This window comes from Rhodamnia argentea, chromosome 1 (assembly GCF_020921035.1).
Source record: "Rhodamnia argentea isolate NSW1041297 chromosome 1, ASM2092103v1, whole genome shotgun sequence".
Classification (NCBI taxonomy): Eukaryota; Viridiplantae; Streptophyta; class Magnoliopsida; order Myrtales; family Myrtaceae; genus Rhodamnia; species Rhodamnia argentea.
The window spans coordinates 23478412-23759985 of NC_063150.1; the positions used below are offsets into that span (position 1 = coordinate 23478412).

General features: G+C 40.3%; 30 protein-coding genes, 2 long non-coding RNA genes and 3 pseudogenes across 67 annotated transcripts; 14 read left to right on the forward strand and 21 right to left on the reverse strand.

Moving 5' to 3' along the window:
- Positions 1–4051: 4051 nt before the first annotated feature.
- On the reverse strand, positions 4052–21627 carry LOC125313818. Its single transcript, XR_007197491.1, has 3 exons — positions 21463–21627; positions 18546–18548; positions 4052–4062 (listed from the first exon to the last, which is right to left on the reverse strand). It is a non-coding gene; the product is annotated as an uncharacterized LOC125313818 (long non-coding RNA).
- On the forward strand, positions 5827–24538 carry LOC115750301 (vicilin Jug r 2.0101). Of its 2 annotated transcripts, XR_007197445.1 has the most exons (9): positions 5827–6517; positions 6669–7064; positions 7201–7379; positions 7569–7649; positions 7740–8006; positions 8105–8287; positions 8437–8578; positions 8682–9038; positions 24499–24538. XR_007197445.1 is itself a non-coding variant. In XM_048274269.1 (8 exons), the coding sequence occupies exons 1-8, from the start codon at positions 5869–5871 to the stop codon at positions 8960–8962; spliced, it is 2178 nt and encodes a 725-aa protein (XP_048130226.1). In that variant the 5' UTR covers positions 5827–5868; the 3' UTR covers positions 8963–9131. The 2 variants fall into 2 exon arrangements, 1 of the variants encoding a protein (XP_048130226.1); XM_048274269.1 differs by lacking the exon at positions 24499–24538 and having other exon boundaries at positions 8682–9131.
- Positions 10370–11066, reverse strand: LOC125313809. The gene is made up of 2 exons (XR_007197480.1): positions 10771–11066; positions 10370–10608 (listed from the first exon to the last, which is right to left on the reverse strand). It is a non-coding gene; the product is annotated as an uncharacterized LOC125313809 (long non-coding RNA).
- Positions 11385–14796, forward strand: LOC115750275 (proteasome subunit beta type-2-A). The gene is made up of 3 exons (XM_030687522.2): positions 11385–11693; positions 11817–11940; positions 14331–14796. Exons 1-3 carry the CDS (start codon positions 11536–11538, stop codon positions 14661–14663), a joined length of 615 nt encoding a protein of 204 aa, XP_030543382.1. The 5' UTR covers positions 11385–11535; the 3' UTR covers positions 14664–14796.
- On the forward strand, positions 15809–22425 carry LOC115750274 (probable RNA helicase SDE3). 9 transcript variants are annotated; one of them, XR_007197437.1, is made up of 7 exons: positions 15809–15948; positions 17088–17883; positions 18003–18173; positions 18668–20122; positions 20913–21192; positions 21401–21445; positions 21992–22425. XR_007197437.1 is itself a non-coding variant. In XM_030687518.2 (6 exons), exons 2-5 carry the CDS (start codon positions 17104–17106, stop codon positions 21132–21134), a joined length of 2628 nt encoding a protein of 875 aa, XP_030543378.1. In that variant the 5' UTR covers positions 15809–15948; positions 17088–17103; the 3' UTR covers positions 21135–21166; positions 21992–22425. The 9 variants fall into 9 exon arrangements, 1 of the variants encoding a protein (XP_030543378.1); XR_004016460.2 differs by having other exon boundaries at positions 21404–21445; XR_004016461.2 differs by having other exon boundaries at positions 20913–21166; positions 21404–21445.
- LOC115750302 (non-specific lipid transfer protein GPI-anchored 25) lies at positions 22797–24483 on the reverse strand. The gene is made up of 3 exons (XM_030687568.1): positions 24087–24483; positions 23339–23404; positions 22797–23017 (listed from the first exon to the last, which is right to left on the reverse strand). Exons 1-3 carry the CDS (start codon positions 24481–24483, stop codon positions 22797–22799), a joined length of 684 nt encoding a protein of 227 aa, XP_030543428.1.
- Positions 24539–26057: 1519 nt separating the features above from the next.
- On the forward strand, positions 26058–27501 carry LOC115750285 (non-specific lipid transfer protein GPI-anchored 26-like). 2 transcript variants are annotated; one of them, XM_030687544.2, is made up of 3 exons: positions 26058–26531; positions 26616–26675; positions 27108–27501. In XM_030687544.2, exons 1-3 carry the CDS (start codon positions 26216–26218, stop codon positions 27242–27244), a joined length of 513 nt encoding a protein of 170 aa, XP_030543404.1. In that variant the 5' UTR covers positions 26058–26215; the 3' UTR covers positions 27245–27501. The 2 variants fall into 2 exon arrangements, with proteins under 2 accessions (XP_030543404.1, XP_030543406.1); XM_030687546.2 differs by having other exon boundaries at positions 26061–26531; positions 26640–26675.
- A 3322-nt stretch (positions 27502–30823) lies between these two features.
- Positions 30824–46504, forward strand: LOC115750287 (non-specific lipid transfer protein GPI-anchored 5). 2 transcript variants are annotated; one of them, XR_007198545.1, is made up of 4 exons: positions 30824–31399; positions 31494–31553; positions 31675–31922; positions 46485–46504. XR_007198545.1 is itself a non-coding variant. In XM_030687547.2 (3 exons), exons 1-3 carry the CDS (start codon positions 31081–31083, stop codon positions 31806–31808), a joined length of 513 nt encoding a protein of 170 aa, XP_030543407.1. In that variant the 5' UTR covers positions 30824–31080; the 3' UTR covers positions 31809–32021. The 2 variants fall into 2 exon arrangements, 1 of the variants encoding a protein (XP_030543407.1); XM_030687547.2 differs by lacking the exon at positions 46485–46504 and having other exon boundaries at positions 31675–32021.
- On the reverse strand, positions 32113–34823 carry LOC115750281 (protein CDC73 homolog). Of its 4 annotated transcripts, none has more exons than XM_048279484.1 (4): positions 33710–34823; positions 33443–33525; positions 33187–33306; positions 32113–32483 (listed from the first exon to the last, which is right to left on the reverse strand). In XM_048279484.1, exons 1-3 carry the CDS (start codon positions 34731–34733, stop codon positions 33214–33216), a joined length of 1200 nt encoding a protein of 399 aa, XP_048135441.1. In that variant the 5' UTR covers positions 34734–34823; the 3' UTR covers positions 32113–32483; positions 33187–33213. The 4 variants fall into 4 exon arrangements, with proteins under 4 accessions (XP_048135441.1, XP_030543396.1, XP_048135437.1 ...); XM_030687536.2 differs by having other exon boundaries at positions 32113–32575; XM_048279480.1 differs by having other exon boundaries at positions 33167–33306.
- LOC115750303 (uncharacterized N-acetyltransferase p20-like) lies at positions 37423–38128 on the reverse strand. Its single transcript, XM_030687569.2, has one exon. The coding sequence runs from the start codon at positions 38103–38105 to the stop codon at positions 37536–37538; it is 570 nt and encodes a 189-aa protein (XP_030543429.1). The 5' UTR covers positions 38106–38128; the 3' UTR covers positions 37423–37535.
- Positions 40545–52710, reverse strand: LOC115750282 (uncharacterized N-acetyltransferase p20-like). Of its 3 annotated transcripts, none has more exons than XM_048279490.1 (2): positions 52529–52710; positions 40545–41199 (listed from the first exon to the last, which is right to left on the reverse strand). In XM_048279490.1, exons 1-2 carry the CDS (start codon positions 52569–52571, stop codon positions 40664–40666), a joined length of 579 nt encoding a protein of 192 aa, XP_048135447.1. In that variant the 5' UTR covers positions 52572–52710; the 3' UTR covers positions 40545–40663. The 3 variants fall into 3 exon arrangements, with proteins under 3 accessions (XP_048135447.1, XP_048135444.1, XP_030543399.1); XM_048279487.1 differs by having other exon boundaries at positions 52526–52710; XM_030687539.2 differs by lacking the exon at positions 52529–52710 and having other exon boundaries at positions 40547–41406.
- LOC115750283 (uncharacterized N-acetyltransferase p20-like) lies at positions 41569–42433 on the forward strand. Its single transcript, XM_030687541.2, has one exon. It carries the CDS (start codon positions 41684–41686, stop codon positions 42206–42208), a length of 525 nt encoding a protein of 174 aa, XP_030543401.1. The 5' UTR covers positions 41569–41683; the 3' UTR covers positions 42209–42433.
- A 137-nt stretch (positions 52711–52847) lies between the features above and the next one.
- LOC115750284 (uncharacterized N-acetyltransferase p20) lies at positions 52848–53759 on the forward strand. The gene has a single exon (XM_030687542.2). The coding sequence runs from the start codon at positions 53028–53030 to the stop codon at positions 53550–53552; it is 525 nt and encodes a 174-aa protein (XP_030543402.1). The 5' UTR covers positions 52848–53027; the 3' UTR covers positions 53553–53759.
- A 12190-nt stretch (positions 53760–65949) lies between these two features.
- On the reverse strand, positions 65950–66687 carry LOC115750304 (uncharacterized N-acetyltransferase p20-like). Its single transcript, XM_030687571.2, has one exon. It carries the CDS (start codon positions 66526–66528, stop codon positions 65950–65952), a length of 579 nt encoding a protein of 192 aa, XP_030543431.1. The 5' UTR covers positions 66529–66687.
- Positions 66688–92662: 25975 nt separating this feature from the next.
- On the forward strand, positions 92663–94441 carry LOC115750288 (FCS-Like Zinc finger 8). The gene is made up of 3 exons (XM_030687548.2): positions 92663–92958; positions 93047–93874; positions 94079–94441. The coding sequence occupies exons 2-3, from the start codon at positions 93066–93068 to the stop codon at positions 94149–94151; spliced, it is 882 nt and encodes a 293-aa protein (XP_030543408.1). The 5' UTR covers positions 92663–92958; positions 93047–93065; the 3' UTR covers positions 94152–94441.
- A 1723-nt stretch (positions 94442–96164) lies between these two features.
- LOC115750289 lies at positions 96165–101965 on the forward strand. 4 transcript variants are annotated; one of them, XM_030687552.1, is made up of 6 exons: positions 96165–96288; positions 96662–96767; positions 98528–98572; positions 98656–98764; positions 100099–100462; positions 101581–101965. In XM_030687552.1, the coding sequence occupies exons 1-6, from the start codon at positions 96241–96243 to the stop codon at positions 101746–101748; spliced, it is 840 nt and encodes a 279-aa protein (XP_030543412.1). In that variant the 5' UTR covers positions 96165–96240; the 3' UTR covers positions 101749–101965. The 4 variants fall into 4 exon arrangements, with proteins under 4 accessions (XP_030543412.1, XP_030543413.1, XP_048135406.1 ...); XM_030687553.1 differs by having other exon boundaries at positions 100099–100432; XM_048279449.1 differs by having other exon boundaries at positions 98534–98572.
- A 5424-nt stretch (positions 101966–107389) lies between these two features.
- Positions 107390–108494, forward strand: LOC115750344. Its single transcript, XM_030687631.2, has one exon. The coding sequence runs from the start codon at positions 107576–107578 to the stop codon at positions 108287–108289; it is 714 nt and encodes a 237-aa protein (XP_030543491.1). The 5' UTR covers positions 107390–107575; the 3' UTR covers positions 108290–108494.
- A 2850-nt stretch (positions 108495–111344) lies between these two features.
- On the reverse strand, positions 111345–115184 carry LOC115750273. 4 transcript variants are annotated; one of them, XM_048276072.1, is made up of 5 exons: positions 114926–115184; positions 113318–113862; positions 112272–112840; positions 112141–112192; positions 111345–111861 (listed from the first exon to the last, which is right to left on the reverse strand). In XM_048276072.1, exons 2-5 carry the CDS (start codon positions 113856–113858, stop codon positions 111659–111661), a joined length of 1365 nt encoding a protein of 454 aa, XP_048132029.1. In that variant the 5' UTR covers positions 113859–113862; positions 114926–115184; the 3' UTR covers positions 111345–111658. The 4 variants fall into 4 exon arrangements, with proteins under 4 accessions (XP_048132029.1, XP_048132023.1, XP_030543373.1 ...); XM_048276066.1 differs by having other exon boundaries at positions 113318–113871; XM_030687513.2 differs by having other exon boundaries at positions 113318–113871; positions 114876–115184.
- A 2536-nt stretch (positions 115185–117720) lies between these two features.
- On the reverse strand, positions 117721–121743 carry LOC115750272 (protein OBERON 1). Of its 4 annotated transcripts, XM_048276053.1 has the most exons (6): positions 121642–121741; positions 121127–121363; positions 120364–120829; positions 119111–119679; positions 118974–119022; positions 117721–118682 (listed from the first exon to the last, which is right to left on the reverse strand). In XM_048276053.1, exons 3-6 carry the CDS (start codon positions 120827–120829, stop codon positions 118273–118275), a joined length of 1494 nt encoding a protein of 497 aa, XP_048132010.1. In that variant the 5' UTR covers positions 121127–121363; positions 121642–121741; the 3' UTR covers positions 117721–118272. The 4 variants fall into 4 exon arrangements, with proteins under 4 accessions (XP_048132010.1, XP_048132018.1, XP_048132013.1 ...); XM_048276061.1 differs by lacking the exon at positions 121642–121741 and having other exon boundaries at positions 117721–118649; positions 121127–121616; XM_048276056.1 differs by lacking the exon at positions 121642–121741 and having other exon boundaries at positions 117721–118652; positions 121127–121616.
- A 5126-nt stretch (positions 121744–126869) lies between these two features.
- LOC115750305 lies at positions 126870–146954 on the reverse strand. Of its 6 annotated transcripts, none has more exons than XM_048285483.1 (3): positions 146820–146954; positions 129026–129402; positions 126870–128182 (listed from the first exon to the last, which is right to left on the reverse strand). In XM_048285483.1, the coding sequence occupies exons 2-3, from the start codon at positions 129396–129398 to the stop codon at positions 127089–127091; spliced, it is 1467 nt and encodes a 488-aa protein (XP_048141440.1). In that variant the 5' UTR covers positions 129399–129402; positions 146820–146954; the 3' UTR covers positions 126870–127088. The 6 variants fall into 6 exon arrangements, with proteins under 6 accessions (XP_048141440.1, XP_030543432.1, XP_048141441.1 ...); XM_030687572.2 differs by lacking the exon at positions 146820–146954 and adding an exon at positions 129925–130026 and having other exon boundaries at positions 129026–129430; XM_048285484.1 differs by lacking the exon at positions 146820–146954 and adding an exon at positions 129921–130004 and having other exon boundaries at positions 129026–129388.
- On the reverse strand, positions 144802–147198 carry LOC125314737. The gene is made up of 2 exons (XM_048277692.1): positions 146826–147198; positions 144802–146138 (listed from the first exon to the last, which is right to left on the reverse strand). The coding sequence occupies exons 1-2, from the start codon at positions 147196–147198 to the stop codon at positions 145033–145035; spliced, it is 1479 nt and encodes a 492-aa protein (XP_048133649.1). The 3' UTR covers positions 144802–145032.
- A 4215-nt stretch (positions 147199–151413) lies between these two features.
- LOC125314740 lies at positions 151414–152274 on the reverse strand. The gene is made up of 3 exons (XM_048277695.1): positions 152264–152274; positions 151852–152147; positions 151414–151796 (listed from the first exon to the last, which is right to left on the reverse strand). The coding sequence occupies exons 1-3, from the start codon at positions 152272–152274 to the stop codon at positions 151414–151416; spliced, it is 690 nt and encodes a 229-aa protein (XP_048133652.1).
- Positions 151922–154078, reverse strand: LOC115750306. 2 transcript variants are annotated; one of them, XM_048285496.1, is made up of 3 exons: positions 154028–154078; positions 153167–153560; positions 151922–152451 (listed from the first exon to the last, which is right to left on the reverse strand). In XM_048285496.1, exons 2-3 carry the CDS (start codon positions 153528–153530, stop codon positions 152354–152356), a joined length of 462 nt encoding a protein of 153 aa, XP_048141453.1. In that variant the 5' UTR covers positions 153531–153560; positions 154028–154078; the 3' UTR covers positions 151922–152353. The 2 variants fall into 2 exon arrangements, with proteins under 2 accessions (XP_048141453.1, XP_048141458.1); XM_048285501.1 differs by lacking the exon at positions 154028–154078 and having other exon boundaries at positions 151922–152439; positions 153167–153610.
- Positions 154079–160311: 6233 nt separating this feature from the next.
- LOC115750307 lies at positions 160312–162644 on the reverse strand. The gene is made up of 3 exons (XM_030687574.1): positions 162281–162644; positions 161846–161913; positions 160312–161391 (listed from the first exon to the last, which is right to left on the reverse strand). The coding sequence occupies exons 1-3, from the start codon at positions 162642–162644 to the stop codon at positions 160312–160314; spliced, it is 1512 nt and encodes a 503-aa protein (XP_030543434.1).
- Positions 162645–166903: 4259 nt separating this feature from the next.
- Positions 166904–168121, reverse strand: LOC115750308 (pre-rRNA-processing protein TSR2 homolog). Its single transcript, XM_030687575.2, has 3 exons — positions 167838–168121; positions 167285–167376; positions 166904–167195 (listed from the first exon to the last, which is right to left on the reverse strand). Exons 1-3 carry the CDS (start codon positions 168043–168045, stop codon positions 167142–167144), a joined length of 354 nt encoding a protein of 117 aa, XP_030543435.1. The 5' UTR covers positions 168046–168121; the 3' UTR covers positions 166904–167141.
- Positions 168122–169351: 1230 nt separating this feature from the next.
- Positions 169352–172514, forward strand: LOC115750276 (pentatricopeptide repeat-containing protein At4g14850). Its single transcript, XM_030687523.1, has 2 exons — positions 169352–171197; positions 171643–172514. The coding sequence occupies exons 1-2, from the start codon at positions 169609–169611 to the stop codon at positions 172106–172108; spliced, it is 2055 nt and encodes a 684-aa protein (XP_030543383.1). The 5' UTR covers positions 169352–169608; the 3' UTR covers positions 172109–172514.
- A 449-nt stretch (positions 172515–172963) lies between these two features.
- Positions 172964–174780, forward strand: LOC115750280 (glyoxylase I 4). Its single transcript, XM_030687530.2, has 4 exons — positions 172964–173147; positions 173238–173468; positions 174241–174316; positions 174464–174780. The coding sequence occupies exons 1-4, from the start codon at positions 173067–173069 to the stop codon at positions 174499–174501; spliced, it is 426 nt and encodes a 141-aa protein (XP_030543390.1). The 5' UTR covers positions 172964–173066; the 3' UTR covers positions 174502–174780.
- A 795-nt stretch (positions 174781–175575) lies between these two features.
- On the forward strand, positions 175576–177087 carry LOC115750309 (late embryogenesis abundant protein D-34-like). The gene is made up of 3 exons (XM_030687576.2): positions 175576–176106; positions 176289–176579; positions 176721–177087. Exons 1-3 carry the CDS (start codon positions 175774–175776, stop codon positions 176883–176885), a joined length of 789 nt encoding a protein of 262 aa, XP_030543436.1. The 5' UTR covers positions 175576–175773; the 3' UTR covers positions 176886–177087.
- Positions 177088–182996: 5909 nt separating this feature from the next.
- On the forward strand, positions 182997–184486 carry LOC115750278 (annotated as a pseudogene).
- Positions 184487–190679: 6193 nt separating this feature from the next.
- On the reverse strand, positions 190680–193564 carry LOC115730215 (probable prefoldin subunit 2). The gene is given in 3 exon segments (XM_030660815.2): positions 190680–191199; positions 191201–191398; positions 193389–193564. Coding segments are annotated over 2 exon segments (429 nt in total). The 5' UTR covers positions 191393–191398; positions 193389–193564; the 3' UTR covers positions 190680–190962.
- Positions 193565–195507: 1943 nt separating this feature from the next.
- LOC115750318 (cysteine synthase) lies at positions 195508–200312 on the reverse strand. 5 transcript variants are annotated; one of them, XM_030687588.2, is made up of 11 exons: positions 200169–200312; positions 199333–199386; positions 199117–199226; positions 198849–198906; positions 198339–198602; positions 198113–198250; positions 197854–197905; positions 197075–197154; positions 196346–196405; positions 196086–196166; positions 195508–195777 (listed from the first exon to the last, which is right to left on the reverse strand). In XM_030687588.2, exons 2-11 carry the CDS (start codon positions 199372–199374, stop codon positions 195685–195687), a joined length of 978 nt encoding a protein of 325 aa, XP_030543448.1. In that variant the 5' UTR covers positions 199375–199386; positions 200169–200312; the 3' UTR covers positions 195508–195684. The 5 variants fall into 5 exon arrangements, with proteins under 5 accessions (XP_030543448.1, XP_030543447.1, XP_048139247.1 ...); XM_030687587.2 differs by lacking the exon at positions 200169–200312 and adding an exon at positions 199879–200116; XM_048283290.1 differs by lacking the exon at positions 200169–200312 and adding an exon at positions 199879–200115 and having other exon boundaries at positions 199333–199579.
- Positions 200313–202703: 2391 nt separating this feature from the next.
- Positions 202704–206390, reverse strand: LOC115750310 (annotated as a pseudogene).
- Positions 206391–217464: 11074 nt separating this feature from the next.
- LOC115727739 lies at positions 217465–218639 on the reverse strand (annotated as a pseudogene).
- A 20545-nt stretch (positions 218640–239184) lies between these two features.
- LOC115727738 (protein ACCELERATED CELL DEATH 6-like) lies at positions 239185–241740 on the reverse strand. The gene is made up of 3 exons (XM_048272149.1): positions 240962–241740; positions 240318–240856; positions 239185–239931 (listed from the first exon to the last, which is right to left on the reverse strand). Exons 1-3 carry the CDS (start codon positions 241704–241706, stop codon positions 239251–239253), a joined length of 1965 nt encoding a protein of 654 aa, XP_048128106.1. The 5' UTR covers positions 241707–241740; the 3' UTR covers positions 239185–239250.
- Positions 241741–249298: 7558 nt separating this feature from the next.
- On the reverse strand, positions 249299–251833 carry LOC115731650 (protein ACCELERATED CELL DEATH 6-like). The gene is made up of 3 exons (XM_030662323.2): positions 251102–251833; positions 250458–250996; positions 249299–250072 (listed from the first exon to the last, which is right to left on the reverse strand). The coding sequence occupies exons 1-3, from the start codon at positions 251808–251810 to the stop codon at positions 249404–249406; spliced, it is 1917 nt and encodes a 638-aa protein (XP_030518183.2). The 5' UTR covers positions 251811–251833; the 3' UTR covers positions 249299–249403.
- Positions 251834–281574: the final 29741 nt, after the last annotated feature.

A 281574-nucleotide genomic window follows, 5' to 3' on the forward strand; every position in this document is an offset into this window, starting at 1 on the left:
CCCCCGGATTTGGTACGACCAGCTGTGTGAGCCCTACACTGGTTTTTACTGTTGTGATAAATATGGCCTACTTAGTTATAGTGAAGGGACTTTCATACCCTAAATTTTACCGTAGTGCAATGACATCAATCTAAATTAGAGCATCCGCAACATTTAAAATGTTAATGACATCAGATGAATTCGTATGTTCCATCTGCTTGTGCTCTCAAATCAAAAGCGGACCTTCGGGGGCGATGACGTGATCAAGAGAACTTATGTTGAGTTTTGATTTTTATTGACACTTAAATTTTGACTATCTTTTTTTAGTCATTTAATTTCTGCATAAAAAATTATAACTAAATTTAGTTCTTCCAAAAATAATTAATTCTTCATTCATATTTAATTTTCCTGTTCATACATTGCATTTGCATTATTTTGCACCGACGGCAAGAAAATGAGCTTAAATTGACGAGCGATTTGGATTGGTGTCCATCACAAATTTTAGACGATGAGGGGAGTATGTGCTGAAATTCTCAGGCCAATGGAGTTTGCTTTTAAGCTCAATTCAGTCCATCTAATGTTGAATCTGGCAAAAAGGCTTATGTGACGACACGATTTTTCGACTCGTCGATTTATAAGCGGAATTTTATTTATCGGACTCGGAGCGTTAAATGGAAGAGTTTTGGAGGGGGTGGGGGTTATTATGTTCAGGCGTGGTAGATAATTGAGCTGATGATATAGTTTAGACGCGACATTTCTAAACGGACCATTGGTATTTGTTTAAGTATTAGTTTCGGCAAAATCGGTCCGGATGTGAATTTGATTCGCAGTTGAACCTCGAAGCCTTTTTATCTGCCCTTCCCACTGCGTCACCCCTTTTATTTAAGGGACTCTATCTCTCTTCCTTCTCATTTTTTTTTCCTACGCCACTGAACAATTGTCTCTCCCTTTTCTCTCTTTTTCTCTTCTCTCACGGTTTCTCTCACCGAGCTCTCTCCCGCTCACTCTTCCTCTTGCTTTGATCGGTGACGGCACTCCTCATCAAGACCGCAACGGTCCGTCGAGCTTCTTCTCCCTCTGCTCAGCCCCGCCATCATCTCAGCCCACTCGATCTTCCCCTCCTCGGTGCTGCATAACCCGCCAAGGACGAAGGTGGTTTGGGCTTGTTCTGTTGTCGATTCGAGCTCTATTTCTTCGTACGCAATCCTAAGGCAAGTGAACATCATACGTTATCCCTAGATAGTTCAAATAGCGCTCCATTTAGTGGAAATTCGTGAGTCTGATCTGGTATATGCCGAAAGAGCTATTGACTGGCATAGACAAGGAAAACTCAGTGCATGTCTAATTTGTGGCTTGCGGTGGCGACTTTAGGCCTTGGGTATCAGAATATGTGGACTGATCGATCCATTAGTCGTTAAATTTGAGCGAATTGAAGTTGGACGATTATGGGTATCCGGCCAAGTGCATGGGGGAGGTATTCATGGACCATTCGTGGTTTGGGTGTTGATTTGGCTGTTAAATGGTGATTATCCGGCCGTCAGATTGATGGGAAATTATAGCAGAAATCGTCTCGCTTGTCACCAGCCTTGATACGAATTCGTGGGCTGTGCCTGCAGGTACCGGCAGACCCCTTTAATGTTGTTGTGCAAATAGTCCGTTAATTCTGCTTGAGCAAATGATTAATTGACTGTCTAGTTGTTTGGTTTGAAGTCTTAATGAGTTTTATACTCCCTCCGGTGGATTAAAACTTTTTCAGCTAAGTAGCAGAACGGAGCCAAGAGGGTCACTCTTTGGATATAACCGAGGGAGATAGATCCTACGAGGCGCGATGGATGATGGTGGTGGTGGCAGCTACTAGTATTCGGGAGTAAATATGAGCTTTTGAATCCTCCCAATTGTTTAACAGGTAGTGAACCCTAATGAAGCCATACCCTTTTAGGCATGCTTACCTTGTTCCTTGATTGTACTTGTAAGACAGGCCTCGTTGTTTGACATCATCTTCCACATACGCCCTCTATTATATACCTAATATCAAATTAAAATAGAGCGCGATTAGTAAGCAGGTGATGGGACTAGGAGGTCACTATAGCTTAACATAAATTCACATTTAATTGGAAAAAGCCTGATTAAAGCTCAAAATTACTCGAATGAGCCCATAATTGAAGTAAAAATTCGGCCAAGCTCATCCATGGCGGATGCCGAATTTTATTAAGGGCTTGGACTTATTTTCAGATTTAATTCGGCTTGTTTACTCTCATTTAAATGTTAAAGGATTTTAATTAATTATCCATTAATCAGTTAAAGCCTAAAGTGATACCGAAATTGCACATTACAGCCTGCAAGTAAGGAAAATTGGGCTAGCCCAATAAACTCTCCTTGTAGCCAAAAATTTGAAGGTTTCTTAAAAGAATGAGACTCCTCAAGGCTTAATTAAACTTTGAATTTCAAATAAAATAAAATGGGAAACCTACCTCGACTAGGATTAGGAGTCCTATTGCCTATATAAGTAGCATTACGCCTAGGGTTTCGAGGACGGTCATTACTTATGACTTTGCTCAGCATTTTCAGAGCGAAAACCTAGAGAGCTAAGGAGCTTCGAGGGTCTCCCCCGTGGTCGAGACTTTCCTCCAGCTAACTCCTCCTCCGTGCACCATTTGCCAATGCTATCGTTGCTGCTGCTGCTTCCCGCCACTGTTGCTGCTACCGGACGCCCTGCTCTGACCGTGCGGTCCCGTGTGCCATCGCCCGTCGGTCCAGCTGCTGCAGCCCGCTGATCAGCCTCATTTTCGGTAACTATTCGAGGTCTAACGTAGCTGCTGTTATGTGTTAGAAATCTGCTGCTCGGGGACGACTTTCGCTCCAAATCGGGTAAAAAAAAAGGTGTAGTTTTTGGCCAGTTTCATTGGTTATTCAAGTGCAAATTTTTGCACGGTAAAAGGTAATTCGTTGCCCTCTTCGATTGCAAATATGTCATTGCTTGATTGGAATTGTGCATATATCCTTATATCTTCCCAAATTTACATGCTTTTGCAAGTCAAATTGAAAAAATACGAGTTTTTGATTAAAAAAAAAAAGAAACTTTATTTGTCAATCAAGGATCGAATGCCTTGAGATAGTGCCTCTGTCGTGTTTCGGCTCACTCAAACCTCGTATGCCGCTAGTCACTTCGGTGTCGTGCCCCAACCAGAGTTTGAGTGTGCCGTGACACACCATTCATTATTCAAGACATTCGACTCTTGATAAACAAACATTGGTTCTCAAGTTTTTTTCTTAAAAAAAAAAGAAAATAATTTTGCAAGACAAATCAAGGATTCCAATTTTCATTGAAAATCGAAAATTATTGCTTGAATTGATAGTTATCTCAGACAAATCTTTTCGAAATAAAAACCCCAATTCGATTTAGGAGTGTTTGTGACGCCTAAGAAATTCGACATCTGTTTAATAGTAGAATTCGGGTTATGGAATGACTGTGAATTCTAGTTTATTGCTCAGAATTAGATTTCTAAAGATTTCGGTTGACGTGACTCGTCGGAAAGATGACGTGGCATACCGAAAAAGTTCTTGTAGCACTCAAGTGAACAATTTTTGAAAGTTATAACACATAAGTGAACGTTCTGAAAGTTATGGCATTCAAGTGAACGCCATACACAAATTTGGCACTCATGGTGTACTTGTCTCGCGCTTTGTCTATGAAGGACTTCTTCAACTACATTTATGTTTAGAGACGTACTTTAAAACTATTCTTTTACATTGGAAACCATTTCCACAAGTATTTTTTTTTTGTTTTATTTCCATAGATGCCATATATGCTTTACATTAGACTGCTTTCTTCCTAACTTGTTGGTTTCCTAATTTACTTGCACAATTGATTATTATGAAATACATATACAAGTATTTGTAAGTTTCAAGGACGTGAAGACTCGAGAAATATCTCCATGAACAAGAAAAACTCGACGTGATGACGTGCTACGACCGTCATCACACAACCACCGTGGCGCTTGTTAAAACGCGAATGAGGTACTAGGGTGAATACTGTCGAGTGACAGGTTAGATATATTTTACTATGGAATGCATCCCGATGCACTAAATGTTTCCTTAGGAACCAAGACTCTTATATCAAGTTCAAAACAAAGTGGAAGATAAGAATTGAGAAATTTCAGTATATTTAATATCAAGTTGAGAATAATGTGGAAGATGAGGATTGAGAAATTTCAGTATATTTCGATATATTGAAATATATTACATAAACCTATTTGAAGGCTTCATTGGAACTATTTATGGACGGTTTGGTGCGATAACCGCGGCGTGGTTGTGCGATCTTGGAGGACAGTGACTCGGCCGGGCTATATAACTCTTGATGTACTCCAAATCGGGGCGGCATCGGGATGTTCACTACTTCATGCCTCATGCTTATCTCTATTTCTCAAATATATGGCTCTGTTTGTTTAGCGAAAATTGTGGCGTTTCTGAAAAATGTTTTTTAAAAATCCGTTTTTCGGGAAAATAACGATATTTTCCGGTGTTTGGCTAAAACCCGAAAATGAACTGAAAAATATTTTCCATCATTTGGTGAGGCAAATTTCGAATTTTTTTAATAGTGGTATATCTTGAAATAACTTCTTGATTGTTAATATTTTTAATTTTTAATTTTTTTTCTTTTTTATTTTTCCTTTTTTTCTCTACTTCCGCCGGTCACCTACCGGTGAACCGCCATTGGTGAGGCTCTAGCTCGCTCATGGCCAACAAGGGAGGCCCGGCCTCACGGGAGTCGGGCGAGATGAGGTCGAGCTTCACCTTGCCGGATTTGGCCGGGCGACCTTGAGCTCGGTCTAACTCGAAGTCCGGCCTCACCTCATTGGCCTCGGGTGAGGCCGAGCTTCACCTCCCTGGATCTTACCGGTCGAGCTCGAGCACGGTGAGGCCAAGCCTCACTTGTGGTCGACTGTCCCCGTGCCCGGCGATCGGCAGAACAAGAAAGAAAAGAAAATATAAAAATTAGTAAAAATTCAATTTTTTTAAATATTTTAATAAAAAAATGATTAAAAGGAAGAGAAATGTGAAGCAGTGTAAGGAGAAGGGAGGCAAAATGTTTTCCTCTTTTTGAAAAGAGAAAAATATTTTTTCCATTTTTGAAGGTGTTTTTTTCATAGGTGAAACATGTTTTCCTTAATTAGCTTATTTTTCGCAGATCAAACGCCCAAAAACCTGGAAAATATTTTCCCGAAAGTTATTTTTCGGAAAACAAATAGAGCCTAAAACTAAAACATATATATTATGGTTAATTCAATTTGTCGAATACTCGTTCGGATGATTTTATTCTACTCAATCTTGTCATACCCGGAGAAGCTGTCTGTATGACTAAAAGGCAGATTCAAGATTAGGATTTGGTCGAGTGTGATTTTTTTCTTAGAAACCATGCAAGGATTAGGAAGCCTCAAGTGTCTTTATCAACCCTAAAGAGCGTTGACGCATTTTACCTGACAATACTCTTAATTAACGCTATCGCTTATGTACACAGCGTATAACAATTGTATTCATGTACATACATCTAGACGTAAAAGATATAACTGCGCGTACGTTGGATTTTGTCGTTTTTAACTTTTACTTACTCCCCAGAGCTTTTTGTGTCCGTACTTATTATCGTCATGCACCACGTGAAATGGGGCATGTTCCCACATCCACCGAAAATTTTCACAAGATAGATAAAACACACGAAGCAATCGAACTTAACTTTTTGTCAAAAGAACGCAACACGTGTCACGTTGCATGGTCATTCACACCCCCAAATGTCAATGCCCATGCGAAAATGTTCCCCCGTTGCGTCGATCCGCTATCGTTAAAAATCTCCTTCATAAACGCGAAATTTCCTTCTGCAAACTACGAACAAAGATGATTTTCAAAGTCCCGCCGCACCTTCTCTCTCTCCTCATCCTCTTCCTCTCTCTTTGCCGCACGTCGCTCGCCCTCCGGCGGGACCCGGAGGCCGCCGAGGTCCTGCGGTGCCTGGACGAGTGCAACGACGAGGACGTGCAGGAATACATCGCGTGCCACAAAGAGTGCGAGCTCCGATACCGGGAGCGTGAGGAGAGGCGAGAAGAGGAGGAGAGACCTGGAAGCCGAGAGCTCGACCCCCGGTGGAGGAGCCGTCGCGGCCGCGGCGGAGAGGGTGGTGGAGGCGAGTGGGAGCCAGAGGGCCCCGGCCGTGAGCGGGAACCGGCGAGGGGCCCCCGGGCCGAGTATGACCAGTGCCGGCGGCTGTGCGAGCCATTCAAGCGGCGGGAGAGGGAGCAGTGCTGGGAGCAGTGCGAGGAGCGGGAGAGGGCACGGGAGAGGCGGCGGGACAGGGAGAGGGAGCGTGAGGTCGACAGCGGAGTCTGGGATCCTCCGGCGGATCCCTCTCGGTATGAACGGTGCGAGCACGCGTGCGAGAGGCAGGCCGGGGGCCAGCAGAGGCAGCTGTGCAAATTTAGGTGTCGGCAGGAGAGAGAGCGGGAGGAGAGGGAGAGACCTGGAGGAGGAGATGTTAATCTCTCCTTAGGTATTATGTGTTGTGCAAAATTAGTCCAGCTAATATCTTGTTATGTCTAATAGGGCATACGAAATTGCCATAAATTTGACATTTTTAGGTCTCCAAAGTTCACTGGATGAATTCAAGCCTCGACTAATTTCGACCACTTTTTATGTTACAGCCACTACGACCGAAGATCCGCAGCAACAGTTCCGACACTGCCGGCGAAGATGCGAGCAACAGCACCACAGAGAACCGCAGCGCGAGCAGTGCCGGCAAGAATGCGAACGGCAGTTCCGGGAGCAGCGACGGGGTAAGAGAAACCCTCTAGAACAAGAAGAGGAGGAGGAGGAAATGGGAGAGTGGAGGGACAATCCGTACTACTTCCATTCGCGGATGCTCCGGAGCCGGTTCAGATCGGAAGAAGGTCAAATCAGAGTGCTCGAGCGGTTTGACAGGAGGTCCGACCTCCTCAGAGGCCTTAAGAACTATCGTCTAGAGATCTTCGAGGCGAACCCCAACACGTTCGTGTTGCCTCACCACATCGATGCCGATTGCATTCTCGTTGTCTTGAAGGGTTAAGTAGCTAATAACTTGATGTTCACCGATACCATGGGGATCCGGCAGGCCGCTGCAGTCCGAAGTCGATTTGAAATTTTGGTACATTATGTTACTCGGCGATGATATTAATTGATCTAGTTGATCTCTTACAGGTGAAGGGACTATAACTTTGGTGGGGCAAGAAAAGAGAGAGTCCCACCACTTGGAGCGCGGCGACGTAATCAGAGTTCCCGCTGGAACTACCGTTTACTTTGCCACTGGCAGCGGATGCGACGAGCAAGTTCTGATCGCCAAGCTAATTCAGCCCGCTAATACTCCCGGCAAATTCGAGGTAGTTCTGTGTACTAGTATTAGCTCAAGTAATTTTCGCTTCTCGATCGAAAGATTGAAATCGTTTCGCATCGTTACGTAGTGCACCATGAGCGCTGCCCACTTTAATCAGCTCTATGCGACAGATATGATGAATTTGTGAAGGCTAATCGGAGGACTGGTGTATTTCGACCTGGTTGTTTTGTCGCAGGAATTTTACCCTGTCGGTACCGAAAACCCGGAATCATACTATACGGTCTTCAGCAGCGAAATCCTCGAGAGTTCATTGGGAGTAAGTTGATACATACATTAGGATGCGCAGAGAGCCAAGGAAGTGTAATTACTCTATCGTTTTCCAAGCTTAATTTACCCCATTTATCAGACATCAATAGACCAAATAGGAAGGCTGTTCGGGCAACAGAGGCAGGGCGTGATCATAAGAGCCAGCGAAGAGCAACTGCAGGCACTGAGCGAACACCGTGGCAAGTCGAAGAAGAAGAAAGGACACGGCTCGAATGGTCCGTTCAATCTGCTGGGACAGAAGCCGATCTATTCCAACGAGTTCGGCCGGTTCTTTCAAGCCTCGCCCGAAGAGTTCAAGCAACTTCAGGACTCGGGCGTCTCTGTGACTTTCGCGGAAGTTAACCAAGTAAAGCCTACATTAGTAATAGTCATCGTCGTGCTTCCGTTGATTTTAGCCTCTCTGTTCATACGGTCTAAGCTATGGTTTATGTCCGACATTGGCAGGGTTCGATAATGGTGCCGCACTATAATTCAAAGTCGATGACGGTGGTGCTTGTGGTGGAAGGATACGGATGGTTCGAGATGGCTTGCCCTCACCTAGGGCGAGCAAGGCGGAGGTGGTGGTCGGTTGGAGGGAGAGAACAAGAGGAGGAGGAGGAGCAAGGAGGCGGTGCAAGATACGAAAAGGTAAGCATAATTTCGACAATGCGATTCCGAACCAATTAGAGAGAGACCTCGTTCCATAACATAATCTAAGATGATAGAACTATTTTGGATAGCTAACAATAATCAATTACATCGATGAGAAGGCGAGGTTTTCTCTGGTTATCCATCAGGTAACATCCCTACTGTCACCTGGCGACGTTTTCGTTATCCCAGCGGGTCACCCAATCGCTATCGCCGCAGAGCAGGACGGGAACCTGAGCATGGTTGGGTTCGGAATCAATGCTCGCGAGAACCAGCGAATCTTCCTCGCGGGTGAAGTCTCGCTCTAGCATAACCGCTCATCTTCAGGACTTGTTTCACCTTGAGGGCTCACGTCATGAGAGATCTAATGCAACGGAACCGAAATTTTTTGCAGGGAAAGAGAACATGATCAACCAGATGGACAGAGAGGCCAAGGAGTTGTCCTTCGACATCCCCGCACGAGAAGTGGATCGCGTTTTCGGGAACCAGGAGGAGTCCTACTTCGTGTCCTCGCAGCCACAACCTCGGACCAAGCGGAGAGAGCACCGCGAACCCGAAGGATCACGACAACACCAACAGAGCGAGCGGATGGACAGAGGTGACATCGTAGGGTCGGAAGGATCGCCGACTTCGTCGCCTGTGGCGCCGATACTGGACTTGGCTGGCCTTTTCTGAGGAGGAAGTAGCAGGAACTAGAGAAGGTTTTGGCCTTCTTTTCTTCTTCTTGTGCAGGGAGAAGATCCGAATGTATGTAAAGAGAGAGTTGAAACTTTGAGCTATGTTGAGGAAGAAGCAGTAGCAGCTGCCAAATTGTTCATAAATAAAAGCCAAGCTGAACTTGGTACTATCTAACCAAAAAAAAAAAGTGGTACTACCCGCTTCGGCGTGCATTAGCTTTGAACCGAACCGATCCGAACAGGATGGTTCGATTTGGGTTCAATTGACGAGTAAAGTAAGTCAATTTTCTTACCTTACCAAAAAAAAAAAAAAGTAAGTCAATTTTTATTTTTATTTTATGGTTCTAAGACCACTAGCTCCGGCGGTCTATTCCCTTCTTTCAAATTGTTTCTCATTATTAAGAAAAGGTAACAAAGATAATGATTAGCAACTCGTATTTTATCTTTGTTACCTAAAAGAATTATGGAATGAGTTCAAATGGAAGAAAAAAATATGTTGATAAAAGAACTCCGATTTGTTGACCTTCCCTCTCTTTTTTTATTTCTTTTTTTTTATTCGCTTTCATCATTCCTTAAGTCCCATAGGTTTGATCTTGCGAGAATCGACCCGTTTCGTATTTATAGAAGCTTTAATTTTCGTACTTATCCTAATTGTTGGTGAAAAGGAGCATTGGAATGGTCTTAATTCCTGAATATTCAAACAATAAAAAAGGTAAAAAATAACATTGAGACAGTTATGAATTCCATAGAATTTCCCTTACTTACTCGAACAATGGCAACTAAACACGAGGGTTGCGCTCGTTACGAGACTTAACCCAACACCTTACAGCACGAGCTAACGACAACCATGCATCACCTGTGTCCGCGTTCCCAAGGGCACACCTTTATTTCAAGAGGATTCACAACATATTAAAGCCCCGATAAGGTTCTTCATTTTGCATCAAATTAAACCATGTACTCCACCGCTTGTGCGGGCTCTTCCACTCGGCACCGTCGGATCATTAAGGCCAACTTTCGTCCCTGCTCGACGGGTGGGTCTTGCAATTGGCTCGGGCCCTTCCGGAAGGAGGCTTTCTTCGCCTTCCACCTAAGCTGCACAAGAAAGGCCCAAAGCCAATTCCAGGGAACAGTAATTTTTCTTTCCGTTTTTTTATTGCCTTGCTTAGCTCATCATTTCACTCTCTTCATTTTTGCTGAGCGAATTGGATTGTTAAAAGAATGGATTGTTAGAAGAACGGTTATTTCTTTCATTATCCAAATCGAATTGGAAAATGCTCGAAATTTTGGTCCGGTTCCAGTTTCAGCTCGGTAATTGACACCCTTACTTGGTACAATCTTATATTCCCGTGCATGCCATGTTTATTTGGCTAGCTGGTCCATTTCGTTCAAATTGATCACATTGACGTGAAATGCTATGCTCAAACTAGTCGATTATTTAAGACTGTTAATCAAGTGACAAGATGGGTCACCACCCCGAGTGCATCATTTTCACATCGCGGGTGACATAACGTATATAACATACAGATTAGGAAAAACTAAAAGGGTGATCTTGAAATGGCTCCTCCTCCTCCGGGGGGCTGTGGAGGCGACCTGCGAGCAGATTTGTTCTTGGCGTAGTCCGTCAAGGCTTCATGTTCAGTTTGGCTGCACACAAAACACCAAAACGAATGTCATCAATAGGGATCAAAGCGGCCCCGGCATGCACGTCCGTCGACAAAGAGCCGGTGATCGATGAAGTACCCTCGAACAGCAAGTTTCAAGGGGATAAAGAAACCGGGTTGGGAATTCCAGTTTCGTGACGGTTACCTGCGGTCTCTTGGGCCATGCAATCGGTATCGCACTTCATTTCGCAGAAGGTGTTGCCATTGCCCTCGCCTTCGCACGTCTTGTGACATCCCGTGAAGCAATTCTTGTACGCGTTCAGCAGGTCGTCGGCTTCGCCCGGCCCGAACGTCGCCACCAGGACGGCGCACACAATCAGAACTCCGGCTACTTTGCTCGCCATCTTTTTTCTCTCCTTTTTCCTCGGTCCAGCTAGTCGAGAGAGCGCTTCGGCTTCGATTGTCCTTCTTCTTTCTTCTTCTTCTTCTTCTTCTTCTTGAACCCTTTCTTTGTGGACGAAAGATGGGAGGGAAAGATCGGTATTTATAGCGATGGAATTTTAGATGTGTTGAGTGATGACCCTTGAAGGGAGGGATTGCTGTTGAGCTTGTGGTGTGGTCTCTCGATCTCTTTTTGACTGCCTATTTTAAGGCCGTGTTTTTGACCGGGCCGGGAATGAATGGTCATACTTAATGGGCCGACTAAAAAGGCCCAATGGGCCCACGTAGAAAGCCTTTCCTCGGGTGAACGAAATGACCGTCTTGCCCTTGCTCTTTTCTTGAATTCTCCATCTTCGTCCCCAAGGAGACCATTGCGAAAACCCAAACCAAAAAACTTGACTTGCTTCTCAAGCTCACACACCGTATATCACCAGCCGAGCGCTCTCTCTCCCTCTCTCCCTCAGTGTCTCAGGCGAAAGAGCAGGAAACCACCGCGTCAGATCCGGTTCCGAGCAATCGAGAAGAAGAAATGGAGTGCGTGTTCGGCTTGGTCGGCAACGGATTCGCCATCCTGGCCGCCGATACGTCGGCGGTTCACAGCATTTTGGTCCACAAGTCCAACGAGGACAAGATCATGGTACTCGATTCCCACAAGCTCGTCGCCGCTAGTGGCGAGCCTGGGGACAGGTGATTTCGCCGATTTTTGTTTTGGTGTTTCATTTGATTGATCGTGTCTTTGGATGAGTCTGTGGTCCGGCGATATCGGGGAAGTTTTCGTTTTTGAGTGTATGTGACGTTTCGTCTACGCAGAGTCCAGTTCACGGAGTATATACAGAAGAACGTGTCGTTGTATCAATTCAGGAATGGGATTCCTTTGACGACTGCTGCTGCTGCCAACTTCACGCGAGGCGAGCTCGCCACTGCTCTGAGGAAGGTCGGCTTCGTCGAACTTCTTTTTCACTTAGTGATTTTGGATTGAACGGTTGCTTGTTTCTGCTCTTGTTTTTTATTCCAGTTTAAGTTTCGAATTGTTGGGATTTCTTTGGTTTTTTGTTAGGGTTCTGATACAGAAAGGGAATTAGGGTTTTTAGTATGGAGGTGTGGCATGGGACTACAGCTAGTCATTGATACTAAGGAGTTTTGGTAATCCAAATAACTGATCTATGCTCTTGAAAAGGGGAAGTTTTTACTACTGAAGAATGATAAGATTGCGATATGGAATGCAATGAAGTATTTGTCCCAGAGATCATGTTACTAGGATGCTTTGGAAACCCTTGACCACGGAAGCAATAGGCTTGTATAATGCAATTAAAGGATATGCCAACCCTATTGTGATATGTACATTGAGTCATAGGTCTTGGTGCTGCCACTCAGTGCAAGTTTCTGGGATCAACGAAGGGTTCTTAGGTTTTTTAATCCATTTCAAAAGTTAAGTATCCATAATAAATTCTAAAGGAGATAGTTTTTGAGCGCTGATCATATTGAAGCTAATTGTAGCGTATTAGCAAACCATTAACGGGGTTGCTAGGCATGGATCTTTTCTTATGAAGTGAGGTTTGAGGGTGTTCAGCCACTCCTTCCTTTTGTTTAAGCGTATGTATTTGGACATTCATCAGAAAACAAATGGTCAATAAGGACATAGTAAGTTTAGTTTATTCATAAAGATGGGGGTAAAGTTCATATACAGAAAGTTATCGTCTTGGTAATGCATTGAGAAAAGAACTGCTTGTCTTCTGGTTGCTTAAGACAAAGTGCTTAAGAGACGCTCACTGTGCAAAACACCTGTTTACTGGTGAAGGCTTGGCAATATAAGAACTAGCAAGTAGCACTCAGCAATTCTATTGTTTCTGAAGCCTCTGCCCAATAAAACCTTGGCTTGGAGAGGGGTCATCCTCTCGAGTGTAGACAAAAATGTCCCAGGAAGCCTGTAAACATGTGAGCTGAGTCATTCTCTAACTTCAAGAGCAGAAATCCATAGTTATTTTAGTATGAGAGAGAATTTTACGGAAGCCTGGGAGAGCATCTTGTTTGCTCAACTGCTCAAGCCTAATTATACACTCTAGTAGACAGCTTGTTCTTTCACCAATCTCATCAAAAGTTGGGGTCGGCTTTGTAGCTTCCTCTGACCCCTTTTGCTTGGCTATACTAGGCTTCTTATATGGTACCTGCATTCCTTTTTGCCACCAACCAGTAAAGCTTTCTGGTCCGGGTCATTTCTCAATAAGAAAGGGAAAGTTTTGAAGCTTGTCCTTAAAATAAGCTGGATCCTTCAGAGTTAGATCGGTTGGAGATAATGAATCTTAATGTGTTATGATTACATAATAGGGAGGTGACAACAACACATTATCTATCTAGGATGCTTTGAATACCTTCAAAATGCAGATGTATTAATGATACGACCGTCCTTCCAGATGGAGGATGTTTTGTAGTATTTAGTACTTTTGAGGACATTGAACATGCTATTTCATAGTAGAGACCATGTGATCTACCATTTTTATTTGTTGATGATGCTTGAAAAAAATTTCCTCGTACTTGTACTGTTGTAGGATATTGAATTTGAGTAAAGAATGTCTGGTATCTGCTTATTTTAAGCTGTCATAAAGAAGATGGGAGGAAGGGATATAGGTTTGAATAATTTGTGTGTGTGATATGTGTATTACCATGAAAAATTCAAAGGGAAGCAGCTTCGGGCTCTTGTTGTAACCTTAAGTTTGTTTGCGGTTACTGATTGAAGTGGCTGTATCGTTGGCGATAAAATTCCTCGGGGATTGTCTTCATCTACATGTATATTGATGGGTCAATATGATGGTTCTTGTCATTTGGAAAACTCAATGGAGTAATATTTCTGGAGGATTGCAAGCAGCCTACTCATGCTTTTGCCTCCACGCTGAGCATCTGGTTTTAGGGTTTAGCTCTGATGCTGAAAGTATCTGTTAATGAAGGTACTAACAAACATGTAGATGCACCAGTTAACATATTTCGATTGTATGAGTCTATCTTTGCTATATCCACTTCTCTGTCTTCGTATTCTTTCATTCACAGTCCATACATGAAGTTGCTAGGTGCGGTAAAACTTATAAAACATATGATCTTTTGGAATTAAATTTTCTTTCGTGCTAAACTCTGCATTTTATTTTTAGTTGTAACAATAATTTTCTGGGCCTCTCTTGTCCGTAGTTGCTGATAACTATCTTGCTCATCTGATTCTGCTGATTTATTGCACCACCAAAGGACCTGTTGCCTAAAAGATCTCTTAAGGCATGCTATGCGTGATCAATGCTCATAGTTTTCTTTTTCCCCCTCTGACTATGGTACTTGTTCCAGAATCCATATTCTGTGAACATCCTTCTGGCTGGTTACGACAAGGAGACAGGCCCTGCCCTGTACTTCATTGACTACATTGCCACCCTCCACAAGGTAGATAAGGGTGCGTTTGGTTACGGATCCTACTTCTCCCTTTCCATAATGGACAGACATTACCACAGCGGCATGTCGCTTGAAGAAGCCATAGAACTGGTCGACAAGTGCATCGTGGAGATAAGATCCCGGTTGGTCGTGGCGCCTCCGAACTTTGTGATCAAGATTGTCGACAAAGATGGTGCGCGAGAGTATGCCTGGCGTGAGTCTGTCAAGGAGGCCCCCGTGGCTTCTGCTTGAGATCAACTACTGTTTTGAAGTCCTTTTTTTTCTGTTGGTTAGAGAACAGTTCTATGTGGAACTTTAAATTGTAAGGATATGAATCTGCTGGAATCATGATGTTTGCATCCTAAAAGTGGTTTTTCTTTTCTGTCCGGAGGACCTCAGTATATTTTCTCTGGTGGATTGTTATCTCAATAGTGAGTTCAGCTTGGGGTTTTCACCTCCATTATGCATGTTAGATCAGCTATGCCTCACCCCCTTGAAAAAAAAAACAACCAAACAACAAAACAAAAGAAGAAGAAAAGCCCTAGAGTTTCCTGAAATAAGTACTTATCACTTCATTTCTTGGGATGAAGAAGTGCTTCGTGACTAGGATAATTATGATTCAGGGAAGTACATCTGAAACCCCTTTAGCTCTTTTTTCTTTTTTTTTTTGTTGTCTTTTTCCTTCTTTTTCTTTGTTTTTCCAATAAGAAATTTCAAATGAGTGATGAGGTTCTCACGTACAAATGTAGCAATGCCCCAGCGATTCAATCGACCGTTGATTTCATCCATTGCCTCTTTAACCTTTAATGAGAGCTCACCTACTTCTTCTGGTCTGAAAAAGTTCGTGCATTACGAACTTGCTTTCACGGGCATGTTCTCTGACGCTTTGTCGGCTCCATTCCTTTGTTTGCACATTTTCTTCTTTCATGGGAAAAAACAGATGACATTAGGCATAGACTCCAAGAAAGATAATCTCTTTACGCCATAATCAGTCTAATTATGAAGTTCCATCTTCTTTTCGGAGGCTCCCCGGTATTTGAATGCACTGCATTTTAAGTAATCGCAATTTTGTTTATATATTTGAATTTTTATTCTACAGTATCCGCACGCACTCTCTCTCTATAATCATCATTAAATTGCTAAAATGTAAATATATAGGATACAAGGAATAATGTATCTAGTAAATTATACGGGTACTAACCTCACTAAACATGTAATTAGCTATCAAAGCATTAGTTATCACTTATCAGTGTCCCTCTAATTTCGATTTCTTTCGACTAAAAAAAAACAGGAAGATTCTTATACTATTTTGTCGTATGTTTGAAACCGATATTTTAAGTAAAGTTCGGGAAGACAGCCAATGGGACGTGAGTAATGAGCATCTCTCTCTCTCTACTTCTTCTCAAGTTGGCTCTTTTAGCGTGACCTTTTCGGTCGTTGCCATGGTGACAACCCAGAAACGTCGTCGAATTCCCGTCCCAGGTTGACTCGCGTCTCCCCTCTGCAAATTCTCCCATTCCCTGCTTCCGCCGTCGACGTACGGACCGCTCGTGCTCTCGCTTTTTTTGCCTTCTTCTTTTCAGCGAATCTGCAAATTGGACTACTCATCTCCATTGTGATCGGTTTCTCCTTCTCCTTCTTCTTCTTCTTCTTCCTTTTGTCCTGTGATAATCGCTGGCGCCTGTGCTGCATTACATTGCCCTTTGTCTCGTTTGGCACGCGAGTTTTTCTGGGTGTTCTTCTTTTTTGTGCTTTCTCGGACTGAATTTGATGTGAGATTTACAGGGATTTCAGTGGATTGTGCGAGCTGTGTCACGTGCTTTCGGTAGATGAACACGTCGGTTTGCTTGGAGAGTGACCCTTGATTGGGTGAGGGTTTTGGACAATAGGATGCAAATTCTCTTGTGCTGCGTAGAGGTTTTTCGACTCGGTTGTCAGTTGCATTTTCGCTTTCAGTGGTCGGAAGCTATTAATGCTTGCCTTAGAAATTTATGAGACAAAGTGCTGATTTTTTTTTTTATGGTTCGTTCTTGGTAATTATCTGAAGTTAAAGGTAGAGTTACAGGGTAGTTGGGTGTTGGATAACGATAGTTCTTTCTCCATTTGCGTGGGCTACCTTGGTTACTTTGTTTTTGTGCACGATAAGTATTGGTACACTTGTTGGTTCCTATGAATCATGGCAACTATCGATTGGAGGACCAATGCTGGGATCAAACATAGGGCATTTTTGAATGAATTGATTTCTCCCTGGTCAACACTAGAAGTGTTAATATAAGCAATCTAGGACTCAGATGATAATTCCTGCCGAACAAATGAGATGCAATGTAGGTCTAGTTATGTTGATCCTGTGCACAAATGCTTAGGTTTATGCCTTTTGACATAGCAATTAGTAAGGAATCTTCCCGATCCATAAATTTATTGGAAATTTTCTGGAGGGCAAAACTAAAGATATAGGTGGTTTGATTTTTTTTTTTTTTTTTCAGAAGGTTTCGTGCATGCGATTGCTGACACTCTCCTCGATGTGAGTCTGTAAGTGATGATCGTACTTGCTCTGTGTATGCCAGAAAAGGCATGCGATCTTGTTTATTTATTTTTCTTTTGGACATGGAAATGCAGGCTATTTTGAAATATTTGTTGGTTTTAGGTGAAACTGATAGTTAAATGTTCGCTTTGCAGTGTGTTATAGAAGACTATGATGGGATCACTTGATGACAGATCGGATGATGAATACTCTGTCATTGGTGATAAGGGAGAAATTTCATTCATCGATTATCAAAGAGACCAGTCTGTTTGTAGTTATGATCTCAATGAAGATGATCCAGTGGCGGTTTCTGCTCCATTTGCTTTTGTTGATGGAAAGCCACGGTCAGTATTTGTTGGGGAAACCGCTGCAGATTCGATCTCCATAACAAACAACACTGATGATCAAATAGACATCTGGTCCATAAAAATATATGCCTCAACTCCTGAAAATTCATTTACACTTTCTTTGATGGAGCCACAATCGGAAAATTCAGGTGTGGATGCCGTTCAACGTTTCCTCGGGTCCTTTTCCTTGGAGGACAGAGTGCTGCAGCCAGGAGAGACTCTAACTGTCTGGTTGTCTTGCAAACCAAAGGAAATTGGGTTGTACACATCGGTGGTCCATATCGATGTGGGGAATGATAAGATAGAAAGAGTAGTTTTCCTATTGGTAGATAACAAGATTTCCAGGTCCCTGGTTGCAAAAAAGCCATATGTTAGAGGCACCAGAAAGAAGCATTTTGATGTGGAAACATATGTTGTTGGTTCACGTCCGGCAAGAATTTCTACACACTTCAAGAAAAGGCTCCGTCAGTATCCAATTCCAAAGGATGTGAGAGAATTGATAGAGAACAAGCAAATTCCTGAGGCAATAAGAGGAGGTCTAACCAGAGAAAATTATGCTCCTTTCTTCAAAACATTGGTAAATATTGAAGAACTGAAACTGGAGGTAAGATTTTCTTCTTCGTTTTCTTTCTGGTTTTTTTGTCATTAGATACAAGAAGCAAGTTAAATTGATGCTATGAAGGCCTGTTATGGGTCTTCCAAATTAACCAGCTGTTTCTATAGGATGATGTGAGATCTTTTGATATGGAAAATGTTACTATGAGAAGGAAAGGGACTCAGTACCTGACCCTCGAAGTGCCTGGACTGGCTGAGAGACGACCTTCACTGGTCCATGGAGATTACATTTTTGTAAAGTTGGCTTCTGATGAAGAAAGTTACAACAATCCTTACCAGGTCTGTACATTCAGGTTTTTGAGGTCCAATTCTGTTTTTAATGATCAGTAAGTTTTCTCTAACTTATGTCTGACGACTTCTGGAACAATGTTTATATGGTGGATCTCAATGGTGATTATATTTTGCTAGTAACCATATCATAAGGTGATAATTCGCATTCTACAATAAAGATGTGAATGGTGATTTGGATGGGCTGAGCATAAACGTTTTTACTTCCATAAGATTATCTGAAATGCAATATTTTCTTAAGCTGTAGTAATCTCCATCTAAGGCTTTTGTCCAGAACTTCTTTGCTTTCCAGTTGCAATCGTTTACAAAAGATATGTGTTGGTAATATGAATTGCATCTTTTACTTGGTAGCTGGCTTGTCACCTGCTTCCTGTTTTTGAGTATAGATTCGATCTGCAAACATTTCTGTTCATATTTCCTGGAATATACTTTTTTAAAGAGGCCTTAATCAACGTCCCTTAAATGCTTGTCTGGATGCCCCACAGGGCTTTATACACCGTGTTGAAGCTGATGAAATTTACTTGAAGTTTGCCAAGGATGTCCATATGCGTCATAGGGATGAGAGTTTATACAATGTTCAGTTCAGTTATTGCCGAATCAACATGAGAAGATTATACCAGGCAATTGATGCTGCCAAAGATTTAGATGAAGCGTTGCTTTTCCCCTCTGACTTACAACGGAAGAGGCTGATTTCAACAACGCCACTGGTTCCTTTTAATCATCTTCTGAATGAGGAGCAAATACGTTCGGTTGAGATGATCCTTGGCTGCAAAGGAGGGCCACCTTTTGTAGTTTATGGTCCTCCAGGCACGGGTAAGACCATAACTATAGTGGAAGGAATAATGCAGCTTTATGCAAATCGTCCGGATACCCAAATCCTTATCTGCACTCCATCAAATAGTGCTGCTGACCACATTCTAGAGAAGCTTCTTGGGGAGGAGTCCGTGAAAATTAAGGATTATGAGATATTCAGGCTTAATGCGACTAGTCGACCTTATGAGGATATCAACCCTGAACATATTCGGTTTTGCTTTTTCGATGAGCTTGTTTTCAAGTGTCCTCCAATCAAAGTCCTCATGCGCTATCGGATTATCATCTCGACATACATGAGTGCTTCTCTTCTTTCTGCCGAGGGTGTGGAGCGAGGCCAATTCTCTCATATCTTTTTGGATGAGGCTGGCCAAGCTTCAGAACCAGAAAGTATGATCCCTCTTGCTAACCTCTGCCAACGGGACACTGTTGTGGTTCTTGCGGGTGACCCGATGCAATTAGGCCCTGTGGTGTACTCAAAAACAGCTGAAGAGTATGGATTGGGAAAATCATACCTGGAGAGGCTGTTCGATTGTGAATTTTACTTCAATGGTGACGAGAATTATGTGAAAAAACTTATCCGAAATTACCGAAGTCACCCGGAAATTCTGCACTTGCCTTCAGAGCTCTTTTATAATGGAGAATTGATAGCATGTAAGGATGATGCAAGCTGTCTTAGCATAGAGGTGGATCTCATTCCTAACTGCAAATTTCCTGTTCTCTTTATTGGTATTCAAGGATGTGATGAGAGGGAAGGAAATAATCCTTCATGGTTTAATAGAATTGAGGCAAGTAAGGTAATTCAAGTCATCGAGAGAGTCATAGCATGTGAGGAAATTAACGAGAATGACATAGGTGTAATAACACCATATCGCCAACAAGTACTTAAACTAAAGACATCTCTCGAAAGTCTAGAGTTGCCCAATATCAAGATTGGAAGTGTCGAGCAATTCCAAGGGCAGGAAAGCAAGGTTATCATAGTATCCACGGTGCGATCTACTATAAAGCACAATGAGTTTGACAGGGTCCACTGTTTAGGATTCTTGAGCAATCCGAGAAGATTTAACGTGGCTATTACTCGGGCTATATCCCTGCTTATCATTGTTGGGAATCCTCATATTATAACCAAGGTAACTTGCTAGCTTCTACAAGAATCTAATTGTCTTTTCATAATACGTTTATACTGGGATAATGGGTTGTGATTTATTTGTACGAGAAAGTAAGCTTTAGAGCTTGTGTGCACTGAAACATGAGAAAGGGAAGGAAGCAGTATGACCAGAGGAGGGTTAACAGTTCTTATGTCATCGTACTGCTTCCTTCTGGCTAGTATTGTTTGTTACTGCTCAACGATTTTGACACCACTCTTTTTCTTTGTAGCCTTGTCCAGTTATTAGCTTCTTGTCTCACTTCGTGGTGGAGTAGGAAAAAAAATTGACAGGAGCATGACTAGCTGATTTATTTAAGAAGAAAGAAAGGACTGAGACTTAGAAAGGTCTATTTCTGTAGGGGGATAACTTATTGACACAAGAAAAGAATAATCCTGAAGAAATTACATGTGCTTGTTTTTCCTTGTTTGCTGCCATGTTCTGGAAGCTTTGCAGATATTATCTTCTATTCTCTAATGGTTACAACTATTTTCATTGCGGTTTGGCACACCATTATGCATCTTATGTGATCTCGTATGGTTTCTTCAGTTTTACCCCTTAAAATTAGAAATAGATCTCTTTTTGTATTTTCATAGTCTTGCACTTGATGAAGGAAATACTGAAAGTTGGATATGGGGCGAGAAAGAGGAATGACTTGAAGACATGCATAGTTTAGGGACATACGAAATGACAAGATCTAGCTTCGAAAATCTGATTTTCGTGTGGTTGATATGTGACATCTATAATTTATTTATTTATCTTTCACATTCGGCAGGATCCATATTGGAACAGGCTCTTGTGGTATTGTGTGGACAACAATTCTTATCAGGGTTGTGCTCTTCCTGAGAGAGTTGAGGAATCTGTTAACGATTATGCCGGTTATGAGGAAGGAATCCCCCAGCATGGAGAAGAAAACAATTGGGATGAAGAACCCCGTCAAACAGAGGCTCCTCTGCCAGTTACAAATGAAGATGAATGGTCAGATGGCTGGAAGTAAGTTGTTGGAGTGTCTGCAAATATAGACAGAAGGCAAGTGAATGAACCTCTTGACTTTAGTAAGTTCTTCCTTACATTGCAAAAGGCACATGAAAACATGCAAACAAATGCCAGGACATGAAAGTATAGTTGCTTTGTTGGGTTGTGCATGCCTTGAGAATTGATATTTCAAATTGGTCGTTATGGTCAAGGGCGTTAGCGTGACAAGATGTTGGATTTTATTGTCAATTTGTCCGAGGTTGGCTAACATGTGCTTTTGTTTCTTAGTAGGGTAACGATGTAATGTAACTAGGCGAGCAGATAACAAAATAGGTAAAGCTACCTTGTACCTCTCTTGTTAGTCATTGAACAAACACGAAAAATTTAATGAAAGCAAGGAAGTGACATCTAGTACTCAAACTTCCCAAGTAGACTTTTGTCTCTTAGACAAGCTTCGCTGAGCCATTATCTGACACTTGTTTCCTGGTGTAATCTCTTCATCCGAAAGAGAATTATGGAAGGGCTCCCCAGTCACATTAATCTTGGAAACTTGCCGACTTTTATTTACATCTTCAAGTGGTTTTTGTAGCATAGGAATGCCTTAACATCATTTTGTTGCTCTGCATTCTTCTGTTTCAATTGAGATCGATTGAGTTGCCTTATTTCAAGCCTACCACTGAAATTCTAGTCTTGCATTGTCCAAGTTGATCTATTTTACCACCAGAATGTTTGTTGATTGCATACTCTATTTCTTGCTTTATATGCCGTAGTAAGTAACTGATTACATTAACCATGTGAGATGTTGTGGTGCGGATCATTGGTATTACTTGTGGAGTAATGAGCAGTGCTAATTGCTGATGACACATCTACTTGTTGTAGGTGGGGCTGTTGTTGTGGTTTTCCTTAGGGAACTGGGTTTGCATCATTTTTCATTGCTCTAGATTTTGTTGGCGTTTGAGTCTATCGGCTTGGGGTGTGTTAATTTTCCCATCTGGCTTTTTCTAGGGGAAAAATAACAGCGCTGGTTTGCACTGCCAACCTCGCTCGGAAGGAACAATGAAGCAGAAGTTTTCAAAAGTTTGATTGTTGATTCTACGTGACAATGCGGTTGTTGTTTACGTGGAGAGATGCTAGATTGGAATTTTTCCCACTATGTCGTGGGCCTATTTATATTTTGTTCAAATCTTTTTTGGATGCGGACATTTTAGAAGAGGTTATCAGCGTTTGAAACGAGTATTTCGTTTCAAATATGGATGGAAATAGGTGAATATCGTTGGGCGCTCAGCCAGTGAAGTAAAGAGTCTGGTTCTCGGTTGGGGGAATTCCCTAGTGGCTGCTTTGTCAACACAGCACACTATATTCTGGCCAATATACAAGCCTAATATAACGATGCATAAGGCCATAGTCCTCAATATGGTTTTGCAGCTGGGAACAAAGCATGACAGAGAACCGATAACGTTCCACTCTCTCTCATCACCAGCTAATGCACTTTCATGCACCCAGGTCAATGGAAGAAATGCAGCAATCCTCTTCTAATTTCCATCACCGTTGTGCTATACTCCGGACTTGGTATGTACTGGAATTTTCTACTTCTCTTGCGTGGTAAATGTGTCTACCAAAATGGAGGAGAGATTCCTCGAGGACAATGTTTCTCGGAAGATGAAAGGTGGGAAGCGTGAGAGACCTAAATGAATGGCGTACGCTTGAGAAATGCAGCGCCATGAAAAACCCGCGGTGGTGGCAGGCACATGAGGAGCGTCAGCTGATTGATCCGCAGTTTTGACGATGAACTCGTGGCCAGTGCTAACAGTGTGGCTGGTGCTGGGGGTGCGATATCAGCAGCAGCCGATGGAATGCCGGTGCTTCCATTGAGAGAGAGTGATGGCGAGGGAGCACTTGACGGACCTGCGATTTTAAGACATCATACTATGCGGTCAGGATGCTACTGAAATGGCGTGCCGAAACCTCCGAGGTTTAGGTTTCGGCACGCCATTTCAGTAGCATAAAACATATACAGTTTTGAGCCCCGGTAGCAAGTGCAGCTGGAACATGGAGGATATGAAGGGGGGAAAACAATCAAGTCAGTCTTTAGGAAAATTATACATCTTAGCAGCACTCATCATACAGAATGATGCTTCAGTTTAATCCAGGTACGTTCAATTGAATCAAACTGCAGAATCCAGGACATTTCACGTATGGTAAGATGGCGTAAAGTAATCGGCTTACTGTTCTCGGGCAACGTCTCGATGTCCGAGCCCTTTGCGCCGCGCAGGGGAGGCAATGGTGGCGAACCTGATGCATATGGAATTCATAAAAGGTTAAAAAAAAAACAAAACAAAAGCCTCTCGTACTACTTCAGTATTGCTAAGTGACGCCATCGAACTTGAAACATGATCGTCCTCCTATCAAATAGAGCTTTATATGCACACGTTCGGTTTAAATCGACACGCAAACAATTTCACTTGTCACGTTCTTGGTTCTGTGGCATGAAATAAGAATAATCCGACTTTCTCAAACGGCTCGAGCAGCGATCCTGCTCTAGCAGGATGAAACCTAACAATAGATAATTCAGCTATGCAGCCACGAGAATCAGATTCATCTTCCAAATGTACGATCGGGAAATTGAAAGCTAACTGCGAACGGATGAACACGATGCAGAACAATCGATGCGTAATCTCAATCGAGGCGTTGATAGGAATTGCTGACACGAATAGCACAACAGGAGGACGACAGAGTGGAATTGATACTGCTGCGCATTTATCCACATTTTAAGGCTTTTCAAAGTGGAACGAACTTTTTCTTTCGATTCACGATCGCGACGCTCTAAATCCCACTAGAATCAATCAGATCCACACTGTTCCCGAGAAAACCGAATACAATCACCTCAAATCTAGGCGATCATGGCATGCTATGAAATGTACCAAGGACGCAGATTCGGCTCACACTACGCAGGAGCGAAAGCAGAGACGCGAACCTGAACAGAGAGAATCCAGCTCATCCGCCGCGTTCCTCGTGGAGTTAGCGTCTGCCAGAGAGCAATCGGAAGGCAGGGAGCGAAGCCTGGTGCTGTTGATCGGGAATCCGAGCATGGCGGGCTCTCGCAGTAGGTAGCAGAGGCAGCTGACGAAGCCGGACTTGCGGACGGAGGAGAGGGTGGCGCAGCAGGGAGGAGGCGCGCTCGAAGCCAGGTCGTTCGGCGGCGACGAGACGTAGGGGAGGCACGGGGACAGCTGGACGATCACGCCGGCGCAACCATAAGGCAATGGAGTAGGAGGCGATGGCGGAGGTGCTGCAGCGGCAGCTTGGAGGAGGAGGAGGAGGAGGAGGAGGAGGAGCGGGAGGAAGACGGTTACGGCGGTGGAGGCGGCCATCTTCGTACTCTAGAGATAGAGAGAGAGAGAGAGAGAGAGAGAGAGAGAGCGACTTCTGCAGGAGGAATGGCGGGACGAGCCTTCTCTGCCCTTTGAATATATAGTGTATGTTCGCTTTCCCGAATTTGCCCTCGCTCGAGCTCGTGCACCGTCAAATGGACACGTGCAACGCACGTGATTCATGACGGTCGTTTTGCCTTGGGCGCTAGTTCGTGCTTTTGATGATCGGATTAATCATATTCACTTGATTATTACAAAGGATTAGTGCATTAATTTTTCTGGTAATTCATTTTCTAAAGAGCATAGAGCAGAATTTTAATGATAATGGTTTTTCTATTTCGTGACTTGTATTTGCTTTTTATGTAATTCTACAACAACAAAAAAAAACTTGTTACACTGTGTCATATATTTTATTCCTTAAGAGTAATACGAATTGGATCTTACCTTTTCTTCGATGTGTAATCTGTTCTCTAAACTTTAACAATTCAGTATAATGTAATCCTTCCCTTAAATATTTCGCCACCTCACACGCATTTTTCCTTCTAACACGAACGATCAAATTAGCATTTATTGGGCTAAATCAATATGTAAATTGTCACATCGATAAAAAAAAAATTACCTTTCTTTTTGGGACAAAATAATAAGATTGTGCAAGTCGCGCCGACACAGTAAAACTAACGTCGCCTATTCGAGCTGGGTTAGAATTTTCAATAAAAGGTTTATATTGGTTGAGTTTTTAAAAGTTCAACGAGTGGAGTTGTCCGAAGACCACATTAAATATCGAAGGAAAGTATAGGATCGCTCCCGTCATTATCTATGCCGACAAGTTCCGACACAAAATTTACCGGAAGGGCTACATTGAAAAATGATCACAACATTTAAAAGCGAATCGGCTAAATTGAAAAGTTTATAATTGAATTGACATCCGTACAACAGGTTTATGAATTATCCTGTAAAATCCGGAAGCCACATATAAACCTCATCTATTATCGCAAAAAAAAAATCGTAGTGAAAAAAAATTAATTATATTCACGTAATTAATCGTGCGATTAGTTGAACGAATAGCTTCCTTCACTTACGGTCAATTACACCTTTCGCCAACACCGGCTCTCCACAATAATTCCACAACGTCAATTGTAGGTAACCAGTGCCAAAGTAAACATTATCGTTTATAATTCTAATAAGACGATATCCAAATCTGAAAGATAAAAGAGATTAAAGAAACTTTGGTATAAATCTTCCGCACGTTTATTAGGGATAAACAAGACGGATTGATCGAATCACGAACTGTCCAGACCGGACCAAACCGATGATTTTCCATCCGGTCCTCCCCCTATGAATAATTCAGCGGTTTTCGTTGGACCACCCGGGAGTCGGTCCGTCCAATCCAATTCCTGATTCCTAGGTAAGACCGGGTCGGATGTTTAGATCCGAGCATGACAGCATACCCGGCTACAAAGGGATTCTTCAGATGCCACGTTATTCTGATCTGTTCTTGAGACTTACATCATGTGCCCTCTTTTTAGTTCACCAAAGAAGCACATGGCCTAATATAAGATAATTTCCATCTCTGAAGTCCATGGCAAACCCTAATCTTGTATATAAAGGAGTAACTCCTCCACAAGTGTAGACTCAGGGCATGCAAACAGATCGAGCACACTCAGTTTCTTGATTAGACCCACGGAAAGAAAATTGCTTGGAACCGCCTCTCGCGGCTTCGAAAGGCGACGAGATGGGTCCGGGTCGAGTTATGGCTCTTGCGGTGACCCTGGCCGCGCTGTGTGCTGGAGCCGCGGCTCAATCCGGGTGCACCGGTGTGCTCATAGGCCTCGCGCCGTGCCTCAGCTTCGTGACGGGGAGCTCGTCCACCCCGTCCTCCTCGTGCTGCTCGCAGCTGGCCAGCGTGGTCCAGTCGCAGCCGCGGTGCCTTTGCATGGTCCTCAACGGCGGCGCTTCGTCGTCCCTAGGCGTGACCCTGAACCAGACCCTGGCCCTCGCGCTCCCCGGCGCCTGCCACGTGCAGACCCCGCCTGTTAGCAAGTGCAACGGTGAGTTTGAGCGTGAACGGAGCGTGCTATTCCGGTTTGGTCTTTTCTTCTTTCCTGGGTTTTGATGCTTCGACTTGTGGGCAGCTTCCGGTGGCACGGATGCTCCAGCCGGCTCGCCAGAGAGTTCGCCGAGCGACGTATCAGGTGGTACTACTAGTCCTTCTGGTTCATAAGGTGATCATGTCACGTATACGCATTTTTAGCAATCATATGAAGACCGAAAATTTGCAGACATCTCCTCTTGATCTATATGAAACACATGAAATATTCGAAATGAATACACATGCTGCTGATCTAAAGGCTAAAAAATCCATGGAAGTACATGTTCTTGGCTGATCCTTGAGTTCGTATCAAATTTAAGAAACTTCTCAGACATTACACTTCATACCGACCAAAACACTGGAAAATCTTATATCATCCCGGAGCTGCGAAGCGCAATCGAGCTATGTCTAGCTTATCGACCATGTTGAACAGCCATTAAACCTGTTCAACAGAAGCAGACGAGGAAGAGAGAGAAACCACTGAGTTCCAGCAAGTGCAAGCAGATTCCGTAACAAATCTTCTTTCCATCTGCAGGGGGATCCAAAGAAGTTCCATCGACTGCGGGAAGCTCCACCAGCCACGGAATCGCGAAGATGCCTCCGCCGCCGCTTCCTCTCGCGGTGCTCTCGGTCTTCATGGCGACGCTCGGATACGTCCCCATGGCTGTCTGAATTTCCACATTCCTCGGCGATGTATAACGCCGAACTAATAAATTATGTTACGTGTGCTTGTGCTTGTGCTTGTGCTTGTGCTTGTGCTTGCGCTTGCGCCCCCGTGCGCGCGCTCCGCCATTATCCATTTCCCTTTCGTCAAAGTATGTGTGCTTGTGCTTGATATAACATGTAATCCCGCTTTACATATTTCCCTCGCTATGGTATTGTCTGTCATTTCACCACTATCAAAATGAATGACTACTACTATTGGAATAGTTGATCTCTTGCTTAATTTCTATGATGACGGCATGCATGGTGATGGTTTCGGCCCCAATTCCAATCTGTTGTTGACTTGCTTTCAAGATGCAAACTGCAGTATTCGCATTTGATACTTGATAAGACAATCAGTATTCACGAGTCTAACATAGCTCATAAGCTTGATTTCCAAAGTCTTGAGTGCTTAAGCGTTTCCTTTCGTTCAAAAGTAGGTTCTATAGTTCATCAATCGGGGTCGAACTAAGAAGCCGGATGCTTCTATCTTGCGAGAGGAAAAATTATCAGTAAATCTGTTACACCTATTGTACAGCGGCTAATTCAATCCTTAACCTTTTCATCGTGCTAATTTAGTCTTAAACTTTTTGACGATTTTGCCAGCGTAGTCCTTCTAGCCAATTTTGGCCAGAAATCGCTAACATGGATGTCGGCCATCCTACATGAAACGGCAACGTTGACCTTAAGATGCAGATTGCGGTAATTGCATCCGATACTTGATAAAACAACCAATACTTACAAGTCTAACCTTGCACATACGCTTGATTCCCAAAGGCTCAAATGCTTAAGCGTTTCCTTATGCTAAAAAAGGTTATATAGTTGATGCATCTGGTCAAACTCAAGAAGCCGGATGCTTCTATAGTGCGAGCAGAAAAATTAACAAAAAAGTCCTTAAATCTATGGCGGTCAATTCAATTCTAAACCTTTCAATCGTGCCAATTTAGTCATAAATATTTTAACGATTTTTCCAATGTAGTCTTTCTAACCAATTTTGATCAGAAATTGCTGACATGAATATTAATCATCCCGACCCAACCGGGGCCGACTTGGACAATTTTTTCTAATCTTTTAATTTATTTTGATTTTATGAATTTCGATTCTTTTCCTTTCTTACTTTTTTCCAACCGCCGGCTGACCCTCGCATAAGGCCAGCCCGGGCGAGCAAGGGGTTGGCGGCCCTCCTTTGTCCGGGTGAAGGTATCACATCTCTTGTTGGCCAATAGGTGAGCACGTCAACTTTGACCATGCTACGTAAGGCGGCTAGTATTGACGTCGGCAATTTCGGATCGAAATTGATCAAAAGGACTACATCGGCAAATTGTCAAAATGTTCATAAGTAAATTGGCACAATCGAAAAGTTTATAACTTCTTTAGTATTTTTCCCCAACACCAACCTATCGAAGGATCATATTTTCCAAGGGGAAAAAGCAACAAAATAAAAAGATTGATTCTTGAAAGCAGTATTCCAGGGGATGCTTGTCCAGTACACACCTCTCGTATAAGAATGCTGTGTGAGATGGGAATTTTTGCATTTGGGTGCCGAATAAGAAAGAAGAGAACCCAAAAGCAAACCGATACAAATATTTAAATTAAGAATTCAAGCTCCATTTGTTTTGTGAAAAATTAATAATTTAAATAGCTTTTTCTTAAACATGATCCATTCTATCACTTATAAAATAAACAAACAAAAAATAATTTTTATCGTCCACGAAAATATTAGGATATAAATTGTTATCGACAATAGAAACATTTGCAAATGACTAACTATTTCAAGCGACACAAGTGACCATTTTTAGGACCATATTTCCATATCGTTCGTTTTCCGTAAAATAAAAGAAGCCTCTGTATGCTTTTTTGCAGTGTGTTTATTGTCTCGGATTTGAGGAGAGCTCTTTTTTTTTTTTTTTTTGACATTAAGCACTATGATTTCTCTGCTGAGATATCGCTTAGCTAGACAATGGTGAATATCACTGAAAAACAAAGTTTTACCCCTAAAAGTAGGATCGATTCCCATCGATTCTTCTAACATTGCTTCGGATGCGCTGAGATTGGAACGTCGTCGTGGTCTTCCTGCTAAAATCAAACTTAATCTAGAATAGAACCTATCGTGCGATGCTAATGCTGGCAAAATGGGTCAAAAATCTATATTTTAGCTCATTTGATGGACCAATTTGAAAATTTAATGAGATGTTAAAATGTATTTGTCACGGGAGAGCCCAACTGAAAAATGGGCTTTAACGGGCGATAATAGACATTAATAACTCAATTTAGATCCGAAAAACTTACTGATTCCCCTCTCCGCCTCCCCTTCCGACAAATCTCCACTAGCAACACCTATGCTCTCGGTCGATGCCGTCCTCTCCGGTCTCTATGCCCTGGGCCGCGGCTCGTCCTCTCTGTTGCTGGGCCTAAGCTCAGCCGACACACTCAAGTATTAGACCTCGAATATGAGCTTGAGCGGGACCTAGATCTGACCTATGTGGATCGACTCCTACCTCGGATCTGGCCTGATACGCGGTTGAGCGAGGTAAGCGATAACCATAACTAGGGTCGAAGGTGGTGAAAGATGAGGATGGGAACTAGGTCGGTTGCACTCACGAGGGCCCCTGACGGGTGTGTCGCCCTCAAGCTTGGAGGGGGAGGTGCTGGATTGCCGGCAACATCGTGGTGCTCGGACAGACACGAGCTTGCATCCACGGAGTCGGGCCGGGGAAGCGGCAATTATTGAAGGAGTTAAAGAGTACCATCCCTTGTTTCAAGACCAAGGACATGGCTGAGCTGGTCAAGTTCCACGAACATATCGAGTCTCACCTCGCAAATTAGATCAAATTTCTAGCACCACGAGAAATAACAAGAGATGCACTTTAATAACTTGATTTGTCAAGCTTTTTAACGATTATCTCATTTGCTATTTCTTATTCGTGCTTAATTTGTTTTTCAATTTGCTTTTTGCACAAATCTAAAGGGGATAATTGTTAAGAATCGGAGCCCGTGCTTGGTTGGAGATGGGTCGGGCCTGAATTGAACATTATATGTTAAAATCATATTGCAAGTACAGATCAAGAAGCAAACCTAATACGAACGACTCGTTTGTCAGGTCTAAGTGATGCTAACAAGCTCCAATTCTTCAATTGCCAAATCCCATGTACTCCGTTCCACTGTAGAGAAACTTATGAGTATTCCCAAAAAGATCAGCTTCGTTCAGAACCACGAATTGCGCATTTAGCTAAAGCTATGACCACGTTACAGTCTTTTATGTATTCCCCAAACATTCCTTCTTCCAGGACAAGTCCCATTTAACCTTTTCTTTGCTAAACTATACGTGGATTGGATTCTAAAAGCAAAAGCTGTCCACGACATCAGAGTAAACGAGAAAGTTGGAGTCAGAGGCACGTTATGCTTTCTTCAATCGACAGAATTCGTAAAGTCTCCAGCTTTTGAACAGTCTCTATAACAAAAAAAAAAAGACCGACCCTGATGAGATCACCAGCAAGAACGCAGTTAGAAATGAGTTTGGTCACCTACAAAAACAAACCCAAATTTGCGCTGTCACCACTTACCAGGTTTGACATTTACCGAAATTCCTCAAACAAATGATAAGACCAGTTCTAAGACAAGTTTGGTCACCCACATAAGTTCCTCTCTTGCTTGTCTCTCCCTCCAATTTCGCCTACATAAACCCCCCACCCACATCCTAATCTCCTGTGCAGCCCAGCAAACACATTCTCTTAGCACTTTGCAAGCATTCTCGGAACATTGGTCTGTGTGTAGAGAGAGAAAGAGAGAGACATTTAACCGTATCGATGGCAGATAGAAGGATGGAGGCGGGCCTAGTTCTTGCCGCAGTGGCCATGCTCTGGGTCGGAGTGGCGGCCCAGTCAAGCTGCACAAACATGCTGATAAGCCTCTCGCCGTGCCTCAACTACATCACAGGCAACTCCTCCACCCCACCCTCGAACTGCTGTGCACAGCTCGCCAGCGTAGTCCGCTCCCAGCCTCAGTGCTTGTGCCAGGTTCTAAGTGGAGGCGGCTCTTCGCTAGGGATCAACGTAAATCAGACTCAAGCTCTGGCTCTACCAGGTGCCTGCAATGTTCAGACTCCGCCCATCAGCCGCTGCAACGGTAAGCAAATAAGTCGAATGATGATGGTTTTCAGTTTTAAGATACAAAAAGGATAAGAAATATAGTACTCACATAGACACTGGATTTGGTTCAGCTGCTTCTCCAGCCGAATCTCCATCAGAGACTCCAGAATCTCCAACTACAGTTCCCTCAGGTACAGCAGCATTCATCCTGCTTTTTGACCCTCATTTCTTCAACAAGAAAGATAGTCAGACTATGTATAACATGGCTTGCAATGAGTCAAAAGAAAAGAGATTGATCGCATCTCTATGCAGGAAATGGATCCAAAACCATACCATCGACACAAGAAAATGGCTCATCAGATGCAGGCCCCATCAAGCTGTCGATTCCTCTGCTTTTCGTCCTCCTCTTGACAGGATCGTATGTCTCGCTGCTGTCCTCACACTAATCAACTCTTCCTCCACCATTTAATTCTGCCCAATTCCTGTATGAATGCATTGTAGTATTCTTTATTGTTTTGTATTCTAGCTCGACCCCAGTATAGGCAGGGCGAGCAAGTTGTATAATTCTTGCTACACCTTTTGATGTTTGTGTATCTACTACTGCTGGAGAGAGACTGGCTGTCTTTCTTCTAAATAAAACAGGCATCTGCCTGCTTTTTGTATGCCTTTATATTCATTTCTGTCTTATCGATGGAAAATTTAAGTTTACAAGGCCATCATTGCTCCAAGATGAATTTTGTGGATTTGAACTCTTTCTTAAAAACAATGAACATCAATACCAAGCTCTTGAGTTTCACACGACATAATCTAGGAAGTGCAAAGCGCGTGAACTATTCAGAACTTAATGAACAAAGGCACAGCCAATAATGCCTACACAAAAAAGAACATGCGCTCGAATCCTCTCCCTTCTCCCCCCCACCACCCTAGAACCGTCAATATAACAAAACACATTCCATCATAATCACCCTCGTTTCTTTATCAAGAGCTGACGACAGCAAGATTGAACCACCACTATGTAATTTGAGTATGCCGCCGGAGAAAATTCTTGAAGCAGGACTGAATGATTGGATAATTCCAGTTCCAGATGCCAAACATGGAGCTTGTACCTTGGTTCTTCTTCGCTGTTCAAGCATATATAGATCAGTCAGCACACTCCGATTGTTGAATACTTGGACAATACCAAGTTTTGGAGAGTCAGGAAGTTGAGTCTTTACTGTTGCAAAAATGGAAGAAGGATAAGCACATCTGACAATTTAACCAGCTGAAAATCGAAGTTAACACGACATCTGCTTCATCCATTAAATCAAGAGGCACAAAACCAAGGATTGTGTTTTTATGAACAAGGTTTCTGGAGCAAGCAACATGTATGAGCAGTATGACTACAGTTTGATGTTATGCTTGTTTATCAGAACATAGAGATTGTCTAGTGCAGTTGCTTAACTACAAGTAGTAAGATTCTAAAAGTACAGAAAACTAAAACATTTTTACTTCTGCAAATGTACAGACATCAACACCTCATTAAGCTTTTGATTCTATAATAGTAATACTTAGCAAGATTACTAATGTAATTATAAGTGACTGGTTCTCATGGAAACGATTCCCTTAAAAGAGGATGTTAACACGTGATTTCCATTCAGGATATACTCCATTGAAACATAGCAATTATCTTACTACTAAAGCACTAATAGAACGACCTATCAACCAGAACACTCAAACCCATAAATATGCCACCATGATAAACAAAGTCCATTAAATGACAGTACCAAAGTTAATCGACATCGTTTACAAAGGTCAAAGAGCTCACGACTGTCCAGAAGACCTCACAAGCGTTCTCGACAAACTCCTTGCCAATCAAGAATGCGATCTAGACCGAACAAAATCTTCTAGTTTTTCCCACACCTCAAGAGCAGCAGCCCGATCCTGGTGCCGCTTATTTTTACTTATCTGCACATTGAATTCAAACTCACATATCAGCAATCTTCGACAGCAACTAACAAAAAGCAACCACATATACAGGCAATCTCTGTAGAACTAGCAGAAAAAACAATCTGGCAGCTCAAAGTGTAAGATTAGTACTCACCGAGATAATCTTTACATTCCACTGCTTTACAATTTTGGCAGACTCCACGCTGTCATCTTCAAACCTCATAAAGAACCCAATTACTGCAACTCATTAAAAACAGAAGAACATCAACAATCAGCAGGTCATTCTACCCCCTAAGCAAAGAGAAAATAGCAGATAAGGTCTCAAACTCACTCACTATATTACAAACCTAGCAAGCCAAAAATGCCAATTCAACAAACCAATCCAAAAGAATACATTTAGTTGCAATCAAACCAAACTCACTTCTATTGAAGATCTCGACATGGTCCTTGAAAGGCCAGTCCTTGAACTGCCACTCCTTCCCCAACACGAAGACTGCCACTACCCGGTCCCAATCCTCCGACTTCAATGCCGACGGCTTATCCCTCACCTCGTAGGCCGTCACCACCCTATCCCTACTGAACTTCTTCTGCACCGTGATGCAATCCGGCTTCAGCCCCTTCATCTGCTTGGCCTTCACGTCCGTGGGAATAAAAACCCCATCTTCCAAGAATTCCTTCACATTGTATATCGTGATCAGCGTCTGGAAAGCGCTCGGCACGAGGATTATCGGTACGCCCTCCCCGATCTTGCTCCCCTTGAGGTTCAATTTCGGCTTAATTGCAGAATCCCCAAACCCTAGCTCCTCGCCAAACCCCAGCCCCCTGTCCTCCGCGCCCATCAAGCGGCTCTTCGCCACCAGCCCATCCTTCCGCTGCTGCGACTCGATCCTCTGCCGCTCCTCCTCGCGCCGCGTCGAGGTGACGAGCACGGAGTAGAAGTCCCGGTTCTTGCACTCCAGAATCGCCTCGCGGTCCTTCAACGGCCGCTCGACCGCCCGGATCAGGGCCATCACATCGACGGCCGCCGCATCCTCCTCCGCCTCGCCCTCGAGCTCGGCGGAGAAGGCGGGGGCGGCGGCGGCGTCGGGCATGGCTACATCGGAGGGGACGGCGGAGGAGGAGGAGGGGAAGAGCTGGATGGCGTCGGAGGAGGAGATCTTGCCCTGGAGGTAGTCGAGGAGGGGCTTGCGGTCGATGAAGGTGACGGTGGGGAGGTGGTGGAGGCGGGCGGACTGGATGTAGTCGGTGTGCTTGAGGTGGTGGTGGGTGACGAAGAACAGGAGGGTCTCGAGGGTGTAGAGGTTGCCCTGCTTGGAGCGGTAGGCGGTCTCGGCGGCGCAGGGGAAGGAGTAGTCGGAGCCGAACCGGAACTCGTCGCCGACGCGGACGATCTTGTCGAGGTCGCCGCGCATGGTGAAGTCGCGGAGAGCTGAGAGAGGGTCCATGGCGGAATACGAGTCGGAGACGGCGATGGAGAGAGGGTGCGCGCAGCGTCCGTCGTTTTTGTACGGCGGAAGAAAGTGAGTGGAATACGCCAATATAAAACGCCCCTGAAACTTACATAATCAAGTAAGGAAACCAAAAAAAAAAAAGTAACGAAACAAAAATTTGACCAAAAACACAAAGTAAGGAAACAAAAAACAGGTAAGGAAAAATATCAAACAGAGGATGGCTCTTCCGACCAAAAAAAAAAAATGACGGCTCACTTTTAAACCGAGAAAGTTTCAAATACGGGCATAAAGATATGATTTCAAATAAAAGCTTAGATTTAAAAAAAAATCTGATCAAGAATATTTTCATCTTTTTTCTTAGATTTTTTTTTATTTTTTTTTCTTTTTGTTTCGATCGACGAGTTGGCGACCTTCGCCGCATCGAGTGAGGGCTCACGTCACGGGTGTTGAGGGTGGCCTCACCTTGAAGTAGACACGGCCACGGGCCGATTTGAGCCCGTAACCGACCGGTGGAATAACCGAAACCGGCCCATTGATCGGAATCGGCAGTTTCGAACCGGAACCAGCCCGGCCCCTCATGGGCCGGTTAAGGTTTTAAAAAATTTAAAACAGGCGGTTCCGAACCGCCCAAAAAAATAAAAAAGAAAAGAGCCGTGGCTCTTTCCCTCCCAACCGGAACCGGCCCTTGAATTCGCTAGCCTTTGAACCCGTCCAAAAACCGGCGGTTCCGAACCCCGATCGAAATCGCCCCTTTAAGGGCCGGTTTCGGTTCAAGCATAGTCACGAATCGGAACCGCCGGTTTAGGAACCGGAACCAGCAATTCACGGCCCGCGACCATGTTTATCTTGAAGGGCACAAGCGAGGCCGACCCTTGCCGGATCTAGGCGAGGGTCGTCTTGCCGCGGCCAACCCTCATTGCCTCGCCCATTGGTCACCCAAAGCAGTGACCCTCATCACCTAAGCAAAGGAAAAAAAGTAAAAAATAAAAAAGAAGAAAAGAAAAAAAGAAGAAGAAATCAAAAGGGAAATGACGAAAATGCCATCAATCAAGCATTTCTTTGAAATAAATAAGATGGGTATTTTATGCTCTTATTTGAAATAATATCCATTTCAAGCCATTATTTAAGAAAATGAAAGCATTTTAGGCTTTCATTTGAAATTTTCCATTTAAACCATGACCACTACACATCTCTGTTATCAATACTACTTACATTTACATACGTCACTTCTATACTTATACGCCAATTCACGATTTTGTCAGCTCACTTTACAAAAATACCTTCCCCACTCTCCCACGTCAACACTACTCCCTCATCTCTCGATCTTGTCTGAGCTCGGGCTAGACCTGTCAAACTCTGAAGTAGGGTAAAAAATGATCTAACCCAAATAGATTCATTTAACTTACTTTGGGCATATTTTCATGTAATGTAAATTTAATGATCAATAGTCGACCCCAATCTATATAGCAAAAACGCTTCCATATTTAACCCAATATTGAAAAACTTGTATCCAAACTTAAGTGAGAATGCAGAGCAAGTAAATGTGAGATTTAGTGAGTATGATTGTAAAAATTTTAGGACTCAATTGACAAAAAGAAAAAGTTTAGGACTGAATTGGCACAATTACAATAGGTTTAGAATTTTTTTGGTAGTTTTTCCTATGTTGGACTTTATTATTATAAATTCATTTATGAAATATTTGTTGAATAAAATTAACTCACATAATAAACAACACCTCAACACATCATAATGAAGGGGGAAACCGACATAAAAAAAATGCCATAAGTTTTGTACAGCACTTAATTTCATGCTAAGAACCTTTCGAGCAATCACTTGAGTGCAATTATTTGTTAAAAATTGTTCGGTTGAGTGTCGTCAGTAATTTATCTCATTGGGGAGTAGACGTGGTATTAATTTATTATATAACGTCTACATGGCTTGCTGGCAAATAAGTGTTCTTGAAGAACCCTAACCCCAACTTCTTAAATTGGGGCGAAATCACCTTATCAAAATTTGCAATGGAAAAGTAGAAGCAAGATAAGCGGCTCCCGATTAGAAAATGTTCAAGCTTGTTCACGATGCCATTTCACCGCAAGGCCTTTGTCTTTTAATCCTCCTCCGCTCATGGTCTCATCTTCACTGCAAAGCCACCTCCTCCTCTTCCTCCTCCAAGCCCGAAGAAACCGGTCCCTTCTTCGCCCATTCTTCGACTTCCGCCGTCTCAGACTGCGGCGAACAAGAATCGGAGCTTCGTGAAGGCAAACGAAAGAACCGAAGCTTCGACGGAGGTGAACTTACTTGTATTTTTGCATACATAAAAAGGTTGAAATCAAAACTATGACACAGTGGATAAAGGTGTGCACAGTGTTCGCGTCGATAAAGTCAAGACAAGAAACCATCGGATCTAATAGTTTAGGAACCGAAATATTTGGAGAGTTGCTCGCGTGACATTTTGCCATTATTATAAGTTATTTATTGATCATACAATCTCTCAATTAATGAGTTTTATTCTAATCACACTATGATATTGCATAAATTTACGATTAAGATTGTACCATTATTAAAAATACCGTCAGGAAAACATTTCCTAAATTTTCGAAAATCTCGGAAAAAAGATGATCGCACCTGCCAAATTTCGAATCCAATCTATTCAATCCAACGATACATTGCAAACTCCAAGGCGCACACGCTGGATTCACAAATACAGAGGAAGTTTTCCTTGCAAATGGATGACAATTATGAAAGTCAAATTGAGCATTAAAACGGGAGCGACGTTCATGGTGAACTTGTCAAGAATCATTCACCAGTAGAGAGACGGCTGAACACGACCACATCCCTCGTCCTCCCTTTGAGCACTTGATACCTCCTCAGCACCCCCTCCCTCGTGAACCCGGCCTTCTCCAACACCCTCTGCGACGCCTTGTTCTCCACGTCCACCACCGCCTCCACCCTCTCCAGCCCCGGCCTCTCCCCAAACACCTCCACCACCGCCGTCCTCACCGCCTCCGTCGCGATCCCCCTCCCCCAGTAGCCAGAGGCCAGCGCGTAGCCCAGCTCCCCCCGGCAAGCCTCCATCCTGGCCTCGTTCCGCGTCACCGAGACTTGCCCCACCGGCCTGCCGTCGAGGCAGATGGCCTGGAAGTAAGGGTGGGGGAGAACGGTGCGGGCGATGTAATCCAAGGCGTCGTCACAGCTCGTGTAGGGCTCGAACCTGCAGAAGCGGGCGACGTCCGGGTCGCCGGCCCACGCCATGAAGTCGTCGACGTCAGAGAGTTGCAAAGGGCGGAGGGAGATATTGCCACTGCCACCGCCGCCGCTGCCCCTGCCGCCTGAGATGTGGGTGGTTTGTTGCTCCTGCTCCTCCATTGGAAGATCTCGAGCGTGGTGAATGGGCGGACCGCGGAAGATGAGGGGGAAGAAATGTGCTCTTGTATTAGATTCATCGAGATCGATGCTGATGATGATGGCAGACGAAGTCACGGAGAAGGTGGGAATTGAAGGTCAAAGTCAATGGAATCATTAAGGTCACGGACGGGCCAAAGATGGGGACTAAGAGAGAATAATAATAATCACAGAAATGATAGACATACTAAGTTCCATTTGTATAATAAGTTTTTTTTTTTTAGACAGCCATTTGCACAATAAGTTATTAAGTAAATAATTGGCCAAAAATTCTTTATATGTCTTTGCCTCCCTCCACCTAACTTGATCATGATGCAAAGTGGGAAACCTTTTCCGATGAACTTTTTGCTGTCCAAAACGTACGGTCATCTTTTCGAATTTTTTATTTATCTTTACCTTTTTTCTAATTTTTTCTTTTTCTTTCTTTTTTTTCTTACCTCGACGAGAGCAAACAGGAAAGAACGAAAAAAGAAAAGAAATAAAAGATCATAAATAGAAAAATGGTTAATACCATGAAAAACCCTAAACCGGTACACCTGTGACAAATTTACCCCAAACTATTTTTTTGACCACGAAAAACCTCAAACCGGTACATATGTGACAAATTTACCCCAAACTATTTTTTTTACCACCAAAAATCCTAAACCGGTATATTTGTGACAAATTTACCCTAAACTAATTATTTTGACCACGAAATATCCTAAACCGGTACACATGTGACAAATTCACCCCCCGTTAAATCGTCACTTTGTTTTGGCTTTTGGTCCGCTACGGTATGGGAGGACACAACCCTTGGTGCTCCACCCATCCGTGCACTATGGATGGTGTCATCGTACAAGAAGAGACTACCGAAGGAAGGAGGTTCACGATTTGACATAAATAGGTAAGCCTTAGGGCAGCCCGGTGGCGAAGATCCCGACCATGGAGACCATGGGAATAACCTGGTAACAATGATACGGAAAGCAAGTCTTCGATCTTACAAAGAAAGGCGATGGCTCGAAAACCTCGTCTCTAATGCTTTTGCCTTCCACGAGACCGTACTTGTCGGATCCGAAGATCGCCTATCTCAAATTGATAAACCCGTAACAAATAGAGGGTTAAAACCCCATATTGGTATACCCGTCAACTATCACATGTCACTAAATCAACAATTTGATAGTTAAATTTAATGAAAATTAACGGAGGGTAAATTTGTCATATGTGTACCAGTTTAGGGTAAATTTGTCACAGGTATATCGGTTTAGGGTTTTTTGTGGTCAAAAAAATAATTTGGGGTAAATTTGTCACAAGTGTACCGGTTTGGGGTTTTCCATGGTATTAACCCATAGAAAAATAAAAAATTATTAAAAAAAAATATTAAAACTATCTACGTCGGCTCCAACTAAATCACGCGGGACGTTCGGTGTTAGGGTGCCACAAATGAACCGGAAAATCGAATAGAATCGAATCGAAATTTTCGTGCATTTTGGTTAATCGAATCGAAAATGAAATTTAATAGGAGAATTACCCTTACGTTAAAAAAAAAAAAAAAAAAAAAGGGAAAAGGGAAACCTAGAAATCAAATTGGATATTCAATTTTTCGGTCAACCGCTCATCATGATGATTTAGTGATTCGAATTTTCGGAAAACCCGAATCGAATCGTTGACATCCCTAGTCGACATTTATGTTAGCAATCTCCGACTTACATTGGCTGGAGGAAAAATTCCAAATAAAGGTATGAAGTGCCCCGATTCTTTTAAATAAGAGCTCGAAGTGGAGCTTATTTCAAATAAAGGCTTGAAGTGTATTCACTATTCCAAAAAAAAGCCTAATGAAGAACATTTTTCTCATTTATATTTGTTTATTATTTTCTCATTTTTTGTCTTTTGTTTTTTGTTTTCTTTTTCTTCCCATTTCTCATTTCCTTTTTTTTTTTTTTTTTTTGCCCTTCTCGCCGATGGTCGGCCCACCATCGAGGCCGGCGAGGTGACCCTCGCCCGGATCCTGGGAGAGGTGGCTGAGCGTCACCAGCCCGGATCTTTATTGAGTTTTATCGGAATCTTTATCGAGTTTCAAGTCCTTGTTTTAAACATGTTTCATTTGATACCCTTATTTGAGAAAATAAAAGCACTTCAAGCCTTTATTTGAAATTTTTCCTTGGTCAAATGGACTGAATTGACACAAATGTAAAAAGTTTATGATTAATTGGCAAAAAAAAATGTGTATAATTGAATTGACACAATTATAATAAGTTTATGAGTTTTTTTCATATCCCTCCCAAAAATTGTGACACGAGTTATGAAGGTGTGGACGATGTTCAGGCAGACAAAGTGGGGCAGGAAATCTTGTAAGTGACCCGATCGTGTTGATTAGGAGCTAAAATCTCTAATGATGTCGGAAAAATACACGAGGAAACTAGTTGCCAAGTTTCAAATACAATTTTATCCAATCCCACAATCTATTACAGATTCAAAGGAGCACACACTGCACTTACAGAGTCAACTTCCGCATTAAAATGGGAGAAACATTCGTGCAGAATATTTCAAGAATCATCATCATCATCATCATCAGTAGAGAGACGACTGAACACGACCAGATCCCTCGTCCTCCCTTTGACCACCACGTACTTCCTCAGCACCCCTTCCCTCGTGAACCCGGCCTTCTCCAACACCCTCTGCGACGCCTTGTTCTCCACGTCCACCAACGCCTCCACCCTCTCCAGCTCCGGCCTCTCCCCGCCGAACACCTCCGCCACCGCCATCCTCACCGCCTCCGTCACAATCCCCCTCCCCCAGTAGCCCGACCCCAGTGCGTAGCCCAGCTCCCCCCGGCACGCGTCGCTCGCAGCCTCGTTCCGCGTCACCCAGACGGCCCCGACCGGCCTGCCGTCGAGGCAGATGGCCTGGTAGTAAGGGTGGGGGAGGACGGTGCCGGCGATGAAGGCCAGGGCGTCGTCGCGGCTAGTGTAGGGCTCCCACCTGCAGAACCGGGCTACGTCCGGGTCGGCCGCCCACACCATGAAGTCGTCGACGTCGGAGAGTTGCAGAGGGCGGAGGGAGATCACGCCGCCGCCGCCGCCTGAGACGTGGGCGGTTTGTTGCACCTGCTCCTCCATGGGAAAGATCTCGACTGTCGAGTGTGGTGGATGATGAGCGGAAGGGCGTTCTTATAAATCAAGATTCGTCGAGATCGATGGTGGAAGAAGTTGCGGAGAAGTTGGGAATTTAAGGTCAGAGTCGATGGAATCGATGAGGGTCGTGGACTAGTCAAATGAGTGGAGGGCAAGGAGTCGTTTGCTCATATGGGTGGTGATGTGGCGCTGAAGAGGGCGGCTAATGGATGGGCTCCACAATTTGTCCGCCACCAAGAAGGAAAAAATGGTAAATATATAATGTCGGTACATGAAAAGTCAACCACTCAGACCATTCAAACTTACGTGCGTTTTCGTTCGTGACAACTATTTATGTTCCTTGCGTTGCGCCCCACGTCCTTCTTCGGATGACTCTACGATCAGTCCACCCTCCTTTCAAACCCCAAATTTTACCTTCCGTCTCCCGGTTCCATGGACCCCTCGCCCTCCGCGATCACTCTCCGACCATTCGAACTCTCCGACGCCGCCGACTTCCTCTCGTGGGCAGGCGACGACAGAGTCACCCGCTACCTCCGATGGGACTCCGCCACCTCCCTGGAGGCGGCCGAGTCGTATCTCCGGACCGTCGCCATTCCCCACCCCTGGCGTCGCTCCATCTGCCTCGGCTACCGCTCGATCGGGTACGTCTCCGTCAAGCCCGGGTCCGGCGACGAGCGGTGCCGCGCCCACGCCAGCTACTCGGTCGGGGCCGAGTTCTGGGGGAGGGGTTTTGCGATGGCGGCGCTGAGGATGGCCGCCCGCCCCGTGTTCGACGAAATGCCTGAGCTGGTGAGGCTGGAGGCGTTCGTGGAGGTGGAGAATGGAGGGTCTCAGAGGGTTTTGGAGAAGGTTGGGTTTGTGAAGGAAGGGCTGCTGAGGAAGTATGGGATTTGCAAAGGCGAGGTCAGGGATATGTATGTGTATAGCTTGTTGTCTACGGATGAGCTTTTGGGTTGAAGAGTGAGAGAGATGAAGCTTTGAGATGGAGATTACATTTGAAGTTTTGATCAGACTCTTGCTTCGTCTACCTGTTGGTGTTGAATGATGCAACTAAGGTCTTTGTGTCACATTGTAGCTGTGAGGATTGTACCGAGCCTTCATAATCTGTCAATCAAGTTCAACTCGGCTCCTATAACGGGCGTTCATCCTCTGTTCGAGCTCGGCTGGGCTTGGTTCTCGAGTTCAATCTGGACGAGACGGAGCGTTTTTTGACTATCCGTGAAAATTTTCAGTCACAAACTTGAATTCGAGTACACAATATGAGATCACGCCTCGTAAACAAGAGAATTTAAAAACCAATCACGGGCTATTTTCCTCCACAAGCAAAGACCTAGACAAGACTTTATCTCGTGCCAAGTCACTAACTATCAACTCCCACTATGTTAGGTAATGTCTCGAGTTTGAGTCGTTCACGTAACCCGATCCGGTAGGAGGATATCAGTTTGTTAAATCGAATTTGTTAGTAAACAAATCCAAGAATTCTAATTAGATTAGAATTCCTTTTCGAAGACATTTACATATATTTATTTATTTATTTGTTTTCTGTTGAAAAGGAAAAAGTTGATCAAGATGTGGTTTCTTCAATGACGTATAGTGGACGTACAACTCCAAAAGCAAGAAGAACATTGTGTGGGTCCTGGTCAACATAGTTTTGTTGACTTCTTTATAAGGGCACACAAAAGGCTTGGGGTTACTCTCTGGAGAACGCCGCACAAGCCAAGAAAAACGCACAAAAGGTCTGCGTGCCGCATGGTGAAGGAGCAGGAATTCATACGAAAGGAAGAGGTAGAACTAAACGTACCAGCTGTTCTTGGTTTGTTCCCGTACGTAGCTATTTCTTGGGGCTTGAACGCCGGGCGATTTTGTGTTGTGAGTTCTACATCCAATTGAGTTGTTTTATCTGTAAACACTTTGGGTTTGGGTGATAATTTAGGTAGTGTTTGAGTGATAATTTAGGTGCGGGAAACACTTGAGTGCATGAGTGATTGTAAATTTGATTCTCCGATCATAGTGAATCATGTTCTTGGCTCTCCCCGTGGACGTAGGTACCGATATTCGGACATAACCACGTAATCTCTAGTGTCCTTTATTGTTCATCGTAATTTCCCTAGTGATTTCGCATTGACTTATTTGCAAAATCCGTTAGCGTTTCCGTGTTATTATCTCACAATTGGTATCAGAGCTACGGTTAGAGTTTTTGTAGTTGATTTGGGGCTTTTGCTTGTCTGATCATTGTCGGGAAATTTTGTTATTGCAATTATGTCTGGAGCGAAATTTGAGATTGAGCGGTTTAACTAGAGGAACAACTTTGAGTTATGAAGTCTCAAGATGGAGGCGTTATTAACGACTCAAGGTTTGGTTGAGGCATTAGAGGGCAAGGATAAGTTGCCCGAAACTATGAAAGATGTCGAAAAGGACATGTTAATGAGGAAGGCGAGAAGTATAATCATGTTTGTTGACACCTAAATTTTGACTTTTCCTTTTAATCGTTTATTTTGCATAACAATCAGGAATTAAACTTTAGTTCATACCAAAAATAATTAACTTAGTTTTCATATTTATTTTAGCATACATCGCATTCACATTTTCATTGATCTAGTGATGGATAGACTTAATTCAAGGTTTTGAACTTAATTGAATTATCTGAATTGAGCTTGTGGCGAAATTTTTAAGGAATATAGATTAATTTGAACTTGATTAGGTCTGATTAAGTCCTTCGGGGTTTAATTAAAAAATGTTTTGTGATTCGGGGTCTATTTCATAAAGTGTCATAAGTTAGAGCCCCTAACATGACCTAATTTTTTCTATATAAGCATGCTTATGCTTCACAAACGAGGGAGGCCAATCTCAATTATCACACACGGCAGAAAAGAGAGAAATGTGCGTGAGAGAGAGGGAGAGAGAACGAAGGGAGTTTTCTCTCGATCAAGCCATCCAAGAGTTCGGACTAGCACCGCCAAGCAACTATTATTTCAGCTCCATGCGTCCATGCCATGAAGATCGGTGTTATCGAAATTGTTGCTCTCTGAAGGACTTCCACGACAACAATCCAACGAGTTTAACAAGTCCACGGTTCCATGTCGACGTGGTGACAAGTGCTCGATCAATTCCAAGTGGCGTTCTTGCTTCCTTAAAGTCCACGGTCAAAGAAGGTAATTAGAATTCCTGCTAATCAAGCTTAAATTCTGGTTTTGTGTTCTTTTGGTCTTGTCTCTATCTAACAAAGCTTCTGTGGACTTTATGATTTTGAACAATGGAAAAAGAGAAATCATGTGTGATGGCTCCTTGAAGGGATACTTGGGCGTATGATTATAGAGAGAAAGAAAAAAACTTCTTTCTCCTTCTTAATAGGTTACAAAGTCCAGAAAAGTGAGCCCCATGGAGGTCACTGCTCATATCCGTTGAAGTTTGATCTAGTCCCATGCCGCTGCGAATCAAGTCAAAACAGTGCCGTTTTTGGGGCAAATTCACAGCTTGCTTTGGTGCTGAAGTTTGATCTAGTCCCATGCCGCTGCGAATCAAGTCAAAACAGTGCCGTTTTTGGGGCAAATTCACAGCTTGCTTTGGTGCAGATTTTTTGCGAGACGAAAGCCATTGTCACATAAAATTCCAAGGAGCTGCTGTCAAGGAAGTAATTTTGCTGCTCTTAGGGGCTGTTCTACTGCTGTTTGGAGTAAAAAACAGCACCGTTTAGAGGCGATTTTCAGGCGAATTTGCAGCTCTTAAAGTGCAGATTTTTGGGCTCAATTCAAGGTAATCTCTCTATACTTTTAGGGTCAATTCGATGCTTTTTGAAGTGTTTGCTATGCTGTTTTGCCACTGTTCACCTGATGTTTTCATCCGAAACAAGCTGTTTTTGTGGAATTCATGCAATTAACTCATGTGGAATTTTGCGGGAGCCAAAATGGTAAGTCTTTGACTTGTCTTAATCACTGTTTTACATGTGTTGGTTGCTGTTTTGACGCTATCATTGAGGCAAAAATGCAGGTTTTCGAAAATTTGAGAAGCAATTACTTTTGTATGACCTAAATATCAAAACCTTAATTTTATCACAAATTTCGAAAATTGATTTTAATTGGACTCATTGGACATGATTTTTCAGAATAAAAAAAATTCTAAATCTAAATTAGGAAATTTTATTTCCTAATAGGCAACATCTATGTTAAGTTGGATAAACTTATCCGTCCCTATTCGGATACGAACCTCTAATTTAGTAAAGATGGGAATTTAGTTAATCCGATCTATTGCCATTTAGATTTGATTCGCTATCTTCAAAAAGCTGAATTTAGATTTATGAATATCATTATTTTCGAAAAAATACAATATGTGGATATTCATGTTGATTTTGATGCTATCTTTCTTTAATTGGAATATGCTTTCTTGGTTGATATGTCTCGATTTAATTCCATATATTTAAGATACTTAAAAATTTAGTAAGATACGGCTTCTTAGAAACCTTATCTAATTGAAATTTTAGGAAGATATGGTTTCTTAGAAACCTTATCTTATCGGATTTTTTGGAATAAAATCAAGATAATCAAATCATTCATGCATATCTTTAGATTGCTGAAAAATTCACAAATAAAAAATTCTGTTCATATCTTGGATTGTCTCATCCATATCTCAAATGTCATATTCTGCATATCCTTGTTTGCATGTCTTTGCATCATATCATATCTTTTGAGTATCACTTATCTCACCTTCCATTTTTAACAAAACACATATTCTTCGCAAATCTCATGTCACATCGGCATCCATGATTTTCGATTATCACTCATATTCTTGCCATAAAATTTTAAAAAAAATCACATCTTGCATATCCCATGTCATATTTTCTGCATAACTTGCTATATCTCATGTCATCTCTGCATGTTCCATATCGTATTCTTTGCACATCATATTTTCAAGAATCATGGCATTTTGTCTATCCATGCTTTTTCGAACATCATCTATCCTTCGTCCATGATTTTCAAGTATCATATGTCATATTTCATCTCATATTTTTCATATCATTTTTTTAAATATCACTTATTCTCCCCATATTTTCGAAAATTGCACATTCATGCAACATTATTTTTTGAAAATCACATGTTGTAGAATATCACTTGCCATGCCTTATTTGCTTATCTTTATGCCATGCCATGATATGTTATGTAATGTGAAAAATCATTTTTTAGTTCATGTGTCTTAGGATAGTTAATTAAACTTGCATGTTTAATCTATTTGCTTACATAATTGTTTTGCATGCTAGCTATGTCAATTGCATGATTTTCATATGTGGTAGAATAAATTGTCATGCATTGTGCCCATCTTGCATGTTTTAATTTGCTAGTTAATTCTTGCATATAAGGAAATATGATCCGATTTTGCATGATTTCACATAGCATTCACATAATTCATTCCTTCATTCATATCATGCATTCATTTTAAAAAGTGAAAACACAAAAACACCTCATTTGAACTTAAAGTGCATTCAATCAAGCTTGGGTTGCCGACCTAGGATATCTCATGGAACTAAGGTACTGAAAGGGCATTAACTTTAATTAGTTAATGTAATCAAGTCCCCGAATCCACAATCTCTGATTCGTAGAAATAAGAATAGTCCTCCTACTATTTTTATTTAGGTTTCTAATTAACCTACCCAAAATGATTAGTGGCGACTTCGAATTTTAAATCATTCTAATTAACCAAAGTTGCGAATTGATAGGGTTGGGGAGAGTATGTATTAGGTTATTCATTAAATTAGCTCGATAATCCATTTACCTAAGGTCTTAACTGATTTTTAGGTTGCAACAATGTTGCACCTATCGAATGAGGTGTTGATAGAGATAGCTGATGAAAAGGATGCCGCAACATTATGGGTTAAACTTCAAGCACTCTATGATATGAAAGGTTTGAACAATCGCTTGTATATGCTGAAGAGGATGTTTCAATTTCAAATGGCCGAAGGCACATCTATCAGAGGCCACTTAGATGAGTTTAACAAACTCATGATGGACTTGAAGAATGTCAACGAGGCCTTGCCCGATGAGAAACAAGGTACGATGTTGTTAGCATCTCTACCAAATTCTTTTGAGCATTTTATTGTTCTTAATATATTACAATTGTTTATGACTAAATTGGCACAAATAAATGTTCGTGATTGAATTGGAACCAATGTAATATGTTTAGAACTTTTTTGACACTTTTCTCAAGTTAGAACAGAGAGCCTCCGTGATCGATTGGAATTTGAATTCCCCCGTACACAAAAAATAGATGGGAAAATTCTCATTTAACGCCCTCACCTTCGAAGTTGGTGTACATTGAACCCTAAACTTTTAAAAAATTGCATTCAACCCCCCGAATTCTTACATCCGTTAACACTGTTAACTTTTTCCTTTAGCATTAACCGTGTACATGTCTTCCGGAAGATAAAGCACGCCATTTTCTTATTTTTTTGCATTAAATGTCCTTGTTGCTCGTAATTCTAATAAATAACACCTATTGCATAATTTGTTCTAGTATTTAGGGTTTAATATACATCAAAGGAAAATGAAATTTATCAAAAGATAAGCTCATGGGTAGAATCGAATATCCAGTCGAGTCTTATGTAGGTGCGTTTTCAATGGTGTTACTTTTTTTTTTGTTAAATGGGTCATGTTGTCTGATAAATTTGTCCGAATCGGTGATGACGAGGATCGAAAACAACACCAACGAGTCGAATGCCTTTCCGATTGAATGATTATAATGTGTTCCTGTTTGTGGAATTTGATGGTCCATTGCTCTGTCCCTTTTGCTTAGCCCCTTTTGTTACGATTGAGAGTCGGGTGAACTCCTAATAAAGCAATGGATTTTAGGGTAAACAACACTATTAACCCTAGTAAAAGACAAATTAGCCAACTAATCATAAGCCTATGGTACATATGTCAACTCAATCCTAAATTTTTTAGTTTTGGCAATTTAGTTCTAGACGTTTGCGTGAAATTTCAATATGATCATCCCGATCAATTTTAAGCAAAAATTGCTAACGTGTCGGTTGAGCCATCACCGGCCGTCTCATGTGGCACACCGCTATGTCAATTTTCGATGAAAATTGGCTGGGATGATTACATTGGAATTTCGCTCAAAAGTTTAGGGCAAAATTAACAAAATTGTAATGTTTAAGATTAAGTTGATGTCTGTACAATAATTTTATAACCGATTGGACAATTTTCCCTTCACATTAAGATGATGAGATCTTGTACCACTTACCAATGAGGCCCTATCAATTAGTATTACACAGAAGAAATCAATTCTAGACATTAATACTGCCGTATGGTCGATTGGCGATTACTAGCCATTAAGACTTCATGCGGGCAAGTTGCTTATAATTTCTCATTCTAGGGTACGTTAATTTCTCAAATTTGGGTTATTCCTTGGCGATCTTCCTAGATAATGGTATCGGATTATGTCAATCCAACTCGGATCACATGGACAATGTAATTTCTCATTAAGCCATTCAAACATTTCAGTTAATGCGTACGGTAGTTCCGGTTAAGGTATGATAGTTTAACATCAACAATTGTGAGGAGCGCACAATAGAAACATAATATCTTAGTCAGGGAGATCGCCAAGAGATCGCCAAAATCTAAACATGTCAACATATCCAGTTGGAGCCACAATATTTATAAAATTTAAGCAAATGAGTTATGTGTCAACTCAAATATATTAAGTAATCTAAACCCCACTATTTCTTTGATATGTCACTTATTCTATCACAACTCATGTACACATTTCAATAACATCCCTCTCACGTATGAGCTCAATGTTCGGTCTGTTCGCATTAATTCAAGTATCTTTCGATACCAACATATCTCAATTTGAATCTCCAACCCTCATTTTCGTGTCCAATCTCTTTCTACTAATCGTACCATGAAAGCTAACATCATGACCATGTTGCTACACTACGATGCCTACATTCACTCTAGGATTCAAACTGAACAATCAACTTCACTTCCAAACTCTTTCTCCATATCAAACCATAAAAGCTGCCATCATGCCTCATTGCTACACGACAAGGCCTCTCTTCTCTCCAAGTCTCCTCCGCTAGATCGAACCATGAAGGTTCCCCGGAAACCCAGTTGGTCACGAGATTTCTCCATAAGATATTCACCAATTACCGATACACATAAGGAATTAGCCACCAATTAACCAGCGGCTCTAATACCATATGTTGAGAGCGCACGACATAATCCGATACCTTTATCTAGGAAGATCGCCGAGGAATAACCCAAGTCCTAGCCCGTTGACACCTCCCGATAGACCCACATTTACTAAAAATTCAAGCTAATGAGTTATGTGCCAACTATAATATGTTAACAGCTCAACACCATGCTAATTCTCCGACGTGTGACTTTTTCTAACACAATCCACAGATGCATCTCAACAATAGTGATGGACATACCATGTCTTAAAGTTCAAAATTGTTACTTTCCATATATGCCGAGACTCTCCATAACCTATATTATAGGCATTGACCAATTATGTAATCAAAGAAATAATGTAAAGTACATAGAGTTCAATAACACGTTCTTATCCTCCAAGTCGCGAATGACTTAGCTTAGTACGTCGAGTGCCCATGGCAAGAGCTATTGCCATATCCATTATCTACAAGTAGCAAACTTCAAATAAGAAGAGCCCATGGTACCCTATAATGCTAGTGTTATTGTTATATCCATTGTTAGCACTCAGTACTTAGATTCTTGGTATAAATAATAGGATGTCGACATAATGACTCAATGTCTGATTATTTTTTACTCCATCTTGGATTAATTTTGTCGACTTTATCGTTAGAACATGGCCGTATCAATATGAACCTTCTTTAGATTATGATGGGAGAAGCGCAACGAAGTAGAATACCTTCATAATGGAGAGATTTGAAAGAGAATTAAAAACTGTGAGCACATTGCCATGCTTGGGTGGATCCATACTTTCATTCAACGGCTCGAACCATTTAGTTATAATCCAATTAGGTATTATCCGCTACTTCTTTCTACTCCAATCATCCGACACGAGATTCTTTTCCTTTGCTTCTCGATTCGAACGTGCACTCGAGCACATATAAAATCTACATGGCATGTTGCCCTTGTCGGATCCGGCAAGGGCGACCATCGTTAAGAGGGAAAAAAAGAAAAAAAAATCCGAAAAATTATTTAAAAGATATTTTAAAAAATATTTATGTTAGTGTTAGCAGTGCCACGTAGGATGACCACCGTCAACATCGGCAAGTTTTTTTAACATTGGTAGGATGTAATTAATTGATCTTAATATGAAAAGGTTTCGGACTAAATTGGTTCAATTAAAAGGTTAGACTGAATTGATACGGTTAAGAAATGTAGTTAATATGTAACGGACAATTCAAAATTCTATTTTTGAATTAGTCCATTAATGTGGTAATATTCTGTAGTTAATACTATAACGGACTAATTTTGAATTGGTCCATTAATATGTTATATTCTATAGTTAATATTATAATGGATTAATTCAAAATTCAAAATACTTTGAATTAGTCTTTCTAAAAAAACTCTATAAATATAAACGTTATCCTAGAATTAAGGATAAGTGAAACTCATTCTCAAACTTAGAGTATATTTCTACATTGTATCGGATGATCAGTAGAATTCTTGAAAACATCTACTCTATTTCTTCTTTCTCTACCATTTTTCTACCTCTTCTATTTACAATGTCATCTCCCACCTCCACTCCCGCTGTGCAAAATCACCTTAGCCTCAAACTTTCCGGTGATAACTTTCTATTATGGAAAATCCAATTGTTTCCGTTACTTCGTAGCGAGTCCTTGATGGAATACTTTGACGGCACCATTATCTATCTCACTCCAACCATCACCCCTACAGACTTCACTATTGCTGCACCAAACCCCGCATATGATGAATGGATTCGAAAAGACCAACTTGATCTTAGTTGGATGATATCTTCTCTTTCACCCGATGTCCTAACCTATGTGATTGGATTAGATACTACCGTCGATGTCTGGAAGGCTCTATAAACTATCTTTGGATCTCTATCGCATACAACCATTCTCGGATTCATATGCAACTCCAGAATACATTTAAAGATGACAAGTCTGTCTCAACTTATCTCCGCGAGGTAAAGTACATTTCGGATCAATTAGCTACTGCCAATCGCCCTCTAGGGAATGAAGAAAGAAATGCCATTGTCTTCCGTAATTTTGGTTCTGATCAATTAGCTACCGTCAATCGTACACAAGTTATGACACTCACGATATACTTATCCCAATATTTTTTTCATGGGCTCGAGAGTAGGGTGCAAGTGATAAAAGAAGTTTAAGGCTCCCCACGGTAATGTAACAAAATTGGCCAGCGATATCATAAAATCATGAGCTCATTTATCCTGACGGTATTGAAAATTTAAAATCATATGAAAATGTTGAAACATAAGTTATCTTGTAATAAATTTAAGGAACACGTCGTGATCGAAATCAAAGTATTGACGCGACCGATGATGGTGTGCTAGACGTTCGGGGTAGATAAAGTTGAATAGAAAATCATGGGAGGTGAGCCGATCTAATTGTTCCAGAACCTTGGTGTCTAACAACGTTGGGAAAAACAGATGAACGAAGCTGCCAAATCTCAAGTACAATCCATCCAATTCTACAATTTATTACAAAACTCAAAAGTCGCACACGCATAATTCACAATTTACGTACGAAGTTTTCCAGGCAAATAAAATATATGACAATTCTAAAGTGAATATATCAAGAATCATCGTCGGCAGAGAGACGACTGAACATGACCGCGTCCCTGGTCCTCCCTTTGATCGCGAAATACTTCCTCATCACCCCCTCCCTCGTGAACCCGGCCTTCTCCAACACCCTCTGCGACGCCTTGTTCTCCACATCCACCACCGCCTCCACCCTCTCCAGCTCCGGCATCTCCCCGCCGAACACCTCCGCCACCGCCATCCTCACTGCCTCCGTCACGATCCCCCTCCCCCAGTAGCCCGACCCCAGCACGTATCCCAGCTCCCCCCGGCAAGCGTCGCTCGCAGCCTCGTTCCGCGTCACCGAGACGGCCCCGACCGGCCTGCCGTCGAGGCAGATGGCCCGGAAGTAAGGGTGGGGGAGGACGGTGCTGGCGATGAAGGCCAGGGCGTCGTCGCGGCTAGTGTAGGGCTCCCACCTGCAGAACCGGGCTACGTCCGGGTCGGCGCCCCACACCATGAAGTCGTCAACGTCGGAGAGTTGCAGAGGGCGGAGAGAGATCACGCCGCCGCCGCCGCCGCCGCCTGAGGCGTGGGCGGTTTGTTGCACCTGCTCCTCCATGGGGAAGATCTTGAGTGTGGTGGATGATGAAAGGAAGGGTGTTCTTATAAATCAAGATTCGTCGAGATCGATGGTGGAAGAAGTTGCGGAGAAGTTGGGAAGTTTAGGTCAAAGTCGATCGAATCGATGAGGGTCGTGGACTGGTGAAATGAGTGGAGGGCAAGGACTCGTTTGTTTACATGGGTGGTGATGTGGCGCGGAAGAGGGCGGCTAATGGATGGGCTCCACAACTTGTCGGAAAAAATGGTAAATATATAATGTCAGTACATGAACACAGTTACCTATTACTGGGCCAATGAAAAGTCAACCATTCAGACCATTCAAACTCACGTGCGTTTTCGTTCGTGACAACTATTTGTGTTCCTTTCGTTGCGTCCCACGTCTTTCTTCGGATGACTCTACGATCAGTCCACCCTCCTTTCAAACTCCAAATTTTGCCTTCCGTCTCCCGGTTCCATGGACCCCTCGCCCTCCGCGATCACTCTCCGACCATTCGAACTCTCCGACGCCGCCGACTTCCTCTCGTGGGCCGGCGACGACAGAGTCACCCGCTACCTCCGATGGGACTCCGTCACCTCCCTGGAGGCCGCCGAGTCGTATCTCCGGACCGTCGCCATTCCCCACCCGTGGCGTCGCTCCATCTGCCTCGGCGACCGCTCGATCGGGTACGTCTCCGTCAAGCCCGGGTCCGGCGACGAGCGGTGCCGCGCCCACGCCAGCTACGCGGTCGGGGCCGAGTTCTGGGGGCGGGGTTTTGCGACGGCGGTGCTCAGGATGGCCGCCCGCCGCGTGTTCGACGAAATGCCTGAGCTGGTGAGGCTGGAGGCGTTCGTGGAAGTGGAGAATGGAGGGTCTCAGAGGGTCTTGGAGAAGGTTGGGTTTGTGAAGGAAGGGCTGCTGAGGAAGTATGGGATTTGCAAAGGCGAGGTCAGGGATATGTATGTGTATAGCTTGTTGTCTACGGATGAGATTTTGGGCTGAAGAGAGAGAGATGAAGCTTTGAGATGGAGATTACATTTGAAGTTTTGATCAGATTCTTGCTTCATCCACCTGTTGGTGTTGAATGATGCAACTAAGGTCTTTGTGTCACATTGTAGCGGTGAGGATTGTACCGAGCCTTCATAATCTGTCAATCAAGTTCGACTCGGTTCCCATAATGGGTGTTCATCCTCTGTTCGAGCTCGGCTGGGCTTGGTTCTCGAATTCAATCTCGATGAGATGGAGCGTTTTCGACTATCCGTGAAAATTTCCAGTCACAAACTTGAATTCGAGTACACAATCTGAGATCACGCCTCGTAAACGAGAGAATTTAAAAACCGATCATGGGTTATTTTCCTCCACAAGCGAAGATCTAAACAAGACTTATCTTGTGCCAAGTCACCAACTATCAGCTCCCGCCGTACTTTGAACGACGTCAGTATGTTGGGAGCTTGATGTTTCCACAGTTGTTAGATTTTCACAAGACGCTCCGCGGTGAGTTCATTAGGCCTTAAGTGGCTTGCACTACGTAAAGCAATAATTGTAAAATGGTTTAAACAACATCTTTGCTCTATAGAAATTTCCGAGAGGACATGCAAATCCGGCGGCCAGTTAACACTAGGCCGAAGCGGTTCAGCCAACCCCAAGCCGCACGCTAGGTGCCGGTCGAGCACGCCGCATGCAAGGCAGCCATCTGGGTTTCACCTTCGGAGGATTCTTCGATACTTAAGTTAGCAAGAGAACTAGGCAGCGGGGCTACGAGTCTACTTACCCGTCCTAGACTCGCTGGGCTGGGGGATTGGGCCTAAGTTGGGCTCGAATCGTCCTTATGGGCCTAGCTCGTGGGTTTCTTCACCACTTTCCCTCAAGAATAGAGAAGTGGACAAGGATGATGAAGGTACGTGCCCCCTAATGCTAATATAGATTAAACTCCCAAGGAATAAGACCAAATTTAGTCCTCTAATTTAAGCAGTTTTTGCAATTGGGCCCTCAAATTTTGTTTTGGGTCCAAATTATGTCCTCGAACTTAATTTTTCCAATCAAGAAATGTACTTGATTGCCCCCTTTCTACATGGTCATCTAGAAGACCTCGTAGCGCTATTATTGCCATCTACATAGATGCAATTTGAGGAAGCTTTAGAAATAATGCCATATCCCTCTCAAGTACTTATCATGAGAGGTACCCTTGTTTCTCATTATTATTCTCTTACCATCGATTTTTTTTTATTATTAAGTAATTTTCCATTGCCTCTTCATTCAAACCCATAAATTCTCTCGAATGACGAGTGATCGCATAAACCAATCAAAATTTGCTTTTGAATATCGACACATTTGAACATACTTTTGGACCAGCTCTTGCTAAAAGCATGGACCGGCGTGCTCCAGTTACTACGTGGGGTTGGAGTACCGCCTCATCCAATGTAAAAAATCGATAGAATAATTAAATATTAAATCATGTTTTCGTTTAACAGCTTAAACATTTAGAATAGTTGATAATGGTTCCATAAAATCTTACATGAGTTCCCGAGTTCAAATCTTTTCGGGCTCCATTTGCCTTTCCCATTAAATATGACTACGCTTAGTATTAAAAAAAAAAATCAAACTATAAAAGAAGATAACGTGGGAGAACAATATTTATCAATCAATTTTATGTTCGAACTCTCTCAAAAGTCTAGGTGGTATTCTTCGACCGGGCATTATCCGGTGATATCGCTGAGGAATGACCTAATCAAAGAAGAGATTCCATCCGACGCAGCACGAATTTTCTCATCCCTAGCTATAAGTTTGAAAAAGATGGCTCCAAGGTTCACGAAAACTTAGCCCCCCCTGATGCTGCCACGTGGCGATTGGACCAAGTCAAGATGATGCATGGTCTTTCATGTGTCCTGATGTCTGTCCTCCGAGGATTCTTAATTAGCTCAATGTTCTGAAAATTGAGTCAACAAATGCTAGTGGAATTTTTTTTTTTTGGGGTCAAAATGCTAGTGGAATTTGAGAGTATAATTTAGACGTTGTATTTCATGATTTATGATGAACCAAGTCTATTACAATTTTTTTTTAATGTAGAGGTTATTTTATAAAAATCATAATGTCATGGGTCCTCGTCGGACTTTTGACATTTTCAAAATGAAAATTGCTAGTGAGGTCGTGAATTAACGTGTTGAAAGTTAGGGAACAAAGTGTCAAAAAAGTCCAAAACCTATTGCATTGGTACCAATTTATACCTCTAAGCGAGGGCATGGGGTCGACAAGGCCGCAATGACCTTGGCTGGAGGACCGATGAAAATGAGCAAAGAAAAGAAATAAATAAAAAAAATTATAAAGATTATGAAAAAAATTTCCACGTTAGCGACGATCGTACCATGCGGGATGATCGATATCCATGTTAGCGAATTCTGGCCAAAAAATGATCGGATGGACTCAATTGACATAAATACAAACGGTTTATGACAAAGTTGGCACAATTAAAATGTTTGTGATTAAATTGGGACCTATACAATATGTTTAGAACTTTTTTGACACTTTTCTCAAGTTAGGACAGAGAGCCTCCATGACCAATTGGAATTTGAATTCCCCCGCACACAAAAAATAGATGGGAAAATTCTCATTTAACCCCCTCACCTTCGAAGTGGGTGTACATTGAACCCTAAACTTTTAAAAAATTGCATTCAACACCCCAATTCTTACATTAGTTAACACTGTTAACTCTTTCCTTTAGCATTAACCACGCACATGTCTTTCAGAAGATAGAGCGCGCCATTTTCTTATATTTTGCATTAAATGTCCTTGCCGCTCGTAATTCTAATAAATAACACCTATTGCATAATTTGTTCTAGTATTTAGGGTTTAATATACATCAAGGGAAAATGAAATTTATCAAAAGATAAGCTCATGGGTAGAATAGAATATCCAGTCAAGTCTTATGTAGGGGCGTTTTCAATGGTGTTACCTTTTTTTTTTTTTTTTTGGTTAAGTGGGTCGTGTCGTCTGATGAATTTGTCCGAATCGGTGATGACGAGGATCGAAAATAACACCAACGAATCGAATGCCTTGCCTGATTGAATTATTATAATGTGTTCCTGTTTGTGGAATTTGATGGTCCACTGCTTTGTCCCTTTTGCTAGCCCCTCTTGTTACGATTGAGAGTCGGGTGAACACCTAATAAAGCAATGGATTTTAGGGCAAACAACACTATTAACCCTAGTAAAAGAAAAATTACGCAACCGATCATAAACCTATTGTATGGATGTCAACTCAACCCTTTTTTTTTTAGTTTTGGCAATTTAGTTCTAGAATTGTGCGTGAAATTTCAATATAATCATCCAGATCAATTTTAAGCGAAAATCGCCAATGTGGCGGTTGAGCCATCACTAGCCATCCCACACGACATACCGCAATGTTAATGATTTCCGATGAAAATTGGCCAAGATGATTATTTTAAAATTTTGCTTAAAAGTTTAGGGCAAAATTGGCAAAATTATAAAGTTTAGGATTAACTTGATATCCGTATAATAACCTTATGATTGATTGGAAAATTTTCCCTTCACATTAAGACGCTTATAGGGCTATCAATCCACCCTAGATCACAGGACAATGCAATTTCTTAGTAAGCCATTTAAACATTTCATTTCACGCATACAATAGTTCCAGTTAAGGTATGATAATTTAACATCAACAACTGCAAGGAGCGCACAGTAGAAACATATATCTTAGCCTGGGAGATCCCCAAGAGAGGGTCAAAATCTAAACCTGTCAACATATCCGGTTAGAGCTGTATATTTATAAAACTTAAGCAAATGAGTTATTTGTTAACTCAAATATATTAAGTATTCTAAACCCCACTAATTCTTTGATATTTGACTTATTCTAACACAACTCATGTGTACATTTCATTAACATATCGTTCACATATGAGCTCAATGTTAGGTCCGTTCACCATAATTCAAGTATTTTTTTATACCAACATGTCTCAATTTGAATCTCCAACACTCATCTTCATATCCAATCTCTGTCTACTGATTGAACCATGAAAGTTGATATCATGGCCACGTTCCTATACCGCGACGCCCATATCCACTCCAGGATTCAAACCGAACAATGAACTTCATTTCCAAACTCTTTCTCCATATCGAACCACGAAAGCTACCATCGGGCCTTGTTGCTACACCGCAATGCCCATCTTCTCTCTAGGTCTCTTTTGCTAGATCAAACCATGAAGGCTCCCCGGATACCCCGTTGGTCACGAGATTCCTCCTTAAGATATTCGCCAATTATCGATACACATAAGAAGTTAGCCACCAATCAATCAGCAACTCTGATGCTATATGTTGGGAGCGCATGACATAATCCTAGCAGTCAACACCTCCTCTTAGACCCACATTGACTAAAAAGTTTAAGCCAACGAGCTATGGCCAACTATAATATATTAACAGCTTAACACCATACCGATTCTCCGACATGGATTTTTTCTAACACAATCCACATGTGCATCTTAATAATAGTGATGGACACACCATGCCTTAAAGTTCGAAATCGTTATTTTCCATGTATGTCAAGACTCTCGATGAGCTATATTATAGGCATTGACCAATTATGTAATCAAAGAAATAATGTAAAGTACACATGTGAACACACACATATATGTAAAATTCAGTGCAAAGTTGAAGAACACGTTCTAATTCTCCGAGTCTCGAAAAACTTAGCTTAGTACATCGAGTTCCCATGACAGGAGCTATTACCATATCCATTATCTACAAGTAGGAAACTTAAAATAAGAAGAGCCCATGGTACCCCATAATGCTAGTTTTATTGTTATATCCATTGTTAGTACTTAGTACTCGGATTATTGCTTTAGATAATAGGATGTCGACATAATGGCTCCATGTTTGATTATTTTTTACTCCATCTCGGATTAATTTTGTCAACTTTTATCGTTAGAACATGGTCATATCAATATGAACCTTCTTTACATTAACATTATGATGGGCAAAAGTACAACGGGAGTGTCAATATTTGTGTATAACGCTCACTTTAGTGCCAATATTTTTTTTTTTTGGTCACTTAAGTGCCAAATCGGAGAAAAACGATTACCGAAATGCCAATTTCAGCCACAAATGGTTATTTAAGTGCTAATTCCTGCCAAACAGTACACGTGGCATTTTTTTATTAAATTTTTAATGTTACGTGTCAATTTTTTTTTTAAAAAAAAAATCAATCCATGTGGCGTCCACGTGGATTGTTCAATTCAAAAATAACTATTTTTTAAAAAAATTAAATTTAAAAAGAAAAATAGCCTAAAAAAGAAGAAGAAGAAAACCGTGAGTTTGCAGCGGCGAAGTGGGAAACCTTTTTCCGATGAACTTTTTGCTGTCCAAAATGTACGGTCATATTTTCGAATTTTTTTATTTTTTTATTTATCTTTTTCATTTTTCTCATTTTTTTTCTTTTTCTTTTTTTCTTACCTCGGCGAGAGAAAGAAAAGGAAAGAACAAAAAAAAAAAGAAATAAAAGATCATAAATAGAAAAATAAAAAATTATTAAAAAAATATATTAAAACTATCCACGTCAGCCCAACCACGTCACGTAGGACATTCGGTATTAGGGTGCCACAAACGAACCAGAAAAATCGAATAGAATAGAACCAAAATTTTCGTGCATTTTGGTTAACTGAATTGAAAATGAAATTTAATAGGAGAGTTACTCTTACATAAAAAAAAATAAAAAAAAAGGAAAAAGGGAAACCTAGAAATCAAATCGAATATTCAAGTTTTCAGTCAATCGCTCAACATGACGGTCCAGTTCAATTCAAATTTTCAGAAAACCCGAATCGAACCGTTAACATCCCTAGTCAACATTTATGTTAGCAATCTCCAGCCTACATTGGCCGGAGGAAACATTCTAAAGAAAGGTATTAAGTGCCCTTATTCTTTTAAAAAAGAGCTTGAAGTAATGCTTATTTCAAATAAGGTGTAACGACCCGTTTCCCCGATCCTCCTCCTCCGGTACCGCCTATAGTAGTTCGAGCTTAACCCCAGCTCTGAAGTCAACTTGTCAAAAATTAGAGCCAATTCCTTCACCGCATAGCCAATCGTGGGTTCAACTTCACTAATTGTTTGTTTACCCGAAAATGGTTAACAACTAAGGAATGAGATAAACTCAGCAAGATGAACTCTAAACCATCGACTAATTTCCCCTAATGATAAGTCATGCATCTATAATTCAACGAGGCATCGAGTTATAGCACTATCCGTACATTGCGTTGACTCAATAAAACATATTCTAAGTAGGAATCGATATCAAAATGCTATGCCACAACTCATGATCATAAGTGCATATATGAGATGCTTATCGGTCGGCACCATTATGCCTTGATAGTGATAACCATGTAATTGCAATGCGTCTTGTACTGCTTCCGAGACCGGCCCAGTCACACAGCGGGGTCTTCCCATAAACTCCATAGGGTAGTTTCGTACGAGCACGAAGCTCATTTCCACGAACCTTACTCGGTTCTTGTTCATGATATGTAAGACTATGCCCATGAATGATGCCAATGCATGTGTTATAATATGTCAAAACATGACCCACAACAACCATACTTTCGGCAAAAGGCAATGCAATACATCTATATATATATATATATATATATATATATATATATATATATATATATATTTATATACCTACACCAATTGGTATAGACTCGACCTCCTATCACTACAAGGGGAAGCTAAAAGCTAAAGTGCATAGGCTATAGGCTAGATTGCAGTTAAACATCCAATTCTCAGATCATAAATCTAATCAGCCTCAATTCTGCCCACTCCCTCCTACTGAGCTTCACTCAAGCATTAGAACCAGAACACCTTATTGGCCGAGTCCATGCCTTCCTACAATCTCTCCACTAGACATTCCCTCTCAGCACAATTAAACTTCGAACCATCCAACCCCACGCACCCTTTCCTTGTCCTGTAACCGCGGCCCTTCAATACCACACCTACAGATTCTCGTCCCTCAATTTAAATCCCACGGCAAAGATTGAGCACAATTCTCCTCAACCCCACGACTGACATTACCTCTAATTCGCACTCCATATATATATCCGCATCCAATACAAATCCATGTCGCCTGCCAATATCTCGAGATGGTGGAGTCAGACTTAGCGAACAAGGGACGCGTGTACTAATGCAAGTCGGCACCCCCAAATTCGTGCCAACCCAAGGCGATGTTCAACTCCCGATCTATCCCAAGCCTCCAGTTAGCCTCACAGTGAATAAAAATGGTGACTCTCCGTACCGGACAGAGGAACCCGAGCCGCATCACCCTTAGGCGCCTCGGTCCCCTCACGGACGACGCACAATATCGCAACACCCATCGTCCCTATTCGTCATGCACCAAGTTAGCTTACCACTCTTCTCTCCGTTACACACTAACAACAGCCAAATCCGACAACTCTCAACCGCCCCGCTCACCGGCAAGATCCATACTGAAGGAGCTACTAAATGGGGGTTAGAAATCACTTGCCTTGATTTCGTACGAAGAACAACTCAAGGAACAAGACCTGTTGCCGTGCCAAGCTTCACCTTCCTCCTTGATGCCGCAAGCGAGAAACACCGTCCGGTAGAGAGTGAAAGAGAGCTGGGCGATGGTGAGGACTGAGCTGAGGAAGAAGTAGCTCGAAGAACCATTGTCGTGCTGAGGCGTTGTCGACCACAACTCGGGAAAATAGAGGGTGTCGTTCGGTGGGTGTTACCGCCCCAAGAAAATGAAGGGGAGAAGGGACCGAGAAGAAGAAGAGATGATGAGAGCAGTCCGTTGAATTTGGGGGAGGTTGTGCCATTGAAAAAGAAAAGAGGGAGAGGTGGCAAACACGAAAGAAGAGGTGGAGGGCGTGTGGCAGCATGGGCGAACACGTGGAGAAGCAAGTGAAGGTTATTTAAAATGCCTTCAACGTGAACCAATTTCGTGTTGGGATCAATTTTTAATAACTAAGTCTATACATAAAAAAAAAATAATAATAAGTGGATATCATCGGTCTTAAATATCGCTGTTGACACCTAAATTTTAATTTTCATTTATCATTTCATAAAAATGAGAATTAGTAATGGTTCTTAGACAAATAATTTTATCATGCATAGCACATTTATTTTCTGTCGGTCAAAAGTATGTTATGGCATTTAGGATCGGATGTAAGGTCAATTGAGCTTAATTTGATAGGCGGTTGGACCAGACCGGTTTGAAAATTTCGAATGAGGCCCGGAGGGGATACCGAATTTTTCATCATAATTTTGGACTTAAAACAGCCTGTTTGAGCTCTTAAAATTGCAAAAAGGCCTAAATTAATTATCCATTTGATTAGTTAAGGTCCAATTGGGTCCAGAATGACAAAATGAGCCCACAAAAGCCTAGGATTTTGGTCCAACTTGTGGGAGTCCTCATTTGGACGAAAATTCTAACTATTTTTAATAAATAGGACTCCTCAAAAGTTAGAATTTTCAATCCGACGATCGATATCTAATAAGAGTTTCTGAATCGAACGGTTGTCGGTAAACCCTACGCTTGCGTGCAACTCTTTGTTCTATAAATACACAGTTATGCCTAAGGTTTAGGGGGGAAAGACAATTCACACGTTCATAAAATTTAGAGTATTCACGTGAGAGTTGAGGGGAAAAAGAAAGAGGTTCTCGGCAAAAAGCTCCTTCGGCGGAAGAATCACAATTTCTGGTCTTTTGCTGCGGTTTTGCACCTATTGTTGCGGTTTTGCACTCTAATGCTGCGGTTTTTGCCTAATTACTGTGGTATTTTGGCCTATTCTTGTGGTTTTTGCGTCGGTGTCCGGAGGGTTCGAGCTGCTGTCCAGGAAACGATTTTACTGATCTTAGGGGGCTGTTCTACTGCTGTTTGGAGTGAAAAACAGCACCATTTAGAGACAATTTTCAGGCGAATTCGTTGCTTTAAAGTGCATATTTTCAGGCTCAATTCAAGGTAATCTCTCTATACTTTTGTAGGTTTGATTTGATGACGCTTTGAGTTGAAAAACAAGCTGTTTTGCCACTGTTCACATGCTGTGTTTATTTTGTTTATGTGTTGTTTCGTCCAAATCGAGGCTGTTTTGCATGTTTGTGGTCACTAACCATGCGGATCTTTGCGGGAGCATAAAGGTAAGTATTTTACTCGCTTTAGATGCTGTTGCGCATGGATTGAAAGCCGTCTACTTGCTGTTCTTCGGCATGAACACTGAAAATTTCGGGAAAAAATTCAAGGAGCAAGTTTTGCATATCAAAACCCTAATTTTTATCATGGACTTTGAAAATCGGGTTTAATTGGATTCATTGGATATATTTTCAGAATAAAAAAAAATCTAAATCTAAATTAGGAAATTTTATTTCCTAGTAGGCAACATCTATGTTAAGTTGGATAAACTTGTCTGTCGCCGTTCGGATACGACCTTCCAACTTATTAAAGATGGGAATTTAGTTAATCTGATCTATCGCCATTTAGATCTGATTCGCTATCTTCAAAAAGCCGAATTTAGATTTATGAATATCCTTTTTTTCGAAAATTATGAGAGAAGAGGATTTGATTTGGTTTGATCTAGATCGCTATCTTGAATTATCTGATTGGATTGATATTCTGTGATTGACACAAATCTTGTCCGTTTAAATTTCCCGATAGACTTAAAAGAATTCCTAAAATTTAGTGAGATATGGTTTCTTAGAAACCATGTCTAATTAAATCTTTAGGAAGATAAAGTTTCTTAAAAACTTTATCTCACTAAGTTTATCTTGAAAATATAGGTTAAGAGAATCAAATCAAAATGTCCTTAATCTGGTCGAAAATTCAAAGAAAAGGAACGAAAATCAGTTCATTGTCATCTTGTGTGATTTCATGCATATCTCATCTTATTTACGAAAAAATTACAAAAAATCTCATGCATATCTTCATGTTATTTTTTCATATATCTCACGTTCCATGCATATCTATGCTTGCATTATTTCATTTATCTTGCCAAATTCACTTCATATATTTTCGAGTATCCCATCTTGCATTCCACATTTTCAAAATCAATTGCATATCTTTGAATAATCTTTAGTTTCATGCATATTATACTGCCAAAAATAAAAAATCTGCTCACTTCATATCTTACATTACATCTTCGAGTGTCATCTAAGCTCATCATCCATTTTTTTTCTTTCTTTTTTTTTCTTTTTCTTTTAAATTAGCATATATCATCCATGCATTCATTTTTTTTTTTTTGTTTATCCCATTGGTTGTCTTCCATATTCTGAAAATAACATTTTCCATATCTACATATCATATAATGTCACATATCATGTGTTGCATGCTCACGTTTTTTTTTTTTATTATATTTACCGCGTCATTCGTATGTCACATAGCGCCATGTTTAGGACCATCCATTTTAGGCCAGTTAAAACTAGTTCATTTGTTTAAACCATTTAACCTAAAGTTGCATTACTAGTTAGTTAATTAAACTTTGCATAACATTGTTTGTCTTGCATTTTTGCATGAGCATATTGTATTGTTATTTGGGTAAAATTCATTGTCGTTGCAAGCATACATTCATTGCATTCATCTAAATAAGTAAAAACACCAAAAAACCACTCCATCATTTTGAATTTTAAAGTGAACTCAATCAAGTTGTCAAATCTAGGATTTTCATGGATTTAAGGTACCGAAAGGGCATTAGCTTTAATTAGTTAATGTAATCAAGTCCCCGAATCCACAATTTCTGGTTCGTAGAAATAAGAATAGTCCTCCCGCTATTTTTATTTAGGTTTCTAATCAACCTACCCAAAATGGTTAGTGGCGACTCCGAATTCTAAATCATTCTAATTAACCAAAGTTGCGAATTGGTAGGGCTTGGGAAAGCCCGTATTAGGTTGGTCATTAAATTAGCTCGATAATCCATTAGCCTAAAAATCTGATTTTTAGGTCGCGACAATCGCGTCCAACTTCATCATAAATTTCAATATAAGCTTCATTGTTCTAAACTCTTGACCCCTAAATCCGCGTTTGTCACTAATCCGAGCTCATCATTTCTTCGTGCCCAAACTCATAAATCCCCGGATTCATTTGCACCTTAAGGTTTCCGGGCCCGGTAATTATCATTTTATTTAAATAAATCGGCCGTCGAAAATGCCGGGTCTTACATAAGGGCTTGAAGTAGTGCATCCACTATTCCAAAAAAAAGCCTGACCAAGAACATTTTTTTCATTTATATTTGTTTATTATTTTCTCATTTTTTGTCTTTCTTTTTTTCTCATTTCCTTTTTCATTTTTTTTGGCCCTTCTCGCTGATGACTGGCCCACCATCGAGGTCGGTGAGGTGGCCCTCGCCCAGATCTAAGGAGAGATGGCTGAGCGTTGCTAGCCCAGATCTTTATCGAGTTCCATCGGAATCTTTGGCAAACTTAACTCTGCAATATTCACATATCTGCCCACAAAAGAAGCAGTCAAATTTCGACCCTCCAAAAAAAAAAAAAAAAAAAAAAAGCAGTCAAAAGCTCAAATGTCTTCCTTTTCTCTTTGTTCATCGATACCCCGGATCTGCAGAAAAAAGGTTTCGCTGTGCAAACACAAAACAAAAATGGAGAAAAGCCATCATTCCTCTGCAGAATACGGGGCTGTTGTAGAAGCTGGAAGAAGACCATGGAGATTTACAGAGTTCACGATCTATGTACATCCGACCTTATTTTCTTTGGTAAACAAATACATGGGGAAAATTACCGGATCTGGCTTTGCGAGGCTCGGCCTCCCCTTGCCATGCCTAGATGAGGGCAGCCAATGGCCGGCTATCGTGTGAGACCGGCCGCCGGTGAGGAGGAAGGGAAAAAAGAAAGAAAAAAGAAAAAAAATTAAATGGCGAAAATGTCCTTGGTAAAGCCCTTCTTTGACGCAATGAGAGCGTTTCACGTCCTTTTTTGAAACATGTTTCATTTGATACCCTTATTTGAGAAAACAAAGGTATTTCATGCCATTATTTAAAATTTTTTCTTAGCCAAATGAATTGAATTGACACAAATACAAAAGGTTTATAATTCAATTGGATATATATATATATATATATATGATTGAATTGGTATAATTATAATAAGTTTATGATTTTTTTTTCATTGTCCTCCCGAAAATTGTGACACGAGCTATGAAGGTGTGGATGATGTGTTCAGGTAGGTAAGTTGGGCAGGAAATCACGTAAGTGACCCGATGTTGTTGATCAGGAGCTAAAATCTCTAATGATGTCGGAAAAAAACGAGGAAACTAGTTGCCAAGTTTCAAATACAATCTTATCCAATCCCACAATCTATTACAGATTCAAAGGAGCACACGCTGCACTTACAGAGTCAACTTTTGCATTACAATGGGAGCAACATTCGTGCAGAATATTTCAAGAATCATCATCATCATCATCATCATCATCATCATCAGTAGAGAGACGACTGAACATGACCACATCCCTCGTCCTCCCTTTGACCACCATGTACTTCCTCAGCACCCCTTCCCTCGTGAAACCGGCCTTCTCCAACACCCTCTGCGACGCCTTGTTCTCCACGTACACCGTCGCCTCGACCCTCTCCAGCTCCGGCCTCTCCCCAAACACCTCCGCCACCGCCATCCTCACCGCCTCCGTCACGATCCCCCTCCCCCAGTAGCCCGACCCCAGCACGTAGCCCAGCTCCCCCCTGCAAGCGTCGCTCGCAGCCTCGTTCCGTGTCACCGAGACGGCCCCAACCGGCCTGCCATCGAGGCAGATGGCCCGGAAGTAAGGGTGGGGGAGGACGGTCCCGGCGATGAAGGCCAGGGCGTCGTCACGGCTCGTGTAGGGCTCCCACCTGCAGAACCGGGCTACGTCCGGGTCGGCCGCCCACACCATGAAGTCGTCGACGTCGGAGAGTTGCAGAGGGCGGAGGGAGATCACGCCGCCGCCCCCTGAGGCGTGGGCTGTTTGTTGCACCTGCTCCTCCATAGGGAAGATCTCTTGTGCGGTAGATGATGAGAGGAAGGGTGTTCTTACAAGTCAAGATTCGTCGAGATCGATGGTGGAAGAAGTTGCGGAGAAGTTGGGAATTTTAGGTCAAAGTCGGTGGAATCGATGAGGGTCGTGGACTGGTCAAATGAGTGGAGGGCAAGGGGTGGTGATGTGGCGCGGAAGAGGGCGGCTAATCACTAATGGATGGGCTCCAGAATTTATCAACCACCAAGAAGGAAAAAATGGTAAATATATAATGTCTTTGTGTCACATTGTAGCTGTTAGGATTGTACCGAGCCTTCATAATCTGTCAATCAAGTTCAAATCGGTCCCTATAACGGGCGTTCATCCTCTGTTTGAGCTCGGCTGGGCTTGGTTCTCGAGTTCAATCTCGACGAGATGGAGCGTTTTTCGACTATCCGTGAAAATTTCCAGTCACAAACTTGAATTCGAGTACACAATCTGAGATCACGCCCCGTAAACAAGAGAATTTAAAAACCGATCACGGGCTATTTTCCTCCACAAGCGAAGATCTAGACAAGACTTATCTTGTGCCAAGTCACCAACTATCAGCTCCCGCTATACATTGAACGACGTCAGTATGTTGGGAGCTTGATGTTTCCACAGTTGTTAGATTTTCACAAGACGCTCCGCGGTGAGTTCATTAGGCCTTAAGTGGCTTGCGCTACGTAAAGGAATAATTGTAAAATGGTTTAAACAACATCTTTGCTCTATAGAAATTTCCGAGAGGACGTGCAAATCCGGCGGCCAGTTAACACTTGGCCGAAGCGGTTCAGCCAACCCCAAGCCGCACGCTAGGTGCCGGTCGAGCACGCCGCATGCAAAGCAGCCATCTGGGTTTCACCTTAGGAGGATTCTTCGATACTTAAGTTAGCAAGAGAACTAGGCAGCGGGGCTACGAGTCTACTTACCCGTCCTAGACTCGCTGGGCTGGGGGATTGGGCCTAAGTTGGGCTCGAATCGTCCTTATGGGCCTAGCTCGTGGGTTTCTTCACCATTTTCCCTCAAGAATAGAGAAGTGGACAAGGATGACGAAGGTATGTGCGTCCTAATGCTAATATAGATTTTTTTTTTTGGTCGGAATGCTAATATAGATTAAACTCCCAAGGAATAAGACCAAATTTAGTCCTCTAATTTAAGCAGTCTTTGCAATTGGGCCCTCAAATTTTGTTTTGGGTCCAAATTATGTCCTCGAACTTAATTTTTCCAATCAAGAAATGTACTTGATTGCCCCCTTTCTACATGGTCATCTAGAAGACCTCGTAGCGCTATTATTGCCATCTACACAGCTGCAATTTGAGGAAGCTTTAGAAATAATGCCATATCCCTCTCAAGTACTTATCATGAGAGGTACCCGTGTTTCTCATTATTATTCTCTTACCATCGATTTATTTTTATTTTTATTATTATTATTATTAAGTACTTTTCCATTTTCTCTTCATTCAAACTCATAAAATCTCTCGAATGTCGAGTGATCGCATAAACCAATCAAAATTCGCTTTTGAATATAAACATATTTGAACATACTTTTGGACTAGCCCTTGCTAAAAGCATGGACCGGCGTGCTCCAGTTACTACGTGGGGTTGAGTACTTGCCTCATCCAATGTAAAAATTCGATAGAATAATTAAATATTAAATCACGTTTTCATTTAACAGCTTAAACATTTAGAATAGTAGATAGTGGTTCCATAAAATATTATATGAGTTCTTGAGTTCAAATCTTTTCAGGCTCTATTTGTCTTTTTCATTAAATATGACTACGCTTAGTATTAAAAAAAAAGATTAGACTATAAAAGACGATAACGTGGGAGAACAATATTTTATCAATCAATTTTATGTTCGAACTCTCTCAAATGTCTAATCAAAGAAGAGATTCCATCCGACGCAGCACGAATTTTCTCATCCCTAGCTATAAGTTTGAAAAAGGTGGCTCCAAGGTTCACGAAAACTTAGCCCCCCCCTGATGCTGCCACGTGGCGATTGGACCGAGTCAAGATGATGCATGGTCTTCCATGGGTCCTGATGGCTGTCCGTCGAGGATTCTTGATTTGCTTAATGTTCTGAAAATTGAGTCAACAAATGCTAGTGGAATTTTTTTTTCTGGTCAAAATGCTAGTGGAATTTGAGAGTAGAATTTAGACGTTGTATTTCATGATTTCTGATGAACCAAGTCCATTACAATTTTTTTTAATGCAGAGGTTATTTTATAAAAATCATAATGTCATGGGTCCTCGTCAGACTTTTGACATTTTCAAAATGAAAATGACTAGTGAGGTCGTGAGTTAACGTGTTGAAAGTTAGGTAACAAAATGTCAAAAAAGTCTAAAACTTATTGTATTGGTATCAATTTAGTTTTCCAGGCGAGGGCATGGGGTCGGCAAGGCCGCGAATACCTTGGCTAGAGGACTGATGAAAATGAGTAAAGAAAAGAAAAAAAATTATAAAGATTATGAAAAAAAATATACACATTAGCGACGACCATACCACGTAGGATGATCGGTGTCCATATCAACGAATTCTGGCAAAAAAATGATTGGATAGACTCAACTGGCACAAATATAAAGGGTTTATGACAAAGTTGGCACAATTAAAATGTTCATGATTGAATTGAGACCTATGCAATATGTTTAGAACTTTTTTAACACTTTTCTCAAGTTAGGACAGAGAGCCTCCATGACCGATTGGAATTTGAATTCCCCGCACATAAAAAATAGATGGGAAAATTCTCATTTAACGCCCTCACCTTCGAAGTTGGTGTACATTGAACCCTAAACTTTTAAAATATTGTATTCAAACATCGTAATTCTTACATCAATTAACACTGTTAACTCTCTCCTTTAGCATTAAACGCGCACATATCTTTCGGAAGATAGAGCGCGCCATTTTCTTATATTTTGCATTAAATGTCATTGCTGCTCGTAATTCTAATAAATAACACCTATTGCATAATTTGTTCTAGTATTTAGGGTTTAATATACATCAAGGGAAAATGAAATTTATCAAAAGATAAGTTCATGGGTAGAATAGAATATCCAGTCGAGTCTTATGTAGGTGCATTTTCAATGGTGTTACTTTTTTTTTGGTTAAGTGGGTCATGTCATCTGATAAATTTGTCCGAATTAGTGATGACGAGGATTGAAAACAACACCAAGGAGTCGAATGCCTTTCCCGATTGAATGATTATAATGTGTTCCTGTTTGTGGAATTTGATGGTCCACTGCTCTGTCCCTTTTGCTAGGCCCTTTTGTTACGATTGAGAGTCGGGTGAACTCCTCATAAAGCAATGGATTTTAGGGGAAACAACACTATTAACCCTACTAAAAGAAAAATTAGCCAACCGATCATAAGCTTATGGTACATATGTCAACTCAATCCTAAATTTTTTAGTTTTGGCAACCTAGTTCTAGACGTTTGCGTGAAATTTCAACATGATCATCCCGGTCAATTTTAAGCGAAAATTGCTAACGTGTCGGTTGAGCCATCACTAGCCATCTCATGTGGCACACCGTTATTTCAATTTTCGATGAAAATTGGCCGGGATGATTACATTGGAATTTCGTTGAAAAGTTTAGGGCAAAATTAACAAAATTGTAATGTTTAGGATTAAGTTGATGTCCGTACAATAAGTTTATAACTGATTGGACAATTTTCCCTTCACATTAAGATGATGAGATCTTGTGCCACTTACCAATGAGGCCCTATCAATTAGTATTACACAGAAGAAATCAATTCTAGACAATAATACCACCGTCTAGCTGACCGGCGATTACTAACGATTAAGACTTCATGCGGGCAAGTTGCTTATAATTTCTCATTATGGGGTACGTTAATTTCTCATACTTGGGTTATTCCTTGGCGATCTTCCTAGATAAAGGTATAGGATTATGTCAATCCATCTCGGATCACATGGACAATGTAATTTCTCATTAAGCCATTTAAACATTTCATTTAATGTGTACGATAGTTCCAGTTAAGGTATGATAGTTTAACATCAACAGTTGTGAGTAGCGCACAAATGAAACATAATATCTTAGCCAGGGAGATTGCCAAGAGAGAGCCAAAATCTAAACATGTCAACATATCCAGTTGGAGTCACAATATTTATAAGCAAATGAGTTGTGTCAACTCAAATATATTAAGTAATCTAAACCCCACTATTTCTTTGATATGTGACTTATTCTATCACAACTCACATGCACATTTCAATAACATCCCCCTCATGTATGAGCTCAATGTTAGATCTGTCTGCATTAATTCAAGTATCTTTCGATATCAACATGTCTCAATTTGAATCTCTAACACTCATTTTCGTGTCCAATCTCTTTCTACTAATCGTGCCATGAAAGCCGACATCATGATCATGTTGCTACACTACGACACCCACATTCACTCCATAACCTATATTATAGGCATTGACCAATTATGTAATCAAAGAAATAATGTAAAGTACACAGAGTTCAATAACATGTTCTTATCCTCCAAGTCGCGAATGACTTAGCTTAGTACATCGAGTTCCCATGGCAAGAGCTATTGCCATATCCATTATCTACGAGTAGGAAACTTAAAATAAGAAGAGCCCACGGTACCCCATAATGCTAGTGTTATTGTTATATCCATTGTTAGCACTCGGTACTCAGATCATCGCTTTAAATAATAGGATGTCGACATAATGACTCAATGTCTGATTATTTTTTACTCCATCTTGGATTCATTTTGTCGACTTTATTGTTAGAACATGGTCGTATCAATATGAACCTTCTTTAGATTATGATGGGAGAAGCGCAACAAAGTAGAATACCTTCATAATGGAGAGATTTGAAAGAGAATTAAGAACTGTGAGCACATTGCCATGCTCGGGTGGATCCACACTTTCATTCAACGGCTCGAATCATTTAGTTATAATCCAACTAGGTATTATTCGCCACTTCTTTGTACTCCAATCATCCGATGCGAGATTCTTTTCCTTCGCTTCTCGATTTGAACATGCACTCGAGCACATATAAAATCTACATGGTATGTTGCCCTTATCGGATCCGGCAAGGGTGACGGTCGCTAAGGGGGAAAAAAAGAAAAAAAATCCAAAAAATTATTTAAAATATATTTAAAAAATATTCATGTTAGTGTTAGCAGTGCCATGTAAGATGACCACCATCCACATCGGCAAGTTTTTTTAACATTGGCCGGATGTAATTAATTGATCTTAATATGAAAAGGTTTCGAACTAAATTGGTTCAATTAAAAGGTTAGACTAAATTGATACGGTTAAGAAATGTAGTTAATATGTAACGGACAATTCAAAATTCTATTTTTGAACTAGTACATTAATGTAGTAATATTCTGTAGTTAATATTGTAACGTACTAATTTTGAATTAGTCCATTAATATGTTATATTTTGTAGTTAATATTGTAATGAACTAATTCAAAATTCAAAATACTTTGAATTAGTCCTTCTAAAAAAACTTTATAAATATAAACGCTATTCTAGAGTTAAGAATAAGTGAAACTCATTCTCAAACCTAGAGTCTATTTCTACATGGTATCGGATGACCAGAGGGATTCTTGAAAACATCTACTCTATTTCTTCTTTCTCTACCATTTTTCTACCTCTCCTATTCACAATGTCATCTCCCACCTCCACTCCCAGTGTGCAAAATCACCTCAGCCTCAAACTTTTCGGTGATAACTTTCTATTATGAAAAATCCAATTGTTTCCGTTGCTTCGTAGCTAGTCCTTGATAGGATACTTTGACGGCACCATTATCTTTCCCACTCCAACCATCACTCCTACAGACCTCACTATTGCTGCACCAAACCCCGCATCTGATAAATGGATTCGAAAAGACCAACTTGATCTTAGTTAGATGATATCTTCTCTTTCACCCGATGTCCTAACCTATGTGGTTGGATTAGATACTGTTGCCGATGTCCGGAAGGCTCTATAAATTGTCTTTGGATCTCTATCACATACAAGCATTCTCAACTTCATATGCAACTCCAGAATATATTTAAAGATGACAGGTCTGTCTCAACTTATCTCCGCAAGGTAAAGTACATTTCAGATTAATTAGCTACTACCAATCGCCCTCTAGGGAATGAAGAAAGAAATGCCATTGTCTTCCGTAATTTTGTTTTTGATTTTTTTTTACGTTGTTGCTGCCTTGGCTACAAAACCTGGTCCAATAACATTTCCCGAACTCCATCAATTGCTCCTCAATCATGAGCTTCGAATGAAGTCTGCCATGGTGCCTATAGAGGCAAATTTTACCACTTGTACGCCTCCATCATTCACCCCTATTATGCAAACACAACCAATTTCCAATTTTGAATTATCTACCATTCAAAACCCCCAATATTGTGGGCAAGGCAACCGGCGCAATTATGGAACCCAGGCAATCAATCTAAAAATAGAAAAGATCTATGCCAAATTTTTTAGAAATATAATCATACAGCTGCAAGATGTTATTTCAAGTAGTCGCAGTCAAACAATAGCGCCCTTCAATCTATTGCTAATATAGATGGAATTCTTCCTACCCCATTGCGTAAAGACTGGTTTTCGGATACTACGGCTACTTACGATGTGGCACCCGACATTGCCAATTTGCATATCTCTACACCACATAACGATAATGAATCTCTTCTTATAGTTAATGGAGCAGATTTAGACATTCTTAATATCAATTCTTCTACTCTTAAAACCCCTATCAACAAATCTTTTAATTTCTCAAATATCCTTCATGTCCCTATCATTACACATAATTTGCTCTCTGTTCACAATTTTACATGTGATAATAAGCGCTTCTTTGAGTCTCATCCATTTCACTTTATTGTGAAGAATTTACGGATCAAAACACCACTACTCCAAAGTTCAGTTAAGGATGGACTATACCAGCTGTTGGGTCTTTATACCTCATCTCTATCTACCAACACCATCCCACTTGATTGGTCCGCCACTACCACTACCCGGCACGCCGGAATAGAGCATCCCCAACAAAGCAAAGTTCGCTCATTAATTCATTCAAACAATTTGCCATGTTCTACATTTGATTTCAATAAATGTGCTTCTTGTTTGTTAGGCAAATCCCATAAAAAAACCCATATCCTCCACTCATAGCATTAGTAAAGCACCTTTCGATTTAATATTTACTGATGTATGGGAACTTGCTCCAATTAATTCTATTTTTGGTTATAAGTACTTTGCCCTATTTGTTGATGATTTTTTGACATATACTTGGTATTATCATATTCAAAATCCGTCTGTGGTCTTTTTCATTTTTGCAAAATTCAGAACTATTGTTAAGAAACAATTTGAAAAATCCATCGAAGATGTATAGTTTGATTGGGGGTGGGGAATACAAAACCTTGAATAAATTTTTTTCAAACAATGGAATTCTCCATCGCGTAGCTTGTACACACACTCACGAGTAGAATGGAGTAGCTGAGTGAATAATTCATCATATTGTTGATACAGGCCTTACATTATTGGCCCATGCATCTCTTCCTCTTAAATATTGACCTTATGCTTTTGAAACTACCATTTATCTTATTAACAAATTACCAACACCACTTTTAAACAATATCTCACCTTTTCAAACACTTTTCAATCAACCAAATTACAATTTTTTTAAAAATATTTGGTTGTGCTGTTTTTCCTTTATTAAGGCCATACAATTTGCATAAAATTTTACTCTATTCTACTCAATATGTGTTTTTAAGATATAGTCCATTGCACACTCGGTTCTTGTTATTTAGATTATAAACTGAATACATGTACATTGCAAGACATACTCGTTTAATTGAAAGTTTTTTTCCATTTGCCGCACTTGGTTCACACCCTTCAGAAATACTCTCACCTTCAAATCCTTGGCTAATGATCTCCACGGCTGGTGTGTCCTCCCACGCGAATCATAGTGTTAATGGTAATATCCCGCCTTCTACCCCCATTATCTAGCACCTCCCCACCCACCTTTGAAGAACTATCACCGATATTATCAAATGCTAATATTGCTTCAACATCTAACACGTTGGCTTCTAGCCCATCTAATGCCGGTACATGTTCTAATGAGACTCTTTCATATGCCTCCAGAAGCAGGCTATTGTGATACCTCCACAACCGGTTTATCAAGTACCAAGGACCCATCCAATATGGCTGCGTCAAAACCCAAAGCCTAATAGTAAATATCTATTACCGGATGTGAACTTGACTTAAATGAGTTCTAAAGAAGAGCCATGGTGCTTTACCGAAGCTAATAAACATGAAAAATGGAGGTAGGTGATGCTCCAAAAATTTAATGCTTTATTGCGAAATGGAACATGGATTTTGGTTCCATCGAATCCCAAAGAAAATGTCATGGGCTCCAAATGGATTTATCGAGTCAAGACGCGTGTAGATAGTTCGATAGACCGGTACAAAGCCCGCCCAGTGGCCAAGAGCTATAATCGGTAGAAGGGTATTGACTGTACGAAAACATTTATTCCCGTCGTTAAAGCAACCACCGTTCGTACAGTTATTTCATTAGCTGTGACACGGAATTGGAAACTCCGGCAGTTGGATGCTAGAAATGCATTTTTAAATGGCAACTTCATCGAAGTAGTCTACATGGCCCAACCTCGGGGCTTCATTGACAAAGTAAAGCCAAACCATATATACAAGCTATGGGTGAGCATGGACCGGATGGGCCGGGTCCAAACCTAGACCCTAAAACCGACCATGTTATAATCGGTTCCCAGGTTTTGGAACCGAGAATCGACCCTCTTTGTCTTGGACCTATTTTGGAACCGACCCTATTTTTTGGTCTGATTTCGTGGTCTACTCGAGAATCTGTTTTCCTTTTTTTTTTTATCAAAATAATATAAGCATCGATAAAATGAGTAACAAAAATTATAATACACCAAAAGCAACAATCCAAAAAATAATAATAAATAATAGTATGATCCACCAAAAGCAACAAACCATGATATAAAACATAAAAATTACAATCCATCAAAAGCAACAATGATCCTCCATAACACTAATTAACATAGTGCAAGTCTTTCTATCACATTTCAATTTTCATTGTACCCATTAAAAAAGAACTGAAATTGTAGGATCCAAATAACATGCTACAAGACACCACATTAAGCGTGTATGAATCGGCACGAGAAAAACTCAAACACCACAAGCATAAAACCAAAATCATAGTTATTTGGACACTACATTAGGGTTTTTTTTTTAAAGTAACTAAAAACCGATTCTAAAACCGGTCCGGGTGGGTCTCTACCTAGAACCGGGAATCGGACTGGTTTCAACCGGTTCCCAAAAATTGGAACCGAAACCCGGACCGGTTTGAGCAAGAACCTATTCTTGACCCTGTTTTTCGGGTGGGCCGATCCGGGTTCCGAGTAAACCCGGTTTGGTTGCACACCCCTAATGCAAGTTACAAAAATCCTTGTAGGGATTGAAACAAGCACCGTGGGCTCGGTTCCACCAGTTGAGCATCTTTTTAGAATCACTGGGATTTATCGGATCAAAAATTGATACTTCCCTCTTCATACTGCATCGGCCAAATTTCTCCACTTACATGCTCATCTATGTTGACGACATTTTTATTACGGGATCAAACTTGGCATTTATTCATGATACTATCGAATGCTTGAACAGGGAGTTATCCATACGGGGACTTGGGTGATTTTAATTATTTCTTGAGAATTGAGGTGCTCAAACATCCATCCGGACTTCTCTTGTCACAATAGAAGTATGTTACAAATCTCCTTCGGAGAATCGGAATGGATGGTGTTAAATCGATTCACACGTCCATGGCTACAAATACCAGTTTAATCAATCAAGGTAAACCATTTGAAAATGCCGGTTGATACAAGAGCACCATAGGAGCTCTTCAATATACCATCCTCACTTGGTCAAATATCTCATATGCAGTAAACAAAGTCTACTAGTTCTTGAAAGAACCAATAGAAGACCATTGGAGTGCGGTGAAATGCACCCAACGCTACTTAAAGGAAACCGTTTCGCATGGACTGCTCATCGGTTCTTAATCCTCCACAAAACTCCATGCATACAGTGATGCGGACCTGGCGGGTTGCCCTACCGATAGACGATCAATAAGAGGTTATGCAATTTATATGGGCCAAAATCTAATTTCTTGGTCGGCTAAGAAGCAACATGCCATTATACGTTCCTAAACCGAATTCGAGTATTGGGTATTGGCAACGGCAAAAGTGGTATGGTTATAATCATTGTTATAGAAATTAGACATCTCTCAATCGGAATCCCCTATCCTTTGTTGCAACAACCTAGGGGCAACATATCTCACGATGAATCCACTTTTCCATGCTAGAACAAAGCATATCGAGGTAGATTTTTACTTTGTCCACCATTTCTTGTCATAACTCAAACTTGAGGTTCGCTTCATATCTACAAATAACCAAATAATGGATATCTTCACCGGGCCTCTTACACGGTCCCCATGATTGGCTCAAACCCAAGTTGAAGGTCATCCATAAGACCACCTTCAACTTGCAAGGGCCTGTTAAGGAATGTAGTTAATATGTAACGGACTCAAAATTATAATTTTGAATTAATCCATTAATGTAGTAATATTATCTAGTTAATCTTGTAATGGACTAATTTTGAATTAGTCCATTAATGTAGTTAAATTATGTAGTTAATATTGTAATGGACTAATTCAAAATTCAAAATACAATGAATTAGTCATTCTAGAAAAACTCTATAAATACAAACGCTGTCTTAGAGTTAAGGATAAACGAAACTCATTCTCAAACCTAATGAAATAAGTTTAGAATTTTTTATATTTCCTCTTAAATTGTGTGCTTATCCTCCATCTCGTGTAAATTTCATGAGTCGGCCCAGCAGAAACCCCATAGGCTCACCAACATACTTGATTCGCGATATCCTTTTACTCCGTTTGGCACCCATGGTCAGAGTATAATTACATGAATAGACTACACCCACGTACTCCAACGTACGAGGTTTATGTTTTTGCATAGAAAGGTTGGGACCTTCCAAAGCACGATTGCTTTTCTCTCATATCCTTACATTTGCATGAATTTCGATACCAAACAAATCAGCCTTCCAAGCAAGAGATAAGGTTGTTGGAGATAATAAATCTTAATGTGGGATATATCTCCCCAAAGTCTCACACTAACTACATCAAATTCAAGTGACAACCATCTAATTTGATTAGCTATTTGATTCATTGGGTCGGATCGAGTTGACCGATTATGGGCGTCCATGATATTATCTTGATATGACCATAACATATTTAAGTTGGGGGAGGAAAGTTTTTAAATGGATGAGCCGTAAATAGAATGAGACTCGATGACCAAAAATCCAAATTGGATTATAAAAAAAGGCCACACTAACCAATACATTGGCTTAGTAGCTAATAAACTATCTTGTGCACAAATTAGGCATATGGAACATGTTCGAATTTCCCACCACTAAATTCAAATAATTTTGGCCACTCATCCGAGTTTATGCTCCCTTTTTCACTTAGGGTGCGAATGATAATTTTTTACACCCAAATATGACCAACTTTTGGTTGTTTTTGGCAAGTATCGAGCCTAGCCAATAAGAACAGAGTTACCGACAACTTGAAGGGAATCGGTAATTGGCCAATAAGTCTTTGACAACACAAAGCAAAGTTATCGACAACTTGAAGGAAATCGAAAACTTGCCGGTGAAGTTACCAACAACACAAAGCAATGTTACCGACAACTTGATGGGAATCGGTAACTCGTCGGTGAAGTCACCAACAACACAATGTGAAGTTATCGATGAGAGTCTTGAAGTTTCTTGTAAAGTCATCGATAGCGATGATGAGCAACTAAGACGAAGATAACTACTAATGCTAAGATAACCACCAACGCGAAGATGACCGTTTGTTAGCTATGGCTCATCGTTCGTGAAGTAACTTTTGATAACCACCGACACAAAGGTAACCATTGGACGATTATGTCTTATCCATTCGTGCAGTAACTTTCGGTAACCACCAAAAGGGAATTATTCTTTCTAATTTAGCAACCGCTATTCGTAAGGGTTATAAGCACTCCACGTGTACTCTTTGTAAAGCCCTTTCAATCAATGATAGAACTTATCGTTCTTATTTTTATCTTTACTTTACGTAATTTATCTTTTCCGCAACTTTGCATTCTCGTACCTTTCGATCCCTACACTTTAGACGTAGTTTTGGATACTTCGTCATCGATTAAGTTCCGACGTCGTATCTATCTATAAGATCACTTTATCGTCGATTAAATTTTGGCAAAGTGTTTTCTACTTCGTCATCAATTAAATTTCAACGAAGCCCATACATTCCTTTTGATCCATTGAAACTCCCGTCCGGAATCACCATGGAATCCGTCCCCTCTTAATAGAACCGAAGAACCAATTTCGGTGAAATGTATTTTCTTGACGATCATTTTTGGCGAAATATCTTTTTTGAACGCCTGGTGGGACCACTTGTGGTTCTTTTTGAGGAAATTCAATGCTAAGAACAAGGAATCATCCAAAGTCCGACAATGTCGCGGGTAACAATCCCAATGGCAGTGACAAGTCAAGGGACTTCTGAACCTTAGTTGTTAATCGAATGGTAGAAGAAAGCCAATGCAAGGGGCAAATTTTTCTTGACATCTCACTAAATATCACTGGAGAGAATTGCATCAAATTTTCATATGTTGGCCACTATAAAAAGATTTTTTGAGGAGTATTAGAATGAATTGACCAACCATACGGTGAATCACATTGCGGAAGTGATCAAACCGATGATCACTAATGTGGTGATCAAACTCACATTGAGACAACGACCATCAAGTCAGCCACTTTCTATCCCGGGGAGTCAAGTGGTTACCTGATGTGTTCCTTTAATCCCTTTTACTCCATTAAATATTGGCGGCTAGGAATTCGAGTTAAATAGCGCTGCAAACAGCTATAAGGATACTTCAAAGGCCAGAGACTACCGATGCCTAGGACTTAATTGGCCTTGCTAGCACCGTCAATCAAATTGGTCAAGCCTCGAATGATACCAATGCGAAAAACATTGGAGTGACGGATTGGTATATGCCATTGCCGAATGGTAATAAATCGAGGCCGCTAATACCGCCGCCGAATGATGCAAATGACAGTGCGAGAACTATCGGGAACATAGTATTGCCTCTAGTAGGGGTAGTTGGTCGTTGAATCCAATGAATATTGGTATGTCAGCCCCACTGTCTACGGATGCCTATTGATAACTTACCAAGGCTACAATCCCCGCCTAGGGGGTAGGCTAGTCAAGTCTTCCCAGTGCAAGACCTTATGAGGTGCGAGTGTATTGTAGAGCAAACGGTGGGATTGGTAATGCAATGGATGAATCTAGAAGGGGGAACTCCTAGGTTCATATATCGGTAAACTCGATTGGGTATATACGATCCACTATCCAAGAGGCTTTGAAATTCCAGAATTTGCCATTTTTACTAACGAAGATAAATAATTGACAATTGAACATATTTGTCATTTTATAGCTCCAATGCGGAGAAGCAAAGACAAATGAGTTTTTAAGACTTAGGTGTTTTTTTTTTTTAATCTTTGTCGAAAACTACTTTTGCTTGGTATACCGATTTGTTACCTAATTTGGTGTGTAATTAGGCAGAGATGGAGAAACAATTTCATTCTCAATTTCATCGAATGATGCCCAAGGTATCAATTTATGATTTGGCTACACTCTATCAAAATAGTAACGAGTTGGTCGATCGGTTTGTTGCTTCATTAAAAAAGGTTAGAAATAAATGTTTTATCTCACTCTTAGAGAAACAATCCGCGAATTTGGATTTCAATGGATTGAAATTCAATTTAAGAGAAAAGTTTGAAGGCCAAAACTTTGCCGATTTATTTGCATTATCAACGAGGGTGTCTAACTAGGAACAACTCTTTAAGGATAACAATAGAGGGCCGCAATAAGATTTTATAAAAAATGTGGGGCTTCCGTGTAAAAATGTGTCACATGAAGAATTTTACCAAGATAATATTCAGCAAAGGAATATTGAATTTGCTAATGACAAAGGAGCACATGTTGACACCCGATTATTTAATATAAAAAATAATGATCTATTTATCATTCAATTCTTTTAAGGGGGAATTTGTTTACACCCAAAAATGACCAACTTTTGGTTGTTATTTGCAAGTATTAGACCTAGTCGATGAGAACAAAGTTTGGTCGATAATGAATAGAGTTACCGGCAACTTGAAGGGAATCGGTAACTCGCTAGTGAAGCTATCAACAACACAACGCGAAGTTACCGACAACTTGAAGGGAATCGGTAACTCACCGGTGAAATCATCGACAATGCAACATGAAGTTACTAACAAGAGTTTTGAAGTTTCTTGTAAAGTAATTGGTAGCAACGGTGAGCAATTGACACGAAGATAACTACCAACACTAAGATAACTACTAATGCGAAGATGACCGTTGGTTAGCCATGGCTTATCCGTTCATGCAGGAACTTCCGGTAACCACCAAAAGGGAGTTATTTTTTCTAATTTAGTAACCGCGATAGGTAACCGCCATTTGTAAGGGTTATAAATACCCCAAGTGTAGTTTTGTAAAGCTCTTTCAATAAATGACAAAACTCAACGTTCTTATTTTTATCTTTACTTTCCGCAACTTCACATTCTCATACCTTTCAATTACTGCACTTTAGATGTGGTTTTGGATACTTCATCCTCGATTAAATTCCAACTTCGTATCTATCTATCATCTCACTTTGTCGTCAATTAAATTTTGGCAAAATGTTTTGTACTTCTTCGTCTATTAAATTCTGATGAAGCACATACGTTCCTTGTGATCCATTGAGACTCCCGTCCGGAGTAGCCACGGAACCCATCCCTTCCGAATAAAACCGAGGAACCAATTTCAGTGAAAGGTATTTCCCGGCGACCATTTTTGGCAGAACAATAATCATTCTATTTCTGAGAATAATTTCTCGTCAGAAATAGATTTTTACGTCTTTATTCCCTAGACGAGCTTCTAAGCAGAGATACATGTTTGCTAACAATACAAAATTTCTAATTCCGAAACAAAAATTCATTTAATAACAACATAAATTTTGACAGTGACGGGAGATTGGCGGACGGCGATCGGGGACTAACAACTAGCGACTAACAGATAGCGACCAAGGGACGAGGATTGACAACCGGCAATCGGTGGATGGAGGCCAGGGACCAATGACGAGAAGAGTTTTTATTTCTATTTCTGTTCTAAAAGTAGAACAAAATTTCTATTTTTTATTTCCATTCCAAACTTATTTTCACGCTAAAATTTGTCCGAAAAATAGAAAAATGAAATTGTGTTACCAAACGGATTTCTATTCCAAACCTATTACCGAAAACAGAAAAATAGAAAATTAGAGAAATAAAAATGATTATCAGTTGCGTCATTAATTTATCAGGCTATTGGCATACTTCGAAGAGTTCGAAACTTACCTGCTTCAGGTAGGATTTCTCATCATTAAAAGAGAGTTCTTAATCAATTTTTCTCGTCGTTTTCACTTTATAACCTCTTATTTTACGTCTTGTACATTACATTTCTACTTTATTGATCCTAACAACTTGACACGCCTTATTTTTTTTTTCCAAAGAAAATATGTATTTTGCATCCTTAGTTTCGTCGCACGCTTTATGCAGTATGCACCCCCAAACTATAAAATATATGTTTTTCGAAACTTAAAAGAGTATACAATTTATACAATCTCCATTACGACAAAGCCCATTTTGTATTCATATAGTTTTTTACCTACGAAACGCAGCATGAATGGTGAGACAACGAACCCATGTAATTATAATACAAGGATGTTCTTTTTTTCGATATCTTGTCCTTAATCGCACACCTTTGATGTCATGTGACAATGAAAACAATCTAGAAAGAGTACATTATTCCAACCGATACGAACTACTCCAACTAAAATCCATATCGACGCTTATTAATGTGCTTGCACATTGTCTTTGAACGAGGGATATGTCGCCGACAAGTCGGTTCAAATACACTGTGCGAAGCATAGGTCGACAACGTAGGAGCCGAAGCTCTAATGATTCATCCCAAGTGCGAGACACTACTATACAACCTTACCCTCGAGTAGCCATCCGAAGATTACGTGAAGTCTACCTTCCCCACCATCACTCCTTTAAGTTGAGAAAAAATATTTTTCTTCCCTTCATCATAGGGAATACCCCCGAATTTTACGTCCCAGAGTTTAGGTGAAATAGTTTAAGGACTTTACTCGGGTCCAAATATAATTATAATACAAGGATGTTCTTTTCTTTGATATCTTGTCCCTAATTGCACACCTTTGATGTCATGTGACAATGAAAACAATCTAGAAAGAGTACATTATTCCAACCAATGAGGTTCACTGGCCACCCACAATCTGAAGTCTTCGACTCCTCCTTTGATGCAAACTTTTATCATCTTTTCTTGTTCTGACCCAACAAAAAAAATATTTATTTTTTTTAAAAAATAATATTATAAAAAATCATAAACTGATATACATGTGACAAATTTACTTCAAATTATTATTTTTACCGCATTTAATCCGAAACCGATACATCCGTGATATATTTACCCCAAACTATTTTGTTGATTATAAAAAAACTAAATTCGAACTATATTAGGTTTTTTTTTAGTGTTTCAGGCACCCGATGTCATTACTATTTATGTGTTTTTATATTTAAGTGTCTCCTTCATTCTTGGAATAACTATAATGAATTACGGAAGAAAAATGGGGAGGACGTAAGGAAACGTATCCAAGTGCCACGAGGAATTTTATATTACATAGTGCAGACTTTTTCTTTATACCAATGGCATACGCAATGAGAAAGAGAAAGTTCGATATTAGAGTTGGGAAAATATGTACTACATATAAGACAAAGGAGTACTATGTACTAAGGTTTTTTCTGTGTGGTCTGACTATACTCTAAGGTTTTGGGAGGTGATCAACCACCTTAGTATTTGGATGCCCACTCATCAACTTCGTGGCAGCTTCAAAGATTGGGGCCAATATAATTATAATATTAAAGGGTGTTGTTGTAGAATAAAGAGGAATATGATAATCTGGGAATTGTCATTTTTTTTAAGTTGATTATGCATGCCACTATATTCCGCTAGCTCGAGAGCGGCCATATTTCATGTCTCGATATTATTTTATTTATCACATAAGTGCTAATCTTATGGTGATGATGTGACACCATCGAGTCACTCGTATCTATACTTACTCAAAAGGAGAAAATTTCAAATAAGAGCTTAAAATGCTCTCATTTTTTCAAATAAGGATCCGAAATGAATCTTGTTTTCAAAAAGGATCTCAAGTATTCTCATTATTTTATAGAAGAATCTAACCAACGGTGACGAAGGAAAGGGAAAAAAAAATGAATTTTTAAGACTTAGGTTATTTTCTTTGTCTTTGTCGAAAACTGCTTTTGCTTGGTACATCGATTTGCCACCTAATTAGGTGTGTAATTAGGCATAGATGGAGAAACAATCTCATTCTCAATTTTATCGAACGGCGCTCGAGATATCAATTTCTGATTTAGCTACACTCAATCAAAATAATAATGAGTCAGCCGATCGGTTTGTTGCTTGATTCAATAAGGTTAGAAAGAAATGCTTTACTTAACTCTCGGAGAAAGAATCAGCGAATTTGACTTTCAATGGATTGAAATTCAATCTAAAAGAAAATTCTCAAGGCCAAAACTTTGTTGATTTATTGAAATTGGTAACGAGGGTGTCTAATTATGAGCAACTACTTAAGGACAAAGGTAAAGGGTAGCAAGAAGATCTTACACAAATTGTGGGGTTTTCGTGAAAAAACTTTTCAAATGACGATCCGACCAAGAAAACATTCGGCAAAGAAAAATTGAATTTATTGATGACAAAGGGGCACATTTTGACACCTGATTATTTACTATGAAGAATCGAATGATTTATAAATCATTCGATTCTTTTAAGGAGACATTTGTTGACACCCAAAAATGATCAACTTTTGGTTGTTATCGACAAGTATCAGACCTAGCCAATGAGAATAGAGTTTGGACACTAATGAATAGAGTTACCGACAACTTGAAGGGAATCAATAACTCACCATTGAAGTCATTAACAACACAACGCGAAGTTATCGACAACGGAATCGGTAACTTGCTAATAAAGTCGCTGATGACGCAATGTGAAGTTACCGACAAAAGACTTAAAGTTTGTCGTAAAGTCATTGGTAGTGATGTTGGGCAACCGACGCGAATATAACTACCAACGCTCGGATAACCACAGACGCGAAGATGACCGTCGGCCGGCTATGGCTTATCCGTTCTTGAAGTAAATTCCCATAACCACCTATGCAAAGGTAATCGTTGGACAGTTATGTCTTATCTATTCGTGCAATAACTTCAAGAACCACCGAAAGGGAGTTATTGTTTCTAACTTAGTAACCGCCATGTGTAACCTCCATTTGTAAGGGCTATAAGTAGCCCAAGTGTACTCTTTGTAAAGCCCTTTCAATCAATGACAAAATTCAACGTTTTTATTTTTATCTTTACTTTCTGTAATTTATCTTTTCCACGACTTTTCATTCTTGTACCTTTTGATTCATGCACTTTAGATGTGATTTTGGATACTTCGTCGGTGATTAAATTTCGACGTCATATCTATATGTCATCTCACTTTATTGTCGATCAAATTCTGGCAAAGTGTTTTCTACTTCATCGTCAATTAAATTTCGACAAAGCACATTCATTCCTCGTGATCTATTGAGACTCCCGTTTGGAATCACCACGAAACCCGTCCCTTTTAAATAAAATCGAAGAACACTTAGACGAAAAGTATTTCGCCTGCGACCATTTTTGGTGAAACAGTAATCATTCTATTTTTCGAGAATAATTTCTTGTCATAAATAGATTTTTATAATTTTATTCTCTGGACAAGTTTCTGAGTAGAGATATGTGTTTGCTAACGGCACAAAATTTCTACTTCTGAAACAGAAATTTGATTGATAACAGCATGGTGATTGGGGACCAACGAACGACGGCCGGGGACCGATAACGAGATGAGTTTTTATTTATGTTTCTATTCTAGAAGTAGAAAAGTAAAACCTATTTTTAAGCTAAAAATTTATCTCGGATATAGAAAATGAAATTGTGTTACCAAATAGATTTATGTTCCAAACCTATTGCCGGGTACAAAAAAATAAAAAATTAGAGAAATAGAATGGTTATCATTCGCGTCTTTAATCTATTAGGCTATTGGCATACTTCCAAGAGTTCAAAACTTACCTACTTCAGATAGGATTTCTCATCATTAAAAGATAGTTCTTAATAATCTTTTCTCGTCATTTTCACTTTATGGCCTCTTATTTTACTTCTTGTACATTACATTTCTACTTTCATGATCCTAACAACTTCACACACCTTAATTCTTTTTTTCCAAAGAAAATGTGCATTTTGCATCCTGAGTTTTGTCGCACACTCTACGTTGTATGCACTCCCAAACTATGAAATATAGATTTTTCGAAACTTAAAGAGTATAAAATTTATACAATCTTCATTACGACAAACCCCATTTTGTATTCATATAATTTTTGACCCACGAAACATCGCACAAATGGTGAGATAATGGATCCATATAATTGTAATACAACGATGTTCTTTTCTTCAATTATCTGGTCCCCAATCGCCCACCTTTGATGCCATGTGACAATGAAAACAATCTAGAGAGAGTACATTATTCCAACTGATACGAGCTACTCCAACTAAAATCCATATTAACGCTTAGTAACGTACTCGCACATTTCTTGGACGCCACCAAACAACATTTTCTATTATGAACTTGCATATTCTAAACAAAATAGACATAAAAATGTGGACATTTAATGTATGTTTTCAATAAATCGCACATCATTTGAGGAAAATGGATCCCAGATGAGGCAAGCCAATGAGGTTCACCCACAATCTGAAGACTTCAACTCCTTGTTTGTATTGGAGTTGGCGAATACTTTGGGGACCCTTGTTTCTCCACTCGGGCACGCCCACGTGACCTTCAAAAAATTGAAGTATGATCCGAAAACATGTGACCCCTGTGCACGGAATGCAAGCCTCCCGACATGGGTATCCCGCTGCTCGGTCGGTGGGCGGGGTTTCCTCTCCCCGGTGAGCGGGTGGCTGCTCCGCTCGCCGGTGAGCGAGCGGGGGTTCGAGGGCAGCTCCCCTAAAACAACAACGGTTTTGGACTTTTGTTTAAATTGGCCAATTTGTCAAGGGATTAAAGGGGTTTCAGATAAGTTTAGGTTTTTGGCCCGTTTAGGGCATATATATTTACTCGTTTTTGGCTGATTATTGTAACGAGTTGTGCGGTTGTAAACCTAAATCATAGCGAAATCTCTTTGCGGGACGTAGCCCTATTCTGGGATGAACTTGGGTAAACCGTGCGTCATCTAATTTTTTCTTTTATTATCTGTGTGATCTTTTTGAATCGGTTTGCGTTACAACCCTTCATTTTGATGCAAACTTATATTTACTTCTCTTGTGCTGACCCACCAAAAAAAATATTTATTTTTCTTGCAATGAAGGATAAATATAAAAAAGAATAATATCATGAAAAATCTCAAACCAATAAACATATGACAAATATATCCAAACTATTTTTTGACCATAATAAACCCCAATTTAGTATACTTATGACAAATTTATTACAAACTACTAAAAAATTAATTTGATCCATATTAGGGTTTTCTTTGGTGTTTCGGGCACCCAATGTCATTACAATTTATGTGCTTTTATATTTAAGAATCTCCTTCATTCTTGGAATAACAATTGTTATAAATTACGGAAGAAAATGGGGAGGATGTAAGGAAACATAGCCAAGTCCACGAGGAATTTTATATTACAAAACGCAAATTTTCTCTTTTTGCCAATGGCATACGCAAAGAGAAAGAGGGAGTTTGATATTAGAGTTGGGAAAATATGTACTACATATAAGACAAAATAGTACTATATACTAAGTTTTTTTTTTTTTCCGTGGTCTAACTATACACTAAGGGTGCGAATGGTAACACTTCTAGAAAGGGATTTTTGCTCCAAAAGTGCTTTTGGAATAAAAATCCATTTGATAATGTAACTTTTATAGCAGAAATCCGTTTGGTAAAAAAAATTACTTCTGAAAGAAATTTCTACTTCTATAGTAAATTTTTACTTTTGAAGTTGTTTTTCTCCAATTTGAGAAGTTACAAAAAAAAAAACTGCTTCTCAACTCAAAAAATAATTCTCGCATCGCCTTCTTTTCACTATGCCTTCACCCTCTTTTCGACCACGCCTGTCTCCGCCGATCTCCGCCGCCTCCCACCGTTGACCATTACCAACCGCAACCATCGCCACCCATGCCCCCCCCCGCCGCGGACACCAACCACCGACCACTACCTATCGTCACCCATCATTGCAAGCGACCACCGCTAACCACCGCCCACCGCAAACCTCTACCGATTGCTGCCCATCGCTGCCAACGACCACCGTCCATCGCCGCCAACGACCACCGTCCATCGCCGACCTCTGACCACCACCGCCAACCGCCGACCTCCGACTACCATTGCCAACCGCCAACCATTACGACTACCCACTACCGTTTCTACCCGCCAAACATCGACCGTTGTGCCGCCGGCCGCTATAGTCTACCGCCGAAGTCCGCGAGCCACCTCCACCGAGTCGCCATCTCCAGCCGCCAGAGTAAAAAGTACATAATAATTTTTATTTTTAAAAAGTAGGTAATATTTTTTAATAATAAAAATAAAGAAATTTAAAATGTTTAAAAATGAAGTAGAAATTTTTCAGCCACCAACAATAATTTTTCATAGAAGATTTTATGTTAATAATATTCCGTAAGTAGATATTTTCAACCGTTATCAAATGAATTTATCTTTTCATAAATCAACTTCTAGAGCAGAAATAGAAGAATTAACTTTTGTTTGTGAACAAAAATAGAAAAATCAACTTCTAGCCAGAAGTTGATTTTTGAAGCAAAAGTATTGCCATGCGAGTCCTAAGATTTTGGGAGGTGATCAACCACCTTCACCTCAGTATTCGGAGGCTCACTCATCAACTTCATAGCAACTTTATAGATTGGGGCCAATACAATTATAACACCAAAGGGTGTTGTTGTGGAATAAAGAGGAATATGATAATCTGCCACTTGTTATTTTTTTAAGTTGATGATGCATGCCATCATATTCTGCTAGCTCAAGAGCGACCATATTTCATGTCTTGATATTATTTTATTTATCACGTAAGTGCTAATCTAATGGTAATGATGTGATGCCATCTAGTCACTCGTATCTATACACACTAAAAATGAGAAAAATTTCAAATAAGGGTTTAAAGTGCTCTTATTTTCTCAAATAAGGGACTGAAATGAATCTTGTTTTAAAAGAGGGTTTGAAGTGCCCTCATTATTTTAAACAATGACCTGACCAACTGTATTTTCGTCATCTACTTTTCTAATTTTTTTCCTTTTTCCTTTTTATTTTTTCCCTCTTTTTCTTTCTTTATTCCTTTTTTCCCCTCCCTTTTTGCCGGGGGTTGTTCCCTTTCTAGAAGGGAAAAAAGGGAAAGAAAGAAAGAAAAAAATGAACAAAAGAAAAAGTAGAAAAGAAAAAAGAAAACAATAAAAAAATATAAATAACGAAAATACCCTTATTCATTTCCTTTTTTGAAACAATGAGGGCACTTCAGGCTTTTATTTGAAATTTAACCAAAGTTTAGGATGATTGTTGAACTTTGAAAATTTCTTTCTACACATTTATCATTGTATTAAAATATTAATAAATTCAAATACACAACGATCTCTAAATACATACAATATGCATCCGGCAAAAAAAATTTACACCGATAATGAACTTAATATAGTAAAACTTAATATAATTATAGATTCACATGAATAGTTAATGATAACAGAAACTTGGAAGTAAAATTTGTCAAGGAAGGAAAATGGTATGAAAAAGTTGGCCTAAAATGGTTAGAACTATTCTAGAATAACAATTTTTAGGTAACTGTGAGAACAACAATACGTTATGAGCCACAAATTCTTAAAAGAATGGACCCCAAAATAATTTTTAAATAATAATTATTTATTTTTTGTGGCCTAAAATCGACTATGAGCATAACGATCATCCAAAAACTGTTTATATAATCAATTCCATATTGATGATGCCATATTAGCATGTGACCCAACATTTCTATAATTAATTCAAAACATAATTTCGTCTTATTTTCATGTTTCAAAATTGTTCTTGCACTATATATACTTGCATTATTTTCTTTTTTGAAGGAAATATCCCCTTTTTGTTCTCCACTTGAACTTATTTATTCTCATCAGAAAACTTTTTCCCCTAGGCAAAAATGGTAAGACCATTCAAAATACAAAACCACCCCTACTTTATAAATTAAGAAACTACCCTCCGTCTAAACAACTAAAACTATGCAGATTTATTTACAAAATGCACGTGATGCGTGTGGGTTTTGTTTACTATTATATGGAACAAATATTCTCGCATAATTTATTGGAATACGTTTTTTTTCCCGAATTTATTGAAATACAATGAAAGCTGGTCGTAGGTTATCACAGATTGGCAACGTTCAAAGTTAGCTTTCCTGTCTATTTATTAATTGGAAAGGCTGGGCAAAGTGAAGTCACCTCATGATCTTTTATTAAATTAAGAAGGTGAGCTGTAACTTGCGAAAATACATAAAATAATCCTTGATTTTTTTTTTTCAAAATACGAAAAGTTTTGCTGTAATTTAAGGCCTGTTTGATAATTTTTCTGTTCCTTTGATTCTGTTCCCCAGAACAAAAAAGGATCAGAAATATGTTTGGTAATACAAATGATTTCGATTCTGATTCTGATTCTGCTTTCTAAAACACTTTTGGACAAAAAATAAGAAACAAAAAAAAAGTTGTTTCTTCAAAAAAAGAACACTTTTGAAAATCAAAAAGGCAACGATAGTCTTTTTTCACTTTTGTCGGGTGTCCACGAGGCGTGTGCCAGGTCAACCCGACTAGGTCGGGATAATATTTTTTAATAAAAATTTTGAAAATTAATAAAAGAAATTAAAAAATCCAAAAAATGATTAAAAAAAAAAAAAAAATTACAAAAATTACAAAAATTACAAAAAATAAAAATAAAAAATTAGGAGATGGGTCATTTCGATTAACCAATCCTATTTTTGACAATTTTTCATTTAGATTTCTCCCAAATGACGATTTTGCCCCTCATGGGCAAATTATTCCAAAAAATCCCTAAAATTTAAAAAAAAAATCTCAAAAAGTAGGAAATTGATCTATTCAATTGGTCAATCTTGTTTTTGGTGATTTTACCTTTCAATTTTTCCCAAGCCTTGCCTAATTTGTTGTCGGAATACCATGTTGCATCGGTGACTATCCGCATGGTATCCAAGGGTAAAATTGAGCCACCTATGTTGCAGAGATGGATTTTATTCATTCTGAGCAATAAAAGATAATCGTAGTCACCTCTTTCATCCTGCATATACATAGCCTTAAGAAAAGCATGGGAAAACAACAACTTTAAGGTATTATCATTCTAAGGAACAAATCTAAAACATCCCTATTTTGACCAAAAAAATGTCATGGTACAAGAAGATCGCAATTGTAGGATATGAGGAAAGTCATCAAATATGATTATATAATTATTTGATTTAAATGACGAATTGAGAAGAGAAATTATTTCCTGGAACGCAAATTTTGTGTAGTTACCAAACGCGTTTTTGTTCTAGGAACATAAATTTTATGCAGTTACAAAACGTGTTTTGAATCTCTAAAATTCATCCGGGAATAGAATAAAAAAAATTAATTCTAATTAGAATCATTTTTTTGGAAAGTAAACGTTACTAAACGTGCCTTTAGCTTCTTTGAAGGAAAAATAACATAAATTATCTTTGAACTTTAGATAAATATGTAATGTGGTCGCTAAAATTTTAATTTATTCAATATGATATTTAAAATTTAATCCAATTTACAATAGCATTCTCGAATTTTAAAATTTATTTTATGTAGTGCTTGATTTTTAATAATATTCAATCAAAAGTTACAAGCATAATAGTTTGACAAGATTGTCAATCATTTCTTACTAAACGATATTTTAATAAATGAATATTTTATACAAAATACATAATGATAGGTATGCATATACGATTGAGATTGTACTGTTTTTGACAGTATAATCATTAGTGAAGCATTTTTCTATTCAATTTAGTCTTCATGTTGAGAGAGAGAGAGAGAGAGAGAGAGAGAGAGAGAGAGAGGGGGAGAAGCTATCCAGCAGAAGCTATCCAGCAATTCAACTCATGCACACGCGTCGTTAAGATCACTCGTCATCTCCACTTCTCCCTCTCTCTCTCTCTGTTACAAGCGCAGCAAAGAGAAGACACGTACAGGTAGGGCCACCAGGTTTGATCTTTTGCTTCTCCAAGACCGACGACGAAACATTTAATTGGGTAGAGAAACGACGAGCAGGGGACTCATCAGGGGGAGTGAGAGAGAGAGAGAGAGCGGGCAAGCGACGACGAAGACGATCGCTAGTCCCTCCAACACCTTTCGTTTTCTTGTTTTGCAATCAATGCTCGGTCGATGCAACCGACGTCGTCGCCTTTCGGGTCCCTGCCAAATTTCTCTGGGGCTTCTCTGATTTATCATGAGCCCCCTCTTTTGTCTGCATTCACGAGCTTGAATTAAATTCAGGGATGACGGAGTAAATTGCAGTTAAAAAGGGGACGAAATAGGGAAAAAGATAAGAGAGAGAATTAAAAGCTAGCCCCAAAAGGATCCAAGAAAGTACAAACTTTTTCTTACCTCTCTCCTCTTTTCCTTCTTCTTCTTCTTTTCCGCTGTTCATCATTATTGTTGTTATTTTATCTGGCAAGATTCTTCTGCTGCTGTTTTGATGCATGCCTGTTTGGTCTCTTTTCAATGCTGGCTCTCTGAACCGCCAAGAGGAAAAACAGAGCCCTTCTTTGCTGGGTTTTCTTTTCCTTCCCCTTTCGCTTATTTACTGTAAGAAGAGACGGAGGCAACTGAGAGTTAGCAGGTAGAGAGAGAAAGGGAGAGACGGAGAGAGGATACATCAGTTTTCATGGAGTCCTATCTCGGTTTTGCTTGTGGATTCTGGGTTCTTGAGAAAATGGTGATTTTGACCGTACCACAAACCATTGTTTCCTCCTTTCTCTAGCACCCAATTCTTTCAAAAGAAAGGGAAAAAAAAATCCACAAACTTTCTTTCCTTGCTTTCCAGTGGAGCATAAAGATGATTCCGGTCTTTCCCAGATGGAATAATCTGTGCCTGTGGCAGTTCGTGGCCAAAAACCAAGTCTTTTCAGGTCTCTATTCTCTCTCTCTCTCTCTCTCTCTCCCTACACAGTCACGGTCTGAGCTTGATTTAAAGCAAGCATATTTCTTCTTTTGCAGTCTAGTCTATTAAAGAGTCATGCTGAGGAAGAGATCAAGGCACACAGCACCGACACCATCAACAGCAGCAGCAGCAGCAGCAACGAAACAAGGTCTGATGGCTGACCATGGCTGTCTTCCTTCTCCAACCGGGAAAAACAGAGGAGGAAGCCCAACTCCTGCTTTCCTCACCTATCCAAAGCTATTCACTAGTAACATCACTGTCAAGTGCGAACCGGAGTTCATCATGAGCCCGACTTCCATACTCGACACCAAGCCATTTTCCCACTTGAAGAGCTCGTTCTGGTCAGATACTGCCTCTCCCAGAATCTCGGAACCCAAAAGCATTGGCCTAGCCATTGTGGATGCTCTCAGGGACGATAATTGCTCCAAACTCGATTCACACAAACCTGAGAACTTGACTGTGCTGTTTGGCTCTCAGCTCAAGATTCAAATCCCAAAAACTCCAACTGATTTTGGCACCAAAACTAGAAATTCCCAACTGGGGTTTTCGTCCCCAAGCCAGGGTCACTCCCCAGCAAATAAGCAAGAGGCAACTAGACCCCCTCCTGGTGGGGTTGCTTTGGCTGGCTCTATTTCAGCTAGCGACATGGAGCTCTCAGAGGACTACACTTGCGTGATCTCGCACGGGCCGAACCCGAAGACGACTCACATATTCGATGACTGCATTGTGGAGAGCTGCTGCAGTTCGTTGTCAGAATCCGATTGGAGGAAGGAGAACGGGTTGTTTTTGGCGGATCATTGTAGGTTCCCTTCTGAGAGTTTCCTGAGCTTCTGCTACACTTGCAAGAAAAATCTTGGAGATGGAGAGGACATTTACATTTACAGGTCAGTTGAAAATTCCCCTGTCTCTGAAGCAGAGCACCTTGCTCATTTCGTCATTGCAAATTCCATGCAAACTGAAGAAATTATTTTTCTAGAATTATGCTGTTAATTGATCTGCAGCACTTGGTCTTTAGCTCATAGTTGCTTAAGTTTGTACATATGCTTCTCATGTTTCAATTTTGACCTATGAGAGGTTGGTAATTGCAGGGGGGAGAAAGCATTCTGCAGCGGCGAATGCAGATCGCAGCAAATATTGCTTGAAGAGGGCGTGGAGAATTAGTCTCTGCTGGCTAGCAATTGCTCTTGTCTTGAAGCTACCTGGCCTTTTTTTTTTTTTTCCCCTCCTCCTTTTCTCTGTTTTGCTATTTTTCTTTTGAAAGCCTTCTAGAGTTCTTGGAAGAACAGTCTCCCCTGTTTCCTGTCAAATTTTGCCTTTCCCTTTGTTCAGATCCTTGCAAGTACTACTTTACCTTTCAAGCCCAGAGTCCTCTGATGGGACTCCAGTTTTGTATGATCAAAATTTTGGAATGGAGTGATGATAATTTTTAGGGAGAGCTGCTATTTTGCTAATCTTGCTGTTTGGTGTTTGTGGATGTCAACACTGGCTACACTGGCTTGCCAAGTGGGTATCATAGTCATGACAAGGATGTGTGACCAAAAGGTTGCATTATGGGGGGTGTGCTCATATCCTTTTTCTTGACAAGAGTCATGATAAGGAAAACAAAAAATAAAAATAAAAAGCACATAGGACCAATGTTTGGCAAAAGCAAAAAGGGGGGAAGTGGGGGTAGGACCAAAGCACATAGGACCAATGATCACATCCATAGTGATTCCTCCATCACTTCTCTCTGTGGATGTGTGTGTCCTATTGTGCTTTTTGGGGGGAAGCCCCCCTTTTGTGCATTTTGCTTTACTCTGTCTCACTACTTCATGGCACAATGATCTCAAGACTTGAGTTTAGGAGGAAAAAGAACTAGCAAATGTACAATTTTTTTTTTTTTTGGGTAAGTGGGTGATGACACCTTAGTCACTATTGAATTTTAAATGTATCTCATGAGGGCAATTCTAAAGTTGATGGTGGTGTTTTTGTTATTTGTGTTTGCGAAATGAGGGGCGAGGTATTCTCGTGTCGTGGTAAATCGACGTGGAGTTCGATCGGATGCGTAGGCGTCTTTTTTTCCTTTTTTTTTTCCTTTTTTAATTGGAAAGCACGGTATCCCGTTTTTAATCATTTTAACTTGGGAACAATTACGCGGTCGGCGTGTTTCGCGTGGAAGTACAGCCGGCGAATTATAGGGAAATCGCATGTGAAGGATTGCGCGAAATTAGCTAGCGGTAAAAATTTTCCATCATTGCTGATGTTTAAAAAGACTAAATGAAGATAGTTGAAAGTGATTAATTCTGTATGAGACGATGAATGCATGTTGTGCTTTGAGGCTTTGGGTGAATGTTAAACGCACCGTTTCCATGTGCAAATTTTACTCCACTCAAATCCAAACATTCCTTTAACAAAAAAAAAAAATCCAAATATTTCGAATTAAAAAAATAACTGGGTTTATATGATATTTTATAGTTACGAATTAGAACATGACAAAAATACTTAGTGCAAATTTTTTTTTTTCGGTCAAAAGTTAGTGGGTAATTTAAATGGATTGGGAAAGCATCATTTAGCCTCATTGTTACATGAAATTTCACTCTGAAAAGAAGGGTGATGAATTTGAACAAAAGTTCTCGAATTTGACGTGGAACGAATAAAATTCTTTGACCATAATGGAACCAAAGCTTGAAACCCACGTGAGTGAACTTTCTCAATTTGTAGAATCAAAGGTGCTTTTTGTGGTTTGTAGTTATCCGGGCACTTCTATAGATCTTTGAGGATCCCGTGCTTCGGAGATCGGTGACCCTTGGATCAAAATCTCCATCGCCTCTTAAAAAGTCTTTGGAGTAAATCTGAGGTACGATATTTCGTACGTGAGACGCGGCACAATTCACTAGGTTACGATATTTTCTGGTCGTTCGATCAGTGCCTTGAGGGACTACAGAAAATCCTTATCGTCACCGTCAAATTTAGCAAAGTCACATCTTTGACGTGGCACAAAATTTACATGTTGCTTCGATGGACTTCTAAGTTAGCAAATTAGGAAGCAATCACTAGTCGGCCCCCTTTATTACCTATTGCTAATGTACGGGCTTGGGCTGTTATTATGGCCCGACCCGATGATCCGACCAGGCCAGGCCGGGCCAGCCCAGCCCATTGATCACCAGTACGTCGCCGCTAAATCAGGGCACATCGGCTGAACTACGTGACCGGAGCGACCCAGAGAAGAAGACGATTGTCGCCAATCTGAAGCGACTTCTGCCGACGAGCGATGGCGGAAGTTTTCGTGGAGCTCGAGCAGGTTCTCAGGTCCAAAAAGGTACCGTTGAGGGACTTCGCCTTTCCCTCTCCGATGTACGCTTTCGTTTAAAGTGTCTGATTTCGCAGTTACTGCCAGTAATCTACCACCCATGATTCCTCCTATTAAAGCTTGGATTGAGCTACATTTAACTTTCCGAACGTTGAACCTAAGCGCATGTCAAATTCTTGGCTGTTTAGCGTCTGCTGTTGGGGGCGAATTTTGGTTTTTGATCGCGCAAAAAGACCCGACTTTGAGCGACTATTGTGGATCGAATAGTCGGTCAGAGTCGAGTGTCTACTTTACTTCTGCATGGTGGAGGAAGACGGAGTGCATTAGGACTGATGATTGCAATCTTGTTGGATCAGTTTTGAATTCTCATTTATCTGCTTAGGTGACAATGACTCTTGAAGAAGCCAATCTTCTGTCGGGATGCAAGTCGAAAGCTTTGAACAGTTTCGCGTATGGCTTTGCGTTTACCACTGCCATCGCATCGGCAGGTTCACATTTCGCCTCAGCTTACAATTCTTTTGAAGTTTCTGTTGGAAACACTCAAAAATGCCATGTAGGCATCTGTTAGGCAAAGGATCTAGATTACGTGTATTTGTATAGGTGATTACGGCATAAATAATTAGATGTAAAAGTAATAGATGACTGAGGACGCAATCTAGTTGTGATCCACCATTTTCAAGGTCATGACAATTTGGGCTGGGTAGTAATCTCCTCCTCCACATCTTATCCAATTGCATGAGAGAACGAAAGGTGGGGGAAATAATATAAACTTGCGGAAAGACTCCGTCGACATGTTGATTGCATATTCCTAGAACCCCGGATTTCAAGTAAAAATCAACTGTATTATATTCTTCAAATACAGAATGCAAGTGCGTATGGTTGATACATGGTTGGCTACACAGAGTAACAGTGTGTCAGATTCACATCGATGCATCGGATGATTATCAATGCCACTGTACACTAGACTGACTAACAGCAGCATATCTACTTTAGAGCAAAACTTTCAGTCATTTTTGTTCCGTCAGGTCTTTGATTATTGTACAATACACCTGATTGAAGATTACGGTATGAGATATGCAGATTTAGAAATTTGGTTTTATGTTATCACAGGAATTTCACATCACATATATGCCAAGATCCTATTTAGAGAGATTTTACCTCAGTGTATTGAAATGCCTTCTAATTGTGCTTGTGTTGCTTAATTACGAGTCAATGCAACTTGGTTCTAGTTAATTTCAGAACATATATGCTGCCATTTTAGTGTCCTGTACTTGGCGCTGGTTACCCGAAAAACTATCTTTTTTATGTTAAAACACCTACTGGCCAGCATCACCAGTCACTACCCCAAGTTGAGTGCTTCAAAGAAAGAAAACATTCTCCAAAATTAGAAAAGACAATCATTTTTGTTGAGCGACTATCCTGATGAACTCTAAGTAGAGTATAACCAAAAAGGTTTTTTGTAGAAAAAGACAATCATGTTTGTTGAGCGACTATCCTGATGAACTCTAAGTAGAGTATAACCAAAAAGGTTTTTTGGGAAAGAATCTCACTCACCTTGCCCTTTTTTTTTTTTTTGGGGGGGGGGGGGTGGGGCAACTCACATTGTCATTGAGCATTTCTAACTGAGTTACACTGGGCTTTTACAATTTCTAGTATTCTTCAATGAGTCTTGATGGTTCAACATTTAGATTGTAGTTTTCCAATTGTTTTACTTTAGGAAAGTAGATTCATGTTAAGAGTGGTAGACCTAGGAAGAAAGTTAAGCAATGACAGTGGTGTGACTATCTATTTTTAGATGTTGACCTGTTGGAGAATCAACAGAAGAAGAAACTCTGCCATTGTTAGCAAAATGGCAACAGATTTAGTACGAATTCGTCATTAAGAAGTGAAATGATAACCATTGTAAAATAAATGAGGGATGTCTTATGAATGGCAAAGCCCAATATTACGAATTACTTTGGTTAATGTACAGTGTGCGATACGAGAAAAAGCATTTGAGAGGGAGACCTAAGTTGCCATGTGGCCTTTCAAAGCTCGAAAGCCCTATTCATAGCCCTGAAAAGAGCTCTATATGGGCTTTCTCCGCGTACAGGAAAATATCCACTTATCATGGCAAATGGGCTTTCTTGAGTGATTTCATGTTTTTTTTGTTAGGACGGTAGTTTAGAATTCTTGAGGGGCTCCAGCCCCCACTCTTCTCCTCTTTTCTTTCTATGGTAGTCTCTTGATGGTCAGCACATTTCTGCAGCTACAGGGAGGTTAAATCCTTTGCTACGTGTTTGCCTGTCAGGAGGTAAAGGGACTTCTCATGTTGATATTGGTCATTTAGTTGATAGCTTTATTTTGGCACTAAATGTTACTTCATTTTCTGTGTAGGATCCGCTTTTGCCTGTGGAGTATGGAGATTGTCTAAGTCATTAGATTCATGTGCTGACCATATACTTGCACTACATGGCAGTCGGATGCAAGAGGAACTAGCAAATATGTAATTTTGCTCTGAAGAATTTTTTGAATGCCATGCTGGGCTCTTCCAGTGTTTGCTCTACACTTAAGCTTTTTTAATGTCACTAAAGAAAATGTCAGGACCTGTGATTTCTGTTCTAAAGCGAGTACTAAAACCTAGCTGAGTGAGATTATTAGAAGCAACTTGAGTCATGTTGCTCCCAATTTACTTAAAAAACAGTTCATGCATATGCTCCATAATCAAGACGTAATGATTTCTACGGTGGGGAGTGTAAGTATTTTTTAATATTTTGAAATTTTGGTAAGAGCGTCTAGCTTGTATTGGGATGTTCAAATAGTTTCTGAATAGCCTAAAAATAATAAGCCTTCCCTTTTTTTATATTTATAGGGTCTTATGACTACTTTAAAAAAAAAATTGGTATCTCTATGGTGCACAGTTATTTTGCATTTTCATTGTGCTCTTAAGTAAAATTCATGAGAAATGGTATCTTCATTTTTGGAAGTCAAGAAAACACATGCCAAAGTGCTGCTTTATTGTCATGTTTCTAGACACGTGGGGTCTTCAGCAATATTTGTCTATCCCTTTCTCTGCTGCCATACTAATGCTATGTGGATTCATTGTCAGTGATTGTCATTGTCGACTGCTTTGGACTCACTAAGAAGTTCATCATTGTTGTGTATTATGTGAAAATAATGAATGGTTCGTTTGTTATGATGTTTGGCCTTTAGGTGATATCCTTAAAAGCACACCAACCAAAGATTGAGTTTTGTCTTAAACCTGAAGTCTTCATTTGTCACCGCGTTTAGTTTTCATGCATCTTAATCAAAGTTTTAAACATGCATGCACTGCCCTAGTGCACAGGCTCATTCACATGGCGCTTCCATGCACATGCTTTGAAAATGCGAACTTCAGGAAGATGTAACGAGCTCCTGTTTATTTGTTGACGCAGAAACACACTAGTGTGAGCTTGATATTAAAACACTAGGTTAATTTCATCTTTGGTCATTCATGGCACTTTAAGACCTTTTTGCCAGTTATTGTCAGATAGGCTAATATTTAATTCGATAACTTCTACATGATCATGAGATGTGAGGAATCACTAGAAGTATTGATATGTGCAAAAGATGGATGAATTACAGAAGTGTCATTCATTTGCACTTGCAAATTCAATATGCATGTGTTTTTATCCTCGCCATTCCACCTATTGTACTAATGTTGTAACTCCACATTTGTGATAGGATGGATTGTTAATGTCTGGTCCTTTGCTTCATTCAATACACTTTATTTTGTGTAATTTAGACTGGCGCATGCATTCATAGCCAGTTTCTTAAGTTTCATCGTTTAATTTGCCACAGCATAGTGAGGAAATATCATCATGATCCAGGCAAAATACGGCTTCTAGCGAGGCATTTCTATTCGGAGCAAGTGTTCGACGATTCCAATTCAGATCAACCAAGGTTGAGGTGGCGCTACCGGAATAGTTTTGGCGATGCTGCTGCTTATGGCCAGTTGACCAATGAGACTGACATCCACAGTGGGAGGAATCCACAGCTGGATGATTATGACTTAAACAGAAATATGGGGAACAATTCGTATGGCAATCCCCAGAATGACTCCAAAACCATCTCGGTTGACTTCCCAAGTAACTCTGACATCGAAAGGGCAGACTCAGAGTTGAAGTGGAATTCTGTGAGTAAAGCAACCAGCCTTTTTTCTCGGGTATTATTTTACTGCCTATTTCTGAGTGTAATTTTTCAATAGCTTAAGGCATAATCCGTTTACCGTTAAGAAAGATTCCCTGATGCACATAAGTTTTGATTATGGAAAGTCTCTATTAATTAAGCTTGTCTAAGTTCTGCTGCCATAGTGTAGGAGAAGATCCTGGGCAAATTAGTTTCAATGGCGGAAAATACATAATTGAAAGCTTGTGTAATCAATACAGGATTATAGAAGGAAGACAGTAATATTGCGAACCCACGCTGCATTACTTGCACTGATTTTTATGAAGAAAATTCCCAAATAATCTAAATTGATCACCTTTTTTAGTTGAGAGTCATTTTCTGTATTAAATAGTCAGGTGCAATCCGATTTAAATGAAATACCGGCTACCAAGGAGGCCTTTTCTGCCTACTTTCCTGCATACAAGAACATGCTACCCTCAATTCCATGAAACATTGAATTATGTGACAAATGTTTTATAATGACCACAACCAGATTTGCGGTGGGCTGTTCCATTGGACACTATGCAAGGAAACAAACACAGCACCACCACCACCCCCACCACCTCCCCAAAGTCCCTAACAAAAAAAAAAAAAAAAAAAAAAAAAAAATCCAATCTCAGTGAAGGCTTTGTATAAAAACATTAATGGTTACGGCCGCTTCCTCAAGGGAAGCGAAACGTCTTGTCGCATCATCTCCTAGCGGTTGCAACTAGTTAATACCAACTGGTGTGTTAAAGGGGAATCTGCTGTCAGCAGCCTTGTTTAACTGCCGTGAATATGTGAGAACATCACCGCCGTACATTCCTCCATTACACTGAATCTTTATGTCTGTCATTTAGACCTCTCTTTCCATACCATCAACACGAATCATCTTAGCTTTTGAGCCTCTCCTAATGGTGTATATTGCCATATGAAGATGACGAGTAACAGTCGCTTGTTTTGTTAACAATTAGAATTGTTGATGCGTCATGCTCTTCCGAAGTTTGAGATTTGATAGCTGTTATCTGTTATTAATATGACACCATCATTTCGTGGACTAAATTTTGAGAAGTTCTTTGCTTCTTCCCTACTCCATTCAATTTATGGTTAATATTGGTCCAACTCATCTCATTATAGGCGAGCTATGGAGTTGACGTGATTGGCGACCCCCTTGATTGTATTTTTGGAGGTATGATGACAAAAGAGGAGATTTGTCATCCAGTGAATAAAGTTCCTCCACAAAGCCACAGAAGATCAAGGCGCAAACGTCGCACGCGACAGCTGGAGGTTTCTCTTAATACTTAGCCTGATGCAACTCTCTGCTGTTTGTAGTCTAGGGGAGGTTCAAGATGCAGATTCTTTTAAGCTGTTGAAGGTTTTTGATGAGCCACATGACCTTCGGCATGTGGAAGGACTTAATAATTCATTCATGGGTAGATTTTTATTGACCTGGAGGTTCTCTTATGTCTAAGGTTGCTGGACTGTACAGCAACTGGTGGTAGCTCTTCCCTTTCCGATTTCAGTTCCTAATGTTGATTGGATCTGTGTGTACTAAATCACCTCGACTAACCAAGAAAGAAAATTAACATATCGAGATGTCTTGTTGTGACTAAAACTGCTAGTTCTGCGAAATGGTGGTGATGAAACACAGTTGCAGCATGGTTGAATCGAATTGAGACCATTGTGATGGACCTGCTGGCCAGATTGAGAAGATTTTCCAAGTCAAGTAACTGCTTCACCAGTCCTTTGTTAGAGAAGGATTTTTCGGTTATCCTGGGTAGTTTGGGATTCATTCACTTGGTGGACATAGTTTTTCTTTTTGCACCTCTTCCACCTTATTCTATCCTGAAGTGTTGCACTTTTCATTTACCCATTTCACCTAATTTTTAATGTTCAAAGCCCATTGTCTAGCCAAACAAATTATTTGCTTCTCTTTGTGACTCCTTGCCTGTGACTTCTGAGGCTAGATCAAACCGCTATATAGTTCATCCTTTTGGCTGGTCTGGATTGCGAATCCAAATATTTTGAAAAACAGAGCGCCTATGGCTTAGTTTTGTGGCCAGACACCAGTGGCAGTTGGAAACTCTCTAGCTATTGTACTGATTATTGATCAATGAACCGAGTTGCCTTCTGTCAAAGATACGTTAAGAGGAGAATAGCTGTTCCTTTCGACCAATCATGCATGGGTTATGCCATGTCATTTTCAAGCTTCAGAGTTTCTTAACCAGGTGTCCTTTTACTTGCCTCACGGAAGATTCATTGCTGACTGAATTTGATTTATAGAATGGTGCGTTTGAACGTGTTGGGACAATGCTCGAGGTGATCGACTTATCTAGACTTCCGACAAGGTTTTAAATTCGCGTTGCTGGCATGTAAACGGCTATGAAACCTTTTGAGCATACCTATCACAAATCTTTCGGTCAAGACAGAGAGAAAGTTAGTCCGTGGTGGTTCGTCGATGCGGTTCGGATCAGTCCATGGGAGCATCGGTAGCATGGAAGGCGCGGCGCGCGTCGCGATTCGCAAGTAAAAGGTTGCTGTCCCTGTCGTCTCCATTGAAGACCCCACCTCACGCGCTAGGCATAAAGAAGTGTGGTCTTTGTTTCTTCTTGATCAGTGATCCTCGTTTTTGTTGGTTTTGTCTTGGATTTTCCTGGGGGGATTGCAAAATGCTCTTCATGTGTCTTTTCTAGGAAACATCCTCGCAGCTTCATGCATTTGTGATCGCACGTACCGATCACTGTCGATCGAGCGAACGGTTGAACATGGCCACTCCTGTTCCGTATTCACCAGGAACTCCCATGTAGCATTTGAATACGAAACTATTGAAGTACCGTATCTTTTAGCTTTCTGTGGCACTTAAAAATGCCCTGCAAATTTCAGTACTCCCCACGCTGTATGCTCCAAGCATCTTGCTCTGCTTACGGCTCTTGTGGGAATTTTGCATTCAACACCCCGTCCGCGGATTCACGAGTTAATATAGGCAAACAACGACGGCACAATACGTTTTTTTTTTCGACTTTTGGGCAATAGCAATGCGATCGCGTGGCGTCGTTGTGATCCCTATATCTCATAACAGATAGTCATCATCTTGTATGGTTATTATGGTTAACTTTTTTGGGGATTGATCGGCTTAGATCGAGGGCGAGTCATTTACGGATACTATCGGGATATGATCCGCTCCAGTTAATAAGTAGTATGGGACGAACCAGATTCATACCGAAACTAACGTGAGCATAGAGTGATCGCGATGTGCAAGTACATTGACGAGGTGGCATGAGGAAGTTTTGCAACATCCCAAAATCTCATGTCGGATCCTTCTGGGTGGCTTGGTTCACATAGATCGGGCCAGATTGTCGCAATCATGAAACCCGTCGAGTGACACGCTCCCATGACATGGTCTTGCTCCGCGACTACCTCGTGCGGGACATCGATTGTGTCGTAGCGAATCGATCATACTCCGGACTCGGGCCACTGAAGTCCCATCAAAGCTATTATTACTCTTACTTTGCCCCGATCCATATCATCCGCGAGCCTGGTTCACAAAATCACCGTTGATCGAACCGACAAAAGTTTGAAACATAAGTACGGGAAGCAAAACTGAAGTGTCTTTTCCCAAGCACATCATAAATAAGTTGATGGTGCAGTTCAGACTTACCGGTTGAGGAGACCTTGCAAAGCTTCGTAACACGCCGTTGATTTCTTCCTCTTCAGAATTTACGCGCTCGACCCAAATTCAATGTTTCTTTTTCAATTCAAGAAACACGAGAAATTCTCCGTTTATTTCTTTCAAAATAAATAATTTAAAAAATAATTATTATTATTATTTTCATTATGAACATCAATTTATGTCTCTATATTTTCGTGAACGATGCAAATGTTTATTCGTTTATTCAGTTTTGTTAGCAATATAAACTATCATTTCAAGAAATAAATAGAGTTATTTTGAGATAGAATGGTTGTCTTTCCCTTCTCGAGTTAATAATTACAATTACATGATTACGCATAAATCCAAATCGTAATTAAACTAGAAGCATAAATTCTCATCGGAGTCGATAACTCAATGATCCGCGTGATTTGTGAGCGATCGAGTCTTAGACTAATCAATCTACAATGCATCGTCAGCACTTCCAATTGCTTACGTTCTTCTTGGGGGCGGTTTGTAAAAAGTCAAAGAAATACGCAGAATAGCAATTTGCCAGCAATAATTTGATCAATTCTATATTTAATTAGTATAATAATATGCTTTGGATATTCTTTTTTCTAATCATTTTATTTGATATATAAACTGAGATATACATATATACCCCTGCGTGACCGCCACTCAAAAATCAATGCCTTTTTAGCCAGGGGCTTTTGGTCATCTCAATCATAGCTTACGCCGTCGTTTTCGTGCGAAGCACCTTCCAAAAAGTGAACAAAAAAAGCAATTTCGATCGATGGGAGATTTTGCGACAATTGTATGGAGTCGAAAGCCTCAGCTATTCAAAGGCAAGAATCTTATCAACAATTGGAGTTGTAAAGAGAAGAAATAAAATAAAAAATAAAGTAAAATAAAATAAAATAAAATAAAAATTTTAAGAGAGAGAGAGAGAGAGAGAGAGAGAGAGAGAGAGAGAGAGAGAGAGAGAGGAAATACCCTTTTTCATTCTATAATTGATCAAGTTGTCCCCATTGTCCACTGAATTCATATTTTATTCACATATTTTAAGTCCCTATTATGTCTTGCAAATTGGGGTTTCTGCATGCAAATGCTAAAATCTAAATATTCACTTTATGGTTTACTTCCAAACTGGGTCTTTATATTTATATATTAAATGGTAATGGATTCCACGTTGAGGTGAGCGATTCCGGGTTACGTACCAGTCGAAATAGATTCCTCATTTTTCAGAATCTGAAACATACCCTTCATACATTAGAACTTGGAGCCTACCTTAGTTTCAGGATTTATATAGGTTCCATCTGTATTCTTAACTGAACGATTGAACATAATTATTACTGTTAATGATTGCCGGTACAATCCACTAACTATAACTCATATTTGGACATGTGAATGAGCATGAAATATTAACAAAGTAAAAGTCTCGATCATAAATATCCAAAAAAATGGAAGCTTAGACTAGTGGTTCTAGATTATCTGATGTCATAGAATACTGCAGGATCGCCGCGAAGAGATATACTAATAAAAACTTGTTACGGTTTACATTACTGATTTCGGGTTTCACCTACCTATAATTTGGAATATGGAACCTACTCATCAAAACAGATTTCCTAATTTTTGAAATCTTGAACCTACCATGCATACCTTAAAACCTAGAATCGGACGGGTTCTAGATCGGTATGGCTCCAAATTCTAAGTTTCACCCTGGAACCATGCTCACTCCTAATTCCACATCTTGTTCATGGACTTCTGATCAATTCGGGTAGCTTTTCGATTAAGGATATGAGATTTGATATTTGAGGTTTACATATTATGATTAGGTTGGGACTCTCTAATGGATCTACCTTAGTCCGTCTAATTAAAGGAAAATATCCCTATTAATAAATTTGTTAAGCCAATTAATCGTATCTATGATATTTTGGGATCGTGGTTCATCCATAACTTTATGATCGATTCTAGGTATCTCACTAATTTTTTATGACACTCATAGCACATAGCACCATGCACCATATACTTACTAAAGAATCCATAGGATATTCGTATCTTGAAATATCTGAAGCTTTACGCATACACATATTTAATCAATTACTTCTCTATCATTCAACCATTCAAACATTTTAATAAAATGGTTTTGCCTAACTTTGCGGATATCAGTTTTTGGCATACATGCAACGCGTGCGCACATTTGCTAATAAATATAATTAGACTGGTGGGAATGGATAGTATCGTGCTTCGTAACAAATATAATTCACCGACGATAATGTATGAACATCGCGGGCAGACTTACAATGATTTTAGACGAGTAGAAATTTATGGTTCGATCATTTGAAACAAATGTTCGTGCAAAATCTCACAAGGTATCGAGCATCGGGTTACGCTACATAAATTGTGGTACCCGCAATAATTTTCTACAGGAAATTTTATCGTGATCGGTAGCATGAACAAAAAAAAAAATTGTTCTTTCTTTTACATTTTTTGGCCAAAACTAACAATGTCACTAAATAGAGGCTTTTTTTTTGTACAAATGACCTTGTACACTTCGCATAACAAGAAGATCTTGGGGGTCCTCTCACGGTTTATTCTTTTATTGCAAGGTGGATCACAATCAACCTTCATCGTTGGGACAATGAGAATCATTAACTGCAATGCCACGGTTAGATTAAAGGAAGTTACCGTTACTTATGATTCGATCGCAATTCACAAATATAACCGTTTTGGATCGTTGCGGTGATTTTAGGTGTTCGTGACCTTTTCATAACAGGTGTTTGGATCGTTGCAGTGATTTGCAAAAATAATTTTCTCTATTTACAGGCGGGAATTCATTTTCTTAATTTTAAATGCGAATTTTTTCTTTGACCGTAAATATTTTCCCGACTAGCCACTTTTAGCGAATCAAACACGTAAAAATTTCGGTAAAATAATACGCGAGAAGCTATTTTATTTTGGTCAAAACAAACGGGGCCTTTAAACAGATGATTATTCTCTGACCAAAAAAAAAAAAAACCGATGATTATTCTGTGAGCGCGTGGCGTGTTCTGGAGGAAAGAACAAAGTAAAATGAAAATGAAAAAAAAAATGTAAGATAGCCAAGAAATGGAAAAAGAATTTCATGGAAATTTCCAGGAAGTTCAGGGGCAAAAAGGTAACATCATCATCATCCTCCTCCTCCTTCTCCTCCTCCTCCCTCCATTTCTCTTTCTTTTATCATTAAAAAGCACTTCAGGATTGCCTCTCCGCATAACCGAACCCAAAAGAAGATTTCATCAAGCACAAACACGTCTCTATCTCTCTCCTCTCTCTTCTTTCCCTCTCTCTCTTCCGAATACTCACATCTCGCACAGAGAACAAAACCCAGATTGAAGAATAAGAATCAATCACTGTAATCTCTCTCTCGAACTCTCTGGGTCTCGACGCCCTCAGTCTGCGGTTTCATCTTCCCTCCTTCTTCCTTTTCTTGCCCCCTGCTTTTTGATGCTTTTGCCCTTTCCACTGCTCAATCCTATCAAGATTTCGATACCCACCACCCACCCAATATTCCTTCTCTTGTTCTTGATAACGATCCTGCCCCAAGCCCTCCCCTTTCCAACCCCCGAGTCGATCGACACCCACGACAGCAAGAGGGTCGCCGCAGCCATGAAGGTCCACCCCGTGCCCAGCAAGAAGAGGAACATCACGGTCCAGTTCGACCCGAGAAACGCCTCGATCGAGGCGCAGGCCCTCGTCGGCGTCGTCGCCGCCCACCACAAGAAGCTCCGGAGGCTCCCCCACATCTTCAGCCGCGTCCTCGAGCTGCCCTTCCGGGCGGACGCCGACGTGGAGGTGGAGGAAGGCCCCGGGTTCTTCCGCTTCGTCGCCGAGACCGACGGGATCGGCTCCGACGTCAGGGCCCACACGGTGGAGATCCACCCCGGGGTCACCAAGATTGTGGTGAGGCCGAATGGTTCGCTCGAGGTGCTGTCTCTGGACCAGCTGGAGCTCGACATGTGGCGGTTCCGCCTGCCCGAGTCGACCCGACCGGAGCTCGCCAGCGCGGTGTATGCCGACGGGGAATTGATCGTGACGGTGCCCAAGGGCGGGGAGGACGGGGAGGATGAGGACGCGGTGGAGGGCGGCGGGAATGGCGGCGGCGGTGATGGGGATGTTTGGGGAGGAGGTAATGGGAATAGGCTCGTAATTGTACAGTAAATAAAAATCTCTCTTTTTTTTTTCTTTCTTTTTCTGGAGTTCCCTTTTCTGCCCCTGGCTCATTGTTGTTGTTGGGTGGTCTCCTTTCAGTCTGCAAGTTAGTTTTGACTTTTAGAGGTTCCTGATGGAGCTGAAGCCCTCTGTGATGTTTCGTTCTGCTGAATTGAAGATGAAAAAAAAAAAAATTCTGAATGTTGCTTCCTTTCATTTTATGTCCATAATACAGTGTCATCTGATGCGGATAGGTGAGTAGGTTTTCGCTCTTTTTTGAGATGATTTGGTTTTTGCTGTTAATATTCGTATTATGTGGTTCTCATCTCATGTCGAGTGGCATTGACTTCGGTTAGATTATATAGAGGGGATGGCTTTGCAGTGCAGTGCCTTTTCTGGGTTGGTCTATCTGCTGCCTGACCAATCAAAAGCTCATACGCTTGCTTTTGTTGTAAAATAAGTGCAGAGGATCGGCAAAACATTAACTTAATCTCTGATAATTTTGTGTTCTTTAGGACCATGTCCGTGAACTTCATCTTATGCGAGTTTGTGGATGGACAATGTTTCACTCAGCCGTTCCTGAAAGTGCTGGTTGTGTTCCATTATATTTGTCTAGGGATAGGTTCCGAGAATTAGGCAGGAACCTGGCTTTATGGCTACTGAACAACTTATTTGTATTCGACCAAAAAAAAAAAAAAAACAACTTATTTGTGTATGTTCGAAGGTGCTTTGATGCCCTGTCAAAAGAAAGGTGCTTTAAGGCAGGAATATATGCTGAATGGCCCATATTGATTGCTTGTGAGTGCTTGTCTTGTTATCACTGACCTGAGTATATCATAGGCACTTCTGCGATGCGCTTATGCTCACGTGGAGCGCTGACAACTTCTTTCTCTCAGCGAATTATGTTATCCTAATAATCTTTGATTTACTTGTGCATGGCTTTTCTTGAACCAGGAATGCTTCAAGTGATGCTTGTCATGTGCTATCTGAAATGAATCCGAGTTGATGTGTCACTTCAGTTCATAATATGGAGACTCACATTATCTCATGGTGCATCTAGTGCATTGCTTGTTCGTCCTCATTAGCATATTGCTCACCTAGAGTGGCGATGACTACGTTTAATCCTTAACAAACTATACAATCCAACGAATCTTTGAATTATTTGTGCATGAACCAGGAATGCTTCAAGTGATGCTTGTCATTATGCTATCTGAAATGAGTCCAAGTTGGTGTGTCACTTAAGTTCATAACATGCAGACTCACATTATGCTATGGTGCATCTAGTGCATTACTTGTTGGTCTTCATTAGCATATCTGCAGTTGAGCATTGTGTCCAATTGGATCTTGACAGCAGGGGGGATTATCTTACAAAACTTCAGCTACTTCATTTAGGCCTCATCTTGGGAATGAAGTTTCGACTATCCTTACATTGCACCTGTTTAGTAAATAGAAGCTGCTGTTCTGGTTGTACAGCTAATTTGCAAATTTTTCGTATGGCTTTGTTTGCACTTGCTTGGGCGTACGCGATGCTGTCTTTGTCATTGTGCTTGTGTCTATATGTTCACGTGAAGAAAGAATGTGATGGATGATCCTTATTCTCCTCTTATTCCTGGTATGGAATATTGTCCAACCCTTCGGAAACCTTGTGATGCTGGGCCTCTGTTTTGATTTGCTTGTCTGTATAATTGAGAGTCATGCATTGGTAGTGGTACTACAGAGTTTCAGCTAACCCTTGTTGGTAAGCATTTAATTCATAATGTTGGCATGCTTTACTATCGGCAGAAGTTGTTGGAAAGGAAAATCGTCCGTATCGGACGCATTTCGTTTTTAGAATGTTTCTTTGAGGACCATTCTCTCTTAGTTGGGAATGCTCGGGCCGCTATTCGATCTGTATTTGTCACCAGGGAATGGCTAAAGGCTGTGTGACCCATCCAGTTGATTTTCATTCTAGGGGACGTGTCCAAATATTGGTTTCTGACTTGTTGCATTTTTCTCAATTGGTAATACTTCTCGCACCTAATACTTCAACATGGTGAAGTTTAGTTTGCTGCGAGACATTTCTGGTGCATTTGCTCTGGGCTGTAAGATCCTCCTTTTCTCTTATCCTCTAGGGATGGAATGTTAGGGTCATATGTTTCCGAGAAACAAAATCACTTGAACTCTCATGTTCATGTTACCAAAAGTCAATACCAGCAATTAAGAGATATTTGATGAGGCCAGAGCTTCTGGAAGAGTGTTATGCCCATCTGCATGTTTTATCAATGCATGCCATTTGACTCTCCCGAAGGAATCATTCATCGACGAACTCATGTAAACCTATTCATAAACCTATTCCTAACTCTGCAAGACGAATTTTTTCTCTGTCGCTCTTGTAATGCGAAGAAAGGATCGGAGCGAGGTGTGAAAATTTATGAGGGTAGATAAGCATCCATTATTACCATAATTTACTTGGGGGCCGCAATTCTGTGAACGCCCGTTGCATTGTTAGCAAAGATTGTTCACAGTAGAATGTTAGGGGGGTCTACAAGATCAATTAGGGAAATCACCAAAAGCTTGGTAACAGCTCAAAAATCCCAAAGAAGGCGTGCCATTGTAAGTCAAAATGGGGTTCCAGTAAATATGTAGTAAAAAGCTATACGACAACCGAAGATGCATAAACCAAATGAGTCTAAGGAGGTGAAATCCACAAGTTCATTGCTTCAATGTACCATTCAAAAACATTAGAGGACAAACAAGTACACTTAATTGTCATTGGAAAACTATGTACACGAACAGAAAATGTCTCGACAATGAAAACCAGAGAGAGGGTGAAAATTGGGGCTAACCAACCAAATTTGTATCTAAAGTATGCTCCTTTACTTTTACGTAGAAGTCCTATTACTGATACCGAAGAACATGGTTCTGGAGCCCAAAATTTGTCCTCAAACTGCATTCAAACAGCATCAATAGCTCTTTTTCATTCGAATTTAGCAAATTAATCACCGAAATACCGTCCACTGGCAGTTCAGCATAGTTTCTTCCGGGTCAACCGAGATGTTCAAAAGACAGGCGAGGGTGATTCTTGGCCAGAAACTTGTGTCCGATGCATGTCATCCTTCTATTAATCTCATATCACTGTCCTTCCAACGAAGCACATCATTCATGTGCTCCAGCCGTGTTCACATCTAAACTGAAATGCCCTCCCAGGTTCTCTTCGGCATTGTTCCAAATCCTTTGGTTATTTCCTTCATTTCTTTGAGTTTCTTGACTTCCCGCTTTTTTTGGTTATTTCAGCTCAACACCATGTTCAGCAAGTCATCTGAGTCGGCAATTAATTTTCAACATGCCAGTTCGGAGATTGTTTGCTCAAGTTGTTGGTACAGAATGTGGAGGTGCCCATTAAGCTGTTCCTCTGCTACTCTGTATTCCAACTCCTGAGACTTTCTCTGACCGGAGAATTTGATCAATCTCATCATCAAGTTGTACTGATGGAGTCTGCAAATCAAAAGAGATGGACTCGTCCAGCAAGATATGTGTCCTGAAATCTAGAGCATCTCGATACGGGGCACCTTCTAGAGAAGGATCTCCATTGCTGGAGACAACTGTGTGTGACATACAATGCACCGGGTGAACATCACACTGTAAATTGCTCATATATGTAAATGTGTTCATAAATAACAAAACAAAGGTTTGCATATATGTTGACTCCATGTTTGCATTTGTGTCATTGCTGTGCATGCTTGCAAGATCATTAGAGGAGTTCAAGTTTCAGCAGTCAATGACTATCGGAACATAAAAGGATGAGAAAAGGTGCACATTTTTGTTGATATATATGTCCATAAACTACTTGCACAGAGAGAGAGAGAGCGCTGACGAAGTACCAGATTTGCTTTCATCTGTCGAGGCAGTCTCGAGATGAATCCCACATTTAAGCTGTTGCGGATATGAAACAGTCATAATGCAGATTGTGTATGTGATACTTGCTAAAAAATTTCAAGGAAATACTATTTACCTTGGTCAAAGCAGATTGAATACGGTTAAGCAGTATCTTAGCACTGGTATTCAGTGAACCTTGTAAGAGGCAGCTGCCAAGTTTCAATGCCTTCTCATGTTCCTCCTGAGAATCAATAGATTTACAAGCCTCAAAGAGCCTAGTAACATGAGAAACTAGTTCAGTTTTCGCATCACAACGACGACAATAGTACTGCGCATCCAGTCCAATGCTTCCACCAACAGTGCCAGCCATGTAAGCTTGGAGAGCACAGTTCAAGTGAGCAAGATGCCCGCATATATGACCATCGTTGGACGATGCTTCACATTTGATGTAATTATATCCTCCATTAACTGGCATGATGACCTTAAAACAGAGAATACAGCAACAATCTCGGCAAAACTCAGGTTCAATGCAGCAAAAATCACAAGGGATGGACGTTCTGGCGGCTTCCTCTGGTTGTTCAATTAAGCTACTGCACAACTTATTTCGAGCCTTACATCTTAGGGTGCCAGAGGGAGAATCTGATTGGGAATGGTCACCTATCTCTTCGTGATGTGCAGTAAAGAAAGGGCGCCTCTCCACGACCCCTATAATATAAGACCTTAAACAAGAAGCTTCAAGGAGTATCACATAATTACAACATTCCACACAAATTCATGGACACAGACTGCCAACAATGAGGCTCATACGTCCTAATTCATACGGTTCTAGACATGATCAATGAACCTTAATTATGTGCCGAGCATTACATATCATGTCAGACCAGCAAAAGAAAAAAAGTAAACCTAAAATGTACTTAAAAGTTAAAATAAAAACAATAAGTCTTGATCTTGTCATGAAGATTATTCGTTTCACTTGAGGAGCTACCATATTTTATTGAAGTTAACCGAGTATCACATGGACGCCCAAAAGGGCCCATGATCTCATCACACATGGCTACAAAAACAGAGGAACTACGAAAAATCAGCTTGTCTGAAGCAGCAACACATTGAATAACATGACAAAGAAGATCTATAACAACTTAGCATACAAAATCAAAAAGGAGTTGATAAAATGAAGCTGACCACTTGGCAACAGCAGGTTCTTCGAGGGGATTTTCCAGCTAAACGAGGCGAAGAATTCATCGACATCTGCATTGGGGAATGCAGTGCGGATGTACCGCTCTACCGAAAGCTTACTTGCAAAGGTATATCGAAATGATTGGTCCCGGCAGCGGAGTCTCTTAGGAAGGTAAAGGTACCTATCCTTATAGTCTCCAGTAACTGCCACTCTCTTCCCTACCCTCCACCTCCATTTATCACCGGGAAGAGGGAAATTCTCAGGGGCATATGGTAGACCTTCACCGGATGCATCACATGAAACTGGAAGATAAGAATTTTCCTTGGCTGTAGAGATGTTCCCATTGCTCTCATCAGTGATATCTATCTTGGAGCATTCCCGCAGCATCCGACAAGGCATGAAAACGGGCATATCTCCATTACTGTTGCTAGTGACACCAATCTCTGTAGATTCCTGGTTCTCACAAGTCACTGAAGCATGTACATTTCCATTGCTCTCTTCAGTCGTATCAGTGCCCATGTATTCTCCTCTCCAGCGAGGAGTCATCCAGCAGATTCAACTGCAAGAACCATCATTCAAAGTACATAAGCATCTGGCAGACCCAGTGCGGTAAGATCACCAAGAACAAACTCTAAAACAGTCCAAACAATGTTTAAACTTATTATTCAGAATAAAGTGAAAATAGTGCTCTAAAAAAACATGGCAAAATCTTTCATAATTGCCTCCCAAACTTTGGATCCATGTTGGCTCTAACAAACTTAAACAGAGAATCTAATATGCATATACCCCAAAGACATTTCCTAAGCGACATGTTGCACCGCATGTGTAAATAACAATGTTGAAAGATCACAACTATTTAAATGAGCGGGCATTGAATCACCCAAGCTCATAGTCAAGACTTCTAAACTTCAGGTATAAAACCAAAAACGTACAGTTATACAACAATATCTCAGGAAAGAGCTGCTGAAACACCATTTCCAATATTGCACTATTGGCCAAAAACTAACTGACCAGACAAGCCATCAACAAGCACTTTACTTGGGACACCAAGGATAGTCGAACAGGGAAACTACTGCTCCGAAAGAGCAAATTCTAATAGATTCCAACCGCCATAAAGCAAGCAAAGCAGCAATTTCTGCTGCAATTTCTATGGTGGCCCAAATGGATGAGACAACCGCGAGAAAAAATTTCATAAAAGGCACCCGAATGGATAGTCCTACCGACCCAGGAGAGCCTCCGTAACACACTAAATCCAGTCTACTATTGAGTCCCACACAGCATTCTCCAATCCATACCAATGACTTAGTAACAGATCAGGAAAATATACTCAGTAAACGACTTGCCGAAAAAAAAAGACTTTTTGTTGAGAAATTCTTGATCAAATCTTCCTACTTTTCCCCGATAATATCCGGTGTTAATGAAGAAACCAGCTTCTTCTGTTTCGTCTCTTGACTCGAATGCATGAACTACTTACACTCGCGTCCTGATAAAGGAAAAAACCAACCACAGTGCAGGGAAAAACGAAAACAAAACGAATGGAAAGAGTGGGTCGCAGAGCTTCACCTGAACAGCAAGAACTGAAAACCCACGCCGCCTCGGCAATCAAAACATACCCATCAAATTTGAGCTCTGCTAACCGCAGATGCGAGGAGAGAGCTCGGCTTCAAGCTGGCATTTGAAGTCGCTCTCGGCGAAGCAGAGACGCAGAGGGTCTTTACCCTAGTCTTCTCTTCTTGACATGCCTCACTTGCCGCGAAAACACAAAGGGACGATGAAAAAGCGACAGCTTTTCTCGGTAAAAGCGAAAGCAACCATAAAATACGAGTTTTCCAGAGCCGGACTTTCGGGCGCTTGGTGAAGTGATGAGCAGGACAGTTGGTGGATCGAGGAGATGAAACTTGCGGAGTCCCCCAACTGGCAAGTGGCTTGGGCGGGCTCGGTTAGACATCGGGCTGAAGAATCGCTCATCTACAGTTTGAGAAATGTCCCATTATCTATTTGACAAAATAGGCTAAGGGGTGCATGAAAACGTTTCAAAAATAGAATTTCTGTTTCAATTTATTTCTAAAATAGATTTAGAACATAAACTCGTTTGGTAACGCAATTTTATTTTTCTATTTCTGAAATAAAAAGTTGTTCCAAAAATAGATTTGACGGAAAAATGGAAAACAAGAATTTTCTACTTTTCTGAGAAATAGAAATCTCACTTTTTCTTAAATACCCGTTGTCATTGACCACCACCCGATGCGGCCTCCGCCGATTGCCGACGGCCAACGCATATTTTAGAAGTAAAAATTTTCAACTGTTGTCAAATAAATTTATATTCTATGATCAGAAATTTTACGTCGTTATCAAATGCATATTTTTGCTCAAAAACTCATCTAGAAACAAAAATAGGAAAAATATTTATAGCCGTAAATCTATTTCTAAAACAGAATGGTTATCATTCACCCCCCTAAGCGTCAATCACCAGCTGCCACTCTTTTTATTTAAAAAAGGGTTCGAATCTCAACCTTTGAAAAATGGGAATGGGGATGCTTGAGAAGGGAGTAAGGTTTCGCAACCCGCAAACGGCACATAGTGCGACTAAGCCTTAGCAGATCATGGAGAGAAGTATTTAGTCGGGTTGGACCATGAAAACAACTGTTTGCTCAAGCCCGCTCAATTTGTGCTATGCCCAACCAATCTTCCTTTTAAGATTTTCTTAAGATTATTGGGATTTGGGTAAAATTCACTTAGATTCCCTTTTAACTCTTGCCAAATGTGCAACAGTCTTTTCAAATGTGATATAGATTCTCAGCTTATCTTTGTGTGCAATTTAGTTCATAACTTACTTGATCCGTGTTATCTTAATTCTTTTGTTAATACCTTGTTCATTTGTTGGTACGACAAGGGGAAAAATTACCAAAAAAGTTCTAAATCTATTGCAATTATACTAATTCAGTCCTAAACCTTTTTGGACCTAAAAAAAATAAAAGAGACATAAAAATTATCAAAAAATAATAATAATATTTTTTTTGTAAAATATTAAAATATTATTAAAAATTTGCCACCGGCGACCCCACATCGGCTTTGGCCAATGAAATGGACTAAATTGGTACAATAGTAAAAGGTTAATGACTTAATTGGCAAAAAAAAAGGTTCATGACTAAATTGACAAATTGCAATAAATTTAGGACTTTTTCCGTAATTCTCCCCCGCTTTTAAAACTAGTTGTCCTCGTCTAGATCGGGGGGAGCTAGCAAGCCTTGTGCAAATACGGGTGGTGAGGGTCAATTGGCCATTGCCACTAATAGGGGAGAGCCAACGACCTGCATCATTTGGGGTCACCCCCCCTCTCTCTCTCTTCTCTCTCTGCCTTTGCTTCTAATTTAGCCCTAGTCGACGGCGTCATATTGGAAATTGTCAATGCTCGAGAAGAAAGAGAGAGGGAGAGATTGGTCGCAACGTGTTCTGGATTTCATTTAGGCATAAGAGGAAACTAGAGGCTTTCACTAACAATATCTCGACTTCACAAACATGTACATCTGGATGGACCTACCAACATTTATCTCATCTTATCCTTAGGACTCAATGTTTTCATTTACTTGCTCCAATCTTTCTTATTCTCCCTCCCACTCTTATCCATCGCTAGCAACTTCATCGCTTCCTAATGCATTATAACTTTCACCGCCCTATACACTGGCCAATAGACTCTTACCATCGCTGCAGCTGCCTGAAAGAGAGCGTTTTTACCTAGAAAGGAACGATTCCCTTGTTTCTAAGAAACCCAACATAGACTTCTGGCGAAGTAAAAAATGCCTGTTGTCTCTTTTGAAGTCCCTTGAGAAGAAAGGAACCTTTCAAATCAAATAAGTATTTTAAGGTCTGTTGGTTTTGCAGAAAAAAAAAAAAGACAATAATTTGAAAGACATTCTCACAAAAAAATGATTGGTTATTTAAAAAAAAAAAAATGGTCAGCGAAAGAACGTCACATAAATGACGCCGAATTGAAGATGCACGAGGTGGGAGACAATTTTGTTCGTGGAAACAGCAGAAGGTGTGAAGGCGGCATACCTCCTTGGATTGCGAGCCAAAGAAGGCAAGCATTACGGGCACGTGGGGAGAATAACGTTCCAAAAGCGGCATTACTCTTTACCATAGAGAACTATCAGTATGTGGTCGGACCACGACATAGCATGACCGGAATCGATGAGAAATGGCCGAACGCCGGCAGTGCTAAATGTTTGTGCAATTGATTCCCAAAGGCAGAGGAATGGAATTGAAGGAAAATCAGAGAGGACACTACAGTTTTGGGGGAAGAACAGCGATGGAATCTGAAGAAGAGTCGATCGAAGAAAGAGATGTCCTGTTCCCGAAATGAAGTGAATGGCGTGTGGTTAACAAGGAAAAATGTTGGAACATCAAGACGATTCGTGCGAAGGAAAAGATTTCTGTTTCACAAGATGCGACGAAAATGTTATCTACATGGCTGCAACATGCTTAGCGACAGCCGTTAAGAGGACATATTTTGCTAATACAATATTTACATCCCAATCTCATTCAGGGAATTATTTGTTTCCATGCGTAGAAAGAATGTGTACAGGGGAGGAAGAATGCATACAGGAAAAAAAAAGAGTTGGAACCAGGCAAAGACCCAGCAGAGTAACCAGATTCATCACGAGTTTCCAAGTCCAAGACCCTAGCTCCTGAACTGAAAGCATTCCTCTAGCACACTGCTCTGAGCCTCCAGGACAAAATTTGCCCCAACCTCAAAATTGTTCTGCCTCATTCTGCTCATCCAGCACCAGGCCTTTCTTATTTTCTCTTCCCTGTTTTGCACGGTCGCACTTATCGCCTAAAATGATCCTTCGCCACTTTCTTGCTTTGGTAGCTTTACAAGGCAATGTCCATACCAGAAAGAAGGAAAATGCAGGTCACTATGTCTATCTTGGATCACCAACTCCCCCAGCGACAGGTATCATGGGCTTTGGTCATCCACGTCTAGACCGAAATGCTCTCTCAGGGTACTTCTTGATGTTTTACCAAACCCTTTTGCTACTTCTTTCATCTTCTGGAGTCTATGGACTTCCTGCCTGATTTGATTATTCCTATTCAACACAAGATTCAGCAAGTTGTCAAAGTCATCCGATATTTCTTGGCACGCCAATTCGGAGCTCTCCTGCTCCAGTTGCTGGTACAGATTGTGAAGATAACGCTTCTGAGCATGAAGCTGTTCTTCTGCGATTCTATATTCGAGTTCTTGCGACTTTCTCAGTGACTGGAGGACCTGATCAATCTCTTCGTCAAGTCTCGCAGATTGAGTCCGATGATGAAAAATAATGGACTCGTCCCTGCCTTCTAGAGAAGGATTTCCATTATCAGTCACAGCTGCGCATGACGTCCAACACCCGGTCAACATCAAACTGTAAATAACTTATCCATGTAAATGTGCATGAAAGTGACAACAAGAATAACAAGTGTGTTAATTCCTATCAAGATGCATACATGAGGAGACCAGTTGTTTCCTAGCGTAGCTATTTAAGGGAGTTACACACTTCATTCCTTAATCACTATATAGCCACAAAAAAATGAATGAAACAGGCAGACTATTCCAGTACGTGGAAATCCAAGAACCAAAGCATGTAGTAAAGTTCTCAAAACAGAGAGCGAGGGAACAACCTGAACTAACGTCTGCTGTTGAAATATCCTCACGAGCAGCGAATTTTAGCTGATGTAAATATCAAATGGTCATACTGCAAGTTTTGAAGGTGAGAGACACAAGTACCACGGCAAAAACAACGAGAAATCAGCGATACCTTGGTCAAAGCAGACTCAATTAGTTCGAGCACAGTCTTGGCACTTGTTTTCTGAGAACCGCGTAAGAGGCAGAAAGCAAGTTTCAAAATCTTCTCACGTTCATGGGGAGAATCAATAGATTTAGAAGCTTCCAACAGCCTGGTAACATGGGGGACTAGCCCAGTTTTCACATCACAACGTCGGCAATAATACTCGGCGTCCAACCCAATTACCCCTCCTACTGTTCCAGCCATGTAAGCTTGGAGAGCACAGTCCAGGTGAGCAATATGCCCACAGATATGATTTGCATCAATCATTGCTTCGCATCTGATGTAATCACACAATCCACTAGCTGAACTTATGGTCTTCCAACATAGGATGCAACAACAATCTCGGCAAAACCGGCTTTCACTGCAGCAATGATCACAAGGCCAAGATGGGCTGGCTAGTTTCTCTGATTGCTCAAGTAAGCTACTGCACATCCTATTTTGTGCCTTGCACCTCAAAATGCCAAGATCAGAATCCGACTCAGAATGCTCCACAATCTCTTCATTATGTGCAGGAAAGAATGGACGCCTTATGGCAATGCCTGGGAAATGAAGTACCATAAAGCATGAAGAACTTGCAAGATTAAAAAAATATATATATACAGAAAGTTGAAAGAGTCCACGTTATCCTACTCATAGATTTACTTATAGGCACCATTTAACACAAAGCGAACTAAAAAAAATCTGTCATCTACAGTTATTTAACAGTGATGGAACTCCATTGATGTTGAGCAAAAGGAGCATCAACCATCAAATGAGAGCAGTGTGGGATGAGCTGTAAATGAGTCACCAGTCTGAACTTCCAACCTCAAAAAGAGAGGAAACCCAAAAAAGGATCTAAGTCATTACAAGTAAACAGCACTTTGTGGAGAGAAATGAAGAGTGAGCAAGCCAGTGGAGGAACAAAATGAAATTCACAACTTGGGGACTCAACAAAACAAAGTTACCGGACAAACAATACTGAATGCACGTGAGAGAGAACAATTTGACTAAGAAGAGTTACTAGGTGATGTAAAATATTCTGCGAAGAATTAAGTAACACCAAAAGCTCTCTCATGTTAAATGAATGAAACATTACTATGGACGTTATTATGATTTTATGGTGAATAGTCCAACACAACATGATTCCTGAATATGGTATGCAAAAGTACTTAAGCTGCTCTATAAAACACTCAAGGAACAACTCTTGTATACAAAACATGGGGGATAAGTTGTTAACTGGTTACCGTGTGCCAACGGCAGTTTGGCCGAGGGAATTTTCCAGATGAAGGATGCGAAAAAGGCATCAATATCTGCATCGGGGAATTTGGTTCGGATGTACCGTTCAACCGAAAGCTTACTCGCAAAGCAGGACTTCTTGCTCGTCAACTTCTCAGAAGCACGGAGTCGCTCCGGAAGATAAAGGTACCTATCCTGATAATGGCCAGTAATGGCCACTCTCTTCCCCACTTTCCACCCCCATTTATCACCAGGAAGAGGAAAATTCTCGGGAGCATAAGGCAGACCTTCACCAGACAAATCGCATGAAACTGGCCGGAGATCACCATTTTCCTTTATCTCAGAACTCTTTCCATTACTCTCATCAAGGACAGTGATCTCTGTTGATTCCCGCATTTCCTGACAATTTATTGGACCATGGATGTTTCCATCAGTCTCATTGGCGTTATCAATCTCCGAGGATTCTTGCTTCATCTGAAAAGTCGAAAAACAGGTCAACTATAAGAAGCAACTCTGAAGAGCACAAGCACTACGGATATCAAATGTACAAACTAACTCTTTAGGATCCCAAACATCACATGCTTCTCCTAAGTAATGTCCTAAACAAGTCAACATACGCATCTTAAGTATCAAAAAGCTTTCACGAAGCACATCCCGTACCCACTACACTTTATCGAATAAACAGCATATCTAAAAAGGAGTCCCAATGACCGACAGATTCAAGAAGATAGTCTATGTCTGCACAAATGACAACAAAGATCCAGTTTATACCTCCAGACTGGAGTTTCAGGTACCAAGTAACACCTAGTTAGGGACATACTCCAACGAAAGGTCTGCTCATTGCCAGAATCGCGTTCTTGAGTAAGACTTACCCACACGACATTCCGAACCGGGCTAATCCGGCAGGCCAACAACAGAGGAGCCGGGGAAGGTGCATCTTTCTAGAAGCAAATTGATGCAGATTCCACTCCAACAGTCAATGAGAACCCAAGAGCATTTGACACTATCCTAAGGTGGGCTTGCCACGAGTATCAAATCGGTTACATTCCGGAGCAACATCAATATCACATCAAATCTGAAGAAAGAGAGTGTCGAATTGGATTTTCTTCTATCACCCACATGCATGCAGTCATCGGATTGAGACACGTAATCAAACCCAAAGCTCAAATTTGAAACAACAGGCCAATCGGTCTTCGAAAGTCCATCCCTTTCTTTCGAATTTCCTTACACGAGTGCAGAGCATAGCCCGACACCAACAACCAACAAGATGACACAGAGCTTGATACCTGTAACGAATCGATCTCTTCAGAACTCGAACCAGAACGACAAAAAATCAAAGTCCCGCCAAATCACGAAGTCTAAATCAGCTGATACGAGCTCCAGAATTCCTTCATGCCAAGGCTCAATCTCACGGGATCAAAGAAGCGAAGAGTTGAGGTCTTAGCTAAACCCTAATTTGGTCTCGGGGTGCGGGGGCAGCAGTACGGAATCTACAGATGCCGAGATCTCCGCATGCTGTCCCCAACATCCAAGCTTAATCTGGGATTAGTGGAACTAATGAGTTCACGCGCGGCGACGGCGCGTGGTGGTGATGGCTTCGGAACCCAAATGGCACAGGCACTTTCTCGTCCTTGCTTTTCTGTTCATTTTCAATAATAATAATAATAATAATAAACAGAACTCTCTGGATAATCATGTTTTAGAGTGCCGACATTAGGGTTAACCATACTAAGCAATTATAAATGATATGAAGTTTACTATTAACAGTGCATGTCGGTGGTTAGAAAGGCATTGTTTCTCGGACGTGATCGATGAACTTGTAATTTATTATAGATTGAAATTACATAATTTTTCTAATCAAATCTCTCCATCTTGAATTTCAAAATTTTTTAATCATTGTGCGATTGACACTCATCATTGATATGATGTTGTAATAATCAATTTAATTATTAAATAAAAACTATTGAGAAGTTCCTCGATTACGGAACCACTTGATTGGTAAAATTTAATTCCTTTTAATGGCGCTTATAATTTTCTGTATCATACTTCAAGCTTATATGATTCAGCATGGCATTGATTTATCGGAATCGAAGTGGGAGATGATGATAGTAAGATTCTCCAAGCTAGTTTTCAGACCATCCGGGGTACTTTTTCCTACTTATGTATGAACAATATGTTGCTCTTGATTTCTATTTGATCTTTAACGCTTGAATTGGTGTTCACATTCAAGCTTAACTTGAGCTCAAAATGAAATTCAATTTAGATGACCAAGTCATTGCAATTGGACATTAAGAAAATCAAACACTTCAAGCACGCAGATTGACCTGTCAAGAGCATACTAAAAAAGGTTAAAAGATCTCAAAGAAAAACAAGAGTGTGACCATAACAACCTTTGAGGACAAAAAAAATCATCTCGAGAAAGTCCACCTAATACAATAAATCCTAGGTAAGGTCATAATTTCGACAAAAAGTAAAATGCAACCTAAAGTTTGAACAAGTGATCCAAACATAGAATTACGAAAAAGGAGCATGTGAAAGGTCTACCACTCGTACTGAAGTGACCGCACCATTTGTCTCATTTAATTTCTCCCTAAAAGCAGATAATCATAAAAAGGAAAGATCTCTCAAAGCGAAAGTCATTGTTGAAATTGTGCCGTAATTTTCGAACAAATAACAGCACCTTTATGCTAGCATTGCGTTATAATTATTTGTAGTTTGACGGTTTCAAGAATCGAACATCCATTACAGGAACACTCTTAGAATGCAGACATAATCTTACCCATGAAAAATTCGAAAATAACACGACCCGATATCTAAATGCATTTCTAACTAGAAAAAAGAAAAGGAAAAAAAAAAAAAAAACCTCTATCATCACCTTTCGCCATATTTACCATATTTTGCTAACGAAGCGAAATTGCAGAAATGATCGACATGAACCCAATAACATGACATGAGTCGACAATCCTAAACTTGAGAAGACCCAGCTTGGTATCTTATTGCATAAGCATAATCATCTTTCATCAAGTCTATATGACAATCCCATGACCATAAAGTTTCCAGAGGGCTAGACAACCAATTAAAAGTTGTACAGAAGAGACCGCAAATCACTGAATTGACATGGACATGCAACAGATTTCAAGGTCTCCTTGGAGGAACTCTCGGGGAGAAAACTGAAGTAGGAAGCTTCGGCAAGCGTTAGGATTAAACTCTTGTGCCCTTGGAGGAGTTTTTTCTCTCTGGAACAATCTGTACAAAGACTACGGATCATCGTCGACATGATCCAGGTGATGTGTGAGGCACGCTGGCTATGGTCCCCTATTGTTAGGATGGATTATTTGAAAGAATAGCCTCTGAGAGGTGCATGCCGGGCGAGAATGCCAGCAATACGGTTGCTCGAAATTTTCCTCTCGAGCAACCATTGTGGGATTTCAGCACTGGCAGCTTCAGTCTCTAGCACTGCAGCGGAAATCGCGTCCCCCAGGATCTTCAGCTTGGGGGTCAGCAGATTCTTTTCCATCCTGTTTGACTTGACATCGCTTGGTGAGTTCCGCCAGTCTGGATTGAAGCTTAGAGGTTTGCTCAATCGATTGGTTGCACCTCCAAGGATCCAGAATCGATCCCTGACCACAGCTTGATTCCACTGTTCTTCAGTTCGGCGAGCTTTTTCCTGGAAGAAAATACCTCATCCTTCTTTTCGTCAAGACATTTAGAAATTTTCTCCACTTGTTCAACAGTTTCCATGCTCTGTAAGGAAAACACTACCCACTATAGGAATTTCCTCAACCGAATTTAACTTCACCGGCTGATGAACACTCGGCATCAGGTCCTCCACTAGCCCGATCGCTAAAGACTTGAGTTCCACTAGGTTCTCCTGGGAGATCAAACAGGGAAAATTCAAGGGGAGGAGGGACGAGAGCGTCCTGCGACAATTAGACATTTCATTGACAACATTAGAGCCGACATCGGGTGGAGCTAAGATCTCGGCTTCATGTAGGGGTTGAGAAGAACATCCTCCAGAGATTTGACATAGTCACCAAATTCGTCTGCAAGCAATTCGGCATGAGATCCACAAACTTCTCCAAGCTTGGGAGTCACACTAACTGTGGAGTTGAGGGAGATAGGAATTAAACTTTAGCAAGAGAAGCATCCTACCAATTATTCTTGGAGTTAGAGTCGCATGTCGAGCCTCCAGAAGCGTCCCTTGCAATATCGTCCATTAGGGAATTTTCGATCACATAATCTTCATCATTGGTGTTCGAAGGAGCTAACATTTCGTATGACCGTTGAGTTTCACGACGGCAAAAGGTGATCATACAAAAGGGTATCGTGAGAGCCGCTAGAAAATTTTACAACGGCAAAAGGTAATCAGAACACAACAAGGAAAGGACGGTAAAATTCGGAAAAGTTGATCAGGGAAAACATTGAAGCCAGAACTACGAATCGCGAGATTGGTCTGCCGCTTCACTAGAAAATTTGCCTACACCGCAACAAACGGGTCAGGGCGTCCAGGCTTTGTGCCCCGAATCGGCCTTTCGATGCTTAAGTTAGCACCGAAAACGAGGGAGTACAAACTTAAGGGTAAGTAAAGATGATCATCAAGGAAAAAAGTGATAAAAAAGATGATCATCAAGGAGCAGCCGAGAGTTTCCTGGCCATGGGGAGATGCGAAATGGCCATCGGCAGCCCCCCGCATCGTATTCATCGCAGTTGGTTTTGCCATTTTGGGGCTCTACGGACAGGGCAATGCTTTACTGCTCCGTCGTGACCCTCTTCTGCTGCAGAAGCAGCTTTGAAGCTCAAGCTTTGACCATGGCTCTCCGCTACTCTCCGGTTGCTCTTGCGGTTTCAGCTTTGAACGCACAAACGTTACTGCGCGAGCTCCCCGATTCACCTAAATCAAACATAAGAAAGAATCTTAATTAGTAAAGTTCACAATGAACATGCAACTTATATAGGATGAAGAATGTGATATAATGCGGAATATGAGAATATGAATGTAGGAATCACTTTCAAAAAGATAATTCAAGTACGTCTGTTTCGCAAAAAATGAATGATTTGAAAAATAATTTTCTGAAAATGATGGCATGCATCACTTACAAAAATAAACAAACAACTTTTTTTTTTAATTTGTTCATCAAAATATTTAGACATAGATTGTTGTCCATAATGAAAACTCTTTCATTGGTTAATCATTTCAAACGATGGAAGCGATTACTTTTACGAAAATTTTTCCAGATCATTCGTTTTCCGTGAAATAAATAGAGTCTAAGTATAAATATTTTTTTATTTTCAAAACGGGATGAAATTTTCCACGAAGTGACTGGTTTTGATGGATAGAGAGACCGAGTGTGGAACAAACCGCCCGATCACCTGGAGTGGACCGGTACACACAAATATTCGGGTAATATTTTGCAATGCAAGCTTGTCAGTTAGCAGTTCATAGGATTTTGTTGCAATTGAGCGTCACTTACATTTAAGGAATTTCCTGGATCAGCCTACACTGGAAAACTGCATCTGCGTTACACGAGATTATAGAAATTTGTTAGAAAATTTAATTATGGAGCTTTTGGGTTCTAAAGGATTTTATTACTTCAACACAAAAGGGGCGATAAGGGATTCCTAATTGAAGTGTTGACAACATTAATTTGAACATATTGATCAGATTTTCGTCTCTTATCAAACAGAGAGGAGAGCCGGGCGGGATTGTAGTGATTGTTAGACCAGTTCCATGCAGTTCCCCGTTACCATTTTGTGAAACCGGTCTTTAGTGGGCGATTTCCAGCTTCGGGGTGGGAGGTGCCCACCCTAAAGCCGATCATCCCTAGTCAGTATTAAGTAGAAAAGAAATATTACACGTGCATTTGACATTATTAAAAAAGTTGATCAGTGCACATGCCATCAGTTGATTTGAAGTTATATACGGTGAAATTATTTCTGTCTTTGTCCTACACAATTTGGTAATATGTTACCGGTCTCAGAATTATAAAAGTTGAAGATGATTGTAAAGATACTAAGATGTGAAGCAGACTCTAAATTTTCTTTTGTCCAAGAGATTTGTGGCATGAAAGAATGGATTAAGTTTCAGAGATTAGCAAAGAAAATCAAGAATTTGACAAGAAAAGAAAACCTGTTTTTTTTGCGAAGAGAGAACTTGAATCAAGTAGCCTTAAGCAAAACAAAAGGAGAGATATTTTCTTTAAAGTCATATCATACATTTTTCGGCCAATTTGGGATAAAGGTGATATTGATGTTGATACATAAAACTAATTCGCTGCAAATATAGTAGAGATAGTTTTCAAGTTCAAAGACTGCTAGGTTGTAGAGAGTCACGCATTACAAGATCGATAAGCCGAATTGTTAGTTTTCGTGGCAAGACTTGTCACAAACTGGTGACTCGAGCCTACGAATCACTTGCCATGGCAAGCCAAATTGGATTGTATCCGTTTCCAGTGCGAGCTACATTGTGCATGCTGTTGCAAAAAACAGCATGAGAAATGCCAAAATAGAGACATAGTCCATTCAGAGAGATGAGCTGGGAATTGTGACTCTTTCCATTAATTCTAGCAGTTCAGATTACAGAGTTGAAATCAGTGAATTAGCAATCCGACCGAACTAAGCTTTCGTTTCCACATCGATCCAAGAAAACACTGAGAAAATTCCAAAGGAATGAAACACAAAAGCTGCGAAGCATGGTTACTGTTGAAATCATCAGCTGTCCTGTGAGTGATCAATTTCAGCCGGATTTCTCAAAGGAGAAACCTTTGAGAGGCGCATACCTGGCGAGAATCTCAGCCATTCGCTTTTCGGCATTTTTCTTCTTCATTTCCCATATTGGGATTTCAGCAATGGCAGTCTGGATCGCCCGCATGACAGCTGATGTAGAGTTTGCCACGATCTTCTGCTTAGCAACCACCTGCTCTTTCGCCTTATTCTTCGACTCGATGTCACGAGCAAGTTCAGCTTTCCTAGATTGAAGCTGTGCAATTTGTTCATCAATTTCTCGCACAAGAGATGACTTGGAATCTATCTGGGACTGCAATTCCCCTGCTCCCTTCTTCAGCTCACTGAACTCCCTCTTGATAGAAGAAACCCTGCCCTTCATGGCCCGAAGATCTTCGAAAAATTTGATACCCTGCTCAGCAATTCCCTTAGTGCGCAGGAAAACCTCGCCCGCTTTGGGGATTTCTTCAACCGACTTCAACTTAAGCAATTGATCGACAGTCAAGAAGCGATCTGCTGTGAGCTTCTCAACTAAATAACTAATCTCCTCTAGGTACTCTGAAGACAGCAAGCATGAGAAATCCAGGGCAAGAATGGAAGAAAGCTTCTTGCGGTAAGTAGACATGTCCTCTGCCATATCAGAACCTACACAAGTGAAAGGAGTCTGCACCTGAGCTTCAACATTGTGCTGGGAAAGAATATGTTCCAACGACTTTAGACAGTCATCAAAATCTTCTTCACAAAATTGAGCATGAAGATCCTGGACATTTTGCATATCTTGTGTCTCAAAATCCTTGGGTGCATAGCAGCTAGAAATGAGACTTTGGTCTAAAGCAATGCCCTCAAGATCAATTTGCGGCTCAGAGCCATATTCTGAATGTCCACTTCCATCACTGGTACTGTCATCCGTTAGGGAACACACGTCAATTACAGACTCGTCACTTCCAGTGTTGTCTTGAGCTGGTTTTTTGTAACTTTGTCGCGTCCTGCGCCTAGGGAAGGCCTGTGACATAGCTGCTCTTGCCTTTTTCTTCATCTTGGAATTAAAGGGGGCTTCTTTCATCCTCTTAGATTTCATTTCAACCATTGGTACCTGTGGAAAGATATCTGGATGCAAATCCGCATATCAGAGTGATCCAAAAATAACTGGGACAACCAAGAATTCGATCGGCATCTTAAATTTTGCTAGTCTCGGCTTGACAATCTTTATGTGTACATGGCAACCGGTATACACTTCTCCAATAACAAAGCCACTACACCAGAATACATATATAAGATCTATTACCTCTGAGAATTCAGCAAATGAGTTTTCCATCCAAAGTGGCAAATGATCGAGTCCTTAAATTTTCTGAGCCTTATCGTTATGTACTAGCAGTTACCTAGATCACAGAAGAGTGAAACAAAGAGGAAACTTTCATTTACATCACTTCCCCACTAGAAGTAATGCCGGAATTCATACTTGACACAAATTCCCTTTACGGAAATAGCAGGGTCCTTGAAGTATTTTGAAACTCCACATATTTGGGGATCACAATGCAGATAGCAAAACATATACATAAGACTGTAAAACGAGAGGGTTAATCATTTCTGAGGGTAGCTTGCAGTCTGTCATCTTATCGTCTTCTAAACCCCAAGCAAGGCTCATCCATCTTCTTTGAGATTAAATTTGGTTAAAAGTTGGTCTATGTCAGCATTTCTGAACTTGTCTAAATTTTCTATTTCTGTAGCATCTTCTATCGCATAAGGGCCAAGCCTCCAAATCATTACTTTTTAATCAAAGTTAATGCCATAACTTACCAAAGTGATGAATAGCCAAGTGATTGCAAACTGGAGCTTATACAAATATTCTGACCATCAAAAAGACCTTCCACGTTCAGAAATATTGGACTTCCGAATTGAATAACAGGTCAGTAACGACATAACCAAAACTATGTAAGACTTAATCCTCACCTTCGCTCTGGCGCTGTTGCGTGGAGGGAACCATCCAGATAAAAGAAGCAAATAACTCCTCAACATCTGCATTCGGAAACTGTGAAGAGATGTAGCGTTTGAACGAAGACTTGCTCCCAAAGGCAGAAGCAGTGCCAGGGACACGGAGACGCTTTGGAAGATACAAGAACCTGTCTCGATAGAAACCAGAAAGATCGGTCCTGCGGCCGACCCACCAACGCCAAGCATCGCCAGGATTTGGCCAATCCAAGGGAGCATAAGGCAAACCTTCACCCGTAGAATTAGGCTCGACAGGGTATGGGCAGAGAGTTTTCATCTTCATTGCCATCTCACTCGAAACATCGTTTCCCATTGCTTGCTTCCCCTTCTCCATAATGCTCCTGAGTTAACACGACAAGCAGCGACCTAGCAGTAAAACGCCATCTCAGAGCAACATAAAACCTTACAGCATAATGCTAAAATTCAATACCTGATAACATAACTAGCTCCTACCATGAAAATGTCCTAATCCCCACAGGTAATCGGGCAAAACAGGCTTTTGAAATGTAAGAGACAGAAACCCCATTGTTCAGGCGAAAGATTGAAACTTTAGCAAGGTAATCACTAGCATTTTTCAAGTTCAGAACGTGAAAAACAGTAAAAATGACAAGACAAACAACAATCCCCACAAATCTAAAGGGAGGAAGGAGTTATAGACTGAAACATGCGGAAAAAAAATCTAAAATACCAAGAAAAAATCGAAAATAAACGAAAAATGCAAGTAAAAATGGGACCTTTATGCAAAGACTTGATGATGATGAGGAGGAGATGCAGAGATGAGAAAGAACAGAGATGATCGCAGAGCCACTATCAACGCGTGCACAGCTAAAACTTTACCCAGCTTGAAAGGAATGCCTTACCTCGAGGCTCTGAGGTTGAAGATGGTTGAGAACTTTCTGGGTCTGTATTCCAACTTTGTTCTTTTGCTCTCCGAAGTTTTTCTGAAACGAGGAAGAGAGGAGATACTGAGCATGTTTGGTTCAACGGGGCTCTAAAGTCCTTAGCCAAATACAAATAGCTATTGATTTTTTTTTTTGCTCAATTTTGAGAAAATGTAATTGTATTTCTAAGAGCTCTTAAATCTTTAGCCCAAAACACCTTTAGAGATATAAGTTGCATTTTCAAAATGGAACTAATTTTTTTTTTTTTTTAACTTTGTCACCTCCACCTACCACCACCCATCGCCGCCCACCGATCGCCGTTGTCGGTGATCCGTTGTCGACCACCGCCGACCGCCTCCGACGACCATCGCCCACGGACCCTTGTCGCCGTCGATGACGACCGCCGTCCACCGACCGCCGCCTCGCCACCCGCCCGACCTCCGATCGCCACCGTCACCCGCCGATTGTTGCCACCACCGACCGCCATTGCCACCGGCCACCGCCCGCCACCGACCTTGCCGCCCATTGTCGTCCACCGTCGCCGGTCAACGGTCTCTTTTTTTTTTTTTTTCAAAAAGTAAAAATACTTCACAAAGTATAATTTTCACCAAATAGCATTCACATCAAAATTGATTTCCAATGTATTTTTAAAATACAATTTATTAAATACTACTTACATTTTGAAAAAGACCCTAAGTTTTAAAATATTTACATTTTTTCAAAGTTGTTTTGTCAATTGCTGAACTAAACAGGCCCACTGTCTTAGTAGTACTACGAACTGAAATGACACTTTTACCCTGCATGTGCACGCGGAGAATGAAAACATAAAAGAGTTGGCTACCAACATAACTCAACATAGGCTGACCCTTTGCATGATGACCGGTTGGGAGGACGACTACAGTTTAATGCTTGTCCTCACCCGTCTCCCCAGGATGTTCTGTCGAGGGAACCTTTCTCCAGCTGAATGGAGCGAAGAATGTTTCGACATCAGCATCCGGAGATCGTGAAAATGTACAACTTTTAAGTGATGGTCCGCCTTCCGACTCACCACACCCAAGTGTTGCCTGGACCTGGCCAATCTAAGGGTCTAAGAGAAAATTAAACGTGATTCACAGGTTCGTCTTGTAGGAAATAGGTTCCCATTCGTATCATTTAATTACTCCCTAAAGCCGGATAATCATAAAAAAGAAAGAACTTTAATTTTCCTTTTCAGACACGTGAGGCAACCGATCGAACAACGTTCTTTATTTTCTACTTACAACAATCCACCCGCCGGTTCCTATAGAAGCGAAAGTGATTTGTTGAAATTGCGCCGTCATTTTCGAAGGCTAACACCACCTTTTATGCTAGCATTGCTCTAGAATTTTTTGCAGTTTGATGGTGTCAAGAATCAAAAATCCATTACAGGAACTCTGTTAGAATGCGACATAAACTTACCAACGACAAATTTGAAAATGACACGATCTGATGCCTGAAATTTCAATTAGAAAAGAGAACCTCTATAGTCACCTTTCCCCATATTTACCTTATTTTGTTAACAAAGGGAAATTGCAGAAATGATCGACATGGATATGATAACACGACATGAGTCGACAATCTTAAACCTGGAGAAGACGCAGCTTGGTATCATATTGCCTAAGCATAATCATCTTTCATCTAGTCTATAAAATACTCATATGATCAAAAAGCTGCTATCTTTCTTTTTTTAATTTATTTATTTTGTGAGCAGAGAATCATGCATCGTAAGATGAACAGTGTTTGCTCTTCCAATGTCCTAAACAAGTAAGGCTAATACTCCAAGGCGAAAAAAATAAAAAACATTGCAGAAATAGCAAGTTTAAATTTAAGCACAGATATCCTGAGTAGACGTGGCCGGTTCCGGTTCAGAAACTAGCGGTTTCGATTCCGGTTCTGGTTCTTAGGCCCAACGGCTCTTTTCTCCCGGGCCTTGTCCCTTTTTATTTTTTATAAAATGAGTCGGAACCGGCCTAGAACAGGCGGTTTCAAGGGCCAATTCCGGTTCCGAATTGGAACTATGAGCCCGATCAACGGGCCGGTTACAGATTGATTTCGGGCCACGATTTTATTTGGCCATGTCTAATCCTGAGACGGGCAAGAGCAGTGAGACCCACCGAATGTCATGCCTGTTCCTAATACTTAATCCGCTAATGCCAGGCAACTTCTGAATGGCGCATTCCTAGACCATGTGATTGGTCTACTACCTAGCAGTTGTAAAGAAAAGACCGCAAATCACTGAATTGACATGGACGTGCAAAAGATTTCAAGGTCTCTTGCTAAGTACTTGAGTTCCTCTAGGTCCTCCGGGGAGATCAAAGAAGGGAAATCCCAGGCAAGGAGGGATCAGACCCTCCTGCGACGATAAGACATTTCATTATCGACATTAGAGCCGATGTCAGGCGGAGGAGTTAATATCCCGGCTTCATCTACGGGTCGAGAAAGAACATCCTTCAGGGATTGGACATGGTCATTTAATTCGTCTGCACACAATTTCTGGATGAGATCCGCGGACTTCTCCAGGTTTGGGAGTCGCACTCGCTCTACAGTTGTGGGAGATGGGAGTTGAACTTTAGCAAGAGAAGCGTCCTACAGATTGTTCTTAAAGTTAGAGTCACTTGTCGAGCCTCCAGATGTGTCTGTTGCAGTATCGTCCTCCAAGGACTTTTAAGTCAATCACATAATCTTCGTCGGTGCGGCAGAGAGTGATTACACAAAAAAGTATCTAGAGAGAGCCATAAAAGTTTCATCGACGACGAATCAAATATGAAATGGTAAAATTAGTTGTTTACACGCGAGAGGTAAAGTCAGTGGCAAACACAAGATTGGAAATAAGGAAACTTTAAGTAATGCGACTAATAAGGAACTCAACATGAAAACTGGATTATGCTCCAGGATATGCGAAGAACCAAAAAAATTCTCAAATTCAAAATTGAAAGGGACGGAAGAAATCTGTTCTTTACACAAACAAACATAGACGGAAAAGACTCCAGAGGCTTACTAGGGTCAAGTTTGTTCCGGATGAAGACGAAACGGTAAGAACAGAACATCACAAGCCAACATAGAATGCATACATTCAAGCTCAGAACACAATGAGGAAAATAAGGTAAAATCCGGAAAAGTGAACAGGGGAAACGTTGTAGCTAGAACTAGGACTCACGAGATTGGTCTGCCGCTTCACTAGAAAATCCGTCTACACTGCACCACAATAAACGGGTCAGGGCGTTCGGGTTTTGTGCTCGAACTGGCCTTTCATTTCTTGAGTTAGCACCGAAAATGAGGAGGAAAAGTGAAAGAAGTACATGAATGCTCATTTTATTATGTACATGTTGCTCTTGATGGGTCGAGACACGCTGTATCGGACAGATGGTAATCTATGGACGACAAATGGTTCAAGGAATGTGACAAAATGGCATTCGTATTGCTTAAGAGACTAATATATGTCCAACCCTTTAAATAGTGATAGTATAATCGCATGTTCTGGTGAATTAATATTGAATTGGTGTCTCCTCAAGGGTCGAACCCAACCTTTTAGGCAATAAGTAGGAGCGAGCAAAAAGAATCGATCGGATAAGCCGGTTTGATCCGATTCTCAGTCCCATAAAAATGGAACCGGTAATTGTCGATCACGTTCCCGGTTCCAAGGGTGGATCGCTTGGACCAAACCGACAATTCTTTTTAGTTTTAATTTTATTAAGAAATCATTTAAACACTTTTATTGTTGGGATTACTTCTACATATTTAAAATGTGAACAGATGTTTCAAGCATATGAGACCGATCTCACTAGATTGCACGGAATCGGATCGGATAGATCCTGTCTCTGTTTCGAGGTGGGACTGAACTGGGCCGCAAACGGATCACCCCTAGCGATAAGTTGCGTCCTCGCTTTTGTCTCCTTTTCCCGGTAGCAGGTGCGAGACGGAAGGTACGCGGTCGGAGCTGTTGCTTTTTTCCACTTTGGGGCTTACGGACAAGGCAATGATTCTTGAACCGACAGGTACGGCCGTCGCTTTGCTGCTGTCTCGAGAGTCGAGTCTCGCTTCTGCACGCGACGCTTCAGCAGCTGCAGAAGCAGCTTGAAGCTCAAGCTTTGACCATGACTCTCTGGTTGCTCTCGCGGATTGAGCTTTGAATGCAGGATGTTACTGCTCGAGCTCCCCGATTCACCTAAATCAAACAAAGAAAAGAATTTTAATTAGTCCAGTTAAAAATAGGCATGTAAATTACTTGGGATGGAGATTGTCATATAATGTGAAATATGAGCATATCCATGTAGAAATCATTTTCTCAAAATAATTCAAGTACGTTTGTTTCGCGAGAAATAAATGATTTGAAAAATAATTTTTTGAAAATAATCGTTTGTGTCACTTAAAAAAAATGAACGAATAATTTTTTTTCTTATTGTCCACCAAAATGTTTGGGCATAAATTATTGTCCATAATGGAAAAAAAAAAATTGTTGACTAATTATTTCAAACGAATGAAGAGATTATTTTTACGAAAATATTTTTTGAATCATTCATTTTTTCGAGAAACAAATAGAGCCTAAGTATAAATATTTATTCTTTGCAAAATTGGGATGAAGATTTTCACGAAGTGGTTGATTTCCATGGATAGAGGGACCGCGCTTGTATGGTCAAACAAAGAAAAGAATTTTAATTAGTAACATTACAAATCAACATGTAACTTATATAGGATGGAGATTGCGATATGATGCGAAATAGGAGAATGTCAATGTAGAAATCAGCACGAGCTCGTCATATCTCGACCCCATTTTTTACTAGGATGTAATACCTAATTCTAAGAGTCTAAGGAGGTTGGGGGGGTGTGGGGGGTGGCGTGTTCGAGGTTCTGAAAACTCGGAGCCATACCAATAAGGTAGTTCGAAGATAGGACATATATTCCATCCACACCAAACACCCCTGACAAATGCACAGATTTTTGAAGACTTATATATATATATATATATATATATATGGCAGTTAGCAATCTTTAGATTTTGAGGAAATTTCTGAGGATAAAATAAGCATCGCAAAAATTGCTGCACTATTTGCTTTCTGCCATGTGACCCCAAAAATTTCTAAAGACTTAAAAGGGTTAGTACCATGAAAAACTCCAACCTGGTACACCCGTAACAAATTTACCATAAATTATTTTTTTGACCCCAAAAAATCTCAAATTGGTGCATTTGTGATAGATTTACCTCAAATTAATACACTTGTGACAAATTTACCTTCTATTAGTTTTCGTTAAATTTAACTGTCAAATTGCTGAGTTGATGACATGCGACAGTTGATGGGTATACTAGTTTTAGGTTTTAACCATCTGTTTGTCATAGGTTTATTAATTTGAAATTTTTCGTGATGTTAGCTCAATTTAACGGAGGGTGAATTTATCACGGGTGTACCGGTTTGGGGTATTTCGTGATCAAAAGAATTAGTTTTGGGATAAATTTGTCACAGATATATCGGTTTAGGATTTTTGGTGGTCAAAAAAATAATTTGGGGTAAATCTATCACAAATGTGCTAGTTTTGAGTTTTTCGTGGTAAAAAAAATAGTTTGGAGTAAATTTATCATAAGTGTACCAGTTTATAATTTTTCATGGTATTAACCCTTATTTAAAATAGGGTTTTGTTAGCAAGTGCCTCTTTTAAGTACCTAATCAAAAAAGATTTGTCATTTGATAAATAAAAAAGTGCTTTTTAATGAATAAGAAGGGTGCCACACTGAAACCATTTTTTAAGAAAGAAAAGGTCGCTTATTAAGCGAAAAAAAAGTTGAGCTAAATAAACTCTTTTTACTAATGAGGTGTTTTCTAAGCTTCAAAATAGTAGGCATATAGTTTAAACCATAATAGATAGCTACCTAAGTTTGTTCGTATATTGAACCAGAAACATAGTCAGCATTACGGGTATGTAAAAGAACCGAGAATTGATCGGATCCCTCAGAATCGGACCGAATTGGCGGTTTCCATGGGCATCGGTCCGATTTCCTATTCCAATAAATTGGGACCGTTGAGTACCGGTCCGGTTCTCGGATTGAGTGTGGATTTTAATTTGCTGTGAAGTCTGAGCAGAACAGAAGGAGGTATCACGCTTTTCATCAACGCAGTTTTCTGCAGGAAACACCCACCGAGCACCAAGACAATGCAAATGACATCTTTATTATCTTTCGTTCTTGTTTCCATGATAAGCAGCTGCTGATGAGTGGTATTAGTTGAAAATCTACCTGCAATCCCTTTCTTGACCAGGTTTTTTCCGAGCATAGTTGGGGTTGGAGAAAGGAATTACTTTCACAGATTAATGATGATGTTTGGATTTGATTGACGTAGATTCGCACCAGGAAATGAAAACAGGAAGAGTCGGCAAACAACATAACTCAACATTGGCTGATCATTTGTATGATGACTGGTTGGGAGAATGTTTCGGCATCAGCATCCGGGAGTAGCAAACAGATGTAACTTATAGATGGCTTGCCTCCAAGAACAATCATAGTGAAATGTTCGCAGAAGCACCCTCGAAGATATACGTCCCTATCTTCACGGAAACCGCACTTGCTGATCTGCCACACCCAGTGCTGCCTGGACTGGGCCAATCTAAGGGTCTTAGAGAAAATTAAATGTGATTTATAGCTTCCTGTTATAGGAACTCTGTTTCTGTTTGGTCTTGTTTCCAATTGATTAGGGGCTCTTTGACAACCGACCAAATTCTACAAGAGTTACTTAAAACCGAAGGAGCAGAACGAAGCTCTTGAGGGTTGTTGTGACTTGAGGGCACTTTGTGTACTCTACTGGTACAGCACCAGAGACCGGCAAGAATGTGCAAAATTCTCTCTTGCCCTCTGCATTGGCAAATGTTGCAGTGGGTCAGTTTTCTGAGAGAGACCCAAAATAGCTCTCAAGACTTTTTCTTGTATTATCAAATTTGTTGGCATTGAAACTCACACAGCCTCCGACCAAAAATTAAAAAAAAAAACTCACACAGCTTGGTCTAGCCAATCTCCTCTGTTTCAACCAACTGGACTGGCCTATCTTGTAGGTGGCGGAGAAATTCAAAAACAGATGAAACTTAATGAAGCCGAACAGGTGAGTTCAGTTCATGGTTTTGGCTTTTCCTGTTCCTGTCGGTTCGATTTGGTTATCGGAGAAAGCCAAAAGAATGACAGATCAAGCTTAAGAAAACTGGATCTTGAACATATTGAATTCTCTGCATTCCTAAGTCAATAGCTGGTCAAAGATTTCAGACAGTTTTTCTAAACCTTCTTCACCAAGTTGAGTATCAAGTCCCCGGAGTTTCCCCACAGACCTGGTGCCTCACAAGCATTGCATGAGTGGCAGCTTTGGTCAATAGAAATCTCTTCCCTGTCATATTCGGAGTCAGAGACCCTAGTTGAATCCCCCCACCTGTATCGCTTGTACTGTCAATTACAGAGTACTATGGGCGGGCCACGATGATTCTGCAGTGGCAAGACCGATTCAAAATCAGCACGACCTTAACAAACTGATCTTTCGTTTTTTTTTAAGTGGGATTTAGCACCTAATAATGGACAATTTGTTATTTTCAATTTACCATCTTTTTCATCTAATAAGTAACCGTTACATTAGAAACTAAAATGTTAAGAGTCCCTTGGAAGCACTCATTAACTAGGAAGCACTGACACTCTCCGATAGCCTATGTGTTTTGTCGAATACTTCAATGCTTTTCGATATGCGATCGACACATAGTCGGCGCTCCGGAATGCCATCGATATACAAGTCCAGCATTCCGACAAGCCATTTTGATACGCACTAGGTCAATTTTAAGCATTTTCAATAAATTAAGGCCCAAAATGTAAATTTATAAAAGTATATATACTTAAGTCATATTCTCAGCTATCCTAAAATTAATATCCCAATCAGTAAAAAAAAAAACTAATCGGAAATCCCTAATAGAAGAAGAAGAAGAAGAAGAAGAAGAAACTTACCATTGATATTTTTATATTTATCATCTTTATATATATATATATATATATATATATATATATATAATGTGTCCTAACGAGTCGAAATTCTCTTTTTTTAAGAAATAAAGTGTCGGCATGTCGTGTCATGTCGCATGTCATTGTTACTTATCTCATTAACAATACATTTGTTGCTAAAATATTTGTTAAGTGAAGTGAACATAAGTTTTAGCTACCTTTAGAAAGGGATGAAATTTCTTAGACATAAACAATGTAAAACAACATAAACTTGCTTTTGCGGAATTACGTGATACATATGTTGTAATTTTGTCAAAGTAGAAAAAAAGGAGAGGTTTTCTTTTTTTCTTTTTCACGAAAATAGGGAAATTATGAAAGAAAATTTCAGTGTAATGGAAAAAAGATGAAGAAAGGAGAGGACATCCTACTTCCTGTCTCTAAATTAATATTCAGCTGTTCAAGAAATGATAAATATATAAATAAATAAAAAATAAATGGGAAATATAGCTACATAAACTCTAAACAAGTCATATTTAGTATAAGATGTGTCTAGGTCATAGTTTGATTTATTTAAAATAAATTATACGTTGGTCCGTTCTAAAGGTTTAGATTAATAAGGCTTATTTATTTTATTTAAATGAAACTTTTGTCACTTATATTGAACAAGAAATAATAAGGTCTTGTTAACAAGTGTCGCATGGGGCATTAGCCAAGACTACAAAGTTCAAACGCATTATCAACACAATAACGAATGGTCATCAATAAGTGCCTTAGGGGCAATGCCTAATATATAAATATTTGCTTTATTAGTTTGATTGATCTCTCTTTTCTTCTACCCAATCTAGTTTTTTGATGTCACAAATTTTGATTTCTATTTAAATAGATATAGCTGAATTACATATTATTTAAGTGAGAGCTTATTATTGATCATCTGTGATGCTTGAAGTATAGTTATAGCGTTTGAAACATACAGAATCATGGCACGGATAAAAGGTCCTGCTACAAACCTTTTCGTGTAGGTTTCAAGATGGGCATAAAGGCTTCAAGAATAGGTTCTAAGGTTCAATTTATTTCACGAAAAAATGAATCATTTGAAAACTAGTTTTCTAAAGATGATCATAAACATCACTTGAGATAATTAGTCAATATAAATATTTTTATTATCGGCAATAATTTGTGTTTCAATATTTGCATAGAAAATAGAAATCTTTTTTGTTCATTCATTTTTGCAAGTAATACATGCGATGAATTCATTCATTTTTTTGCAAAATGAACGGACCTAAGGATGTGCTTGTTTCATGAACAATTCGTGATTTCAAAATTATTTTTAAAAAAATAATCATTTGTATCACTTATAAAAATGCATGTACAAAAATATTTTTATTATTAACAACATTATTTAGGTGTAATTGTTCTAGATGATGAAAATATTTTGGCTTAAATACACTATAAGTGCCAAAACTTGTGTATGACACTCACTTTAGTGTCGGAACTTTCAAAACGATCACTTAAGTGCCAATTTTTTTTTAAAAATGATCACTTTAGTGCCAAAACTTTCAAAATAATCACTTAAGTGCCAATTTTTTTTAAAATAATCATTTAAGTGTCAATTTTTTTAAAAAAAAGATCACTTCAATGTCAACTCTACCGAGACACGTTAGCTCAAATATTAATAAAAAATAGCACGTGTCGGATTTCTAACAAGCCACGTCGGCTCAAATTGAAGTTAGCACTGAAGTGACCGTTTTTAGAAGAAGTTGGCACTTAAGTGATTGTTTTTTAAAAGAATTGGCACTTAGATGATTGTTTTAAAAGTTTTGGCATTAAAGTGAAATCCGTACACAAGTTTTGGCACTTCTAGTATACTTTAGCCAAATATTTTACATTGATTAGTTCTTTTAAGAAATATAGCCAATTATTTTTTAAGCATATTTTTCTAATCAATATGTTTTCGCGAAATAAAAGGATCATGAATTGTAAATTTCAAAATTGGTGAGCACAGGGTAGGATGTAGGGTTTGCCCTCATGCCACCCCATGCTCACCCCACATCCTACACCCTATGCAGGGTAGCCTACAGGAAAGTAAGGTGTATCTTGCATAGCTTTCTTAAGTAGATATATTTGCGTTAATACCTCGAAAAATTCAAAATTAACATATCTATGATAAATTTACTCAATTCTATTTTTTAATCTCAAAAAATTCCAAACCGATACACAATGTGATAAATTTACCCCAAACTATTTTTTATGACAAAAAATTCCTATAACAATTTGGGATTTTTGGTGAGCAAATTGGGACGGATTGGCCGGGACAGGATCGGGACCCAACCGGACCAACCGGGTTGGTCCGATCCTTCAGGGGGCGGTGCGGTACCCGGTTCTATGGTGGACGGGACCGGACCGGACCACCTAACGTATATATAATTATAAGTTAGGTTTAAGTCTAACGAAAATAATATTCTACGACTAGCAATTCATTATACACACACACACACACACAATTAAAAAAAAATTAAACTTTTTTGAAGAACTAGTTAACCTAATTTTCCCATCTTCTACTCGACACTCACTCCTCTCCTCTCGGGTTTCGCTTTCGTAATGTAGCTATGGTTGGCGCTCGCTCCTCTTGCCTTCATCTCTCTGCTTGCTCTTCTCGCAGTCCCATCTCTCACCCGTCCACGTCATCACTCTACTAGCATCTTGCAGCCACCGGCAAGTCCTACCGCGGCTACTGGCGTTGTCAACTCGTCGCTTCCTCTCCTCATCTCCATCCTTGCTTGGTCGCTTCGATCTCATGTGATAGTTGTATGATGGTCATATATATGTATTCTTAGGTTGGATGGTTGAGATTGAAAGTTATTAGTTTAGATCTAAAGGTTAGATTTCTATAAGCTGATGGTGTTAGCGGTCCTACTAGGACCGGACCTCTAGTCTAGGTTCGGTATGCTCTCGGTCCCGAAATTTTGAGGATCGGGACAACCAGTCTGGTCCTTGGTTCCATATTGGGATCGGGCCAACCCGGACCATGCACACCACTAGATAAATTTAGCCCAAATTATTTTTCTGACCACCAAACCCTAAAATCAGTATACTTGTGATAAGTTTACACTAAACAGATTTTTGACCACAAAAAATCTCAAACTAATATAATTGTGACCTAGGAAGCACATACACTCTCTAGAAGCTTCCGTGTCGAGTTGGACGCATGTCGTGTCCGACACTCTTCGACATACGATCGATATATGTTCAACAGGTGTCAAACATCCGACACATGATTAGTGCTTCGGACAAGCCGGCGACACACGAATCCAGCATCCCGACACACACGAGGTTAATTTTAAACATTTTCAATATAAATCTATTAAAAATATATGTACTTAAGTTATATACCCAGCCATCCCAAATTAATATACCCAGCCAGCCAAAAAAAAAAAATATGTAATCGTGAATCCCTAGTGGAAGAAGAAAAAAAAAATTCATTGGCGATATTTTTATATATACATGATAATTTATCATGTATATATACAAATATATATTTAATATACAGTATGTTCCAACGTATGGAAATTTTCTATTTCTTGAAAAATGATGTGCCGGCGTGTCGTGTCGTGTTGTGTGTTTGTGTTGGTGCTACTCAGCTTATGATATATTTACTCTCTATTAGTTTTCGTTAAATTGGGTTAATACCTCAAAAAATATCAAATTGATACATATGTGATAAACAGAGGATAAAAATCATAAAGCGATACACTCATCAACTGTCACATGTTATCTAACTAAATATTTTGAGGGTAAAATTTAATAAAAACTAATGGAGGGTAAATTTTTGGTCATCAAAAAAATTAGTTTTGAGTAAATTTGTAATTAGTGTATCGGTTTGTGATTTTTGGTGGTCAAAAAATAATTTATGGTAAATTTGTTACATATGTACCAGTTTGTGGTAAATTTATTACAATTATACAAATTTGGGGTTCTTCATGGTATTAATAATAATATTTATGACCTTCCATTGTTTTATGAAGTTTTCAGATTTAGATGTGTGAAAGCCCCAAATGATTAGCAATTTCCTTGTCCCTCTCTCTCACTAAGGAGCTTAGTAATATTTATGATGATACATTTTTTAATGATGCATTTTTTTTTCGTGCTCTCAATAAAGTGAGACAAGTTTTCATGTAAACTCATAAATTAATATAACATCAAATTTATTTGTGTATTTATTTTATGTGCGATGTTAATGATGATGTAGCTAGGGTTATCACCTAGAAATGGGATTTTGAAACTTGTTTGGAAAATAACGAGGAATTAAAAAAAAAACTAAGCATAGAGTTTTATTTTAGAGTATGAACAAGAACAAGATTGAGATAACCTTAGAGTCTGTCTACGCACAATTTAACTATCAAGTATAATAACAAAGAGTTTAAGGGATAAATAATTTTCATAGAGTGTTCATAGTGTTTCGGCTTAGATTAAGCTTACGTTCACTTCTTCAAGGCGACAGCCAATCGGCTGGATTCCATTAGTGAATTGCTCAAAAGTTACAACTTGATGATCTATCACTCAATCTCTTTAAATGAAAACCTATAAGAACAACTGTTTTTGGATAAAGAATAAATAGAACAGTAAGCTTTCTTGAACTTTGGAATTTTAGATTCTCGACTCTCTCTTTTTCTCTTCAGCCTTGAAGTCTCCTTTTATACTTCCTCACATTCAATCTAGTTGCTGCAAGGTCTTCACAGGATCGCTCTCCAATCTTCTTGTTAGACAAAATTGTATAACAAGGATTTCATAGTTGTCGAGATTAGAAAATAAAATCTGCTATTAATAAGATTGCTCGTACAATCACAATCTGGATTTTTAAAGATAGAATTCTTTCTTTTGTAATAAATCATCTTCTTCCTCAATTCACGTACTTGATAGATATCCAATGATTTTCATGATTGATGATTCAAGAATGAATCCAGCACGATATACTAGTCATGGTGATAATATAATATCTCAAAAACATCGTCATGAGCCTGTATTCACGCATTAGCATCAAAGCTTGACTTACAAGATCAACTCCTACACATAATCATTTCTCAACTTATGAATGTATAAGAACGATGTGCAAAAAGGTAGTTCATTGCATTAACATAGGTTCTAGAAAATATGAATTGTTTTGTCAACTTCAAAATTAATTAATAGTTTTTCTCAACGAATGCTATTTTAGGATCATGTGACCATTAGACCGAACACATGTCCGTCTATGCTTCTGTTGAATGTTTAAGGAGTTAATACAGAGAACCAAGACAATTTTTTTCATTGTGTGAAAATTTTTTGAAAAAATGGAGGGTTGTACATAGAGGGGGCCAGTTCAACGGAACCGCCGGTTCCGGTTCGGGAACCGGCGGTTCTGGTTCCAATAAAAGGTGGAACCGGAACCGGCCCTTGAAGAGCCGGTTCCGGTTCCGGGTTTGGAACCGCCGGTTCCGGTTCGGTTCCGGTTCGGAACCGCCCGGTTCCAAAGCCCAATTACTCTTTTTATCAAACCTACTCCTCTTTCTTTTTTTTTTTTTTAAACCGGGTTGGAACCGTGGGCCCGGTCAACGGGCCGGTTCCGGGTTGGAACCGTGGGCCCGGTCAACGGGCCGGTTCCGGGCCCACGGGTCCATTTGGCACCCCCTAGTTGTACGTATACTTTGTAACCCGTGAAACCAACAAGTTCCAAACTAGTTCCAAGCACCTATAGAATTATTCCAAGTACCAAAAATTAAGAAACAATACCTACAAGATAGGTTCTAGGGTAGGGCAAATGTTCTACCCCCATTAGGACCTACCCATCCCTGATAAAATGCTTGGATTTTTTAAAGCTTAAAATGACAATGGTGAGAAATCCAATAAAATAGGTAGCAATTTGAGATATTGAGGAAATTGCTGAGGATAAAGTACGCCTTGCAGAAATTGCTGCAGTGTTGCTTCTTCCACAAACAAAATTTGATTTTGTTAATAACTGCAATGTTAAGGACCTAATAAAAAAAGATTTGTTATTTTCAAATCAGTTCATTTGAAATCAATATATTTTCATTATAAATAAGATTTGTCGAATTTCCGGGAGCACTCATCATTAAGGAGAGTTTGAGCAACTTTTGTTGATTAATAAGGTTGCCAAGCCAGACGCATTTGTTAAGGACAAAAAAATGTCGTTTTTTCGAGGGAAAAAAAAGTTAGGATAAAATAAACTCGTGTTTTCAAATTTTTAAAATTGTAGGCATATAGTTTCGTTGATAATAATATGGCTAGCTAAGTTTTTTCTTATTTTAGTCCAGGAACAGAGTCAACACTTAGCAGAAAATGAATTAATTCCATGCCTTGGTGATTCATGTGCATTTGGAGTGATTGAGAAAGTTGAAGATAATTAGGAGTAAAGACACCAAGATGCGAAGCAGACTCTAAATATTGTACTGTCCAAGAGATTTGTGACTCGAAAGCATTAACTAAATTTCAGAGATTAACAGAAAAAAATCAAGAATTTGACACAAGAACAATAAGACCTGTTTTTGCAATGAGCCGGGCCTGAACAAGAATAAATTTGAATCAGTGATGCATTGCAAGATCGATAAGCCGATTTACTTGATCTTGGTGGTCCGAGAAATGTACGAATCGTCACACACCGGCGACTCAAGATGGAAAATCACATGCCTTGGCAAGCCATGGATTTTATCCCTTTCTCGCCCATTAATCGACTGATATTTCGAGCTACATTGAGCATTCAGTCACAAACAGCAGCATGAGAAGTGCCAAAATGGTGTCAAAGCAGTTGAACAGAGACAATTTTAAGACATGAGTTGTAAACAGCATGAAGATGAAGGAGCTAAATGAAATGTGTGATTCCCATTGAGGTTTTGCTAGTAGCTCTTTCTCTTAACTCTAGCAATTCATATTGCACGACTAGCGACCCTGTTAAACCGACCAAACAAAGCTTTCCATATTCATAAACATTGAGAAGATTCAAAAGTAAGGAATCAAACACAAAAGTTACGAACAAGCATTCTTGACACCGAAATCATCCGTTGTCCAGCAAGAGATCCACACTGCCAGTGATGAAATCCCAGAATGGGAAATGAAGAAGAAAACTTTCAGCCTGATTTCTCAAAGGAGAACCCTTTGAGAGGCGTGTATCTCGCGAGAATCTCAGCCATTCGCTTTTCGGCAGTTTTCTTCTTCATTTCCCATGCTGGGATTTCAGCACTGGCAGTCTTGATCTCTCGCGCGACAGCTGATATAGAGCTTGCCGTGATTTTCTGCTCAGCAACCACCTGATCTTTTGCCTTATTCTTCGACTCAAGGTCACGAACAAGTTCGGCTTTCCTACACTGAAGCTGCGCAATTTGTTCATCTATTTCTCGCACAAGAGATGACTTGGAATCTATCTGAGACCGCAATTCCCCTGCTCCCTTCTTCAGCTCACTGAACTCCCTCTTGATAGAAGAAACCTTTTCCTTCATGGCCCGAAGATCTTCAAAAAATTTGTTAGCCTGCTCAGCAATTCCCTTAGTGCATAGAAAAACCTCGCCTGCTTTGGGGATTTCTTCGACCAATTTCAACTTAAGCAATTGATCAACAGTCAAGATGGGATCAGTACCGAGCTTCTCAACTGAATGACTAATCTCTTCCAAGTACTTTGAGGACAGCAAGCACGAGAAATCCAGGGCAAGAATGGAAGAAAGTTTCCTGCGATGAGTAGACATTTCCTCTGCCATCTCAGAACCTACAAAAGTGAAAGGAGTCCGTACCTGAGTTTCATCATCGTGCTGAGAAAGAATATGTTCCAAAGACTTTCGACAGTCATCAACCCCTTCTTCACAAAACTGAGCATGAAGTTCCTCAACTTTTTGCACATCTTCTGCCTCAGAAGCATTGGTTGCATAGAAGCTAGAGCCAATACTTTGGTCAGGAGCAACGTCTTCAACATCAACTTGCGACTCAGAGCCACATTTTGAATATCCACTTCCATCACTTGTGCTACCATCCTTCAGGGAACTCAAGTCAATTACCGACTCCTCATCTCTAATGTCGGCTTGAGCTGATATTTTGTACGATTGTCGGGTTTTGTGCCTAGGGAAGGCTTGTGATGTAGCTGGTCTCGATTTTTTCATCCTCTGGGAATTACAGGGGGCCTTGTTTTTCCGCTTAGATGCAATTTCGTCCCCTGGTACCTGTGGAAAGAGATCTGGATGCAATTCTGCATGTCAGAGTGATCCAAAAATAGCTACACCGGAACAAAATGCCAAAACTTTTTCAAAATATTGGGACAACCAAGAACTTGAACAGCATTTTAATTTAGCTAGTCTTGGCTCAACATCTTTAGGCAACATGGCCGCCAGTGTACATTTCTCTGATAACAAAATCATTAAACCAGAATACATAAATAAGATCTATTACCTCTGAGAATGTCGCTGGCAAATGAAAAGGGCTTTCTCTGGAAATTGAACCGGAAAAGGCGATAGTATGTTGAGTCATTAAAATCTAGGCCTTAGCGATACTAGCAGTTATCTAGATTACAGACGGCATAGTGAAACACAGAGGAAACTTTCGTTTAAATCACTTCCCCACTAGAAGAAATGCCGGAACTCATGCTCGACTCAAATTCCCTTTGTGGAAATAACAGGATCCTCGGAGTAATTTGAAGCTCCGCATATTTGGTGTTCTCATTGCAGACAGTAAAATGCAAATATAAAGACTATGGCTCTTCAAATTATTGTTAAAGCCATACTGACCAAAGAGATGAACAGAACACGAGCTTCCAAACAAGAGCTTATTCAAACGTTATGATCATAGTAGACCTTCCACGTGCTGAAACATCAGACTTCCGAATTGAATGATGGGTCAACAATGAGATAACGAAAGCTATTTAAGACACAACCCTCACCTTCGTGCCAGTGATGCTTCGTAGAGGGAACCATCCAGCTAAAAGAAGCAAAGAACTCATTGACATCTGAGTTCGGAAACTGCAAAGAGATATAGTGTGCAAGCGAAGGCTCGCTCTTGAAGCGATTATCACTGCCCTGGACACAGAGACGCTTTGGAAGATATAAGAACCTGTCTTTATAGAAACCAGAGCGATAGGTCCTCTTGCCGACCCACCAACGCCAAGTATCGCCAGGATTTGGCCAATCTTCGGGAGCATAAGGCAACCCTTCACCCACAGTATTAGGTTCGACAGGGTAGAGGCCTAATCTTTTCATCTTCATTGCCTTCTCTGTCAAAACTTCAATTCCAGTTGCTTGCTTCCCCTTCTCCATAATGCTCCTGAGTTAACACGACAAGCAGCGACCTAGCAGTAAAATGCCATCTCAGAACAACTTAAAACGTTACAGCATGATGCTAAAACTCAGTACCTGACAACATAACTAGCTCCTATCATCAAAACGTGCTAATCCACACGGGTATTTAGTCAAAACAGGCTTTTGAAACGCAAGAGACAGAAATCTCTTCCACTGGTTCAGGAGAAAGATTGAAACTTTAGCAAGGTAAGCACCGGGAAGAGCGACCTTATTCAAGTTCAGAAAGTCAAGAACAGTAAAACTGATGGGACAGACAAAAATTCCCACAAATTTAACATGAGGAACAAGTTAGAATCTGAAACATGCATTCACTTGGAAAAAAATTTAGAACACCAAGAAAAAGTCCAAAATAAAGGCAAAATGCAAGTGAAAATGAGACCTTTATGCAAAGAGTCGATAATGATGAGGAGATGGCAGAGCCGAGAAAGAACAAAGAAGATCACAAAGCCACAATCAACGTGTGCACAGCAAAGACTTTAACCCAGCTTGAAATGAATGCCTTTACGCTTTACCTCGAGACTTTGAGGTTGAAGATGGTTGAGCACTTTCTGGTTCTGTATTCTAGCTTTCTTGTTCTCTGAAGCCTTCCTGAAATGAGGTACAGAGGAGATACTGCCTTATTAGTACAACGAACCGAAATGACCCTTTTACCCCTGCATGTGCATGGTCAGCATCTTTTGGGAAAATTTCAAAAAAGGGCCCGAAATCCTTTTTATATCCCGTTCTTGTTTCCATGATAAGCAGCTGCTGATGAGTGGAATTAGTTGAAAATCGACCTGCAATCCCTTTCTTGACCACGTTTTTTCCGAACATAGTTGGGGTTGGAGAAAGGAAATTACTTCCATAGATTAATGATGATGCTTGGATTTGATTGACGTAGCTTCGCACCGGGATTGCTGATCTGCCACACCCAAGTGTTGCCTGGACTTGGCCAATCTGGCGGTCTTAGAGAAAATTAAATGTGATTTATAGCTTCCTGTTATAGGAACTCTGTTCCTGTTTGGTCTTGTTTTCTATTTGATTAGGGACTCATTTACAACCGACGAAATTCTACAAGAGTTACTTAAAACCGAAGGAGCAGAACGAAGCTTGGTCTAGCGCTCAAGACTTTTTCTTGTAGGTGGGGCGGAGAAATTCGAAAACAGATCAAACTTAATTGAGCCGAACCGCTGAGTTCAGTTCATGGGTTTGGCTTTTCGTGTCCAGTTGGTTCGTTTTGGTTATCAGGGAAAGCCGAAAGAACGACAGAGCAAGCTTAAGAAAACTGGATCTTGAACATATTTAACGCTCTGCATTCCTAAATCAATGGCGAATCAAAGATTTCAGACAGTCTATCTAAGCCTTCTTCACCAAGTTGAGTGTCAAGTCCCAGGAGTTTCCCAAGATATGGTGCCTCACAAGCATTGCATGAGTCGCAGCTTTGGTCAATAGAAATCTCCTCGCTGTCATACTCGGAGTCAGGGCCTCAAGTTGAATCCCCCCCACCTGTATCGCTTGTACTGTCATTCACAGAGTACTATCGATTCAAAATCAGCACGGCCTTAACAAACTGATCTTTCTGTCTAAGGACAATTTGTTTTTTGTTTTTTTTCAATTCACTGTCTTTTTCGTCTAATAAGTAATCGTTAAATTAGAAACGAAAATATTTTCTCAGTAAATACAATGATTAAAGAGTCCCTCGGAAGCACTCGTCAACAATACATTTGTTGCTAAAATATTTGTCAAGTGAAGTGAATATAAGTTTTAGCTAACTTTAGAAAAATTGAAATTTCTCGGACATAAACCCTGTAAAACAACATAAATTTGCTTTTGTGGAATTACGTGATACGTATGTTGTAATTTTGTCGAAGTAGAATAAAAGGAGAAGTTTCTCTTTTTTTTTTCTTTTTCACGAGAATAGGGAAATTATGAAAGAAAATTTTAGAGTGCGTCGCATGGGGGCATTGGCTTAGGGAAAAGTCTTGCCTGACCGTACACGGTACTAACCGTGTTAAGCTTGCTATAAGGATTTTTTTCACAATTTCTTTTTTTTTTTTTTTTTTTGGTATTTGCCCGCCACAAGTTTGTCGCTGGCATTTGACCGTCCATTGTCAAATAACAGCGAGTAAACCTCTTAGGTAAGACTTCTAAGTTGAAACTCATTATCAACACAATAACGAATGGCCATTAATAAGTGCCTTAGGGGCAATTTCTAAAATCTAAAAGGAGTACTTTAAATGAAGTCCTGATAAATAAATATGTGCTTTATAAGTTTTATCGATCTCTATTTTCTTCTCCTCAATCTATTTTTTTAATGTAACAAATTTTGATTTCTATTTAATTAGATATAGCTGAATTACATGTCATATAAGTAAGAGCTTATTATTAGATATAGTTGTAGGCTTATAGCGTTTGAAACATACAAAATCATGGCACGGATAACAGGTGCTGCTACAAACCTTTTCGTGTAGGTTTCAGGATGGGCATAATAAGAGCTTCAAGAGTAGGTTTTAAGGCTCCACTTGTTTCGCAAAAAATGAATCATTTAAAAGCTAGTTGATTATCGTAAACATCACTTGAATTAATTAGTCAATAAAAATATTTTTATAATCGGCAATAATTTGTGTTTGAATATTTGCATAGAAAATGAAAATATTTTTATAAGCTTGTTTCCTGGAACATAATTTTAGGCAGTTACCAAACGCGTTTTGATTCTCTAAAACTCATACGGAGAACAATATCAGAAAAAGTTATTTTAATCAGAATCACTTTTTCGGATCAGAATGGTTGTCATGCGGGCCCTTAGCTTCCCTCGGGAAACTTGCAATTGCCCTCGGTTTGAGGAGTAGGAAGGCATGAAAAGAAGATAATGGCTGGCAAGAGAGAAAACGTCAAAGGCGTGGGAAAGAAGAAGAAGGAAAAGGTCACCCATAAGGAAAAAAAGAAGAAACAAAATAAAAAAAGAGTTGCCCAAATAAAATAAGGGGATTATTTTTATAGAATTATAATTGAAATGGTGGGCCATACAAGGGATAATATCACCAAAACATTGAAATAATGAGTGTGAAAGCCAAAAGAGAAATGGAAAAAACAGTTGCCCTTTTTAAAATCGTGGGCATATAGTTTCGTTCAAAATGATATGGCTAGCTAAGTTTTTTCTTATATTAGTGCAGGAACAGAGTCAGCACTTAGCAGAAAATGAATTATTTTCATGCCTTAGTGATTCATGTGCATTGGGAGTGATTGAAAAAGTTGAAGATAATTAGGAGTAAAGACACCAAGATGCGAAGCAGACTCTAGATATTGTACTATCCAAGATATTTGTGGCTCGAAAGGATTAACTAAATTTCAGAGATTAACAGAAAAAAATCAAGAATTTGACACAAGAACAATAAGACCTGTTTTTGCAATGAGCCGGGGGCTGAACAAGAATAAACTTAAATCGGTTAGCTTTAAGCAAAAATATCGAAAAGAATTCTCAAAGTCCTAGAATACATTTTTCTGTTAATTCGCTGCATAATCAGAAAGTAGAAAGAGTTTTCAAGTTGAAAGCGCTGGTAGGTTCTAGACAATGATGCATTACAAGATTGATAAGCCGATTTACTCGATCTTGGTGGTCCGAGATATCTACAATTCGTCACAAACCGGCGACTTGAGCCGATAAATCACATGCCTTGGCAAGCCATGGGTTTCATCCCTTTCTCGCCCATTAATCGACTGATACTTCGAGCTACATTGAGCATTCAGTTGCAAACAGCAGCATGAGAAGGGCCAATATGGTGACTATGCAATTGAACAGAGACAATTCCAAGACATGAGTTGTTAATGGCATGAAGATGAAGGAGCTAAATGAAATGTGTGATTCACATTGAGTTTTTGCTAGTAGCTCTTTCTCTTAACTCTAGCAATTCATATTGCACGACTAGAGCGACCCTGTTAAACCGACCAAACAAAGCTTTCCGTGTCCACGTCCATTCAAGATAAACATTGAGAAGATTCAAAAGTAAGGAATGAAACACAAAAGCTACGAACAAGCATCCTTGACACCGAAATCATCCGCTGTCCAGCCAGAGATCCAGACTGGCAGTGCTGAATTCACAGAATGGGAAATGAAGAAGAAAACTTTCAGTCTGACTTGTAAAAGGAGAACCCTTTGAGAGGCGCATATCTGGCAAGAATCTCAGCCATTCGCTTTTAGGCAGTTTTCTTCTTCATTTCCCATGCTGGGATTTCAGCACTGGCAGTCTCGATCTCTCGTACGACGGCTGATATAGAGTTCGCCGTGATTTTCTGCTCAGCAACCACCTGATCTTTTGCCTTACTCTTCGACTGAAGGTCACGAACAAGTTTGGCTTTCCTACACTGAAGCTGCGCAATTTGTTCATCTATTTCTCTCACGAGAGATGACTTGGAATCTATCTGAGACTGCAATTCTCCTGCTCCCTTCTTCAGCTCACTGAACTCCCTCTTGATAGAAGAAACCTTTTCCTTCATGGCCCGAAGATCTCCGAAAAATTTGTTAGCCTGCTCAGCAATTCCGTTAGTGCATAGAAAAATCTCGCCTGCTTTGGGGATTTCTTCGACCAATTTCAACTTAAGCAATTGATCAACAGTCAAAGGTGGGATCAGTACCGAGCTTCTCCACTGAATGACTAATCTCTTCCAAGTACTTTGAAGACAGCAAGCACGAGAAATCCAGGGCAAGAATGGAAGAAAGCATCCTGCAATGAGTAGACATTTCCTCTGCAATATCAGAACCTACATAAGTGAAAGCAGTCCGCACCTGAGTTTCATCATCGTGCTGAGAAAGAATATGTTCCAAACACTTGAGACAGTCATCAACATCTTCTTCAAAAAACTGAGCATGAAGTTCCTCGACTTTTTGCACATCTTCTGCCTCAGAAGCATTGGTTGCATAGCAGCTAAAGCTGGTACTTAGGTCAGGAGCAATGTCTTCAAGAGCAATTTGCGACTCTGAGCCGCATTTTGAATATCCACTTCCATCACTTGTGCTATCATCCTTCAGGGAATTCAAGTCAATTACAGACTCCTCATCTCTAATGTCGGCTTGAGCTGATATTTTGTACGATTGTCGGGTTCTGGGCCTAGGGAAGGCTTGTGACGAAGCTGGTCTTTATTTTTTCGTCCTCTGGGAATGACAGGGGGCCTCGTTTTTCCGCTTAGATGCAATTTTGTCCACTGGTACCTGTGGAAAGAGATCTGGATGCAATTCTGCATGTCAGAGTGATCCAAAAATAGCTACACCAGAACAAAATGCCAGAACTTTTTCAATATATTGGGACAACCAAGAACTTGAACAATGTCTTAAAGTTAGCTAGTCTCTGCTCTACATCTTTACGTATAAATGGCCACCAGCATACACTTCTCTGAAAACAAAATCATTAAACCAGAATACATAAATAAGATCTATTGCCTCTGAGAATGTAGCAAACGGGTTTTCCATCAAAAGAGGCAAATGAACAAAGGGGCTTTCTCTTGAAATCGAACTTGAGAAGACGACAGTATGTTGAGTCGTTAAAATTTACGGGCCTTAGCGATACTAGCATTTACCTAGATTACAGAAAGCATAGTGAAACAAAGGGAAAACTTCCATTTACATGACTTCTGCACTAAAAGAAATGCCGAAATTCATACTTGACCCAAATTCCCTATGTGGAAATAGCAGGGTCCTTGGAGTATTTTGAAGCGCCACATATTTGGTGTTCTCAATGCAGACAGCAAAATGCAAAAATAATGATTATAGCTCTTCAAATTATTGTTAAAGCCATACTGACCAAAGAGATTAACAGAACACGCGCTTCCAAACTATATCTTATTCAAACGTTATGACCATAGTAGACCTCCCACGTGCTGAAACATCAGACTTCCGAATTGAATGATGGGTCAATAACGAGATAACGAAAGCTATTTAAGACACAACCCTCACCTTCGTGCCAGTGATGCCTCGTAGAGGGAACCATCCAGCTAAAAGAAGCAAAGAACTCATTGACATCTGAGTTCGGAAACTGCGAAGAGATGTAGTGTACAAGCGAAGGCTTGCTCTTGAAGCGATTCTTACTGCCCTGGCAGCGGAGACGCTTTGGAAGACATAAGAGCCTATCTTGATAAAAACCAGAACGACTGGTCCTATAGCCGACCCACCAACGCCAAGTATCGCCGGCATTCGGCCAATCTACAGGAGCATAAGGCAAACCTTCACCGCAACAATTAGGTTCGACTGGGTATAGGTTCAACTCCATTGTCTTCTCACCCGAAACTTCGCTTCCCGTTACTTGCTTCCCCTTCTCCATAATGCTCGTGAGTTAAGGCGACGCAGCGACCTAGCGCAAAAAAGCCATCTCAGAACAACATAAAACGGGACAGCATAATGCTGAAATCCGATACTTGATCACATAACTAGCTGCTGTCTATCAAAATGTCCCAATCCACTCAGGTACTTGGTCAAGACAGGCTTTTGAATTGCCAAGAGACAGAAACCCCGTTCACGGTTCAGAGGAAAAATTCAAACTTTAGCGACATTATTGAAGTTCACAACGTCCAAGAACAATAACGACAAACAAAAATCCCCACAACTTCTACCGTAAGGAAAGAGCCAGAGGTAGAAAAAAAGAAGAAGCTTATACGCCAAGAAAAAGCCGAAAATAAATGAATAAAGCAAGCAAAAATGAGACCTTTATGCAAAGACTTGGAGATCGCAGAGCTGTGAAAGGACACGAAGATCATTAAGACACAAGCAACGTGTATCCAGCAAAAATTATAACTAGAAAGATTGAAATGAAGGCCTTACCCCGCAACTTCGAAGTTTGAGTATGGTGGAGAGTTTGCTGGGTCTGTTCCCAGCTTTCTTGTTTTCGTTTCTTGTTCTTCTGAGCTCTTAAGACAGGATGGTTGAACTTGAAGAAGGCAAGCAGTGAGAACGGCAATGACGCTTTTACCCCTGCATGTGCGTGGTCAATGCCTTTTTTTCCATTTTTAGGCCACGACGTATGTGGTCGGCACTCTTGGCAGAGAAGTCCGAGCAGACCAAAGAAAGGCATTTTTCATTGATGCAGTTCTCTCTATGGAAAATCACAGGGGAAGGACGAGAGAGAGAGAGAGAGAGAGAGAATCCTTGTCAGCATACGTTTTGGTAATTTACTTGAAGTTTTTGTGCTTCGCATGGTAATCATATTCATGTAGTGTAGCTGTGATTAGGAATGGCATTTGGTGAGTGATTTTTGTGTTTGCCTTGAAATTTTGGTCATCAAGTAATGTGATGTAATAAAAAATGAAGTATTTGAACATCAGAAATCGTTCCAATTCGAAACCTTTCTAGTTGTTCTAATCAAAATTCTTTGCCCATTTTTTTTTTCTGGGTATTTGCTTAAGCGTTCATTGTTGAAGATAAAAACGAACTGAGGCATGTTCAAATGCTCCTCTCTTAACCTTTCATTTTTTAATAGGATGTTCACCCTTTGAAAGTACTTTGTGTTTATTCGTGAAAGGATGCTAGTTTTTACTTAGGAAATAGCACATGTAACTATCGAGCCGAAAGCAACAGAAAAAAAAGGAACTCGCAGAATCACAATGCTTGTGTCCAATATAAGCAGGAAAAATTTGTATGCATGTTTTCCTCATCAATGCTCATCTTCTTTTCAGATAAGCCATCATCACGTCTCTCTGCTCTTTGTCGATTGTCTTCGAAAGCCTTCATCGAGATTTTGCCTTTGAATTGCCTCTCATGATCCTCCCACCATGCAAGATCGATTTGGTATGATCTGAGATTTCTCCATGATGGTATTTGACAAACGAAAAAGAAACATAGAAAATCAAGTGACATCTTTGTCCCTTGTTCTTGTTTTGATGATAAGCAGTTGCTGATGAATGGCATTAGTAGGAAATTTACCTGGAGTCACCTTCTTGACCAGGTTTTTCTACCACATGGTTGGGGTTGCAGAAAAGAAACTATTTTCATAAATCAGTGATAATGTTTGCATTTGATTCATGCTTGGAAATGAAAACAGAGAGAGAGTCAGCAAACAACATTACTCAACATCTACGATCAGCCGATGTTGAGAGAATGGAAACCGTTTAATGATCCTCACCATTTTTGCCGGGATGCTCCTTAGACGGAACCTTTTAGCTGAATGAAGTGGAGAATGCTTCAAAATCTGCATGCTGAAATCTCGAACAGATGTAAAATGTAAGCAAAGGCATGCCTCTGAACACAGATGGCCCCGGAGGTGCTTCGAAAGATGCTTATGCCTATCTTGATGGAAACCAGACTTGCTGATCTGCCTTCCGCCCTGCCACACCTAAGTATCACCTGGACGTGGGCCATCTACGGATGCATAAGGCAAGCCTTCGCCTCTAGTGCTAGGTGGAACCGCGTTCCGCTAGCCCGGTTCCACAGCGGCTCTCTCTCTTCGATCAAGTGCAACGACTTCGCAAAAACCATCATTGATTACATATATCCCCAACCATGATACTGTGAAATGATCTATAACACTGCACAATCAGACACATATCTGCTACAGATGATAAGCCCTAATCAAACTTGAAAAGTTGATTTCACACACAAACTGTTTCTCAATATCCTTGAAGCTGCCAACTAACTCCAGAATGAAAAATAAATCATACTTAATGATAAGTGGAAAAACAATGGAGAAATACGAAGAAGATTATTCAAAGAAGAAAACATGAAGTCATATAGAGAATTAATATGATCCCTGGCTTCCTTTCATAGGAACACATATGACAATATTCCCCTGCATGTGCACAGTCAACATCGCTTTTTCATTTCTGCGGCCACAAACTTCGAATTGGTTCTCCCCTCTCTGAAGGCAGAGCAAATCCTGCAATTTTTCAATGCTGCACAACAAGCCCCACCTGCAAATGTTCATAACCCCTCGCATAGTAGTGACCGTGGTGTTTACCAAACAATCTGATCATCATGAGCAATGCACTTACTAAGTAGATGTTTTGATATTCTATGACAGGACATCACAGAAGAAAGCCAAGTCTTGGATCTATCGACCTACTTGGTGTATCTTGTTCAAGTGTTTTGTTTGTGTGGTTACATTTTTGTAGTTATAGGCTATAGCTAAGATGGACATTTGGGGAGCGAGGAGCGATGTTTAGTGCCGTGACAAAATTGCCAACTTGTATCTACCAGAAAATATGGTGATCTTCTTGAAGAACCGCGTCATAAGTTCTCAATAAGAAGCCTTAATTGATCATCAAGTAAAATGCCGCTTTTCATATCGAACCTCGACATATGCTTACGCAAAAAGACGTAATGAACAGAAAAAGTTTACATGTTTTCCCTCGTCTTTTCTTTCTCTCTGCACTTTAATTGATTCCCTTGGACAACTTGCTACCAGATTTGGCCTTCATAAACTGTCTCTCACGATCCACCCACATTGCCAAATTGATTTGGTCTGATATGAGAATCTCCCAGAGTGGCATGTAACAAAAGATAAGAAATCAAGTGACATCTTTATCTCTCGTTCCCGTTGATTAAGCAGTTGGCTAAGGGCGGGAATTAGTAGGAAACTTAGTTAACAGCAGTCCCTTTTGGTGTCAAGTTTTTCTTAGAGCAAGATCTCGGAGTTGCAGAGTTGTATGTTCTGCTGCAAGAACTAGTGATGCCCTTGCAAGTCCCCTGAATTCAATATCATGAGTTGTTCTGCTACCTGCGAACTGTTCCACTCGTTATGTTCGAATACATCGGCGTACCCAAAAATAAAAAAGAAATAAAAACTTAGGCCAATGCATCATACCTCCTGAATGCTTCCATCCTCTATCTCTCTGTTGAGCAAGTTCTCCAAGTCCTCAACATACAAAGCTTCTGCCAAATCCGGATGAAGACAAGAATTTCTAAACAGAGCTGCACGCTATTCCCTTTATTTTTAAGCAGTAAATCAGCCGATTAAAGTAAATTAGACACCATTGGACCAAAAAAAAAAGAAAAGTAAATTAGACACCAAGAAACAGCCTAGGAGTTCTGTAGCAGGCGAGACACAGTAGCAGGTGGGGAGATGTGAAATGGCCATAATAGCCCCCTGCATCATCGCTGTTGGCTTTTTCCATTTTAAGGCTTGAGGACAAAGGCACTGAGGCATGGCATAGCCAACCGATTTTCGAACTGACACGTACGGCCTTTGCTTTATTATTCTCTCCTCACGCGCTTCTGCGATCGTCCACCCACGCGACGCTTCAGCCGCAGAAGAAGCTTGAAGGCAAGACGGTCAATTTGTGAGCTGCCCCGGTTTTTTCTTTCTTTCTTTTTTTTTTTTTTGGTCAGATGAGCTGCCCCTTTCACCTAGATCAATTATTGGCCCCCCAAATATTACAAACTTAGCTAATTCTTTTTTAGAATGGTGAAATATTTCACGGAACGATTGATTTGGATGAATAAAAAGATTGCCCTTATACAATGAAAGAAAAATTAGATTGGTAAAATTCACAATCGGTATATATCTTATATAGGATGAATTTTTTTGACTTAGGGTTTGTTTGGCTCAGCAATTGAAAGGAGCTTTAGGGCTCTAAAGTCCATTGGTCAAATACAAATAGTGTTTGGTTAGTGTTTCATTCAATTTTGAGAAAATGCAATTGCGTTTTCGGGGCCAATAAAGGCCTTTATCCCATAGTAGCTCCGGAGGTACTCCGCAAAACTGCATTTCCGAAATGCAATTACAATTTTTTATTTTTTTTATTCTTTTGTATTTTCTTCTTTCTTCTTTCTTTTCTTTTTTTTTTCTTTTCGCTCTCATCATCCTTCCTCTGCCGACAGCAGACCTCGGTGAACGCGGCCACCCGACGATTGGCCATGACACAGGGGCTGATGAGCTTGGCAACGCAAGGAGGAGCCGCTGGATCTTGGCAACGCTAGATCTTGGCTGCGCGGCCCGAGCTTGTTCTCAACCGAGCAGGAGCCGTTGCTCACGAGGACCGAGACGGGGCTTGAGGTTTGGAATTGTTGGGATGAGTCATTGTTGCTGTTGCGGACCCCCGCGATGTGAGCCTCGACTTCATTGGATCTGGCTAGGGCTCGCCAAATTTGGCGAGGTTGGGGCGAGGCCGAGCCTAGCCCGTGGTCGGTGATTGGCCGAGAAGAAATTAAAGAAGGAAGAAGGAAAAAAGGAGAAATTTTTTTTAAAGAAAGTAATTAAAAAATAAAATAATTAAAAAATCGTATTATTTACAAAGAGTATTTTTTTTTACCAAATGACATTTACGTCAAAATTATTTTCCAATGTGTTTTTAAAATATAATTTACCAAACACTATTTACATTTCGAAAATCCCTTTTAACTTAAAGGTATTTGCATTGACCAAAAGTATATTTGGCATAAATACTATAAAATAAACATAAATTTCCGTGGAATTACGGGATGCTTTAAGTTGAAATTTCGACAAATTAGAGTAAAAGAAAAAGTTTCTTCTCATAAGAATAAAAGAAAATTTTGCTAGAAATTTCCGAATTGTAATGTTATACTTTAAAAATAGTTGCATCCTACGTCCTGCCTCTAAATTAATATTCTGCTGATTTGAGAAATTCGAAAATAGTTGCATAAACTCTAAATAAGTCAGATTTGAAATAAAGATATTTCAATGTTGTATTTTAAGAATTATTTAGATTTAAATTAAATGGACTTGTTTATTTCCGAGGTATTGTATTTCTCTTGTGTTATGTGTAATCCGTTCTTTTGAAAACAATATATTTCCATTAGCGGGACCCTTCAGAATTTAGTTGAAGCAACGGTTGCTGCATTTATTAAAAGGAAAAAAAAAAGGGTTTCTTCAAGGGAAAAAAGTTAGGCTAAACCCTAGTACTAAACTTTTTTACAATTCGCCAATTCAACCATAAGCTTTTTGACAATTTATCAATGTAGTCCTTTTGACTAATTATCCAATTAATATGTTAGCACTAAATCGACATAGCACTAAATCAACATAATTGAAAGATTTATTAATTGGCGAATCATAAAAAAGTTCATGCAAAATTGGCATAATTGAAAAGTTTAGTACCAAATTGATCGTCGTACAATAGGTTTATGACTTTTTGGATAATTATCCCCCAAAACAAACTCTTTTCACTAATGAGATGTTTTCTACGTTTCAAAAATAGAGGGCATGTAGTTTCAATCATAATAATATAGCTAGCTAAGTTGGTTCTTATATTAGCCCAGAAACATAGTCAGCATCCAGCAGAAAAGAAATAATTTCATGTGAAACCATTGACAAGGTTGACAAGTAGAATAGTACACATGCCATCAAACAATCTGAAATTATATACGGCAAAATAACTTCTTAATCTGTCCGTCTAGACAATGATGCTATGCTTGATGGTAGTATGTCACCAGTCTTACAGTCATAATAAAGTTGAAGATAATTGTGAGTAAGAAACTAAGATGTGAAGTAGACCCAAAATTTACTTTTGTCCAAGAGAATTGTGGCACGAAAGAATGAGCTTAAATTTCAGATATCAACAAGGCAAAGTCAAGCATTTGGCACAAGAAATGAAAACCTGTTTTTGCAATGAGCAAAGGAGAAGCAAGAACAAATTTGAATCAGACAGCCTTAAGCGCAAGCTAAAAAAAAAAACGACGCCAAGTCTTATTGTACATTTTTATGCTAATTGGCTGCCTAGTCATATAGTAGCAAGAGTACTCAGGCTCAAACGCAAGTAGGTTGTAGAGAGTCGTGCATTATAAGATCGTTAAGCCAATTTATTTGATCTTGGCGGTCTTAGATAAGTTAGACTTGTCACAAACTGGTGACTGCATCCGACTAACAGAGACAATTTCCACGCATGAGTTGTGAATTGTGATTCACGTTGTCTACTTACTAGTAGCTCTTTCTCTCAACTCCAGCAATTCAGATTGCATGACTGGCGACCCTGTTAAACCGACCGAACTAAGCTTTGATATCCGTCTCTATTCAGGATAAACATTGAGAAGATTCAAAAAGTAAGGAACGAAACACGAGCTACGAAGAAGCATCGTTAACACAGAAATCGTCTGCTGTCGGGCGAGAGATCCAGATTGCCACTGCTGAAATCCCACAATGGGAAAGAAGAAAACTTTCACCCTGATTTCTCAAAGGAGTAACCTTTGAGAGGCGCATACCTGGCAACAAGCTCAGCCATTCGCTTTCCGGCAGTTTTCTTCTTCATTTCCCATAGTGGGATTTCAGCACTGGCAGTCTCGATCTCTCGCACAACTGCTGATATAGAGTTCGCCATGATTTTCTGCTCAGTGACCACCTGATCTTTCGCCTCGCTCTTCGACTCAAGGTGACGAGCAAGTTCGGCTTTCCTAGACTGAAGCTGCATAATTTGTTCATCTATTTCTTGCACAAGAGATGACTTGAAATCTATCTGAGACTGCAATTCTCCTGCTCCCTTCTTCAGCTCACTGAACTCCCTCTTGATAGAAGAAACTTTTTCCTTCATGGCCCGAAGATCTCCGAAAAATTTGTTAGCCTGCTCAGCAATTCCCATAGTGTGTAGAAAAACCTCGCCTGCTTTGGGGATTTCTTCGACCAACTTCAACTTGAGCAATTGATCGACAGTCAAGATGGGATCAGCCCCGAGCTTCTCAACCAAATAAGTAATCTCTTCCAAATACTTTGAGGACAGCAAGAATGAGAGATCCAGGGCAAGAATGGAAGAAAGCTTCCTGCGATGAGTAGACATGTCCTCTGCCATATCAGAACCTATGTAAGTGAAAGGAGTCCGCACCTGAGCTTCATCATTGTGCTGAGAAAGAACATGTTCCAAAGACTTTAGACAGTCATCAACATCTTCTTCACAAAATTGAGCATGAAGTTCCTCAATTTTTTGCACATCTTCTGCCTCAGAAGCATTGGTTGCACAGATGCTAGAACTGATACTTTGGTCAGGAACGTCGTCTTCAAGATCAATTTGCGACTCAGTGCCACATTTTGAATATCCACTTCCATCACTTGTGCTATCGTCCTCCAGGGAACTCAAGTCAATTACAGACTCGTCATTACTAATGTCGGCTTGAGCAGGTATTTTGTAACATTGTCGGGTTCTGCGCCTAGGGAAGGCTTGTGACAAAGCTGGTCTCCCCTTTTTCCTCCTCTTGGAATTACTGGAGGCTTCTTCTCTCTGCTTAGATGCAATTTCATTCAGTGGTACCTGTGAAAAGAGATCTGGATGCAATTCTGCATGTCAGAGTGGTCCAAAAATAACTACATCGGAACAAAACACCAGAACTTTTTTCAAACATTGGGACAGCCAAGAAGTTGAACAGTATCTTAAATTTAGCTAGCCTTGGCTCAACATATTTACGCATACATGGCCACCAGCATATACTCTCTTAATAAAAAAAAATCATTAAACCAGAATACATAAATAAGATCTATTGCCTCAGAGAATGTAGCAAACAGATTTTCCATCAAAATCTGCAAATGAACAAACAGGGCTCTCTCTGGAAATTGAACTGGAAAAGACAGTATGTCGAGTGTTTAAAATTTATGATCCTTAACTGATACTTACTAGCAGTTACCTAGATTACAGACGGCATAGTGAGAAAAAGAGGAAACTTTCATTTCCATCACTTCTCCAATAGAAGAAAACCCGGAATTCTCACTTGACCCAAATCCCTTACGGAAGTATCAGGGTCCTTGAAGTATTTTGAAACTCCACATACTTGGTGTTCTAAATGCAGATAACAAAACGTAATCAGAAAGATTCCAAACCCTGAGCAGGGCTCATCCTTCCCCTCTGTGATTAGAAGTTACTAATAGTAGGTCTGATAGATCGGGCAAGTTTGAACTGAATGGTCTAGATTTACTATTTTCTGGAGCATCTTCTATCGCAAAACATCCAACCTTCTAACCAATATACTTTTTAAACGATGTTAAAGCGATAACTCACCAAAGAGATTAACAGACAATTTGATCCCAAAATAAAGCTTGTACAAACATTATGACCGTAGTAGACTTTCCACTTTCAGAAACATCAGAATTTGGAATTGAATAACGGATTCAAAACGAGGTAAATGAAATTAAGACTTCATTCTCACCTTCGCTCGAGTAATGCCTCGTAGAAGGAACCATCCAGCTAAAAGAAGCAAAGAACTCATTGACATCTGCGTTCGGAAACTGCAAAGAGAAGTAGTGTTCAAGCAAAGACTTGCTCCCAAAGCGAGGATTACAGCCCTGGCAGCGGAGGCGCTTTGGAAGATATAAGCGCCTGTCTATATAGAAACCAGACGAATTGGTCCTCTTGCCGACCCACCAATACCAAGTATCGCCGGGATTCGGCCAATCTACAGGAGCATAAGGCAAACCTTCACCAGAACAATAAGGCTCGACGGCGTATAGATTCAACTTCATTGCCTTCTCACCCGAAACTTCATTTCCCGTTACTTGCTTCCCCTTCTCCATAATGTTCGTGAGTCAACACGATATAGCTAGCTAGCAGAAAAAAGCCATCTCAGAACAACATAAAACGCGTCAGGATAATGATAAAATCCAATACTTGATCACAGAACTAGCTGCTGCCATCAAAATGTCCCAACTCAAGTATTCGGTCAAAACAGGCTTTTGAAATGCAAGAGACAGAGACCCCATTCACCGGTTCAGGGGAAAAATTCAAACTTTAGCAAGGTGACTACTAGCAAAAGCGACATTATTCAAGTTCACAACGTCCAAGAACAGTAACGACTAACAAAAATACCCACAACTTCTAACGTGAGGAACGACTTAGAACCTGACCACATGCTTCCACGTAGAAAATATCTCAAACGCCAAGAGAAAGTCGACGAGAAATGAAGAAGGCAAGTAAAAATGAGACCTTTACGCAAAGACTCGAAGATGATGAGGAGATCGCAGAGCCGTGAATGAACAAGAATGTCATGAAACCACAACCAACGCTTACACAGAAGAAATTTCAACCACAAAGCTTGGAATGAAGGCCTTACCTCGCGACTCGAGGTTGAAGGTTGTTGAAAGCTCCGTGGGTCTGTGTTCTTCTCGCTTCCTGTCTTCGTTTCTTGTTCTTTTGAGCTCCTCCGAAGCGAGGCAGAGAGCAGATTTTAATGATTTAGTACGACGATCCGCAATGACAGTTTTACCCCTGTACGTGCATGGTCAGTTTCGCTTTTCCATTCTTGGGGCCACGCCCGATTTGGTTCGCTGTACAGTTCGAGCAGAATATTTTTTCATTAATGCAGCATGAAACACCCACAGAACATCAATGCAAAATGTTTTGATATCTACAATAGAAAATTACAGATGAGAGAGAGAGGGAGAGAGAGAGGGAGAGAGAGATTGAATCTTTGACAACACAGTTTCGGTAATTTACCTTAAGTTTTTGTGCCTGCGTGCATGGTGATCTTATGGCGTTGCTGTGATTAAGAATGGCATAAAGTGACTCTCGTAAGAAAACCTTGAAATTTTGGTCATAAGTATTCCGATAATAAATGTTGCTCTTGTTCAAGACCCTTTTCATTTGTTCTTATGGAGACTCTCTGTTAATATTTTTTTGGTACTTTCTTCCGCGTTCATTGTTAAAGACGAAAGGGATCTGTGAGGGATGGCCCAATCTTCCTCTCTTGACATTTTTTTCGTTTGAACACGGAGTATACCTTTTGAAAGTTCATTGTGTTTGTCTTTGTGAAAAGATGCGGCTCGTTTTTGCTCTTCACTAGTATTCTTGCAGCATTGATGTTGTAAAATTAACGGGAAACCGATAAGATCTTGTGATTAAATAAACGAGAGAAACCAGAGAATAAAACGAGGAACAATAGAGGACGTAAAAATCTATATGGTTTGGTTCGAGTGTCGGTATCTGCATTTACGGAGAGAGCTAGCAGTAAATAATTCACTATAATCAGAGAATCGAAATTACAATGCTCACACGCTGGAATGTTTTTCACGCCTAGATTAAGCTCAAAATCAAAGTGCTTACAAATAAACAACTTAATTTGGGAGTAAAATTCACAGCTCAAATTAATGGTTGTTCAAGCCCAAAGAAAAGCTTGTGCACGGCTGAAATAAGAACAACGTCAAAGCAGCGTCCTTCCTTCGACAATCTACCAATATATTCGGATGGGTCTCACCTATACTTAATGGGGTTAACACGATGGAAAATCTCAAACTGGTATATCCGGAACAAATTTATCCCAAACTATTTTTTTTACCACGAAAAATCCTAAACCGGTATACATGTGACAAATTTATTTTAAACTATTTTTTTTTTACCACCAAAAATCTTAAACTGGTACTTTTATGATAAATTTACCTTAAACTAATTTTTTGACCAAGAAAAAACTCAAACTGGTACACTTGTGACAAATTTACCCTCCGTTAAATTGGATTAATACTATGAAAAATCTCAAATTGATAAACCAGTGACAAACAGAGGGTAAAAATCTCAAACTGGTACACCCGTGAACCGCCACATGCCATCTAACTTAGCAATTTGATGGTTAGATTTAACGAAGACTAACAAAAGGTAAATTTGTCATAGATATACCAGTTTGGGTAAATTTCTCAGAAGTGTATCGGTTTGGGATTTTTGGTGGCCAAAAAAATAATTTAGAATAAATTTATTACAAGTGTATTGGTTTGGGATTTTCCATGGTATTAACCCCTCCAAATATTTGAATTCCCTTTTTCTTGTATAGCATTTTTGGACAAGAAGTTCTCTGTACCTCTTCTTGAGATATTCGATAAAACCAAAATAGTCAACCAAAGAGTCTTGGTCAAATCTTGAATAGATATCTCTAACAATCGCGAAGACTTTAACTTATTAAGGACCCGATCAATAATTCCAATCCACGTCATCTAATTCGGTTTGGGTTTCGTACACAGCTCAAACTTTTGACAATTGCCACTTCTTTTATGAGAATGCAGTCTAGTCTCTGTGTCTCAGCTATAAAAGAGTCTTCATGAAATAGAAACATGCATTTAGATGATCCACCTTATAATGCTCGAGAAAATGCAGATTTTTATCAAATATCAACCAATGGCCATCGACAAGTTGATTTAAAGGGAGAAAAACATTTATCCTATGTATGAAGCCGAAGGCAATAGAGAAAAGGATTTTGTAGAATCACAACGCTTGTGTCCAAATATGTATGTATGTGTCTTCCTCGTCAGTGCTCATCATCTTTTCAAATATACCATCTTCACTTACTCTCTTCTCTATATATTGATTGTCTTTGATAATTTTCTTCAAGATTTTGCCTTCAAAGTCAAGTAACTTCTTCATCTCCTCTCCTTGTTTTGATGATAAGCAGTTGCTCATGAATGGAAATAGTCGGAAATTTTACCTGCAGTCCCTTTCTTGACAAGGTAAATTACCCCTGATGACAGTATGAGCCCCGCATCGGCATGGTCGGCGTCGCCTTTCCGTTTGTATGGCCACGAAGTACGAAGGCAGAACAGTGCCTGCAAATTTTCAAGGGTGCACAACGAGCAGTACCTACAAATGTCCATAACCCCTCACATAGGTGGTGACTAACGTTTTCTGAACAAACCTAATTGTTTTTCTAAGAGTAATGTATTTACTATTCATATGTTTTGATATGCTATAAGGGGAAATCACAGAAGAGAACCAAATATTTTTGTTAGTGTTCCTCTTTTATGTTTTTTGTTTGTGTGATCACATGTTGTAGCTATAGCTAAGATGCGCATTTGGCGAGTGATGTCAAGTGTGTGACAAAATTACAATAGTAATATGTTGGGAGTGCGCAGCAGAAGTCTGATACTTTCATCCGGGGAGATCGCTAAGAGGGAGCCCAAGTCCGAGCCCGTTAACATATCCAATCGAACCTACCTTCACTCAAAAGCTTAAACCAAAGCCAACTTAAAATACCGAGCCCGTTAACATATCCAGTCGAACCCACCTTCACTCAAAAGCTTAAGCCAAAGCCAACTTAAAACACCGAAACATATTAAAGGCCCACCAATAACTTAAAACACCGAAACATATTGAAAGCCCACCAATCAACCATCGGCTCTGATACCATTGTTATGAGTGCAGAGCAGAAGTCCGATACTTTCATCCAGGGAGATCGCTAAGAGGGAGCCCAAGTTCGAGCTTGTTAACATATTCGGTCGAACCCACCTTCACTCAAAAGCTTAAGTTAAAGAGTTATGGGCCAACTTGCATATATTAACTGCTTCACACCACATTAATTCTCCAATGTGGGACTTTTCTAACACAATTCACACGTGCATTCTAACATAATATTTACCCGAAAAAAAGCTGTGTTCTTATTCAAGAACCTGGTCATGAGTTTCTTACAAGATTTTTTTCACTGATATCATGTGGCAACGTCGTCATGGAGCATGCTAAATACTATTGATTCTATCACCGTCCCGAAAACGAGAAAGTTTCTGAAAATAGGACATACAATAGGTGATGGTATTGTGGTCGGTGATGGTACTGTGATCGGTACTGCCGTGCCAAATAATCATCAGTAAAATGCCAGTCTTCATGTCGAACATCGAGTTATGACCAAATCAAAGGGACACAACATTATTTTTCATGTTTGTCAAGCCTAAAGCGAAAAGGGATCTTATGGAATACAACATGCCTGTATCCTAAATTAGCAGGAAAAATTCACAAGTTTCCCTGAACTTCTCTTTCTCTCTGCTATTTAAGCGGTTCTCTTCTAAACCTTGCTACCAGAATTGGCCTTCAGCAAATGCATCTCGTGATCCATCCACATCGCAAAGTTGATTTGGTCTGATGTGAGAATATTTCCCGAGTCGCATGTGACACTTGCCGATCTTGTTTAATGTCGATGATAAGCAATTGGCTAAGGAATGGAATTAGTAGGAAACTTAACCACTTGCAGTCCCTTTTCCTATCAAGTTTTCATAGAACAAGAGATGGGTGGTTTGGAGAGTTCGTGTGTTCTGATGCAAGAACTAGTGATGTCCTTGCAAGTACTCTGCATGAAACATCATGAGTTGTTCTGCGACCTGCGAATTGCAGCACTGGTTATGTTCGAACGCACTGGATTGTCCGAAGATGAAAGAAGTGAAAAAAACTCAGGGCCAATGCACAGTACCTCCTCAATGCTTCCATCCTCCATCTCTGTGTTGAAAGAGAGCAGCATGCATTCGTGGAGAAAATTCTCCAACTCCTCAGCATACAATGCTTCTGCCAAGATGGGATAAAAAACTCTAATTTCTACAAGGAAGTGCACGCAATTTCCCTTCATTTTTAAGCCGTAAACCAGTCCATTGAAGTGAATTAGTAAGCTTCAGACATTTTGATGGCTCAGTCACATGCAGATCTTACCTGTGTTGGTTAATTTGCAGGGCGAGTTGATAAGTCTCTTTGTCTTAGTACGAATTTAAACATAAAGACTTGTTAATTCTCCGTATGGATTGACTTTTACATCTCACCTTTTACTTCATGTAAAACTCGTGAGCACTTTTGACTTTTTCTAAAGCGAAACTCTTGAAACTTTTACAATATCCAAGCATTACATTTGGAATCACATGTATTTATTTGATTATTTTCCGAAATTTGAATGGTATTTAAAATTTTTGGGAAAAAGTAAACAAAAATTCGTTTGTTCTCGTTGAAGTCCAAGTAAATACGCTTTCGATACAGACCTTTCGAGCAAGAGAAGCAAGAGAGGATATCAGCAACAAGCTGGTGAGACTTCTGGAGAGAATCGTTGCCGCCCCATTGGTTATGGATGGCTAGTTGAAGGCCGCGCCACCGCGAAAGGAGGGTGGCAATCCCTTCCCGGAGGCGGGCCACGGCCTCAGGCTTCTCGTGGCCAACGCAGCGCCGTTTGGTCGGGAAATCGGCCTCCATTGGGCAGAAAAAAACAGCAATGTACTAGAGAGAGAGAGAGAGAGAGCGCGCACTCCCTGTAGTGTTTCAATGCTCCCCCTCTCTCTTCCCCCCTCCAGTGGAGAGGGAAGATGGAAAAGAGAGCTGTGAATTTTCCATAAACGGCATTTGCAGATGTGAAGGATGGAGAAGGAGAGACAGAGAGAGTTTCCGGAGCGAAAAGTCGGGATCTGAGATGAGAATGATGAGGATGCGAGTGCTTTGAGGCACTTGCAACAAAGTTCGTGGATGGATAACCAATTCTATGATTTTGATACCAATGGTAGACCATGGTTAAATTAATTTAGATTCCACATAATGTTTTGAGAAGAAAAGTCCCAATTTTTAGGAAACGGGTAAGGCTAGTAGATTTCCTTCTTCCATCTACATTATAGTATTACCTAGCTCATGAACACTCCTATTTCTTACATAGGAATTATTCATATTCAATTCTCGAAACTTTCAAAATCATATGTATTGCAAGGAAATTAGTGCTTTTGAAAATTGCAAAAAAAAATTTATGATTTTAAAATTTGATGAGTTCCTTTTCTTATGGGGACACTTTTTACCAATATTATACCATCATTTTCTCAAATAATAGCTTAAAGTGGACCTTATTTCAAATAAAAACATAAAGTGCCCTCATTTTCCGAAATAAGAGTTTGAAATGAATATTGTTTCAAATAAGGACTTGAAGAGGCCGTGTAAGTCTAAAAAAAGGGGCTTGATTCACCGATTGGTTAGAGGAATTTTCGTCATTTACTTTTTTATTTTCATATTTTTTTTCTATTATTTTTAAAAAATAAAAGTTAAAAAAAAAAACTACCCTCTCGCTCGTAGCCGTCGCCTCACCAGTGATGGCCCTCCCGCCTGTATTTTCTTTTTAAAAATTTTTTAATTTAATTTTATAAAAATTAGGTTAAAATTGTAATTTGACAAAAATGCTTTTGACTAGCTTGAATATTTAGCCGGTCGGCCGGCCAACAAGGTTATGCCCTTATTTGAAGCAATCATGACCACTTTAGGCCCTTGTTTGAAACTTTCAAGCCATTTCGGGCCCTTATTTGAAAGAAAAACTACTTCAGGCTTTTATTTAAAAAAAATGATAGCACTTTGGGTCTTTATTTGAAATTTTTTCAAAATAATTTATCTTTTTAATGTCGTAACTTCTTAATTTTTCAATTTCTTATAGAAAATATCACAATTCACTAAAATATTAAAATTTTACGATCAATGGTCTTAAAAACCGGTCTTTTGAGGACAGCTGCAAAACTTCGACGCAGGAAGACGACGTTGCGTGGGTGAAAGACAGAAGCCTCGGAAACGTCAAGAAAAGATTTCATCCGCTTCACAAAAATTCCTAGCATCGCCTCTTTGTCCAGATGAAACTGCGATCTGATATCCCCCACCCGAAAAAGCTTTGAACTTTGCCTTTCTCCGATTCTAAACTCTCATTGTCTTGATGACGAGGAACGCATTCTCCCGTTCTTGATGCTGCAATTCCGCCGCCGCCGCCGCCGAAAATGACGGCCTCCGCCGAGGAACATGGCCGTCCACTCCGTCAACTCCCTCGTGTCCCTTCTCTCCACGGCCGTGTCGGCTCGGTCCTCTCTCCTCGGCCGAGCCATACACGCCCACATTGTCAAGACCCTTCGACACCCACTCCCTGCTTTGGTCTACGACCACCTCACCAACATGTACGCCAAAATGAACCTCCCGAGCTCGGCCCAACTCGTCCTCCAGCTCAACCCGACTCGCTCCGTCGTCTCCTGGACCTCGTTGATCTCTGGGTCTGTCCAAAACGGCCACTTTAGCTTCTCTCTGCTTATGTTCATTGGCATGCTGAAGGAGTGCATTCGGCCTAATGATTTCACCTTCCCCTGCGCCTTCAAGGCCTCTGGCGGTCTTTGTATGCCCGTTACTGGGAAGCAGATTCATGGGATTGCCGTTAAGGTCGGTGAAATTGTTGATGTGTTCGTTGGGTGCAGTGCCTTGGACATGTACTGTAAAACGGGGCTAAAAGATGATGCGAGGAAACTGTTCGACGAAATGCCCCAGAAGAACAGAGTAGCCTGGAATACATATATTTCCAACGCGGTGCTTGACGGAATGCCACAGGATGGTATTAGCGCATTTCTTAAGTTTAGGAGAGTGGGTGGTGTTCCTGATTATATCACGTTGTGTGCATTTTTCAATGCCTGTTCGGACACGGCAAACTTAGAGCTTGGGCATCAGCTGCATGGTTATGTTTTTAGAAGTGGGTTTGAGGTGGACATTTCTGTAGCAAATGGATTGGTCGATTTCTATGGGAAATGTGGGGAGGTTGGTTGTTCTGAGATGGTGTTTGATGAAATGCGTGAGCCAAATGATGTTTCTTGGTGCTCACTAATGTCTACATTAGTGCAGAATCATGAGCAAGAAAAGGCTTGCATGGCTTTCTTAATGGCTAGGAAAGAAGGGATTCGGCCGACAGATTTCTTGGTATCCTCTGTGCTCCATGCCTGTGCTGGCTTAGCAGGGCTTGAGCTTGGTAGGTCAGTTCATGCACTCGCTAATAAGGTATGTGTGATGGGAAATATTTTTGTGGGCACCGCACTGGTTGACATGTATGGGAAATGTGGATGTGTTGAGGATGCGGAAGGGGCCTTCCATGATATGCCCCAAAGAAATCTAATTACTTGGAATTCGTTGATTGGTTGTTATGCACATCAAGGGCTTGCCGATATGGCTGTTGCTGTGTTTGAGAAAATGCTGTCAAGTTGCAGTGAGACGATACCAAATAATGTGACCTTTGTGTGTCTATTGGCAGCTTGTAGTCGAGCTGGTAATGTAGAGCTCGGTATGGATATCTTCAGATCAATGAGAAGAAGATATGCGATTGAAGCTGGGCCAGAGCATTACACTTGTATTGTGGACCTGCTAGGGCGGGCTGGGATGTTAGAGCAGGCATATGACTTTATCATGAATATGCCATTTCGACCCACGATATCAATATGGGGAGCTCTCTTAGGGGCCTGTAGGATCCACAGGAATCCAGAACTTGGTAGAATTGCAGCCGAAAACTTATTTCAACTTGATCCAAAAGACTCTGGCAATTTCGTGGTTCTTTCAAATTCATTTGCAGCTTCTGGAAGGTAATCTTATCATTTTAAAACAATGGTGGAATGACAATTCTATTTTAATTCCTCGGAAAGTGTTTTATGAATGTTTATAGATGCTCGTGTGCATTCATGTATGAAGCAGAAAGAAATATGGGCCGTCTCTAGCGAAGATTTCTCTCTTTTCTCGCATGCAAAATGCTTCAGGATAAGTGGCAAACTATGAAGTTTTTCCCTAGTGTAGATTTAGAATCCTGTTAGCTATGTTTTCACTTCGTGTTACATGTATTTCTGCTTGAGGTTTTGACTGTGAAACCCGTAGATGTTAACTTTCCCCATATGCGATATCAGTGGTGGCACACTTTATTTCATCAGAACAACTTTCTTGTTTGTGCTTCCTACTAGATTCACAATTTCTACACCCTAAAGGAACGGTTTAATATGTTTAACTAATTTCTCCAATTTTTATCGAATGATGCAGATGGGAAGAAGCCACCAGTGTGAGGAAGGAAATAAAAGACATTGGCCTGAAAAAGGGCACTGGCTGCAGCTGGATCACTGTGAAGAATGAAGTCCATATTTTCCAAGCGAAGGATACTTCTCATGAAAGGAACTCCGAGATTCACGCGACTTTGTCAGAGTTAAAGAGGGATATGGAAGAGGCTGGCTACATAGCCGACCCGACGTACTCGCTGTATGATTTGGAAGAGGAGGAGAAAGTCTCGGAAGTGTGGCTGCACAGTGAGAAGATTGCCCTGGCCTTTGGCCTCGTTTCTATCCCCCCAGTAGTTCCGATCAGGATCATGAAGAACCTTAGAATGTGCGGAGACTGTCATAGCGCCTTCAAATTTGTTTCACGAACTACTGGGAGGGAGATCATTGTGAGAGACAATGCCCGGTTTCACCGGTTCCAGGACGGCCACTGTTCTTGTAAAGATTTTTGGTAAGCTGTTAACATGCTTATTCTTTTGCTCTTGGGTTGCAACGAGCATTAACTGATCTTTAAAAATTCGTAGCAGTACCAGTGGCAGTTCCAATTCCAATTTTATATTGACTGTACTTGGTTTGTCGGCTTAGGTCTATCACATCTTCTCCTTTAGAGCTCCATCATGAACTACTTTGTATGGCCAAATAGGCAAATCGCCAATCAATCCTTCAGATCGCTTGTTTGGGAAGGCCAGTTCTAGTGTCCCCGGATGCCATTAACACACGAATCTCACACTTGTTTGTCGTTCAATGTTCAGTTTGACACATAGTATTTGGTATATCCGGTACTTGAAAGGTTTGAGATTGACGAGCTCGTCATTACAAATTTACAACTATACAGACATACGAAAAGTCAGGAAAGTCTTTCTACAGAAAGGAACGTATGTCCAAGGCATATCACTCATGAAATGGACTAAACTTATAGTCTGATGAAAGGTAGTTGACTCATTCAAAAAGTACCATGATTGATGTTAATCTAGTTAGTTGGTTTAGAAAGAAGAACGGAACTCAAAGTCCCTGTTGCAAGTAGATCTGATCATGAGCCGATGACCACCCCAGAGGCCGTCGAGGCACCGACGAGCCAAACGGGCACGAAGGGCATAGTTGGACTAGCTCGGACAAGGCCGTTTAGTAAGGAAACCTGGCCCGACCCTATAGGGTCTGAGCCACTTCCGGCCTAGCCTGAAGTATTGTCCCATCATTCATCTGGGATGGTTAGATCTGGACAGAAAGTCAAGCCCGACCCGGGCCCGAAGTTGAAAGAAAGAATGCACTTAGTAGCCCCCCGTGACCCGTTGTCTACCAGAAACGTCAACAGCTAGAAACAAGAAAGAAGAAAAGCCAGAGCTTCTCTCTCGGTCTCAAAGCTTGTCTCCGATTCAGTCTCTCTCCTCGCTCCTTGCGAAACCAGAAACGACAATGGCAGCGAAAGGCGCGTGTCTCAACCACGTCTCGCGAGAATCCTCCGACATCCGGCGCTTAGCCGAGTTCTACAAAGAGGTCTCTCTCTATCTCCCCACCGATCGGGCTTCTCACCCCCCTTTTTTTTTTTTGGTTTGGGTCCTGAATTGCTTCTTTTGCTGATTGCAGATTCTGGGATTCGAGGAGGTGGAGAGCCCCAACTTCGAGTTCAAGGTGATATGGCTGAGCTTGCCCTCCACGGGCTTCTTCCTCCACCTCATCGAGCGGTCGCCGGAGACCAGGCTCCCCGAGGGCCCGTACAGCGCGACCTCGCCGACCGTCGACCCCAAGTACCTTCCCGGAGGCCACCACGTCTGCTTCTCCATCTCCAACTTCGATGCTTTTGTGCAAACTCTCAAGGTAGATTTCCCTTTTTGTTTGGTTCAGGGGATGTTGCATTGGTTACGTGGGGGTGTGTGACGAAAACTGGAGTGATGCGTCGTTGTCTAGGAGGTCTGGTCATTGTAGCCATGATTACTTCACGGGTGCTAGCACTGCCAATACCGTGTTATTGAGCATGCTATTTCGTAGTAATATGTGATGTGGGGTTAATGGCTTTTGCTGTCGTTGTCGGTTTCACGGGCCTATGGATGTCGTAAGAGATGTTTGATTGTCGGGGAGATACTTTCTCTGTTCATTTGGTCTTTTATTTTGCATGGTCTGTTTGGGAGGGTCAATTCAATTTATGTTCCAACTTCATCTCCCAAAGGCTTTGCATTGAGGCCCCTTCGTGGTTAGCGCAGTGTAGATAAGCAATTCAATTTGCTGACAATGAGAGTATTAGGAGTTATAGTCAGATAGGCAAGGTTGCAATATGAGTTTTTATTGGATTCATATGTTTGATGAATAAGTGCTTGTGAAGCAATTTAGGAAGGCATCTTGATCATTATTTTTTGCTCGCATAAGCTTTGCTGTTTGCGCGTGGAATTCTTCCCGGATGGTGGTTGTGCTGCTTAAGTTGTTTTCAAATCAATTAAACTGCCAAAATTATTGGGAAGTTTTGAGTTTTTGATAGTTTGGCACAATCATTTTGGCAACGTTACTGAGTGAATGTGTGGTAATGTTCGAGTTCAGCATGTTCTTTTACGTACTCTTTTCATCGATATTCATTTGGCGACTCATGGCTGTGCAGGAGAAAGGGATCGAAACTTTTCAGAGGGCTTTGCCGAATGGCAAGGTGAAGCAGATCTTCTTCTTCGATCCAGATGGTAAGCTTTTCTAGCGGCATTGTCCCTCAGTGCCACCAAATTGACATCTCAGCTTCCTCGGCTGAACTGTTTTCTAATGGATGGTATGATATGTAAGTTGTGCTTTCCTGTTTAGGAAAGAATATCGATACATTGTTCCCTGTGCAGGTAATGGTGTGGAGGTTGCGAGCAGGGAGGATCCTTGATTGGTGGTTGTTCGTCGAAGCGAAGCAGAGGAGGTCGAGATGTGGTGGTTAGTATGTAAGAAACTATTACCAGACTTTGTGAAATGGAGTTAGTTGTACCCGTGACCGATCATCCTGTAAACGCAATTCTTACTATCGTGATCCCAGTCCGCAACACAACCTGAACTTGATATTCGTATTGCTCTTTGATCACTTTTAGTTGTGCATCATGCTATTTCAGTGTGACCAAACCAAAATCCATTCAATAAATGAACAAGTATGAACCCCATGTGGTGTAGATATCATGTTCCAAAACATCTAGTGGACAATAGCAGACTTTGAGAATTGCTAGGTTCTTATATACTTAAAAACTCTGTTTGGGAAGTCATGAGAGTGGAATAAGAGGCTCGTTGGATTTGAAGGGGGGTAGGCATGTCTATATTTCCGGGAAGTGATCCGGAAAGAAAAGGGGTTGAACTCCGATTCTTCCGCTTTCATTCATCGATTCACTTGTTCAGTCGAGATAGAAGTATCTCTTTGTCACAACAAGCTAGGAATATAACATGAGATCCATTTCGAAATCTAGGATTGGGGATCAAGATCAAGAAGTTATTGAGATTTGCTCTTTAAGAATATGTTGATTGAGAAAACAAACATGGTTTTTTCGTCATATATGATTCCACAAGATATAGAGAGGGCGGGGAGACAGAATTCAAAGAGAAAATTTTAAATTATCCCCCTCTCTCCCTCTTTTACAACAAATATATCTCGTTTTTCATCTTAATTTTATTTCACGAAGAATAAATGATTTGAAAAATATTTTCGTAAAAAATATTTGTTTGTATACTTATAAAAATACATAAACGAAAAATATTTTTATCGAAACGAGACAGATGTAAATCTCTTATATTAGACTGGACGTCCTTAGACGAACTTTGATGGGATTTATACAGTCCCCTTGCCAAATGTGCAACTTGATGCTTGACATTGCCGTTTGTTCAACTTTTCAAATTTGTCCAAAGTAAAAAAATGCGAAAGAGGAAAGCCAGGTGGCTCCCCCCAGCCACGCCACGTCTTCTGAAGTTCCTGACGTCAGCAAGTCTCAGGCTGCCACGTCTGCTGAGTTCAGCCACGCGTCGACCATTTCGGGGTCTCCGAACCTCATTCTCTTGCCACGGATCGCTCCCACAACGAAAGCCATGCTGCCGAGCTCTTCATAGACGACGAAACCTCGTACGTTCATCCTTTGTAGAACACGAGTCACGTAGTCAGCAAGCGCACGACCAAGGAAAAATGAGCCAGGACCAGCCACAGAGACCGGAGCAAGGCCAAGCCGGCCGTGATCCCGTCAAGTACGGTGACGTCTTCGACGTCTCCAGCGACCTCGCCTCAAAGCCCATCGCTCCTCAGGACGCAGCAATGATGCAAACTGCCGAGGCCGTGGTCTTCGGCCAGACCCAGAAGGGCAGCCCTGCTGCCGTCATGCAGTCCGCTGCTACCAGGAACGAGCAGGCCGGCCTGGTTGGCCACCGCGATGCGACAGACGTGGCCAAAGACCAAGGCGTCACTGTCACTGAGACCGATGTCCCCGGTCAGCGAATAATCACTGAAGCAGTGGCCGGACAGGTTTCCTTCTTTTCTATGTACTTCTGTATGTGGGGAAAAACAGAATTTCTGGAAAGATGCTACTCGTTCATTGAATTAGTTCATTAAGCGAGGTGGCAATTATGACTTAGCATTTAGTGTATTTACGTGAGTTGGTGCAACTGGGACTCTTAATCGGTTCTCACAGTTTCTGTCGCGATCAGGTCGTTGGACAATATGTCGAACCCACGCCGGTGCAACACTCGGAACCGGCAGCTGTGGTGGAGCAGAGCGCGATCACCATTGGTGAAGCGCTCGAAGCGGTGGCCCTGACAGTGGGAGGCAAGCCGGTGGAGCAGAGCGACGCTGCCGCAATTCAAGCGGCGGAGGTTAGGGCGACCGGATCCAACGTCATAAGTCCCGGGGGCCTAGCCGCTTCCGCTCAATCCGCGGCTGCTCACAACGAGGGGGTCGACAGGGACGAGGACAAGATCAAATTGGGCGACGTCTTGACGGTATGCCATAGAAGCTTTAGCAGCGCGTTTTGAAGATTTGATCCTACCTATTGTTGTTGTTATGCGACGGCACTGGACTCATCACATTTGGAATATTCCATACCAGTAACGAAGGCGGTTCGTGTTTGTTTGCCCTTGTAGGGTGCGAAGGAGAAGCTGCCGGCCGACAAGGCGGCGACGAGGCAAGATGCCGAAGGGGTGGCGAGCGCGGAGCTGAGGAACAACCCCAACGTGGTGACGCAGCCGGGTGGTGTGGCGGCCTCGGTCGCCGCCGCCGCTCGACTCAACGAAGCTGTCAACCCTTGAGACAAGAAAGAGTTCGGAGAGGAAGCTTTGTTCGATAAGACGGGGCTTTTTGTCTGGGTTTTCGTCTTCTCTTGGATGTGTTTTCTTCTCGATGTAAAGCGTGCGGTGTGGTAACATCTGTGCATTGCTGGGTCTTGTCTTTTGAACTTTTTCGCTCCTCTCTGTTGTCTTTGTTTCAAATTTGCAAGTCTTTCGTTCAATCTGCGAGCATTCCTCCAATCCTCGTTCTGAATTTTTGATACTGCACGGCATTTAGGAAGATATTCAGCTTGTTTTCTTCCTGTGGACCTACTTGAGAAACCAACAGGTTTGCCGAAAAAATGCAGTATATAGTATTAAGCGTTGATAAATGTTATAAAAAAAGAAGAAGATAATTTATATAATAAAAATGCGTAATCACGCTTATTAATTTTTTTTGGCGGATTGCTATACAGGTCGGCAATAAAAAAAGAGAGATGGTAAATTTCAAAAATCAAATCTTTGACAGCAGCTAGGTATAGAGAGAAGATGTTCATATTATGTTCATGCATAACTTCCATTCCGTTAAATTGCACTAATTTTAATCTTAATTTTTCAGCTTCGCCATGGTTAAATCTGTAGACACGCCCTTAGGTGAGGGCCTGGGCTAGGCGAGGCTTCCGGCAGCGACTCAAACCAAAAAAAAAAAAAAAAAATATATATATATATATATATATACATTTTAAAATATTATTAGAAATGTATCATGTCAGCACCGGACGGTCAAATAGACTGAAAATGTATAATTGTAAAATGTTTATAACTCAATTGGCAAAAAAAAAAAAAAAAAACAAGTCTATGGCTGAATTGGCACAATTACGTTTAGGATTTCTTTTTTGGTAATTCTCTTTAAATTCTATTCTTGATTTCACTTTCATAGAGTTGGTTACCCTACTTTTTCATTTTAATTAGATTATAAAAGTTGATGATATTCTTCTTGAAGCAATGCACTCTAACATACACAGCGGAATTACTCGGAATTAACAAGCCCGGAAACTTACTTGATCACCGATCGAAGAAGTATATCACATAATGAACATACTTCGGGTTTTCGCGAATTAGATATTACTGTTGTAATCCCTCGAGAGATCATTCTGTCACGTTATCTTGTTCAAGAGGGGGTAAGAATGTTGTCGTCGTTTACTATTTTGTGTACTTTCCTTGTTGAAGGAATTGACAAGTTTATCAATGGCAGAACAAAGGTGATTCTATTATCACGTTGAGAGAGGTAACTGCCTTAGCAATTTTTTATATTTAAATGATAACTGCCCTTTGGTAGTTTATCCATAATGGGATAAGGGCTGTGATAACCTACATGAGCGGACCGCGGACCACGGTCCTTCCCATGAATCCCAAACACTCCAACCTAGTGCATACATTAACTTATATATCCCTTTAAGTCATGGCAATTGTACTTGCCATATTTTCGATTAGCTTATTGGCCGATTAAATTGAAGGCTACATGATTAAACAAAAAAATGCACAATGACTGATTTGCTACGTGATGATTTTATTGGAAAAGAGCAAAGCCATGGTATTTATTTCGCTCAAAATTAGGTCTCTCTATCACGTGTTCTGCCTCTAGCTTCTGGGAGTATTACATTCGAGCACTTCGAGTTGAGTTGGTCCTTGATCAGATCTTTGCTCAAGATCAAAACACGAATATTGGAAGAGCGTAAACCTCTTCCCCTATGATGAATTGTTGCAGAAGATGTTATTGGAGCCAGACATTAACCTATGCATGTAGCAAACTGTGGTACTGTCTACAGCAATTCAGAATGTTCATGTTGCAGCTCAATTATCTCTTTGGCGTCCGTCGAGATGGACACTGTCGGAGCTCTGTCGCAAGCGACGGAAGCCATTGCATATGCACGAGGAATTTCAGATTAAGCACGTGAAACAAAGTTTTGGTAGGAGAACAGTCATTCGCACTATGTACAGTTCTCGTGTTTTCCTATGGATGTGGTCATCTGTCGCATGAACATGCCCTGTTCGAATGGCATCATCTTCTTCTTTTTCTTCAGGAGTCTGCTTGGCGTGCGAAATAGGATTACCGGAGGAGCGCAGCAACGGCAAAGCATCCTCCGAAATGTTTTCCTCTTGATAGTAAAAGGTGTGAGAAGGGGCAGCCGATGCCGGCCACCCTCGAGCGTTATCATATGAGTTTCAAACTAGCGATGGAATGTCCGGTGCCGCCCCATTTGTTTGCGGGAGTACAGTTGGGGCAAATCCTACGCCATTGCATGATCTGAACCTCCGCCATAAACAGTAGCCAAGACTTTATGAGATCGATGGGCAGTTAGGATGTTCCGAACCCGTGAGGCTATGACGGAAGCATCCTTATCTAATCCAGTGCAATCCGGCAGATTTATCATGATAAATCACGGTTTAGATGGATCCAGAACTCGAATCACGGAACGATTTTTATTTCCTCTTTTACACAGGCTGCGTTAACGATTTTTATTTCCTCTTTTACATAGGCTGCGTTAACAATTTTTTTCCGAAATATTAGCAACTTTTTCAGAAAGAAAATTTTGCGTGTACTCTTGTGTTTTCATTAGAGGACTAGTATCTATCACAGTAGAATTTGATTAATCGGTCGAGTTTTCGAATGATCGGTTCACGCTTCGATCCGGTCTCACCCTGAAATTGGGAACCGGAATGGGTGAACCAATTCCCAATTTCAATGAGAGGGAACTGGACCGAATTGCCTACCTGCTCAATTTTTTTTTTGTGATTAATTATTCTCTTTAACGACATATTTAATGTATCACCTTTCGTTATTTGCATCACCTTATAGCTAAACCTAAAAGTCAAACTAAACATTTTAGGTTTACGTTTATGTTTACATTTAGAAAATTTCTTTTAAGAAAAAATGATATTATTCGGTCTGGTTTCTTTTTAGAATCTCCAATTCTATGAAACTAGGAATTGGATCAAATCGGCCGATCCGGTCCGGACGATTCCCGATTGGATCGATCTGTTTCGTTCAGTCCTAGTCATAACCTACTCGGCTGATTATGATGTATGCACGCACATTCTTGGCTCATATACAGCTTTTTTGAAAGTGCGAACAAATGATGGCCACCATAATTGATCTGAACGGGGCAGTGTGCAAGGACAGATGCTGACTCGGGCTTCTCTCTCTCTTTGGAAAGGACAATAATTCAGTGGGGAAGCACAAAAATTGCGAACAGTAGCGTGAGAACCTCGGTACTCCTTCCATTTGCCTCGCTGTGCGCCTAGCCTTTGACTCTCAGTCTGATTTCCCTTTCGAAATCTCATGGCTCTCTCGTGATCTTCCAGGACCCCCTACATCGTAAGAATGACGAGCATAAAGACAATTCGGACGTGCAAGAGCGTGGCGGATTAGCGGGAGAACAATGAACTTGGAAATTACAAGTTGTGTGGCAAATAGAGCGGTTTACTACGTTTGGTCGATCCCATGATCTATTCCTATGAAGTGAAATCCTGTGCAGCGAAGCTCGTGATTTGAGCTCTCCCTCGCGATCACGAAAAACGAGGTATTGGACTCCGGTGCCGATTTCTCAACTTGGGCGGTGACTTTGATCGAAGGGGAGTTGACCTGAGTGGGAAAGAGAACTCGTATGCATTTAGTTAACTGGTAAAGTAAAACTTTTGAATGAAATTAAATCATATGAATAAGTAAGTTAGAGTTGACTGAAAATTTTATTTCTCCCCTGATCGTCCGTGACGAGGTATCGTATTTTGATGGCGATGCTTAGGACAACCTTGTTCGACGCTAGCATCTTGCTAAATGATGAGCAATCATGGACATCAAATCTAAATTTAGTGCATCCACAGTACATAGTTGTTCCCTCATAAACGGTAAACAACCAGACCTGGTGTTACCCTTAGCTTTTGCCGTATGCACCATGTTCAAATAAACGTTCCGTTTTGGGTTCATTTAACGAGTCACGTTCATGAGTGATTGATTGATTGATTGATGTGGCCGTGAAGAAATTGTGGGCTCTTTAGGGCACGTGAAGTGATGGCGCATTCTGGCGTGTGCTCTCTTCTTGTTTTTTTCTGCAATTTTTTTAGCATCCACGCCCACCCAAAGGAAACACCTCCTCGGAAAGAAGAAGACGAGACAGCCTCTCGATCCTTTTTCCGTCGTTTCCGTCGCTTCAAAAGGTCAGTACCGATTGTGCCACGCAAACGTAAAATAGATGTCATCCATATCAGTGATTATTGATCAAAATTGATCTCATAAACTTAGTTGGCAAATTATGAAAAGATTTAATATTCAATTGGCATAAATTTATAATTTTTTGATGACTTTCTTCTTCAAAAAAAGGTAGACATCGTCTCGGTTTGATGATTATGGAAACCCTAGCTTTTCGGTCGAGCGACAAAAGGAAGCATCTTATTGTTATTGAGCCCCACGTGTCCACGTTGGAGCAGAACCTCTTAAATAGATCGAAACGATCCAGAGTCGAACGAGTTCGCGCGATGAAATATTTAACTTGCTTTGGAGTTGATCATAGCAAGGTTAGTGCATGTATTTATTATACCTGGTAGATTGCTTCGTCGTTTTTGTAATTCTTATGTCTATCGAAATTCATCTAAAATAAGACAAATAACGGGCGGCTGACCGGCTTGCTTATCAAACGCAAAAAACCATACATGAAACCGCCGAATCAATAATCGAAGGGAGTCAAAATTCTAGAACAATTTAGTGCATAAAATAAACAAAATCAAATAAGATAAAAATAGCAAAAGTTGTGGACCTTGAGACCCTATAACCAGGATCGTGGTCCGCCGGGTGCAACGAAAAAAAAAAAAAACAAAAGAGTGAGATTTGGAGAGGGCCATTCCCAATCCCATGCTTCTGCTTGGTCCCTACGTGTTGTCACCATTCACTTGCTCTCTTTTCATTTGTCTTTGATTATCATATCGGCATTAGGTTGGATCACTTGCTACTCCCCCTTCCTTAATAAAATAAACTCAATCAGTAGTTGCCGGTCGGCTCAGGACGGAATTTGACATGGATCCTTGCTAATATGACGGTGTGATAGTATCACGGTAGAATGCCAGGCATAAGCTCGGATGTGGGTCCCGCCACGATTGCTATATAGTTTTTGACATTCGTAATATTTGCGATTGAGATTGTATCATTATCTTGTCACACTATCGGCTTCTCAAATCTCATTTGACATTATGGGTCACGACGTTATTAACCGGTCAACAACTTTTGATGCCAATTTGCTCTTATTTTTAATTATTTTATGTTTGATTTACTATGAAAAAGTTTTTGCAATCGTATGTGCGGTTAGGTCTAGACATGCTTTGGGGTCGAAGTGTTGTTGTCGAATCCTGTGCTTAAATAGCTAGAAAAAAAAAAGTGGGCATTTCCAAAATTAAGGGAGTTGAAGCTTCATAGTCACGCCATATACTACTTAGTGGCTGCCCCACAGGATTAGGGGTGAGCGATTTCATATTTTTTACAAGTTTGACCTATAAACTGGAACTTTCTCGTTAGAATAAGTTTCTCATTTTTTAGAACCTAAAACCTATCATATATATCTTGGAGCCTACCTGTTATAGGTTCCAAGGTCCACTTGGGTTCAAAATGTACTCCAAATTGAATGAATGCAGTAAATAATCATCTTTAATGATTACATCTTGCTGTTACAATCCACTTAACCACAGCTCAAATATAGATATATTAATAGATATGAAACATTAAAAAAATTAAAACATCAGTCATAAATAATGCCTAAAATGAAAATTCAAACTAGTGTTTCTAGACTATACACTCATCATCGGAGATCGTGTAATACCACAAGATCAAGTGAAAACAAATACAAAAAAAAAACACCAAAACTTATTACAGGTTTCTCATTCCATTTACTTAAAACTTGTAACCTATCTATCGGAACAAGATTCCTCTGTTTTTGGAATTTGAAATCTACCCTACAAACCCTAAAACCGGTCATATTTTCCACGGGTTCGGTTTCAGGTTTTGCCCCGAAATCAAATGACATGCTTTGACAAAGGACAAGCATAGTGCCACAAACATTATTTTCTACTCATATCAGATTGGACAAGACAACATTGGAGTCCAAAAAATAATCGAAACCCATAAAAAATATTGCCCAAAAGGGCGCATTGTCCAATGTCCCTACACACACCATGGCTGAAAGGAACGAACCATTCGCAGGCTCTCTTCCCAAACCAAACACTTTCCTCCTCCTCCACACACACACACACAGACATATATACATTCACTCCCTCCTCCTCCTTCCCTCATCATTGCTCTCCAAAGACACAACTCTCTCTCTCTCTCTCTCTCTCTCAAAACGTATGGAGAGAAAATGAACCCACCAACTCCATTTTCCTTCCCTTCCTTCATCCCTTAGCAACCCTCCAGTGATACCCCTGAAGAAGAAACCCTTAAGCCTCTCTCTGTCTCTGTCTCTGTCTCTCTCTCTCTGTGAGGTGAAAAATGTCCTACATCTTGTGGAAGAACATCCACCGTTGCTTCCCTGGGTTCAAGTGCCTACCTCCTCTTCCTTCTTCACCGCCAGCGCCCTCAAAGGATCAAGAACGCGACCACCACAACCACGGCTCGCCGTCCTCGTCGCCAGTTTCCACCAGCACCACCGCCACGCCAACTTCAGTCCTGGCCAAGAACTACAACTCCATCTATGACCTCACGTCAGATCCGTCCACCCCCTCCCACTCCACCTCCAAATCCTTTACGCCCTCTACTGTCACGGAGGACCTCTTCTCGTCCTCGGATGACTTCGACGTCGCCCTCTCGCTGCCTGACTTCGCCACCGTCTGCGCCTCACGGCGCTTCTTCTTTCCTCTCCCGGCAGCTCCAACTCGATCGTTGAGTCCGCGGCTACTGCCACCGCCACTTCCAAGAAGGCCGCCAGTGCGCCCGAAGCGGAGGCCGAGACCGAGACCCTAACGGGGCCCGGTGGGGTCGCGGTGCACAAGTACTCGCCCGACCCCTATTTGGACTTCAGGAGATCAATGCAAGAGATGGTTGAGGCAAGGGCTTTGACGGATGTGAGGGGCGATTGGGAGTACTTGCACGAGTTGCTCTTGTGTTACCTCAGGCTCAACCCTAAGCACACCCACAAGTTCATCATTGAAGCTTTCACCGACCTCTTCATTGGCTTGATGGCACTGCCGGAGGCAGATAAGAGCCGGAAAACGGGGCGGCGGCGGAGGCAGTGCGGTGGTTCGATGGGGTGATAAACACTTATAATGTTGACACTCTGAAGGAACACAAAAAATTTGAGAAAAGGGTAAGCTTTGGGTAGTTTTTTTTTAAAAATTTTTCCTTTGGGACTGTTTCTTCCATGGATTGATCTTGTCTTTTGTGTAAAGTGATGCTTCATCCGTGAAGACAAAAGAGCAAATTACTTGGAAATTAGCAGTCCAAGGAAGCGTGGGATGTTAATGTCTCGATGCGTGATTTATCTCTCCAATTTTCCTATGTTATCTGCCGTATCTCTACATGTGAAATATTAAATGTGTTGGAAAGACAAAACTGTAATTTCAATCTCATTGTGTCTGGCAAAAAGACAAAATCATCGGGTTGTTGTGCTTATTGGCTAATTGCAACCCTTTTGTTATGTTAATGATTCTCCTGGGTCTTAGGAATAGTACGTTGGTTGTCATTTCATGATGTTTTGAGCGTGGTCCTGGACTTGGGGCTTTTGGTGTGGTGGGACATTGGATTTTTCACTCGAAAACGGGAATATCATCGTTGCCTTTTGGGTTTATTGTTATTATAATGTATCGGATTACTGTACCGGACGATTTCACAATTCGGACGGCCCTTCTTCCCTGTAATTAGCACGAAGATTGATGCAACATGTGTTCAAATGTTGGATTTGATTATGCAAAATCAGAATCATAACATGCTAATTTTGGAAAATCGACAACAATTTACGGGCTTCGGTCTAGCCGGAGTTCTTGGCCATTCGATGTTTTCGTGTGGTTTACCCCACGAAGCAACAAAACTTAAATTGGCAACTTGTGACCTAAGGAAAATTTCCACAAACATGAGAAACGAAGGTAGCTTATTGTAACCTTCCGAACCATATAATATAGAAGTGGGACATCTAGAAGTCGGCCAACCTAAGATAAATGATTTGGGAATGGTCAAAACAGATTTCTTGGTGTAATTGTTGTTAGGATGCAATAGAGAAGTCAGAGTAGTTAATATATCCTGGTTAACCCATAACTCAATGACTTAAATTTTTGAGTGAAGGTAAGTCCAACTAAATATGTTGAGAGACCACGGATAAAGGTATGCATTGGAATTATTAAGCTTTTGAGTGAATATGAGTCCAACAACTTCTGTTGTGCACTTCCAATAATTGTTAACTTTCTATCGCCAATATTTAGTGCTTGTTTGTTTCACTTGCTAACAATTCATTATAATCCATCCATATCACGATTCCATTCATTTCATATCCCTTTGGTGTATTGACATACTTGGTTTACAGAAAATGGTTAGTAGCGATCTCTACAATATAAACCTTCTACGGCGCGGACATAATGTGAAAGTTTTTAAAAATTATTATGAAGGTGGGATAAAATTACCCATAAAATACTTTAATTTGTGAAAAATCGACTGTTATAAATTAAATAACATTGTCTAACGTCAGATACCATGTATAAGGTCGTGCTACCATATCATGTTGGGTTTAACACAACGTGGATAGACAGTCAGTGTTGGCCAATATTTTGACTAATCAACTGTGATGGATAGACTTGTCAGAATTTATATTATAAATAGGCTATGTTCACTTCAATTGCAACTATTAATAAGTTATATAATTTATTATATCAAGTTTGTCACAGAAAATGGTCCTATTATATACGAAATCATAATTTCTAGCTAAAGAGACTCATTTGACGAGTCCCACTCAGTCCACGAGATTTTTTAGACAAAAAAAGGGCACAAGGGTTTCTTTCCTTTTATAAATGAAGAAACTGACAAATCTGGGAGACAAACCAAGAGGATCCTAAAAGAATCTGTCATTTAATAAGTAGGGTTAAAAAATTGACAAGTATTTTAATTTGTTTGTTTGTTTGTTTTTGAGCAAATTGGTCACAAGGTGGTTGCTTCAAAGGTTAGGTTAACATCAGACCATTTGTCGGCATTTCATGTGAGTGTCTTTGTTATTAAATCGTTTCCATGCTTTTGCAAAAGTCTAGTCGTAGTGACATTTGGTTTGTCCTCAGGAGACGTAGTTCCAATGCAACAATTTGGTTCATGCGTCTTCTAGATCAGAAGAGCTCAATCGGCTTCGATTCCATGTCAATTTGGGCACCATTTGTCTTAGCATAGTTTAAAGTAACAAAAATGATGATCTGTAAAATAAGGATACTATACTAAAAGTCCCTTTTGGATTCCTACTTGACTACTCAAACATTTTAGAAATTCGTCGGTGGTTTTCATTCACATGATTTGAACAATGGAAAACGTATTTTATGCAACTACTAACCAATATCGTTGATCGAAAAAGAAAATGTCAAAGTCGAAAAACATAAAGGTTGGATTTTCTCATCGTCCCATGCGAATACTAATTTGTTGAAATGCGATTGACTTGTAGCACTGTGTAAGCAGCGGCCGTTGTTACGTAAAAGACATACTCGTGTTAGTGGGTTCGGCAATTCATATACTCTACGGCATGATTCTTGATTGGAGTTAAACAAGCACAAGAAACCAAATAAACCCAATTAAAGTTTATAGAAATGTGCTAAATTAATGGCACGCTTGCCCAAAACTACTGGCAAGGGGGAAGAGGGAGAAAAAGCAAGAGAGGCCAAATGCAGAAGCTAGACAGAAAGATATAAACAATGAAACCAAAAGTGACTCCGTGCTAAAAAAAACTAGTCATCGTGGTGTTAATATATGGAGAATTATGTTAGTATTTGGCGCACAATCAAATCTAAGTAAAATATAAAGTGAGAAAGAGTAATCGAGACATGCAATTTTATTTTGGTTCACCCTTAAAGTAATGCTATGTCTAGCAAAGAATTATAATTATAATTAGCGCATTGCACCTCTCGTTACATCACTCAATTACAAACGAAAGAAAGTATATGTAACAGTACTTATTCATAAGCACAAACCCAAACTATTAATGAAAAATTATGGGCTCAAAACTATAAAAACCTTTTGGTATCCAAGGGGCATTGTCCCCTTTAAACCCTCACTGGAGCAGCTCTCTCGGACTCTCACTTGCTTATCATGGAATGAAACCGACATGTTTTTCTGTCATTAGGGAGTATGAATTAGACTCCAACAAATTAGACTATTGGCATATATAAAATGCAATTAGAGATTTGGCTATGAAGACAGAGTGGAAGATTGACCTCCCCGGAATTTTAAGATATACAATGTACAAGATTTATCTACACATGGGGGAGAAATTGATTATGCTGTGCAAAAACATGACAGACCTGAGGATCTATGCGACAATTACTGTAAGAGAACTCGACTGAGGATAACGGGAATCATCTTTTGGGTCATCATGACCTTTTTTCACAAGAGAGATCTCACGAGAAACAATATCTAAAAGTGGGTCCAAAGCACGTGGAGATTGCCAAACAAGATAAGTAAGATTTTGAGCCATAATCTTGTAGACAACGACTTAGGATTTCAGTCGAGGGGTCACTTTACCATTGTCAGACGGTGGATTCTTCCTTGCTTTGTCCCACACATCATGCTTTCCATAAAGTGGTTAGGACTGTGTATTAGGGGGAGAAACTATAATTAACACGTTCGAGTCATTGTCAGAGGGGCATACCTAACGAGAAAAATCTCGCCCTTGGTTTCTTGCTGGAGAAGAGATGGGGTTTAAGCATGTGGAACAGAAGGAAGAGACAGCGAGAGTGGGGTCGACAATGACTCAGATAGTCTGTACGCGAGATGAGCGATACGAAATCAAATCGAAACTTGGGAAGTCCAATTTGAGAGTGCAATTTGTTAAATGAGCAAAGATGTTGCTTTTATAAGCTCATTGAAGCTCATGTTTATGCGACCCGAGACGATTTACATGTAATATGTGGAGGGTATGATCAAATATTGACTGGTTGTTGTCGGATTGAAAACCCTCACTAGTCCAAACACGGTGTCGATGGTCGAATAAGTCTCTATAAACAGTCATCCAAATAGATTGCTCAACGATAAACGGTACCCGGCTTTAGGTTTCAATTCAAAACACCCAACTTATGATCTATCCCGGAGAATATCACTCTCAAGTTTGCTTGGACGTGCATGCTTTACAGTAGAGACTGGAGATTCTAAAATTTGACTGAGACTTATCGAGGGTTTTTGAAACTTTAAAATGCCTTGGAGAAAAGAAAACCCATGTGCCCTCTTGAAGATCTTCAAATGGCTTCCATCATGTCTACATTATTGGAAATCATCCATGATTGGGTCGAAATTCAGACGCATCACGTCAGGGCTGGTCTGATGATGTTGGCGATGACTGATGAGCGACATACCTGACAAGCTTGATACTGTTCTCATCATCATCATTTGGGGAAGAAACAGTCTAACATTCATTGGGTTTCTTCTCTCCTCGGGAATGGCTAGCTTTGTCGACGGTGGAGAACGCTCAGAGCAGACAGGTTTCTTTAAACTCTCACTGTTCGCCATGCACGAGGACAAAAAGATCGCAGGAGCATGCCGAATTTATATTCCGTCTGTACGTTTTTGCCTTGACCCACAATAAAAAAAGAAGAGGAGAGATTTAACGGGCATGGGTTTTTGCCGTTAACGATGAGCGGATTGGACACACATGACATGAAAACTAATGCCAACATGCTTCTCGGGTGAAGATTTTAAGAATCATGTCTATATCATAAGGGTTGCCTTTTTCACCGTTTTGTGTCTTTATTGGGAAATGCGGGTTACTATCGTCCTGCATTATTAGTTTAGATTAGATTTTTTGGCAGCAACCTATGAGCTAGAGGGTAATTTCATGATTATAGAGCATTACTAGGATTATCATAATTAATACCATGAGAGGGGCTAAAAAAGTGAGATCGTTGGATGGGTTAATCGCATTACGAGGCATCACATTGCTCTTTTTTCGGGAATAATGCCTTTCGCAACGTGGTCTCGAAATTTTGTTGCAGGTTTAGGAAAATAAAGTTTCGTGACAATGCTCAACAGGATATTCCAAGAAAGCGAAGGAAACTTGATTTTTCGCTTAATCTTCTTGCATTTCAAGCTCTTCTACTGTTTCTCGAGGGATTGATCGCTTCTTCTTCCCATTGTTGTTAAGTTCGTTTCGTTAATAAGTTACCGTGTAATAATATTTTGTACAGAAAGCTACAACACGATGAATTTGGGTACGACAGCACGAGGGAGCGGTCTAATTCACTCCAGTAGGAGAGTAACAAGAAAACCAAGAAGCAAAATGCTGACATGTTTACATAGTGACTACAATCGTGCCGACTCTTTACTTCTTGTACTTTGAAACCTTCCAACTTGCAATCTCAGATTTTGAAACATTTCTTGTCCCCAAGTGAAGTTGCCCAACGAGAAGAAGACAAAGAGGGAGCAAGGAGCAATAGCTTGTCTCGCCATGGCTCAGAGAGCCTGTGCGGGACCAGCAGGCGGTAACCAATTGGCGAGTCCAATTTGCGCAGGCTTTGTTTGGTATCCTAGACATAAATTGGAGGAATGCATTTGAGTACAGTGACACAACTTGAAGGCTCAATAATTCAGCTGCACAAACCGAAAAGTAGCCATCATTAGGGCCTACTGCTGTCATGATTTCTGCACTTTCGTTTCTTTGTCGCAAGCAACTAAAAGTACAAGTCTTAAGTTAAAACATAGCATTCCACATCTGAGCCACGTAACAGATCAGGTTGAGCTGTGGGAAGACTGACGAACCAGTGGTTGAAAGAGATGATGAAGATGAAGGTCAGATGAAACCCTGGATGCCATCAAAGACACAAGTTGCCTACGGAAAACTATGTATGTAACCAACGATCTTTGACTTCATATCATATTTTCAGGCAAACTGTGAGCCACACTTGTGTTAGAACAGAGTACGTCGATAAAAAACAATGGATCTTATGCATTTTACTTCACAAAGAACCGATGATGGAAGACAACTCTTCATTAGACCCAACAAAGCTCCAAATATCATCTGGGTGTCAAATCTACTTATTCTGACAATGTTATTCATTGCAATAAGGAGTAGGTAATAACGATCCAATCCTGTTAAACAGGACTCATTGCTGATTAGAACTAAGCTAGGATTAGCCATGCGTGCTACAGAATCAAACTTTCATAACTGCCTAATCTCTCTACCCTTCCCAGTTCCTTCTTTTACCGAACGTCCAAGTCAAAATCAATCCCTAGTAATATCCTAAAAGTTACATCCAAGCATTTTTTGTACTAATCTGCATGGTGCAGGAAGTAATTTCTATTAACCAAAACTTCTGTTGTGACAACATGACAAATGTTTAGGATTGAAACACTTTCATATGAGAGAATTCAATGGTCCATTCCACGTTTGCACCATAATAGAAAAGCTAATGCATCAGATAGATAAAATACGAAAAAGGAAAGGCCTAAGAACTTTTAAAGGCACTTTATTTGGGATATGCAGGAAGAGCTAGCTAAGAAATGCAATCTTTTGACATTGCCTCCGCAATCAGCACCATGAAGGCCGACCCTTCAACACATGCTCTAACCCTTAATCAGTGCTTCGCATTTAAAAACCCAGCTGAAGAAGTAGAAAACAATTTCAAATCTGCTTCGATCAGACAAATCAAAATTCTTAGTTGTAAAAGCTAGCATAAAATTATCTGAGTGAGTCATCATGCTTGTCAAAAAAAAAAAAAGGAGAACATTACCACATGTTCTAACCTTCGGCGCTCCCACTCAAAGCACAGCACACAATCAGACAACTACAGTATCAACTTCCAAAAGACAGTAAAAGAAAAGAAAAAGTTCGAGCTTGTATAAAGAGAGGAAGTATAACTCACATGCAATTCTAAACATCATGATTGAAACAGGTAAGAATTACCCTGCTTTTCAACTAGCAGGGCCCACAAGTACACCTTGAGAAGAACCTTCCTTCCTACCACCATCATCCTTCATGTCACCATCGGACTTCCGTATCCTGATCTTGTATTTGGCTTCAAGATCAGCAATTTCCTTCTTCTTCTTTTCGAGGGCCTCATTCAACCTTGCGATTACCTCCTCAAGTCCCTCTTTATTGCGCTGAACAGCAGGCAGAACCTCTTTGACGGTTCTCTCGACCAGCACACCCTCCGATCATCCGGTAGCACCGTCTTGAAGGGTCAAGAGGCTGGATAGCACTTATGACCAAAGAATGCTCACTCACCTCCATCTCTAGCTCTGTGATCTTCGAGTAGATTTGGTTAAGTTCATTCCTTAGGGAACCATATATAGTTGCAACTGCTTGCTCATTTGCCGGCTCACCTTCCGGTCTAGTGGCCATATTTCGCTGCAACAGAACAAATCAGGAGATTGTGGTAAGAGGTCACATAGCGAAAATTTTCAGGTCTGATTAATCAATTTTAGAGGTACAAAAGAACATAGATAATGAGAAAGCAAACAGTTACGGTGCCTTAGACTATTCATGTGGAAGAGTCAAGTGGAAAAGCAACACATGAGAAAGAGCCAAGTAAATAGTTCAACCTCAATCATTAGACAAAAATTCACCAAATACAATCAGAAATTCACAAACATTAAATCAAGGAAAGTACAAACCAAATGATGAAGCTCTTCAAAATCAAAGCTTACTATGCTTCTAACATGCAAACCTATGATCCCTGTTTCAGCTTTCCGGTTTGGGATGAATAACACACGCTAAAAATTTGAAACCACAAAACCAATAAGGAATTCACAAACATTAAACCAAGGAAAGTTCAAACCGAATGAAGAAGCTCTCCACAATCGAAGCTTACTATACTTCCAATGGTCAATGCAACCATATAATCTCTGTTTCAGCTTTTTTGTTTGGCCAGTTAACACGTGCCACAATTTGAAACGCAATAGCAATATGCAGAACATTGGGGAAAAGTACTTGAGTACAACTATTGTGAAAGTAGTATCTACATCGTAATCTTATAGGAAAAGAAACATCAATCTTACAAAAGGCATCACTTACTGATCGATCTGGATATCATCTCATAGGGAATGCTTTTGGAAAAAAAGTAAGGTACTATTATCATCTAATAGGAAGTATGTTCTATGACAAACAACGCGATCTCATGATGAGAAGAAAATGGCTGATGCTTATCCAAAAAGAAGAATAACAACGGTAGTTTTCTATAGTAGGAAAAATATTAAGACACACACTCATGTTGTCCAGTAAAAAGAATACTATAAATAGCCTCAATTCGAGATGGAGGAAGAAAAGAGCAGAAGGAAGGATTGGAAATGCGCAACCAGTTTTCCTTTTTTGGTGAGAATATGCACAACTAGTTAAAACAAACAGGCATTCAGCTTGGTGATAGAAATGGCACACAAACTAATAGATCATCAATGCGTCTTCCAGAAAGTTTGGTTTTGGTGCCAGCAACACAGACAGGCGCATAAACATGATCAGCCACAATAAGCCATTATTGTCTGTTTATCCAAGAATCTCATTAACACAGTGGCATCATACAAGAATGACACGTAAACAGTACCAAAGGTTCAACCGGAAAGGTAAAGATAGTAATCAAAGTTCTGGAGACCAAACAAAAATCCCATTTACCAACAGTATACAAGGAAAATAAAGATCAAGAATTGCCAAACAACCATCAACCTTGTTGGGGCTTGAAACTTCCAGTTTCCTGGTTCAGACTCAGATATACCTTCGACTCACGAAAAATTATTGCAAAGGAAGGTTTTGCAAGTGGCATTTTTAGCTCTTTCCGTGGATTTAAAAAAAAAAAAACAGAAGAAAAAGAAACAGAAAAGATAACAGTCACTGAAACCAGGCAATGCAACTGTCTCAGAACAGGTCAGGAGAGACAGAGACCGCCTTAAGAATCAAAAAGAAGGAAAAAAAAAATCAGAAAAGTTAAGAGGGAAATCGAAGAACAACGAAAAAGCATCCGCTGCCAATTGTAAAAATTCGAAGGTTTCTATGGCTACATACTCGCGGCACACTGTTCCACTCATCATCCATCCAACATCAATCTCTTCGCAAACAGGCCGATCAAAACCACCTCAAAAGAATGATAAGTTTGTTTAGCTTTGTCGATGGTTATGGCGAGAATCTTCAACAATTTCTGGAATCCCACTCCCATTTAGCACAAAACCGCCATTAACGTCATTATCCACGAACATGCCCCATCATTTAATTCTAGAAATCCATTCTTTTTTTTTTTCTCCACACACGCATGAACCACATCCACCGCCGACTTCAAAATCCTAAACTGAAGTGCTGAAAAGATCGAGTGCTAAGATGTAAAATGGAAAACGTAACGACATCTACGCCTCACCTTCACTTCACTTGAGGACTCGCGAGGCTCGAGCTCGAGCGATCGAGATCCGATCTTGGGGAGAGAGAGAGACAGAGAGTGAGAGAGAGCTTCAATGGCGCGGAGAAACCCTAAACCCCCAAATTGGTCGATTCTGCCGCTTCAGAAGATCGCTGCAAAAACGCCTCCGGTCGAGTTCTTCACGTGGACCTTCGGCCCGCCCGAAGATTGTTCGGGCTCGGGCGTGATTTTCCACCGATTGGACCGGTCTTTGTTTTGACGGGTTTGGGCTCGCCGAGCCCGACAATTATACATGACTCTTTTTTTTTCAAACCACCTAATCTTTTTTTTTTTATAAAATAGCCAAAAAAATTTCAAATAAGAGCCCGAAGGAAAGGGAAGGGGAGAGGGAAAAGTGAAAAGGAAAAGAAAATGAAAATAGAAAAATAAAAAACTTAAAAAGTAAATGACGAAAATACCCTTCAATCAAGCCATTTTTTTTTTAAAAATAATTTGAGCACTTCAGGCCCTTACTTGAAATTTTCCCTAAATTAGGGACCATAAATCAAATCTTTCCATCTACTTCTTTTTAATTCAAAGGCATCCGTCTTATTTTTACAATATTTCACGTCCCGTAATGCTTTTTTTTTTCCTCTAATAAATTGCCGATCAATTTTTGTTGACATATACTATTTAATTGGCGAGCTAGGGCAATGAAATACACCTATCACGTTATTATTTGCTTAAAACTATTATGTGACGCCTTTAGCAACATAAAAATTTTAAAAAGAACTGAGAGAGAGAGAGAGAGATGAAATAGACTTAGCATAGGCTCTCGAGCTCGCGGTCACTATAGCCGCTTGAGCTCTTGGCTATCGGCCATGGCCTCAAATCTCAAGTTCGTGGTCACGACCATGAGAATTGTCTGCGAATACGTTTTTATAAGTAAGAGGTTAATGATTGGCGGCCCCTTTTCTTGAAATAGAGGAATGCTTTTTTAAAACTAAATAAAATGAGATGCCCAATTTTGATGCCGTCACAAGTGCAGATGATTCTCTAACAGGAAAAGAAAAAGAAGAGGGATTAATACTATGAAAAGCTCCAAACGGATACACTTGTAACAAATTTACCCAAAATTATTTTTTTTACCACAAAAATATCTTATACTGATATATCGGTGATAAATTTATCCCAAATTATTTTTTCGATCATAAAAAAGCCCAAACTTTAAATTTGTGACAAATTTACTCAAAACTAATTTTTTTTACCACTAAAATCCAACCTCTATTAATTTCCGTTAAATTGAATTAATACCACAAAAAATCTCAAATTGATACGCCTATGACAGACATAGGGTAAAAATCTCAAACATGTACAGTCGGCAATTCACGTATCATCCAATTCGGTAATTTAACTATAAAATTCAACGAAAACTATCATAGGATAAATTTATCACATATGTACCACTTTAGGGCAAATTTGTCAAGGGTGTATCAGTTTGAAATTTTTAGTGATCAAAATAATAATTCAAGATAAATTTATCACATGTGTGCCAGTTTAAGCTTTTTTGTGATATTAACAAAAAAAAATTTGCAAATGATGACATTAACACTTTTTTTTTTTCCTTTTTCGCAACCCATCAATCTTTTCGAGAAATTATGATTTGATTGGGAAAAGTACACTAAAAGTGTCATAAGTGCTACTTTGATAAGAACATAAAAATAAGATTCCCCTTTCTAGAATTCTGGGTTTCCCTTTCAATCGATCCTAAGGTCTGTCCTGTAAATTCGGTTCTCCATCGGAATTTATTTTGCCACGTTGCCATCTACAGTGCACTTTCACAAAATTGGTGAAAATTTAATGAACATTGAGGTGCCAACTCAAATGGGGGCAAAGCGTGCTCTTTCCTATCGTTCCTGTTTCTTCTCTTCTTCTTCTTGGGGAACCGTCTCGAATTTGATAGCATGAAAAAAGAGCTCAAGGCAAAGACAAAGATATATGATGCTGCTTCTCCTTTTGGTGCCGGGTTTCGTTTTGTAAATCTGCGCTTTGGTCGGTAAATTGAACTATCAAAGAAGTCTTTGCTCAATCAGAATACACAAAGTTCGAGCCGAGTCGATCGATGAAGGTTTATCATCTAAATGCTGCATAACTTTGTATTGTCTAAATTGAAATGCGGTCTGCAATTCTAATCCCCAAAAAAGTACACGAGGAAGCAAAAGAGGAGCTTATTGAGAGATTCAACTGCACATCTTAATGCCACAGGAAGGACCAGATGTTGGTCTAGCCTGGAAAAAGAACACCAGCCCGGAAGTGCTCAGGGCTCAAAGGTCATGTTCTCTGCCTCCTTTCTCACTGAGTCGAACAGCACGGAGGAGAGATATCTCTCTCCGAAGCTCGGAAACACAACCTGCGCCAATTAGTTTATTCTATCAACCAGTAATTCCAACCCATTATTAGATCAAGCACCTCGTTTTAAGCCCCGCAAGTAAGTTAAGGCCAAAACTGGAGCCTGGAGCTATTGTCTAAGCAGTGGATCAAGGGCCTAAGAGGACCCTGATCGTGGACTACGATTATCCAGTCCCTTAGCAATTTCGCTCTAAGGGGAAGACTGGTGTAAAGAACCTTGACTTGTACATGACAACTCAGGCTGCGCCAATAAAAACCCACACCATCATTAGTTTCAGAGGAAAGATCAATCAAGAGCAGAAGACTTACCACTATTAATTTTCCATCATTCTCTGGCCTCTTTGCAATTTTGATTGCAGCTGCTGCTGCTGCACCGGAGGAAATTCCCACCTGCATTTTGTAATTGTAACATCAAAACAAAAGACAAGACATGACTACTATCACTCTTAAATATAATTGCAGAAATAGCTACTACTTCTATAATCCTCAAATGTAATTGAAGAGATTTTCTGTGGCCCGTAAACACAAATAAGATGGACACTCAGGAACAAGAGGTGATAGGAACTTACAAGCAAACCTTCTTTCACTGCAAGAAGCTTTGCAGTTTCAATTGCTTCATCGCTTGATATCTGCAGGAAAGAATACATAATTGGTCTCAGGAATTAACGGTGACACTGATGAAAGGGATTGAAGTTGATGTGGTAGGTCGAAGTAAAGCTTGGCAATGACAGCAAATAATCTCAACCGGTTCAAAAGGATGGCCTTAGTAACTTTGCCGCATGCCCAGTTATCATCAGAGATAAGGGTTACTTTGTTTAACGAACATAATTGTCTGACTATGTATGACCTTTAGATGTTGAAGGTGGAAACTTGGACAGCTTACATTATGTGATTGCAGCCTGTTATTGATGTTCTGAATATGAACATCATTATTGTCTACCGCATTTCCTAAGTATCCATTGCAAAATACCAAATGCAATAATACATCAGGATCAATATATTATTGTAAGCTAGTAAATACACATTTTGTGGAGCAGCATTGTGATGGCATTTGCTTGCAATTTGATTGATTAAAGAAATACTTCCAAACCTCAGGAACATCCTATGTAAAATCGTTTTCATATCTGACCAATGACCAATAGCAGATGAGAAATCAAACATACATGTTCGACTGGATGTCAGCATGACTAAAGTTCTCAGTGACACGTAAAAGAACCAATCACATCACTTCAAAAGCTGTCGTTACCATAAAACATTTACTTTTCATAGAACTTACTAAATCGAAAAAGAGTTCGTACTTGAATAACTTCATCGATAAGGTCAACTTCCAAGACACCTGGAATGAAACCAGCACCTATCCCTTGGATCTTGTGAGGGCCTACCAGAACCAGTCAGCAGCAATCCATGAGACAAAGTAAATCGTCTAAACCAGAAAAGATTAAGTCTGCAACTATAATATCCAAGAGAGATTGGTCCTTGTTTTTCACACAACTATCAAAGAGAGAGGTGCAAATATTTGCTCATTCCAGAACAGTTTGGCCATAGATGCAGCAGAGAAATGGATGTGGATGACAGCTTTAGCAATTTCAAAGTTAATAGAACCTGCCGTAAAGTCCACATGCCCCAGAAGTCATGAGGCCTTAAATCAAGAAGCTCCGTTGACATATCACAACAGTGCCACAAATTGAAATATGGAAATGAGAACACCACTTCAAAACCAGAACTTATGTCAGAAATATTGGCAATGGGCCATATAGTAAATCTTGGGAGTCACACCCTTTATATTTAACCCCATTTTTAGTTGAAAGGATTGCACTTCTTTTCTTTTTTATCAGCCTATTTGTATCAACAATTTATCATCTCATGTTTCATCTTTCTGCAGAGATTGCTTCTCTCTCTTCCCATGCATTGATGCAAAACCATGAGCCTTGAACCATAAGGACTAAAAAAATACCTCATCATATCGATCTCTTACAAGTCATTAACCAATCTTAATGAAACAGAATTGGACGATAAACTAGATTGTGCATGGAGATTTAATAATCGCAAAAGGTATGACATGTTCAAGGGAACTAACCAGGCTTCCCTCCAGACAATACAGGGCTTTCAACAGGTTCAACACCATAGAGCTGACAAACAAAAGAGAAACAGTAAGGAACTTAGACTAGAAGGGAGAAAAATAATAACATGCAGCTGATGCAGCCCCCTCGACACAAAAAGATTGTTCAGGCACAAGGTATTTTTGTTCAAGGCATCCATAGTTGATAATCACCCAAAACTGACTATATTTTGTTTGAGTTCAACACATGAAAAACAACAACATAAAAACCATCTACCTTTAGGTCAGGTTTTTGCTCTTTCAGAAACTTTCCAGCACCAGTTATAGTACCGCCAGTTCCGATCCCAGAAACAAAGGCATCTATTTTGCCTCCGGAGCCTTTCCATATCTCTGGTCCAGTTGTTTCATAATGTATCTAAACAAACAATGACAGCCAAGCTCAAGTTTCATGTCATCACCTGCATATACAACCAACAAGACATGACAGTTGACCACATATGTACCTTTGGGTTAGCAGGATTCTCGAACTGCTGAAGAATGTAAGAGTGAGGTGTCTTTGCCATTATCTCCTCCGCCTTCTGAACAGCACCCTTCATGCCCTTGGCAGGATCTGTCAGGACCAACTCAGCTCCAAAAGCACGGAGGATGATCCTTCTTTCCAAACTCATAGATGCTGGCATTGTAATGATCAACTTGTAGCCCTTTGCTGCTGCCATGAATGCCAACCCAATGCCAGTATTGCCACTTGTAGGCTCAATCAATACACTCTTCAGCAATTTGGAATTACAAAGTCAAAATGAAAATCCCATCAGCAGAAGAGCTTCATTTTCTCTATAAACTCATTTGCACATGTATATTGACTATCACTACACACGGCTACGAACCATAAAAACGAACAAATAAACAGAGCAGTGTAGTTCGTAAATTATTGCACATGTCAAGAATCAACACCGTTACAGAGTTCCGATCATCCTCCATACAAAGAGTTTGGAAGAATTTTGCAATCCACTAACCTGACCAGGTGTGATAAGCCCCTTGGCCTCAGCATCTGCAATCATACTATAACCAATCCTGTACGAATCGTCCATCGAAAAAAATGCAGAAGTCAAGACTCAATTCAAAAACCACTTTGCTCTACAAACTCATAAAGAATCTCTCCATTTCTTTTTTTCTTTTTTGGCGTCAATATGTCCATTTCAGAACAATCAGTAAGCTCTGAAAAGACAATCCCAAAATAAAGATAGCACTTTAATCGGAAACTCGTAATGGCAGAGGCTATACCTGTCCTTGACACTAGAGCATGGCTCCATCATCTCAAGCTTCGCCGCCACACGACCAACACAGCCGTCCACTACATTGTTGAGGTACACCAACGGGGTTTTACCTATCAACTGCCACCCCACAGAATCATGAGCAAAAGTACTATGAATACAAGGCGGGCGTGCAAAATCACACAATCGGCACCGAGAAGTTTGAACCCAATTGGAACATACGCACCTCGGTGACATCTTTAGCGATTCCAGACTTTTCATCGGCCATGATTCCAGATCACTGCGACCAAACGGCAAAAAATTAAGCCTTGAGAAACAAAGACCACCTGTAATGTCCTACTCGTGAAGCAAATGAACAATGGCAGAGCTATCAAGACATCCTCGAAATCAGCAAACCCACGATAAAATCTAATAAATTAAAGCCTAAGGTCGATGCGGGTTCGCGATGATGTTATGGTCGATTCTCGTCCTTTCTGCAATATAATACACTCAAACAATATAAATAACAAACACCCATTTCACGCTGATCACCAATGAGAAACGACGCGCTGGTGATGCGTTCGCATCTGGGTGATTTTTAAAAACATTAAAAAAAAAAAAACAGTGCCTGTGGAACATGCTTTGAATTGGTGATAACGATGACGGCATCCGACCAAATTGTATATTAGATTAAGCTCAACTCCCTGCGGTTAAGACAGAAGATTACGGTGCACAACAGGGATAAAAACGCAAATTAGCATTGACCTTAGGATCCCAGGAAGCAAAAAGTCACCTTGGAAATGAACAGAAACCAGTAAAAAGATTCTGAATCGTTTCTGAATGAATCCCACGAAGAACTCTGTCAGGGCAACGAACTCAAAAGATGATTTAAAGGGTTTAATTGTGGAGGATTCACGGGGATTCCGCTAATCTTGGAAAAGGGTTCTCTAATTTCAGATGAATTTCACTTCTTTTTGAGGAGATGACAGCAGGGTCGTTTTCCGAATTCGTTCCCTTCCATATTTTTCCATGGAAGCAAAGCCAATCAGAAGATTAAATTAAGTCAATGAAGCTGAATCTGACCTGATTTTCGGGCCACGTTAACAGGGAATCGTCAGCGTGGATGATGCCGAATGAATCACTGCCATTCACTGCGGATAATCTCTCGTCGATATTTCCTTCCATTCACCTCCACAATAAGAAAAAAAAAAAATCCTTTCTTTTCTGTTTTTGGCTGGGAAAATTGATAATGTAGCTTTATGTAGGTTTGGGTATTAATGTCAAGTTAGAATTAAAGAGAAAGGGACCAAAATGATCATTAATATAAGTGTTTAATTTTGGGTGTGGGGTGATCAAATCTTTAAACTTAGACTAAAAATTATACAAGCAAGGTTCTGATTTATTCTTTCAAAATCTATGAAACATCCCCCTCCACCCTCAATCTCTCTCTTTCGCTTTGTCACCATCGTCGATTAGGGTAAGACAGTGGGACAATGAGCCCGAGCCAAATTATTGAGGCTTGGCTTGAGTGCGAATCTCAAATCTCAGGTTCGACCACCCTCGATCCAAGGTCGAGGACCTCCTATCGGCCTTACCGAGGTTTCTTGGGATCAGCGACCGTCCTAAATTGTCTTTTGGAGGTCTGACGCCACCGCTAACCATGGGAAAAGTCGGGATTTGCTATACCAATACTAAAATCAAATTGTTGCAAACATGAAACTGAGAAGTACAATGATTCGAAACAAGCACTTCCTTTTGTGAACCCATCAAAGATAAATGTACAAAAGGCTCAAGTGGTAAACTCCCTGTCGCTGTTGCAATGACGTGCCGTCCTTGATCGCTTATGCCAAAATCGTCTACACACGTCGATGATAGTAAGAAAACTATAAATATGGTGCCCTTTGTCTATTGCACAACCTAATCTGCACGACTCTTTTTAAAGGGATTAAATAAGAATTGACTATTTTTGGGCTGTCTCTGTGAGGTGGATAAATGTTTGTAACCAGAACGCCAATCAATCAAAGAACACAAGTTATTCATCTTTACTTTCGATTTAACTTCGTATTAAAATAACTCTTACACAGCTAGCAACATTGTTCCCATACTTAATACTTTATAAAAGTCCTCGTCATTTACATGTCCTGTCAAAAATCAACAAAGGACCCTTTAAAACTTTGTCAGCTCGTAGTTGGCATACTCATAGTGGGGCAATTGTCTAAAAAGCTCTAAATATATAGTGCCGTGGCGAATTTAGTTCGCCAATTTAATTATAAACTTTTTAATTTGATAAATATTGTCTTAATCCATTTGATAATTTTCCAATATAGTCATTCCGGCTAATTCCGGGAATAGCTAACCAATGTTGAAATGGACAAATTTTTTTAATTTTTTTTAAATATTTTAATTTTTTTCTTTTTCATTTCTTTCAATTTCTTTTTATTTGTTATTATTTATTTTTTTCCATTATTTATTGTTCACTTCCCGAAGCAGCCAGCGAGAACCGCCGGACGATGACCCTAGCCTAGATCCTGACAACAGCCATGACCCCAGACAAGGCCACATGTGAGAGTCAAGGCCCTTGTCCAAGCCGCAAGCGATGGTTGCAGCCCTAGATGGGATTAGGGTGAGGGTCGTGGCCCTTTCCTATGACTAGCAAGGGTAGCTTGCAGCTGTGAAGGCCCTAACGACTTTTGCCGGCTCATTCCGAGAAGTGAATAGGAAATAATGGGAGGAAAAAAAAAGAAGAAAGAAAAGGAAAGGAAAAAAGAAAATAATTCAAAAAATGTTAACAATTGCAAAAATCATCACATCGGCGTCTGCCGTGCCACATAGACGACTGTCACTTATTGGATTGCCACATCAATAATTTTTGACGAAAATTGACTGGAAGAACTATCTTAGAAAATCATTAAAAAGTTTAGAACTAGATTACCAAATTACAAAAGATTATGGTTGAATTGGTCACAATACAATAGTTTTGGGACTTTTTGAACAGTTTTTTCCAATCCATGCATCAAAAGGTATCTCGCCCTTCTCGGGGAAACATCTGCGTATAGGTTTGAAATAGTCACGAGAGTTATATCCCACCAAAGTTAAGGATCATCACTGGGAGAAGAGAGACACAGAGAACAAGACAGCAGCACAAGCCGAAGATTTCCGCGAATATCAGGGCATGCCCAAAGGAAGAGAACAGTGAAGGAAATGTGAGCATGTTGTTAGTTTTCCAAAGAATGGCCAAGGAAAAGTCAAAATGAAAAATTGCACATGATTCCAAAGACACTGGAAGTAAAGAGAGTGGACCTATCGAAGTCGTTGACTTCTGCCTCAGCTGTTCGCATTGGAGGTATTATCTAGTTCTCAGATCGGAATTGCATACAACTTCCTTTGCCTTTGATTCAAGTGCGATACTTAGTACACACACTCAACCAATGCGTATGCCGGAATACCTCTTAATCTGATAATCCATTAACCTAAAAAAAAAAAAAAAGAAACCGATTTTTAGGTCGCGACACTTATATCCTTTCTAGCAAAGAGCTACTGGAAATAAAACTTAGTTACAAACTCAGCATGAAATCTCTCCATGGGCATGTAAGCTTTCATTCACGTCTTCTCAGGTTTTCAATCCGACACTTCCTGCTCTTCCCCCAGTGACTTTGTTCTTTCAGCATGGCTTTGAGCCTCAAAGCCATGCGACTCAAAGTCGCGAGCTTTCACCTCCTCCTGTTCATCTATCCTTAGCAGCATGGAGACATCATGATGCTCAACCGTACCTTCTCCGGCCCTTAGCAGCGAAGTGGGACCATGATTGAAAAGCTGCACCTCCCGCTTGCTGTCTGCCCTTCCTTCAGTAACGCCTTTTGAAATCGATATACCAGCCATAATGACGTAGTCGGCGAAGAGCTGGACAAGACGACGATGGTGTCCGAGCGGAACAAACAAGGCAACATAAAGACTCAAGATAATGAAGAGGGCAGCGATTCCGACCGTCAAGGTGAAGACGGCAATCCAAGTGCTTTTGCTCACGGTCACATAGACCCCAGCCATGAAGGCCACCGACATTGTGGCAAGAGCCAGCAGCAGTGGTAGCCTTGCCTTCCTAAGGGCATGATGCGCAGCATGCGAATCAGGGATTTGCGTCCAGAGAAGGATCACAACTGCAATTATCGAGCTGTACATGGCGACGCTGTTGCAGATAACAAAAACGTTGTACATGGGTTTGTTCAACAGCGTAGCAATTCCCGCATCTGGTTCAGAGCCATTATATCCTCCAGGAACAGAAAAGCCGACAGCAAATGTCATAGCAGCAACTAGCGTTGCCACAACCATACGGGTGTTGGCCTCATCCTTTAGTTTATCCAAATCGGGAGGCGCCAGATCTTCCCCGGGCCTAAGCGTTTTGGTCGGCAAATTGCTTTGTCTTTGCTTCTGGGTGTTCCAGCAGATAGTAAAATTATTTGCGTTAAGCTCTGGTTAAGCATAGCAGAAAACAAAAAGACCGTTATCATCCGTGAAGATGCACTAGCAATCAGAGGTTTAGAATACAAAAGGAGGAGGAGGAGGAGGAGGAGGAATGAAACCTTCTGCAGTGATAGACAGACATGAAAACGCTCTTTTTTTTTACTGAGCTTACTGTATAAAGTTAATTCCACTTGGTAACTTCCGGGGGATTCCAACGGGTCAAAATTATTTCCTTTCATCTATTCCAGAAAGAAATGAGATAACAGAACAGTGAAAAACAAGAGTAGATAACTTGTTAATCCATTTGGTAGAGATCATCACCTTGCGTAGTGGAGCATCCATTGTTTGGAGTTTTTCATCTACAATGTCGATAGCAGTCGAGTTTTCGTTGTTTACAAGCTCAAGATTGACTCTCTTGTCCCGGGCGAGGTGGAGCAGAACCTCGGGTTGCCAATTCGATGTGGCCACATGCAGAGGCGTGTTTCCTCCATTGTCTTTCGCATTTATAAGCTTCTCAAGCTCAGGATTGCCGAGTATGTACTTCACTACGGGAGCCATCCCATGCATTGCCGCAACGTGAAGTATATTTTGTCCCTCCAAATCAGTTAGCAACTCCGCCGGATCTGGCCAATGTCGAAGCAATTCCTCGATTGTTTCGAGACGTCCCATCTTACACGCGACGTGGATTGGAAGATAGCCCACATCGTCGTACTCAATGGTGGTTGAAGCGAACTCATTGACCAAGAATTTGACTCCATCCACGTAATTCACATATGCTGCTAGATGAAGGGGAGTACCACCTTCGGCATCTGTTCTATCAAACAGCTCTTTCTTCCGCTTTGACATCTCTTGCAACATCTCTACATGATTAGAGAGCAAGGAACGAATGAATTTGTGTCATGCTTATCACCAAGGGTTTGGTAACTTTGCCATCTAACTATCATATTTTTCCTTAAAGTGAAATGAAATTGCGATATCTAATTGAAATCTAAACTCTAGGGGAATAAGTTCAGCAGGGACATTGGAGAATTCTTCAATGCATGGAGACATTCATTTTCCAAGCAGTAGTTCACCTCATTTGAGTAATCAAGGGCATCCATGGCATGATTCTGTTCTTGTCTTACAGAAGGTCCTTGGACAGTAATATAAGTGGTGTAGTATCTACAGTGGCTTTATATTATGAGTATCGACTCCCGAAACATTAATTTGATGGCATTCTTCAGGGTTAAAGTCTTGCTACGACCCAAGTCCAAACATATCGTAATCTGCCTCCTTCTGAGCCAAGATTTAGAGAAAATTTTCAACAAGTGATGCTGGCACTTGGAAAAGGCGAAAAGTACCTTTTTTTTTTTAAATTTAAATCACAATTCTGATCTGAATCTTTTCTTTTGTCTCATAAAAAAAATCGCTAACTTTTGCTCGAGGCTCAAATCTGGCCCAATTATTTTTTCCTTCACAAGAAAACGTCAAACCTTAACTTGTATCTCAATTCCGACTCGAACTTACTCTTTTGTCTCACAAAAACACGCCAACTTCCAGTCAGCATCTCTAGCCCTTGTTATGTTTCCGTCAAGTTTCCACCAAGTACATGCGGAATGATATGTGAATCTTTAATGGCATCATGGACGGGAAATTTGATGTGAGCCAAATTTGGAATACCGATGGAAAGCTGGTGCTTTTCTATGAGACAACAAAAGATTTTGGACCAGAATTGAGATCTGACTTAGAAGTTGGTGTCTTTTTATGAGATAGAAAAAGATTGGCACACGAGTTAACGTCCGTTCTTTTAAGAGACAAAAAGAATTTGAGTTGAAGTTGAGACCCAATGCTTTTTAAGGGCATTAAGACCCATTCTAGTAGAAAACGAAGAAGAAGATGATGTGGACCAATCAATCTATTCAAGAGAGAGCCATGAGTACAATTACTGACCTAATCTTTGGTGCATCACGGCTCCGTGAACCGGCGACATGCCATCCACCCTGCGTCGAAGATATTCACCATCCCTATCTGCCGCTTCCAACAAAAGCTTGAGAATCTCCAAGTCCCCCGCCTCAACCGCCAAGTACAGCGGGCACTTGCTCTCCCTGTTCTCCTTATGCACCGATCTTGAGCCTCGACTCAGCAGCAGACGGGCCAACTCATTGTGACGGTTTTTGACAGCCTCATGCAACGGGGTGTCTCCCGTTTTGTTCGCCTCGTCCAGGTTACTGCCGCAGCTGAGGAGGAGATCGGCCGAGCGGATCCTGCCAGCTCTCGCCGCGATGTGGAGCGCGGTGTCCCATCGGTTGTTCTGTTAGTTGATGGGCCGCCGCTTGTCGGGGATGACCTCGAGGAGGACACAGAGGATGTCGGGGTTCTCGATGCCCGCCGTGACGTGGAGCAACAAGCTCCCGGAGGGGCCCCGGGTGTCGATGAAGTCTGACAAATAGACGCCCTCTTTGGCAAAATGCTCTTCGAGGGTTTCAATGAACTTGTCCACATCGCCTCCTTTCGTGGCGGCATGCAGCAGCGGATACACACCAGGGAGTACTGTCCGGCAGCGGTGCAGTGTAGCCGGTCTGTGTACCAACGCTAGTGCTTTCAGTCTGGCCCCTCGCCGCTCCCAGATTTCATCGTCGGTGATAGCTATGCTCAGGCGATCACGATCCATCTTTGGACTCTGAAATTTGAATTATCGACTCCTCCAAAGTTAGCGATGGTCTGGTTGAACTCCTTTGCGGGGTCCCTTCTCCCCAAAATTTACAGCACAGCCAGAAATTGGAGATTTTTTTTCTTCTCTAGCTATGTCCGTGCACATCTCGTGGCCAAGAGCAATTCTTAGAAAGGAAAATATCTTTCGCGCGTGCAAACATTCACCACAGAATCCATTCTCAGACATCGCCCTGCATTCATATCAGGAACATTGCGGTCTTCGACAATTCGGTACGGGCTACAATACAAATTTATTCCTATGTTCTTTCTCCTGGAGACCTGCCTATTCGACTCTGTTCTAGGGGTAGGTTCTACCCTAGATTTGAGCCTTACTCCCCGCAATACTGCGCTAGACAATTCAGTCTTCGACAAACTGTTCCTATGCCTGCCCCATACTCCATAGATTTTCCTTCAATGAACAAGAGACCATATAATATGAAGGCCGATGCACCTTTCACTTGCTGTGCTCAAGTCACTGCCCTGGTGCGTCAACGATTTTCCGGGAATATTCCTAGAGTCTTTTGATCTTGTCTTGGATTCACATATGGGTTCACAAGCTGGTGGTTGTCTTTCACCTTCTAAAGTGCATACGAGGATGCCATCACATCACTCCTAAAAGTGGGCAAAATAAAGCCTCCCAGCTCTATGTTGAAGAAAGTTGATAGAAAGGGCACAGGAAAAACCCTTCGATTTGGCAGTTCCAGCCAAACGACAACCTCCACTGTAGGTGAGTTAACCTGTATTTTTTTTTCCACGATTTAAGAGGCTTATTAACCGTTCAAGTGAACTTACTTGTTTTCTACTTGTCAGGTGGAGATTCAAACGATGACAAGACCGTCGACGAGACCATTGCTTCACTTAAACAGCAGAAGAAGTCTTCTCCCTTAATAGGGAAACGGCACAAGCCTTCGATGGAAGCTCCATTTGTCGAATCCTCACAACCTGTCTCATTTCGAGATCTTCTGTGTTAAGCCCCACATCCATTGGGCACATTAACATCCCTTCTTGGTCGTTAAGTTGTGACGTTCCCAGGACATGTCATCGATCTATTTAAAATTTTATGTTTCAATTAAACGCATGTGGAAGTGATCCACTTCCCGCAGATAAACATATCTATAAGGATAGAATAGTAGGACATCACATCAACATTAACAAAAGATCACTTTTTTTTAATATTTATATCGTTAATCCTGGGAAGTATATATACACACAAACCATATCTCAAGGCCACTTCCTACCACCACACAAAATATTCCAATTTAGGGTCAAAGTTAAAACTACTCTAAGCTACTAAAAAAAAAAAAAACCACCGTTCACATCCTATACTCAGATCCATTATATTACTATTCCATAGCTAAGAACCTAAAAAATGATTAATAACTATAGGTGAGATATAAAATCTCAGCATATTAACGCCCTAAGCCTCGATTAAGAGGTCAACTCAGCTCGGATATATTTAGAACTTGCAATGCACTACAATATATACAAGTATGCTATCACACAATTATAGCAACCTTTCGATGCTATGGCACACGCCTTGCACAATATAACCCACTGTATGCAACATAATGCAGTACATAGATGCATGATCCAAACACATGCCAACTCTCTCGTGCATTGTGTGCTCAAGCATACTTTTATCATTACGGCCACTCATGGCATGCCCGATCACACACGGGGGTCTTCCGGATCTATCGGGATAGCTGTTTATTCTATCAATCACCGCCGATTGAGGGCACCCCATCTTTCTATAGGGGTCATCCGTGGGAATTTACTCATTCGATCAATCACGGCCGATCGAGGGCACCCCCGTCTTTTTGTGGGGTCTTCCAACTTATCCGGGAATATATCAATCCAGCCAATCACAGCCGATCGAGGGCACGCCCGCCTCATACGAAGGTCTTTTGGCTTATCCGAGAATTTTCAAATTGATGCAACTCTCATGTCATATATACGGTAAATAAAGTGCACATGATGACATACACACAATTCAATCATCAACTTGGCATACATACCTATCCATACATCACCGAGAATTGTTGATCAATTATTATATAAGCAAATTTATATGGCTATTCCCAATATCGACATCACAATTTAATATTAAATACTACACAAGAACACATTAACGAACATAGTATCTAATTGCCGAAAACTAACTTACTTAATTAGAGATTAGTAATCATCGAGATAACTAGATAGCTTATCATAAAATTTTGATAGCTTTTCATATAAAATAGCGATAGCTTATCGTATAAAATAGCGATAGGTTATCATAAAAATAGCAATTGTTTATCGTAAAAATACCGATAACTTATCATAAAATCTCAATAGCTTATCATCAAATCTTCGATAGCTTATTATATAAAATAGCGATAGCTTATCATAAAAATAGTAATACCTTATCATGAAAATACCGATAGCTTATCATAAAATCTCGATAGCTTATCATATAAAATATCAATAGCTTATCATAAAAATAATGATAGGATATCATGAAAATAGTGATAACTTATCATGAAAATATTGATGGTTTATCACTAAATTAGGTGATAGCTTATCATAAAATATGTTATAGCTTATCACAAAATTCGATAGCTTATCGCCTAAAATACCGAAAGCTTATCACATAAAAATACCGATAGCCTATTGCATCCTCGATAGCTTAGTAAGTCCACTTATCACATATCACAATAGCTTATCATCTAATCACTAATTGAATTAGTAATAAACATACTTAGACTAATATAAACTCATCATAATTAAGTTTAACATATTAATCAAGGGATTAGGGCGATAACTCACCCGATCACAAATCCGAAGATACGGCGCATCAATGACGGTGAGAGCTACGCGAGGCTTCGTCCAAAAACTACGTGAGACCATCGAGGATGGCTGGATAACAGCAACACAGTCTCGATTGTGCTAATTTTGCTTGACGGAGCTCAAATTGCCGCGGAAATGGCTAGAACAAAGTTCGTACAACAACGGGAGGTCACGTGGGGCTTGGGGATGAACTTGGCCAATCAAAATAGCAGCTAAGGTGCTGTGACGGTACTGGTGGTGGTTGGCCAAGAGAGGAAAATGGGAGAGGGAGATGGGGTTGGTTTTTGGGAGAGCATGAGAGGAGAGAGAGTGAGTGAGACAACGACTAAAGTCTTATCTCTCTAAGTCTTCTTGAGCAAGCCAAAATCAAGATAAAAATCCCTCATCAATGTATGCCCCCAAAGTGTTGTCTTCATTTATGGTTTCTTGTCTTTTGCAATTAATGCAAGAAGGGCAATTTGGTCATTTCACAAGGTAAGGACATTTTGGTAATTTCAAAGTATCGTATGAAGTATTATATGCGTATTTAAGCTAGTATTTTGTATGAATTTTTATAAATTGAAATTGGGCTCAAAGGATAGAATTTGGGCTTTAGAATGGCTTAATAGGTTTTAGTGGGCTTACTTGGGCCCAATTGGGCTTGCCTTGGGCCCAATGGCCAAACCCTACTTGGGCTTGAGGCCCCATGGGTCCTTGTTCGGCCCGCTTCCTCGTAGGCTTCAAATCTCGACCGGTCCATCCTTTAGTCGAGAGTCTCGAGAAAATCGATAAATTGGTAGTTCAATGAGGCGACGTCCTAATAATTTAGTCATGAGATCCTCAAAGATTTGATACCCACATTCGGATTATAATCAATGGTCAAATTCGATCGATTGCGACTATAGTGCATCTCGAGCTAACCGGTAGCTTCTAGGAGTTACTCGTATTCGACTCGTGGTTGATTTGACATCAATCCATGTTTGAGCTTTGTCAAACCATGGGCAAGCTCGGTTCTCATTTAACCGCAAGGGATCAATCACTAGTTCCAATTTGCACGATCATTAAATATTGGTTTGGGGTCGTTCACAATCCATACAATGGTCAAGCGGATTCACCCATGATCCGATTGTATGCTATTGTCGAAATGTTCTATAGCCATTCCTTGATCGGTCTTCAATGGCTCACGGCCGGTATCGATCTCTTCAAGGGCGAGCACAGAGCCCCCGAGTTCCTCGAGTTCCTGGTCTTCCCCCGTTCTTGAAACACACTTCACTTTCAATCAAACTCTCTGAAAACTTGACTTCTTATTGGGTCTCCTTTCATGCATAACATTTTCATTAGAGGTCTCGTGAATTGGTTGTTGAGAAAGGTTTCTGGGCTGTTACAATCCTTCGTCTCTCACCCCAAATTCGTGAAAGACGACATTTCGAAAGGTGGGTATTCGATCCCTCTTCGCCCACCCACCAAAGATCTCTCCTGGTTCACCAAATCCACCTTCGAGAGGTAATGGTTCTATTCTTGCTTTTGCCTTTCCACTGGTTTTGTCGGAAGACGAAAGAGAATAGGAAAAATGTATATTGTATTCTATATTCGAATGAATGTACACTTGTCTATTTATAATCCTAGAAAGAGAGTAAAGAATAGAAGGTGTATAAACATGATTGTATCTTCCCAAAATAAAGATGCAATTAAATCAGAATTTGCCAAATTGACTCCATCAATCCTCAATCGCAATCTCCAATCGGGATCTTCAATATTTCCAACACTCCCCCTCAAGTGGCGGCCTATAGATGTCAAGGACGCCGAGCTTGCTTAGAAGATATGCATCTGTCTCTCGACACAAAGGTTTGGTGAAAATGTGCCGAGTGCTGTTCCGTAGTTCCAATTCCTTTGGTCACAATTATTCCTTCTCGAATTTTGTCTCGAGTGAAATGGCAATCAACTTCGATATGCTTCGTTCTTTCATGAAAAGCTGGATTCCGGCTAACTTGAGTGTAGCATCATTATCGCAGAATAATTCGGTTGGCCTTTCAATTTGTACTCCAAGATCGAGAGTAGTCCTCGTATCCGGTTATTTCACAAATGTCTTGGCCATTGCACGATATTCGCTTCTGGATGATAAAGATACGGTCGATTGCTTCTTTGTTTTCCATGAGATCAATGATCTTCCTAATTTTATGCAAAAACCGGTGATAGATCGCCTAGTCATGGGACAAGTGGCATAGTCGTATCACAATAAGCGCCATCTTCATATTGCAATCACGAGACAAGAAAATCCCAAGGCCGGACATCCCTTTAAGTATCGTACTACTTTTAACGCCGGTTCATATGGGATTGTTTTGGCTTGTGCATGAATTGACTAAGCATCGAACCGCATAACATATGTCGGTCTCGTCATAGTGAGATATATCGGTTTTCCAACTAGTCTTTGATATCTGATGGATCTTCAAGTAAAGGATCCTCGATGGATGATGATATTCCCATGTCATATTCATGAGTTGTCATTTTGACATTCGCTCTATTGGAATGACAATGGCTTGCATCCCGACAAACCCGCTGATACAATCTCCATGGCAAACTTTGTGTCGAGATTAATTCCTTTTTCGGAACGTGCAATTTCAATCCCAAGAAAATATTTAGGGGCTCCTAAGTCCTTGATATGAAAGGAAGAATGCAAATATTCTTTGAATTTTGCAATATATAAGTTGCGTTCCCCATGATAAGAATATCATCAACATATATAAGCAAATATATTGATGAAGTACGAAGTCCACGTGAATAGTGCATAATCATATTTGGAATGCCGGAATCTGCATTTGTCAATGCATCGGTAAATTTGGCATACCATTGTCGAGATGCTGTTTGAGTCCATACGGGATTTGCGAAGACGACACACCCGAGACTCCCTGCGCGTAATCCCCGTGGAAGATCCATATAGATCTCCTCATCAAGATCGCCGTGAAGGAAGGCATTGTGAACATCCATTTGATGGAGTGACAATTACGAATTGCCGCTATAGAGAAGAAAGAGCGACGGTAACCTCTTTTGCGGCCGGGGAGAATGTCTCGTGATAATCAAAACCTCGCGTTGAGTAAATCCCTTTGCTACTAAGCGAGCCTTATAACGTTCCGGTTCCATCGGACTTGAACTTAATTTTGTAGACCCATTTGCAGCCAATGGATTTCCGATGTGGAGGTAACGGAACAATGTCCCATGTATGATTAGCGATGAGAGCATCTAGCTCTTCGCCATGGTTGCCAACGAGGATCACGGGATGCCATTTGATAGGATGATGGTTCGCATTCCTCAGGAATTCGGCTAATGCTACACATGTATGCGGGAGATAGCTGACTGAAGGAAACATAGGAAGATACGGGGTAATGGATACCTGAAGAGCGGAAGCGAACAAATATAGTCTCAGTGGGTGGTCTGATGATACGCCCAGAACGTCGAGGTTGCATAGGGGGTACCGGACTAGGTTCCGGTGAACATGCCAATGTAGAAGCCGGAGATGGCGAAGAATTAGCCATAGGTGACTGGGGAATATCTATGGGCGTTGGACGCGGAGTGTCCTCGAATGGATGTTGGAGGAATAAATACATAGGAAGTGGAAACATCTTCTTCCAAGAAAGCTGGACGGTCCGAGGCGGATTCGGATGTTGCCGGTGAAGACGTCGCATCCCGAAAGGGAAATATCTCTTCATGAAAAATGACATCCCTGCTTATAAAGAAATGTCCGGTAGCAATATCCATAACTCTGTATCCTTTCTGCAGAGTGGGGTACCCCATGAAAACACATGGAATGGCACGAGGGGCCATTTTATCCCGAGGTCCCACGATCGTTGCATAACATAAACAACCAAATACCCTCGGATGATCAATAGATGGTGTAGTATCATAAAGTAATTCATAAGGAGTTCTACCACCAAGAATTCTACTCGGCATGCGATTAATCAGATAGGTGGCGGTGACCACACAATCGCCCCAGAATTTCTCGGGAATGGAGGCTTGATATTTGAGAGCTCTTGCAACCTCTAAGAGATGTATATGTTTTCTTTCCACAACGCCATTCGTTGTGGGGTGTAGGTGCAAGAGGTTTCATGGATAATGCCATGAGAGACAAAGAGAGATCGGCAATCATTGGAAAGAAATTCACGTCCATTATCCGTCCGAATTCTTTTAACGGATGTATCAAATTGAGTTTGGGCTATAGAAAGAAAATTTGTTAAGCGAGAAAGGTCGACTCTTGGAATGCATAAGAAAAGCCCACGTAGCACGGGTAAAATCATCAACGATTGTGAGAAAAACGAGAACCGTCACGATGAGGAGTGTGATAAGGTCCCCAAATGTCCACATGCAATAATAAGAAGGGACAATTAACTTGAGATGTGCTCATGGGAAAGGATGGTCGGATTGTTTAGCCGATGGACATATGGAACATTTCGGATGAGGATAACGTGCACTATGCTCAATCGTTGATGTAAAAGGAGATTTTTATTTCTTGAAATTGCATTACAAGAAATGCTATTATTGGAAAAATCTAAATCTCCGGGAAATCAATCCAAAAAAATAACCCGTCCGGACTCTACCCAAGCCCATTGGTTTGCCGGTCGTATGGTCTCGAAAGAAGCAATTGTCGAATTGAAAATGACATTGCAAGAATTATCTTTGCACACCCTTGAAACGGAAGAAGATTGAACTCAAATTCGGAATATATAGAACATTGTGAAGCACAAAATTTGGGCTAAGAGGAACAGTGCCGATTTTAGTGACCAGTAGTATTTCCATTTGGGAGGCGTCGGATAAAGGAAACTTCGGTGATCATGAATATATGAAAATAAGGTCGCAGTACAAACTATGTGGTCACTAGCACTGAATCGATTATCCATGCATTAGCCGAAATAGAGTTGGATAGAAGGGTACGAGAAACTCGTTGTCGTAGTCTTTAATTGGCTCGGCATTTTCACAATATGGTGTCGATCTGAGTAATTGTGGAGTGAGCTCCATCAATTTTTTGTTTTGAGACCAAAGGAGGCTTCTTTTCCCTTTTTTGCGATTACTTGGTCGCGGGAATTTCAACATGTCTCCATGGTGTGATGCGGTCGTTTGCAATATTCACAATACTTATTTTTATTTTGGAATAATTGCTACTAATCTTTCGAAGACATGGGAGGACAAGGCCCATTCGATCCTTTAGAAAATGCTGGTGACATGGCACGATCTTGGCCATTTGATCCGGTCTTGGGTGGATAAGCGGTGCCATGATTTCCACTTATAATCATGACCATCCATTGGCAACCCATTAGGGTTTCCTCGCCATTTTTCGCCACATTCGAAACTGCATTCCTTTGCCCACGTGAGACGAAAAGGGTGGAGCTCCGTGTCTAGAGTTCCTTCGGGATTGCTATGAGGTGAGAAGGCCGAGAGGGCAACTCCTTCAGGCCCGAGTGAGTGCCGTCACCGCCAATCGTGGCTCTCTTCTTGCGCGGTTGGAAAATTCTCCCGAGAGAAGGTGGCGGTTCCATTGCAAGAATCTGCGTTGAAAGGGGATAATCGTCGTTGAGAACAAGCAAGAACCGAGTAGCTTTCTCTCGATCTCGAATCGCTCGATATTGGGGCGTTTCCTCGAGCCTTCAAGTTCGCTTCAATCTCGTTCCAAACGCTGAGAGGCGTGAATAGGTTGTCTGATTGGCTTCCTGTTTCAATTCGGAAAGGGTTTGTGTGAGGTAAAATAATTTTGCCCTATCTAGTTTACCATACATTTCACGTATGTTGTTCCATGGTTTGAGCGTCTTTGGGAGGTAGTCGGGCCATTTGGGGCATTCCGATCCATTGTCGTACGAGTTGATTTGCCGGCGCCAATGTGGCGCTTGACGGAATAGGGACGTTGCAAGAACCCGTCTTTGTCTTTGGTGACCAAAGCTCGCGGCAAATCTCTTGCCCATGTAGAGTAGCCCTCGGATCCGGCGAGTTGAAAGGTGATAAGGCGTACTGGTCCGTGCCGATGAGGTGTAGAGTGGGTCCCCTATCTCCTCGGCGCGCCGATTCGTCTCGGTACGGATGTGGTTGGTGGAAACCGGGTAGGGGAATCGGGTAGGGATTTGACCCGACGACCCGATTGGGGCACTTGCCCGCATTCCCGCATATAATACATTGGGCCCGAGGTGGGCTTGCCCGGTGCTGGGCGAGCCTTCCCGGGTTGAACATGCGTTTGGCCCATTTCCAGTGTGGCAATGATGATCCCAAGCGGTGTGAAAGGGCCCATAGTACCATGGGCGATGATGCTGGGTATCCATCGAATGGGGGAATGGGCTGCCCTGGTTGGGCGGAACAGGAAAAATTGGTGATTGGGTTGAGCATGAATACCGGTTCTACTATGGGCTCGAGATCCGAGGTAAATTTTCATCGGAATGAATAGGGTTCTCTTCATGGACATTGTTGTCGTTCTTCATGGTATCTTTGAGAAAGGTGATTTCTACACGGAGTGCTAAGTGTTTTGCAGGTTGGTAAACCTTTTTGCAATAACAAGAGCAAGAATGATCCAGGAAGACAATCAAGGAATGATATGTGCGGAAGCTAGGCTAGGATGGCTGGTGCTCGATACCATGTCAGAAGACGAAAGAGAATAGGAAAAATGTATATTGTATTCTATATTCGAATGAATGTACACTTGTCTATTTATAATCCTAGAAAGAGAGTAAAGAATAGAAGGTGTATAAACATGATTGTATCTTCCCAAAATAAAGATGCAATTAAATCAGAATTTGCCAAATTGACTCCATCAATCCTCAATCGCAATCTCCAATCAGGATCTTCAATATTTCCAACAGGTTTGTTGCAAACTTACTTGTAGTTTCAGTTGTTTTTGGTGTTCTGAATTTTGATTGGTTGTTCTGTTGATAATTGGATGCTGTCGAGAATAAATAAGAGCATCGAGTTTGCCATTTTCTTTTATCTTTTGGGAAATAGTTTCTGCGTGATTATATGCAAATGCTTCTTTCTTGTCTCGTATGAACTGAGAATTTGTCCTTAATTTGTTGTCCGAATACCCGTTTGGATAGAACAAGCTCCGGTCAAAGCTCACTGAGATTAAATATTTGTTAATGCTGCGTCGCTACTACTCGTGACAAGGTGGGAACAGAGGAGTATAGCGAGTATTTAAGTATAACGATGTTGCCTGATTCTTCTGAGGTAGTGTATTTGCTAAAGGGATTTCTCTCACTGTGTCAGATTCTTATCTTGTATGAGTGCTCGATCTCTTTTGCTCTAGTGGGACTTATGCGATTCTTGTTAGCATTTGTTTTGTCATTTACAAGATTTTTATGTGATTTTTTACCTGTTTTTATTGATAGATGGATTCAATGAGTCAAAATGCTGGCACAGATAAAAGGAGATTGACGAGATCCGAAGCATGGGATCACTTCTTATACCTTCGCTGTGTGTCGCCATCTGAGTGTTCTGTTTAGCAGCTGCCATTTTAATCACCCACCTTTACCTAGTCTCTATCCCATTGCAGGTTCCTCTCTCTTCTGTTTTTCCCTCTGCCTATTATTATGCAGCATTCTGTGATTCCTAAGTAGTTGGTCCTTGGGGTTTGTCAGAGTAAATATTGGTCGGAGACAGGTCTTACATAGGATGTTTTTTCCGGGTGGATAGTCCTTCCCATATTTTGATACTTCTTTGCCAGATATGAGGAGCATGAAGTGGGGTTATTGTTACATTGGATAAGATGCTCTGGACCTGGATGGAAATATGAGTGCCCATATCCAGGTTTGAGCTAAAGGAGAAGACCGTGAGACGGCTTCTTTTTATCCTCTCTCCTTTTCAAGGATGATAAAGTGCTAATCCCACCATGAGAAAGGGTGGTCCTCCATTTGATTGATTCCATTGCATATTGCGCATTTGCAAATTTGGAACTGGAAAACATGTGTTGACACTTCAATTGTTGTAACCTTGAAGTAGTGAATGTTTCCAGTGTTCTGAATGAAGGTCTCTCTGGTTACAACGTGTTCCACCTTCAAATATTATGATTCTCTCAAGATGTGACGCTTCCCCCTTTCTCCCTCCCACCACCCCACCCCAACCCCCTCTTCCTCCTGTTCTTTTATGTTGCAGCTGGGACTCTGGGCGCAAATTTGTGATGTAGAACTTTGTATGTGAATTACCTCTTTTGTTGTCTGTCCATCCAGCCGAGCTACTGGATCCTCACCTATCTCCGCGGTATTAGAGGTGCTGGGGCTTCAAACTGACATTAATTTAGATTAACTTTTGGACGTTTTGTCTTACTATATATGGGTCTACTTCATGCTTTTCTTCTTGCTACGGGAAAACATGTGTTGACAGAAGAAAAGAAAAAAAAAAATTCGCTTTACGTGAGGGGTCCAAGTAGCCATTTGCAGTTCTTAAAGAAAAAGAGGAAGGTAGCTCATCCAAGACACAGTAGCCGTGAAACTTTTTTAATGCTGGATTCTTGAAGTTCACTGGCGATCACAAGCTCATCCAAGACATAGTAGGCCTGAAATGTTCACAGCAATGAGCATTTCTCAATGCTGTTTACCATCACAGACAAACTACAAAATCTCTGCAACTGGAAAAGCATACGTACCCAAATGAACGTAAGATATGAGGTCCCACTCACAAAGCAATTAGGTGTTACGTTGCTGAAGCTCATGCATGTCACTAAACAAGATGGTCATTAGCAAATTCACATCAGGCTCATCATGAGCTAAAAAAGTTCTGTAGGACATCACTCCATCTGAAGATGCAACTTCTTACTAGAGCTCAGGTAAGGCTCCACCTCATACGTTCTCTAATCGTGACTTATTTCTCTGTAGGATACATAAAAAGGGATGGAAAAAAAGAAAGAAAGGAAGAAAGAGAGCTAAAATCTCACCGAAATTGTCAAATTGAAGAGCCAAAACTTCAAAAACTAAAATTTAAGGTTCAATTGAGTCTGCACTGACCCATTTCCAGAAATGCCTCTTCACAGAAATCGCCCTGTTCGCAGCACCTGCACCACCGCTAACGTCATGTTCCTCTTCCTCCTCCGTGCAGAACTCTGCATCCTCCGGCAGTCCCTCGACCTCCGCCTCGAACGAGTAAAACATGTAACATGCCGGCAATCCCGGATAAGACACTGAATTCTTCTCCTCTACTTTCATCTTATACGATCCGGGAACAATCCTCACAGCATCCCCAATACTCCCAACCTCCGCCCGGATCACCGATCCCAACTCCTCCCTCACGGCCCTGATCACCGCCATCTCGGGCGTCTCGCTTGGCTTCATCTTCTCCGACAAGGGCCTGCGCCGATGGCGGAAGCTGCCATTGGATAGTTGCTGGTGTGACTCGACAAGAATCTGACTGTTGGACCCGACAACGTGGACCTTGACAACATTGACGGTGCGGGTAGGGGGAACGGAGTCAGTGAGCGAGGTCTCGCCCTCGGAGATCTCGAGCCAGAGGTTGTGGACATTCTTGGTGCCGGGGCGTGACGCCCCAGGAGGCGAAGGAGTCGGAGGGGATGCGAGGCTTGAGCCAGTCGGAGAGGGACTCCGGGGTGGCGAAGCGGTGGTGGATCGTAGGGCTTGGGCAAGACATGGCGGGGATTCTGAGCAATCGCCAAGTCTTGAAAGACGAGATTTCAGAAAATGAGATGCAGTCTTAATTTGATCTAGTGGTCACCTATAATTAACTACCGATTTATTGACCGAGAGCTGGTAAGCATGTGTTTAGCCGCCCTCAACTCATATCGATGCGATGCTTCTCTGGCAGCGGTGCTGTGGTCCCGGATAGTACCGTGGCAACGGTAACTTTTATTTTGTTTTTTCGGTCACAAGAAGTCAACAACTATAATTAACACCAAAAAGTGACCCAGAAAAATATGGATCTACTGTACCTTCAAGCGCATGTAACTTTCAACTCATACACCATATTAATTCTACTCAAAACTTTTTTTTTTGTCTAATAAAAACCCATAATTTAGGTCTGGTTCCAATTTTACTCCAAACTTTATTTTATCTCATAAAAAATATATGACTTTATGTTTAATCCCAGTTCTAAACCTTTTTTTGTCTCATAAAAAAATCGTAGCTTTAGGTCAACTTTCATTTTTACCCTAATTTTTTCTCTGTCTCGTAGAAAATCGCCAATTTTTACGTGAATCTCAAATTCCCCCCCATTAACCCTTTTCCCAAACTTGCCACTAGTGATCTTACGTGGTAATTCCACATCATTGCTTTAGTTTTCCTCAAAATTCATATCCGAGAAGACTTCTTTTGGAGATGACATCGGCCCAAACAATGTCGTTTTGGATTTGAAATTTGGGTAAAAATTAGAGCAAGTAGGGTTGGTTTTCTTCAATTTCTCTTACTCTTAAGAGAGCCTCCTTCTGTCTCACTCGGGATCTTCGAATTTTCGCTCGGTCATCAATCTCTAGTGCTCGGCCATGTTCCATCTCTCGCGATCGGAGAGCTTGTGCTTGGGACACTCGTCTTGGATGCTTGAACATCGCGTGTTTGGGAGTTTCTCATCTCTCGGTTGTCAATGAAAATTTTGGACGAAGGGCCTTTTTTATTTGGTCTAACTAGACCCGAGGGGGAGGGGGGGAGGGTTAATGGAGACAGATTTGTGACTTAAGTATAAGTTGTTGGTATTTCATGATATTAAAAGAAAAATAGGATAAAACTAAAACTGGACGGTATAATTGAGACATGAGCTAAAGTTGGTGGATTTTCATAGGCCAAAAAAAGTGTAGGGTAGAATTGAGATTGGATCTAAAGTTGAGATTTTCTTATGGGAAAAAAAAGTTTAAGATAGAATTGAAACTGAACGTAGAGTTAAGAGTTTCTTAGGATATTAGGCCTATAAAGAATAGAACACGTTCTTATTTCATGTGAAGGAGTCGAGGAGCTTCACTTGTTTTTCTGTCATAATTATCCCTTTCATTATTTCTTAATTAAGCCAAAGCTAAATCAATGAATCAAAATTTTCAACTTTTTTCCAACAAACATTTTTCTTTGTTTAATTTAGAGATTTCAATCTCCCTTAAACACCTATTGAAGGGAACGCATCCCACAACATATGCAGCGGAATTATACAAAAAACATGTCCTAAAATCAATTTGAATCACCGATCGGGAACAAGTGCATCACATGAAGGACATATCTTAATTTCCATAGATTAAGAGTTATCATTGCAGTCTCGAGAGATCGCTCGTCATGAAATACACCATTCAACGATAGAACCGTTCCTTCGTAGCATTTGGGAGAGTCGGACAGAAAACATCGTTCGTTCCTCTTTTTGTTTTTTGTGTTGAGTAACCAAGTGAGAAATGACGTCTCTGACAAATGCGATAATATCACATTAGAGACTGGTAATTGCCTTTTGCAGTTATCTCACTTTTTAAATAATAATTTCCCTTTTAGCATTTTATCCACAAAAAGGGCAAAGGCTGTGATAGCCTACATGGGCGGACCACGGTCCTTCCCATGAATCCCAACACTTATAATATGTTTTGTGTGTTTCTTCAAATATTATAGTAAATAGAGCATACGCGTATAATCTAAGCTCATTTAGATTATATGTAACTTTATACAATACAATTAAACATAAATTTATGTGATTTCCCCTTCTTCTTCTTCTTCTTCTTTCGGTCAAAAGTGATTTCTCTTGAATAACTAGGTTTCTCGTCATATTTGTCGCATCTTCCCATGCTACAAGGTTGCTTTTTACATGCAAAAGGGACCCCATCACCTCTTGGCTGAGTGAAGGGAACGCATTCCCACAACATGCATAGCGGAATCACTCGGAATTAACAAGCCCAACTCTTACTGGAATCGCTAATAAAAAAAGTATATCACGATTAACGAACATACCTCATTTTTCACAAATTAAATGTTACCATTGCAGTCCTCGAGAGTTTGTTCGTCTGTTAGATGTTCGGAAGTAGAAAGGAGAAGCATCATTGTTGTTGTCTCACTGTTCTCTTTATTTTTCTCTCGAAGAGAATGAACAACAGTTTTTTATTAGAGGAAAAAGAGAACGTCTCATCTTCTTTTATCATGTTCAAAATGTGATAATTGCCAAAGGCAATTAATCCTTTGGTAAAGAGGCTGAGATAGTCTACATGAGTGAACTACGGTCCTTCTTAGACACCCTCATTTTTCAACATATCCCACTCGCCCATAAAGGATTATCCACAACTCTCACTTGTTCACGAAGGGTCAACAAATCCTACTTGCCCACGAAGGGTTAAACATAAATCTCTCTATCTTTTCTGCAAAGTTAATATCAAAAAATAATCCATGCGACCAACATACTATGAGACCTCGTTGTCATACATCTATTGGGAGTATATTGCAGTCCAAAATGGGCATATTAACTTAGAGTAGATCCAATATGAATTACCCTTGATCAATCAGTCACATTTACATTATATCTCTTTTGATCTCCTTGAGTACTCGAACACATTGTATTCACAATCATGATTAACCTCAAATAATGATAATTGGTACACATGTAAATACAAAGATAGAATGTGACATCAAAACAAATTGATCTTCCTCTTTCCTTAAAATTTTTAATTTCAGTTCAACTCGCTTTTCTAGAAATGTCCCATTAGATCGAATCAATCTCATGACGATTGGCAATAATCTAAAATAGCGAACACTGAATAGAAATTTTAAGAAAAGTAAGAGTCGAAAGGGAACAAATTTGAGGAACTTTTATCCTCAAGAGTCTCACACGGCTTGAAAGTTGAGATTAAAACTTTTGCCAATTCATATTGGTTGTCTCATGCATACATGTATGAAATACGTATTATGGTATTCTCTCCTTTCCCATAGAGCATATGTCTTTCCACTTAATACCGTATAGATGATAATTTAGACATACCCAATTTCTAACTTAAGTTCACAAATCTACTCTATTTGAAAGTATCTATCAAAACTCGCATCTCGCAATAAAAACATAGAGAGTGAAATATGTGAGTTATTTCATTTTCGGACATAATAAACATCATGACATCATCTTAACGCTCTGTTAAAGCAACGTCTATACTTTAAGCTCAAGCTCTCAATTATCACCTAGATAATGAGCTTAAAATTGTCTCATCTCAACTTATCATATAGTAAATAAATGCGATTACTTGTATGAGTGGGCTAATCTCTTATATGTCCAACATACCTTCTCTATATAATGCACTACGCATTAATATGCATAAATGTCATACAAACTCTTAGGCATCAATAATGACAACAAATACAATTAACTGTGAACTTTTAGAAATATAAATATCTAGTACTTCAACTTCTAAGCACTTATAAAGATTTCATATATAGGGAACTAATCAATATATCAACACATGACCAAGGAAAACATCTATTAGATTTGACTTCATCATAGGATTTGATGTCACTCTATGAGTAAATATGCACTGTGCATTTACATCTTTTAGTACAACCATGTCTTTCACAAAATTATATTACGTGTTTATATGTTTGGTCTTACAATGGATCTTTAGTGTAAGCTATTGCTGGTTGATTATCACAATTAACCAATAATTGAACCTGCAGTATCCTTAGCAACACCTCATTAATCCAAACATATCTTAAGCCAAACACTCTCTTGTACTACTTCTGAAACTGCTACAAATTCAGCTTCTATTGTGGGTAAGACTATACAAGTTTGCTTCTTACTACTCTATGATATATCGCCATTGATAACTAAGAACACAAATCTAGAGGTAGAATTTTTATCATCCAAGCATCCTTCTCAATCAACATTAGTATAGCCTTTAAGGCGCAGACCTCTACCGTGATAACTCGGAGAATAATCAATAATACCCTTTAGATACCTCGGATTCTCTTGACGGTAGTCCAATGTGCTTGACCTGGACTGGATTGGTATCTACTAACCATTCCAACTACATAACGAATATCAGGTCTTTTACACATCATAGCGTACATTAAACTTTTAACAACATTTTCCATTTGTTCATTTTCTTGTGGAGTCTCGGGATATATCTACGGCTCAATCATTCACCTCTTGTAATATGAGTATATATGGATTTACTGTCTTGCATGCGAAATCATTTAAGGACTTTATCTATTTAAGTCTCTTGTGAAAGAGATCACGATCTCTTTTAAACGTTCTCTTGAAATCTTAATTTCAAGAATATATGCATTTTCACCCATATCTTTCATCTCAAAATTGGTACATAACCAGTTCTTAATCGTATTGACAAACTCCATATAGTTTTTGGGAATTAGTAAATCATCAACATATAATGATAAGATCACAACTTGATCTTTGAATATTTTGATATATACACAATGATCTTTGTCAATCGTTACAAAATCATATGCCACTACGACTTTATGAAAAATGTATATACCATTATCTCGAAGATCGCTTAAAGCCATATATCGATATTAAAAGTCGACATACATTTTGTTTTAGGCCTTCTATGACGAACCCAACATGTTGTTCCATATGAGTTTTATCTTCTTATTCTCCATTGAGAAAAAACAATCTTTACATACATCCGATGTAATTTAAGATCCACACTAACCATTATTGCTAGAATAAGAGATGAATTGATGTAAATCTTACCATAGAAGAAAAATCTCTTCATAATCAATTCCTTCATATTAATTAAATGCTTTCGCCACAAGACGAGCCTTATATCTTTCAATTGAGCCATAGAACCCACTTGTTCATAATGGCTTTGCGTCCGTTCGGAAGATCAACTAGTTCCCAAACCTAGTTTGATTTCATTAACTCCATATCTCCATCCATTTCTTGTATTCATTTTTCCTTATCGGGGAAAGTTAAAACCTTATTTATATTCATTGGCTCATCCTTTTCTTGTGGAGCGACCATGAAAGCTTTTCCTTTCAATGTCTAAACGTCAATGAGTCGATGGAGAACGTTTTTGTGATTTGTGCGCCAAATTGGACATCATAAACTTAGTACACCATGCTCCATTATGCTCCCACTCGGATATTGGAGACCGTACACTTAGTACATCATACTTCATTGCGCTCGCATTTGGATTAGATAATGACTACATTTTCTCTTCATGTGGTTGCAATTGAGACTAGTTCGAAACAAATTTTCCTTTTCTCACATTACTCCCACTTGGATGAGATGTACCAATAAAATCATTATTACTATCCAATATTTTAAACAGAGCATAGTCTTCACATATCTCGCCTTTTTTCAAAAATTCATTCACTAAGAATATGACATCTTGTGATTCAAATTCAATTACACCCCCACTTTCTTGCTCATCTATAACAAGGAAAAGTATACTAGAAGTGCCATAACTTTTGTACGACATTCACTTGAGTGCCATAACTTTTAAAACGTTCACTTAAGTGCCATGACTTTTAAAAATCGTTCACTTGAGTGTTATGCTGACGTGGCGGTTGGAAAAGTTCTTGTAGACACCGGAAAGGCGACGTGGTATGCCGGAAAAGTTATTGCAGCACTCAAGTGAACGATTTTGCTCCGACGTAGCACTCAAGTGAATGATTTTTGAAAGTTATGGCACTTAAGTGAACGTTTTGAAAGTTATGGCACTCAAGTGAACGCCGTACACAAGTTATGGCACTTCTAGTGTACTTTTCCCTCTATAACACATACTCTTTCGAGTGTTCTTAGTATCTCATGAAAATACTCTTTTTGCCTCTAGTGGCTTTGGTACCAAAAAGGAGCGGAAGCAAGAATTTAATCTGAAACAAATATGCTATCCCACACGGGCTCTCTGGCCACTCAAGGGATTGCCTGTTTGTTTCCGGATATTGCTCTTGGAACTAATCCTTTAAGACATCTAGATTTCTGATCCACAGGATCCACTATCCATTACTACCATAGGTTTATCCCGATCGGAATATTGGATAGATCCAGCGCTCACTTGCGAAGTTAATCAACAAGTGGAGAGAGGCCCCGCCGGACTCTACGCACGCTTTTACCCAATATTACATCTAATAAACTTTCTGAGAGCATAGAATTCGTGGCAAGTGGAGAGCATATTTAACCAACCATTATAATAGAGAAGTAGAGACATTTTAGCGTAGAAGAATATGCTCGAAGATAAGAGAGGAAATTTAGAAACTCATGCTAAGGCAAACTCTTACTTGGATTTCACAAAGGAAGCTAAGTCTGGCTTTTACAAGAAACTAATATGCCTTATATAGGCGCGCACACAAAGGAACCTCTATAATTGAGGTCCGACAGACGGGTACAAAACTACAACAAACTTTGACTTTGAGAGAGTCATTATTACAAGCAAACACAACCTCTGCTGCCTTTCTTGACCTTTTACAAAGAGGAGCGGTAGAGCAGTAGAGCAGGTAGAGCTAGGAGACACACACACTTTCTTGGACTTTCTGCAACGATGTCTGATGAATTGGAGCAGATAGACTTATCGTCTTCTGTGCGGGTCGGGATGATAATTGGCATCGTCCGAGTCAGAGCTATGCGGTCCATCATAATCGTCATGGCCGTCTTTTTGACTTACGTAAGCTTGCAATAATTGTTCTTTTTCATAATCCGAGATGATATGGTCCAAGTGTGAGTCATGAGGGACGCCTGGGGTGCTTCTGGATGAGGAAGGGACGTCGGGCATGACGGGTTGTGGGTAGCTGTATGGATCTTGTGACGGTTGTCCGCCCCATGGATCAAAGGACCGAGTGTCTGTATCCATGAAGGAGCTTGGTTGATTGCTGTTGTACTCCTGAAGGGCTTCGAATACATGAGGGTGAGTCTTGGGAGTATCCCAAGAGTAACTTGCTAAGGAATAAGGCCATATCTCGGGTGGTATAACCTTATTTTCTTGGCGGAGGATTCGCTAGAGTTCTATGTCTTCATGAGGAATGTCGAATACGGTTCTGGAGTACGTTTTGTGAATTTTGAACACTTGATCTTGAAGTTCGGGCTTGAAAGTGGTAGTGCCAATTTCTGCAGCATTGGATCTTTTATCTCCTACGGGTCTAGTGAATGACCAAGGATGACGAAAGAGGACAACAGTGTGTTTGTATGGTTCTGGTTGGCTAACTTGTCTTTGGAGTGTGAACAAGTGTTTCCTTGCTTGGAGGGGTTGAAACCAAGTGAGAATATCAAGGAAGAATTTCTGAGGATGGTTTCGATAGTTTCCAAAAAGGGAGTCAGACAAAACCTTAATGAATTCGTCTAAGGGGAATTCTATAGCAACTTGGTAGAGATGACACATGAACCAAAACATCCATTTTAGATCAGAAGGAAATGGGATGGTAGAAAACCATCCGAGTGGATGGATGAACGGATAATCACAATTGAGACCTGGTTTGAGAAACAATCTACCATAGTCTTTGAAGATAACATAATGATAATTCCAAAATAATCTGTGAAAATGATTAGAAAGGGAATTTTGCTTGAGAAGAGGAGGAATATCAGGTGGATACTGGTGTGATGGCCACTGGTGTTCACGCATATTCCGGGCTTTGAAGGAACTCGAAAACTCTTTTCGAATGAACATGTTTATGGATTCGAAAGGTTCTTTTGGCCGTGAAAAGAAATCAGCCAAAATATTTTTCTTTCCAGAAATGTGTTTTGAATCGAAAGAGTATTTTGAGAACCATTACGCCCAACGCAAGAGCCAAATACCGTTGACAATAGATTAGTATTGATATTTTAGTATTTGAAGGTACGTGATGAAGAGAAACTTTCATACATCATGGAAACTCCGGAAGAAAGCATTATCACTCCCATACAGCACCAATCCCCACTCTCCCTTGCATCACCTCCAGAGTTACGAAAATCAAGCGCAACCAAAATCGACTATCTCTATGAGGTAGCCCTTTTACGAAGATAACAAAATCTCCGAAACCCATCTTCCTCTCATCAATCCATATTCGGCTTTTGCCAAACCCACTTCTTTTTCCCCCATTCGCTCCATTAAACACCTTATCCGACATACCCCCGTTCTCGTTAAAGAGTATGTCTAGTCCTCCAAGTTTGACCAGCATCATATTCTAGCTACACAACAAGAACAGTTTGTAACGCTCCAAATCCCTCATGAATTCCCACTCCAGTGGATCCAGCAAGGATTCACCCATCTTCATTTTGGAGCCATAGACTAGCTCTCTCTTTTCATGGCAGTAAAGGTCTACCGGTTGTAGCCCGAATTGCTCTTTTGGATACACGGTTCCTAGACTACCAACATGCCCGTATTGGCACTATCCAGACCACTTTAAATGCTGGGACGGTATTTGTCACTCTGTTTCCAAACTTCAACATGGCACTTGCGGACCCGGGACTATTATCGGCCTTGAAAGTTCAACTGCTAGTTACTGGAGCTCATCGGACTCCAAACTCTTTGGCTGCTACACTCCATTACCGGATGGTTTACCGGGTCCGGAATCATGCCATCGATCTTAATCACCCTACTTGAGACGATGCCCTTATCATCTCAATAGATCATGATCAAACGTCCTGTGTCCATGTTCCCGGACGGATACCCGGGGAACAACGTATCAAACTTCTCTCGGATAGTTGGGTCACCAATTATGAGAAACTTCATCAGAATACAAGGCTAGTTCGGTCTGCTGAACCTCGGTTCACCAAGAAGAAAGATGATATTGTAACCATCAAATTTGCAAAAGAAAAAGAGGATTTCGTGTCCCTTTTTCCTTCTTTCCCTACCATTCTCTGTTTCACCCCATGTCCATTCGAAATGGTGAGTATGAAAGATCCGGACCCAAAGAAATTTGTCCGATCCTTTGGCTCAGATGGACGACCAATTCATGCCTTCAGGGATTCTTCAGGTCATTGTTTTTGGGATCTAGAATGTCCCTGTCCTTCTTGTATCTCTCCCGCTAAAGAAGATGACAGGCCCAAGAAAAAGAAAAAAGATCCCTTGTATCGGCGATACCTTGACGGTGATCCTACAGTAGGTCCTCTTGGCGAAGATGGCGGAAACCGGCAATACCTTGTTCAGTATGGTACTCCTCCAGTACCCCAAATTCCTTCTCCATCCTCTTGTAAGCCGGATCCACCAAACTCTCCACCAACACCACCTCAAAAATCCATCACCAGTCCTTTCTATAAACCTATCCAGAAATGGATCAAGAAAAATCCAACTTGCTCCATCGACCTCCCAAAGCCATACACATGTGTTCCCGAACCACTTCCAAGCATTTGTATGTTTCAACCTGAAGATTTTCCTCCACTCCGGCCTAGAGATGAATCTCATTCGTCCTCTTTGAACTTTCCTCCGCTCAGAAAATTTCTCGACCCTCAGCAAAGGTATTACCATGCTTCTAAAATACCTGCACCAAGTGAAATTGACCCACATGGAAGAAAGAAAGGTCCGGCTCCATCCGAAACTGTTCTCAATTGGCGGACAGAAAATGCCTTGGCCCAAAATGTAGCTCTTGAGAAAGTTTCCACCCAAGTTGACCGAGTTGATCAAGCTTATACACACATCCGCAAGATGCTTGCAGATTTTCAAAAGAGAGTCTATATGATGGAAAATCAACAGATCTATCACTCTTATTTGGAAGACCAGACTCCTCAAATAGAGAGGCTAAAAAGACAGATCCTCATTCTTGAAAACCGGAAAGCTCAACTTGAGCATCGACCACCTTTCTCCTCATTCACTCCCTCTGCTCCTTCGTTCCCTCCCTATATACATCCTACTACTCATTCGTCACAAGCTTCTAGCCAAACTTCTTCATCTCCCTTTCAAGAAGTTCTTGAGACAGTACCTTTAGATTCAGGTATGAATGTACTCGCCCTGTGAGCTCGTCTCAAAGCAATAAAGAAAGCTAAAGCCGATGCTGAAAAAATAAGATTCTCGGAGACATCACCAACCTCAACAACTTCGGTCCCCACTTTTCCTATTCCTCCTACAGCACCACCGGAACCCCCTGACTTACCCCCACACTCTCCTTCGCAGAAACTACCTTCATACATGGTTTCTAATCCTATGGAAAGTTTTTTGAGAAACCAAATTCCGACCATCTCCACAATCCAAGCCACTGAACAAGATGATGATTCCTCGACACCATCTACACCTTCATCGTAGACACTTCTTTCTTGGGAATCCGGAATACTCTTGAATTTCCAGATAACATTCCGTCCATTATGATGGCCGCAGCAGTAACAAAAGAAGAAGAAGAAGAAATGGAATTTGCAGATCTCAAACCCCCTCCTGACCTAAGACCATCATCTCATTCAACCCACTCCTCATCAAGCACATACTTCACTTTTGATGATGTTCCTTATCATCGTTGGCTTATGAAAATTCAAGAGTTCCATACATGGCTTGTTGCGGGAAATCTAGCCGAACAAAGCACTTATGAAGTTCTCCTAGAATTCACCAGCAAATTCATCGGAACCTTGAAAGATTGGTGGACCTCCATTTGGGAACAAGACCAAATTGCTTTCCTCCTAATGAACTTCCACCAAGCCATGCAGGTCATCCACCCGTACTTTGTTGGACAACCCACCAGTGAGAAAGAGCTCAAGCGTAAAGAGTTCTTTGAAAGAAAGTGCTGCTCCACTTCTCGAAAAGATCTTGACAAACATTTCAAAGAGATGATCCAACTTTTTTATCATCTCGGAGCAGATATCAATCTCAAACCAATCTTTTTACCCTCCATTCCTAAAGAGATTGCAGATGAAGTTGATAAACATCTTCAAAGGCCTCTCCTTGAATCTACACTCGGAGAAATTCAACAGGCTGTTCATATTGCCATTGAAGAAAAATGCAGAACAAAAAGACAGTTCGACTAGTTCATGAAAGAAAACCGCAAGTTTGACAAGAACTGTGAAAGACTAGAATGGAAGATCAAGTGCACCGGAGGCGCAATGATCCCAGCATGCTCGGTTCATAAAAAGAAAGTCCATTTCAAGAAGTTCTCATTTGCGAAGCCTCGTAGAAGCAAATGGAGATTCCTCAGAAAGAAATCTTGCGGTCATTCTGCGAAACACCGCAAAAGACCCAAGTCTGACGGATGTTATATACGCAACAAAAAAGGTCATTTTGCAAAGAAATGCCCCCAAGCAAAGAAGCAAGGCAGCTACATGATCCGGAAGATCTCCTAGAACACTTGGGATTTCTCTCGTAATGAAGATGTAGAATCCATATTCTCCATTGAGGAAGAACCGTCTCCGGACACTTTGTGTGGCATTGAAACTTACTCCTCTGATTTAGACTCTTCCCTAGGAGATATACTCTCCTTCTTTCCTCTTTCTGATTCCTTCAGAATTCATTCCCCAACATTCCATCCCCCATATTTCCCAGTCCAACTCCAATTTCCAGAAAATGCCAAATCCATCCAAGTCATTGCCCTCATTGACACTAGGGCAGCCGCATCTTTGTTAGACACCAAAATCCTCCCATAAGAATATTGGACACCATATATCGGGTACTTCCGGGCAGCCTCGGGAGAAACTTTTACTACCAAACTGCGTAGTAAACCTCTTACCATCCATATTCTTCCTGGTTGTGAAATCACCACCCAAATCCTTGGATGCCCATCTCATGATAAGGATCTCATTATCGGTTGGGATATTCTTTCCAAACTCCCACAGCTCAAAATTAACCCTCGGGGGTTAAAATTCCAAAAGAAGTTTCAAGAGTTTGTTGAAATTCAAAGACTCTTTGTCATCCAACCGGAAATCCTTGATCCCATCTATCAATCTATTCTCTCTCATTGTTCGGAATCTCACCAGCAGTTTGCCCAAATTTGCTCCAACCCTCTTTGGCAAAATCCCGACTTTTTTGTCCACATTCCCTTCCGAAAAAATGGAGAAATCAATCCTACCAAAGCAAGTCATTCGGGTATGAATCCGGACCATCTTGCTTTAGCACAAGCAGAATGTGCTCGGCTCCTTTCTCAAGGACTCATTGAGCCCTCTGACTCCCCTTGGGCATGTGAAGCCTTCTATGTCAACAAAAGAGCAGAACAAAATCATGGAAAGCCGAGGTTAGTAATAACTTACCAGCCTCTCAATCTGTTTATCCAAGATGACAAATTCCCATTGCCCCACAAGAACTCTTTGTTCTCTAGTCTTGCCTAGGCCAAGATCTATTCTAAATTTGATCTTAAGGCGGGCTTCTGGCAATTAGGAATTCATCCCTCGAGCAGATTCAAAACTGATTTTTGCATCCCTAACCAGCATTTCCAATGGAAAGTCCTTCCCTTTGGACTTAAAACTTCTCCGTCCTTATTCCAAAAGGCTATGTGCAAAATTTTCCAACCCATCCTTGCCAATGCCCGGATCTACATTGATGACATCCTCCTGTTTTCTCATGATGAACACTCTCATGCAAAGCTTCTTCAGCAATTTGCTGAAATTGTGCACACTCATGGCATCATGCTCTCACGGAAAAAAAATGGTCATAGCTCGGCAAGAAATTGAATTTCTCGGCATGCGTTTGAAAAATGGTACCTTTTGCCTAGGACCACATATTGCAGAAGATCTCCAGAAATTCCTAGATGAAAACCTCTCAGTTCACCAAATCCAATCCTTTTTAGGAATTGTGAATTACCTCGGAGATTTCATTCCAAAAATTTCCCAGATCCTCTCTCCTCTGCAAAAAATGCTGAAAAAGAACCCTCCTCCTTGATCACAAAAACAAACCACCTCCATCAAGATTCTAAAAGAAACATTGTAGAATCTCCCTCCTCTTCACATCCCTTCCACTGGAACCGGAATTCTCCAGACGGATGCCGGTGACAAACACTTGGCAGCCATCCTCCTTGAAGAAGACAAAGGTAAGCGAAGAATTTGTGCATACAAAAGTGGAAAGTTTTCAGCTGCAGAAATACATTATCATTCTACTTTCAAAGAAATTCTTGCAGTCAAAAATGGAATTAAAAAATTTAAATTTCATCTCATTAGTCATCATTTTTTAGTCGAAATGAACATTTACAAGTGCAATTGACCTAGAAAATACGCGTTAACTATACTTCCAAATCTCACTGGGCGGGATTCCCCTTAATTGAGAAGTTTCCTATAGGCAACTTGGGTAAAGGTTTAGCCGGTAAGGTCCTTTTTCTCATTTTCATACTGAGCCTCTTGTTACATTTGCGATGTGGTGATTTTAGTTTGGTCATCTGTGCACGAGCTAACAAGAAGAAATTACCAAGACCTTTTTCGCGTAAATTCGATCAACGTAGCACATAACATAATCAATTTTTTTTTGCGAATTTATATTGTTAGTTAATATAGGACCATGTACGGAACATCATAACATTTATTTCCCTTTATTTTGCGTTGGAGCTACCGCGTTTGATTGTAGTAAAAGCACACGTGATGGCATAAGATGGATTTTTGTGTAGTTTATTTACGTCCTACATCATTTGATGATTCCTAACCAAGAGATGCCTCTGAGTAATCATGTGTAAAAGGTTTTGCCCAAGAGAAATTTAAGAGTTGTAAAATGTGATTCAATTTAATTTACATTGTTCTAATAGTCTGTTAACTTCTGTAACGCTCCATCTTTTCATGACAATCAAGCACTGAACTCTGTTAAATTATAAAGAAATATTCGTACTGGACTATAAATAGCCGCAATGAGAGAGAATGGATGGAGATCTACAGAACATATGATGTCAGGATAAAAAGAAAAAGAATTCTAATTTTAATTTCCGGACATGTGATGCAACCCGTTCACCAACCTTCTTTGTTTCATATATGCAAATCCAGTAACGTGAATATTTAAATTGCACCGTCATTTTCAATCAATGATGACATTGTTATGCTAGCACCGTTCTTTTGTAATTGAACAAACTTTATTATTATTATTATTATTTTTTACATTTCTTATTTCGAATGAGTGGCTGGGTCCTACTTTTTCTCCTCAAGCGGTAGTTGGCCCCACCGCTCTACTCTCCCTCCCCCCTCTCTCTCTCTCTGCTTAATTGAGAAATTACAAATTAATCTTTTTAGATGTCAACTTAATGATTTCATTTAGTCAAATTAATTCAGCATTTTCAATTTTCTCAGCAAATATATTGTTAGAGCAGATGCGTATATTCTTAGTTCAAGAATTGATTGAAATGTTACAAATCAAATGTATTAGTCAGCTCTTTTTAATATATAAAGAAGCTCATCTGATAACCATTTGTGACAATGCAAATTAAAAACAAAAATGATCGGTGCTGTTTGTATACCGAAACATCCAACCTAAAACGACAATACTTAAAAGTTAGAAAAAGGCGGAATTTTTTTCCTGAATTTTGGAGTTAGAAAAAAAAAATTACGAAGAATTATAGAAGAAGTCCTAAAACTTACAACAGCTCACACTTACCTCATCGTACAAATAGTCTAAAGTCTACTTAAGAACGTCATTTAAATTCAGTTCACACATGCAGATTAGAATTATTGACATAAGTCTTCCAAAACAATTTAGGTCGTGACTCTTGCCCGTGATGCATCTAGATCACACAACTGAAGTACATTGTTGACATAAGTCTTCCAAAGCTAACTAGAAACGAATCTTGCTATTTGATAACGAGTGACTTCGAGGCACTGGTTAAACTTCTTATGTGAAACTTTCAATGCATTGAAGATGCATAATACAAGAAAAATAGTGCATTGAAAAGAGAAAATTTCTGCAACGGTCGCTTAATAAATAGCTTGAGGCACTCGTTAACAAAATGTAGCTAAAATATATCCTTCAAATTTATTTCAACTGAAAGTATTGTAGACGAATCGACATTTTGCGTTAATGTTACCATGTATCACTGTACAAGAAAGCGAACTTCCACAAGAGAAATCCTTAAAACTTGTACCTGTAATCCCAAAATAACTTCGTCAAAAGTGAATGAGCCGAGTCAATATTTGACATACAATAAATTGACTAGCCAGTAGTAAACGTGTGATTGCAAGTATGGTGATACGAAAAGATGAGATGCACTCTCATTTTTAATTATTAATGAACAAATAATTTGTTGACCGACAGTGGCGACCACGTGTTTAGTTGTTGCTGGACATTGTCCTCGAGTCAATGCGATGCTTAGGTGGGAATCAATTCAACATCCCAAGAGAATTTGTCCAAAAAATAATGATCAGATACACATAAGAAAAAGCAAGTGGTGCTCTCTGGTCCTAAACAGTACCGGTGCCAACTGTAATAAACACTTGCAAGTATTGTCAACCTGAAAAATTTGTGTGAACCACTATGCTTCCAAGTGCACATAAAAAATTGTTGCTTTTTATTTATCTAGTGAGAAAGGTCGGTGAGTGGACAAGCACTTTGACTTAACATTAGTAGATGTCACTTAAAAAAAGAATGGGAGGAAGGTCCAACGTATGTAGACTTTATTGCTTTCGTCCATAAAAAGGAAAAAGAAAAAAAAACACACACACACACACACGCTATGCTATTTTCCTCGGTCTGCAGGAGCACTCTACAAATTTATTATATGCATGAATTTGAGATGACGGGGAGAACGTGCGTACCAGTAAAAAGGCACATCTATCGAACGCCTTAGATACGACTATAGAAACATTTACTTTTGACTATATAAGTCTCCAGTATAATAGCATTTTTTTTTTTTTCAAATGACCAAACCAGAGTGTCCTTGATTCATACGTTTCTTAATTCACTAATCATATTGATTGGCGAGCAGCACTAGCCAACAAGCTTACGGGAGTCGTGGATGTTTGTAACGGGGAAGAGAATCTTAAGGCGAGGCCCATGAGTTGTCACTTGAACCCGTGGGTTTGTAGTGAGTTCCATTCCTAAGAGAGCTTTTCGCTAGTCTTAAGGAAATTTGAAATCCTTTATGTGTCATCCAAATAAAAGTTAGTAAGTTAGGGACAAAAAATCGAAGTTTGTGCAAATTATTCATAAAGTTGGTACTTTTAAAAACGTGTGGTAAGTCAATGAGATGTTTCATACCTGCGACAAACTCATTGTTGAGACTTCTTTGTGCGTGGAGTTATTCAAAATCTAAGGAAACTTCGATGCAATTAGGAAAGCCGCGTTTGGTAACAAGCAACACCTTATTTGAAAAAGCCTTTTCACATGTGATACAATGTTCTTAGTATTGATAATAGTTAATGTGAAGTTTGTGATACGAGAAAATATCATTTTAAGCTAATCAAGACCATGGTCAATTCATTAATTATCTGCAGAGAATGCCTACTAGGTATCATAAGATGTTACGAGAAACGCATGAAGAGGAATTGGAGGAAGAAAAGGCCGGCAAACGAGATGATGCATTTCTTCTTTCATTTGATTCTGCCCTTCCTCCTACGAAGTATGAATTCGATTGGGAGTTTTAATACCCTCAAATGGAAAACCATGGCCAATCTCGATCTCTAAACTTTTGTATGATTGGTCTCGAGCTTCATCACAAGTCACTAATAAGAGTCGAAATTAATTTTAAGTTTGCGAATATAATTTGCAATTAATGGCAATTACGCAAACCAATTGATATGTCTAGTCACTTCACACCTTATTAGTGTATCTTTACTGCATAACATGCCATAATATCTATGATAGTCAAGGATGCGTATGACAACACTTTTGGAGTAGAATTTCTGCTCTAGAAGTGCTTCTAGAGTATAAATCTGTTTAGTAACGACACTTCTAGAATAAAAGTCTGTTTGGTTATGTAATATCACTTTTCTACTTCTGGATCATTTGTTTGCTCCGGAAATAGTTTTGGAACCACTTGAAGAAGTAAAAAAATTTACTTTTCTCCAGAAGTTGATTTATAAAGCAAAAGTGTTACCATATGTGCCCCAAGATAAATTTTTTAATACGGGCAAGAGCTTTTAGGTTCACACGCTCATTAATCGGGTATAGGAAAATGACATAAATGATCCATGAACTTTAGTATGATATGCAATGTGGTCCCTAAACCTTAGTCACATGTGCGATGTGGTTCTTGAAATTTTAAATTATTCAATATGGTCCATGGACTTTTGGTACATGTTCAGTTTAGTCCATGAATATAAAGGACTAAATTGAACATGTACCAAAAGTCCAACAATCACATTGAACAAATTAAAAGTACAAGGACCACATTGCATATTGAGGTAAAGTTCAGGCACTACATTGAAAAAATTAAAAGTTTAGAGATCAAATTACACATTGGGCCAAAGTTCAAAGGCCGTTTTTGCCATTATTTCATTACGTATAGTTCTAGAGGAAACGTTTTTTTCCTCCATAGCCTGTACAGTTTTAGGTTTGATACCCTAGCAAGCATGCCAATTGATCAGGTCTAGTTCTAGGGGAAATGCTTTTTTCTGTGTTCTGTACTTGGAGTAAGTTCGCTGAAGAAGGAGGACATGTATAAGGCTTCTTTGCATGATATTGAATTTGACACATTCCTTCTCTTTATCTTTACAAATACCTTATCACAGGGGCAAATTTGATAAGCCACACCTACTTTGACTGTGATCCATCGAACAGGGTAGGATGCCAATTCCCATCTCTAGTTGCCCCACGCTTTTTCATGATCTTCTCTATTCTGTTTTCGAATATGCATTTTTGGAGACTTGTACATATTCACAGGTTGATTCAAAATAATAGCAGCGGCCAGCCCTCGAAGGAAGATCAGTCCTGAGATTCCAAATCGAAGTGATTAGTAGGACAGGACAGGGTACTATGTTAATCCACTGTGTTACGTTCAAATTGCTTAGGTAGCTAATTCTGTTGGGCCACGAAGTGCAAGAGCAGAAGATTTGTCCTGAGCATAAGATCAAGGAATACTTCATCATTAACAGTTGGTCATCCTTTTCAGCAAGCATTCAGTTGTAACTGCAAGTAGTTGCCACGCAATTTCACTTATTAAGATCTTAACAGCAATAGGTGGTGCATTTTCATCTTCCCAGTAGATCAAACACTGATAGAGCGAAACAGAAGAAATAGCTAAATCCGAGGCCACCAGTGGATTAAACAGTAGGACTTGATTACTGTTGACACCAAAACTCAGCCTGGGCTACAAATAGCCAAAAACCCATGGAAACAATACGCCGAATTAATGGCCCAGCGGGGGCGCATATTGGTACACGTGGGCATGGCAAACCGACGCCTGATTAGCGGAATATCGACAATGCTACGAAGTCAGTAAGAAATGCTGACAGACAAACGGAGCAGATAAGTTCGTACTATACACCGTCGAAAGCGTAAAGAGGGTAGTTACCGAAGCCAATTCGAGAGCTTAGGGATAGAGTGTACAAAAGTAACCGCAACCGATAGTTATACTTTGCACTAGGCTATATATAGTCGGAGACGACTCTTTGTAAAAACCGCTCAATCATCCAATAATCAATAAACACTTATCTTTTGCTCTGCAATTTATTCTACTTGCAATATATCTTATCGCAATTTACCGTATGATTCAATTTATCTTTCGCCATTTATTTTATTTCATGTCTAGAATCGTCACAAGAACCCGTTAAACATCAAATCCGATGGCTCTATCCTTTCGGTAAAAGATCTTTCGTTGCGGACATTTCTGATGAAACATCTTTTTAGCATGCCTGGTGGGACTATTTGTGGTTTGATTTGAGGAAGTGCTCTAGCAAAGAATAGGAATCAACTCGGCATCACTAGCGAGAATCAATCTCCTCAGCAGTCGTCGAATGATGGCCAAGATAACATCAATGTCATGCCGAGTGGGGTTTTGGATGATATACCAAGGAAAGCCGTTGACGACCAATGTAGAGAATTGGCACCAAATCCTGTCTTGGTAGCCACCATGAAGAGGATGTTTGAGGAGAATCAGAATGAGTTTGCCAATCACGTGGGACTATCTTACTAACGTCCTTAAATCGATGATCACTGATATGGTGACTGGATTGATGTCTAAACCCAATTCGTCCAATCACCTGTTATCGGGATAAGGAGTGAATTCACTGGCAAATGGAGGGCCGACCAACCCAACGATCCCAAGCGGGAGTGGAGGTTCGAGTCAAGCAACTATTCCAAGGGGTACCAGGATACTCCAAAGGACCGATACCACCGACCGCCTGAATCAGAGCGGAGTCAGTGGAAACAGTATTAGCAAGCCTATCAATGTAAGCAGAGTCCCAAAAGTCGTGATTGATGGAAATGCTGCAGGTTTGAATCGGATACCAAATGTCATGGCTTTGGGACCAAGAGCCAAAGGCCATACATGTTGCTGAATGCAGGTGATAATATTAGACTGGTTGCCAATGCAGGATATCCTTCAATGGGGGTGATTAACCCGCTAAACCCAGTGAATGTCGGCGTGGGTGCTCCTCCCTCTTTGGGACAGTTCGTTCCCCGTCCACCATGTCAAGTTGATAACGTGGTGAGACTTTTGTATCCTCCTAGGGGGCAAGGAGGAAATATGGGCCAAACGTTAGATCCCCCCTTAGGGACTAGCATATCGCTGAAAATGCCTCCGGGCACAGTGATACAGCCCCTGGGAACAGAAGGAGGAACAGTGCCGAGATCAATATATCAGAAGCCATACCCCGATTGGGTGGATAACATACCGTATCCACATGGTATAAAATATCGGATTTTACTGTGTTCACTGGTGAAGATGGTCAATCAACCGTTAAACGCATAAGCAAGTTCACATCTCAATACAGTGAAGGGAATAATGATTGGTGCCCCATGCTGAGGTTGTTCTCATTGTCTCCGTCTAAAGCAGCCTTTACTGGGTACACTAGTTTGGCGCTGAATTCTGTGCAGAATTGGGAAGACATGGAGAACAAATTCCATGCGCAGTTTTACTTAAGGGTACTAGAAGTTACTTTGTCTGAATTGGCCAGTACCAGACAATTTAATAATGAGACCATCAAGCAATAAATAGTGCGGTTTAAAATATTGGGAAACCGTTGCACGGTGACTCATCCTGAGAAAGAAGTTACAGACTTGGCTAAAGTAGGTCATGAAGCGACTCTATACACTTCTTTTCTCTTTCCCTGTGTGCGGCTGCGGCAGGCAAGAAGAAATTTTGTCGTGCGGTACTAGAGAGATTTTCCTTTCTGTTTTAACCATAACGAAAGCTCCCTTTCTTGAATTTCTTTGGTCGGTTAAACTTGAACATTTATCCAACTCAATCAAAACAAATCTCAACATATATATTACATTCCTCGAATTAATCTGTATCACTCAGCTGGGTTGAATTTCGTGAATGGTTCAAACTCGATTTAAGAAGCCTCAACAACATGAGCTTTCATCAGCGACATTTATTGATGGTGCTGGATCAATATCGGCAGATCAGGCACCAGGTTTCAGCATCCCAAGAGTATACTCAGGCTGCCACGTGGCCCTCTCTACGGTTACACTTCTTGAAATTGATATACCAGCTCTAATGATGTAGTCGGCAAGGAGCTGGACGAGACGACAATTGTACCCAAGCGGAACGAAAAAGGCAACATAAAGACTCAAGATGACGAAGAGGGTGGTGATTCCGATGATCAAGGTCATGACGGCAATCCAAGTGCGTTTGCTTGCGGTCACGTAGACCCCCGCCATGAAGGCCACGGACATTGAGGCGAGAGAAATGAGTAGCGGTAGCCTCGCCTTTCCAAGGGCGTGAAGCACCGCGTGCGAATCGTTGATCTGTCTCCAGAGAAGGATCACAACTGCAATTATCGAGCTGAACATGGCAACGGTGTTGCAAATCACAAAGATGTCATACATGGGCTTGTTCAACATCGTGGCTATCCCCGCATCTGGTTCAGAGCCATTATATCCTCCAGGAATAGAAAAGCCGGCAGCGAATGTCATAGCAGCAATGAGCGTTGCCACGACCATACGGGAATTGGCCTCATCCTTTAGTCTATCCAAATCCGGAGGCACCAAATCTTTCCCCGGACCTAAGCCTTTTGGTTGACAAATTGCTTTGTCTTTGCTTCTAGGTGCTCCAGCAGACAGTAAGATTGTTCGTGTCAAGCTCTAATCAAGTGATAGATTTAGAATTTGGAAAAATGAAACCTCCTCAAGTGATACACAAACTTACAAATGCAATCATTTCTAAGCAAACTGTAGAGACTATATTCTACTTGGTAACTACTAGGGTAGTTCAAATTTTAATTAGGATAATGACACAAATAATCTAACTACTTTAATTCAATTACTATTTTGTTCCCGAACTCTTAATTTTTTTGAATATGATCTCTAGACTTTTACTACATGTTCAACTTAATCCTCAAATTTTATGAAGATGCTTAGTGTTGTCCTAAACTTAAATTACTTCCGTCTCCCCCACAAAGAAAGGAGCTAAAACAACAGCGGAAAGCAAAAGTAGATAACTTGTCAATTCGTTTAGTGGAGATCAGTACCTGGTGAAGTGGAGCATCGATTTTTCTCAGTTGCTCATCTACAATGTCGAGAGCTGTCAAGTTGCTGTTGTTCACAAGCTTAAGATCGACCCTGTTGTGCCGGGTGAGGGAGAGCAGAACCTCGGGTTGCCACTGCAATGTGGCCACATGGAGAGGCGTATTTCCTTCCTTGTCTTTCGCATTTAGGAGCTTCTCAAGCTCGGGATTACCGAGTGTGTACTTCACTATGGAGGCCCTTCCGTACTTTGCCGCGACGTGAAGTATGTTCTGCCCTTCCTTAAAGTTCAGCAACTCTTCCGGATCTGGCCAATGCAGAAGCAGCTCCTTGATCGTTTCGAGATGACCCATCTTGGATGCGACGTGAATCGGAAGATAGCCCTCTTTATCGTATTCGACAGTGCTTGAAGCGAACTCCTCGACCAAGAATTTGACTCCTTCTACATAATTGATGTATGCCGCCAGATGGAGGGGAGTACCACCTCCGGCGTCGCTTAAGTGAAATAGCTCTTTCTTTCGCTTCGACATCTCTTTTAGCATTTCTACACAGTTACACAACATCAAGTGAATGAATTTTGTGTCAGGCTAATGACCAAGCTCCGACCAATATATTTACCAGCAAGAGAGCCATAAGAACGATCACTGACCTAACCTTTGATGCATCACGGCTCCATGAACCGGCGACATGCCTTCCACCCTCGACCACCGGAACTTATCATCCCTATCCACCGCCTCCATCAAAAGCACCAGAATCCCCGAGTCCCCCGTCTCGACCGCCAAATACAGCGGGCACTTACGCTCTCTGTTCTCCTCATACACCAAATGCGACCCTCCGTTCAGGAGCAGACGAGTCAACCCGTAGTGACTGTTCTTCACAGCCTCGTGCAACGCCGTGTTGCCCACGTCGTTCGCCATGCCTGCGATCCCATCGCAGTCGAGGAGGAGCTTGGCCACGTGGATCCTTCCAGCTCTGGCTGCGACATGGAGCGCAGTGTCCCCTCGGAAGTTCGCCTTGGTGGTGCTCTGCTTGTCGGGGATGACCTCAAGGAGGGCTCGGAGGATGTCAGAGTTCTCGATGCCTGCCGCAACATGGAGCAACGAGTTCCCGGACGGCCCCTGCATGTCTATGATATCGGACAAAGAGACCCTCTCTTCGGCGGAGTACTTCTCGAGGGCCTCGATGAAGTTATCGACGTCACCTCCTTTCACGGCGGCTTGTAGCCGCGGATTCACACGCAATTTGAGTTCTGCGGGGCGGTGTGGTTTGTTTAACAACTCAAGCGCTTTCAATCTGGCCCTCCTCTGCTCCCAGATTTCACTATCCTTGATAGTTATACTCACGCGATCGCCATCCATCTTTAGACTCTGAAATTGGAATCGCGTCCTCTCCATTGTTGGCTGGAGTTTCTTCTCTCCAAGATTTATAGCACGGCCAGAACTTGGTGGTTTTATTCTTCTCTAGCTGTGGTGCACATCATGCGGCCAGGAGCAATTCTTCGATAAGGAAATATCTTATCGCGCCTGAAAATATCCACCACAGAATCAAACAACGGCCTGCAGTCATATCAGGAACATTTTGCAGACTATTATTCTACGTGAGTAAATTCAAGAAATCTGTGGATGCTGCAAAATTGCACTGGGTGACAATCTAAATTTCGGACTATTCAGAAAAACAAATCTGATTCTAATTGGACTGGACATTGATGAAATTATCACGTACCTAAAGAAATAGCCTTACTACTAAATTCACCTACCAAGGACATAAGAATCCAAGGGACAAATTATCCAAAAAATTTAAAACTTATTTTATAATCGTCAATTTAATTGTGAATGTTTCAATTGCGTCAATTTAATTCTAAACCTTTTGATGATTTGTTTGTTTAATCTCATATATTTTAATTATACTAATTTAATCATAAATTTTTCATGATTTGTTAATTTAATTCTAAATTTTTTAATGATTGGCCGTAAATTGCGATGCAGAAGCGATGAAGTGATGTTTTGGCGAACTTCAGACAAAGTGGCCACAATTGATGGATAAAGACAAGCGCGGAAAATAAGGCCCACCTTTGAAAATTGCAACCGAATCAAATGATGGTCCCTGATATTTTACGCATACAAAAAGAAAAGGACACTGGAAGAGCCAGACAAAATCATTTGACAGTATACGTGGCCGATTCCGGTTCTTAAAAAAGGTGGAACCGTCGATTTCGGGCCGATTCCGATTCCGATTCAGAACCGCTGGTTTCTAGGCTCAAAGGCTCTTTTTCTCCTGGCCTCCTCCTTTTTAAAAAAAAAAAAAAAAATCGGATCGAAACCGTGGACCCGGTCAACGGGCCGGTTCCAGGCCCCGGTTCATTTTGGCCATGTCTATTTGACAGTGACCCCATAACGAGATCACCATTCATGACGTAGCTTTAGCGTGCCTGTGTCGTCGGCAAGATTCCAGTCCAATAGAAGGCCTCGAGATAAAATACATGAGGATGCATTTAGGTGGCAATAAATTATTCATTGGTGCTCATTTCTGTTTCGGGCTCTCTTTTCCCGTACTTCAGCAAATTTCTTTTCATAACTAAAACTTATGAGAAACGGTCATGTGGATCTTATAGTACTATTACCATTCTTACTTTCATTTTGACCGCAATTCATCACCCCTTAGCTGATAATGAGGAAGACATAAAAATATAATATCTTGTTCATTATCAAGTGAAGGGTACATGAGCCTATTCATAAGTTTTACATGAGAACAAAATATTAATTATAATCAATGAGGACCAATTAAGGGAAATATATAGAATAAAAAAGTAACCTAAATATATCTCTAACATTCCTCCTCAAATTCATGATGATTTGAAAGATGTCAACTTGAGTTTGGAAAATAGATCCGGAAAACGCTCGGATGACTGTGTCTAGGTAAAGACATGAGCAATTTGTAGCGGATGAAATCGAGACAAGTCGAATGGTGCCACAAAGAACGTGATATCGGATGAAATGATAGTCCATTTCAAAGTGCTTGGTGCGTTTATGGAAAATGTCATTATGTGCAATTTGGATAGCACTTCGGTTATCACAATGAATGAATGTTTTGCTATAATGACGCACTCCCATGAATTCTAGAAGCCATCGCAACCATAGTAACTCCGATGTGGTGTTAACAAGAGCTTGATATTCTAGCTATAGAACAAATCCATCTTGCCATAGCGGTATATTTCTTGCTATATAGTTGTTGACACTTGATTTTTGATCATTTTATTTTTAAAAAATTAATTAAAAATATTAAAAGAGTTCTAAAAATTACAAAATCAACTTTGGAAGCCTTGGCTTAGCCTTAGGAACCAATTTTGAAAAAAAAATATTTTTCATAATTTTTATATTTTTCGAAGTTCTTTTATTCTAAAAATAGCCAAAAAATCATAAAAAATACCATTCATGGTCAGAAAAATACACAAAAATAGTACATATTTTTTTTAATTCCCTCTTCACTTTGGTAACTTTAAATTTTAAAAATTCGATTTGGGTCACTATGTTCCTTCACAAAAATAAACCCGAATTGAGCTCAAAAATTTCATTTCGTGTCTTTTTAATTTTCATTTTTCACTATTCACAAGCTATGACATTGATATCTTGAGCCTTGAATTGCAATTGGGTTCATTCGCCCGCCAATTTGTTCAATTTTATCTTAAAGAGCTTAATTGCATAATTTATTTTCAATTTAGTCCTCGGTTTCGCTAAAAATGAAATTAAATTTTTTTCAGCAATACCCATGAAAATAAAAACCGTCTACCCTATATAATTCATCATGCCGAACCCATTGGTGACCTTGATTTGGACTAATTCCGTCAAGCTTTGAATTAAACAAAAATCATTTTTGGATCTAATTTAAAATTTGAGGTTTTTATCAAATTCGAAGCTATAAATTCATGAAAATTCCCATTTTGTATGAAAAACATGTTGGGGAACCCAATTTTGATTGCAATTTCAAAAAACATAATTGAATTGGACCCCAATTTGATCAAAATTCCAAAACCGGATCTTTCGGGTCGGATCCTACCCGAACCAGCAGATCCGGGTTTGCAACTTAGCCAAAGAATAGCTCACACACCACACATTTTCGGACGTTTCTCTCTCTCTTCCGTAACTCGCTCGATGACGCCACCAAAAAAATCTCTCGGTTGTCGTCTTGTGCAAATGTTTTGCGTACGGAGAGGGGGTTGATGTGGTGATTTTTCGAATGAGAAACGACAAAGGTCTTTAGAGGGGAGAGAAAGGGGCCGAGCGGGTACGTACGAGGAGGGGAAAAGAGAATTGTTGATTGCGGTGGGGGCTGGCATTTTTTAGACAGAAAAAGCAAGGAGGACAACGTTCACAAACAGGAGTACACAGAGAGAATAAGAGAGCGGGCAAGAGAGGGTTGAGCGAAAGCTACTCGGCCGGACCTAGCCTTTTCAAAAAAAAAAAAAAAAATTAGAGTAAGAGCGGTCGGGAGAGAGATTGAGCTGTGAGGAGGAGATCCGCAGGTATCTACACGCGAAGACCGTCTCCAAGCTTCATGCCGACAAGCCCTTCACTATTGAGGCTTTAGTCGTCACTGTGGCTATCTTAACAGGTCGGTTTTAGCCCCCCATATGACATCCCCTGTTTTTCGTACACTGTGGGTTCGGGCTCGGTTTGATCTTTGATCAAAACGAACCAAAAAAAATGCGTACCGACTTGGTTTTTAATCCCCATAAGCATGTTTGGATGGCTACTCATCTCCGTTCTACTAAGGAAGCCTTGATTTCTAGTTTGAGTGTTGTTTGCCCAAGCGTATGCTACGTGTTTGTTAAAATGTCGCCTAGACCTTCACATGGATTCTAGCTCTTGGTCATGTGTTACTCGAGCCTTTTAGTGTATTCCATGCTTTGGATACATCCTAGAACTGAGACTAAGCTCCCCTTTGTCATTGTTTTCCACCGGTGTTCGTCGAAAATGGTGGAGCCTTTAAGTGTATTCCATGCTTTGGATACATCCTAGAACCGAGACTAAGCTCCCCTTTGTCATTGTTTTCCACCGGTGTTCGTCGAAAATGGTGGACCAACCGAAGCTTAGTAGCGCCTTCTGTGTAGTCATCAAGTCCCAATGGGGCTCGGGTAAGTCCCCTTTCACTCTTTGGATGTTGTTTGATGTGTGAAACTCTATTTGAATGTAAAAAAAAAAAAAAATTGAAAAAAGTAATCGCCGGAACCATTGCTATGCCAATTTGTTTTGTCGAAGTCAGAGCACGTTTTTGTCGAAAAAAAGGTTGTAAGTGAATGTGGGTTAGATGGGGAGTTGTTTGACATCAAAATCGCTAAGTTTCGTTGAGGTTTCAACATCGGAATACAATTCCGGTTGCCCGTACCAATCATCTTCCCCGGTGAGGGGGCTGACTAGTCAACAAGGGTTGACTCGTCGGCGCTAACGTGGCGCGCCACGTAGGCAGCCACGTCGACAAGTGGGGCCGGCTCTTAAAAATAAAGATCTGGATCGAATGGCTGTGGATTGGGCACGTGTTGCAATCTAGCGGTTTTCGAATATTAAAATAATTTTCAGGGTTTTATAATAGCTACGTGGCGCTACGAAAGCCGTCGGATCAATTTTTTTTTAAATGAGTTTATTAAATCAAGATCGAACACACCGGGAGACGGCACATGGCACATCATGGAGAGTCTGATGACGGTATTTTATGATAATTCAAAAATTACTTAAAAAATAGAAAAATTTTGCGAAACCTAAAACTATGTCGTTTTAATGCCGGTTTGGTTCGGGTTGACTCGATCCGGAAATTTTTTTTTAAATAATTAAAAAAAAAAAATAGGATAATTAATTAATAATAATAAAGTCAGAAAATTAGGAAAATCATTTAAAAAAAGGAAAAATCATAAAAAAATTCCAAAGAAAAGGAAAAATTCAAGAAAATCTAAAAAAAAAAAAAAAAAAAAAAAAAAGAAATGGCTACAATCAACTAGCCAAGTCCTATTCTGGGTATTTTGACCTTTGAGCCTTTAAAAAAATAATGATTTTTCCCTTTTGGCAAATTGTCTCCAAATCTTCACAAATTACCCTTGAACCTTAACCACACATTCTCTAAACCCTTAGAGCTATATTAGGGACCCCTTGATTTGTATTGACGTGGTTTATTTATGTACTTGATTGCACTTTCATTATATTGATTGTGATTGTTATGATTAATCTTCCGATCCGCATGAAACCCCATTTAGACTTACCTCACTCGAAATTCGCGCTTGCATGAAATCTTAGTTAGGATGGTTATTCTGGTCAGGTACCGAAATGGCGTTGGTAATGACACCGATGTAACCAAGTCCTCGAACCTAGATCTCTGGTTCCGCTGAATTGAGCAACCTCTCCCAATCACTCGGTGAGGTTTTCGGTTTACCTTCCTAGAAAGACCGGTGGCGACTCCAAATGCATGCACACATCGCATATGCCACCCGATCACACTAAGGTCGAACCCAATCAACTCGTATCGTCGAAAATTCACAAACACTCCCGCTGCAATTTGATATGGGCCCGGGAGGGCTCGCGCCGATGAAGCCCCACCACATTCTCGAGTGGGGTCCATCAACAATCCATTAGCCCATCCGTCGAATCGAGGTCTCGATGAGGAGGGTCGCGACAATAGTGAGTAAGTGAGTCAAGCCAAAAAGAAATAGAAGCCCATTTTTGTGGCCACGAATGCAATTTTTTCGATTTTCCAAGTATTTTCATAATATTAAAAAAATTAAAAATTATGAAAAATGAAAAAAATTATTTTTTGTTCAAAAATATCTCCTTAGTCTTGGCTGAGCCTTCCAAAGTTGATTTTGCAATTGTATGAATTTTTATGGAATTTTCATTAATTTTCTAAAAATAAAAGACTAAAAATCGGGTATCAATAGATAATCGTCCTCCAATTGATGTTTTGACCAAATTCTTTTGGCAATTTCTTATAATTTGATTCAAAATCTTCCCCACAATCAATTTTGATAATCAATGTCGCGTTGCAAGATGTTTTGGATGACCTTCCTATATTATAGTTTACCAAATGAAATTTTTGTCTAAATCCATAAATAATGTCAAAACAAGATTTTCATTAAATTTTGGAGTCTTTTTCAAAATCTAAATCCCCTCTGGCTTTGCAAAAGCATTGTCACGGGATCCCTTTTTCAGAAATATACCTAGGCTTCGCGAAAGCATTGTTACGGATCTCCTTTTTTGAGAAATGTAACCCTTACGTGTCTAAGAGCATAGTTCGAGTTCGAAGCTGAAAGCTCACGACTTGCCATTCCAAAAATACGATAATTTTTATAAATCTTTATGTGAGTTGGCAACGATCTCTAGCACCTAAGGAAGCTCGGGGAACCGATTTAGAGCTTTGATTCTCTTTGGTTTGCTCTAGCGGAGATTGAAGAGTCTTCTCTCAAGCTCTCGTCAATGTCGGACGGCGAGAGCCCATTTCTCTCTCTAGCTCTCTTTCTCTCTCTAGTCTGTTACCTTTATGTGAACAGAATGAACCTCCTCCCTTGCAAAAATCGTGTTTATCTAATTCAAAGGGAAAATGACGCGCACGAGGGTGTTTGAGTCGGTGGCCTCTTGCACATGCGAGCCATACATTTTTTGTATCTCTTTTGAGGTCGGATGGAGATGGGCCATACGGGATTCTCCATTTGGTCCTGCGTTAGTCGCGAATTGGACGTCAATTGTGCTTGTTTGTGCTCGGGTTATCCATGTAGGCAACCGTAGTGAAGAATGGTTTGGCCGTCGCAGCTCCGGTAATCATTGGCCATGGAAATGGTCTTGATTGGTTTGGAAGAATAAGGGCTACAAAGCCCATCTATTGGGTTCATCAATTATGGTCAGAAGGTGTCTCAATTTTTTGCTCGAAGTTCAGCCTGCCATTGCCCATTTGAACTTGTGCGGGAATGAGTTGAGGAAGAACAAGGTAGTTGGTCAAATTTTGGGTTGACCCGACGGACCAGATTGTCCAAAAATCGTCAAATTGACCCCCTTAAACTTCAGAATTTATCAAATTAAACTCCAAAATTGAACATAGAGGCTTGAATTTCAATTGAGAAAGGAAAAATTGGGCAAGATTGGTGTCTAATTATACAAAACCCTCAAATTCCCCACTTGACCCGAAAATGAAAATTGACTAATCCAAACCCTAAATTATTGAATCTAGTCAAACCACCCCACTATTGGACTCAGAATGATGAAAAATGGAGGGTAGTGGTCTTGGTTTTGCAGGTTGATCCCTAAATTTTGATTAATTGCATTTAGAATGAAACTCGGGGACTAAATTGAAAAATAAAATTACAGTTTAGTCCTTTTCATTCAATTGTGCAGCTTTCACAAACATGTGGACTAAAATGCAATTCAAGTATTAAATTTTGATGTCATGACTTAGAAAAAGCAAAATTTGGGAATAAAATAGCTAAAAATGTAATTTTTGGGCCGATTTGGGACTATACTCAATGAAGAGACCCATAATATCAAATTAAAATTTTCAAATTTTAAGAGGCAAAAATTAAAAAGGGAATTAAAATAAAAATATTGACTATTTTTGTATATTTGTTTGGCTACAAATGCTATTTCTCCTAATTTTCAAGTATTTTCCTATTTTTTGAAAATATTAAAAATGTGAAAAATATGAAAAAAAAAAATCGGTTCAAAAGTGATTCCTTGGGCTTTTTCAAGGCTTTCAAAGTTTATTTTGTAATTTTTTGACTTCTTATGGATTTTCTATGAATTTTCTAAATATAAATTAATAAAAAAATTAGGTGGCTTCGATGATTCCTCAGGCTTTTTCAAGGATTTTCCTTTCTGTTTTAACCGTAATGAAATCTCCCTTTCTTGGATTTCTTTGTTCAGTTAAACTTGAACAATTATCCAACTCAATCAATACAAATCTCAACATATATATTACATTCCTCAAATTAATTTGTATCATTCAATTTGGGTCGAATTTCGTGAATGGTTCAAACTTGATTTAAGAAGCCTCAATCACATGAGCTTTCATCAGCGACATTTATTGATGATGTTGGATCACTATCGGGAGATCCGGCACTAGGTTAGAGCATCCCAAGAGTATACTCAGGTTGCCACGTGGCCCTTTCTACGGTCACACTTCTTGAAATTGATATACCAGCTCTAATGATGTAGTCGGCGAGGAGTTGGACGAGACGGCAATTGTACCCAAGCGGAACGAAAAAGGCAACGTAAAGACTCAAGATGACGAAGAGGGTGGTGATTCCGATGATCAAGGTCACGACGGCAATCCAAGTGCGTTTGCTTGCGGTCACGTAGACCCCCGCCATGAAGGCCACGGACATTGAGGCGAGAGAAATGAGTAGCGGCAGCCTTGCCTTTCCAAGGGTGTGAAGCACCGCGTGCGAATCGTTGATCTGTCTCCGGAGAAGGATCACAACTGCAATTATCGAGCTGAACATGGCGACGGTGTTGCAAATCACAAAGACGTCATACATTGGCTTGTTCAACATCGTGGCCATCCCCGCATCCGGTTCAGAGCCATTATATCCTCCAGGAACGGAAAAGCCGGCGGCGAATGTCATAGCAGCAATGAGTGTTGCCACGACCATACGGGAATTGGCCTCATCCTTTAGTCTATCCAAATCCGGAGGCACCAAATCTTTCCCCAGACCTAAGCCTTTTGGTTGGCAAATTGCTTTGTCTTTGCTTCTGGGTGCTCCAGCAGACAGTAAGATTGTTCGTGTCAAGCTCTAATCAAGTGATATATTTAGAATTTAGAAAGTGAAACCTCCTCAAGTGATACACAAACTTGCAAATGCAATCATTTCTAAGCAAACTGTAGAAACTATATTCTACTTGGTAACTACCAGGGTAGTTCAAATTTTAATTAGGATAATGACACAAATAATCTAACTACTTTAATTCAATTACTACGTGGTCTCCAAACTCTTAATTTTTTTGAATATGATCTCTGGACTTTTACTACATGTTCAACTTAATCCTCAAATTTTATGAAGATGCTTAGTGTTGTCCTAAACTTAAATTACTTCCGTCTCCCCCACAAAGAAAGGAGCTAAAACAACAGCGGAAAGCAAAAGTAGATAACTTGTCAATTCGTTTAGTGGAGATCAGAACCTGGTGAAGTGGAGCATCGATTTTTCTCAGTTGCTCATCTACAATGTCGAGAGCTGTCAAGTTGCTGTTGTTCACAAGCTTAAGATCGACCCTGTTGTGCCGGGTGAGGGAGAGCAGAACCTCGGGTTGCCACTGCAATGTGGCCACATGGAGAGGCGTATTTCCTTCCTTGTCTTTCGCATTTAGGAGCTTCTCAAGCTCGGGATTACCGAGTGTGTACTTCACTATGGAGGCCCTTCCGTACTTTGCCGCGACGTGAAGTATGTTCTGCCCTTCCTTAAAGTTCAGCAACTCTTCCGGATCTGGCCAATGCAGAAGCAGCTCCTTGATCGTTTCGAGATGACCCATCTTGGATGCGACGTGAATCGGAAGATAGCCCTCTTTATCGTATTCGACAGTGCTTGAAGCGAACTCCTCGACCAAGAATTTGACTCCTTCTACATAATTGATGTATGCCGCCAGATGGAGGGGAGTACCACCTCCGGCGTCGCTTAAGTGAAATAGCTCTTTCTTTCGCTTCGACATCTCTTTGAGCATTTCTACACCGTTACACAACAGCAAATGAATGAATTTTGTGTCGGGCTAATGACCAAGCTCCGACCAATATATTTACCAGCAAGAGAGCCATAAGTACGATCACTGACCTAACCTTTGATGCATCACGGCTCCATGAACCGGCGACATGCCTTCCACCCTCGACCACCGGAACTTATCATCCCTATCCACCGCCTCCATCAAAAGCACCAGAATCCCCGAGTCCCCCGTCTCGACCGCCAAATACAGCGGGCACTTACGCTCTCTGTTCTCCTCATACACCAAATGCGACCCTCCGTTCAGGAGCAGACGAGTCAACCCGTAGTGACTGTTCTTCACAGCCTCGTGCAACGCCGTGTTGCCCACGTCGTTTGCCATGCCTGCGATCCCATCACAGTCGAGGAGGAGCTTGGCCGCGTGGATCCTTCCGGCTCTGGCTGCGACATGGAGCGCAGTGTCCCCTCGGAAGTTCGTCTTGGTGGTGCTCTGCTTGTCGGGGACGACCTCAAGGAGGGCTCGGAGGATGTCAGAGTTCTCGATGCCCGCCGCAACATGGAGCAACGAGTTCCCGGACGGCCCCTGCATGTCTATGATATCGGACAAAGAGACCCTCTCTTCGGCAGAGTACTTCTCGAGGGCCTCAATGAAGTTATCGACGTCACCTCCTTTCGCTGCGGCTTGTAGCCGCGGATTCACACGCCATTTGAGTTCTGCAGGGCGGTGTGGTTTGTTTAACAACTCAAGCGCTTTCAATCTGGCCCTCCTCTCCTCCCAGATTTCACTATCATTGATAGTTATACTCACGCGATCGCCATCCATCTTTAGACTCTGAAATTGGAATCGCGTCCTCTCCATTGCTGGCTGGAGTTTCTTCTCTCCAAGACTTATAGCTCGGCCAGAACTTGGTGGTTTTATTCTTCTCTAGCTGTGGTGCCCATCATGCGGCCAGGAACAATTCTTTGGAAAGGAAATATCCGTCGCGCCTGAAAATATCCACCGCAGAATCAAACAACGGCCTGCAGTCATATCAGGAATATTTTGCAGACTATTATTCTACGCGAGTAAATCCAAGAAATCTGTGGGTCCGGCGAAATTGCACTGGGCGACAATCTAAATTTCAGACGATTCGGAAAAACAAATCCGATTCTAATTCGACTGGATATTGATGAAATTATCACGACCCTAAAGTAGTAGCCTTACCACTATATTCACCGGAGAAGGACATAAGAATCTAAGGGACAAATTATCCAAAAAATTTAAAACTTATTTTACAATCGTCATTTTAACCATGAATATTAATCCTAAAAATTTTGACGATTTATCAATTTAGTTTCAAAACTTTCAATTGTACTAATTTAATTTTAATTTTTTTTAAATAATTTATTAATTTAATTATAATTTTTTTTAATAATTTACGATTTTAGTCTTTCTGATCATTTTTCATTGTAAATTACTGATCAATTTTGGCCGTAACTTGCGATGCAGAAGCGACAAAGTGCTATTTCGGCGAACTTCAGACAAAGTGGCCACAATAGACGGACAAAGACAAGCGTCGACGACACTTAGCGTGGAAAAGAAGACCCACCTTTGATAATAGCAACCGAATCGAATCAAATCATGGTCCCTGATATTTTAAGCATAAAAGAAGGGCTATGAAAGAAACAGACAGAATCATTTGACAATGACCCATAACGAGATCATCATTCATCACGTAGCCTTAGGCCCTTAGCGTGCATGTATTGTCGGCAAGATTCCAGGCCAAAGAAGCCCTCGAGGAAAAATACATGAGGATGCATTTAGGTGGCAACAATTTATTTGTGCTCCTTCCTGTTTCGGCCTCTCTTTTTCCGTATTTTCCGCAAATTTCTTTTCGTAACTAAAACTTATGAGAAACGGTCGTGTGGATCTTATATTACCATTACCATTACCATATTTACTTTCATTTTGACTACAATTCATCACCCTTTAGTTGACAATGAGGAAGACATAACATTATAATATTTTTGTTCACTATCAAGTGAAGGGTAAATGAGCCTATTCATAAATTTTACATGAGAACAAAAAAATTAAGTATAATCAATGAGGACCAATTGTCGTGACCTAAAAATTAGGTTTCTAAGCTAATTGATTACCAAGTTAATTAGATCAATTAACCTGGTACGAGCTCTCTCAAGCTCTACCAAATCACAACTTAAGGTTCAATTTCATGCAAAGATTTTATACTCGGAGTCGCCACTAATCATTTTATAGTAAATTGATTAGATACCTAAATAAAGTATCGGGAGAAATACTTTATTCCTACGAATTAGAGATTTATTGAGTTCGGGGACTTGATTATGCTAATATTTCTATTAACACCCTTTCGGTACCCTTCATTTCAATGAAAAACATTTAAGCATGCAGCTTGCATTAATTTTAATCTAAAATTCTAACATGTGAGGTGATCATGTAGGTGCACAAACATTATTTAACACCTAATAATCAAAGCTTTAAATAAATTACGAGGGTAAAGAAAAGGGAACGTACCTAGACACCGCAGCCTAAATCCTAACGCTTATCTCCCAAGCGTAAGACTTAGTCTAATGCAATTTTTTTTATGACTTCTGCTTGTTTAAATGAAGAATGCAAATGAAACAAAATGCATATGCAATCTTAGACTAAATGACATGGAATGGGATGCGAGGCATTTATTTAAATGACCTAATTCTAAAGACGTGCGAAAATGAGGCTAATTAGAATGACAATGCAATTCTAATTAGATGACATGAAAATTGACTAAATTAACCTAGTCTAAATGGCATGCAAAAAAGTCCACCACATAATCAAACAACGGCCTGCAGTCATGTTAGGAGCATTTTGCAGACTATTATTATTATTATTATTTTATGATCGAGGTTCCGCGCGGTCGGCGAGTTTTGCGGACTATTATTATTATTATTATTATTTTTGTAGATTATTATTCTACGAAAGTAAATCCAAGAAATCTGTGGGTCCTGCAAAATTGTATTGGGCGACAATCTAAATTTCAAACGATTCGGATAAACAAATCTGATTCTAATTCGATCGGACATTGATGAAATTATCACGTCCTAAAGCAACAACCTTTCCACTATATTCACCGGCCAAGGATATAAGAATCCAAGGGACAAATTATCCAAAAAATTTAAAACTTGTTTTACGATCGTCAATTTAATTGTGAATATTTCAATTGCGTCAATTTAGTTTTAAATCATTTGATGATTTGTCGGTTTAGTTTCAAACTTTTTAATTGTGCCAATTTAATCATAAATTTTTCATGCTTTATCAATTTAATCCTAAATCTTTTAACGATCTACGAATTTTATCATGATTAATTTTTTATCGTGAATCAATTATCAATGTTGGCCGTAATTGCAATGCAGAAGCGACGAAGTGATGTTTTGGCGAACTTCAGACAAAGTGGGCACAATTGACGGATTAAGACAAGCGCGGAAGAAGGCCCACCTTTGAAAATTAGCAACCGAATCAAATAATGGCCCCTGATATTTTGCGCATAAAAAAAAAAAAAGACACTCGAAGAATCAGACAGAATCATTTGACAGCGACCCCATAACGTGAATCTTATAGTCTTTTAATAGAGGAAATCATTTTCTCCACTTTTAAATGTATTTTTTTCATTAATAGAAAATGTCTTCCTTGACTAGTTTATTTTCTGTCAGCTAAACTCCAAAAAATTCTGAAAATATTTTTTTCTGAATTTTTGTTTTCAAGAAACGAACGAAGCTTAAATACCATACCAAATACGATCAATCGAAATGCACAAAGGGCAATATACAAAACCTCCTAATAATATCTCTAACACTCGATTAACGGGATCAACAAAGAGGCGTCCAAAAACGAAAGGCCCCCAAGCGACCCGGTCGCTTTCGCTCTCCCGCCCCCCCCGCGTCCATTGAGCAATGCCAATCGTCTCTCCCGGCCCCCGACCCCCCGCCACGCACGCATTACATATGGTCACATTTTATCCACACACACGCACCCGCGCACAGCTTGTATCCCGAATTATTTGTACTAAGAAACGGGTCTCTGGGCTTTTTTAGCTTTCACATGACACTCGCCCATCTTCTCCAAACTGCACAAATTCGGCTAAAGGACAAACCCATGGGCTTTGAAATGTGTACGCCCCTAATCATCATGAGCATTGATCACAATTATTTTCGTCATTCATCACGTAGCTTTAGCGTGCCTGTGTTGTTGGCAAGATTCCAATTTCCGGTCCAGTAGAAGCCCTCGAGGAAAAATACATGAGGATGCATTTAGGTGGCAATAAATTATTCATTAGTGCTAATTTCTGTTTCGGGCTCTCTTTTCCCGTACTTCAGCAAATTTCTTTTCATAACTTATGAGAAATGGTTATGTGGATCTTATAGTATTATTACCATTTTCACTTTTATTTTGACTGCAATTCATCACCCCTCAGTTGATAATGAGGAAGACACAAAAATATAACATCTTGTTCATTATCAAGTGAAGGGTACATGAGCCTATCCATAAGTTTTACATGAGAACAAAATATTAATTATAATCAATGAGGACCAATTAAGGGAAATATATAGAATAAAAAAGTATCCTAAATATATCTTTAACATTCCTCCTCAAACTCATGATGATTTGAAAGACGTCAACTTGAGTTTGGAGAATAGATCCAGAAGACGCCCTAGTGGATGTATCTAGTTGAAGACATGAGCAGCTTTTGGCGGATGAAATCGAGACAAGTCGAATGGTGCCACAAAGAATGTGATATCGGATGAAATGACAGTCCATTTCAAAGTGCTTTGTGCGTTCATGGAAAACGTCATTATGTGCAATTTGGATGGCACTTCAGTTATCACAATGAATGAATGTTTTGCTATAATGACACACTCCCATGAATTTTAGAAGCCATCGCAACCATAGTGACTCCGATCTAGTATTAACAAGAGCTTGATATTCTGGCTACGGAGCAAATCCATCTTGCCATAGCGGTATGTTTCTTGCTACATAGTTGTTGACACTTGATTTTTCATCATTTTATTTTTAAAAATTAATTAAAAATATGAAAAGAATTCTAAAAATTACAAAATCAACTTTGGAAGCCTTGGGAACCAATTTTGAACAAAAAAAATATGTTTAATAATTTATATTTTTTTTTGAATTTCTTTTAATCTAAAAATAGCCAAAAAAATCATTAAAAAATACCATCCGTGGTCAGAAAAATACACAAAAAAATTAAATACTTTTTTAATTCCCTCTTCACTTTGGTCACTTTAAATTTTAAAAATTCGATTTAAGTCACTATGTTCCTTCACAAACATAAACCTGAATCGAGCTCAAATATTTCATTTCGAGTCTTTTAATTTTCATTTTTCATTATTCACAAGCTGTGACGTTGATATCTAGAGCCTTGAATTGCAATTGGGTTCATTTGCCTGCCAATTTGTTCAATTTTATCTTAAAGGGCTTAATTATATAATTTATTTTCAATTTAGTCCCTGGTTTCGCTAAAAATGAAATTAAATTTTTTTCAGCAATACCCATGAAAATAAAAACCCTCTGCCCTATAGATTTTATTATGCCAAACCCATTGATGGCCTTGATTTTGACTAATTTGGTCAAACTTTGAATTAAACAAAAATCATTTTCGGATCTAATTTAAAATTTGAGATTTTTATCAAATTCCAAGCAATAAATTCATGAAAATTCCCATTTTGGATGAAAAACATGTTTGGGAACCCAATTGTGACTGCAATTTCAGAAAAAAATAATCGAATTGGATCCCAATTTGATCAAAATGCCAAAACTGGATTTGTCGGGACGGATCCGACTCGACCCACCAGATCCGGGTCCGCAACTTAGCCAAAGAACAGCTCACATACCACACGTTCTCGCATGTTTCTCTCTCTCTCTCTTCCGCAACTCACTTGACGATGCCATCAAAAAAATCCCTCGGTTGTCGTCTTGTGCATATGTTTTGCGTATGGAGAGGGGGCTGACGTGGTGATTTTTCGAATGAGAAACGACAAAGGTCGTTAGGGGGGAGAGAAAGAGGCCGAGCAGTTATGTACAAGGAGGGGAAAAGAGAATTGTTGATTGGGGAGGGGGCTGGCATTTTTTAGACAGAAAAAAACAAGGAGGACAATGTTCACAGAGAGAATCAGAGAGCGGGCGAGAGAGGATTGAGCGAAAACTGCTCGGCTAGGAGAGAGATTGAGCTATGAGGAGGAGATCAGCAGGTATCTACGCTCAAACACCGTCTCGAAGCTTCATGCCGACAAGCCCTTCACTACCGAGGCTATCTTAATTTCACAATTCCGCGGACGGACGAAAATCAATTTTGCGACGAATGATTTTTTGTCGCTAATTAGTGACGAATTTTGCGACAAATAATTTGGCGACGAAATTAGAGACGAACTTTTAATTTCGCAATTCCACGGACGGAAATCAATTTTGCGACAAATGATTTTTTGTCGCTAATTAGCGACCAATTTAGCGATGAACAATTTTGTGACGAAATTAACAACGAACTTTTCATTTCACAATTTCGCAGATGAAAATCAATTTTACGACGAATGTTTTTTTGTCTCTAATTAGCGACCAAAAGTTTTGCGACGAACATTTTTCGTTGCCAATTAGCGACGAAATTAGCCACGACACTTTGTACGGAAAATTAGCGACGAATTATATTTGTCGCCAATTAGCGACGAAATTAGCGATGACCTTTGGCAAATAAAAAATGTCGCAAATGTCATCGCTAATTTTGCAGTGAACATTATTTGTCGCTAATTAGCCACGAATATGTTTTCATCACAAAATGAGCAACAACTTTTTGTGACGAATAGTTTCTGTTGCCAAATTGCGATGTAGCTATGACTTTTGTTTCATCACTAAATTTGCGACGAAATTAGCAATGACATGGGGAAAAATGTCACAAATGTCACGAATTCAAATCCAGTGGAAAATAAAATATCGTAAATGTCATCGCATGAATAGTATTTGACTTGTCGCCATTTACTGACGAAATTTTGGACGACATATTGCATTAATAATAATAATAATAATAAAAATATTAATGATAATAAAAATAATAATATATAATAATAATAATAACAATGACAATAATAATAAAGACAAAAACAACAACGTATGTTGCAATAGTAATAATAATAATTACACATAATTAGTAAAAAGGCTAAAAAATCATGATCTTCATCTTCATCTTCGTCTTCGTCTTCGTCGTCTTCATCTTCATCTTCTTCATCATCTTCTTCTTCTTCTTCATGAGCATCATCTTTATCATCTATCTCAAAATCAGATTTTTCAACACCTTCTACATTTGATTTGTGAATTTCAGTTGGATCCACATCTATCACTACTCTACATGAATATCGTAAAGTCGGAATGTTATATTCCTCAGTTTCAACCGTATTACAAACTTCCTCTTGTTGATATGGTGTATCCTTCCAGTGTTCCTCGATTTTTCTTCTTGCCTTGGTTTTAAATACAACCCACCAATCAATTTTGTCACGTTTCAAACTAGGATATGAAGCATAATATACTTGAATTGCTTATTATACCAAGATAAATAGTTCATATTTCATATATATTTTCTTGTGATTTACTTCAACCAAATTAAACTTCGTATGCACCTTCATTCCTTTGACGGGGTCAAACCACATACACTTAAATAACACAACCCGCATTAATGGTTTCGGCTACTCTATCTCTATGATTTCATCCAACAAGCCATAAAAATCATCTTTTGCACTGCCTCCATTGGATGACCACACATACACCACTATTCATTGTGGCTTTTCCCATTCTATACTCTCGAGTGTGAAAATTATGCCCGTTTATGAAATATGCTGACCAAGTTCGTACCCTTGATTGTGTACCCCATGATAGGTGATATAACAATCCTTGCTCTTCAACTTGATCATAATTGTTGTGAACCTAAAGTCACACACCCAAAGTCAATAATATATTTTTTAATTAATGATGTATAAAATATTAATAACTTAATTTTCGTCCATAGGCAACTTACATATGTTTTGAACCGTGCTGCAAATTCTTCATCGTACAAATGGTCAAATTCATTTGGTGGTTGTCCATATATTGAAGTTTGAAAAATCCTATTAATAAATACCATTTATATATTAATAAATGTTTCACACACAATACATATATTTACAAATGTATACTTACTCGAAGAATGGCTCCACTTCTCGATAGTTCAGTAAAATATAAGTATGGGCTGCCCACCATTCTTCGTCTATTAAGTAACAAAACTTACATGCGCTGCTTGGTCGACCAAGGTAATTGAAAATAGAGAATGATTTACAATTGGGATCAATAAGGCCCTCATTATTTTTCCTGCTCTCCGCCTCTTGCACTGTATGTGCGGCTCAAAATAGTATGATGCAAATGTTGTCACTTCTTCATTGTTTTCTTCAAATGATATAGGAATATAGTTGCAATAGAAAGAAGTTTATCGGAACATAATATATAATAAAGTAATTTCAAATTTATTAAAAAAAAAATTACTTTTCAAATGGATACATCCAGCGAAATTGGACAGGACCTGCAACTTTGGCCTCATAAGGCAAGTGAACTAAAAGATTTTCCATTGAATCAAAGAACGATGGAGAAATTATCCTTTCTAAGTTGCAACGAATGATTAGAATATCTCTCTCTAGTTTCTCAATGTGTGATGCTTTTAACATTGTTGAGCAAATATCATGAAGAAAATTAATTAACTCTATGATGGCGCCCCATGCAAAGTTTGGTAGAAGTTCTTTGAAAGCTATTGGAATTAGATTTTCCATAAATATGTGACAATCATGGTTCTTCAAACCTGTCAACTTGCATTCATTCAAATCAACACATCTCCCCCGGTTCGAAGCGTATCCATCAAGAAATTGCACAAATTTCAACCATTGATAAACAACCTGTCTCTGCTCTTTGTTCAATGTGTAAACCGCTTTTGGTTTTGGTCCCTTGTTGCTTGCATCCACATCTAGTGCTAGCCGATCACAAATATCTCTCATATCTTTTCTTACATTCAAGTTGTCTTTTATTTTCTAGTGACATCCATTATAGTATTTATAACATTGTCGAAAACATTCTTTTCTATTTGCATGACATCAAGATTATGATAAATAAGATGGGTCTTCTAATATGGTAGATCCCAAAATATACTGCGTTTAGTCTACTTATGTGTGCTTCTGTATGCAATAGTTGTGCCATGGAAGTTTTCAACAACAAGTCGAAAGTCATGCACTCATTCTCAAATTTGATCACCAATCAACCTCAATAGTGGGGGTGTTCTTTCAATTTTATTCTTGATGAACTCTTTTTTATTCCTTCGGAATATATGATTTATCGGCAAAAATTGTCTGTGACAGTGAAAATAGCTGGCCTTCATACCATGTTTTAATCTAAATGATTTTGATCTCTCTAGACATATCGGACATCCTAAGATCCCAGCTATATCGTCACGACCCGAATCCTGCGAGCTCGTTAACATCCCACCTGGCCATGATTATGTACAGTTCTCCGGGATCCAAAGGCCAACAAATTCATGCGGAAGCGGAAACAAATCCCCGTACAGAAACAATTAACATCATGATGACTTGGGACGGTAAAAAAAAAAACAAACTTATATACATATCAACATGTTCTATACAATTTTCCAAACCTACGGCTTCGGAGGCCATTGTACAAGCCTATGACCACTAAAACAAAACGATTACGTGGTCGAAGCCTATTATACATCCAAAATAAAACAACCAACAAAAGTCAAGAGGCCAACTACCCTAGGCCTCGTCCTCGCTATCTGGTACTATATCATCTCTCGCCTCCAACTCATCCTCGTCAAGCTCAAGTGGCTGTTTCGAATCCGATGGCTCTACAACCTTCCCATCTTTTCCCGGTACCATGACCTCGGGGAATACCAAATCTCCTGGGCGGATCATTCATGCTTGCGGTGGAGGGTCCGAAATAAACAACGAACCCACGACGGGGTGAGATAAAATCTCGATAGGGAAAATCTCTAACCCTAGATCGGGTCGCTAGTGCCTCCAGACACAATCTAGGCAAGCAACAATTTCCAACAACTCTTTCTTTCTTACCCAAAAAATTCCCCAATTCAATTCCAGAAAATTCCACTCTTTCTCCGAAAATTCTCACACCTTCTCAAATATTCTACGTTACTCCCCTCTCTGCGTTCCACGCCTCGCTTCGACAATAAAATATTCTACGTGCTCCGGGCACGTTTTAACCACATCGGGCCATAATATAAATATCCACATTACTCCGAAAATTGTTACGTTACTCCGAAAATATTCCACGTCACTCGAAATATTCCACGTCACTCCGAATATTCCACGTTACTCCGGAAATATTCCACGTCACTTCGGAATATTCCACGTTACTCCAAAATATTCCACGTTCCTCCGAATATTCCACGTTACTCCAAAATATTCTACGTTACTCTAGAATATTCCACGTTACTCCACCGCCATCAAATAAGTTCATAACATTGAGCCTCGGACCTTTATGGAACATGGCTCTATACATATACCCGGGTCTCGACACATAGGAATACGACCCACGGATCTCGGTCTCGGACACATAGGAACACGACCGGATCAAGTCTCGGACAATTAGTCGAACACGACTCACTTTGGTCTCGGACGACTTAATTGAACACGACTTTCTTACTTTCTCGGTCTCGGACAATCGACGAATACGGCTCACTTTGGCCTCGAATGACTTGATTGAATACGACCCTCACATTTTCTGGTCTCGACAATCGGACGAATACGGCTCACTTTGGCCTCGAGACGACTTGATTGAATACGACCTTCTCATTTTCTCGGTCTCGGACAATCGACGAATACGGCTCACTTTGGCCTCGGACGACTTGATTGAATACGACCATCACATTTCCTGGTCTCGGACAATCGGACGAATACGGCTCACTTTGGCCTCGAACGACTTGATTGAATACGACCATCACATTTTCTGGAATAGTTCGGGACCACGTGATTCGCTCACGTTAGAGAATTAATAATTCGGGATCACCCGATTAATTCACACTAATCCAAATATTAATTCAGACTACCCAGTCAATTAATACTACCATAGTATCCAATCCACGTCATGCGACCATATTACGCTAACGTAGCAATTTATAAATCACGTGCCATTACAATTATACTAACGTGGAAATATATCACGGCCGAACAATAATAATTTTCTAACATATAATTAATTCACGACCATAGTACTATACTATAATAATGTCACATTTAATTAGACCGTGGCGTAACGACTTTATGTCACATAAAAGTAACTCTAGTTAATATTTAAACTAACCATGGTTCAAAAACTAACTAGAGTCAAATACTAACCTAACCATGATTAATAAATAGCATAAAGCAACCATAGTTGAACAAAAAGTAACTAGGGTTGGTAGGGTAACCATGGTCAAACTTTGACCAAACAAATATCCTCTTGCAATTACTATTCATTGCAAGAACAAGCATATCTCACCTCCATTTCTGCAATTTTCGTCCAACCCTCCACAAGCTCCAATCCAACACTTTTCTTCATCAAAATTCACAATTTCATGGTCTTTTAGCAACCTAACCACCTAATTTAGGTTTAGAAACAATCCTACCTCAAAAACTCGCAAAACCTCCGTTGAACGGTTGAGGAAAAGCTTGAATCGAGCGGCGATTCCGCGGTCCTTGCACGCCGGCGACTCGGCGACGTTCTAGCGACTCAAGCGCTCCAAAGCGACACCAAAGAAGGCTTGAAGAATTTTCGGCAACGGAGGGTGGAGAGAGGGTGTTCGCCAAGTGAGGGGGGGGAGTGAGGTAGAGAGAAAGTGAGCTAGAGAGAGAGAGAGAGTCTTTGGATAAAGAAGAAGAAGATGCCAATATAATAATTAATATAGGTTAATAATAATTAATTATGCTCCCAAAGTCAAGAGAAAAATAATTATCTCCCTCATTGACTAGTCAATCTCGGCCAAAGGGGAAAATGGCCAAAATACCCTTAGTTTCAAGTGAAAATGGGGTATTTTTCGAGGGCAAATGGGTCCTTTCCCATATCCATCCAAATATACTTTTCCTGAACCTCTTTGGGGCGAACCGCGAGGAATTTCACACGGGATGAGGAAACATCCAAAATTTTATTTATTGAAACCCCTGAAGGTCCGACGTCAAATTCTAAAGCTCGATTCGCAATCAATCTCGATCAATAGAATTTTCAGCGTATCTCAAACTAACGGGCGGCTTTTAGGAGCTACGCGTATCGACCCGTGATTAAAATCACGTTTAAGAATTACTCGAGCCTTGGCGACCTTGGTTGTCATTCAATTGTGAGGGTCAATCACTAGTCCCGATGGACACGATCGTTAGAGAATAATTCGGGGACGTTCGGAACCCATACGAGGTCAAACGGAATCACCCGAGATCAAGCGTAGGGTATTATCCAAATCATTCCTTAATCATTCTAGGATCGGCCTATATTGGTCCGAATATTCCCTCGACAATTTTCATGGCCAAAGAGTCAATCCAGGATCAAGTTCTTAGGTCCACGTACTTGATCTTCCTAGCTAGCCATTCCCATTTGGTTAGTCGCTCGAGAGGATCAACTCCGAGTGAGATTAGATGAAATACATCAATGAGACCTTTCATTTATTCAAAGCTTAAAGTGGGTCGAATTCGGGATGTCACAATTCTTTCCCCTTACAAAAATTTCGTCCTCGAAATTTGCAATCCTCCAATCATCTCGTCTTATGGGGTATCGACGCCTCATCACTACTACTCTTCCCAAAGTAGTTCTTGTCGTCACTTGACACTTGTAACGTCCTTAACGGCAATGGTTTTCATCCTTCAAAACTTTTATTCTTTGGTCCTCCATTGTGTTCACCTTCCTCTTCCCTTTTGACATTCGCAAAATTTGTTGGTAGCATGCCCTAGTATTCAAATCACCTCTTCAATTGACTATTGGTCCAAGAATAACATGCATACCTTACTACAATCCAGCTTTTTCTAATTCGGATAAGGTCTTTCCAAAGCATCGCATAAAACTCATGGCCTTTATCAACTTGCCCTCTATTATTCAAATCGAGTCGTAACATTCTCGACTCCTTAAGCAAGTTCAAGATTACTTTTGTAGTAATTTGCTCTCAATTCCATTTGAAAACCTTCAACGATCATAGTAATCTTCGATTTTCAAGGTCATGCCTCTTCCTGGCGGCATGTCTCATCCTTGACCACATGTAAGACTAATCTAACATTCAGTCCATTCCATTGGACATCGTAATTCTCCCTCAAATTTCGATGAGGTCATATCTTTAGATTCCTCTCCACTATTGAACTCGTACACTCGTCTATTGAACTCCATAGTTTCTATCGTCAACTTGAGATTTCTTTTCCAAGTAATTAGAAGTTTGGATTTTCTCCTTATTCTATTCGTTTCCATGACCCTTAGAAGTCCGGGTCCATTCATCGCCCATCTCAATTCCTTTCGACCTTCGGCTTGATGCTTCAGTAGCCATCAAACTAGTCAATTGGTAAACTTCCAATTTAGAAGTTGAATCTCTTATTCCTCACGTGAGGTCTATCCCTTCGTTGCCAAATGCAAGACGCTCAATTTTCAATTGTATGCCTCTGCTACCTAATTTACCATTCCTTAGCGATAAGGGCATCTCAATCATGACCTTTCCTTTAGTTCCCTTTGGTGCAGTCAATATTTCTAACTCTTGTAGTTCACATAGTTGCGAGGTCATTCCTTGCACAAGCAACGCCTCATTTTCATAAACGGTTTCATCCATCCGCACTACATCTCGTCTTTAGTCCTTTTCATCAATGGAATAATTCTTGTGGGGAATCTTCCTACGATCCGTCTATGACAGTTCATCAATTTCAGAAACTTCAAATTTCAATAACTCACATCGACCTTAGTCGATCCATCATCACTTTTTACTCTTGAAGGATTCATAGGGATCCCCTCTCTCGGACTCCACCGACCAATGAATTTCACCTCATCCGACCCAAAACTCGCACTCTTCACACTTAGCATATCATGATTGGTCAAGCTTCTCGTGACTCCTTAAACGAGTCCAATCATCGTCTCTAAGATGGTAACAATTAATTCAATTATTTCTTGAATGCCCAATCCGATTATTATCGCTCTTGCTACCAGTGTTGATTCATTTAATTTGTCATCCGCACCATCCACTTGAGAACTTATACTTTGGCTCTTTGTCCTTATAGGTTTCATTAGACCATGCCGATTTTATTCATTTTTGTCACTCTTTCCTCGGAAGCATTGCCTCAATCTCTTGGTTCCACAACCAGCTAATGCGATCTTGTCCCCATTTCATTCATTTAATCGAACATCAACATTTCCGAATTCAACATTGTCTACAAGACAGCTCCTTAGAAAAATTACGGAGATCATTTGAATTTGCGTCTTCTTTCTCGTCTAGATGTTCAATCTTAATGCCACGACAATTAGAACTTTCTCTTCCTTCCACATTAGGGTCTCTTACCCTATGAAGGAAAGTATACACTTCTGGCATTCTTCTACCTCAAATCCACCTTGTCCTTGAAGTCCACGCCAATAGCGGTGTTCTTACTCCAGGATTCAAATGCCCCCACACTTGACATTCTCTTCTAGTCATCTTTAGTGACAAGGTTCAAAGGAGTCGAGGTTCTTCCTTGGTCTCCGACATCCACACCTTGGATATCTTAATTGATCAAATCAATTCACCTTACGGGTTACAATCCAAGTACCCTTTTTGCTTACTCATCCATCCATGAACACCGTGAGTAGTCGGACTATCAAGTCCATTCACTTTCTGATCCAATCACCCTTTAAAAAAAATGACGCCCTATCCTTTAGGATGATAACTCACAATACCACTGCCCGGTGGTCCCGATTCAACCTCACTCAATCGCATATAAATCAACAAAGTCGCAACCGATATTTTTTTTTTTCATAATCTTCTGTGATGAAGAGAAGAAACATCAATCTTTCATTACGGTTTTACGCCGAGGTAATAGTCATTCCTCACGGCACATTCTATGCTCCATAAGTGAAAATTCCCTTACTCGCAATCCATGAACAGAAATTCTCTTGCTTATTCTTCTTCCGATTATCCACTTCATTCATTACGACCCATTACCATTTCTCGAATTAGGAGTGACAACTAGCCGTAAGGCTTTCAATTTCAATCCACTCGGGGACTTCTCGTTTCATTCAAAGGGTCCTTAACCACCCTTAGTACACTTAGACGACTTCGAGAACTTTGTCTCGTATTGGTTGATCGCCTTCGGATCTTTGCAACGTTATTGAAGTTCGGAATCCTTACTTCAGAAACCTCGAAAGTATTTTCTATTGAACAACTTAGCGAAGGCAATCTAGGTAGATATCATGCCTTCAAGGAAAAACTCTTCCTTTGATGACCTTTCACCAAATAACGACAGCCTCTTAAGGCTAGTATGGTCACTTCTTTTCATCCGTGCACCGGAACCTCGAGGTTTCCTTACACAATCCCCAATCCAGAAAGACAGTTTTAAATTTACTCTCCATCAAACTTAATCAATCTCACTCTTATGCATTCTTCCACAAGCTTTCTTTCAAACGATTTTTCTTTTCCATTCTCTTTCGTCTACAATCTCTACCATTTACTTTACTAACAACACAATCATTACAGTCTTATTCGCTTTAGGTAACAACGGCAGCTCCTTCTCAGTCGCTATCCATCGAATTCCAAATTCCTTTCAAGGTTTTCTTGACCCATTCAACTCTTGGGTTTTGCACAATTTACAAGCTCGGCCAAACGTTCTTCTAGCGCTCATACTTCGTGGTTCATATTTACTCACTTATCATGATTCCTTTAGTTCTTGAATTTTCTCATATTTTTCATACTTGAGCAAAATGCTCCTCTAGTGACCATACTTGGTTGTTCGACCTCATTAGGTTCTTATGGCACTTGAACCACTACAATTCCCTCTAGAATTGAAGACTTAAGTCATCTATTCGAGTCTAGTCCAGCTGTCCTCTCATTATCTGTCACCAACAATCAACCACCCAAGTGGTTCTTAGGTAACTCTCAACTCGGCCAATTATCCAAGGGTTCCAAGTCACCCTTTCCGGTGACTATCTATCAAGTTAGCCTCAACGAGGCAATTTTCAATTAGCCACCAATTACTAAGCATGCCTCAACTAGGCCAACATCAAGCAATTATTCAAGACATTACTTAAGTGAGTCAATCGCTCATACTTTAACTATAAAGGCACTGTTCTCTAATACGAAAACAATAGACTATCACACTTTCAAGATACCGGTTCAACGGGGTATGAACCCCACACGCCGCTAATCTCTCGGTTAGACCTTTGCCATAACAATACATGATGCCAACTACATAACGGCATCCTTGCCCAAGACGAAGCCTTTAATCATACCAATCCCGGGCACCATCACAAATGCCAAGCAAATTTTGAAATTTCACCTTGAGGATCAACTCGCAACACGTCTCTTAATCAAGATCAAACTTAACTCGATACCTAGACTTTCCCTTTCAATTTATGGCCTGGGTCATTTCCTCCTTGATATTTTAGAAGCCTGTCGGAGCCGCTCCTTGTCGATCCCCCCGCCTCATCACCGGTGCATTGTCCCAGTCATACATCTCGGAGAAGCCCCGTTCCACATGTCCCATACCATGCTTCATTACGGTTTATAGTATCCGTCAACTTGTCCCATACCAAGAACGTTTATTAGCGATAGTGATAAGCTCCATGCCATCCTACTTTTTTTAATGTTACAAACCATGATTGTCCTCATTACTCCGTACCATAGTCGCGATATTCTTATCCACAAAGATCTCTAATTCCACCATGATGTCACGTCTCATAGATCAATTGCCTATGTTCTAGCATATTCTTCAAGTTGAGTCATTGACAAACCATAATCATAGTCATATAATCCAACGACCCTTCACTAAAGCAATCGTCTATTAGCCTCAACCACATGTACACCCTCAAAATCCATACTTTGACTCCTCAATTTCCTGCTTGCTCACTTATAAACCTCAATAATATCATCACCCAAATTTACCAATAAAACAAACGATACTAGAACCATTAGAATACAATACAAGTTCAAGCCTATAATCCTCAAAATTCGAAATCAATGCCTTATCCTAGGTCCCAGATCTAATCGTCCCAGTCATCACTCCTTATTACTCCAAGTCTCATCTCATTTGATCGGCCTTGCTCGATACCACTTCAAACGGGATGTCACACCCGAATTGCGAGCTCGTTAACATCCCACCGGCCATGATTATGTGTTCTCCGGATCCAAGGCCAACAAATTCATGCGAAGCAACAAATCCCGTACGAAACAATTAACATCTTGATGACTTGGGACGGTAAAAAAAACAAACTTATATACATATCAACATGTTCTATACAATTTTCCAAACCTACGGCCGAGGCCTTTGCAGCCTTGACCACTAAACAAACGATTACGTGGTCAGCCTTTTACATCCAAATAAAACAACCAACAAAGTCAGAGGCCAACTACCCTGGCCTCGTCCTGCTATCCGGTACTATATCATTCTCGCTCCAACTCATTTCGTCAGTGGCTGTTTATCCGATGGCTCTACAACCTTCCCATCTTTTCCGTCCATGACCTCGGGGAATACCGAATCTCTGGGATCATTCATGCTTGCGCAGGGTCGAAATAAACAACGAACCCACGACGGGGTGAGATAAAATCTCGTAGGAAAATCTCTAACCCTAGATCGGTGCTGTGCCTCCGGACACATCTAGGCGAGCAACAATTTCCAACAACTCTTCTTTCTTACCCAAAAATTCCCCAATTCAATTCCGAAATTCCACTCTTTCTCCGAAAATTCTCACACCTTCTCAAATATTCTACGTTACTCCCCTTTGCGTTCCACCCGTCGACAATAAATATTCTCGTGCTGGCACTTTTAACCAATCGCCATAATATAAATATCCACATTACTCCGAAAATTGTTCGTTATTCGAAAATATTCCACGTCACTCCAAATATTCCACGTCACCCGATATTCCACTTAAATATTCCACGTCACTTAATATTCCACGTTACTCCAAAATATTCCACGTTCCTCGATATTCCACTTACTCCAAAATATTCTACGTTACTTTAGAATATTCCACGTTCTCCACCGTCATCAAATAAGTTCATAACAATGAGCCTCGGACCTTTATGGAACATGGCTCTATACTTACCGGTCTCGACACATAGGAATACACCTACGATCTCGGTCTGACACATAGGAACACGACCGGATCAAGTCTCGGACAATTAGTCAACACGACTCACTTTGGTCTCGGCGACTTAATTGAACACGACTTTCTTACTTTCTGTCTCACAATCGGACATACGGCTCACTTTGGCCTCGACGACTTGATTGAATCGACCCTCACATTTTCTGTCTCACAATCGCAATCGGCTCATTTGGCCTACTTGATTGAATACGACCTTCTCATTTTCTCGGTCTCCAATCGATCGGCTCACTTTGGCCTCGACGACTTGATTGAATACGACCATATGACATCGACATACGGCTCACTTTGGCCTGACGACTTGATTGAATACACCATCACATTTTTGAATAGTTCGGACCACGTGATTCGCTCACGTTAGAGAATTAATAATTCGGGATCACCCGATTATTCACACTAATCCAAATATTAATTCGACTACCGTCATTAATACTACCATAGTATCCAATCCACGTCTACTATATTACGCTAACGTGCAATTTATAAATCACGTGCCATTACAATTATACTAACGTGGAAATATATCCGCCACAATAATATTTTCTAACATATAATTAATTCACGACCTGTACTATACTATAATAATGTCACATTTAATTAGCACGTGGCGTAACGACTTTATGTACATAAAAGTAACTCTAGTTAATATTTAAACTAACCATGGTTCAAAACTAACTAGAGTCAAATACTAACCTAACCATGATTAATAAATAGATAAAGCAACCATAGTTGAACAAAAGTAACTGGGTTGGTGGGTAACCATGTCAACTTTGACCAAACAAATATCCTCTTGCATTACTATTCTTGCAGAACAAGCATATCTCACCTCCTTTCTGCAATTTTCGTCCACCCCTCCCAGCTCCAATCCAACACTTTTCTTCATCAAAATTCACAATTTCTGGTCTTTTAGCAACCTAACCACCTAATTTAGGTTTAGAAACAATCCTACCTCAAAACTCGCAAAACCTCCGTTGAACGGTTGAGAAAGCTTGAATCGGCGGCGATTCCGGGTCCTGCACGCCGGCACTCGGCGACGTTCTCACTCCAAGCGCTCCAAGCGACACCAGAAGGCTTAGAATTTTCACGGAGGGTGAGGAGGGTGTTCGCCAAGTGAGGGAGAGGGGAGTGAGGTAGGAGAAAGTGAGCTAGAGAGAGAGAGTCTTTGGATAAAGAAGAAGAAGATGCCAATATAATAATTAATATAGGTTAATAATAATTAATTATGCTCCCAAGTCAGAGAAAATATTATCTCCCTCATTGACTAGTCAATCTCGGCCAAAGGGAAAATGGCCAAAATACCCTTAGTTTCAGTGAAAATGGGGTATTTTTCAGGCAATGGGTCCTTTCCTATCCTCAAATATACTTTCTGAACCTCTTTGGGGCGAACCGCGAAGGATTTCACACGGATGAGGAAACATCCAAATTTTATTTATTGAAACCCCTGAAGGTCCGACGTCAATTCTAAAGCTCGATTCCAATCAATCTCGATCAATAGAATTTTCCGTATCTCAAACTAACGGGCGGTTTTGAGCTACGCTATCGACCCGTGATTAAAATCACGTTTAAGAATTACTCGAGCCTTGGCACCTTGGTTGTCATTCATTGTGAGGGTCATCACTAGTCATGGACACATCGTTAGAGAATAATTCGGGCGTTCGAACCCATACGGTCAAACGAATCACCCGAGATCCAGCGTAGGGTATTATCCAAATCATTCCTTAATCATTCTAGGATCGGCCTATATTGGTCCGATATTCCCTGACATTTTCTGCCGAGTCAACCGATCAGTTCTTGTCCACTCTTGATCTTCCTAGCTGCCATTCCCATTTGGTTAGTCGTCGAGGATCACTCGAGTGAGATTACAAATACATCATGACCTTTCATTTATTCAAAGCCAAGTGGTCAATTATGTCACATATACTCCATCCATATAACATTCTATAAGCTGGAAAGTCATTTATCGTCTAAAGAAGACCAACCTTTATTACAAATGTTTGATCGGTAGAAACATCACACGTAAGAACACCTTCATCACATAGCTGTTATAACTCTGCAATCAATGGTTGCATATAAACATCTATAAAATTTTTCAAATTTTGTGGGGTAGGCATGATCAATGTAAAAAACATATAAGGTGTCTTCATGCACATACCAAGTGAAAGATTATATGGAGTTAAGATAACTGACCAACATGAATAACTTTTTCCTGATTTTCCAAATGGGGCAAATCCATCAGCACATAGACCTAACATGATGTTTCGAGGCTCTATCGCAAACTCGGGGCATGTTCTATCAAAATGTTTCTATGTCTCTGCATTTGAAAGATGACACATCACACCCTCACCTGTTTCATGATTTGCATGCCAAGTCATGTGCTCAACAATGGCTTGAGACACATAAAACCTTGTAATTTGGGGATTAAGGGCAAATAAAACATTTTCTTGCATGGTCTATGCTTCTAATTACGACCCTGCTTCCTGCTAATCTTATACCTGGATTGGCTACAAAATTTGCAAGATTCTGCATTTTCATCATCCCTCTAATATAACATACAACCCCTGCTACATACATCAATCCTTACAACTGGAAGACCTAACTTATCCACTAACTTTTTCATGTCATAAAAATCACTTGGCATGATGTTATCGCGAGGCATTGGTTCCCCCATTACTTCAACAAAAGAGTTGAAGTAATTCTCAAACACATTATGCTCCGGTTTGATATTTAACAGTCTTGATGTCATTAATAACTTAGTGTGGTTGTTACAACCTACCCATAAATGTTTATCTGCTACTTTCAACACTTACCAAAACCGATTAGATGGAAAAGTTTCACTATGCACGTTCTGATCAAAACCTGTTACTCCTACTTCTTCTAATTGTGATGCATAGCTAGTACTCATTTGTTCAAGTGTAGGAGCAAAACTAATACTTGCATGGTTCGATTCTAAAACGAAATTCTGACCAGCTACATCAATCATTATCTTCTGGTATGGGTTCCACTGGTTATAATAACTATATTCTTTCCTAACTAAAAATTGGTCACTTGTTCAATATTCTTTGTCGGATATAAATGGTTCACTATGGCAAGTCCAATTATAGTAGTTTGGAGTAAACCCAAATATACAAAGATGTTCTCTAACTTTATCACACACATGAAATTTACCATTTTTGCATTTTTTACACGGACACCTTATTTTATTTCCATCCGTGAACTCAAATTTCCCACTAGCAAAGTCCAAAAACTGTTCCAACCCAGATCGAAACTCATCGATCAATCCTCGACATCCAGGTAAGTTTTTATTATACATCCAAGCCCTATCTATTTGCATTGTGTCTAGATAGAAATTTAAAAAAACCATAAAATATTAAAAATATCATAGCTACTATTTAATATTCTTAATTAAAATCATGAAATTCTAACAAATTTAAATTTTGTTTGTGACGAAACAATTACTTTGAAATTGGAAAAATGAAAAAATTACCATGTCAAGAAGACTTATCCAAGTATTTGACTAAAATCCTTATAGTAGAAAGTGGTCAATTTGATAAGAACTGCAACGTTAATTTAGATTGCGAGACCTTCAAATGGACACGTACCTAAAAAAAAGAAAAATTACTTAAGAATTACAACATTTGAAACCAGCGATATTAGTGACGAATTTAGCGACGAATACAGTTTGTCGCTAATTTTGCGACGAAATTAGCAACGAATAATTTTGCGATGAAAACTTTTCGTTGCCAATTAGCCACGACGGTAATTTTCGTCGCCAAAATAGCGACGAAGTTAGTGACGAAAGAGTGTTCGTCGCTAATTCGAGATGAAATTAGCAACGAAAAATTTTGCGACTAAATTGGCAACGAACATTATCTGTCGCTAATTAGCAACGACCATGTCTTTCGTCACTAATTTTGCGATGAACTTCTTTTGTTGCTAATTATCGATGAAATTTGCGACGAAAATTGTTCGTCGCCAATTAGTGACGACGGTGAATGTCATCCCTAATTTCACGATGAATGATTTTCTCTAATTAGACAAGAAATTAGTGACGAACTATATTTTGCGACGAAAACACGATTTTCGTCGCTAATTAGCAACAAAAATGCCATTTTTTGTCGCTAATTAGTGACGAATAAAATTCTAAACATTAAAATTCTAAATGTGACGAAATAATTACTTTGAAATTGAAAAAAAAAAATGAAAACATTACCATGTCAAGAAGACTTACCCAAGTAAAAAGTGGTCAATTTGAATAGAATTGGGACATTCACTTGGATTACGAGACCTTCAAATGGACACATATCTAAAAAAAAGAAAAATTACTTAAGATTCATGAAGCTTATGGGAATTGATATAAAAAAAATAGTGAAATAAACAATAATTTATTTTATGATTACCATAAGATACAAATAAGAATGGAGAAGAGAGAAGATAGAAGACAAAAGATAGCGGGGCAAAGAGAAGAGTGTGGAGAGAGAAAAGGAAAAGGGGTTTTAAATGGTGTAATTTTACTCAGCCATGAAATTAGAGACGGAAAAGTGTCGTAGTACTTTAGCGACGAAATTAACAACAAACTATTGAAATTGGCAATGTCGGTGAACTTTAACGACGAAATTAGTGACAAATAGCTTTGCGACGAATGATTTTTTATGACTAATTAGCGACGAATAATTTTGTGACAAAATTAGAAACAAACTTTTAATTTGACAATTCCACGGACGAAAATCAATTTTGCCACGAATGCATTTTTGTCGCTAATTAGCAACGAAATTAGCGACAAACTTTTAATTTCACAATTCAGTGGACGAAAATCAATTTTGCGACGAATGGATTTTTGTCGCTAATTAGTGACAACTTTTAATTTCACAATTCCACGGACGAAAATTGATTTTGCGATGAATGGATTTTTGTTGCTAATTAGCGACAAAATTAGCGACGAACTTTTAATTTCACAATTCCGCGGATGGAAATCAATTTTGCGACGAATGATGTCTTGTCACTAATTAGCAACCAATTTAGCGATGAATAATTTTACGACGAAATTAGCGACGAACTTTTAATTTCACAATCCCACGGATGAAAATCAATTTTGCAATGAATGATTTTTCCACAAATGGCTTTTGTCGCTAATTAGCAACGAACGGCGTGTGTTGTCGCTAATTTTGTGATGAAACGTTTTGCCACAAAAATGTTTCGTCGCTAATTAGCGACGATAGCAGTTGTCCTTGTTAAGTTTGCGACTAATTATTTTTTATCGCTAATTAGCGACGAAACCTTTAGCGACGAAATTAGCGACGAAACTTTAGTTTAACAATTCCGGATGAAAATTAATTTTGCGACGAATTTAAGGACGAATAATTTTGCCACGAAAGGTGTTTCCGTTGCTAATTAGCGACGATTGGTTTTTTCGTCGCTAATTTTGTGAAGAACATTTTTGTCGCTAATTACTGATGAATTTTGCGACGAATACTTTTGCTACGAAACTTTTCGTCGTCAATTAGCGACTACGGTAATTATCGTTGCTAAATTTGCGACGACTATTTTTTGTTGCTAATTAGCGACGAAGTTTCCGACAAATGTGCACGAAAGTTGTTTTCGTTGCTATTTTTGTCGCAAATTAGCGACCAATACTTTTCATCGCAAATTAGCGACGACTTCTACTTCGTCACCATTTTCGTTGCAAATTAGCGATGAATTTGCTTTCATCGCTAATTTTCCGTGGCTGAAACCTTGTTTTTTTTTTTTTGTAGTGTTCAGTATGGACATTGGAGAATACTTCAAAGCATGCCATGAGTCTGCTCCCGTTTAACAGATGGTCCTTGGACAATAATATAAGTGGCGTAGTATCTACAGTGGCTTATATTAAAAGTATCGACTTCTGATGGATTGAATTGATGAACATTCTTCTGGGTTAAAGTCTTGCTAAGTTTGACCCCAAAAAAAAAAAAAGTCTTGCTAAGATCTAAGTCCAGACACAACGTAATCTGCCTCCTGGGCAAAGATTTATAGGAAATTTTCAACAATTGATGCTGGCTCTAGGAAATGGTTAAAAAGTACTTTTTTAGTTTGAATTCCAACTATGACACGAATTTTTTTTTTTTTTTGTTAATCTCATGAAAGACAGCTAACTTTTGCTCGAGTCCCGATTCTCGCCCAAACATTTTTTCATCTCCTAAGAAAATATGAAGTTTAACTGGCATATCAATTCTGACTCAAAAATTTTATTATTTCATAAAAAAATACCAACTTTCAATAAGCATCTTTGGCACCCGTTAAGTTTCCGTCAAGTTTTCGCTGAGTACATGCGGGAATGATATGTCAAATCTCTAAGGGCATTATGGACGAAAACTTGACGTGGACCAATTTGCGTACCGATTGATAATTGGTTTTTTTCTACGAAACAACAAAATGTTTTGGACCAGTATGGATATTTGAGTTAAACAACAAAATAATAATAAGTGCACAACAAGTTTTGAAACTTATTGCGACAATGCAATCAAATCATAAAATATTTCAAATTGGTGCAAGAATTGACTGCCGTTGTTGCCAATTATCAGAATCCAGTCCTTTGATCTTACATTAAACTCCCATGCCATGCTTAAATCTTCCGCAAAATACCGCAAAATAGCACATAACCACCTGCAAAAACTGGACTTAAGTTTGATCATCAGTCTGCTTTCTCAATGGTGGGAATTGCACCGTTGGACATCAGGACATCAAGAATGTTGTAAATCTTCCCTCGTTTCTTTTCATTGGGAATCTTTTTGGACCGCATGGTTTTACGCTAAGATTTTGCATTCACATGCATCTTTTTTTTAAGCGGATGTCCATATTATGAACCATCGAGAAAGGCAAAGTCCCTCCCATTTGTCAAAAAACAACCAAATGAAAAAGACAAATATCTGACCAAAAATAAAAAATAGACAAATAGATTCGGAAAGGACCTGTAGAAAGGATATCCCAGTGCTTATAATTACAAAATCATCTCATGTGAATCATATCTGCTTCACGCCCATCTCTGCTTTGGATCATGCCAGAAGTAGCCTCTTCTTTGTACATCTTTTGAGCTTAGTGATGCGCATGGCGCGTTTTTTATTTGATTTTGCGGCAAAAACTGTCAGGTATGGCCACTGATTGAGGGGCCACGAAAAGATCCAAAAGATTTTTCTTTTGATTTGACCTTAATTGAAGAACATATTGGTCATACATTGCTAGCTCTTGAGGACATCCTCTAACTAGTTTATAAGGAGATATTCTCAACAATAATATTGTTCCGGCCGTATGTTTTGGACCATGGGTTAACTGTAAATCTCACCGTTCTTTATCAGTAGCTTATATCTTAACTACTTCATTTTCATACAAAGGTTTAACACCACGAAAAACTCTAAAATGATACACATGTGATAGCTTTACCCCAAACTAATATTTTGATCACCTAAAATCCAAACTAGTAAACCTGTAATAAATTTACTCCAAATTAATTTTTTGACCATGAAAAATCCCAAACTTGTACATTTGTCACAATTTTTGCTACAAATTAATTTTTTGACCACAAAAATCTCAAATTGATACAGTTGTGATAAATTTATCTTCCGTTAGTATCTGTTAAATTGAATTAACACCATGAATAACTATAAACCGATGCACTTGTGATAAATAGAGATTAAAAATCCCAAACTCGTACTCTCATTAGCAGTCACATATCATTCAACTCAGCAATTCGACGACAACGAAAACTAATGGGGTAAATTTATCAAAGGTGTACCAGTTTAAATTTTTAAGGGTAAATTTCAAAAAAGGGCCCCAAATGCCCTCACTTTCTCAAAAAGGGGCCCGAAGTAAATTTTGTGTCAAATAAGGGCCTGAAGTGCCTTCTGTGTTTCAAAAAAGGGCCTGGCTAGGGGTTTTGGGTCTTTTTACATTTTCTGATTTATCTCCTTTGTTCTTTCCTTTTTTTTACTTTTTCCTTCTTCTTTTTGGCCTCCACCACCGCTCTCTCTCCTCTCTCTCTCTCTCCCACCGCGCCCTTCCCTCACCCGGATCCAGCAAGCCCATGCTCAAATCGTCGCCATCTCCGTTGTTCTTTCCTTGTTTTTTACTTTTTCCTTCTTTTTTTTGGCCTCCACCGCCGCTCTCTCTCCTCTCTCTCTCTCCCACCGCGCCCTTCCCTCACCCGGATCCAGCAAGCCCATGCTCAAATCGTCGCCATCTCCGGCCACGCTGCCGTCGTCAAGAATAAGAAGCACCTCCTGGGCCACCTGCTCCTCCACCTCTTCCTCTACAGCATCAAGCCCCCATCTGTTTTCGCCTCCAATAACATGATTTGATACCTCGCCCGGAGCTATCTCCCTTTTGGATTGGTCTTTGTTTAAGAGTCGATGCTGCAGCGAAGGGCAAGAGTCGTCCGCCCAACCCGGGCGAGGGCGACCATCACCCTCATTCGACGTCGGCCCAAGGGAGGCCCGGCTACAGTTCTTCGTAGGCGATGAAAGGGACGTTGTGGTGAGAGAGAGATATAGACGGAGAATATTGGACCGTGGGGGAAGTAGCGGGAGTGTAACTGGGTCGGGTGCCGGTCCAATTCCAATAAAAATCTACGCACAAGTGGAGATCGAATCTGAGTGTCATCGAGCAAGGACTGTGCAGTGGTTTTGGTGGCAAAGAAAAGCAAAACTGCGTTCGAAAAAATGGACCTCGGGACAAAACAGAGGTAGGCCGTCTCCGGTACGCGAACATCCTCCAAGACGCGAACATCTTCAAATGCACCACCACCGGTCTCGGCCTACGTTGGGCAAGGGTCGCCCTCTCTTGGGCTGGGTGGGAGAACCTTGCCCTACGCCGCCGACCACGGCCCGGTGGATCAGATTTGCGTGGGATTCAATGGTGACCGGATTTGCCCGATCTGGCAAGGGCTCCCCTCGCCGGCAGCCGCTAGGCCGGGCTGCCTAGGAGAGGGCTGGCCTCGTAGCCGCCGGCGAGGCCGCTCAGCCCACGCCCGCTGATGAGGGAAGGAAAAAAAGAAGAAGGAAAAAGTAAAGAAAAAAAGGAAAGAACAAAGGAAATAAATCAGAAAATGCAAAAAGACCCAAAAACCTCCTAGCCAGGCCCCTTTTCGAAACACGGAAGGCATTTGAGGCCCTTATTTGACACAAAGTTCACTTTGGACCCTTTTTTGAGAAAGTGAGGGCATTTGAGGCCTTTTTTTGAAAATTTCCCAATTTTTAATGGTAAAAAACGTTAGTTTTGGGCAAATTTGTCATGGGTGTAACAATTTGGGATTTTTCATAGTAAAAAAGTTAACTTGGGATAAATTTATCTCAAGTGTATCGGATTAGGAATTTTGTGGAAATTTTTTTTTTATAGATAAATTTGTCACGGGTATATCGGTTTGGAGTTTTTCGTGGCATTAACCCTTTATATAAATGCTAGTAAGATGTTGAAAGAATAGATTGCTACATGTGTTGATTTGAGCCCATGATATATAAGTAGGAAAATTGCAAAAAGTATCTTGAAGTTTATAATTACATTAAAAAACTATGGTTAATATCACGAAAAATCCTAAATTACTACATATTTAACAATTTCACCCAATTGAATCACAAAAAACCCCAAATTTGTACTCCTATAACAAATTCACCCAAACTAAATTTTGAATTACCAAAAATCTCAAATTGATGCACTTGTAACAAATTTATTCAAACTGATATGAATTTTTATGTGGAGTCATATATCATCCAGCTCGGTAATTTGAATTGCAGAAATCGGGCAGTCTCGTCTCTTCAACGAAAAAGCTGTTCTCAGAGCAATTTGGACTGCGGAAATGGCTGGTTCTCTCCTAGTTGTAGTAAGTGAAGCGGGTCCTATTTATGGGCCACAACAAAAAAATCTAGCGATCGGTGATTAGAAGAATTCATCGTCCCTGTGCGGCGATTCTTTCTTTGTTGGTTTGATTTTTTCTAATTGAACCAGTTGGCAACAAATGAGGGCCCCAATAATTCAGCCCTTGTCAAAGCTAAGACATAAAGTGGTAATCCACTGACCAGGAATAGTATGGTTGAAAGGTTCCAAATTCCGTACGTGTTCTATGTGAAATCCAAAACTTATCTGTTAAAATAAGTTCCTCATTTTTTGGAACTTGACATATACCCATCATATCTTGAAATCTGAAACCTACCATAGTTCAGGTTCAGGACACCTGAGAACCTACCAATATTTTTTTAAAATATTAGTTAAGCAAAATAAAAGTAAACGCAACAACCCCTAAGGGGCCCGTACAAACGAATTGTAAAATCATAAGATTTTAACAAACGCTGGATAATTTACAAAAACATCATCCCCAATAAGTAGTGATCCCAACAAAAGACCATAATGCAAGATCAATAAAACAAGTTTAGTACGGTATACGCCTCATGCAAATACAAATTTACTAGTTTTTATTGTCTAGTGTTTAGGAGTGAAAAAAAAAAAATTCCAATCAAGTACAAAAGGGAATAGCCATTTGTTGTTACAATCCACTCAGCACAACTTATATTTAGACATATGAATAAATATGAAATTTTAACAAATTAAAAGTTTCAATCATAAACATCACCGGAAATAGAAGCTTAGACTAGTGATTCTAGATTACATATTTATCTTCGGACGTCATGGAATGTCACGGAGTTGCGCGAAGATATATATTAAGAAAAATACCAAAACTTGTTAGAGGTTACATATTCTAGGCTCCACCCACCGAGATCATAAAACCTACCCATTGGAACAGATTCTTCAATTTTTGAAATCAGAAACCTATCTTGTATGCCTTGGAACCTAGAACCATATAGGTTTTTCGCGGGTGTGGTTTCGGGTTTCGGGTTCTGTCTTGGAACCATGCTTATCCCAAAGGAAGTAGTAACCACGAGCTTGTTGTAGTGGCCTTAGTGTTGTGGAAATTTCAACGTACAAAGAGAATTGTCGGGAGTCCAACGACATAAATATTTTAAAATATTTTTGAATATTTTTATATTTTTTACTTTTCACATTTTTGTTTTTGTTTTTGATTCCTTCTCTCTTCTTCCCACAACCTGTCGTTGGACCTCGGTGAGGTTGACCTCGCCGGCCTCGGGCGTGACCGACCTTGCCAAGTGATGGTGAGGGACAACCTCGATCTCGCCAGCCATCACTTCTAGCCGGTCGCCGAGGTCCGGCGACCGATTGGAGGAAGAAGAGGAAAGAGAAAAAAAATGAAAGAAAGAAAAATAAAAAATGAAAAAAAAAAGATAATTAAAAAATATTAGAATATTATGTTGTTGGTCGGTGTCCAAGTTAGTGTGAGCCAGCCAAGATTGGTCATATTGATTGAATGAGCACAAGTACCAAAGGTTTAGGACATAATTGGCAAAAAAAAAAAAAAAAAAATTAGGACTGAATTGGTACAATTACAATATGTCTAGGATTTTTTTAGTATTTTTCCCTCAGTATATTTTGTTTGATCAAGTAGTTTATCTTCCGGGTTTTATTTGAAACTAAACTTTCCACATACAGATTGTATGTATATGTCTATTATCATAAACATGTCCCTGATCTTACATGAAACACCCACACCATCTTTAGCACTTCTGCGAATACCTCAAAATAGCACATTCCCACGTGAAAAGAACACTAGACTTGAATTTGATCATCAGTCTGCTTTCTCGATGGAGCGCACTAAACTGTTGAACATCAAGATATCGATAATGTTATAATATCGCCGTCAGAAAGGGCGAAGCCCGATTACGACTAGCGGATCCCGAATCATAAAAAAAAAATAATAATGTTGTAATATTCTCTTGTTCCTTTCCATTGAGAATCTTTTTGAGCCACATGATTTTACACTAAGAGTTTGCATTCACATGCATATTTATAACCGATGTCCATATCGAGAAAGGCAAAGTCCCTTCCATTTGTCAAAAAAACAACCAAATCAAATGATGGTCCAAGCTCTTTTTTGGCTTTTTCAACCATAGGACACGGGAAGAAATAGAGACGGATTTGACAAGGACCCATAGAAAGATTACCGGCTGCTTATTATTACAAAATCATCTCATGGAAATCACATTGCTAACACACCCATCTCTGCTTTGGATCATGCCAGAAGTAGTCTCCTCTTTGCACATCTTATGAGCTTAGTGATGCACATGCCACATTTTCATTGGACTTCGAGGCAAAAACGGTAGGTATGGCCACAATA

Bases quoted from the DNA above. Each gene is read 5' to 3' on its own strand.
- LOC115750301 (XM_048274269.1), top strand. From the start codon at position 5,869: ATGATTTTCAAAGTCCCGCCGCACCTTCTCTCTCTCCTCATCCTCTTC. The intron at 7,380-7,568 runs GTAGTTCTGTGT...GTTTTGTCGCAG, and splicing joins ATACTCCCGGCAAATTCGAG to GAATTTTACCCTGTCGGTAC. The intron at 8,579-8,681 runs GTGAAGTCTCGC...AATTTTTTGCAG, and splicing joins CCAGCGAATCTTCCTCGCGG to GGAAAGAGAACATGATCAAC.
- LOC115750275 (XM_030687522.2), top strand. From the start codon at position 11,536: ATGGAGTGCGTGTTCGGCTTGGTCGGCAACGGATTCGCCATCCTGGCC. The intron at 11,694-11,816 runs GTGATTTCGCCG...TCGTCTACGCAG, and splicing joins AGTGGCGAGCCTGGGGACAG to AGTCCAGTTCACGGAGTATA. The intron at 11,941-14,330 runs GTCGGCTTCGTC...TACTTGTTCCAG, and splicing joins TCGCCACTGCTCTGAGGAAG to AATCCATATTCTGTGAACAT.
- LOC115750274 (XM_030687518.2), top strand. From the start codon at position 17,104: ATGATGGGATCACTTGATGACAGATCGGATGATGAATACTCTGTCATT. The intron at 18,174-18,667 runs GTCTGTACATTC...GATGCCCCACAG, and splicing joins GTTACAACAATCCTTACCAG to GGCTTTATACACCGTGTTGA. The intron at 20,123-20,912 runs GTAACTTGCTAG...CACATTCGGCAG, and splicing joins ATCCTCATATTATAACCAAG to GATCCATATTGGAACAGGCT.
- LOC115750302 (XM_030687568.1), bottom strand. From the start codon at position 24,483: ATGGCCGCCTCCACCGCCGTAACCGTCTTCCTCCCGCTCCTCCTCCTC. The intron at 23,405-24,086 runs GTTCGCGTCTCT...CATATGCATCAG, and splicing joins GCTGGATTCTCTCTGTTCAG to GTTCGCCACCATTGCCTCCC. The intron at 23,018-23,338 runs GTAAGCCGATTA...TTAAAATCGCAG, and splicing joins CGAGACGTTGCCCGAGAACA to GTCCGTCAAGTGCTCCCTCG.
- LOC115750285 (XM_030687544.2), top strand. From the start codon at position 26,216: ATGGGTCCGGGTCGAGTTATGGCTCTTGCGGTGACCCTGGCCGCGCTG. The intron at 26,532-26,615 runs GTGAGTTTGAGC...ACTTGTGGGCAG, and splicing joins GCCTGTTAGCAAGTGCAACG to CTTCCGGTGGCACGGATGCT. The intron at 26,676-27,107 runs GTGGTACTACTA...TTCCATCTGCAG, and splicing joins TTCGCCGAGCGACGTATCAG to GGGGATCCAAAGAAGTTCCA.
- LOC115750287 (XM_030687547.2), top strand. From the start codon at position 31,081: ATGGCAGATAGAAGGATGGAGGCGGGCCTAGTTCTTGCCGCAGTGGCC. The intron at 31,400-31,493 runs GTAAGCAAATAA...GATTTGGTTCAG, and splicing joins GCCCATCAGCCGCTGCAACG to CTGCTTCTCCAGCCGAATCT. The intron at 31,554-31,674 runs GTACAGCAGCAT...ATCTCTATGCAG, and splicing joins TCCAACTACAGTTCCCTCAG to GAAATGGATCCAAAACCATA.
- LOC115750281 (XM_048279484.1), bottom strand. From the start codon at position 34,733: ATGGACCCTCTCTCAGCTCTCCGCGACTTCACCATGCGCGGCGACCTC. The intron at 33,526-33,709 runs GTGAGTTTGGTT...AATGAGTTGCAG, and splicing joins TGTCGAGATCTTCAATAGAA to TAATTGGGTTCTTTATGAGG. The intron at 33,307-33,442 runs GTGAGTACTAAT...TTCAATGTGCAG, and splicing joins GGAATGTAAAGATTATCTCG to ATAAGTAAAAATAAGCGGCA.
- LOC115750303 (XM_030687569.2), bottom strand. From the start codon at position 38,105: ATGGAGGAGCAGGAGCAACAAACCACCCACATCTCAGGCGGCAGGGGC.
- LOC115750283 (XM_030687541.2), top strand. From the start codon at position 41,684: ATGGACCCCTCGCCCTCCGCGATCACTCTCCGACCATTCGAACTCTCC.
- LOC115750282 (XM_048279487.1), bottom strand. From the start codon at position 52,571: ATGGAGGAGCAGGTGCAACAAACCGCCCACGCCTCAGGCGGCGGCG. The intron at 41,200-52,525 runs GCGGCGGCGGCG...CCCACGTCTCAG, and splicing joins CCACGCCTCAGGCGGCGGCG to GCGGCGGCGGCGGCGTGATC.
- LOC115750284 (XM_030687542.2), top strand. From the start codon at position 53,028: ATGGACCCCTCGCCCTCCGCGATCACTCTCCGACCATTCGAACTCTCC.
- LOC115750304 (XM_030687571.2), bottom strand. From the start codon at position 66,528: ATGGAGGAGCAGGTGCAACAAACAGCCCACGCCTCAGGGGGCGGCGGC.
- LOC115750288 (XM_030687548.2), top strand. From the start codon at position 93,066: ATGCTGAGGAAGAGATCAAGGCACACAGCACCGACACCATCAACAGCA. The intron at 93,875-94,078 runs GTCAGTTGAAAA...TGGTAATTGCAG, and splicing joins GAGGACATTTACATTTACAG to GGGGGAGAAAGCATTCTGCA.
- LOC115750289 (XM_030687552.1), top strand. From the start codon at position 96,241: ATGGCGGAAGTTTTCGTGGAGCTCGAGCAGGTTCTCAGGTCCAAAAAG. The intron at 98,573-98,655 runs GTAAAGGGACTT...TTTTCTGTGTAG, and splicing joins ACGTGTTTGCCTGTCAGGAG to GATCCGCTTTTGCCTGTGGA. The intron at 100,463-101,580 runs GTATTATTTTAC...ATCTCATTATAG, and splicing joins CAACCAGCCTTTTTTCTCGG to GCGAGCTATGGAGTTGACGT.
- LOC115750344 (XM_030687631.2), top strand. From the start codon at position 107,576: ATGCTTTTGCCCTTTCCACTGCTCAATCCTATCAAGATTTCGATACCC.
- LOC115750273 (XM_048276072.1), bottom strand. From the start codon at position 113,858: ATGACTCCTCGCTGGAGAGGAGAATACATGGGCACTGATACGACTGAA. The intron at 112,841-113,317 runs GTCAGCTTCATT...CTTATATTATAG, and splicing joins GAACCTGCTGTTGCCAAGTG to GGGTCGTGGAGAGGCGCCCT. The intron at 112,193-112,271 runs GTAAATAGTATT...TATCCGCAACAG, and splicing joins TTCAATCTGCTTTGACCAAG to CTTAAATGTGGGATTCATCT.
- LOC115750272 (XM_048276053.1), bottom strand. From the start codon at position 120,829: ATGAAGCAAGAATCCTCGGAGATTGATAACGCCAATGAGACTGATGGA. The intron at 119,680-120,363 runs GTAACCAGTTAA...TTCATTTCCCAG, and splicing joins CAAACTGCCGTTGGCACACG to GCATTGCCATAAGGCGTCCA. The intron at 119,023-119,110 runs GTATCGCTGATT...TATTTACATCAG, and splicing joins TTGAGTCTGCTTTGACCAAG to CTAAAATTCGCTGCTCGTGA.
- LOC115750305 (XM_048285483.1), bottom strand. From the start codon at position 129,398: ATGGAGAAGGGGAAGCAAGCAATGGGAAACGATGTTTCGAGTGAGATG. The intron at 128,183-129,025 runs GTGAGGATTAAG...ATTTGCATCCAG, and splicing joins GCAACAGCGCCAGAGCGAAG to ATATCTTTCCACAGGTACCA.
- LOC125314737 (XM_048277692.1), bottom strand. From the start codon at position 147,198: ATGGAGAAGGGGAAGCAAGCAACTGGAATTGAAGTTTTGACAGAGAAG. The intron at 146,139-146,825 runs GTGAGGGTTGTG...TCTGACATGCAG, and splicing joins GAAGCATCACTGGCACGAAG to AATTGCATCCAGATCTCTTT.
- LOC125314740 (XM_048277695.1), bottom strand. The intron at 151,797-151,851 runs GTACTGATCCCA...AATTGGTCGAAG, and splicing joins TCATTCAGTGGAGAAGCTCG to AAATCCCCAAAGCAGGCGAG.
- LOC115750306 (XM_048285496.1), bottom strand. From the start codon at position 153,530: ATGGAGAAGGGGAAGCAAGTAACGGGAAGCGAAGTTTCGGGTGAGAAG. The intron at 152,452-153,166 runs GTGAGGGTTGTG...TCTGACATGCAG, and splicing joins GAGGCATCACTGGCACGAAG to AATTGCATCCAGATCTCTTT.
- LOC115750307 (XM_030687574.1), bottom strand. From the start codon at position 162,644: ATGGAGAAGGGGAAGCAAGTAACGGGAAATGAAGTTTCGGGTGAGAAG. The intron at 161,914-162,280 runs GTGAGAATGAAG...ATCTGCATTTAG, and splicing joins GAGGCATTACTCGAGCGAAG to AACACCAAGTATGTGGAGTT. The intron at 161,392-161,845 runs GTGAGAATTCCG...CTCTTTTCACAG, and splicing joins CCGTAAGGGATTTGGGTCAA to GTACCACTGAATGAAATTGC.
- LOC115750308 (XM_030687575.2), bottom strand. From the start codon at position 168,045: ATGGAGGCCGATTTCCCGACCAAACGGCGCTGCGTTGGCCACGAGAAG. The intron at 167,377-167,837 runs GTCTGTATCGAA...CCATCTTGGCAG, and splicing joins TTGCTTCTCTTGCTCGAAAG to AAGCATTGTATGCTGAGGAG. The intron at 167,196-167,284 runs GTACTGTGCATT...TGCAATTCGCAG, and splicing joins AGGATGGAAGCATTGAGGAG to GTCGCAGAACAACTCATGAT.
- LOC115750276 (XM_030687523.1), top strand. From the start codon at position 169,609: ATGGCCGTCCACTCCGTCAACTCCCTCGTGTCCCTTCTCTCCACGGCC. The intron at 171,198-171,642 runs GTAATCTTATCA...CGAATGATGCAG, and splicing joins TCATTTGCAGCTTCTGGAAG to ATGGGAAGAAGCCACCAGTG.
- LOC115750280 (XM_030687530.2), top strand. From the start codon at position 173,067: ATGGCAGCGAAAGGCGCGTGTCTCAACCACGTCTCGCGAGAATCCTCC. The intron at 173,148-173,237 runs GTCTCTCTCTAT...TGCTGATTGCAG, and splicing joins TAGCCGAGTTCTACAAAGAG to ATTCTGGGATTCGAGGAGGT. The intron at 174,317-174,463 runs GTAAGCTTTTCT...TTCCCTGTGCAG, and splicing joins CTTCTTCTTCGATCCAGATG to GTAATGGTGTGGAGGTTGCG.
- LOC115750309 (XM_030687576.2), top strand. From the start codon at position 175,774: ATGAGCCAGGACCAGCCACAGAGACCGGAGCAAGGCCAAGCCGGCCGT. The intron at 176,107-176,288 runs GTTTCCTTCTTT...TGTCGCGATCAG, and splicing joins CTGAAGCAGTGGCCGGACAG to GTCGTTGGACAATATGTCGA. The intron at 176,580-176,720 runs GTATGCCATAGA...TTGCCCTTGTAG, and splicing joins AATTGGGCGACGTCTTGACG to GGTGCGAAGGAGAAGCTGCC.
- LOC115750318 (XM_030687588.2), bottom strand. From the start codon at position 199,374: ATGGCCGATGAAAAGTCTGGAATCGCTAAAGATGTCACCGAG. The intron at 197,906-198,112 runs GTAGATGGTTTT...TTTGTTTGTCAG, and splicing joins AGCAAAAACCTGACCTAAAG to CTCTATGGTGTTGAACCTGT. The intron at 195,778-196,085 runs GTAAGTCTTCTG...TAATTGGCGCAG, and splicing joins ATGATGGAAAATTAATAGTG to GTTGTGTTTCCGAGCTTCGG.
- LOC115727738 (XM_048272149.1), bottom strand. From the start codon at position 241,706: ATGGAGAGGACGCGATTCCAATTTCAGAGTCTAAAGATGGATGGCGAT. The intron at 240,857-240,961 runs GTCAGTGATCGT...GTAACTGTGTAG, and splicing joins CGTGATGCATCAAAGGTTAG to AAATGCTAAAAGAGATGTCG. The intron at 239,932-240,317 runs GTACTGATCTCC...TCACTTGATTAG, and splicing joins TCGATGCTCCACTTCACCAG to AGCTTGACACGAACAATCTT.
- LOC115731650 (XM_030662323.2), bottom strand. From the start codon at position 251,810: ATGGATGGCGATCGCGTGAGTATAACTATCAATGATAGTGAAATCTGG. The intron at 250,997-251,101 runs GTCAGTGATCGT...GTAACGGTGTAG, and splicing joins CGTGATGCATCAAAGGTTAG to AAATGCTCAAAGAGATGTCG. The intron at 250,073-250,457 runs GTTCTGATCTCC...TCACTTGATTAG, and splicing joins TCGATGCTCCACTTCACCAG to AGCTTGACACGAACAATCTT.